This window comes from Delphinapterus leucas, chromosome 5 (assembly GCF_059928025.1).
Source record: "Delphinapterus leucas isolate spDelLeu-1000000601 "Yukka" chromosome 5, BTC_Dleu_Yukka2, whole genome shotgun sequence".
NCBI classification, from domain to species: domain Eukaryota; kingdom Metazoa; phylum Chordata; class Mammalia; order Artiodactyla; family Monodontidae; genus Delphinapterus; species Delphinapterus leucas.
The window spans coordinates 8,055,956-8,344,313 of NC_143133.1; the positions used below are offsets into that span (position 1 = coordinate 8,055,956).

The window sequence follows — 288,358 nt, forward strand, 5'->3', positions numbered from 1 at the left end:
CTTATTTTCTCTTTTCATTGAAAGTTCTATGGATATTCAGTAAAATCTTATCTTAATTAAAATTTCCACAAGTTTGCTAATACCTCAAGAATATTGCCATAGTTAATTATATATGTTTAACAAAATCAGCCTAAGAAAATGAAGATTTCATAAACTTGCTGATGTTCTTTATTCATAAAATATTAAAATATGTAAATAAGAACACATATCTAACATAGAGTTAATAGGTAGTGATTTTCATCTTTGAATAGAATACTGTTTCCACCTTAAAATAAAAAGAATATGAAAAATTACAAGAAAGCTCATACATGACATGGAACTTCAATTCCTTTACAATGAAATATGACATTGTTGAATATACCAAAGAATCTGTCAATTAGCTTTCTTTGAAATATGGATTGCATACGGGAATGAAAGCATTACTAACACTGAATAAAATTTCTATTCAAAATTCCGTGAGGCAGAGAGATGTAATTCCACTCAGTCAATGAATTATGATACAGAAGAAGGCAAGGAAATGATGGGAAAACTGAGATCAATCATCAAGAAGATGCAATTGAACAGAATCTGTTAATAAATGAAGTTAACTGCTTTGCCTTCCCATGTGTGCTCCCAATCATGTCTTTAAAGAATTGCATTTTATCTTTGCTCCATGGGACTTCAGAAGGCAGTTTTGTGTTTCTCTACATTCTACCCTGATATGGTAAAATTAACAGTATCACAAAAAGTTTACTTGAATTTTCATCAGATGAATGCGAGGCAGGCAAGGCATGTTCTCTTAACCCTATTTTACTGCTAATGAAACCAAGAAACAAGAAGTTTAAATACCTTGGTGAAAGTCACAGGACTAGGGAGTGTACTGGTAAGACTAGAGCCCCAGGGTTTATTGATGATCTTTAAAAAACTACCTTAATTATAAGTTTTATAAAAGTGGCTAGCATTTACAGGGTGCTTACTTTATGACAATCTTCACAGTGCACTAAGTCACCTACATTTGCTAATTTATATTTCACAAAAATCCTATGTGCAAATGAGAAAATTTAAGGACAAGACTCACAGCTACTGTTAGCCAGTATTAAATCTGACGTAGTGGTACCATCTAATGGGCAGTTGGGAGGAAAACATTCTGAACAACAAGTTCAAAATGCTCCTAAAAGAGCATAAGTTCTAAGATGATAAAACAGTAGAAAGATGCAAATAATCTTCATGTAAAAGTAGACCATAATATAAGGAAATGCAATAAAGTACAAATTCTGAAAAAAAATTTTTTTCATTCATGCTGTGTGTTGTAAAAGTGTTTGGTTTTTAGTTTTTCTTTCCTTTCCATCCTTTCCACCCTTTCCTGATCTTCTCTTCACTACCTGTTAGTCTTTCTAGCACCACAATAACTCAGGACATAAATTGTTTTCCCAAATTAATTGCTTATTCCAGATAGATATTTCATAAATGGGTAAGATGAGATTTTGAAAATAATAATTAGGCATTATTTATCTCACAATTTAATTGTATTTATTAAGTAGCTATTTATTCAAGGCATTATGCTAGACACTATCAGTAAACAGAAGTGAGTCTTCCTCTGACAGAGTCTATTAAGTATAAGTGAAAAATTTAGCTTTTATCTCTAAATTTATTTAACTTGACTATTTACTTACTTCACTCTTATTTCCCATTTCTCTTTTTGCCCTCCATAAACTTTTAGTGACTTCTTTTTATGATGTTCTACCAAGGATAATGTTGAATCAAGGCATGCATTATCCTACGACTTGGTTTTGTGAGAGGGATTAGAAAATGTTTAGTGTTTCATTCAGATTTTTACTTTTTGAAAATATTTATCAAAAAGTAGAAGTTCCATCTGGGGATAAAATCCTGGGAATAGGTAGGAGATTTTTTTTTTTTTATAGTGACAATGTACATTAAATCTAAATTGGTATTCTTGGAGAACAACACAGAAAAATCAAACAAAGGCAGAAGTAACTAAAATGAATCATTTATTGTTCAAAGATAATATAATTCTTCATAAGTAAAGATGTTGGGTTTTTATTTCTAATTGTATTTCAATCATGAGGAAAATTTTCTAAAATATGTTTGTTAAAAATATATAGACTATCCCTTGATATGAACTAAAATATTCTTTTTATAAAATAATGTTTTTATACTGGATGTAACAATTTAAATGAATAAAGTAAAACATGATTATTGCAACTTAGCTGTAAGAAATTCAAGATGACCTATAACATGTAAAAAGCAAATAGATTGATTTTGATATATTAACATATATATTACAATATATTTTAAAGTATAATAGTTTTTAGAATATTGTAATTTGTGTGTGAATAAGGAAATTAAAATTTTATAAACATTATTACACATTAAAAAAATAAAAAGTAATTCCTACAACACCTTTGAAATAGCACACTTGGGCTTCCCTGGTGGCACAGTGGTTGAGAGTCCGCCTGCCGATGCAGGGGACACGGGTTCGTGTCCCGGTCCGGGAAGATCCCACATGCCACGGAGCGGCTGGGCCCGTGAGCCATGGCCGCTGGGCCTGCGCGTCCGGAGCCTGTGCTCCGCAACAGGAGAGGCCACAACAGTGAGAGGCCCGAACAAAAAAAAAAAAAAAAAAAAAAGTATTAAAAAAAAAATAGCACTCTCTTCTAGCATCTTATCTCCACTCCCACGCCTCACTAAAGCAGGTTTTTCAAATTATATATTTACCATCCACAGTATGTGAGACCATTTTAGTTGGTCACTATATGGATTTGAAGTGAATAGAAAAGAAATTTCAAGAATGGGACACAGATTTAGTTTTTGTTTTTAATTTGTTTCCTTTGATATTTTTATGTGTATGTCTGTATTCTAGGCTGTGGTGTAAAATCTTTTTCTTACTGTTAATACAAGTTAAAAAATGCCTGAAAATCACTAATCTTGAATCTGAAAAGTCTGCCTGCCTTTTTCTTCTTCTCTAAAACATTTGTGATCAATTTTCAGTGAAAATCCCTCATTCTTTCACCCACTCTAATCTTCTCTGCAAAATTCCTGAATCAGTCACTATACGATTAGGTACAAACTGCAATGCTATTATTATTTTTCAAACAGTGAGCCCAGGCTTCCATTGTGGAAAGAGAGATACAAAAATATGCGTTGATCCCTCCTACTACTGAGTTCCAGAGAATAAAAGTCTCACTTTCTACTCTGGATCTCACTTCCTTCACCATTTTTTTTTTTTGAGAAAAATGGGAGGGGTTATGCACCACTCTCCATAAACAACATTTTCCATGTATCCACTTGAAGATGTTCCCTGTGGTGATTTTATTAAGAAATTTCCACAATTAAGCACACAAGGAGCTTTTGCTTAAAGCATCCTCCCGCACTTCACACGCACCCATTGTTTCTAGACAAGTAAGAGTTATGCTATAAAATACTCCACCTATCCCACCCCATACCCCCCAAGCAGAAATTGCGAGGGAAAAGTGGAACAGGTAAGGGATTTGGCAGGAGCGTAAAATCCCATGGTAAAGAAGGCAAAAAGAAATACAAGGTGAGATCGTACCAAGAAATTGAAGTGGAAAAATGCAGTCCTGACCATGATGAAAGATCAATGGCATTCTTCTGAGAAAACGCAGGATTTATACCATATATGAGCTTAGTTGAATGCAAATCTTTCTCGCATTGAAAATCATGCCCTCGCATTGTGCTGTAGACAGATATCAATAAGTGCAATGATTAATTTTCAGTGGTAACTGTATGTTTATTTGAAAGGATGGATTTTAATGTTAGGTTTTATACCAGAGTAACAAAATGGAAAAATAGTAACAAATGGAAATGTGATATTCACCTATTATTACCTCTTCTATACATTGTCTATTTGGGATTCTCTTATTTAATCTAACAAGTCCCATTAGTTAAACAAACAAACAAAAATAACTTGTGCAGCTAGAAGTTATATATCAATTTCAAATCACATTTATTTTTTTCTGCTGAGTTTAAAAAACAAAGGCAAACAGAAGCAGAGTGAAAAGGCTATGACAAAAAAAAAGAGAAAATCTCTCTGGTATTTTGTCAGCTTGGCATTCAGTAATCCTTAGGGGAAACTTGACTTCTGAATTCAACTTAATAGAAAAGCCCCTATGAACCCTGTCATGGGAATAACTATTACAGAATATGACACGAGTGTAGACAAGTGGGATCATTGCAGCAGAAAATCCTATAGCAATAAACCAAAATTTTTCTTGACAGAAGTAATCTAAGTTTGCTGATTATCAATTAGGCAGCTAGAGAAAGCTGATGGGACAGTAAACTTGAAGTATAATTCTCCCTAGGGTGGAGGAGAGGGAAAAATATTTCCAATCCTGGTGAACAATTTGAATCATATATAAGAGAAATTATTATTAGACTATTCAAATCATTATTTCAGCTTGCTAGAATAATCATCTATGTGATAAAATACACAATGAGTTGGAAAAACCATCGATATATTTAAAAGCATGATGTTATATCTGGATAATGTATAGTAAAACAATAAAACAATTCTTTACAATAATTTTAAGCAATGTTAATGGCAAAAATAACCCACATAGAACTAATAGACTGGTTCAAAAATTATTTTAAATATGAGGAAATTAAAATATTGAAAATATTGGTCTGTGATACAAATAGGCAATGTTCAAACTATCAATTCCCCTTGTACCTAAAACAGTGGAAAACAACATCATGCTAAGATCTATATTGACAAAGTAAATTGCTTACATGTAAGAAAGAAAATCTACTCAATTTTTCACACTATAAGCAATTTGAAAGCACGTTTCTACAATTAAGTCTTACAGTTGATAAGAATTAAAAGGTCTGAGATTTTACTCTACATATAAGCTAATGAGTTTGTCAGTCCCAGAATCATGGATGCTAGCAGAAAACATGAGACATCTGTGTCAAAGGTAAAAGGGTTTTATTATTCACAGGAAGAGCAGTAGCTATAGAATCAATCATTTCTTAAATGACACCAAGTTTCTGTGCCCCAATATTCATGGAATGAAACCAAAACTGCCAGGTGACACATGCACATACAGTAGACTGCAGTACAGGGAAGGACTCGAAGCAAGTATATTGGTCCTTTGCTTGGACCACTTCAAGAAGTGGTCCACAAACAGAAGTCAGTCCACTTCCGTTTGCAACGTGTGCAGAACTCTGGAGACTCATTTTATTCACTAGTGTTTGTGTTGAATAATTAATAAAAATAGAAATTTTGCCTTTTATATGTCCAGTTCTAAAAGCTTACTATTTCTTTACTTTGCCTTGTGTTACGCTAGTTGGTTCTCAACTTTTTTTCATTATCACTCTTCCCACAAGATGACTCAAGGCATTTTTTATTAATATAATCTCATCAAATTTTAATGCCAAGAGTATACTGTGCATCTGTTTACATATCATATGTATATTTGTGCTTCCTACATAAAGAGGATAAGATTTTTTACACCTGGAGACCAAAATTTTTCTTCTTTGTAGGTGATATTAACTCTCAAGAATGCATGGGTGCGGCGAGGCGGTCCCTTCGAGTTCCAGTGTGGAAGTTCGCTCCCTGAAGAGAGTGAGGGCGGTTAGGTGCTCCCGGCCACTTTCCCATCCCCGGTTAAATTAAAAATACCTTTTGGAAATAAATTACTAGATGCTGTTTGTTTGGTACCTAACAAGAGCTTAACATATGGAATAATTCTTACACATGGAGCATCAGGAGATATGAATCTTCCTCATTTGATGTCACTGGCATCCCATCTTGCATCTCATGGTTTCTTTAGCCTGAGATTTACCTGTAAAGGCCTTAATATTGTACATAGAATTAAGGCATATAAGTCAGTTTTGAATTACCTAAAGACCTCAGGAGAATACAAACTTGCAGGTGTTTTCCTTGGAGGTCGTTCAATGGGCTCAAGAGCAGCTGCTTCTGTAATGTGTCATATTGAGCCAGATGATGCTGATGATTTTGTTCGAGGTCTCATTTGTATTTCCTATCCACTGCACCATCCAAAGCAGCAGCATAAACTTAGAGATGAAGATCTCTTTCGTATAAAAGATCCTGTACTGTTTGTGTCAGGCTCAGCAGATGAAATGTGTGAAAAGAACTTGTTGGAGAAAGTGGCACAGAATATGCAAGCTCCTAATAAAATCCACTGGATTGAGAAAGCAAGTCATTCCATGGCAGTGAAAGGACGGTCAACAAATGATGTTTTCCAAGAAATAAATACACAGATTTTGTTTTGGATCCAGGAAATCACTGAAATGGACAAGAAATAATTGTCTGTAGTTACAAGCTATGTTATTTTGAATACAAATACAGTTAATTTGTTAAAGAACAACATACCTCTCAGCATTATGAGATACATTTCAGACTAATTTAATGTCCTTTAATGTTCTCCCGTTTTTAAAACACATTTTAATTGTGAAATTAATGCCCTTTACAAAGTGTCTTTTGAAAGCACTGTTATAGTTGTATAAAGATGATGTACAAATATTGAAGGTGGTCTAAATATAATTTATTTTCTTTAATATAGTTAAATTTTGAAAAATTAAACATTGAATTTTGTTACAACAAAAACAACAAAAAAAAGAATGCATGTGTTGCAATAATAAAAATTACTGATTATATTGTGTTCCACTAATAAAAATTAATGATCAACATATCAGGAAATTACTATTCAATCCTATGTAAATTCTAATCCTTAACAATTTTTATAACATATTCATGAGGAATTTCTATAAAGGTAATAAAGAAATATATTATATCACTGACTTCTGACAATAACTGTTCCAGTTGCAGATTATTATTATTATCATTATTTAACAGATGAAGAAAATGAGGAACAATTTCCACATTTTCTATTTCCTCACCCTTAGTAAGATGGCAGGTAAGAGGTAGTAGGATCTAACCCAGAAAGGCTGGTCCATATCCCATAATCCCTCAATTATGTAATTGATCACCCAAACATAATCTTTTAATTAGAATTTGTCATAACTTTGCTAAATCTCAATCTGATACAGCCTCCAACAAACATAAAAGTTACTCTATTCATATACCATTTATTTTAGGGCAGATGAAAAAGTAAATAAAAACCTATAAAGGTTAAGATTAGAAGATATAGCAAAAAGCCAAAAGAGAAGCAAGGGTTTTTTTAATTGGCTTTAATATCAAAGTAATTTTAAATTATTTAAAATGCTATGTCATATCTGAGTTCCTTCTCTCCCTCAGAAGGGAACCTTTTTGATAAAATTTTCTCCACCCTCTTTCTGCCATTGATACATCCTTCTCAAAAGAGTTTACCTCTCTTTGCAAACAGAGGCATTATTTCTTGAATAGTATTCACCCTGTGTGCTTTAAACCTCAAAATGTTATCAAGAATAAAATTCTGAATAAACATCACTATACACTTTGAAAAAGATCATTTAAAATCTTTGATAGTTTTTAAACTAAATTCAACCTTTCATAATTTTTATAAACTTTCCAAAGTTTTTCAATATATTTGTTTAGAAAGATTAACAAATCGAAAAATGAACATTTAGAACTTAGCAATATTTTTTCTACCCATAAATATCTTACCACTAAAATGAATAGAAATGTGTATTATTGAGACATTATTAAATAGAAGAAAAAAGCTATTCCTCTGCCTTACCTGAGATGTCCATAGAAGTTTTTCACACACTTCTAATAATAGTTGTTTACTCTTTTCCTCTAGCTTGATTTTCATGAATTTTTTTAAAAGAAATGAGAGAATAGGCATAAAAGAAACAGTTTAAACAAAGAATCAGCATAGGAAAAGATGAAAAAGCCATGGAGAAAAATATGACAGGAACTACTGTTATAAAGTGTCCAAGCTGTCAGAGCTGACAGTGTTGAGAATCCCCACAGAGTCCTGTATCCTCAGGAATGTCTAATAAAGGTGACACTGTTGGGCCTATCAAGACTGTTGGGCTTTTTCTCTTGTCTATATGCCTAGTTAATGCACCTTTTTAAACTGTGTATTAACTTTATTTTACTAAATTATGACAGATATTATACATGTGAAATAAGGTATACAGTGCCTATGTACAGGGAGAGAACACGAATAAAATAAACACTAAGTTGCTCATCACTCAGCTGAAGAAATAGAATACGAACAATATCTTTGAAGTCCTTTATGTTTGTCAGGCCTTCCTAAAGTAATACATCAGGAAGCCTACTATAGAAGAAGTGTTGTAGCATTTGTCAATCTAACTCTATCTAATTCTATTATTTACTTAAAAATATCAAGATCACAGGTTTGGAATTGAAGTAAGCTAGTATAAATACATCTTTAAAAGATATGACAAACCCTTTAATAGATGGAAGGTAATAATTCAATAAACCACAAGATGGAGACTGTAAGACAGCATGGGGTTACTGTGTCGCTGGACCATACTTTGTTTATGAAATATAAATCTTGGTTAAGCAAAAATGATACAAAAGTTATATTCTACAGGTATAGCTCTCCTGACACCATATTTAGTAAAAGAAGGCATTGCAGGTAACAAGTCACTTCCTTCAAAGTGGAGAGTATGGACAGCAGTCCAGTGTCAAGTGTTTAGGCTGCACCCAAGCATCTTTGGATTACCAAAACTCTATAAACTGGATGTTCTGTGGAGATAAATAAATGATTCAACTCCAGAGATTGTTTTAGAAGTTACTGCTAGAAGAAAAAATAGTAGAGAAACAAAAGTTGTATAGTTTACCCTACTCTGTAAGCGGAGAATGATCCTACTCTATGAAAAGCAGATACTATGCCCAATCCATGAAGTATTATGTAAAAGAGATAGTGTTCTAGAGTATAGATATAGATATACGCACAAACCAAAGAGGAGGAGATGATGTGAAGACGGGGGCAGAGGTTGGAGTGATGCAGCCACAAGGCAAGGATTGCCAGCAGAAGTCGGCAGAGGTAAGAACAGTTTCTCCCCTAGACCCTCCAGATTGAGCACGGTCCTGCCAACACCTTGATTTTGGCCCATTGATACTGATTTTGGACTTCCTCATTCAGGAATGTGAGATAATGTGTTTCTGTTGCTGTTAAGCCACCAAGTCTGTGGTAATTTGTTACAGACAAGAAACTAAAGCACTTTTTTTTTTTTTTTTTTTTTTGCGGTACGCGGGCCTCTCACTGTTGTGGCCTCTCCCGTTGCGGAGCACAGGCTCCGGACGCGCAGGCTCAGCGGCCACGGCTCACTGGCCCAGCCGCTCCACGGCATGTGAGATCTTCCCGGACCGGGGGACGAACCCGTGTCCCCTGCATCGGCAGGCGGACTCTCAACCACTGCGCCACCAGAGAAGCCCAACTAAAGCACATTTTGACATTGATTACAGATGTATAACAATGGCAGAAATATGTGCTGTTTCCATCTGATAACATTCAGGATGCAGAAAACTATCAATTAAGAAAACTTTTTAGAAGCAATTTTTTCCCTAATAAAGTTTGTATTATTTTTGTCGTATAGAAACCAAGAGTCGAAATCTAGTTAATACATTTGATGGTAACCAAGCACTTTATTGACAATGATAGGCAAACCTTATCACATATCAGAAAGATTACACAGAGGGCATGGGTCTATGGGTAAAATTTCAGATTTTGAAGCCCAATTCTCATGTCCATTCCGACAAGGGAGAGATTTTGAGGATTTGTTGCTATGGAAGTATTTCATGGACGGGTATCAAAAAGTTAAGCATTCTTATCATTGTCAATAATACTTCAAGTAGATAAGAGTTAATAAAGCCCAGTTAAAACTGATGACAGAGAAGGAATAATTTAGGTGGGAGAAATGAACATTATCAGGATAAAAGATTTGTTTTTCTTGTGATTTTCCCAGATTGAATAATGTGAGAATCCAGAACAGACTTGCTAGTATACGGACTTGAGAGGTAAGCCGGGAAACAACATATACTGGAAAATAGGTAAATTTAGAGTAATTAAACTGAGACACCGAATGAAGCTGATTGGAAAGGGAAAAGGCAAGGAGACTTGGGAGAGGTTCTGCATGACTGTATAAGACACATGGCACCAGTTGGAAGGACACCTACCAAGAACCGTAAGTTACTGCCTGCTCCTTCCTTCAGATCTGAAGTATTTTCTTGGTCAACTATGAGTAAGAAGGTGTTTTGACTTTTGATAGCCTAAGCCTATTACCCCTTCCTGACAATCTGTGCATAAAGGAACGTTTACATGTATTTGAGTATTTGAGTTTAACGCATTCTTGTGTAGAGTCTGATTTAACTCTTTAATTTTCACAGCAACCATGGTCATATATTACATCTTGCTCTCAATTTGTTTTTTGATGGTGACATTTTTACACATCTTAGAGTGACAAACTTGTTTCAAAGAGAGTGATATATATTCATTCATTGAGTTAGTGATTTACTCCATAAATATTTAATGAGTGACTTTTATTCAACAAGCAGGTGTGGATAAATGCAACAGAGGAAGAGAAAGTAGGTAAGAGTAATGGTGAGATGGTGGGGTGAGGCCAGGCGGATTGCTCTTTTACAAGGGGTGCAAAGGAAATTTCTCCCCAGGAGGTGATATTTGAGTCCACCCCCGATGACAATGAGTTAGTCAGCCCTGCTTCTCTGGGAGGAGAGCATTCCAGCCAAGAAGTTATAGTTCAAGGGACTCCTTGTGAGGGAGTTCTGGGTTTGGTGGACCTGCAGGGAGGTCATGGGCTAGATTGGAATGAGCAAGTGGGAAGAGGTAGCAGATTAAGTCAGAGGTGCAGGAGGTGGTGGCTGCGAACACTGTAGGGCTTTGGTTTTGATGCTGAATGGGATTATTTCACTAGTGGAGTATTTGAGCAAAGAATGACATCATGTAACCACTGAAAGTGAAATTGTTCTCTCTGTCACGTCAGATCCTGGACTGGAAATCATTTCTTTAGAACAACCATTTTTGGTTTTTCCCTCTTACTTCTTTTCAGTTGTTATTTGTGCTTATTTTTACTTCATGGAATATTTAGTCCATGTTTCACAGGTTGATACTTACCACTTGAACTAACATGATCACTTCTAATCACTTGCCATCAAAGTATGCTATTTTGGTACTGTCATTTCAACACACAAATTGTGAGGATTTTAATACCATTTTACCATTTTAATACCAATTCTCCTCTATACTTGAGGTGAAACTCTCTCACTATATATATATATATATATATATATATATATATACTTGTTTTTAGTTAATACCTAAACATTAAAGCTATTTAAATTTTCTTTGATTTCATAAAGCAATCATACTTTGTGTATTAAATATTTGATTACTGTGTAATCAAGTAAAAATGAAAGGGAAAAAAGGATATATTTTCTTATCCATAAATACTCGTATGGCACTCAGTAGTGTTTTGCTGTCCTGGCATGGTATCCTGTGTTGATATAAGCTCTGTGCTAACTAAAGAATTAGGCACATAGGAGTCTGACTGATAAATGATCATGTTTTTGTTCAAAGAGAGAAATCATAAAGACCAATGAGGCTGTTGGTGTACTTTGCATAGAAAATTAACCTTGTTTGAAGTTCTGCTTCATTTTCATAGATTATAAGATGTATTTGAGACAAATAAAGTTTTCTATCAAAACAAATCCCCAGAATAAAATCCAGTGTTCACTTGTCAGGAAGACATCCATTCCTATGAGAAAAATTGCTGAATTTTCAATATTGATTGTACTTGATTGTACTATTTTCAGATCACACATTGACAAGCATTTTACCCTGAAGGTGGTATGGTCAAGCCTGTTTAAAATTCATAGATATTTTTCTCCTTACCAAGATGAATAGCTCAGCATTGAACACTTTATGTAGGTTAAAGCACCCCTCCCCAAATTTTAAATATTCCTGGCACCCTTCTTACCATGTAATCTGAACAACTTTGACAACATTTTCCTATTTACTAGAATCTCATTACTACTGACCAAAGTACACCATTTAATTTAAGATTTGCAGACTGTGTTGGTCTCTTGCACGTGAACCTTCACTTTCCCTGTAAACTTGTGGCATGAGATTCATTGATTTGAAGTTAACCTTTTATACTTCTCTATAAATATATACAGTATTACAAAATATTGATCTAGAATATCAATCTTTAAAAATTCAAATTGGATTGTTATAAAGTTTAAGCCTTTCCTCATATAGGTAATGTTATCTTCCAAACTTACTAGTGTTTTAAAACTTAACATGGAAAATGCTCTTGTAAGAAGTATTGTTTAGCCAGTTTTGCAGACCCTAAGCAAAGGCAGACACTTTTTCACTTATAATGAAAGAGGGGGTCAATCAGTTTAAGTAGAACAGAACTTGAGTCTTTTTTGAAGATTACTAAAGTGTATGATGAAAACCGTTAGTTCATACTCTGGAAATAGAACTTTAAGGACCACATAGATTTAAATATTTATTAATAAGCATACACATATACATCTACTAAAAGGATATATAACAGAATACTACTATGGATTTCTTTAATATATAATGTAAAAGGTATGCATCCCTGGTCAGTACAGTTTAGAGAGGGGCTCGGAACCCCAATATGTACCTGTTTAACCTAAATGAATGAAGCGTCCAGACTGGAACTGTGACAATTTCAGGGATCATGTTTCATGTACGGTGAGCTACTTATTGTGTCATGCAGAAAAAAGTCCAGATTTTCCAGATTTTTTGATTCTATTACAGGTATCAACCTTCCTATTTTACAATTAAGTAAACTGATTGTCTTAGTTTTCTATTGCTGTATAATAAATCACCACACAACCTAGTGTGTTAAACAACACGCATTCATTGGTTCTCAGTTCTGGAGGTCAGAAACGAAATTGTTCATCAGATGGTTCTCTGCCTATGATCTCATGAGGCTGAAATCAAGGTGCTGATCAGACTGGCTCTTATCTGGAGGTTCTGAAGAAGACTCTGCTTCAAAATGTGGTTAGGTTTTTGATAGAATTCCTTTCCTTGTGGTTATAGTATGCAGTTTCTGTTTCCTTGCTGGCCATCAGCTCCAGATTGTACTCAGCACCTAGAGGCTATCTTGCGCTCCTCATGACAAGACCCCCTCCATCTCTAAGTGAGCAATGGCAGGTCAAATCCTTCACACACTTGGAATCTCCCTGACTTCTCCTTCTGGTGCCAGCCAGAGAACATTAGAACGTTTAACGTTCCTTTTAGAGAGTTCATGTGATTAGATTGTACTCACCCAGATAATCTCCCTACTGATTAACTAAAAGTTAGTTGATTAGTAACCTTAATTGCATCTGAAAAAACTCCTCACATCAGAAAAATCTATTTTGCCATTTAAGGTAACATATAATCATGGTTGTGATGTCCATCATGTTTCAGTCTTGGGGATTAAGTGGAAAATTTTGGGAGAAAGGATGCTATTTCAGAATTCTGCCTAGCATAATTCCCTAAGACACTTTGTGGGCTAAAGAAAACAAATTTTTGTAGAATATGAGGTGTGATTGAGACGTCCAAGAGCAGAATTGATGCTCCTGTCCAACCTTACTTATTTACTCCTTCCAGGGATGCCCTGGTATCTGCTACTGTTCTTCTGGGATCTTACATTGTTCTTGATCAACATCATTCTCTCTTTTCAATGTTACCTGCTTGTTTTAACTTTCCATTTCTAAGTTTACAACCTTTAAATCTTCAAATGTCGCTGCTGGGACTTTTGGAAATTCTTGGAACAGCTGTGTCCTGTTTCTTTGGTTTCCCAGTGCTCTTTCTACAAAAAAACAAAACACACACATACACAATTATTTTACTTGTGTTTTCTGCCTTGTTCGTCTTTTTTCTTCTGGAGCAACTAGGGGTTTTACTTGCATTTTGACATAGAGGGTCGCTTCTGACTTAAGACTTAAGTGAAAATACACTCCTTTCCCCACAACTTCTCACAGCCTTCACCATCTGTAGGTGTTCCCAGGAAAAGAAAAGCAAGAGCCCATCCATTGGGAAAACCCTCAACTTGCTATAGGCAAGTCTCTCTGTCTCTCCCGACATTCCCCGCTTCTAGTGAATGACTCTTGTGTGCCAGGTACTGTTCTTGTACTTGAATATATAGGAAGCCTAAGACTCTGAAGCTGAAGCACATCTAATGGATTTGAGGAAGAGTTTGGAGGCCCCTTGTGGCTACAAAAGAGTGTGAAGAGGGGACAAAGAGAGTAATAGAGCCTGAAGTGGTCAGGGACTTGTATACTATGGTAAAGAATTTAACTTTAACTCTGAATGAAACAGGAAGTCGTTGGAAGGTTTTGATCAAAAGGTAACATGATCCGATGTTGTTTTTAAAAGGACCTCTTTGAGTGTCCTGTTGAAGACACAATGTAGGCAAAAGCCAGAAGCAAGATCAGATGGGCACCACAGCAATTATCCAGGCAATGTGCTGGTCTATACTGCTGTCATAGTTTTGGTATAAAATCAGGAGAAAATCACTGCAATCTGGGTTTAAACTTTTCACACAAAAGAGATAACTGGAAAATATATGTGAATCTTGTGTTTTTTTTTACAGTACCATTTTTTACTGGTGCTAGTAAAAAAAATTTTTTAGTAAAAAATTTTTTACTAAATTTTATATTTCTAGGTTGAATTACAAGAAATGACAATGTAAAATTCCAAAGCACTTTGTTGTATCTAAACAGAACGCCGCATAGGAAGTTTTTTCTTGCTAAAGGGGTTTGCCCAATAGCAGTATTCCTGAAGCTAAAAATAATTTTCTTGACTGAGCATTGATTTGACTTTCAACATTTCTTAACCATTCTGACTATTGAATATGAGTGAATACTATCTACATACAGAGTGCCAGTAACTTAGTGCAGATCAACAATTCTTGGGTAGATTATTATTGAAGAAGTGTCTAATGGGTCTTCCTGTCATCCATTCGTTCTTCTGAACAGTAGAGAGAATGATTTTTCTAAACCCTAAACTACAACTCTACTTAAAATCTTTAAGAACATACCTGGTCCTCTCCATATAAAATTTGAACCCTTTAAAATGTTATACATAATCATTCATGATCTTATCACCTTGTTTCATAAATAATTTTACAATCTCCTATGCCTTTCCTGGTAGCACCAATTATAATAAAATAAATCATTTATATAAGTTATTATTTCCACTGAAGTATACATTTATTACTGAAGTATATTCAAAATATTATAAAATAATTCCGAGTAGGCCAAAATCATCGATCTATATTTATATATGTATGTAATTAAATAGGTATTTATAATTACTTATAGATAATTCTAATTCGGCAGATGTATAATTCTTATTCATTTACATTTCCTATAATTAATTATATAGCTCTTTATATTGTAAAAGCACGCATTTGTTTCAAACTGAATACTAAATGTGTTAGAGAAAATACTCGATTAAAATCAAGTGTACATTTACGTACGCTATGTTGAAAATACAAATATTGAATGTTGATCCTAATATTGTTCACCATATTGAATTTGACCCCTTTTAGATCAAATTTCGGAGGGCAGTTTACTAAGGTAAAAAATTACCATCATTATGGTTTGGTTTCCTCTACAAAGCAATTCCATGCTGGAATTTGGAAGACAACTTTGAAATCTGGTGTGCTTTCTAATGCACTGAAAACCATTGTGGGATTTATTTCTTCAGAGATGTTGCACTTGTCTACAAGGAGCAAGCATAGCTGAGCTTACTCTGTTACAGAGTCTTGAAATAAATCATTGCATTCCCTTTCAGAAATGTGTGTAATTTCTCAAGGGATCTTGTGAAAAGCTCAAAGTACCAAACAGCATTATATGCCTAGATGATAATGTCTATAGATTCGTCCAAAAAAAAAATATGATACAGATATTATGGGAAGGGGAAATAGGGCATCTGAAGTCCCTTTGGGGTGATGAGAGTGCTGAGTTGAGTAGCTCTGCAGGTCACATCTAATGTCCTGCCATATGATTCTTTGTCTCCATCTGAGGTTGGCCTGATTATCTTGGAATTAACAGAGCATCATAAAGGTAGAGATCCAGGATTAAAACTTAGAAGCATACTCCTTAGTGTCTTATTTGACTTGGTGTATGTGGTGAACAAAATTATTTTCCCCAAACCTATATTTAATATGCTAATTTAGATAAATCTATGAATAAAACATTTAATCATTGGATCTCATATTTTGAGTTGTAACTTTGTTTTGTAACTTTGTTTTGTAACCAAATGATACATTCTTTTTCTCTAACTGAAAACATCTTTTCAAATATAGCTACTGGAAATAGGTCTTTTCCTTTTAATCCTTATCAGTTGTATTAACTTTGGTTGGTTACAAATATTTTACTTTATATGTTACCATAGGCTGTCCTCTGTTTATCTATCTACATAGAGAGATGCATAGATAGATAGACAGACAGACAATTGATAGATTAGATAAAGGGTAACTACAAAACATTATATGTTCACATTGAATTCTTGCCATGCTCCAGAATGGTTCACCACCATATTCATTTTCCAGGTAGTAAGAAGAAGGAAAAAGTGGTAGTGAAAAGCACTCTTATTCTTTTTAAGTAAAGATCTGCCAAAGTATGTTAGTTTCCATTGTTCAGGAGATGGTGCTACAGCAAGTGATTCTAGGAAATATAGTCTTTACCTTTTATAAATATATGACCAGCTAAACCTCTGGGTTTTATTGCTAAAGAAGAGAGAGAGAATGGATGCATATTTAGGAATAACTGGCAATCTCTTCACAGACTACATCCACAGATTGATGAGGATAGTATGCCAAATAATAATAATTATGGCAAAATACTAAATATGGAACTGAAGAAATTAAAATAAAATGGACATTGATCTATATCATTAAACTATTTAACAATATTTGATAATAAATAGCCTCTGTTATTTCTCTTCTCTCCTTTTCGAATGTCTATTGGAAAGATATTGAGATTCCTGGATATGTCGTTAGTGTCACTTAATATTTCATTCATATATTTCCTCTTTTTTTCCCTTTTGTCCTGTGTTTTGGGGAAAACTTTAACTTCACTCTTCCAGTGAACAACTTTAATTTTCACCCTGTGTCTGTTCTGTTATTCAATCCATTTATTTGTGCAGTTTAAAAATTGGTATTATATGCTTAAACTACCACATTTTATAGCACCATGTTTTGTTTATTTTAGTGAGTGTAATATTTCTCATTCCTTCCATAAATATTAATCATATTTAGTGTAGAACTTTAACTTGATTCTCTATATTAACTATCCTAGCTATCATAAAAAATTGACTAATTCTCAATGATTAATTTTCTTGACTTCAGTGTTCTCAAACTGTTGATTTTCCTCAAATAATTGTTCACCATCTTTTTTAAAGGGTCCAGTTTGACCAGATTTGGAAATTAAGAGTCTGATTTCTAAGTCCAAGTCAGAATCTCTGTCAGCATGACGATATCTCAATGCTGAAATCTGATTACAGGCACTTTGCCTCCAGGGCATGTAAAAGTACTAGAGTGACAATGAAAGACACATTGAGTCTGGGAACAGGACCAAACTCTGACACTGGGCCCTGCTCAACATCTCTATGGTCACAGCCAACTCTGCATCTGTGGGAGCTCCCCCGACAGGAGCTCAACCTGGGGCTTTCCTCTAGTCTGGTGTTTCATGCTGAATTCTGCTACTCCACAATGGGGGAAATGCTCAGTGGTTTTGTCATCCTGTGATTAATTTCCTAACGGTGGACCCTCAATTCTCTGAGCATTGAGTTCCTACTTTGGGGCAGTTCCTGTAGTATTGACATTTTGGGGCAGGTACTTCTTTGTTGTGAAGGGCTGTTCTGAAAATTTTAGGATGCTTCACAGACTCCCTGAGCTCCACTGTCTACATAACACTAACACTCATCACCCCCACTTCCATGCATAGTTGTTTTAACTGAAAATGTCTCCAGGCTTTGTCAAAGGTCCTTCAGGAAGCAAAACAGCCCCTGTTGAAAACCACTGCTTTAGGGATTATACAGGGGTGGGTGTTGGGGAGAAGATTACTCATGAAAAACATGCTTTGTGGCAAGTTGTGTTGTCACTCTGGAGTGTTTGGTGCTTCTCTTCTAATTTTGTGTTGTCATTTTGTTTCCAGGAAATTCTGACACATCTTGCTATTGAAACCACTGTCCCAGAGTTTTCCAATTATATACTTTTAATTAACTTTACATCATTTTATTTTGTTGACCACGTATTCCTTGCAGAATTATCTTTTCCCTTCAATTCTAAAGCACATTTAGAATTTTTCTTCCTCATTTTTCTTCTATGTCATTTCTTCTTTGCTTCTGCAGTGTTTCCTCTTTTTCAAAACTCCAGAGCCTCCCCTGCATCACCAGTTTGCTCTCTATACTTCTGCTCTGCTGTCATAGCACCCTGTGTCTATACATTTAGATTGCAGGTTCTAGATGTACCATGTATGGCCTTCAGCAAGTCTTAAAACTATCTAAGGCTCATTTTTCCATCAATAAGGTGTGGGTTAGTAATAGACACCTCATCATGGTAATTTTTTTAAATGGTGCATACAATTCACTCAACACAGATTCTGATACATATTAAGTACTCCATAAATATTGAATTGTGATTGCATAGTACGTATCATTTTCCATTGAAATTGAAGATTTTCTTGTGTCCCCACTAGATTCTCAGCTCACTAAGGGCCATGATTTCAGTTTTTTAGATATGATATTTCAAATTGCTAACGTGTTGTCTGGTCCATAAGAGACATTGAATCATAGATATGTATGTATAATGAACAGATGTGTAAAATACGCCAAAATAAACGAATAAATGTTCCTTTTCTTGGATTATCATATTTCTCACATTTGGAAAACGAAGACTAATATTTTAATTATCTAACAGAGAGATATTTAAACATTTATCAAAAAATGATACCTTTTGAAATCTTCAAAACATGACTTTCAGAAGGCTGTTAAATGCAAAGCAATAATATAACAATGATAGTAATAATGTAAAAATGCATTTTTATTCTTTGCAACAATCATTAGTTGCAAGAGACTTCCCTAGACTATGGTACATTCAAATATGAGTCCGCCATATCCTCTATTCTAAGTAGTTCATGATTTAGAAAGAAAATCATTTATTGAAAATAATGACCTATAACACAGGGTGAATGAAATGGAAGAGAATATCCTTGGAATACAAAGAAAAGAGAGATTAATTTAACCATAGAGAATTGGAGATCTCAGGTAAACTTGATAGCATCAATTTAGCTCAAGTTTGACAAGCGGTAAAATATTTTCTAGGAATAAAAAGTACATCTGTTATAGAAAATAACTTGAGTAAAGTACTGAATTATGGAAATGTAGTTCATATCCATAAAAAGTAGTTCAGCGTGAATGAGTGTAGAATTTGTGAAATGAGACAGTGGAAAGAGAAGGTCAAAGTATTAGATTATAATCAGTCCCTATGGGACAGTGAAGAAAAGAATGGAGGTGAGGAAGCAAAGACTGATCCAGCAGGAACTGATGGAGACCCCAGGCAGACCGTGTTCTGGAATGAGGGATCAGTGGGGCAAGTTGAGAAAAACTCAGTAGTTTACATATTTGCATGCAGGCACTGGAAGACTACTGGTAGTCTTCCAGCTGTAAATTAATATTAAGGAAGCAAAGAAAAAATCAAGTCATTATTAGGAGTAATTCTATAAAAATATCTTTCAGAGAATATTTTGACAGGTTTTCTAGTAGAGATAGGGAATAAAACATGGACAAAGATAGAAAGGATTATGGTTAGATGAAAAGGAACTTTGCAAAATATCAGAAACTTTTAATCATTACAACTTGTTACAGTAGAATCTTATGAAAAAGTGATATGCTTTAAAAGTCTATCAAAAATGTTTTCCTAATGTTTCATAATGTATGTATGTTTATCAGCAATTCATAGCAATCTGTATTGGCAAAGTATAAATATGAAGATATCACAATCATCTTTAAAAGCTTGGAATAACTTTCACTGTTTGTTGTTATATTTGGCACTACATCATGAAGTTTATATTAACATTCGTGGTGCCAAAGCTTTTTTGCAGGCAGATGAGATAGGATTATGTATTTAATGATATCTTGAAAGTATATTGATGATTGCATAGCAACATTTATATGGGGAGACAAGCATTTTTAACCTGCTGTCAGATTAAACCAGTTGAAGAAAAAATGTGCTTGAGTATTCCACTATTACTTTGTTATGTCTTTGAAATCGAGTTTCTGAACAGCAGAATTCAGTGACTTATAGCCTGCTCTATTTTAGATGTTTGTAAAGAAATATATGATTCAATTAAGTTTCCCAAAGCTTATTTTTGTAGGCAAAATACATTATCAATTGCTGGATGTCTGTCAACACAAGTATGAAGTCATAGTTATGGTTCACTCTCACTTGCACACACCAGCTCTTTTTTCTTTTTTTAAGGATTTTATTTTATAGAGCAGTTATAGGTTCACAAGAAAATTGAGCTGAAGGTACCAAGATTTCCATGTACCCTGTACCTCCACACATGCATGGCCTCTCCCGTTATCCACATCCCCCCACCAGAGTGGTTCATTTGGTACAAGTAATGAACCTGCACTGATACATCATGATCACACAGAGTCCATAGTTTACATATAGGGCTCACGCTTGATCAAACATTCCATAGGTTTGGCAATGTACAACGACATGTATATACCATTATAGTATCTTACAGAGTAATTTCACTGCCCTAAAAAGGCCCTGTGCTCTGCCTCTTCATCTCTCCCTCCCCTGTACTAACTCCCTTTAAAGGGTGTAAAAAATAACACGATAATCTTTCACACAGCCATGGTACAAAAATAAGAAAGGTAAAATGGACTAGGAACAAAGATGGTGGAGTAGAAGGTTGTGCTCTCACTCCCTCTTGTGAGAACACCAGAATCACAACTAGCTGCCAGACAATCATCGACAGGAAGACACTGGAACTCACCAAAAAAGATACCCCACATCCAAAGACAAAGGAGAACCCACAATGAGATGGTAGGAGGGGTGCAATCACAGTAAAATCAAATCCCATAACTGCTGTGTCTCACAGACTGGAGAACACTTATACCAGAGATGTCCACCTACTGGAGTGAAGGTTCTGAGCCCCATGTCAGGCTTCCCAACCTGGGGGTCCAGGAATGGGAGGAGGAATTCCTAGAGAATCAGATTTTGAAGCTTAGTGGGATTTGATAGCAGGACTTCGACAGGACTCGGGGAAACAGAGGCTCCACTCTTGGAGGGCACACACAAAGTAGTGTGTGTATTGGGACCCAGGGGAAGGAGCAGTGACCCTAGAGGAGAATGAACCAGACCTACCTGCTAGTGTTGGAGGGTCTCCTGCAGAGCTGGGGGGTGGCTGTGGCTCACCATGTGGACAAAGACCCTGGCAGCAGAAGTTCTGGGAAGTACTCCTTGGTGTGAGCCCTCCCAGAGTCTGTCATTAGCCCCATCAAAGAGCCCAGGCAGGCTCCAGTGTTGGGTTGCCTCAGGCCAAACAAGCAACAGGGAGGGAACCCAGCCCCACCCATCAGCAGTCAAGCGGATTAAGGTTTTACTGAGCTCTGCCCACCAGAGCAACAGTCAGCTCTACCCACCACCAGTCCCTCCCATCAGGAAACTTGCACAAGCCTCTTAGGTAGCCTCATCCACCAGAGGGCAGACAGCAGAAGCAAGAAGAACTACAATCCTGCAGCCTGTGGAACAAAAACCACATTCACAGAAAGATAGACAAGATGAAAATGTGGAGGGCTATGTACCAGATGAAGGAACAAGATAAAACCCCAGAAAAACAACTAAATGAAGTGGAGATAGGCAACCTTCCAGAAAAAGAATTCAGAATAATGATAGTGCAGATGATCCAGGACCTCAGAAAAAGAATGGAGGCAAAGATCAAGAAGATGCAAGAAATGTTTAACAAAGACCTAGAAGAATTAAAGAACAAACAAGCAGAGATGAACAATACAAAAACTGAAATGAACACTACACTAGAAGGAATCAATACCAGAATAACTGGGGCAGAAGAAGAGATGGTGGAAGACAGAATGGTGGAATTCACTGCTGTGGAACAGAATAAAGAAAAAAGAATGAAAAGAAATGAAGACAGCCTAAGCGACCTCTGGGACAACATCAAACGCAACAACATTCACATTATAGGGGTCCCAGAAGGAGGAGAGAGAGAGAAAGGACCAGAGAAAACATTTGAAGAGATTATAGTTGAAAACTTCCCTAACGTGGGAAAGGAAATAGCCACCCAAGTCCAGGAAGTGCAGCGAGTCCCATACAGGATAAACCCAAGGAGAAACACACTGAGACACATAGTAATCAAACTGGCAAAAATTAAAGACAAATGTCTTTGTCTTTAAAGACAAGGGAATGTCTTTAAAAAATTAAAGACAAAGAAAAATGTCTTTAAAGACAAGGGAAAAATGACAACATACAAGGGAACTCCCATAAGGTTAACAGCTGATTTCTCAGCAGAAATTCTACAAGCCAGAAGGGAGTGGCATGATATACTTAAAGTGATGAAAGGGTAGAAACTACAACCAAGATTAATTCTATCTGGCAAGGATCTCATTCAGATTCGATGGAGAAATCAAAAGCTTTACAGACAAGCAAAAGCTAAGAGAATTCAGCACCACCAAACCAGCTCTACAACAAATGCTAAAGGAACTTCTTTAAGTGGGAAACACAAAAGAAGAAAAAGACCTACAAAAACAAACCCAAAACAATTACGAAAATGGTCATAGGAACATACATATCAATAATTACCTTAAACGTAAATGGATTAAATGCTCCAACCAAAAGACACAGCCTTGTTGAATGGATACAAAAACAAGACCCATATATATGCTGTCTACAAGAGACCCAATTCAGACCTGGGGACACATACAGACAAAGTGAGGGGATGGAAAAAGATATTCCATGCAAAAGGAAATCAAAAGAAAGCTGGAGTAGCAATACTCGTATCAGATAAAATAGACTTTAAAATAAAGAATATTACAAGAGACAAGGAAGGACACTACATAATGATCAAGGGATCAATCTAAGAAGAAGATACAACAATTATAAATATATATGCACCCAATATAGGGGCACCTCAATACATAAGGCAAATGCTAACAGCTATAAAAGAGGAAATCGACAGTAACACAATAATAGTGGGGGACTTTAACACCTCACTTACACCAATGGACAGATCATCCAAACAGAAAATTAATAAGGAAACAGAAGCTTTAAATGACACAATAGATCAGATAGATTTAATTGATATTTATAGGACATTCCATCCAAAAACAGCAGATTACACTTTCTTCTCAAGTGCGCACAGAACATTCTCCAGGATAGATCACATTGTGGGTCACAAATAAAGCCTCAGTAAATTTAAGAAAATTGAAATCATATCAAGCATCTTTTCTGAGCACAACATTATGAGATTAGAAATGAATTACAGGGAAAAAAACTTAAAAAACACAAACACATGGAGGTTAAACAATACATTATGAAATAACCAAGAGATCACTGAAGAAATCAAGGAGGAAATCAGAAAATATCTAGAGACAAATGACAATGAAAACACAATGATCCAAAACCTATGGGATGCAGCAAAAGCAGTTCTAAGAGGGAAGTTTATAGCTATACAAGCCTACCTCAAGAAACAAGAAAAATCTCAAGTAAACAATCTAACCTTACACCTAAAGAAACTAGAGAAAGAAGAACAAAGAAAACCCAAAGTTAGCAGAAGGAAAGAAATGATAAAGATCAGAGCAGAAATAAATGAAATAGAAACAAAGAAAACAATAGCAAAGATCAATAAAACTAAAAGCTGGTTCTTTGAGAAGATAAACAAAATTGATAAACCATTATCAGGACTCATTAAGAAAAAGAGGGAGAGGACTCAAATCAATAAAATTAGAAATGAAAAAGGAGAAGTTACAACAGACACTGCAGAAATACAAAGCATCCTAAGAGACTACTACAAGCAACTCTATGCCAATAAAATGGACAACCTGGAATAAATGGACAAATTCTTTGAAAGGTATAACCTTCCAAGACTGAACCAGGAAGAAACAGAAAATATGAAGAGACCAATCACAAGTAATGAAATGGAAGCTGTGATTAAAAATCTTCCAACAAGGGACGGCTTGAAGATGGCGGAAGAGTAAGACGCGGAGATCGCCTTCCTCCCCACGGATACACCAGAAATACATCTACACGTGGAACAACTCCTACAGAACACCTACTGAAGTCTGGCAGAAGATCTCAGACCTCCCAAAAGGCAAGAAACTCCCCACGTACCTGGGTAGGGCAAAAGAACAAAAGAAAAAACAGGGACAAAAGAATAAGGACGGCACCTGCACCAGTGGGAGGGAGCTGTGAAGGAGGAAAAGTTTCCACACACTAGGAAGCCCCTTCGCGGGCGGAGACTGCAGGAGGCGGAGGGGGGAGCTTCGGCACCGCGGAAGAGTGCACAGCGACGGGTGCGGAGGGCAAAGCGGGGAGATTCCCGCACAGAGGATCGGTGCCAACCGGCATTCACCAGCCCGAGAGGCTTGTCTGCTCACCCGCCGGGGCGGGCGGGGCTGCGAGCTGGGGCTCGGGTTTCGGTTTCGGACGGAGCGCAGGGAGAGGACTGGGGTTGGTGGTTTGAACATAGCCTGAAGGGATTAGTGCACCACGGCTAGCCGGGAGGGAGTCCGGGGAAAAGTCTGCACCTGCCGAAGAGGCAAGAGAGTTTTTCTTCCCTGTTTGTTTCCTGGTGCGCGAGGAGAGGGGTTTAAGAGCGCTGCTTAAAGAAACTCCAGAGACGGGCGCGAGCCGCGGCTAAAAGCACAGACCCCAAAGACGGGCGGGAGACGCTAAGGCTGCTGCTGCCGCCACCAAGGGGCCTGTGTGCGAGCACAGGTCACTCTCCACACCCCTCTTCCGCGGAGCCTGTGCAGCCCGCCACTGCCAGGTTCCCGGGATCCAGGGACAACTTCCCCGGGAGAACGCACAGCGGGCCTCAGGCTGGAGCAACGTCACGCCAGCCTCTGCCGCCGCAGGCCCGCCCCGCACGCAGTGCCCCTCCCTCCCCCCCCCACCCCCAGCCTGAGTGAGCCGGAGCCCCCGAATCAGCGGCTCCTTTAACCCCGTCCTGTCTGAGCAAAAAACAGACGCCCTCCAGCGACCTACACGCAGAGGCAGGGCCAAATCCAAAGCTGAGCTCCTGCGAGCTGTGAGAACAAAGAAGAGAAAGGGAAATCTCTCCCAGCAGCCTCAGAAGCAGCGGATTAAAGCTCCACAATCAACTTGATATACCCTGCATCTGTGGAATACCTGAATCGACAAGGAATGATCCCAAATTGAAGAGGTGGACTTTAGGAGCGAGATCTATGATTTTTTTCCTTTTTCCTCTTTCTGTGAATGTGTACGTGTATGCTTCTGTGTTAGATCTTGTCTGTATAATCTTGTTTCCACCATTTGTCCTAGGGCTCTATCCGTCCATGGTTTTTTTTAAAAACTTTTTTTCTTAATAATTAATTTTAATTGTAATAACTTTATTATACTTTACCTTCGTTCTTTCTTTCTTTCCTTCCTTCCTTCCCTCCTTTAGACAACGAATCACCCCAAATTGAGGAGGTGGTCTCTGAGAGCAAGATTTACGATTTTTCCCCCTTTACCACTTTTTGTGAGGGTGTATGTGTATGCTTCTGTGTAAGATTTTCTCTGTATAGCTTTGCTTCCAACATTTGTCCTAAGGTTCTATCCGTCCCTTTTTTTTTTTCTAAATATTTTTTAATTCAATAACTATATTATACTTTATTTTATTTTTACTGTATCTTCTTTCTTTCTGTCTTTTTTCCTTCTTTCCCTCCTTCCTTCCTTCCTTCCTTCCTCCCTCCCTCCCTCCTTTCTTTCCTTCTTTGCTTCTTTCTTCCTTCCTTCCTTTCCTCCTTTCCTTCTTTCTTTCCTCATACTTCTACTAATTCTCTCTACTTTTTCTCCCTTTTATTCTGAGCCGTGTGGATGAAAGGCTCTTGGTGCTCCAGCCAGGAGTCAGTGCTGTGCCTCCGAGGTAGGAGAACCAACTTCAGGACACTGGTCAACAAGAGACCTCCCAGCTCCACATAATATCAAATGGCGAAAATCTCCCAGAGACCTCCATCTTAACACCAGCACCCAGCTTCACTCAACGACCAGCAAGCCAAGTGCTGGACAACCTATGCCAAACAACTAGCAAAACAGGAACACAACCCCACCCATTAGCAGAGAGGCGGCCTAAAATCATAATAAGGCCACAGACACCCCAAAACACACCACCAGATGTGAACCTGCCCACTAGAGAGACAAGATCCAGCCTCATCCACCACAACACAGGCACTAGTCCCCTCCACCAGGAAGCCTACACAACCCACTGAAACAACCTTAGCCACTGGAGACAGACATTAAAAACAATGGGAGCTACGAACCTGCAGCCTGCAAAAAGGAGACCCCAAACACAGTAAGATAAGCAAAATGAGAAGACAGAAAAACACACAGCAGATGAAGGAGCAAGATAAAAATGCACCAGACCTAACAAATGAAGAGGAAATAGGCAGTCTACCTGAAAAAGAATTCAGAATAATGATAGTAAGGATGATCCGAAATCTTGGAAATAGAATGGACAAAATGCAAGAAACAGTTAAGAAGGACCTAGAAGAAATAAAGATGAAACAAGCAATGATGAACAACGCAATAAATGAAATTAAAAATACTCTAGAAGGGATCAATAGCAGAATAACTGAGGCAGAAGAACGGATAAGTGACCTGGAAGATAAAGTAGTGGAAATAACTACTGCAGAGCAGAATAAAGAAAAAAGAATGAAAAGAACTGAGGACAGTCTCAGAGACCTCTGGGACAACATTAAATGCACCAACATTCGAATTATAGGGGTTCCAGAAGAAGAAGAGAAAAAGAAAGGGACTGAGAAAATATTTGAAGAGATTATAGTTGAAAACTTCCCTAATATGGGAAAGGAAATAGTTAATCAAGTCCAGGAAGCACAGAGAGTCCCATACAGGATAAATACAAGGAGAAATACGCCAAGACACATATTAGTCAAACTGTCAAAAATTAAATACAAAGAAAGCATATTAAAAGCAGCAAGGGAAAAGCAACAAATAACACACAAGGGAATCCCCATAAGGTTAACAGCTGATCTCTCAGCAGAAACCCTACAAGCCAGAAGGGAGTGGCAGGACATACTGAAAGTGATGAAGGAGAAAAACCTGCAACCAAGACTACTCTACCCAGCAAGGATCTCATTCAGATTTGATGGAGAAATTAAAACCTTTACAGACAAGCAAAAGCTGAGAGAGTTCAGCACCACCAAACCAGCTTTACAACAAATGCTAAAGGAACTTCTCTAGACAAGAAACACAAGAGAAAGAAAAGACCTATAATAACGAACCGAAAACAATTTAGAAAATGGGAATAGGAACATACATATCGATAATTACCTTAAATGTAAATGGAGTAAATGCTCCCACCAAAAGACACAGATTGGCTGAATGGATACAAAAACAAGACCCTTATATATGCTGTCTACAAGAAACCCACTTCAGACCTAGAGACACATACAGACTGAAAGTAAGGGGATGGAAAAAGATATTCCATGCAAATGGAAACCAAAAGAAAGCTGGAGTAGCAATTCTCATATCAGACAAAATAGACTTTAAAATAAGGACTATTAAAAGAGACAAAGAAGGACACTACATAATGATCAAGGGATCGATCCAAGAAGAAGATATAACAATTGTAAATATTTATGCACCCAACATAGGAGCACCTCAATACATAAGGCAAATACTAACAGCCATAAAAGGGGAGATCGACAGTAACACATTCATAGTAGGGGACTTTAACACCCCACTTTCACCCATGGACAGATCATCCAAAATGAAAATAAATAAGGAAACACAAGCTTTAAATGATACATTAAACAAGATGGACTTAATTGATATTTATAGGACACTCCATCCAAAAACAACAGAATACACATTTTTCTCAAGTGCTCATGGAACATTCTCCAGGATAGATCATATCTTGGGTCACAAATCAAGCCTTGGTAAATTTAAGAAAATTGAAATTGTATCAAGTATCTTTTCTGACCACAACGCCATGAGACTAGATATCAATTACAGGAAAAGATCTGTAAAAAATACAAACACATGGAGGCTAAACAATACACTACTTAATAATGAAGTGATCACTGAAGAAATCAAAGAGGAAATAAAAAAATACCTAGAAACAAATGACAGTGGAGACACAATGACCCAAAACCTATGGGATGCAGCAAAAGCCGTTCTAAGGAGGAAGTTTATAGCAATACAAGCCCACCTTAAGAAACAGGAAACATCTTGAATAAACAACCTAACCTTGCACCTCAAGCAATTAGAGAAAGAAGAACAAAAAAACCCCAAAGCTAGCAGAAGGAAAGAAATCATAAAAATCAGATCAGAAATAAATGAAAAAGAAATGAAGGAAACGATAGCAAAGATCAATAAAACTAAAAGCTGGTTCTTTGAGAAGATAAACAAAATAGACAAACCACTAGCCAGACTCATCAAGAAAAAAAGGGAGAAGACTCAAATCAATAGAATTAGAGATGAAAAAGGAGAAGTAACAACTGACACTGCAGAAATAAAAAAAATCATGAGAGATTACTACAAGCAACTCTATGCCAATAAAATGGACAATCTGGAAGAAATGGACAAATTCTTAGAAATGCACAACCTGCCAAGACTGAATCAGGAAGAAATAGAAAATATGAACAGACCAATCACAAGCACTGAAATTGAAACTGTGATTAAAAATCTTCCAACAAACAAAAGCCCAGGACCAGATGGCTTCACAGGTGAATTCTATCAAACGTTTAGAGGAGAGCTAACACCTGTCCTTCTCAAACTCTTCCAAAATATAGCAGAGGGAGGAACACTCCCAAATTCCTTCTACAAGGCCACCATCACCTTGATACCAAAACCAGACAAGGATGTCACAAAGAAAGAAAACTACAGGCCAATATCACTGATGAACATAGATGCAAAAATCCTCAACAAAATACTAGCAAACAGAATCCAACAGCACATTAAAAGGATCATACACCATGATCAAGTGGGGTTTATTCCAGGAATGCAAGGATTCTTCAATATACGCAAATCTATCAATGTGATAAACCATATTAACAAATTGAAGGAGAAAAACCATATGATCATCTCAATAGATGCAGAGAAAGCTTTCGACAAAATTCAACACCCATTTATGATAAAAACCCTGCAGAAAGTAGGCATAGAGGGAACTTTCCTCAACATAATAAAGGCCATATATGACAAGCCCACAGCAAACATTGTCCTCAATGGTGAAAAACTGAAAGCATTTCCACTAAGATCAGGAACAAGACAAGGTTGCCCACTCTCACCACTCTTATTCAACATAGTTTTGGAAGTTTTAGCCACAGCAATCAGAGAAGAAAAGGAAATAAAAGGAATCCAAATCGGAAAAGAAGAAGTAAAGCTGTCACTGTTTGCAGATGACATGATACTATACATAGAGAATCCTAAAGATGCTACCAGAAAACTACTAGAGCTAATCAATGAATTTGGTAAAGTAGCAGGATACAAAATTAATGCACAGAAATCTCTGGCATTCCTATACACTAATGATGAAAAATCTGAAAGTGAAATGAAGAAAACACTCCCATTTACCATTGCAAGAAAAAGAATAAAATATCTAGAAATAAACCTACCTAAGGAGACAAAAGACCTGTATGCAGAAAATTATAAGGCACTGATGAAAGAAATTAAAGATGATACAAATAGATGGAGAGATATACCATGTTCTTGGATTGGAAGAATCAACATTGTGAAAATGACTCTACTACCCAAAGCAATCTACAGATTCAATGCAATCCTATCAAACTACCACTGGCATTTTTCAGAGAACTAGAACAAAAAATTTCACAATTTGTATGGAAACACAAAAGACCCCGAATAGCCAAAGCAATCTTGAGAACGAAAAAAAGGAGCTGGAGGAATCAGGCTCCCTGACTTCAGACTATACTACAAAGCTACAGTAATCAAGACAGTATGGTACTGGCACAAAAACAGAAAGACAGATCAATGGAACAGGATAGAAAGCCCAGAGATAAACCCACGCACATATGGACACCTTATCTTTGATAAAGGTGGCAGGAATGTACAGTGGAGAAAGGACAGCCTCTTCAATAAATGGTGCTGGGAAAACTGGACAGGTACATGTAAAAGTATGAGATTAGATCACTCCCTAACACCATACACAAAAATAAGCTCAAAATGGATTAAAGACCTAAATGTAAGGCCAGAAACTATCAAACTCTTAGAGGAAAACATAGGCAGAACACTCTATGACATAAATCACAGAAAGATCCTTTCTGACCCACCTCCTAGAGTAATGGAAATAAAAACAAAAATAAACAAATCAGGCCTAATGAAACTTAAAAGCTTTTGCACAGCAAAGGAAACCATAAACAAGACCAAAAGACAACCCTCAGAATGGGAGAAAATATTTGCAAATGAAGCAACTGACAAAGGATTAATCTCCAAAATTTACAAGCAGCTCATGCAGCTCAATAACAAAAAAACAAACAACCCAATCCAAAAATGGGCAGAAGATCTAAATAGACATTTCTCCAAAGAAGGTATACAGAATGCCAACAAACACATGAAAGAATGCTCAACATCATTAATCATTAGAGAAATGCAAATCAAAACTACAATGAGATATCATCTCACACCAGTCAGAATGGCCATCATCAAAAAATCTAGAAACAATAAATGCTGGAGAGAGTGTGGAGAAAAGGGAACTCTTGCACTGCTGGTGGGAATGTGAATTGGTTCAGCCACTATGGAGAACAGTATGGAGGTTCCTTAAAAAACTACAAATAGAATTACCATATGACCCAGCAATCCCACTACTGGGCATATACCCTGAGAAAACCAAAATTCAAAAAGAGTCATGTACCAAAATGTTCATTGCAGCTCTATTTACAATAGCCCGGAGATGGAAACAACCTAAGTGCCCATCATCGGATGAATGGATAAAGAAGATGTGGCACATATATACAATGGAATATTACTCAGCCTTAAAAAGAAACGAAATTGAGCTATTTGTAATGAGATGGATAGACCTAGAGTCTGTCATACAGAGTGAAGTAAGTCAGAAAGAAAAAGACAAATACCGTATGCTAACACATATATATGAAATTTAAGAAAAAAAAATGTCATGAAGAACCTAGGGGTAAGACAGGAATAAAGACGCAGACCTACTGGAGAACGGACTTGAGGATATGGGGAGGGAGAAGGGTGAGCTTTGACAGGGTGAGAGAGAGTCATGGACATATACACACTAACAAACGTAGTAAGGTAGATAGCTAGTGGGAAGCAGCCGCATGGCACAGGGATATTAGCTCGGTGCTTTTTGACAGCCTGAAGGGGTGGGATAGGGAGAGTGGGAGGGAGGGAGACGCAAGAGGGAAGACATATGGGAACATGTGTATATGTATAACTGATTCACTTTGTTTTGAAGCAGAAACTAACACACCATTGTAAAGCAATTATACCCCAATAAAGATGTTAAAAAAAAAAAAAAGAGGGAATACAAATGGCTAACAATCATGTAAAAACACTAATAATCACATAAATGCAAATTAACATAGGACACTACTTTATCAAATTAGTAAAGATTTATAACAATAATTCTGATGTTGGCAGTGATATAATGTAACAGTCTGGTGAAGAGGAAATGGACACATTTCTGGAAAACAATTTTTCAGTTTAAAGGAAGTATAAATCAAAATATGAATCATAATATAATAAAAAATTAAGACAGAAGATTTAAGAATAAGGATGTTCATGGAAATTAGAAGTTAAAATATTGCACATCTGTGTTATGAAATCTTATCCAGCTAATAAAAATGATGCTTCAAAAGAAAAAAAAAAAATCTTCCAACAAACAAAAGTCCAGCACCAGATGGCTTCACAGGTGAATTCTACAAAACATTTAGAGAATGTTTGAGCTAACACCCATCCTTCTCAAACTCTTCCAAAAAATTGCAGAGGAAGGAACACTCCCAAACTCATTCTATGAGTCCACCATCACCCTGATACCAAAACCAGACAAAGATGCTACAAAAAAAGAAAATTACAGACCAATATCACTAATGAATATAGGTGCAAAAACCCTCAACAAAATACTAGCAAACAGAATCCAACAACACATTAAAAGGATCATACACCATGATCAAGCGGGATTTATCCCAGGGATGCAAGGATTCTTTAATATATACAAATCAATCAATGTCATACACCATATTAACAAATTGAAGACTAAAAACCATATGATCATCTCAATAGATGCAAAAAAATCTTTTGATAAAATTCAACACACATTTATGATAAAAACTCTCCAGAAAGTGGGCATAGAAGGGATCTACCTTAACATAATAAAGGCCATATACGACAAACCCACAGCAAACATAATTCTCAATGGTGAAAAACTGAAAGCATTTCCTCTAAGATCAGGAACAAGACAAGGATGTTCACTCTCACCACTATTATTCAACATAGTTTTGGAAGCCTAGCCACAGCAATCAGAGAAGAAAAAGAAATAAAAGGAACACAAATTGGAAAAGAAGAAATAAAACTGTCACTGTTTGCAGATGACATGATACAATACATACAGAATCCTAAAAATGCGACCAGAAAACTACTAGAGCTAATCAATGAATTTGGTAAAGTAGCAGGATACAAAATTAATGCACAGAAATCTCTGGCATTCCTATACACTAATGATGAAAAATCTGAAAGAGAAATTAAGGAAACACTCCCATTTACCATTGCAACAAAAAGAATAAAATACCTAGCAATAAATCTACCTAAGGAGACAAAAGACCTGTATACAGAAAACTATAAGAGACTGATGAAAGATACTAAAGATGGTACCAACAGATGGAGAGATATACCATGTTCTTGGATTGGAGGAATCAATATTGTTAAAATGACTATACTACCCAGAGCAATCTACAGATTCAATGCAATCCCTATCAAATTACCAATGGCATTTTTTACAGAACTAGAACAAAAAATCTTAATATTTGTATGGAGACACAAAAGACCCTGAATAGCCAAAGCAGTCTTGAGGGAAAAAAAACGGAGCGGGAGGAATCAGACTCCCTGACTTCAGACTATACTACAAAGCTACAGTAACGAAGACAATATGGTACTGGCACAAAACCAGAAACATAGATCAATGGAAAAAGATAGAAAGCCCAGAGATAAACCCACGCACCTATGGTCAACTAATCTATGAAAAAGTGTTCAAGGATATACAGTGGAGAAAAGACAGTCTCTTCAATAAGTGGTGCTGGGAAAACTGGACAGCTACATGTAAAAGAATGAAATTAGAACACTCCCTGACACCATACAGAAAAAATAAACTCAAAATGGATTCAAGACCTAAATATAAGACCGGACACTATAAAACTCTTAGAGGAAAACATAGACTGAACACTCTATGACATAAATCACAGCAAGATCCTTTTTCACCCACCTCCTAGAGACATGGAAATAAAAACAAAAATAAACAAATCAGGCCTAATGAAACTTAAAAGCTTTTGCACAGCAAAGGATACCATAAACAAGATGAAAAGTCAGCCCTCAGAATGGTTGAAAATATTTGCAAATGAAGCAACTGACAAAGGATTATCTCCAAAATTTACAAGGAGCTCATGCAGCTCAATATCAAAAAAACAAACAACACAATCCAAAAATGGGCAGAAGACCTAAATAGACATTTCTCCAAAGAAGATATACAGATTGCCAACAAACACATGAAAGGATGCTCAACATCACTAATTATTAGAGAAATGCAAATCAAAACTACAATGAGGTATCACCCCACACGAGTCAGAATGGCCATCATCAAAAACTCTACAAACAATAAATGCTGGAGAGGGTGTGGAGAAAAGGGAACCCTCTTTCACTGTTGGTGGGAACGTAAATTGGTACAGCTACTATGGAGAACAGTATGGAAGTTTCTTAAAAAACTAAAAATAGAACTACCATACAACCCAGCAATCCCACTACTGGGCATATACTCTGAGAAAACCATAGTTCAAAGAGTCGTGTACCTCAATGTTCATTGCAGCTCTACTTACAATAGTCAGGGCATGGAAGCAACCTAAGTGTCCATCAACAGAAGAATGGATAAAGAAGATGTGGCACATATATACAAAGGAATATTACTCAGCCAGAAAAAGAAATGAAATTGAGCTATTTGTCATGAGGTGGATGGAACTAGAGTCTGTCATACAGAGTAAAGTAATCAGAAAGAGAAAAAAAATAACGTATTCTAACACATATACATGGAATCTAAAAAAAGAAAAAAGGTTCTGAAGAATCTAGCAGCAAGACAGGAATAAAGATGCAGACGTAGAGGGTGGACTTGAGGACACGGGAAGGGGCAAGAGTAAGCTGGGACAAAGTGAGAGTGTGGCATGTATATATATACACTACCAAACGTAAAATAGTTAGTGGGAAGCAGCTGCATAGCACAGGGAGTTGAGCTCAGTGCTTTGTGACCACCTAGAGGGGTGGGAAAAGGAAGATAGGAGGGAAACTCCAGAGGGAGGAGATATGGGGATATATGTATATGTACAGCTGATTCACTTTGTTATAAAGCAGAAACTAACATACCATTGCAAAGCAATTATACTCCAATAAAGATATTAAAAAATAAATAAATACGTTTTCAAAAAACAACCTATTTTTTCTGTAGTCTATCTCCTCACCCTACTTAGTTTTTCTATATAGCATTTAATGTTATCCATCACTGTATATTTATTGATTTTATGTCTCCTCACTGGAACTAAGCCCTTTAAGCTAAGGAGTTCTTTTTGTTTACTCTGATGGGACCACTGGATATGATGTAGTAACCACCACATATTGGGAAGTCAATAAAACTTTAGCCAATAAATGAAAGAATTAATAATTGGCACAAAAATATAGTTTTTTTATCTGTCACTTACAATTGAATTTATTAGAGGGCTCTCGTAAGGGGGAGTACAATGTTATTCAATATCTGCAACAGTTTACCTAATGGTAGAATAGTCAGGTTCTTAGAACTGTTTAGTTTAGGGTTTATAAGTTTTATTCAAGGTGTAATTTCAAAGCATAACTCAGGAAAAGCCATCCTTTTGTGGTAAGGCATGGGGGAAGTTTATGCAAAACAATGTGATCTAATTTGTATCTTTATGCAATTCCAGCTTGGTTCTTGCATAATAAATAAATTAGAAGAATGGCTGATGATGCCCTTTATATACTGTCCATAAATTTCTCTCAAAGGGGTTTTTGATCAAAATTTGGCAATAAAAATTTGAGGTTACATTTTATGTGAGGACTTGGGAACTTAAAATATAGTATTAAACCCACTCCAAGAAGAAAATGGATTACAAATCATATAAATATATATGATTTAAAATATTTTCCATAGCTTTGAAGTTTCAAATTCAAACTTAAAAATGATTGCTATCTTTTTAATTGTCTACTATGGTTGAGTGCATTCCCCATAGATCTTAGCTAACTTTTCAACAGCAAAGACATCTTTGTAGGAAAAACTAATATCAAAAATGACGTAGATGGGTGGAGGCACTGTATACCTTACTTTATTCCATGTTGGCACTGCTTCTGAATTTTAAATCTAATCTTAAAAGCTCCTCAAAATTCTAAGTATGGAGTCTCTATATAGCCTAGTAGATATATGCTTTTTAATTCAAAATTTGATTATTAGAAAAATAAATATAAAATTAAAAGTCACAGATTTTATGAAAAATGGTATTTCTCTTTCCACCTTGCCTTTATACATTTATTCCTGATTCTTTTTTTTTTTTTTTTTTTTGCGGTACGCGGGCCTCTCACTGCTGTGGCCTCTCCCGTTGCAGAGCACAGGCTCCGGACGCACAGGCTCAGCGGCCATGGCCCACGGGCCCAGCCGCTCCACGCCATGTGGGATCTTCCCAGACCGGGGCATGAACCTGTGTCGCCTGCATCGGCAGGCGGACTCCCAACCACTGCGCCACCAGGGAAGCCCCTGATTCTTTTTTAATATAATAAAGCCCTGAAGGTCAGTATAATATTTATTATGCTAGTTTTCTTATTGTGGGGAGTAAAGAAGAAAGCTGTCATTTTTTTCCCAAATGGCCCCATTTCCGGTTTAGTCAAAGAAGATAAAGCTTTGGAATTTATTCTGACAGTTAAAATGATTATACTTTTAAATCTAGATTAGATAGGAAGTCCAAAGTTTTTCTTAAAGTAGGTTATTTCTTTTACAAGGCAATTAATGCTACAAATAACCTATCAGTATTTAATGGTGGATCCCAATAATCTAAAGAAACAGAGAAATGATGGTGATGTGTGCTGAAGATACCATGGATGATTGCTTTAAATTTTTAGTCAGTACAGTCACAATATTAACTTGATATTTTGTTAGTGTGTTCCTTTTAAATAGTACTATTTTTATAGTTAGCAAAAATATTGAAAATGTATTGTCCACATTTTGTTTTGTCCACATTTTGTTATTTTTTAAACAGCAGTTTGTTTGTTATGATATTCAATGTAGCATCAGTTTCATGAGATGCATCACAAATAAGGACGAACTCTATAAAAGTGGTAATATGTACACTATATTCCTCATTTTGGAGAGTCACCTATACAGTAGCATGTTAAATGTTATTGAAAGTTATGTAGCTATTCCAAATACCAAAAGCAGACAAACCACTTTACATTTCATGAAAGTTGTTATCTCCATTGCAATGCAAACTGGGAAATGGGAATAAAGAGAGGCTTCCTCTCACATACATTTTAAAAAAATATGTACAGTTGGCCCTTGAACAACACAAGGTTTAGGGGCACGTTGATTCTCCACTCACTGGAAAATCTGCATATAATTTTACACTGGCCCTCTGTATCCAGGATTCCACATCCACAAATTCAACCAACCTGGAACTAGGTAGTACTACAGTATGCATTTATTTTTTTTACAAAACACATGTAAGTGGACCTGTGCAATTCAAACCTATGTTGTTCAAAAATCAACTGCATATACACACTCTTGTTATACTTGCTGAAGCCCTACTCTCTTAAAAATAAAAACTAAATAATATTGTTTTCTAACAGAGATGTGTATTTGAAATATATAGCCAACAGTAAGAACAGCTACCTCTTAGAGAAAATTCAATGTGCATTAGGTATGGGGCAAAGTTCTTAAAATGTACATCACAGTTCAATCTCCTTGCAACTCTATCAGATGAAGGAACTGAGGGAAGGGACACTCAGCTACTCATTGACAAAGACTGGGTTGATCGACATCAAATTATTATTTCTAAACAGTACAATATGTAATCTCTAAGATCTCAGATAAATCCATTAATTCATCATATGTTTATTGAGTGCTTACTATATAACAGGTACTGTTCTAAGTGCTGATGATAGAGCAGATGCTACTTTAAAATCTAATAATAAAACTGTGAACAAAATAAAAAACTCTAGTTTTTGTGGCGCTTAGTGGGGAGAAAAATACAATATGATGAATAAATACATTGTAGAGTATTTTAGATGATAGAAGCTCTGGAAATGAATAAAGCTGGATAAGGGAGATCAGGAATGAGAAGGGAAGGGTAGGGGTGGCAGGGATGTAATCTGGACCTTAGAAACTTATTATTCTAATTTACAGAATGAAAAGTTAGCAGTCAATGAATCATTCAGGTTACTCTTTCTTATATTATCCCTTATTCTGATAGTAATCTAATTTATGAAGCAAAGAAAGAGTAGAAAAAGGCATAATCTTATTTATTTTCACTGGTAAAATATATAATATAAATTCACCATTTTAACCCTTTTTAAATGTACAGTTCAGTGGCATTAAGTACCTTCACATTATTGTGTAACCATCATCACTATACATTTCCAGAACACTTTTTATCAGAACATTATTATCATCACAGAAATTCGGTGTCAATTAAACAACAATGCCCCATTTCCCCTCTCTTCAGTCTTTGGTAACTACTATTTTACTTTCTGTGTCTGTGAATTTGGCCTATTCTAAGTATCTCATGTAAGTGGAATCCTACGACATTTGTCCTTTTCTATCTAGCTTATTTTGCTTAGCGTCATATCATCAAGGTATCATCTATGTTGTAGCATGTATCAGAATTTCATTCCTTTTTAAGACTAAAGATTTTTCATAGAGCTTTTCTCTTTTATTGTCTTCTAAGAGTTTTATAGTTTAGCTCTGAAGTTTAGGAATTTGATCTATTTTTAATTAATTTTTGTATATAGTATAAAATAAGGGTCCAAATTTATTTTTTGTAATAATATACCCAGTTTTCCTAGCAACATTTGACTGTGTTTTCCCTTTTTTTTTTTGCGGTACGTGGGCCTCTCACTGTTGTGGCCTCTCCCGTTGCGGAGCACAGGCTCCGGACGCGCAGGCCCAGCAGCCATGGCTCACGGGCCCAGCTGCTCCGCGGCATGTGGGATCTTCCCGGACCGGGGCACGAACCCGTGTCCCCTGCATCGGCAGGCGGACTCTCAACCACTGTGCCACAAGGGAAGCCCTGTTTTCCCTTTTTAATTATCTTGGCGCCTTTGTCAAAAATTGTGTAATTATGTATGTGAGGATTTATTACTTACTGGGTTCTCTATTCCATCCATTCCATTCATCTTCGAAGTTGTCTTTATGCCAGTACTATCCTGTTTTGATTACTGTAGTTTTGTGAAAAGTTTTGAAACCAGGAAGTATGATTGCTTTCACCAACTTTTTTCTTCCTTTTCAAGAATATTTTGACTATTCAACATCCCTTGAGATTCCATATAAATTTTAGGATGAGCTTCTATGTATCTGCAAAGAATATCATTGGGATTTCAATAGGGATTGAATCTGTAAATCTCTTTGGGTAATACTGACATCTTAACCATATTAAGTCTTCCAGTTCATGGACATGGGAATGTCTTTCCATTTATTCATTATTTACATTTAATTACTTTCATCAATGTTTTGTAGTTTTCATCATACAAGTTGTTCACTTCCTTGATTAAATTTATTCCTGAGTAGTTTGCTCCTTTTGATGTTCTTGTAAGAGGAATTGTTTTCTTAATTCTCTTTTTGTAGTTTTCATTGTTTGTATAGAGATGCAACTGAATTTCGTGTGCTGATTTTGTATCCTGAAACTTCCTGAATACATTTCTTAGGTCTAACTGTTGTGTCTATGTGTGTTTGTGTGTGTAATCCTTAGGGTTTTTTATGTGTAAAATCATATCATTTGAGAAAAGATAATTTTACTTCTTAATTTCCAATTTGGATGCCTTCTATTTATTTTTCTTGCCTAATTGCTCTTTTTGAAATTGCTGATTTTAATTGTCATGAAATGCTTGGAGAAATCATGACTCAACTGCTTTCCTTGTTTTGAAGGAGGCTCAGCCTGACAGCCTATCCTGCAAGTTTTGGACTTTGTCCCCATAAATGCATAAGCCAATTGCTTAAAATAAATCTCTTTATATAAACACATCGTATTGGTTCTGTTTCCCTGGAGAGCTGTGACTAATACAAGCTCCAAATTTAGACTGGAGGCAAAGTAGACAACATGACAGCATAATCAGGGCAAATAGTAAATGCAGAGACAATTCTGGGAGGCATGGTGATGCTAATACAGAGAGCAAGAGGTGATAGTAGTAAACTCAGACTAAGGTGGGAAGGGACAGCAGGCTGTGTAATGTAGGCTATTACAGCAGGCTGGAGACTAATGGGTGTACTTGTGACAGTACTGTTCAATTAAAGAGTGCAGAGAAAAATCAATTTAATACATAAAGCAGGATTATCAAATAGAATAGTGGCTTGCAGATTTGATACAGCTAGAAACTGAGTGAGTCTATTATATGCACAGCAGGTAAATTCTCCTATGTAAGTAAAAAGGATATTAACAGGATAAACAAAATGATGAGAAGCAAAGAGTACATTCAGAAGATCCAGTACCTATATGAGATAAATTCCAGAAAGAAAGCATAGTGTAGATGGAAGAACGTAATTGTGAAAGTAAAATTAAGAAAAACAAATTAATGATCTGAAAACCCCCATGAACCTACAAAATGAGAGTCTACCAATTACAAGGCAATTAATGGAAAATATTAAACCCTCTCCAGTACACCCTCCTCACAACTTACACACACACAAGTAGTGTAAGAATTTGCTGAACATTTTATTTTTAATTTTAAGGATAAAGGAAAAATCCATAAGGCTAAAATATACACATGGTGACTTTATTTCATGTTGAAGAAGTCACATTTGTATATAAAGTTGAAAATAATATATGATTCAATATTCAAATGTTCCTAAAATAGTGGTTTTAAAATTTTGTCTTTTTCATTATCTAGTTATATCTACATCTCTATTTATCTATCTAACTTTGTAGTTTGTTATTCAGTTTCACTTTATTTTTCTTTTCTATTAAATTCCTGAAAATGATATTTAGTAAATATATATATGTGCATATATTCCATACCCAAGAATAATCAATGTAGGCAATATTCATGAATATTGTTTCCTGAGCAAATAGAAAGGATTTATTTTCTTTTTATATTTCTCACTATTACTTATTATTATGATCATTATTTGCTTATTATTTCACATTTTTTTTATTTTAAGCATTTATTCTTTGTACAAAAACAATTAAGTCGTTATTCTTTGGAGGAAAATGCCTTATTGGAGAAAACCAAAGTTTTACTCAAAAAAAAAACAACTTTATTAGTCCATAAAGAAGAGACTAAGAATGAAACTTGAGAAGCTACTTTTTATTCTTTTATTTTTTTAAAAATATTTATTTATTTTGGCTGCACCAGGTCTTATTTGTGGCACGTGGGATCTTCATTGCAGCAGGCATGCCTGCAGGATCTAGTTCCCTGACCGGATGGATAGAACCTGGGCCCCCTGCATTGGGAGTATGGAGTCTTACCCACTGGACCACCAGGGAAGTCCCTGAGAAGCTACTTTTTAAGTAACAAAGTAATCATAACAAAAATATAAATGATAATATTATACATAAATATCATAATAAATTATTTAAAGTATAGTAAAACAGCAAAAATAAAACAAATCTTACAGCTGTTTCTGAAAAGGCTAAAATTTCTCTAAGGCATCACAAAACTAAAATATAAAAATAACTGTAGGAATTTAAAAAAATCAACGTGATAATTTCTCCTCAAAAAAGTAAAAACGTCAGTGATTTTAATGATTCAAGGGTAAAGTATTCAACATTTTTAATGTATAAATTAATCTGGTAGTCAAATTTTAACAGTGCCAAATAATAAGAGAAGGAAGGAAAGCATTCTTTTCATTTAAGGTAGCATAAATACCTCCAAAACTTGTCATATATTGCAGAGACAGGTAGAGAAATAGACAAAAAGAGAGCTACAGAGAAATGTCCTCAAAAATTCCCCAAAATATGAAAATGATAGTTCCCATATGATCTTTTTAAATAATTCAATAACAAATCAACAGACAAAATAGCATGATTATCTCAAGAACTACTGTCAGGGTCTGTCATACCTGTCCTTCTGTAAACCCACCTACTTACTGGTATTAGTAATGATTTCTTGTAGATGTTAATCGAAATTTAATTTTGTGGAATTTTCAGGTAAAAACGAATAGTCAAACAAAATGAATATGACAAACAAAAAAACCTTTTGTTTGTCATAAGTGAATAAAATGATTTTTCTACGTTGTTAACATTGTAAAGTTGGGATCAGTAAAAATATAAAAGTCAAAACTAAGTCAGGTCTAAAGTAATCAGGTGAACCATATCAGCTAATGATGATCTGATCCAGGGCACAGCAGAGATGTGTTTCTTTTCACTCCTGCATAGTATTCCATTTCCAACTGAGGCCTCATCAGAATGACCTTTACTGTCCATAGGTCTACCAGCAATCTATTCATGACCATTTAGGTACTCTCCAAGAAGCCTGAGACTTTCTCTAAGGCTCTCCTCCTCTCCTTCTCAGCCCTCATGAGAATCACCTTTTACAGTTTATTCATGGCACTGGAGCCTTTTCCTAGCATGTGCCTCAAAACTCTCTCAGTCTCTGCCCATTACCCAGTTCCAAAGTGGCTTCCACATTTTTAGGTCTTTGTTACAGCACCTCCACTTTTCAGTACCAATTTTCTGTCTTAGTCTGTTTGGGCTGCTAAAATAAAACACCACAGACTGGGTAGGTTATAAAGAGAAATTTATTTCTCCAGTTCTGGAGGCTGGGAAGTCCAAAACCAAGGCTCCCAGCGTGGTCACATTCTGGTGAGGGCAGGGCCTTCTTCATTGTTCATAACTGGCACCTTCTTGCTTTGTCCTCATATGGTGAAAAGAGGTTAGCACGCTCTCTGGGTCTCATTTATAAGGGCACTAATCCCATTCATGAAGGCTCTACCCTCATGACTTTAGCACCTCCCAAATGCCTTACCTCTGAATACCATCACATTGGACATTAGGATTTCAACATGTGCATTTGGGGGTGCAGGACACAAACACTCAGACCATAGCACACTGTGAATGTATCACAAATCATCTATCCCTTGTATTGGTGATGGAGACATTGTTGTTTTCAAACTGGGACATCTGTGAATTATACAGTTATAAACATTACAGTTCATTTCTCTTATTTTGTATAAGAAATTGCTGGTTCCTCAAGTCTACATATGTAAAAATTGGTAGATAATGTCAGAAAGTTCCCCAAAGTACTTATATCAATTTATACTTTTATTACCTTTGTATGAGAGTTATCTTCGCTTGCTTACTTTGGGTATTTCCAACTTTGGGGGGAGATATTCTGGTTTATATGAAGTTGTATCTCATAATTAATTTGCAATTCCCTGATGAACAACGAGGTTGAGCACCGTTATAACATCTTTTTTGACCATTTGAATATCCTCTTTTAGAAACCATTTGCTCCCGTCTTTTGTTCAGTTTTTTTCTGTTGATTTTTCCTTTACTGATTTACAGGTGTTGTTCAGAGAGGATGGGTTGCATTTTGTGCACAAATTCTTTACAGTTATTTATATTTAAAATATCTTCTCCAAAATGTAGTTTGTATTTTTACACTCTAATGGTCTTTAAAAAGGAAAAGCAATAGCTTTACTGAGATATAATTTATATAACATCCAATTCATATTTTTAAAGTGCACAATGTAATTTTTTTGTAGTATATTCACAGAGTCCTGAACCATTACAGCAATCAAATTTTAGCACACTTCCATCTCAAGACAAGAGATGACTATTTTGGCTATTATGGCTATTGGCTATTTTGCTATTATCTTTGGCTATTATGAATAATTCTGTTATGAACATGTATGCACACATATTTTTGTGGGCATATATTTTTATTTCTCTTGGGTTAAACTTTTAACTTTAACTTTTTGAAGAACTGCCAATCTTTTTCAAAAGTAAGTGCACAAAGGCTGTCAGGATGGCCGAGTGGTCTAAGGCGCCAGATTCAAGCTAAAAAATAACTAAATGCACGATTTTGCATCCCCATTAACAATATATGAGGTTCTAATTTCTTTGTATCCTTACCAGCACTGACATTTTGACTGCTGCATTTCTAGTAGGTGAGAAGCGGTATCTAATTGTGATTTCAACTTGCATTGTGCTAATGACTAAATATGATGAACAAATTTATATATTCATATTATATACCTTTTTGGAGAAATGTCTATTCATATCATTTCCCATAATTAAGGTATTTATCTCTTTATTATTGAGTTGTAAGAGTTCTTTATAGATGCTGGATAATAGTTCCTTATCAGATAATATGATTTGCAAATATTTTCTTCCATTCTGTGAGTTGTCTTTCACCTTTTGATGGTATCATTTGCAACATAGAAGTCTTTACTTCTGGAAAAGTCTATTATATATATATATATAGTTTTATTGCTTTTGCTTTTGGTGTTACTGCAGCTGTGTAGTAGGTTTGAAATCAGAAGTGTGAGGCTCCAATTTTGTTTTTCCTTTTTTTCTCTTTTTCAAGATTGTTTTTACTATTCTGGGTTCCTTGTATTTCTGTATTAGTTTTAGGGTCAGTTAGATAATTTCTGCAAACTTGGCAGATATTTTGAAAGGGATATCATTGAATCTGTAGATAATTTGGGATGTATTGCCATCTACTAACATTGTCTTCTGAACCATAAACATAGAATATCTTTCTACTTATTTAAGTTTCCTTTAATTTCTTCAACAATGCTTTCTAGTTTTCAGTGTAAAGTTTTAGACTTCTTTTGTTAAAGTTGTTCCAAATATTATGTTTTTGATGCTATTAGAAATAGAATTGTTTTCTTAATTTATTTTTAGGTTTCGCATATATTGAGTATATAAATAAATTTTTTCATATATTCACTATGTATCTTACAAGATCCTATCCTTCCTTGAAACCCACAATTCTACATATCCAAATCTGGACATCATATCCAGAGCTTATACCTAATTTATTGCATGTATTATTAGTAGAATTTCTTTCTGTATGTTTTCAATAAGTTAGCTGCTTCTAATTTATCTCACATAATAGGACAGATGCATCTGCATATGCAAATTAATGTTGAAAATAGAAGTGTGAATGAAGAAATAGAAGAAGGGAACCATAAATTAGTTGACAACTTGAGAACAGGTCTTATATATCACAATACATGTAATACATACTAGCTTCCCTCTTTCATTCTTAGCATCAACTACTTTCTCTAATCAAATGGTTCTCTAGGGTAGATGACATAAAAATAATAAATTGATTTTTAATTTATCAAAATCATTACAAATAAATCAAGGAGACTGAAAAAATACATAACCCATATTTTAGTCACTCCTCTCCCTTTCAGAGGTCATGTTCTGCTGATTTATTTTTGGAAAAAAATCAGGGCTACTATATTCTTCTCCTGATTTTCCCAGTGGAAATGGCTCTCTCCAGACTCTGTCTTCTCCACTGAGGGCTGCTCATTACATCAGTGATGATACCGTCTTGAGTTCTGGAACAAAATCCCCTTGATATGATGTCATAACTCCTTTCACTATAGAGCAGCAGATAACTGAATATGTGGGTGCCCAGAGTTGCTTGTTGCAGTATTGCTCAGATTCTTTAGTCCCACAAAATTAGTGCACAAGAATGTTTCAGTGTATAATATTTTACTAAAGTTTTAAACGATGATGTACATTATACTTTAGGGAAAAATTGTAGTAGTTGTATTTTTAAAATACACTATGTCAAATTATCCACTCAATCCAAGGAAAAAGTACCTAAGAAGTTAAATCTTTTATAGGAATCAACGTTTCCTAATTGAGCTCTCTTAACCTAAGTCATATATTCTCTCTGGGTGATTATCTTCTTTTAAACTCTACCACTAGTAATCATGACATTTAACCCTTAGATAAAAATTGAACTCATCTCAGGATTATCCCCCTATCTTTGAGTCTCAGTTACTCAGTATAGATTAAAGTCTAAAGAAGTTCAAGTTAAACAATGCTTGATAGCTTTTGGTGCTCTGACAATAAGGGAGAATCATCTTATTTTTTCCCTTCAATGTCTGCCCTCTTTGGTACAGAGCAGAGAGGAAAAGGTCCTGAGCAGGTCTATGCACAATCCCTCCCTAGCCAGGAGTTTTTGGGAAATGAATGACCTTGATCGGCCACCCCTTGACACACAGTAATAGTATTTACAAAGTGGAAGGCCATGTGTATAAAATGTTTTTATAAGGTTAAACAAGTACCTATTTAGATCTTTTATGGAAAACAAACCTGAAACTTATAGATTTATGGAGTATGTAGAATAAGGGTGGTCACATAGGCTGTGTAATTAATGGAGAATAAAATGAGGATATTGCAAGACCAAAGTATCTCCCCTCTATATCAGTGGATCTGCATACATAATTTTAAAAATTGTCTGTTTTTTCCCAAAGTAAAAAAAAAAATGCAGAGAAAAAAGGCAGCTTTTGAAGGGAGCTTCAGCATATTATTTTGGGGTTTCTCCAGGAAAAATATGTTATATCTGTTCATAGTACATGCCTGCAACTTTAGAATTACTGGTAAACCTTTATGTAGGGTAAGATCTATAATTTTCCTGAGTTAACTTTAACAATTCAACTCTGTCAACACACAGAGATGCATTTCCCACTGCTCATGTTTCCTTGAGTTAGTGTTAAGTCAGCTGTAAACTCATATATACCCTCTCTTAGGATAAACATAGTTTCAATGATACTCTAAGTCCAGTAAGGCAAAGAGAAAGAATAGAGTCTTTTTTAGAGATACATAAGTTAATGCACATACACAATTATCCACTTGCCTGGGAAATCCTAGCACTTGGTGACGATAGATATTAGCAGTAGTAGTGGTGGTAGAAGCAGTAAATACGTTTTTTTATATTAATAAAGACAGATTCCAAATTTCAAATCTTGGCCTTGAGACAGACCTGGGGACCATCATTAGTCTACTATAACCTGTGGTGCCTCAGATGTTAGCTGCTGGTGAACTGAATTAACACCTCTTCCTTCGCACTTACATCATAGTCATGGAACAATTTTAACATAATAGGTATTCTAGTTTAATGCTATTTAGTTAGTGTATACCCTAGCATTTGATTAAACAGGAAAAGTCAATCTGAACCCATACACTAATCAGTGCATTTTAATAGTTGAAAACACAGAATTACTATCCAGAGAAAAAGAGAATCACCTCCTATATATATTCATGATAAGACAATTTTCAGGATTGGGGGTTGTATCAGGCACTGCATAGCATGATAAACAACAGTTAACATCCATAAAAATTCTGAACGTACGATCAAGCACTAATATCTTGCCCACATTTTTTTTTGCCGATTGGATTGCTTTCCTCTGTGCAGTGTAAAATTCTATAAACATTTCAATTGACTGGGCGACATTTGCAGGAATAACAAAATTAATTCAAATAGCCTGAGATTTCAGGGGGGGAATAAACCAGCTATCCATTTGTGTCTAGGCTCCTGAACTCCTTTTAATAGATAACAATAGAGTTTTTTTATAGTTAGTAATATGACAAGACAAACATCTTTCACACAAGCCATTCTTTTGTTAGGTATGTCATTATACCTACTGCATGTATAGTTTTAAAAGATACATTTGTAGAAGTAGACATATTTCTAAGATACTACAAAAAATACTTAGAATTATGTTGGTAGATATAAAAACCTAACCTCAGTTGTGATGCATTACCATCAGATCCTTGTAAAAATTTATACACCATCCAAGAGGTAAGTAAATAGAATTTCAGATATCTTCACAACTGATTATGTTTTATTACACAGTAGAAATTTCAGATTTTTTCCTCTTAATGGAAAATCCAGATATTTACTCACTATGAATTTTGGATATTTTTTCACTTTGCATTGCAATAATTTATATTGATTGCTTTTTTTCCCAGTGAGTCATCATTAATCCAGCCACTGATTTGCAGAATACTTCTAAAACAGTAAATTTTCCATATAAATGAAACAAAATATTTTAAAATGTATAATGGACATTTCTTATGAAAATATCTGCTAAACTAAATCACATTTTCACATGTAATAACCCCCAAAGTTAAAGATAGATACAAATTAGAAATTTCAACTATTTTCATTCCATTTCAACAATTCTATAATGCATAAAATAAAAATATTAAGTACCTTAACTTCCCATAAGAATATACCTTGCAAGACATCCATTCTGGAATCAGAGCTCAAAAATTACATTCCCAGTGACAGGTTAAAATACCAGTATGTTTGTTAGACAGTTTGTATTTTAGCACTTTTCAACTTTCCTGTTTCTGTATTAGCTTTCTTCTGATAAGCTTCTTTAATTATAATATCTGTAGATAACTTGTTTAAGCTCAATTATCCCATTATTGAAATTTAACTGATTGTACACAACTCACATAATTTAACAACACTAGGACTATTAGTCATTGTAAGAAATTTTGTTTTAGGCAGGGTATCATTCATGTAAGTAATCTAGCCCAGAACTTGGCATAAAGATGATGATCAAAAAAAGTTCAATTTCTTTTTTCAACTTATGATCAAACAAGTTATACATGCTGGTAGTCTATATAGTAGGCCCTGACAATATTTTCTCAATCTCTGCCCACATAACATTGATTAATAAGATGATCAGGGAAAAAGTTACTCTGTCATAATTGGTATTAACATGAAAATTATTGTGATTTTTGGTAAATAAGATGTGAATCAATTTAAAGAATTTTTAATAAAATTTTATAAAAATATATTAGTGAATTTGGAAAGTAGGCCTTTTAGAAATATAAAAAATAAAACTAACCTGTCTAGGTCTACTTATCCATTTACGTATATACCTACCTAGCTAACTAAGTAAAATCTGTTTAGAATGAGTGTTAGTAATAGCTAACAGTGCTTGTTACATGCCAAGTACTCCTCAAATAGTGCTTTACATTCTATACTTACTTTAGCCCAATGAGTTAATTACTATTAGGATCCTTATTTTCTATACAAGGAAATTGAAGCAGGGAGAGGGTAAAAGCCTTCTAAAGAATCACATATGTAAAGAAAAAAAATCACACATGTAAATGGAAATTGAGGTAGTTAATATTAAGGTCCTAATTTGGAGTAAGGAAATAAAAGCAAAGTGAGGGTAAATAAATTTCCCCAAATCACATATGTAATAGCCAGGGCTACTACTCTTCGAGTCTAGAGTTGTAACAATCACACAGTGCTGCTTCTGGATGAAATTTGCCTTATGTATTCCTTATTTCAGTAATAGAATTATTCTGTGCAACACCACCTTTTACTGATGACTTATTACTCATGATAACACCTACTAAATTTTGTTCCCCAGAGTTCATCTGTCCCAAGTCTCATTTTCTTAAATTTCTTTTGATCCATCATAATGGATTGGAGAAAGAGCAGATCAAGTAAACTGAACTTTGGTAGAAAATTAATCTTCCACTTATAATGCAAAGCTCTCCATCAAATCCTGTAGTGCCTAATGTAGGTTATTTCAAGCAGTATGGCAGGCTTGAGTCAGGTGATCTAAAGCCTCTTTAAAACATACCATGTAAGTCTCTAAAGAATATATAACAATAAAAAATCTTGTTAACAGGTTATGAAAGTTATATATTCACACATTCTGGGGAGGACACAGAGTGATTGGCTATGTTTATTTGTTGACATCTGAAAAAAAATAAATTGTGCTTAATTCTATTCTAGGAAAACAAAACTCTGGAAACTTCAGTAGGAACAATGGAGACTGTTTCCTCTAAACAGACAAAGTAAATTTCACTATAGAAATGTGCTTGTCTGGGAATATTGCATACAATGTATGGTCATTTCTGTAATAAATGAAACGAATAGAAAATGCATAGACCCTGGCACATAATAAACATTGAATATATATTAGCTACAGTGACAATGATGATGTACACATAAAATTTGAATCTGTTTTGCAAGTGTCTAAATCGTTCTAAGTAATACACTAAATCCGTAGAGAAATTTTGGAAAGGATCATGATGTTTGTGCTGGGCTATGGCTGTTTTCTTCTGTGTTGAAAGTCATATTTTGTCTTGCCATACAACCTTTGCGACAGGTGGGTCCTGATAGCTGTTTCATATAGAATAAATATAATGACCCCTCTTTACTCTCATATATTTTCTATCTGCAGTAAGTTGCACAAATGCATTTATATGAAGGGCTTTTAACCAGAAACAGTATCGTAAAGTCCTTCCTCCTCTATGTATATAGAATGTTTAATTGCATTAAGCTTAACTTTCAACCATGAAATCTTTATTATCTTAGAATCCATGTCAAAATTGTAAGAGAAACTTGGAAGGATTCTGATGTTTCTTGAGTGCTGTGCCAGGCGACTTTTATATGTTGACATGTTCTATCATAACAACAGTTTTACATTATGATTACTCCTATTTTTGATGTTTAAAAAATGGACTTCAAGATTAACTAACCATTGATTTCTAATATTTATAATTGCTTATTGAAAATTAGCTTTCACTCTCAGGCTTTAAAAACAATGAGGAAGACCATAAGGTCTGTTTGTATATTTTCCCAGGAACTTTCATAGTGTTTTCCACGTGTAGGAAGTCTAAAAGTATTTATATATTGAAAGAATGGATGAAAACCACATAGTTGAATGAAAATATAAACCCAAGTTTATGCTCATTCTGATCATTACTGGAAGTCAAAACTTTATGTGCAAGAGATGAAATCAAACTGTTAAACATACAATGGGAGTGGACATTTTCCACTATTCTGATCAGTGAAATGATAAGCTAATACTGCTCATCCCATCAATTCCCCACTCCCTTACAAAATTCCAGCTGCCTGCTTAAAACTTAATACCACTATCTCCAAAGTCTACATGCCATCATTCTCTTTTTCTTGGTGTTGTAAATTAGATTTCCAGGAAACAAATTCTGGGATTCTGAGATTTTTATTCTGAAGGTTAATTGGAATGTTCTCTAAATAAAAAAGTCTGTGAAGGTTGAAGGAAGCAACCATAGGGGGGAGTTGAACTGTGATACAGTTGCATCTAAAAGGAGTTTTGGACAAGTTGGGATGGTCCTGCAGAGTGATCTCAACTGGGGAAAGGGTTTCGTGGGATTTTATAGTCTACAAACTATTAGTCTGGGTTGGGTTGCTCGTCTGGGTTAGTCTGCTCTAGGTTGCCTCCAAAGAGGGGAGCATGACTTTGGAGAGGTGGCTTGCTCTCTTAGGCTGAGGATAACCCTGGAGAGGGACTTAACAGAGAATGAAGTCCACGTGTGTAACACAAGATACCCATGGATTTTTAGTGACCTATTAAATGACAAAAGTTGTTGACCACATCAGCAAGTTCAGTAGAAATCATGTAAACTCTTAGGGCACAAAGAGATGTCACTATGTCTGGGCAGTTCTTATAAGAAGTGCTGGATGCTATCAAAGAAAAATGCCTCATCATCTCACTGTGGGAAATAGAGTTTATGCAGCTGCCTGGGAGCAGGTTATGTATATGGTAATCTTTCAAGATGGTGCTTGAAAATCTCCAGGAAACACTTCTCAACTTAACTTGTAGAAATTGTTAAAGGAAACATCCTCACTGGAGTGGAAGCTGAGTGGTCTGTTGGTGATGACTCCAGACTTAGCTCCAGAACATTGCCATTTGTGTTTTATCTTTTCTACAAGGTCCCTGATTTTTATCTCTGGAAATAAGAATTCAAAATTTCTTTACTTGTTGTCAGAACTGTGTCTGACCACAATCATAATGAAAGAAAGAAAAACTGATTTGGGTGGAAAGCTAGCAGTTCCCCTGGCAAATTCACTAGTGGCTTTCCTAATTTCATCACCTGCCCTTTTCTCTCCTTTAAGCCAGGCTCAAAGTAAATATTTTCTAGTCTCTGAGGGAAGCCACACTCTCTTCAAATGATAATTATCACAAATACTTTTCTATGGATCCCATCCTTGGTATTCCCAACATGAGGAGAGTACTGGGGAACCGAAATCAGACACCTGTCTTTCATGCTTTGTACCCTGTGACCTCTCTTATTCTGAATCAGCAACCCAGCTTTTTGAATGAGGGATAGTAGTAAGAAGAACAAGGCTGAAGAGACAAAGGACAAACGAGTTAGTATTACAAAAGCATCGTCCTGCTATAAAACTCCATGAGTTCCCAAGGTTAGAGATGCACTCCAGTCAATCAGTGATTTTAACCAATAGTGTGAAAAGAGAAGGAAATGGCCAGAGAGAGATTCCCACTAGTAATCCTCAAACTACTTGTTTGCAACCCAAGAACATTGAGTGTATCGCATTCTGACTCCTGCTTCTTTCTCTTTTATTATCTTTGGCTTGACTATACTTACATAGATGGAATCCTCTTTAATATAACATCAAATTCATAAAAAGAATTAACTTTGCATAGGTCTGTATCCTATGACTAGAAAAATATTAATTTAGACATCCTTATCACTCTGTATGAGCTGGTTCCAGTGATTGAAAGTATTCAAGTTAACTTTTTTTGAAATGACAAGATATTTATTCTTTCTCCATTTATACATCAAATACTAATAAAATACATTTTCTAGAAACAGTGCTTCTTCCCACCCTGACTTCTCTCTCTCTCTCTTCTTTTGTTGGAGTATAATTGCTTTACAATGTTGTGTTAGTTTCTGCTGCACAGTGAAGTGAATCAGCCATACGCATACACATACCCCCTCCCTCTTGGACCTCCCTCTCCCCCATCCCACCCAACTAGGCCATCACAGAGCACCGAGCTGAGCTCCCTGTGCTATACAGCAGGTTCCCACTAGCACTAGCTATCTATTTTACCCATGGTAGTGTATTTATGTCAAACTGAATCTCCCAGTTCATCCCACCCTCCCCCTCCCCCCCCACCAGTGTCCACACGTCCGTCCTCTACATCTGCCTTTCTATTCCTGCCCTGCAAATAGGTTCATCTGTACCATTTTTCTAGATTCCACATATATGCAATATGTGGAATCGAGTTAACTTTAGATAATAGAAGAGATCTTGGGGATTTTTCAGCTAAGCGTCTTCATTTTAAACATTGGACAAGTTGTTAAATAGTTTGCACAATATCACTTAGCTTATTTATTTCAGGTCAGGACTGGAACCTTGGTCTTCTGCCTCATTCTCATATTCATTCTAGTATACCTCATTGCCTTTCCATTCTCTTCCTCTCTTCTTTTTCAACATAATTATCCTTGTCACCACTTTCTAACCATCTGACATTTTAATTAACTTTTCTAACATCAGAATCTAGAAGCTCATGAGCATGCCATTCTTTTTCTCTGTAATTCAGTCTGCTTTAAAGTGGTATTTCCCAAAGTATGTTCAGCTCAACTCTAGCCTTGTAGAACTATTCTATATTACATACATTTCTGGGAAATTAGTTTGAGAAATGTGCATTATGACTTCTCTGAGATGTATAATAGGCAATAGTGAAATAAATGCTGTATGAAATAAATCTTTGGAATAGAAATGGTTTAACTTTGCTTAAGTTAAAGAAACAGCTTTTTTTTCAAGTTTCTATATATAATCTCTTTCCCCTGTCTGCCTACACCACTCAACTGCTCTGTGTCCTATTTGGGAGACTTGCCTAGGAGTCATGTCCCATGACTACTAGGAAGTTTCTCAGATTGAAGGAATGATCAGTTAGGAAATAGTGTTTCATATATTGAGACTTCCAGGTAAAGTCTGTTGTCAGAATTGCAGATGTCTGTTCAAGACATTGATCATTAATTCAATAAAAATGTTTATGTCCTCTAACATCTACTAAATTAGAATATCTGGGTTTAGGCTCAGTAATATTTTTTTAAGCTCCACAGATAATAGTGATTAGGATGTCCAGAGGAATGAAACTTGGCAATAAATAATTTTCTCTATTTTAATTAGAAATACATTTTAACCAACAATTCATGTTTCTATATATCTAATTCACAATAATTTTAATATGAATTATAATAATTCTTTTCAACATAAAATTCTAAATGGATAATCACATATTAAAAAATCAGATATCTTTGTTTATAGTAGGTAGAAAAAAGATTTTATCCATGTATCTCAAATAGATAAAAATAGTACTATATTTTCATGTTTATTCAACATTGAATTCTTTTTTCTTTTACGCCATTTTAGCATATTATTTCTATAATGCAAGCATGGTTTCCCTGATCCATATTTGCTATATCTGAAGACTAAACTGCTTAGCAAGATCTTTTCACGATGTGATGAGTCAATCCGTCCCTAACTTGCTCTTTTGTCCGTCCCATCCTTCATCAGTTTCAGCACTTCAGTAATAGGGGGTTTCTTTAAGTTTTTCTAATGCAATGTTGTCCTTCTTTTTTAACCTAATTGACTACAGTTTTCACTTTTAATTGAATAAGTAATAACAATGAATTAAATCTACATATTTTTACATGATACACAAAAAATATATATCAACACACATACTTAGAGATAAACCAACACAGCAAAAAATGAAACAAATTGTACGTAAACACAACTTTTTAAAATTTAACATATTTAAATATGTATTGATTGATAACAATGTTGAAAAGTTCATGTGATGTTTGAATAAATCAGGCTTTGGTGTTCAGTTTTTATGTCTTAAAACTGGGAATATTTTAATGTGATTTTATATTTTCCTCCAGGCATCATCTGTTGGTTTATCTGCTAATGCTGAAAAGTGAATTTGAAATAAAAAATGTTGCCACAGCGTATGCTTAAGATTTCAGCGATATATTTCTTTATTTTCCCCTAGAGCATCTATCATATAAATAATATCTGAGATAAAACCAGAAAAAAGATTAAATGAAACAATAAACATTGAGATTTTGTTGTTTGTATTTGGAAACTTTATTTTTATATACATCAAATAGAATTAATACTTTTCAGCTTTCAAATCCAATTAAGGCTGAGAAACCATGAAGCTAGTGATTACTTTCTTCCATGTGTTTGTAGATAAAAGTTGTTTTATGAAGCATATTTGCATATTTACTATATCTTTTAAGGAATATGTTAAGGTTAACTTATTCTAAAACTTGTCTAGTGTCTGATACCTTGGATACTTTTTAAAGAGCAAAGAGGCTAATGAAAAAGATTTCATTCATTTCAGTGTTACTTCAGAGTGTATACAAGATCTAAGATTATGAAAACGGTGTTTACTAAGAATCTGTAGCTGGAGATGCTTTAAAATTCAAGGATGATCAGAGCAAAGCTTCAGGCGCAAACATTAAACTACCTGAGCAGCTTTTGTCCACCATTACTCTCAATTAAAGGAAAAAAACCTGTCACTGCTGACTCACAACCTTATTATCCAATCTTCTCTTCATTTATAATCACCTCAGGAGTGAAATCAAATGTCAGTTACAAAGTTAGGCAAAATTCAAAAGATATTTCTCATGCAAACAACATAGAAACTCTTACCAAGACCATTTTAATTATGATCCAAATGTTTCTATTTCACTTCAAATTTAAAGTGGGTCTCAACTTCACCTCACTTTCTTGATCAAAGTATTTCTTCTCAGCTCTCCATCGAAACACTTCTTTATAACCTTTGGGAGGCAGCTCATTTTTATCTTCCCAAGGTCTTTGTCTGTTTCAGCCCTATTGGACTCACTGTCCTCTTAATTCCTATAACACAGTAGCTAATATTGCATATGAAATACATTCAGCTTTTAAAACTGTCCTTTTGTTTCATGTCTTTAGTCTTCTATCTCCAACTATTGAGGAGGAATTTTAATGACAGCAATTGTATCTCTGATCCTTCTCCAATCCTAAAGCTACCTAATAGAACTAAATAAGTGGCCTATACCTAGCATGATGATAGGGAAAGTAATATGAAAAACATTTTTATTAGGAGCATCTGAAAAATAATTATTGGTTGCAATAAACCGATTGCCTTTTATATACTCTAAAATCCTAAGTGATATTTTTCATTCTTTTTCTTCTTTTATAAATGACAATTTTTCTATTTACCTTTATCTTGCCTATGACATCCCTGCAACTTAGACTGATTTATATCCATTTGTTTGATGAACAGCATTGAAAGCTAAAGAGTTTACTGAAATCTTGATGTATATACTTCAAACTGGGTAAATATATAAGTAGAACATATTTCTATTATCCATGTTATGAAGCAAATATAAGTAAATGATACAAAAATAGCCACTGGAATTAGTTATTTTTAACCACTCCATTTGCCTTTTGCTCTTTCTCTCCCAATGACTTCATTTATTAAGATATTATGTCAATCAGGCTGGATTTGTTAAGAAGTAGATAATTAACTTTCCTTGTGTTAGTATTGTTATCACTCTGAACCAATGTAAATTTAAACCAGCGCAAATGAAGTGGTTTTTGTTTCCCAGGAGTTTTATGAATAATAGTTTTAACCAGACATAATGAACCAGATGCTTCTGAGAAAGAGTGTTATTATTTTGGAAATAAGTGCTTGGGGAGGCATCTCTTAGGTCACTAGAGTACCATTTAGTGCAGTATAATAATAACACTAAATGAGTGTGCTCTCCTAAAGGGTGGATGTACTTTCTTAAACATTTCACTTTCCATGGTATCCGTGATATATATGAAGGCTGAGTAGTTGTTTCCTACTGTGATTTGAAGGTTTTGAATAAATGTATAACCCTATGTTTTATATTGGTCACAGCCTATTAATAGGATGCTATTGATTAGGAGGGCCTGGGGTGCTCACCATGTCCTTTACTACTTGTGACAAGTCCCTGAGACCCCACAGGCATTTCCCTCCCTGGAGCCAATTTTGGACCAGCCCTTGTGGCTCTTATTATGACTGCGAGATGTACCTTAGCAACAACCTTTTATGCCACTTGGAAAAAATAAGATTTATTATTCACAAGTTCTGGAGGGTACACAACACTCCTGGGGCCACACAGTGAGATCACAGGTAGAGAGAGAAAGACAGTGCGGACCTGACTTTATTGAGGTAGAGGATGGGGTGCCTAGGTTTTGTGGGTTTATTATTTATTGGTGAATTAAAAACATAAGAGCAGGAATGAAACCATGGGGAGGGAAAAGCAGGGTCACTACAGAGGTCACTTATCTAGGTCACCCAGGGCTTTCCATAAAGGGAATTTCATGGGTGGGGTGGCCAGGATCTGTATCTAGTTGTGTAGCTGGTAATGTCTTTATTCAAGATGAATGACTTTGAAATGGATGCCTTGGCGATCAAAAGCTTAATGTCAGGCACTTACACTGTACCCTATCTGATTTTGGGTACCTAAAATTCTTTTAGCAAAAGAAAACTTCCTTCAATCTATATAAATATATGTTTTCTAATCTAAATATCTTTGTAACAGATAATACATTGAAAATGCGTAACAAGGCGTACATGGTATATCAGATGGGTTTAAGAGCACATTTTCATAGTAGAGGGAGTGGAGAACAGAGAGATGAAAAGAGCATGAGAGGCTGGAATACCTGAAGGACAGAACAAAGGAGACGCACGAAAAGAAGAACATAATTTTAAAGGAGGTGAATTCATTAAAGATGTATCACATCAATTTTAAAATGTTATCTTTGGTAGAGGAAATAAGGTAATTATGGTTTAGAGAAATAATAAATATGATTTTAAATCTTTCAGTGAATTGATAAAGCTAATAATCATTTTTTATTACTATAGTTGTCTTTTTTAATGTTGACTACATGCCAGTACTATGCTTTGTGTTTTGAATAAATTATGTAATTAAATCATAATGTCATTCCTGGCTCTAGGTCTTATTACTATTTTTACTATATAGATAAATATATTGGCCCTTAGAGTTCTTAGAAAATGTATGTTAGATTACCATTTAGTAAGTGGCAGAGCAGCAATGCGAAATAGGTATGATTGATTTCAAAGTTTATACTCTTTACTCTACAAATAAGCACTTTTTAAGAGAAGTTTTTATAGGACATTTAGAAAGAAAATTTAGAAAACCTTATAAAGTGGGACGATGAAAAATATTTACATGAGCTATATTGAGTAACAAAGTGAAGACATGAGTGTCACTCAATATTTTTCTGAGGAATGTAAAGTATCATTAGCATACTGATACTTCAGTAAGTCCCAAATCACATATTGGCTTTTAGACTTCTAGAAGCCAAATATGCATAGTGCTGCACTGGGCCCCTGGGGATGAAGCTCTTCTTAGATCCTGATGTTCTACATATTTGAAGAGACAGGGACTGCTTCCTAGAGAGGAAGTCCATGTCATTACCAGAGGGCAGGCTTTCTATAAGACATCAGGAAAAGTGTTAAGTTTCTTGACTGGAAAAAATACAAATGTTGTTAAGAAAACAAATATGTTATTTATAGTTTTATTACTACATTATTGACAGGTAAAAACTGGAGTCCTGAAATCCTTTCCCAACTAAGATAAAAATGGCAGCATAGAAAGCTAAAATCCATTGCAAGCTTTCTAAGACCAGTCTTGAAATTCTCTAACCTCCCATTCCAGATCTTAGCTCTCTTCCAGGAAATGGAGCTGTGATTGTATTGAAATGACTCAGTATCAATAAAGCAAGCTGAATAGAGGAGGAGAACTTGGATTTGTCTTTTGTCCCTTCCTCTGTGAAGGACTAGTCATTTATTTGATCACCATACATAGGTTGAGTTTCCTTGGAGACAGACTTTGAAGCTAAGGAATGTTTCTTGGAGAGGGATTTGGGGAAAAAAACACTTGTGAGGGAGCAAAGAAAGGAGGACTGTACTGATGGAGAAGTTGAAAGTCAGCTGGGATGCCCCTTCAGAGATGTCTCAAACAGAAATATGATAGGCGGGCCTTTGACTTGAATGGACCAATCATTGGATGAAGGCCACATAGGAGAGGAAGAGGGGAAGGTCACCTTGAACAAGGCAGCTTCCTCTTAGAGAGGATAGTCTTACGGAGAGTCTCCACTGTGAGCTATCAACAGGCAACACTCCAGCACCCAAGGAAATGATTTCTGAGACGGGATCTTTGTGGTCCACTTAAATACCCACAGCAATGAAGAACTAGCAGGTGAGTGTGTGTGTGTGTGTGTGTGTGTGTGTGTGTGTGTGTGTGTGTGGTGTTTGGGAGGGGATTTTACAAATATCTAATAATATTTATTGGAGTCCTGTCCATTATACAAAAAAAGTATATTTGTTGTCATATTCAATTTGATTTATGCTGAAAAGATGACACATAAAAGTAATTTACAGTGTTATGTGGCCACCCAGGAAACAGTGAAGAATCAAACCTCTAAGTTTGCACCAAAATAGCTCAGTATTGCCAAATAATGGGGTTTGTGGGTTATTTGTAATCATAGGTCCCTTGACTGTATCTGCAGTTTTAATTTCCCTGAGGTGAATTCTTCCAAATCCTGCTAACGTTCATGTTGTGCAAAGTGTGCTTGCTGCCCTGAGGCAAAGGGTGAAAGAGGTGAACTGAATATTAAAATGTCGACAGTAGTCAGTTTTGCTGCTTATCAGTCCCTCCTGGAGAAAAAGGTAGAAAACAACAGTTGCTGAGGCTCAGCAGTTAAACTAAGGAATCAGCCATATTCTGAAGTGGAGTAAATTAAATTCTGGGATTTCGGTAGATAAGCTAATTAATGACTGTCTTAAAATATCTACATTCTTTCCTGCCCCAAGGCTTTTCACATCTTCAACTTACGTTTTCAGTAATGTTTATGAAATAAGTTTTATTTGAAATGCAAAACATTGTATCTGTCATTCACTCCAGACCAAAGGGACTCTTTTAATTCCTTGTCCATCTTGTACACCTCTGTTTATAGAAGATAGAAATGTTACCTACACTGATGATTTTTTTCAGGAATGAATAGGTTTATCTTCTCATATTACAATTACAGATCCTTCATAGTCTTTAGACATATGCATAATATCAATGAAATCACAATGCCCAATGTGGTTAATTTACATTCCCATTTCTGATTGTTGGAATATTCCATCCATACTTGTATAGCAAATGTATGAACCATACTTTTCTAAAGTCACATTCATTACTGAAGGGCATCTGTAATATCCATGTCAGCAGTGGGAAGCAGAATATCTTGGACAGAAGAGTCATAATAATCATGGAAGAAATAACACTGGTTTAAAAATTTCAAGAGAAAATAGAATGGATCATACAATAAGTTTTCTGTACAAAATGCAAACTTTTCCCATCGAGTAAATTAAGGGAGATACTTAGCTCTACTTATATGTTAATAGGGAATAACTAAATATTTTATAATTGCAAAATACCTCAAATTTTTGGATAGACACATAACAAAAAGCATTTTTGCCCTCTGTGTATATTCCCATCACTTTGTAACAATGTACAGAGGTGTCATTGAATCTTACTCCTAGGGGTTCATTGGAACCCACAATAGCATGCACTGCTACCATTCTGCATTTAATTCTCTTGAAGGAAGTGTTTGTGACAGCTTAGGGGCTTCTTAGCTGCTAAATCAATTCCAAAAGGTTGGCATTGCAGTGACATGGAAACAATAATAACTCCAGAGAAACATGGTCATAGATAATGGCATCCTGAAATTGTAAACCATGCAAATGGATCAGCAGGAATACATAGATACACAGGGGAGGCCAAAAAAAGACAACAAATAAAAAATAAAGCAATCCACAGAATTATAATTCCATAGTATACTTCCCGATATAGTCAATTGAACATAGTTGTTGGATGACTTTAATAAAGAATAACTAATTTTAAAAAATCAATTTCCTTCAGGGTGGGTTAAAAAATACTTTAAAAATTATCATTTTTCCTTCCACAGCCATGGATCTACTGGCATATTTTTTCCTTAAGGATAAACATCAAATATTTGAGCATTCCCATATTTTTAGGTATTGGCTGCAATATCAATTTCATGTATTATATATTTAGATAAAAAGTACTTTATATGGTGCCAAAAGCCCCAAGAAAAATAAAGAAAATCTGTGTTCTATACATTTTTAAATATTCATTTAGCTGGTGTCATACAAATAGCCACCTAGTTTTTTAAATATTTTCAATAGACACATTTTTTTAATTCAGATACTGTCTTAATATATTAATATTACTTTAATACCTTGAAGAAGCCATAGGTTAAAAGGAAAGAAAATATACACATATATACTTTATAGATTTGGCTTCCCAAGCTATTATTTTTTCTCAGAGAAAAAAACATTTTACAATATTTTAAGCTTCACTTAGAGTACAAATATAACATACACATAAAATTCTGAAAGAGCAAGAGAGGATTTGGAAAAATTTACATATATTCAACTAATTATGCCATTTCAAAAGTTTATCACACTGATCTTCCTACTTGTAGAGAAAAGTTACATTTGTCATATGTGGTGATGGTCTATGACAAAGGCTTCAATCATGCAGAAAGCTGTTTTCAAGTTTCCATTAAAAAAAAGAAAAAAAGCAGGCACCATTTACATGATAAATTACTGCTAGACAAGAATCTCAGCTGACTACCCAAGTGCTTGATTCTGTTATCACTGATTTGTCCTTCAGTCTTCAACAGAATGAAAATGAAGGACATAACTAATCGTGCCAGGAAACAGAGCTAATTTCCTTATACTGCCAAAAAAAAAAAAAAAAAAAGGCAGTGTAAGCCATTAAACTTGAGAGCGAATAATATCATGGGCAATAACAAAGTATTATTAATGTCTTTATTGTCCTACAAAGTGTCTTGATTGTTATTCTTAAGTAAATTTTCTTTTGGAAAGTTCTACAGACTTTCCTAAGAACAATGAAAAACAGGTTTCAGTTCATAAAGAAGTTTAAAATTTTCTGAAGAAACTTTAAAATTTTTTCGTTTTAATTTGGAAATCAAAAGCCTTTCTGTATAAGATAAATAGAATTTACTGGCATAAATTTTAACCCTTTATTTGATGATATATTTTAAAACTTTTAACTGAGAATCACTTTCTCTCCACTTGTTTAACCTTTAATCATCAGTGAAATGAAAATTGAATCCACAATGTGAGTCCATTTTATACATGCCAGATTGGAAAAGATTAAAAATTAAGTAAAAACAATGTATTGTGAGTAATATGGAACATTGGAGTTTCTCATCCACTGTTAGTGGGAAAAACCATTTGAAAATACATTTTCGCATTGTAGAACCAAGCTAAAATGGATTCACTTATGTCAGGGGCAAAATGGAGACGGTCAGTGCAGGCACATAAAGGAAACTTAACCTAACTTTACAGGAATTTAGAGCTCTTCTCAGAAATCAGCAGAAGACACCAGTTACTTCCCAAACTCCAAGTCTGTTCGCAACATCTCTGGACTTCCTCATTCCCCTGACTTAGCTACCCTGATCCAGATAAGTAAGAAGACCACTAGGCAACCAACCAGCTGAAAAAGACAAATGACTTCTGTGTTTACTCCATAAAAAATCCCTTAGTCGGTGAGCACCTCAGAACTCATTGCTCTTGTAGCCTTGAGTTTCCTGGTGTGCAGATCAAAAGCCTTGCCATAAACTCATCTTTCTGCTTTGTTTTATTCAGTGTGTGGAGTGGTTCTTGACAGCATTAACCAGTGCAGTTAAGTGTGACTTAATCATAATTATCCCCTTGTAGGCTTAAAAAAATGCACACACACACACACACACACACACAGGAAAAAAAGCACAACTTGAGAATTGTGAGTCAAGTTTTATTTGGGGCAAAATGAGGACTGTAGCCCGGGAGACAGCATTTCAGATAGTTCTGAGAAACTGCTCCAAAGAGGTAGGGGGGAAGGTCAGTATATATGTGATTTTGGTGAAGGGGAAATACATACAGTCGAGCACATATTTTTTTGCAGAAGGTTTCTGCTAGTCACGAGGAGCATTCATCACCATGAAGGATTTTAATACTTTTCTAGATATAAGGAGATAGAAGAATTGGGCTCATAAAATCGGCTCCTGAAAATATCTAACTGCCTGAAGACCTGTTCTGCCAGTTTTCCCAGAACACAGATTGCCTCCTTCCTGCTCTCCACCCTGAACTCCTTTCAGGGGGTGTTGAAAATCAGCAGCTGCAGAGCACCTGACTTATTCCTTGTAGAGGTAGTTGGCAAGTGCCAGTGGCGAGTGCCAATTTGTTGTTGACACCCTTAGGAAGAGAACCTAAAGAATCTCTTGAGCATATGCAGAGGGACTTGCAAATATAAAATTTTTTTAAATTTATTTTTTAAATTGGGCTGTGGCTACAGTTTTTTGTTTGATTTTCCTTTAAACTGGTCAGATAATTTTCACATACAAAATGTATATATTAATATAATACATGTAACAACAACAGACATTTATCTTCCTTTCCTTTTCCCTTTCATGTTAGGCTAGAGAGCTAGTTTACTGATACTCCTCCAGTGAAAACAAAGGTAACTGGCCACCTGGAATCCTCAGCTGTAATCGTGTCCTTGATTAGGAGGGGTGTAAAGCAAGACAGTATGCACCTATATTTTAAAGTTTTAAAGGACAACCATCTTTATTTGTAAAATATTTTGTGCTATAGATGAATATATTTGAGCTATTTATTACTTATGCAAGTGTATGTATTTACAATGGATTATATTGCAACGTTAGCATTATTTGAAATTTTATTAACTCACTAAGAGAAGTTTCCAAAAGAAGATTGCCTACTGGCCATTCCTATAGCACAATTTATTCCAATCTATTATGACCATCACAACCTTCCTTCATGATTATTTGTCTAGAGGTTAAAGTGAAATGGCATGGCCCCTGAATGCACATTGTTAGAAACAATTTTTTTCTAGAATCTTTCCAGCTGAGTTAATGTGTCTGAAGAGATCTCCTCTACGAGGAGACAGACTCAAAGATCTCTGACTGATTTACATTCCTATCTCTACCTTCCTTCAGATTTATCTACTGCAAATTGCACATACAATCTACCCAGTAAAGTCTATCTCAAATGCAAAACTAACTGAGTGACATCTTTCCTCTATGAAGGTAAGTAACTCCAACTTTGATTATATAATCTCCATTTATCATCTGTGCCGTTTGTCCTCTGACACACACATTCACGCTGAGGTGACAGCCAGTGTTGTTAAGGAGTCTGGACATTATCAAATCTCCTTATTCTTGAGGACCATCAGTGGGGGGCAGGGAGGAATTCCCTGGAATATTGCTCCCCTCTTTCTTTTTATTTTTTTAACATCTTTATTAGAGTATAATTGCTTTACAATGGTGTGTTAGTTTCTGCTTTATAACAAAGTGAATCAGTTATACATACACATATGTCCCCATATCTCTTCCCTCTTGCATCTCCCTCCCTCCCACCCTCCCTATCCCACCCCTCCAGGTGGTCACAAAGCCCCGAGCTGATCTCCCTGTGCTATGCGGCTGCTTCCCACTAGCTATCTATTTTACGTTTGGTAGTGTATATATGTCCATGCCACTCTCTCACTTTGTCCCAGCTTACGCTTCCCCCTCCCCGTATCCTCAGGTCCATTCTCTAGTAGGTCTGCATCTTTATTCCAGTCTTGCCCCTAGGTTCTTCGGACCATTTTCTTTTTTGTTAGATTCCATATATATGCGTCAGCATGCGGTATTTGTTTTTCTCCTTCTGACTTACTTCACTCTGTATGACAGTCTCTAGGTCCATCCATCTCACTACAAATAACTCAGTCTCGTTCCTTTTTATACCTGAGTAATATTCCATTGTATATATGTGCCACATCTTCTTTATCCATTCATCTGTTGATGGACACTTAGGTTGCTTCCACGTCCTGGCTACTGTAAATAGAGCTGCAATGAACATTTTGGTACATGACTCTTTTTGAATTATGGTTTTCTCAGGGTATATGCCCAGTAGTGGGGTTGCTAGGTTGTATGGTAGTTCTATTTTTAGTTTTTTAAGGAACCTCCATAGTGGCTGTATCAATTTACATTCCCACCAACAGTGCAAGAGTGTTCCCTTTTCTCCACACCCTCTCCAGCATTTATTGTTTGTAGATTTTTTGTTGATGGCCATTCTGACCGGTGTGAGATATCTCATTGTAGCTTTGATTTGCATTTCTCTAATGATTAATGATGTTGAGTATCCTTTCATGTGTTTGTTGGCAGTCTGTATATCTTCTCTGGAGAAATGTCTATTTAGGTCTTCTGCCCATTTTTGGATTGGGTTGTTTGTTTTTTTGTTATTGAGCTACATGAGTTGCTTGTATGTTTTGGAGATTAATCCTTTGTCAGTTGCTTCATTTGCTAATGCTCCCCTCTTTCTAAGATATCTGCTACACATGAGAGAAATCTTCTTCCTCATGTCTTCACTGGGTATTATATATCTGATCAACAGCAATACATTTCTTAGTAACTTTTTCAATCATTTGTTTGGTTTTTTTTCAATATTTATTGGCTTTGTGTGACTGTGACTTCCTGTGTGCATTTTTTCCCTATATTCTTTCCTTCCTTCCTTCCTTCCTTCCTTTCTTACTTTCCTATAACTCTACCTATTTTTCTATTGGATTAGACTCATTGGTTTCATACTATTTTGGGGTCAGATCTTTCTTTCTATATTTGTTATTGTATCACTTTGGGTTCTCCAGAGAAACAGAAATGTGTGTGTGTGTATATATATACATATATATATAATTACTTTAAAACTTTAAAAATTATATATATGTGTGTGTATATATATATATATATATATATATATAATTACTATATATTATAAGAAATTGGCTCATGGCATTATGGAGGTTGAGAAGTACATGATCTGCAGTTGGCAAGCTGGAGACCCAGGAGAATCAATGGTATATTTCAGAGTCTGAATCTGAAGGCAGAAGGCAGATGTGCCAGCTAGAAGACAATCCAGCAGAGAGAAATAATTTTTTCTTACTCAGATTTTTATTTTATTCAGGCCTTCAACAGATTGGATGAGGCCCACCTACACTGAGGAGAACAATCTGCTTTACATATTCAAATTACTTATCTAGGTGATAATTTATTCAAATGTTAACTCAAATTGCTTATTCAAATGTTAATTTCCTCTAGAAATACCCTCACAGACACATACAGAAATAAACTTTAACCAAATATCTGGGGACCCAGTGACCCAGGCAATTTGACACATAAAATTACCATCAGAGCTATAACATCTGACTCAAAAATACTTTCCTTGCCTCTTGCCTCTTTTTTAGTTTTCAACTTTATGTTGCTTTTTGCCCAAAAGTAATTTATTTTTTTAATCTATAAAATATTTCAGCTATTGCATTATGACTTCACTAATTGCTTCCTTTGCTTAAGAATATCATAAATGGTAACTGGTTTGGGGTTAGCTCTGCATATTCTATCAGTGCGGTTACATATCAATAAACTAGAGAGTTATAATTTGGAATTCATCTAACTGCATGCATATTTTTTTTCTTAGTCCCCAATCCCTTTACATCATTTCTTCCCATTGTCCTGTTAAGGTAAACATGGATATTGTTTAACCCTTTGGGCAATATTTAAAGCTAACCTGGGATTTAGCTAAGTAAATTGGGTATTCCAAAAAATTGGAGAAATTTACTCTTAGAAGTTAAAATATAAGCTTTTATTATATTTGCTACTAAAGAATAGGGTTGAATGAGTGCTTCTTAACTGGTGATTTGTGAAGACCCTGGGCCATATAATGATTTGAAAATATGCCACAGGCATATGCATGCCATATACATACTCTTATGGCACTCACCAAGCTACAGTACACACAGGTTACTATAATTTCTTTCCAGCAAATGAAGTCCTGATAAATTCTAGTAACATTCTGTTCTCCAAATAGCCTCCATTATTATTATATGCATAAAGTATAAACAAATCAGGTTTATTTTGCAGTCTGTCCTTTTTAATAGACCCTGACTAAAAGCTACAGCCAAACTAGATACATAAACATGTCAATATTTTAATATATATTTGGAGTCTGCAAAACAGTGGTTTGTTGTGAAAATATGTGGCAAAAGTCCTTAGCGCTGTGACCACAGACATTCCAAGTAAATCAGATATTCTCCTTAGTTTTCTTGGCTAAAACAATAGAGCTTTTTTCTCCATTGCTCAGCCCAAGTCCTTACCCTATTGTGCTCAGGAAAAGAGTTCACATAGAAATAAGAAGTTGGGTCTTTGCATTGTTTGGCTTCAGCGTATATGCTACTGTATTACTGAAAAGGAACTAGGAATGTAGTTATGAATTAATTTTTCTGAAGGACAGCTATTTATTATTTCTCCCTCTCTGATTTTTCCCTAAAGTCTCACCCCATTACCTAGGAAATTAAGAGACAATTCAGCTCTAGAACTTGCATATTAAGGAAACTGCATACCCCTCTCACTTTTACTTCTCACTAAATAACTTTACAAAACTTATGATTACTCTAAGCAAAAGTACCCAGATATATGCATGATTCTATTCATTGTTTTTCTGTCTTTGATCTTTGGGCTATTACAAATAATGTGGCAATGAACATTCATATACAAATCTTTGCATGTACAAATGTTTTTATTTATCTTGAATATATACCTAGAAGTACAATTGCTTGCTATTACGGTAAATCTATGTTTAATATTTTAAGAAATTGTCAAACTGTTTTCCAAATATTCTACACCATTTTGTATACCCGTCAACAATATATGAATATTTTAGTTTCTCCATATACTCGCCTACTTTTACTGTCTTACTTTAAAAAATTATTTTTATTTTTTAATACAGATTTAGGTTCACAGCAGAACTGAGAATGTACAGCGATTTCTCACATACCCGTTCCCCTACACATGCACAGCCTCTCGCATTATCAACATTCTGCAGCAGAGTGAAACATTTCATACGATTGGTGAACTTACACTGACAGATCATTATCACCCAAACTCCACAGTTTACATTAGGGTTCACTCTTGGTGTTGTACATTCTGTAGGTTCTGACAATGTAAAATGACATATATCCATCATTACAGTATCATACAGACTATTTTCACTTCTCTACAAATTCTCTGTGCTCTACCTATTCATCTCTTCCCACTCTCTAACCCCCAACCCCTGGCAACCACTGATCCTTTTTAGGGTCTCCATTGTTGAAATCCTACAGTTTGTAGCCTTTTCAGACAGGCTTCTTTTACTTAGTAATATGTATTTAAGGTTCCTCTATGTCTTTTCATGACTTGATAGCTCATTTCTTATCATTGAATAATACTCCATTGCCTGGTTACACTGCAGTTTATCTATTCACCTACCAAGGGGCATCTTGATTGCTTCCAAGTTTTGGCAATTATGAATAAAGCTTTTATAAATATACTTGTGCAGTTTTTTATCTGGACATAAGTTTTCAATTCCTTTAGGTAAATACAAAGGAGAAGAACTGCTGATTGTGTGGTAATTTTAAATTTAATTTTAATTTGCATTTTCCTAATGACTTGTCTGATTTTTTAACTACAAACATTCTATTAGGTATGAAGTGGTATCTCATTAGGTTTGAATTTGCTTTTTCCTAAAGATTATTTATTTCTGAACTTTTTTTCATGAGCTTTTTGGCCATTTGCATGTTAACTTTAGAGAAATGATTTTCCATATTTTTGTGCCAGTATTTATTTGGGCTATTTATAGTTTTGAGCTGTAAGATTTCCTTATAAATTCTGGATATATGATTGCAAGTATTTTCTGCCAGTCTGTAGCTTACCTTTTCACTTTCTTTACAGTGTTTATTGAAAAACAAAAACTTCATTTGGATGAAGTCCATTTTATCAATTTTTAATTTTAATTTTTGCCGTGTTTATGTGATACCTAAGAAATATTTGCCTAAACCTAATTCAGGAAGACTTAATCCTAATCTTGGAAACATAGACTTCCTTAGAGTTTTATAGTTTTATCACTTATATTTAGGTATATGATTTATTCTGAGTTAAACTTTTTGTACGGTGTGAGGTAAGAATCTAAATTTATCCTTTTGAATTGTATATCCAGTTGTCTTCAGATGATTTGTTTAAAAGACTATTCCTCTCCTCATTGAGTATTTTTGGCATCTTTGTTGAAAAGTGATTGATCATACATGAAATAATTTATTTCAAAATTCTCAATTCTGTTTCACATACCCATATGTCTTTCCTTATATCATAACCACCTTGTCTTCATTACTGTCGTTTTGTACTATATTCTGAAACCAGGAAGTGCATTTGCTTTCATTTTTTAAGGTTGTTTTGCTTATTGAGTCCTTTGAATTTCCGAAGTATTTTGTAATAAGCTTGCCAATTTCTGCAGAATATGTCAGTGGCAATTTGGGTAAAGATCACACTGAATTGATTAATTTGAGAATTATTGCCATTTTAAAAATATCATGTCTTCCTAACCTTGTTCATAGAAGTTTTCCAGTTTATTTTTATCAGTTCTTGCTTTATTTTCTTTAAGCATTGTTCTATAGTTTTTAGCATAGAATAATTGCACAACTTTACTAAATTTTATTCCTAAATATTTTATTTATAATGCTAGTGTAAATGGGATTTTCTTGGTTCTGTTAAAAATTTATATTTAATCTTTTAACTTGAGACTGATGGAACTCATAGTTGTGTATGCATGTGTGTAAGTATGTATTTCTTACTATTTTCTGTGGACAAGGTCATGTTGTCTGTGAATAAAGTCAGTTTACTCTTTCCTTTTCAATCCATCCAGATTTTATTTCCCCCTCTCTTTTTTTCTTGTTCTTGCCTGAATACTGGCTAAAACCTCCAGTAAGATGTTGACTAGAAGTGCCAAGTGGGCAGAATCTTGTTGAAGATCTTAAGAGAAAAGCATTTAGTCTTTCAGCAGGATTGTCCCAGGTGTACCTAGCTTGGTGGTCGGCCTGTGACTGGTCAGAGGCTGTGCTTAAAATTTGAGCCATAAGACTTTGACCCTTTGGATTAGATCTGTTTGTAGCTTTGGGAATACATTCAGTTTAGAGGATGTTAAAAGTCTGCTCTACGTTTAGCCAGGGCCAATTGCTCACAATTTTCTCTGGTGTTTCCTGAACAGGCACAGCCTTGCACATGTGCACGGACTTCCAGACAAGCAAGTTGGAGTCTGACATTAGGAAAACCCTCTATGACTGAATCTATTCCCAGCTCTCCCTGTTCAATTTCTGGACAATCTGCCATTTCTCTTGCCTCCCCTTTCATCACAGTAATATTAGCTCTCCCAAATTATTCACCACTGTGATTTGTACAACTTACCCTTGAAATGGATTTTTCCATGCTGTGCTCTACATAACGTCAAATACTTCAGCTGGATCCATGAATACAGTTTCCTCAACGTAGTGCTGGTGGTGAGGATAATGTGAAATTCCTATCTTCACAGCCACAGAATACGATCTCTGTGCACTGGAGCAACAACTGGGTGCAGGAGGGAGTAGAAAAGGGCCTCCTATTTTTCATGTCGTTTCATTCTTGCCTCGAGTGGATTTGCTGCAGCATAGAGTTATAGCGCAATGATGGAAACTGGGAGCACCCCCCCAGCACATAACATCCCCAGGTAGTTACTGGAGGTAGAAAGAAGCAGCCCCTGGATTACATGTCACAGACTCCAGCTGCTTTTTCCTGAGAATCAGTACATTTTCTTGAAAAACAATTTCAACTTCTATTCTCTTTAGTCAATTTCCAGAGATTTTAAATGGCTGTTTTCGATTATTTTGTCCACTTTTATTGTTGCTTTATTTTAGAGAGAATTTCTCAACCTCCTTACACAAACATTTCAGAAGATCACCCATATATTACTTTTTAATAATAAAAGTGATATCTTAGGAAAATATCTGTATAAGCATCCATGCAGAACAAACAGACTATCTACAAAACACTTATTTGAAACTCAACCGATAGAAGCAATGGAATAAATGCAAAATTATTTTTACTTTAAAAGTTTTTAATCAAAGTCTTATACTCTTTAGTTCATTATTAAAGTTTAAAGAGAACACACAGATATTTTACAACATACAAGGACTGAGAACATCTCATATAAAATAATTTTTAAAGACATGCTCTAACAAGAGTTGAATTACAATATTAAATGCAAGACTATCCATTTGAGTATGGTTAGATACATAAGACACAAAAGTAACATAGATTACTGCTTGTCTTAAGAGATTTACGTATAAGCATCACAAATCCTATTCCAGGTCTGTGAAGTACTCAATAGTTTTCTCTAAAATTTCTTACCCATTTTGCTTTCATATATGTTGCCCCTAAATGCTTGATGTTATCCACACCTTCTCTTATTATCTCTCCACAATGAATTCAAATACAGGACATATCCAATTTCTTTGATTTACCTACCAAATATTGCTAGCATAAGTTTATCAAGTAGGGTATAATTTTATTGGAAATTTGGGGGGTAACTTTTACATAGGTTACATTAATCACAGTAGAGAAGTTAAAAGATAATAAAAGAAAGTATTATAGATTTCTACCTTCTAAAAAAACTTCAGCTTTCTTCAACACTTGTAACTGCACAACATAAGAAATATATCTAAAAGTAAAATGTAAACTCAGAAATGTATAACCAAAACAGAAATGACCAATGGAAACACTATTTTAGAAGTTTAAAGCAACAAGCACTAAGCAATATAAGGTATTTATATGAATAAAGTTATAGTTTAAAAAAGAGGCCTGTTATAAAGGTTTTGTGTCCACAATGGAATATCTAAATATGAAAATCAAAACTATTTAGAAATGAAAATAGAAACGGAACCATAACCTACATGGGAGACTTCCATAATTTGTTTTGATATACATAGTAGGCAGAAAAGAGGTGCCTAGTGGATGACTTTATAATAATTTCTCTACTTAAGACAACAAAATGTCTTAAGGATTTTAATTTTATTCTCACCCCCCTAAACCAATGTAAGCCGTAATAAAACACAAAGATAAATATTTAGCCTGTCTCAGATGTATGAATTTTCAGTTATTTTATTTTGTCTATTCATTGTAGATTTAGGATTTACAAAGAGATATATAAATTAATTTGTTTCATGAGATGGTGAAAAGCATTCATTTTTATTTTCTTAATTTTAGAAGGTTTTGTTTATTTTTCTCTTAATCTACACCACACAGCGACAGTAAAGGAGCTACTAAGATCATGCTCTATGCCAGTGATGTGGTCTCTTGTGTACAGACTTCTCCAAGGCTAGGAGCGCCCAGCTGTTTACCCATTTGGCTCATATGTAAGAGCAAGTAAGAAACCATGCTTCTACATTGCCAAAGTAATTCCCACTGCCAGGAGTACACAGCCAGTGATGCTGAGGAAACCATAAGGTAATGTTTGAAGGATAATTCAGAATATGTTCTTTCTACATTCTGGTGTGTATGCTATTATTTCCTAGAAGAAGGAAAAAACACAAGAGTGAAGGACATGCAAGAATTCAGTTTTTCACAGGGGTCTTAATTTTTGAAACTCTAAAAGGCATTGTATTTGGCAGGTTCCGCAGAGAGACCACTAGGAACCTAGCAAGGAAAATAAATATAAACCCTATTACTTGGATATTTAAAAATATGTTTATAAAATATAGTAAATTTAGAAAGAAAAACTCATTTTAAAATATACATAAACTGATAAGACTAATTCAAGGAACATGTAACAAAAACGTCACCCTTATGGAAAAATGAGGTGTCAGGAACATGATGAAATCAACACACTTTCAAAACAATTTGGGTATTATAATGTAAAACTTAAGGTAGCCTAGGCCTCATATATATTAGAAGTCATATACATAATAAATTTATTCAGTGGGAAATAATGTGTTTATTTGAATGGAGAAGCATGTTTATTAATACTTTACAGAAGTAAGTACAATTTTCACACCTTAAATTTCAGTATTAAGGAAGCAATCATTTCAAAAGTTGTGAAGAAATTCCAAGGTAGGGGGAAGGGACTCCTGGGTCTGAATAGCACCACAGAAGCTGTACTGGAGTGGATCAGAGCAAAGCTTCCACATTCTATTTTTAACCTGGTGAAGTGGCAGTTCCAGGGTCCTTCTGTGACCCCTGAAAGTAACTCAGTTGAGAAGGGATTAAGAACACTGGACTCAGGGACAGAGGCCAGACCAGGTGTTAGTGACTTTTTTAGTTAGTTACCTGTTCTCCCCCTTGCTCACTCCATGTCAGCCACACTCAACTCCCTGCTGTTTCTCAAGCATGCCAGGCATACTCTAACCTATAGCTTCACATTGGCTGGACCCGTGCCTGGAATATTCTTCTCTCCATATATCTGTTGGTTCAGTTTTACTCTGTCTCCGAGTCTTTGCTCACATCCCATCTTCATGTTGATTCCCTGTAGAATACTGCAACATGCTCACGACTGGTGCCAGGGGGCCCAGTTTGCTTTACCCTATGGCCCTTTTCATTTTATATTTATATGCTTTCCTCGTATATAACTGTGTCCTCTCAATACACAATTTACTTATTTCCAGTGTTACCTGCCTGTTTTGACCCCATAGGGTATATGCATCCTGAGGTCATGTGACTTAATTTTGTTGACTGAGGTTTACTGCGTAGAATAATGCCTGCACATCATAGGTACTTGGCAAATATTTGCTGAATGAATGACTGGTGAGCACATCTTAGGGACTGATTTCTAAACAGCACAGTAAACCACCAGTAGTACAATTGTGTAAATCGGTGTACAAATATAACTATAAATGGGCTCTTTATTTAATGCTTAGTTACCATTTATCCAATAATTAGTGGAAATGATATTCAGGAATAATTTTAATTGCATCTTGATTCAAATCAAAATTCTCCCCCTTTTTTTAGTTTTCCAATATTGTGTTACTCTTTGGCATTTCTATACCCCTAAATCTGGTTTTTCCTTTATTCTTACCTCAAATATTTATTCTAAGGAATTTATATCTCTCATATCAGTAGTTAAAAGATCTTGAAATGTAGGTATCCTCAATAGAGTTTTATTCGCTGGTTATTTATGTAAAATTTTTATTCTGCTCTAATGTGTATAAGTACTAGAATAGAGAAGATTAGCCAAAATTAAGAAAGAAAGAAAAAATACTGCTATATGCTCACCTCCCCCAAAGCATTCTAGATTCATGGTATAAGGGTTTTATTGATTTCTGTGGCTTTACGTGGGACAAAAATAATTTGTGTTGATCAATGGCTGAGAAAATTTCCTTCTACTTCTATCTTGGATATTTTCAGTCTCCCTTCTGATGTCCTGTGTAATGTTTGCCAAATTATCCACACCTACCTTCTCCAAAACCCCTTCTCTTAGTGTGGTGTCTGAGATTAAACACTGAGGTAATGCTATCTCCTTGTGAATTCTGATATATGATATGAAGACATAGTTTAGTTAACATTGTTCCTTACTAGGACAGTTAACAAGATTGAATACAAACTTTTGATTTCAATTTGATTGCTTTGCCTCTGTGACTTAGGGTAAGTCAATTATTCATCATTTTTTTCTGTTTTGCTTTCCTCATTTTTAACTGAAAAGAATTAATGCAAATCATCTTTAAAACCTTTTCAATTTATCCAAACTTCTCTAATTCCAGCATTCCTTTAAGATATGGACTACACTCTGGTGACCTTTTCTTCCATAAGGCCTCGTTCAATAGTTATTGGTCGCCAGACCCCTATAGCTGGTCACCCTTATTCACAGAATGCTGCTTTTTTAACTCATGTACACAGACGCAGAGAGCAATTTCCTCTGATAGCATTACATACAGAATGCACACAGACAAACCAAAAAACCTGGTAATTTAATTAAAATTTGAAATAAGTTGCCATAATAATATCGTCAAATATTTCCACATCTATAATTTTCCAAATCTCTAACTTTCACCTGAACTAAACCAATATGAAGATCTGAAATAGCCAAATACCAAGAATCAAAGATTTTAAATCACAAGTTTAAGGAAACATATATGCATATGTTTGCACGTGTGTGATATGTATGTATGTGTGTGCACATAATTATAGCTAGTTTCTAATTTAAAAAAAGCTTTGAGTAATAAGTTTTATCTGTATATCATAAATTGGTACTTATGCTATGTATTTACCTAAGAAGTAAGGGAATCAAACTAGCTAACTGGAAACTCGTCACTTAATAATGTTACTTAGCTAATTACCTAGACATGTCAGCTTCTGGCACCTTCATCCCTGCAAACCAGGTATCAGTAATAAACTATAGATTGCAAGACTTTTTGATAAAATTAAATCAGGAGTCTTGTATTTCAATCTTTAGATATTAAAACAGTGTACTCCACTGTTGATTAAAGACAAACATTTAAAATGACTGTGGGTGGTATAGAAAGGTTATGTCCATCTGCATAATAATTGTGGAACATCATAATGGAAAGACTTTCTGTAACTTATCATTCTAGCCAAGACATTTTACAATGTGTTTTATATTGTAGTCCATTGTGGTAAAATATGGTCTTTTAAATGACTTATATGTTGTTTGTTTGTTTTATTAACTTTCTTTGATTTCAAAAAATGTCTAAGATGGGGCTTCCCTGGTGGTGCAGTGGTTGAGAGTCCGCCTGCCGACGCGGGGGACGCGGGTTCGTGCCCCGGTCCGGGAAGATCCCACATGTTGCGGAGCGGCTGGGCCCGTGAGCCATGGTCGCTGAGCCTGCGTGTCCAGAGCCTGTGCTCCGCAACGGGAGAGGCCAAAACAGTGAGAGGCCTGCGTACCGCAAAAAAAAAAAAAAAAAAAAAAACCCAAAATGGAAGGGATCATTTATCTCTCCATCTTTAAATTATAATTCATACAAAAATTTTAGATTAAATATAGCTTAAACATTATTAAGATGTCAATCCATCCTTTTTACTTGTTCAAATTAATTTTTGTGACCTTTGCCACTGTATGGAGAAATATATATATATGTATGTGTGTGTGTGTGTGTGTGTGTGTGTGTGTATATATATATATATATATATTCTCTGGCAGAGCTCAAATGACCATCCTGACAAATGACCCCCTAATATTTCTTATTGAACTGGATGTTTTGTTTAAGAACATTAGTCATAACATTTTTCTCTTGCAGTGTGCCATCTGGTGTTAGAGGAGGTGATCAAGAGGATGTGACCTCTGGCTGACTCTCCAGCTGGACCCAGACAATTGGAGGCTCCCTCCTCTGTCCTTGGAACGTACACTCTGTCTACTGTTCCCACACTGGGAGCTGTTCCAAGGACACAGCCTTGGGGTAGTAAGGTGTTGTTGAGACCATCTGAAGTGAATACTTGATTGAAACCGACTGACTGAGGTCTCTCTATAAACACTTAAGACGCTGGCAGGCAAGTGCAGAGATCTACTCATCTTGTGGCCTCTCAAGATAAGCCTAGTAAGTAAGTTCCCTTGCTTATTAAAACTGCCACGCACCAATGTGGCATGGTCTGCTTCTCTATTCCGTCTCTCCTTGCCTGTGTATGTGACCAATTTGTGGTTTACTTGAAGGCTACGTGGATCTTTTTTAAATCCCCATTCTTGCAAGAAGCAAAAAGAAAACATCACTACTGATGCTTCAAAAATTAATAATATATTTGGAAACAAAATGATATATGAGTTACTCTTCAAAATAATTAACATTTGCTAACTTTATTTTATTTCTTGTGGACTTTATATTAGATCACATAATATGGGATCCTGAAGTTAGGAACATCATTAAGTCATTTATCTTAATCATACCTTTGGAGCCAAAAAATGTAAAATAAATGTTTAATGTTTATATATTTCAAAGTTTTGTTAGCATTCAAATACATTTAAGGGAAAAAAAGAAAAAGAGAGAGCTAATCACAACAGAAACAGCAAATTCAAAGCAACAAAATAAGGATGGAGTTATAGAGAATCAAAATGAAAAGAAATGTAATGGGGACCGAAGTGAATGAGTTACAGAAATTGACACAATAGATAAAAAATGTACTCAAATCATGATATTATAAATATTTGCACTTGGGACAAATTACGGTGTATTTTGCATATTTGTAAAATTACTATCATTTATTGGTAATTGTCTTGCTGCAAAATCAGGTTAAATTAAATCTAACATTGGGTTCCTTCTATAGTTCCAAGATTTCCTTGCAAGCTAGGAAAAACTGTAGATACCTACGGTTAAAAATTATTAGTTAAATGGGCTTTCAATTTCAACTCGAAGATATAAAGAGTCTGGAAGTTGACATTAGCAAATGCTGGGCAAACTCAAAATCAATGATTTTTCTTGGATTCATCCAAGAATTGAGCTTGCCTGGCCAACCGCCATCCCAATATTTGGAGAGATGAAGCACACCTAGAGAGACAGAGCAACGAAGATCTGCTTACCTGAAGCCAGCACTCCTGTCTCTGATAATTGCCTGTGCTGAAGTTGGCTGATGTATCCAGCCCAGAATATTAAATGCTACCATACGTCCATTGTCAAGTCCGAGCATTCTTCAACTCATCCTGTCACAAAAGAAGCAGGAGAGACAAATATCAATACAACCACAGGCTATATTTCTTAAATAGTGTCCTGATCAGCAAATTTTTAGCGATGGTGAAGATGTTTATATCATAGGTTGATGCCCTGCAGCCTGAATTTATTTGTCTTTGGGTAGAAAAGGGGGGAAGGATATACAAAAATATGGCTCTGACAGTCAGGAACTGGCCTGTTGTTGCCAGGAGTTAACCTGCCATTCACAGCTAGGTAATTATAGCTAGGCTTTGTGTTCTACTGAATATAAAAATTCTCATAATACAAACAATAGATAAGACTACTCTTTGATCTTTATGATTTGAGACAAAGACAAGCCCGCTCCATAGTCAGGGAGTGAACTCATATAAAATAACTGAACTCATATAAAAATAAACCACAGTAATGACCAGCATTCACCTATCCTGACTAATACAAATGGCCACTGCTTCTTCACCAGTTAAAGGTCCATCTGTCCATAGTTCCCCGTACATTATTACCCACACTTCATTCCTATCATTTTCTTAATAAAACTTAAGATACCCAGTCAAAGAATTACCACCATTTCCAGACAACACCCATTCCAGAGCAAAGCACCACTTTCTTTAAACTTCCCTTAAATCTAATAATATCTTTTATCAAGTAACCCTACAGTTCTCCACGGTGTTTGTTTCCTTTCATTGCAATGAGTCAACAGTCAACTTTTTAAAACTCTATGTGTGTTCATGGTAATCTTTAGCTAAAGGGCACTGATACCTGGAAGAAGAAAGATTTTACTCTGATATGAATAATCAGCTATTATTTCACTGAGAGGAAGTTATCTTCCAATTTGAATGTAATTGTAATTTCCACATCAATTGCCTTCTCTCCTTAAAGTTGTCTTAAACCTTTTATTTTCTTTAAAATGTTATGTCCCCCTGAAGTCCTTATGTGTGGTCAGGCCATGCATGCCCAGACTAAGAGACCCCAGAGAGCCTGGCTGCCAGGCTGAGGTGGGAGCGGAGCACGTACATGCACAGTTCACTTGCAGTGCACCTGCCCTCAGGTGTCCAGGACCTTTAGGCCTTTGTGCACAGGAGCCACCAAGCCCATAAAGCTGTTTTCTGAGAACGTTGATTCTCCATACTGCACCCTAGATGGAGAGCTTTGTAGGTCCTTTGAGTCAGATCCCTTATGGCCCTGTGCTGAGAAGATGCACAGGGCCTCCTTGGGAGTCAGTTTTCCCAAGAGTGTCTAATCAGTGGCCTCCTTGGCATTGCCCTGATTGGCAGGGTTAAGGAGTTCCCTTGAGATTTTGGGACAGGGGAACAAAATTCTGTCTGGCAGAGGGCTGGACCTTAACAGCACTGTGTGCCCTTCCCCTAGAAATCCCATCTCTGGCCCATTATATCCCTACAGGGGCAGGAACCAGGGCAAGACCCTATAGAGCCTGGAGGCTGAATCATGCCTCTATACATTTTTAAATGGGTTTTAATTTTCTCTCTCAATTTTTATCATTATCTTCCTCATTTTAGTCTCTTTATTCTTACCCTTATACTCTGAGCAAACTTTCAAAGTTTGCCTCTCTTTGTTCTTTGGTTTTTCTTCAAATAACAAATATACATGGAGTACCTCTAATATTAATTTTAGTTAAGCTTTATAAATTTAGATACATTTCAATGCTTCCTTTTCACCCTCTGCTCCATTTAATTTGTTTTTTTTTGTCCTTGTATCTCTTTCTGTTGCTCCCTAATTTCCCCCCCTTTCTCTACAACCTGCAATTGTTAATTTCTGTTCATGATTTATGTTTATTTTATTCTTTTGAGAATCTCAACCATTGCCTTTTTTGTTTTGTTTTGTTTCTTACAGAAAGTCAGTTTAAAAATATTTGTTTGTTCTTGTTATTCTTCAGAATGGAATCTCTACTTCCACTGGTTCACTAGTCCTTTTCAACTGTTATTTCATACGTTATTTTTCTTTAGTAATACTTGCCCTGATACAAATATGTCAACAAGGTGATAGGGATAGAGTAGGATAATCAAATAGTTAGCTCAGAAATCCCATTAGGGGATTGTAGATAGACAGGGAACTTTAGGGGGCTTTGTGAGACCACAGTAAATTAATGATCACTCAAGAAAGCAGGTTTGCTTAACCATAAAACCAAGCAGGCTTGCTTAGCAACAAAACCATGCAACAGAAGCATGAGACGTGCCTCAAAACAATAAAACAATGGTGGCATGAGACCCACATTCTGCCCAGTGAGCTCAGTAAGTTAATGATCCCTAGGACACGCTCTCTGTACAAATAAAAAACAATAATTTGTGGAATGGTGACATTTCAAAGTGAAAGACCCTCATTGTACTGAGACCCGAAATAATTTTTCCATAGTGCTGTGACAGTCTTGGCTTGACCATGGGGATAAGAAAACTCCCTTGCCCAACCTGGAGGAGAAGCTGGTGATGGAAGTGTGATGTCTACTCAAGAATGAGGAAGAAGGTAGTCTTTTCCCGCTCCCCACTTTTCTTTTGGTTATAAAAATGTATTCCACTAAGTACCTGGGGCAGCGCAATGCTTGCTCGCGCACTTGGAAACCTCACAGGTGTCCTATGCTAATAAATCACTTCTTATCTATCACTTTGCCTCTTGCTGAATTCTTTCTGCACTGAAACATAAAGGACCGGAGCTCCTTGGAGCCCCCTGAAATGCCACCTAGTGGTTTCAAAGTTATGAAGGGTTTTTTCTGAGTGTGTTCATTGACCAGTGTATGCTAGTTGAATTTTCTTTTCATGGTGTAGCGCAGGTTCTAGTATAATTAGGGAGGTATGGGACATCTATCTGGTTTGGCTCCTGTCTTGCCTCAGCTCCCTGTTTCTGTGAAGATTCAGAATAGATAGATTATTTGAAATGCTCCATACTCTTGGCATGCATCCTATCAGAGATTTTTGTCACTATACTAATACTTTTCCTAATTGAGCTCTATATGTTAGCATTGTACCTTCAAAAATGCATGCTTCATCACCATCACTCCCCATTTCCTGCCTTAGTATGTTCTGGGCAGTTTTAACTCTGTATCGTGTGTGTGTGTGTGTGTGTGTGTGTGTGTGTGTGTGTGTGTGCCTGTATACATGTGCCACTGGGAGAAGAATGGTAGGTTGTCTCTCAATCAACTGGCTTAAAGCCCATTTGCCAAAATACAATTCACTGAAAGTCAATTCACTGAGTGGTATTATTCAATAAATATCCAATTTGTTTAGTAACATATTTGCTAAATAAACAAAGTTTTCTTCATATTATTTACCTGAAGGCTTATAGCAGTTCATGGGGAAAAAATGTGCTTATTTTCAAAGTATATATGTATCAACATGTTTTTTCTGGCTATATATTTGATGCTTCAATTTTGCCAAAATTGGATAAATTTAGAGCACTTGCATGTTTTTAAAAGCCATTATAGAATGAACATTTCAAAGTCAAAGTAAAAAGAGTTGAGTGGAAGGGTAGTTATTTTAGATGGAATTATGAATAGGTATTACAGCACACTGTGGAGATAAATGTGGTGTGTGGCTTCATAGTGGGGGAATGTTGTCTTTTTCTGTGTGTCCAAGCACTCCCTCTCCCTTAATGTCCATTAAATTTTCCCTGTAGTAGAGAACACCACTTGATGGGTTTGTTTTTGCTTATTGTTCAGCTTGTCTACACTGAAATATAAACTCCCTAAAACAGGGGCTTTGTTTTGTTCCCTACTGAATTCCTAGTGCCTAGAAATAGTGTACGCTCAATGATAAAACTAATAACTGTGGTAGATAGTAGTAATTCCAGTATGTATTCACTTTTCCCTCAGCACACCCTCTGTAGGAGAATTATACTTCCTTACTTCTTGGTACTAGGTTTAGTACATGATTTGCTTTGGCCAAAAGAATGTGAATAGATGGTTGGCTGGCCCATTCTAAAAGAGGTTTTAACTGATTCATAGGCCAATGAACAAGAAATAAATATTTGTTGCTGTAAGTCAATGAGTTTTGGGGTAGTTTATTACATGGCAGTATCACAACAAAGGCTGAAAAATACCATAATTCATACATATGTTTCCTATAAGACAGATACTATTCATAGTACATTACATATTTAACATATATATGTATATATACATATATGCACACATTTTCAACCTAATAGTAAGGTAGATACTATTATAAGCTAAGTTTTACAAATGAAAAATCTGAGGTGCAGAGTTTAAGTAACATACTCAAGTCCATATAAACTACCAATTGCAGAGTTAAGATATGAATTAAGCCTTTTGGCTCCAGAATTAGGGTTGTCAGATTTAGTAAGTAAGAATTACAGGATACTGGCTAATTTGAATTTCATATAAATGATGAATAACTTTTTTTTTAGTATAAGTTTGTTCCAAGTACTGTAAAAGTGCCTTGTATTTTATCTGTAATCTTATCCAGAGTCATTTCTCTTAACCACAGTGTGGTGTTGTTCTTTTATAAATATTTATACAGTCTGTGTTAGTCCATCCATGCTGCTGTAACAGAATACCACAAACTGGATAGCTTATAAAAAACAGAAATGCATTTTCTACTGTTCTGTAGGTTGGGAAGTCTAAGATCAAGGTGTTGGTGGAGTCAGCGTTTGATGAGGTCCCATTTCCTGGTTCATAAACAGTCATCTTCTCATTGTGTTCTCACTTAGTGGAAGGGGAAAGGGAGCTCTGTGCGGCCTCTTTTATAAGGACACTAATCTCATTCAGGAGGGCTCCACTCACATGAATTAATGACCTCCTGAAGGCCCCCACCTCCAAATATCCTCACACTGGGAATTAAGTTTCAACATATGAATTTTGTTGGGGGGACATAAACATTCAGTCTACAGCATGTTTCAAAAAAAAAATTAGCGAAGTCTTATAATGGATGTCCAAGTAGTGCTTTCTAATATAAAAAGGGGTAATATTAATTATTCAAGTGGTTTTCTTTGCATTTACAAATTCAAGTCATTTAGCAATTCAAAAGCAGATGTAAAAGAAAATAAAATAGCATATCTGCTTATTTTATAGCCAAAAAATGCTCAAGAAAAAAAATGGGATCGTGATAAATTGATATTGTTCTTGACTTTTATTCTGATGTTGGATAACTCTGTGTGTAACTACATTAGGTCCAAGTACAACTTTATGTACTACATTTACAGAAATAAATCTCATTAAGTAATTCATAACTATGTACTCTATAATCACCTACTATAAACCAAATAATGAACAGATGTAGTTCACTTATTCATTTTTTCATCCAAAAAATACTTTCTAAAAACTGTTTCCTATGGGCAAAACAGTACTTTATCGGCTGAAAATATATCTTTCTGTTCTCAGAGAGTTCTAAAATAATAGTCATATTACCTACCCTCAAATATTTGACTTGAAGAAATATATGCATGCACATGTATTTATATTAAAATGTATCAGATGGTAAAAGAGGTATTCCAGAGAAATTTGGAAAGTGGGGCAGAACTAATTGCCTTGGTGAATTAGAAAAGAGTTTACTGATAAGCTGATACATGAATTTTATCTTTAAGGAATAGCGCATGTTGAGAAGTTAAACAGCATTATGGAACTTATGGAACATTGGAACATTATGGAAACTTATGGAACACAAGTTCATGTAACTTACAGTGAGGCCAAACAAACTGAAACATTGGAGTCTGGAGCAGAGAAAGGTTTATTGCAGGGCTAAGTAAGGAGAATGGGTGACTGATGCTCAAAAAAACCGAACTCCCCAATGGTTTTCAGGGAGTTTTTATAGGCAAAGTTTGGGGTGAAGGCTGCAGGGCGTGTGACTTTCCTCCAACTGGTTGGTGGTGAGGTAACAGGGCGGTGTTCCAGGAATCTTGTGCTCAGCCTGAAGTTACCATCCTCCATCTGGGTGGGTGGGGCCTTAGTTCCTGAAAAAGAACTCAAAGATACTGTTCTGTATATCCCTTGAACAGGAACCAGAATTCTGCTTTAATTGCTGCACTATTGTTTCTTGATTGCTCCTCCTTTTTTTCATCCCCTTACTTCCCTGATTAGTAACTGTTTGAATCTGTCCTTTGGTACTCAGGGAAGGTCTGGGAGGCTGAAGCCTTTATCCTGCACATAAGAAATGGTGGACCTGGAAAGGCTTTTGTGCCCAGGAGGGCCCCCTAGAATCCTGCGTGGTTTCATCATGTCTGAGAGATGTTAAGAAGCTGGATGGGCTGCAGTAAAGGAAGTGTCATTTGAATTGGGTCTTGAGAAATTACGGATAATAAGAAAAAGAAGCAGCTCAAGTGTGGGAAAAGAAGTTGGCCCCAGGCGGCTGGCAGGTGCTCTGAGTTTCCACAGGCCGTGCCATTAGGTGGTATCAGCTGAGAGGCGGGAAAGCGAGGGCAGGGCTGGGAGGCCCGGGGAGGTGGGGCATGGCCCATCGGGCTTCATCTGCGGCTGCGCCTCGCCTCCCCTCCCCCTCAGCGCTGGGGCCTCTGAAGTGCCCGCCAGCGGCTGCAGCAGATCTGGGCCGCCGATGAGGCTTCGTGATCCACTTCTTGGGTGCGAAAGGGCTGCTGGACTGGGGCCAAGGCGGGCAGCAGCCCTTGGAGACCGTGGCGCAGAGGTGCTTCTGCCAGGTAAGTGGTTACTTGGATGATTATACCTGTGATGTTGAAACCGTTGATAGATTTAAGAGCTACAGGCTTTTCCTAAGACTTTCGAAACTTCTGGAAGGTCACTACTTTAGCTATTACAAGGTAAACCTGAAAAAGCCATGTCCTTTCTGGAATGATAAGGGACTGTGCTGTCGGGCCTTGTCAACTGGATGAAGTTCCTGTTGGGGATAAATCTGCGAGCTACAGGTATTCTGAGGAAGCCAGTAACCCCATTGCAGAATGTGAGCAGACCTAGCGCCTTGCAGCTGAGGATGAATCAGGGCGCGAGGAAATGCAGAAGGCTGCTCTTCAGTGGTCCAAGCATGATGACTCCTCAGGCAGCTTCTATGAAACTGATGGTATAACTTTTTTTTTTTTTTTTTTCTTTTTGTGGTACGCGGGCCTCTCACTGCCGCGGCCTCCCCCGCCGCGGAGCACAGGCTCCGGACGCGCAGGCCCAGCGGCCACAGCCCACAGGCCCAGCCGCTCCGCGGCACGTGGGATCCTCCCGGACCGGGGCACGAACCCGCGTCTCCTGCATCGGCAGGCGGACCCCCAACCACTGCGCCACCAGGGAAGCCCTGGTATAACATTTTTTATGCTGTGCATATGGTTTAAAAGCGTGCCTAAGGAACAAAAGTTCTTTTAAAATAATTTTTAAAAAGCCCTTCAGTTTTTAACAGTTTGGCAGTTCCTCAAAAAGCTAAGCACAGAAATACCATATGACTTAACAGGTCAACTCCTAAGCATATACCCAAAAAGACCGAAGACAGGGAAATGGATACTTGTACACCCATGTTCACGGCAATAGCCAAAAGGTGGAAACAACCCAAGTATCCATAGAGGTATTTTGCATAAAGAGCTAAAAGGTAGAGATTGCAAAAACCTGCTTTTGTTATATTGGCCTTGGATTGTTAAATATTTTCCTAATGATGCTCTGTGTTATTTTTGAAAAAGAAAACGAACATCTAAAATTAAGCCGGAGTACTGGTACTCTTAACATCTAGGAGCCCTAGAACCCATTAGAATCATTTGATTTATGGATTTATTAATTTACATTTATGGATTCTCCTATTCTTCCTTTTTTTAGTATCTCCTTTTTTGTAAGTTTAATTGTTAGCCTTTTAATTGGCTAAACAAAATCAAACCAAATTGAGTTTTTGTATCCTTTGATTCTTTTGGAACAGATTAATGATCTTTTAAAATATCAATGGAAAGAATGATAAAGATCATTTTAGTTACAAGCAAAATATGAATTCTGCAAACCTACCACCCCCAACAAAAAAAGAGGAAGAAAAAGGGAAAGTACTTATTGTTAACTTGTGGCTTTATTTTGGGAAAAAAGAAAAAAGATACATATGCTTTCCTTAATAAAAGCCATGACCATATTTTGGCAGATACATATCTATAATCCTTATTCTTAATTCCCAAATTTGAAAATGAACATTTTTCTCTTTAAGTTTAGTACAGATTCATTCAGTGTGAATATTTATGTGTTTTACTGAAGAAATATTTATGTGTTTGATTAAAGGTTGCTACCCCACTCCCTGATGGGATAATAATCAACATATGTTGCGTGTACTGTTATTACCTTTCTAAAGTCTGAGAAGTTCTGGATTCCAAAACACGTTTGGCCCTTGGGGTGTTGATTAAGGAGCTGTGGACTTATATCCAGCTTTAGGCCAGTAAAGAAAGGGGGATAAAATGCTCTCCCAACCATCCTAACTTTGCCATCTTCTCTGCAAGGATTCTTTGGCCTAAACATTGCTGTGTGAGATAGAATTAAGAATAAAAAATGAGAAGCAACACCTTGTTTGTAAAGAGAGAGATAGATAGATAGATAGATACATTTAAATAATTTTTTCTAGAGTTGATGGGAGGCACCACAGTTCCATAAGCAAGTATGTGTCATTCTTATATTTGTGTTTTGGAGGGAAAATGTCAAATATATCATGGTACTTCATGCTTTCCCTCTGGAAAGATGTGAATCCCAGAATTAAGGAATACAAAAAAAAAGTCTTCCTAATTATATCAGTTTAGTAGCTCTGAATAGAGTTTAATGATGAAAAAGATATTTCTCCAACTGATAAAAAGACTTATATGCTGCAAAGACTGGAATATTCTGTGTCTATATCACTAACAGGAGTAAAGGCCTTCCATGTAGAGGTAAAGCATAATCACTGCTGTGGCTGGAGCTGAATGAATTCCTGGGGTGACATCTGGTCTGGAGTGTGTAGTCTTAGATGACCTCTGCTGTCGGGATTTCTTGGGCACTTTTTTTTTTATAAGATTTTTGTTTTTGATGTGGACCATTTTTAAAGTCTTTATTGAATTTGTTACAATATTGTTTCTGTTTTCTGTTTTGGTTTTTTGGCTGCGAGGCATGTGGGATCTTAGCTCCCTGACCAGGGATCAAACCCGCACCCCCTGCATTGGAAGATGAAGTCTTAACCACTGGACTGCCAGGGAAGTCCCTCTTGGGCACTCTTTTTTTTTTTTTTTCTGGCTGCGTTGGGTCTTCATTGCTGCGTGCGGGTTTTTCTCTAGTTGCGGCGATCAGGAGCTGCTCTTCGTTGCAGTGACCGGGCTTCTCATTGCGATGGCTTCTCTTGTTGCAGAGCATGGGCTGTAGGTGAGCGGGCTTCAGTAGTTGTGGTACGCGGACCCTAGAGCACAGGCTCAGTAGTTGTGGCGCATGGGCTTAGTTGCTCCGTGGCATGTGGAATCTTCCCTGACCAGGGCTCGAACCCGTGTCCCCTGCATTGGCAGGTGGATTCTTAACCCCTGCACCACCAGGGAAGCCCCCCACCCTTGGGCACTCTTAAACCTGGACATTGATTTGTTGGTGGGGTTTATAAGGTAGGGATGAAAAATCATCACCTTAAGTAAATGTGAAAAATTCTGTTGTTTTGAATAGTTAGTTGCTTGGATTCAGTCAAAGAAGTGGAATAAATAAGATTCTTACCTCCTATACACACTTTATGCAAACTATACACATTTTATGCAAACTTTAAAGGACCAATGAAAAAATATGTGTTCATTTAGCGAGTACTGTTACACAGAGTAAGTAATGAATTAATAAGTAGATTAGATAAGTCTTCCTTAAATATATTTTAATAAAAATTTATTAGTTTTAAAATACAATAACAGCCTTTGGGTTGAGAATGTAGTATTAAAGACATTTCTTAGGCACTCCATTCTCTGAAACCAATTGAAGACAAGAATATCATGGAAAAGTAAAGGATAAAGTTAGTGTCAGTGAAACTAGAAAACATCTCAGATTCCAAATTTCAAACTAAGAAGAATACTTTAAATACAGTACTTTGTATCTATAATGTATCAATACTTTGATTCAGGTAGTATTTTTCTAGCATTTGGGATATATTAGTGGGGGAAAGAGAAAAGCAGGTAAAAATTCCTATACTTGCAAAACTTGCATTTTAGTAGAAGTTAGACAATGAACAATAAACATAAATAAATAAATTATATAAAAAGATGATTAGTGATGTGAAACAGAGAGAAAATACAGCAGGGTAACATTGGACGGGGGATTTTTAATGGTGTCGAAGAGAAATTGCACCTGACAGAGTTAAATGGTCAAGGAAGACTTTATTCAAAACTGTTGCTGTGCATTACATTCCCAGTAGTGAAGGGAGGTTGAACTGAACTGTGCTGAAACAAAAAGTGGGAGAGGTTTTTTTTTGTTTAATTGAAACATATGCGATTTACAATGTTGTGTTAATTTCTGCTGTACAGCAAAGTGATTCAGTTGTATTGTACATATATATACATTCTTTTTCATATTCTTTTCCATTATGGTTTATCACAGGATATTAAATATAGTTCCCTGTGCTACACAGTAGGACCTTATTGTTTATCCATTCTGCACATAAGAGATTGCATCAAAAAGTGCCAGCATTTTTAAGAGCTGGGCTGAGATAGTGGAAATTTGCTGGAGGATATTAAGGGGGAGATGTAGGTCAAAGTGATTAAGCCATCTGTGTTTGCTAATTGGCACTGATTGAAGTTAGGCTCCTACTCTCCCTCTGAGACTGGAAGATAGAGGCACTGTTTTCTTGATCATCACATTTCAAAGAGATGGCTCCCAGGTCCTTGAGAAAGATATTCCTGGGTTGTAAAACTAGCAAGAGGCTGGGTGAAAATTTACATCTCAAAGGAGCAGAGAAAGAATATACAAATGCAAGTTATCTAAAGTAAATGCTCAGAGAAAACGGAGGTCAGGGCCTCTTTAAACTTGTCTAAAGTTTAGTCAAGCTGAGAACTTCCAGGCTCTCTTGGTCCATGGTGGGGAGGTGGGATGCAGGTTGTAATCATTATTAACAGGAAAAACACTGAGAAGAGCACAGATATATGCCCTTGGAAGAGAGGTCTCAGCAGCTGTGGTAGGGAAATTTAAAAATTATCTGTATTAAAGATGCCTGTGGAGCCTGCTTGTTCTCCCTGTCCTGCCCTTACACTACAATGAGCAAACCAGAGGCCCAGAGAGACTTGGCTTCAGACAATGTGAAGGATAAAGAAACAGCAAGAGCCACATGCATAGAGGCACAAAAAGAAAATTAAAGTTATAAAAGGATATAGCAAACAATGTTGATTAAAGCATACACAGACAAAAGGAGGTCTTAAAAATGCAGAAAATTTTTCTGACAAAAATTCTTGGTATTCTCAAAGAAATATTGTGGTTTGTTAGCTCATAGACAAGGTGCAGTCAAAAAAGAAATGAAAGAAAAACCAATTGTTAATCTCATTCCATAAGTAAGGAAGCTGAGAGTTTAGGTTAGGTAACCAATATCACACAAAAAGTATGGATTTTTATCTTATAAACTTGAAACTCCAGGTCCAGTGCTCTAAACCACTGTTCTGTATAGGCTCATCTATTCTTTCTGATGAAATATCTTGATAAAATTCATCCAATAAAAAATTGAATTAAAACAGAGAGCTCAAGATTGGAGAAACTGTGGTATTTGCAATGACCAATAGTATTAAATTTGGTTACATCTAGAGAACTAAGGTTAATAACTGAGAATTATGTGTGTAGAAAAAAGTTACCATAGCAGGCTTAAGGCTACTAATTTTAGAAAAGCCTGCTTGTCAGTTTGGCCCTTGGCTGGCATATGGAAACTTGGATTTCAGGAGTATTCCAGCTATTCCCCAAACAGATAGGAATGTACCTGAACTATGCCTAACCTGTTTGTAAGCAATATGGTTTTATAGTGAACACCTGCTTTCCTTCTGGGAGTCTTGATTTTTGGTTCTTCCTAGGCAGAGAGTGCCTATGTGATCAGACCCCAAGAAAAACCCTGGACCTTTCACACATGTGCTGTGTTGTCACTACTTCTTGCTGGCAGAATTAAGCACTTCCTTTGTGACTCAACTGGGAGAAGCTGGCACTAATTTCCTCTGCACTTTGTCCCATCTGCCTTTGCTGATTTGGCTTTGTATCGTTTCACTGTAATGAATCTTAGCTGTAAGTGTGACTATATGCTGTGTCCTCTGAATACTTCTAGTGAATCATCAAACCTATGGCTGATTTTCAGGACCTCAGGCACACTATAGTTTACCTAGTAACTTACTAATGCTATAAATCTTGAAAATGTAAAAGTACAATATTAAAAATAGTGAACACATATAATATTTGTGAGACTACACCACATTCTTTTTGGGAATCAAGGTGACCCCTCTCCTTGTCATATTGATACATACGAGTTTATCAATCACAACATCCTCTAACGTTATTCTTGCCAAATAAATGGGAAAGTAACCTAGGTCAGGCCAGTTATAAAACTGTATGAATGACTATAAAACTGTATGAATGACAAGTATAAGAATTCAGCAATTTTCCAAAATTTATTTTAATCATTTGGAGGTATGAGACCGTCTTGCATGTATCACAATGAAAAACTGTCTGAAGAAGCAGACAAATAATCCACAGTTTTATAAAAACAGATAATTATCAGCTGATGTAGAAAGAGCAAGAGGAGTAAAGAGAAAGATTGAGTTTGAACTTTTAGTTAAAAGAATAAATGACAAAATGCAAGTTTAGGGAAAGAGAGGTGAAAGGAATGTAGAAAAGATGATTGCCTCATTTTTTTTCTTTTTTTTACTATAGGGCATCAATAGATACTTTCTGAAACTTATAAATAAAACATGAGATTTAAGATATAAATTTAAAGGCAAAAAAAATAAGCACTAGATTATTTGAAAACCAAACTTGTAGGTTTCCAAAGAGAAACACACAGGCACACATAGTGCACAAATGTACAAATACATAAGGTAAAAGGAGAGATCACACTGCAAAAAATAATCCAAAGAAATATTTTAGAAAGTTATGTGGTATGTGGAACACATTGGCTTATCTCTACTTCCTCTCTACAATTCAGTGAAATATGAAAAAGACATTTAGCATGTAGAATAGAATTGGTTATCCCCGCTTGCCTGATTAATCAACTAATAATATGGCAAGAATAAAAATACATAAAACCCACAAGTATGAAGAAAATGGAAGAGAAAATGATAGGAGATAAGCAACATCAACAATCGTTGGAAATGGAAGAACAAATGGTAATTTTGCAGAATGAAGACAGTGACTTCATCTACTACAGAAAGACAAGCCAACAAGTCTTAAATTGGACTCAAAAAATGCCAAGAAGGGGCTTCCCTGGTGGCGCAGTGGTCGAGAGTCTGCCTGCCGATGCAGGGGACGCGGGTTCGTGCCCCGGTCCGGGAGGATCCCACATGCCGCGGAGGGGCTGGGCCCGTGAGCCATGGCCGCTGAGCCTGCGCGTCCGGAGCCTGTGCTCCGCAGCGGGAGAGGCCACAACAGTGAGAGGCCCGCGCAAAAAAAAAAAAAAAAAAAGCCAAGAAGCCTCAGAAATTGAAGGTACAAGTAGCTTTAAAAGTGAAAGATTTATGGATTTAAAAGCAGAGTTGAACTATTATACAAGAAACACTTATACACTTAGATGCTCTCTTTTATTGTTTTGTGTCAAGACTAAAACACTTAGATGCTCTCCTTTATTGTTTTGTGTCAAGACTAAAACCCCTTTGCAATTGTGGTTTAAGGTAAGGGATTTCTTTTCTGGAGATACTAATCCATAAAAAGTAAAACAAAACAATATTTTAGATGTAAGAATACCAAGAAAATGGGGAAACTAGATCTAAGTAACATTTTAATCACCTGTAGGATGTATTCCTATACTCTTTAGTAAGTGAAAATCTACATACTCTTTATTCCCTTTCTTTCCACTGGGGCCCCAGAAATGAGCAGCCAGTTCAAACTGGCCAATTAGGAGGACACACTGCCATAGTGAGCTCCAGTGAAACAGTCACTAGTTTATTTGAAAAACTAGATTGTAACCCTCCAGCCGTTTCATCTTTCTCATGCTTCAAAACAGTTTTTAAGGCCCTCAACTGAAAATATAAAAAAGAAAAGAATGAAAAATAAGAGGAGTTTACCGTGAATTTATAGAGATCAAAACATAAACAAAAGCTCCTAAAGCAGAGTTAAACTTCAACAAAAAACTATAATTCATATCACAATTATGGGAAGATACTGTAACCATGAATAGAAACAGTACTATATAAAAAAGGAAAGGAAATGTTTCATGAAATAAATATGTCTTGAAAGCTAATTGTGGTGTTAATACTTTGGAAAAAATCACAATAATAATTGAAAGCTACTTGCAAATAGGGTAAAATGAAGATATTTTCAGCCATAGAAAATGCTTCATACTTCTGTTCATTAAAAACTGCTGAAGGATGTGTTTTATTGAAAGAAATAAGAGAAAACTTACATGATTCAGAGAAAAAAGAATTTAGAGTAGAATAGGGTCAAGAGTATTTCTTAGGGGAAAACGTGTGTGTGTGTGTGTGTGTGTGTGTGTGTGTGTACAAATCTGAACATCTGCAGAATTGTGGCTACATAAACACTAAAGAATAATTTAACCGAACATTATGAGTAAAGTCTTTTGAGAGGTTTAGAGGAGTACAAGTGTTTTCTTCAAGTGAGGATGAGAGTTTAAGAAACTAACATCCTCATTTAACATACTAGAAAAATTTGTATCTAGAACAGAAAAAAATAATGTGTATTACTCTACAAATGTATTTTTAAAAACACATTTAAAAGGTAAAAGAAAAGATACATTGTTCAAAATAAATTTTTGTTCTTCTAATTTTTAAGTACATTGCAGCAAATGCTGTCTAAAATTCCTGAATATTCAATCCAAAGCTTTAATTTTATTTAATGACCCCCCTTATTCCCAAACACTTCCTATACTTTTAACATCTCTTCAAAATTAAAAAAATATTATATGGGATAATCATCCCTAACATTTTGATCAGATACATTAAACTATAATAAAATAAGTTTCCAAAGACAACCCTCAATTTACCTAGGCCAAAAAAAAAAAAAAAATGGGGGGGTATATTCTTATTTTCAAAATAAACATCACTGCTGTCATTTTATTCAGAACTATTTAAATTGTTAAAAATCATTGGTTCCAGTACCATGCCATACAAGCTTATAAATTTATAAACAGTTTACACTCATACATAGAGTTTCACTGTCGGTATTTGTAAACTGTAAGACAGAATAAGTAAGTCACAGAACATGTTCATTCACTGAAGATGGCTTGCAAAGTAATAAATGCATAAAGTGTTTACAAATAACTTTTAACTGTAATGAAGCCAGCCAACTGACGTTTCACAGTGCAAAATCTATGCAGAAATTATGTGCCCTCAGTGACTTCATATGTGCTCCCTGAAGAGAGTGCATGCAATGAGCCAACGGATATGTGTCCACATTTACTTGGATTAGCATACATTTTAATTCTCTCCTAAACTATACTATTGCTATTTTACTTAGCGAAAGGGCTCATTGAGCAGAACAGTTGAATCTGAGGAAGAAGATATACTCTCCAGAATGACAGGATTTTACTATTTTATATTCAACAAAATCTTGAGCCTTCTTGAAAAAGGAGGATATAATATCATTTAACGTAAAGTTTGATTTTTCAAAATGAATTTACCCATGAATAAATATGTATTCATTAGGCAATCATACGGCTCTAATCTCTTACTGTACTCTATTTACAACTCACCTTACATTATTTTCATTGTTCTTGTTTTTGAAGGATATTTAAACGTTTAGCCTACTGTGTCCCACTTTGATATAATTCAGGGAAGTATCAAACAGGTAGCTGAGTTAACCTTTTAGGGAATGGTCTTCCCAGAACTCATAAAAATACATCACCTAGGCTGGCTATACCTATTTACTAAGCCATTTCCTTATGAAGCTTTAGGGAAATCATCACTGGACAATAAAAAGTAGCATTTTTGACTGATGCATAGAGAAATTCCATAAATCTTATACAGATTTCCCCTGTTTTCAGGAAGCAGAGCTTTCCTATGAGACCTTTTGTAAACTGAAATGGCATAAAGCAAAGAAGCAACTACCTTAGGCCACATGTTCGTAATAGATGCACAAAACAAACTGACATAAAGCACAGATGCCCACAGATACACGTCTAGGCTATGGTGGCTTGATGCTGAGATGCTGAGTGTAGTTCCCGGGGAAGGAGCTTGGTGGCGCCACTCTCACTGTTCAGGGTGCATGTTGCCTCTATAATGGCTCCTGCAAAACAAATGCTGGACGCTATTTTCCCTTTTCACCAAAGCAAAAATCCTCTTCAGATTTCTCTCAGTTAGCAAAATCAGGTACTAATGTAGGTCTTTCGTAAAAGTGGTGTAAAGCAAACTTGAAAAGGGGGGTAGACCTGTATTAAAATTAACTTAGACTGTGGTCATATATTTAGTCTTTGAGTCTAGATACAAAGTAATCCAGTTCTCATATATAGGCCTATGATTTTTTTTTCCTTCAGATTGCTTTAGTAAATGGTACTACAGTGATCTACAGTTGCCTAATTATGTGTTCTTTTAATATTTGGCTTAATATTTAGTATATAGTAGGCATTCCATAATTTCTTGCTTAATCAAATAAAATTAAGTTACTAGCAGGAAATTAAGTTGCTGGGGAAGTTTTTAAAAAATTATTAAGTGTCCTTCTACCATTCCCAAGTTAATTATTAGTACAAAAGTGTGTTCAGTATCAAGACGGGGCTCAACTACACTCAAACTCTTATTAATCCTCCATGGCTTGTATAAATGTTTAACTTTAAAATGGAAAAAGGTAGAAAGATATTACTTTAACATATGATTGAATAGTGGAAACCCAAAATTACAACATGGCTCTTTAAGATTTAAACAAAGCAATTTCTTGTACAGTGACTGTAGTATCTTCAACTTAAAAAAAAATCCTGCAAATTCCTAACAAAATGTTATTTTTATTTACCATTTACACTGAAGGATATAATCACAGGGAAGGATTAACTCACAACTGAGTCAGACATTTCTATTTAATATGTGCAAAAAAAAATTGTACTTCTCACTTTAGAAATTTTTTCCAAATAAATTCTACATTTTCAGTCTTACAAGTGATTTGCTGCATTCTAATCTAATAAGGTTTTGCCTTCTACATTGCCACTTCATTTTTTTTTTTTTTTTTTGCAGTACGCGGGCCTCTCACTGTTGTGGCCTCTCCCGCTGTGGAGCACAGGCTCCAGACGCGCAGGCCCAGCAGCCATGGCTCACGGGCCCAGATGCTCCGTAGCATGCGGGATCTTCCCGGACTGGGGCACGAACCCGTGTCCCTTGCATCGGCAGGCGGACTCTCAACCACTGTGCCACCAGGGAAGCCCCACTTCATTTTTGATGGGCACTTAGGTTGCTTCTGTATCCTGGCTATTGTAAATAATGCTGTAATTAACATAGGGGTGTCTCTATCTTTTCAAATTAGTGTTTCTATTTTTTTCAGATAAATACCCAGGAGTAGAATTGTTGGATTGTATGGTAGTTCTATTTTTAATTTTTTGTGGAATCTCCATACTGCTTTCCCTAGTGGCTGCAACAATTTACATTCCCACCAATAGTGCACAAGGGGTCTCTTTTTTTCCACATACTCATTAACGTATGATATTTCTTGTCTTTTTGATAATAGCCATTCTGACAGGTGTGAAGTGATATCTCATTGTGGTTTTGATTTGCATTTCCCTGAGGATTAGTGGTGTTGAGGATCTTTTCACGTGCCTGTTGGTCATCTGCATGTTTTCTTTCACAAGTGTCTACACAGGTTCCTCTGCACATGTTTTAATCAGGTTCTTTGCTTTTTGACCTTGGGTTGTATGAGTTCTTCATATATATAGGATATTAACCCCTTATTGGATGTATCATTTGGAATTATCTTCTCCCATTCAGTAGGCATATTACTTTTGTTGATAGTTTCCTTCAATGTGCAAAAGCTTTTTAGTTTTATGTAATCCATTTGTTTTTGCTTTTGTTTCCCTTGCCTGAGAAGACATATCCAGAAAATAAAAAAATATACTACTAAAACTGATGTCAAAGATCATACCACCTATGTTTTCTTTTAGGATTTTTAGGGTTTCAGGTCTTACACTTAAGTCTTTATCCGTCGTGAGTTTGTTTTTGTATATGGTGTAAGAAAGTAGTCCACTTTAATTCTTGAGCCTGCAGATGCCCAGTTTTCCCAGCACCATTTATTGAAAAATGGTGCTGTATATTGTATACAATTGTATATTCTTGCATCTGTTTTCTTAGATGAATTGCCCATATAAATGTGCATTCCTTTCTGGGCTCTCTATTTCCATTTATCTATGTGTCTGTTTTCATGCCAGTACCATACTGTTTTGATTACTGTAGCTTTGTAGTATACTTTGAAATCAAGGCGCTTAGTATCTTTTGTTCTTTTTTCTTAAAATTGTTTTGAAAATTTGGGGTGTTTTGTGTTCCCCTACAAATTTTAGAATTATTTGTTCTAATTATGTAAAAAATGCCATTGGTATTTTGATAGGGGTTGCATTAAATCTCTAGATGGTCCTGGGTAGTATGGTCTTTAACAACGTTAATTCTTCCAATCCATGAACACAGTGTATCTTTCCATCTTCAGCTTGTGTCATCTTCAATTTCTTTCATCAGTGTCTTATAGTTTTCCAAATACAGGAATTTTACTTCCTCAGTTAGATTTATTCCTAGGTATTTTACTCTTTTTGATGTGATGGTAAATGAATTTGTTTTCTTAATTTCTCTTTCTGGTAGTTAATTGTTAGTGTATAGAAACACAGCAGATTACTGTATACTAATTCTGTATCCTGCAACTTTACCAAATTCATTGGTGAGTTCTAGTAGTTTTTTGGTGGTATTGTTAGGATTTTCTATGTATAGTGTCATGTTATCTGCAAACAGTGACAGTTTTCCTTCTTCCTTTCTAATTTAGATTCCCGTTACTTCTTTTTCTTGTATGATTGCAGTGGCTAAGACTTTCAATACTGTGTTGAATAAAAGTGACATGAGTGGGCATTCTTGTCTTATTCCTAATTTTAGAGAAAAATGCTTTCGGCTTTTCACCTTTGAGCATGGTGTTAGCTATGGACTTGTCATATATGACCTTTATTACGATGAGCTATGTTCCTTCTATACCCGCTTTATTGAGAATTTTTTATCATAAATGAATGTTGAATTTTGTCAAAAAGCTGTAGAATTACTTTGATAAAGACTTTGAAATTTGTGAAATCTTTAATTCATATTGATTTCCCATCAGGAAATATAAATTCAAGTCCCACCAAAAGTTTATAAAATGTATATTTCCTTGAATCTTTGCCAAAACAGCTATTATATATAGTCTCAATTTGTTGGAAAAATATCAATTTCAATTAATGTTTACTACATTTTAAAATTTCTTTTGTATTTTATCAGATGAGTTTATTTTGATTTTGTTTCTTTTTCTCCCTGTGCTGTTTCATATTTAAACACTTTTAAAAGTTGAAGGCCTACAAAATGCTTTAGCTCAACAAGATAATATTTATTAAGTACAAAAGCAACACTCTAATAACAAATGTCTTTTGAAGCCCCTAGGAATACCTATATATACCCAAATCCAAAATCAAGGGACTCATCCTAGACTTTGTGAATCAAACATCTACAAGTACAGCACACATACATTTTCATTTTATAAAATCTCTCAGAGAATCGGATGCATGCTTTCAAAAACCATTTTAATTTTGGATACATTTATGGACTGTCTGACATGCGTCAGTAAGTAAATAACTAATGGTAATAGATAAGTAGGACTCTTGTAGTAATTTAAATAGATTCAATATATTAAACCACAAGCAAATATATGATATGGTTTCCATTTGAATGCATTTGTTAAAAGAGGCTTTTGACGGAAATGGAACTCAGAAAATTACACAATGAGAAATTATGTGATTAAAGGAATATTAATTGTGCAATCAAATAAGCACACATAAGATGTGTCCATATTAAAATGCATAAGGGGATAATTTAGAATGATCTTGGTACAATTATACTGTTTTTCTAGGCAAAATTATGTGCTATGGTTGAGAGTCACAGATTTCTTTTGATATCAAAGAGAAAATATTAGAAAATTAAAAGCAGCAGCATTTAGGAAAAGACATAGAAAAGTACAAAAAGACATACGAAGAATTTTTTTAAACATGAGCGATATCAACATTTCCCTCTGTATTTTTAGAGCCCCTTAGAGAATTACTATGGACAGTTTGTAGTAACCATGATTATGTGCCCTAGCTAATTCCCATAATAACCAGTAAAATCAAGCAAAGTGTTTATGATCAGGTTAACTTTTTATTATAGAGCCAGTTACTACACAAAACTATTAGAAGATCTTGCTGATCATTTTTTATAAACAGAGGTTTTCATAAGACTGTATTTTGACCCTTTGTTGTATGAAAGCAGTTTATTGGTTTTGCTATATTTATACTATAATAATAGTTCAAATGGAATATTGAAATCATTTAAGACCATTTTTATGATAACAGAGAGTGCATAAAAGAGATCAAGAATTAGTTAAAATGCTTATATGATCATTTTAAATCTAATAAACATTTTTACTGAAGTATTAGATTATATTTTGAGTCTATTTTATCTTCTTTGCTTTAAAAGATAATCTGCTACTTTAAGAAGGTTCTGATGCCTTTTAGTCTTATTCAGCATTTTGGCATCATATTCAAGGTCAAAATTTTTTAAATTATTATTGGTTTACTCTACTATCCCCAAGTTACAAAGTCTCCAATGATTACCTCATATGAATGATTTTTATTTGAAGTATAAAAAATACAGTTGTTTTTGCAATTCTCATACTTGTTAGTCAATCACTTTGTGTAGAAAACAGAAAAATAATGACATACATATTATTTACTTTGGGCCCTGTGAGTAGAAATCAGGAAAATCAATAGAAAGTTGCATTATTATTTAAACATTAAAATATCCATGGCAAACAATTTCATCTAAAATAATCTTTTATCAGTGAAATAAAAATTTTAATGATTTTTTAAACTTGTCCTTATCTAATGATCCATCATATACTAGCATGACTGCAGTATCCACTATGATAAACATACTTATGCTTAGATGGATTTTAAGCACATGCTTGAGTTGACCAAAGAAGGAACTTACCACTCTTGTCCAACTACAAACCTCCTCTTTTAACATAATTTTAACAAAATCTTTTGCAATGACTCTGTTAAGAAGGATGGGAATGTCCTAAATTATTATACTCATTTTTTTTCTGCACCGTATCTCTATTTGTGACCTCTGAATTAGCCCATATATGGCTGTTATTTTGTTCTATGTCAATAGTAGTTTCTACACTTGTCCCATGTATCTCTTTCCACTGTTGTCTTTGTTCTCCTAATTTGAAGGGCTTTCTTAAATCTGTTTTCCATCTGCACCATAAGATCTTTTAAGCTAAATTTCTCTTACTCTCTCAACTCTCTTGCTCTCTCTTTCTGTCCAACTTCTCTCTCCCTGCTCCCTCTCTCTCAAACAATCGGTACAGGATATGACACAGATTGTTTGCTTGCCCAACAGATATTTATTGATTGCTTACCACTGTTCTAGATGCTAGAAATACATCTGTAGAAAAATAGACAATAACCCATATCTCCATGGAGTTTATATTCTTAAAGGGAAATAAGCAAAAGCATTAAGGAAACTATGTTGCATGGTCTACAGAGATAAATTCTAAGAAGGGAAGGGGGAAGGGAATATTGGAGAGGGGAATTTTGGTTTAAACAGTGCTTAGGGAAGCCCTCTTTCACAGGGTGCTATGTATAACATAAACACAAGGGTTGCAGCATCACACAACTCCAGAGCGTCATTCACACCGTAATCTATGTGAATGATGCCTCTTGAGTTGTGCTGGCCACAGGCTATGCAGCCATCGTCAGTAGTGCTCTGGTAAAGACCTGAAAGAGTTAGGGGAGAGAGGCATGCAAATACTTAGAGAAAAGAAGTCTAGGCAGAGGACATAAATGTCTTATTTAAGACAGAAGCGTGCATAGACGTTTGTGTATCATCAAAGAACTCAGTGTGTCTTAGTGAGTATCTGCATACGATTTAAATGTCATCCACAATCAACTGTGTTGATTATGTACTGATCCAAACTGATATTTCTAACGTCCTAAAACTCTAAAAAGGAAATTATTTTCAGTTTATTTTTCTAGTATTGTATAACTCAAACTTTGTCACAGTTGAACACTTACCATCGTGAAGACTTTCATTTTTGGAACAAAATACAGCCAGATAAAATAAATACTGATGATGAATAAATGTCATGTATTGACTGGCATATATATTATTATCCCTTTTCGTGTTTGACAAAGAATTTCTGCAGATTAATAATATTCACCTTGTGGTCTGTGCAAGGAAGTTGTGTAACGGTGAATTAGTTTAGACATGCTGAAATAAGAACACACCATTTGCAAATATTAGTGGCTTTGCATTTCTTTCTAGATACTTACATTGTGAAGAACCTTATTAAAAATATTTCTACATTCTGTGCAAGGATGCCCATACTCAGAAAACATCCAAAAGCATCTGCGTAGTGATTGAAAAATAAATAGAGCAGTGTTTCTTTTCAATTGATGCCATGCTTCTTCCCATCTGGGACTCTTAGCTCAATCAGAACAAAAGGGTTGTTTTGGAGAGAGTAAAAGAAGTCATTTGAGCTTTTTCAGATACACTGTCTGCTTTAACCCTTTTCAAGGTACAAGTTTTAGATCCCTCCTCCCCCCCACCCAAAAATGTTCTAGGGAAATTGTAATTCTATGTTCCAGTCCCAGAATTTTCTGTTTTTCCAAAAGAGTGCTTTAAATGTTAACAACACAAACTAAGCCACCAGTTTTAAAGCAAAAATAACAGCCAGCCCTCTCTAGCCTACACTTTGGGATATTAAATTCTAAGTGTATTGTGAGCAGCTCATTTCAACAACCAATTACTGCTTCAGAGACCAAATGAAGACTAAGAAAGTATCATCCACCTCACATTTCTGAAGTGTATGTGCTCTGTGTGAGGCAAGCCTCATGAAGCGTTGAACCAAACAACCACACCAGGTTCCTATCCTCTTGGTTATTCAGCATTAATTTCTTAATGCCTGGTTGGGCCTGCTGATGAGTGGCCTCTATCTCTCAGGTATTCTGCAACATTGATTTCCAGCCTTGGAGTGAATTATTTGTTCGTTTTCTCTTTGCATGATTTAGCACAGTTGGACTGCTATGAAGAGAGGGGGAGGGAAAGGAACCTCTTGAATAGATGTGCCCTACTTGAGGCTTCTGTTTAGTAATACTGATGTGAATGTACATGTTTTTTAAAAGACTGCTAAGATTTCTTCTGGCTACAAAGTTGTAATATTTTGCATTTAGCTACCAAATGCTTATTATTCAACATTTTTGTACCCAACACATGCAGTTTACAATTAAGATCACTGTAATAAAATATTTTCAATGCACATGAGTCCCTCCAACCAAATGCCGTTTTTTTAATCTACTTGCAGAAATGTTTTATTAATGTATTTTTCCAAAATGTTTCTGAAGCCAGTTCAAAGGCTCTTTTGCATGCTTGCTATTTTATAATTTAGTACAATTGCTTTGAGCAAAATTGTCATCTTTTCAATTTCTTTTGTATTTTTCTTATTAATATAACACTGAATGAATGCTCTAAATTTTTGGTTACTAAATCTGGACAGCATTTAGCATCAATAAGTGTTTTAATATCTGAAAAATTGTTGTCCTATATAAAATTATTTAGAAATGAGAACAGTACACACAAAACAGTGTCTAGTTCTGAGTCATACCCCTTGTATTATGAATGTTCATGTTTTCATCTTTGTCATCTTTATCAACATTACAAAATTTTTCCATTAAAAATAAAAAGTTATCCATTATACATTTTAAAAATGATCACCTGTGATCAATATTGCACTTCATTAGAAATGACTTTCTATACTAACATATACAAACATATGAAATATATCAAAAAAATCTTCTTAGAGATTTATAAAAAAAGTTACTTCTGAAAGAGACTCTTTACTGAAAGATATAATGAATTTTTATATCAAAACTCAATTAGTAATTTTCCCATTGTCTCTCCAAATATAATTCTACTTTCAAATATGTCAAATAAGTCCTTAAACGGACACATATACTTCTGAGCACCAGAAATATCAATAGTATAATAATAATTAGCCTATATTTTATATTCAGAGAATACAGAGTCCACAGATTCATATAAAATAATTAGAACTTCTAGTTAAAAATGTTAAGTTATCCTAATGGTTTCAGACGTGTGTCCCCATATCTGAATATTCCTCAAAAAAATGTACTAATGTTGCTTTATAAAGTCAGTGTCAAAACATTTTTAAAGAGTGAAGTTTCAAAATGTTCCTGATATACCAATTCTACAAATTCACATGTTGTCATGAAGAGATAGAAATTGAATATAATTGGATATTATGCTGAGCATATTAGGTGCATCACATAGTCAACTGACCAACTAATTCTTGTGAATTTCATAAAGTATAGTAGTAACCAAAAGATGGAAGAAAGACTTTTTCTTCTGGTGAAGATTTTAAACTTAATTCTATATCTTAATGCAAAAATATTATTGTGAACTATCAAAAAGACCAACAAATAGATTATCAGGTTAAGATGTCAAAAACCTCTGCATATTTGACTATTTTGGCTAATTTTCCTTATTTTTTTATCCTTTAAACACATGTTATACAAAAATGTTTGCATAGATATGAATTTTAAATGGCCTATTGACGTATCTAGGCAGTTTTACTTGTTCCCCCCCTCCAAATATTGGTCAATATGCTTGTAAATTCATATCACGACCCAATTTTTTCTCATAATGATTAGAACATTGACAATAGCAACAAGCAACAATATCATCAACAAGAAGCCACTAAAATTAGAAGCACTTTTGTGCTTTTCTCTCTGTGAAGGACATGAAGGTGCATGGGTGTGGAGATGAAAGAGAGAGAGCCTCATAAATCCATCATAGCACAGCATCATAATTATAGATTTATTAAAATGAATTTAGTCTTTAATGGTCAGTCAATATGCCAAAGAGTAATTCTAATTATCTTGTAAATTGTTTGCATCTATGACTAATTCTACTGTAACACATCTTTGTCAATCAACTTACACTGTTTCTGAATACCGCTTATTTACATCTTTGTCACTCTTCAATGTAATTTTACACTATACATGCGCATTTTTCTTCTTTGTAATTATTTTTCACCTACCTTACATATATAGCTATTGTTTTTCTACTGAAAAGTCACACAGGATTTGAATCAGATTTTTATAACCTCTGAAATAAAGTTGTGTTGTGCATACTTTACTCTTGTTTTTAGCTTTGGAAACATAAGTAGAGACCACTTATGCATATAACTAAAAACCAAAAATATAATTAAAACATCTATTAAATTGGGAAATACTTGAACATTATTAAGTCAGCATGGAAGGCAACTGAACAGCTCAAAGCTCTGAAATTTATCATCCTGTACTAGACTTGGCAAGGCTTTTATGGAAGAGAGAGAAAGGCATTATTTTAGATTATCTCTCTAAGGTCCCTTGCAAACCTGAAATTCAAGAAAAAGAAAAGCAAATTTCAGTATTAATAAATAAACAAAATCTTCCTGTGGGTACTTCTGCTTTCAAAAAAAGGAATAAGAGGATAGCTTTGTACCAGGCAAAAAACAAAATCTATAAAGAGTTCTCTTATGCTTATAAAGAATGATGGGGAAAGAAGCCACTCTTCGCACTTGCTATTTGCCAAGAGAAAGACATTTATTTCAAAGTTTCTGCCTTTTTTTTTTTGGCCATACTGCGTGGCATGCGGGATCTTAGTTCCCGGACCAGGGATTGAACCTGTGACCCCTGTAGTGGAAGCACAAAGTCTTAACCACTGGACCACCAGGGAAGTCCCTCTGCCATTTTTTTTTGTATTACTAATAGATAAACTCCTATGATCATGAGTAGAGAAATAAACTACAGTTAAGCTTCTTAATAGTGTTTGGGATATATAAAGGAAGGTCCAGAACTATATGAGACAAAGGGGAAAGAGAGACCAGAATAAACTAGTAAAGCTGGGAGGAACTTTCAACTTCTGGACACAACCAAAGTGAAACAGGTTGAAAGAACAACAAAGAGAAATTCCAAGTCAGACATACCCTGTAGTTGTCTACCTAGAGGGCCACGAGACTTTTAAGAACAAAGATATATCTTACTCAGTTTTACACTTTTAAAATCAGCTATTTATGATAATATAACCCCTGCATTCAGCCCTGAATCTTTAGCAAAGCTTTCTACAGAGAATAAGCCTTAGAAGTTATTTTGGAAGGACTGATTTCCATGGGCACAAAGAAGTGACAGAAGAGTTAGCACGTCTGGAAGTAAGCTACAGTAAGTATGGAATATAATTAAAGTAGAAGTTACTCTGAGAAAAAGATGTACTCTGAATATCCTTTAAAATATTGAAAGAAATATGGGCTTTTAATTTAAAAAATAATGCAAGCTGAGACTTCTCTGGTTGCGCAGTGATTAAGAATCCTCCTGCCAATGCAGGGGACACAGGTTTGATCCCTGGTCCGGGAATATCCCACATTCCGCGGGGCAACTAAGCCCGTGCAGCACAACTACTGAGCCTGCGCTCTAGGACCCACAAGCCCGTGCTCTGCAACAAGAGAAGCCACCGCAGTGAGAAGCCTGTGCACTGCAACAAAGAGTGGCCCCCACTCGACACAACTAGAGAAAGCCCAAGCGCAGCAACGAAGACCAATGCAAACAAAAATAAATAAATAAATGAATAAATAAATAATAAAATAAAGCATGCAGTCTCGTGACAATGGAAACAACCAACGAGAGAGGTGATACTGTCTTATAATTTAAAATCTGCCCTGAGCACAAATAAACATTTTTGGTTTCTATCCTGAATAATTTGTGTAGAGATTCACCAAGAAGCTACTCAGAAACTTTCAAACTTGGGGGTATTGGTGTTTCCCAATTATATATTCTTTCAGTTACTACATTCTGGAATAAGGTTGTAGAATGGGTACAAAAGAAATTTCAATCCTAGAGAATATTTACAGTTAAGACAATTGTAACTAATAGTGATTTCAAATGTAAAGAGTTGTCTGTGAGATCTAATTCTATGACCTCTTCTCTGGCCACTGTCTCCATCACTATCCTGCTTTTGCCAAACTGACTCGTTTCTTTTCTTAAATCACAAGAATATGCACACTGCCATGTCATTGATCAAAGCAAATCACAAGGTCAAGCCAGATAACAATGTTGTGGGAAAGAATACTTCTATGGTTGTGCAAAGGCGTCCTTGGTGAACAACTATTTCGTCTACCTTCCAATACAATATGGATTTGGGGATTTCCTTTTAGCAATGTATAGCTTATACATTTTATTGGTATATTTGATTTTGTGTCTCCCTGAAGGTTGAAATTTCAGGAGGAGCTCTCATATCATTAACTTATTTACTCCCAAGATCCATCCAGGAAGATTAGAGATATTTATTTATCTACTTTTAGGAAGAAAAATTTTTACTTACTTGTTGTATCATAATTTGTATTGTTGCCTATGATGATAATAGAAAATATTTCTGACTAATTACACATTTTAATGTGAGCATACTTAATATCTCTCTCTCTAAATGGTTAATATGACTTTGTTTCCCTTTTTCCTAAAAGAAATATCCTGTAAATTTTTTTCTAAGAAAATTTTCACTCATAGGCTAATACCTATATTCATTTTACTCATAAGTTCAGATGATGACAGAGCTTTCAGAAATATCCTATTCAAACAAAATATATCAATTTTATTTATACTACTAATATAAGTTATTATTACAAGAATAAATATAATAGAGGTTGCCACAGTCAGTAAATCACAGACCTGGTTTTACTTCTCCCCAAACTAAATTTTGACTTTATGTAAGGCAACATAAAATTCTCAGTAGTTGGTTGTCTTTGTTTATCTAATGGTAGTAAAAATATCTGTTTTATATTTTTGTTGTGCGGAAAGAAAAGGATATAAAGCTCTTAGCACAGTGCCTGACACAGGTGAATGTTGCTGATGGCTTACATGGTCACGGTTATTATAATTTCCAAAGTTAGCATTTATTAATCCCTTAATTTTTGTCAGGTACAGTGCTAAGCAACTTATTAAGTTAGTTTCACTTATGTACCACCCCTCCCCTCAGTAAAACGAACACAAATCCTTAGGCAGGTACTAATATTAGTCCCATGTTATAAATAAAGAAACAAGTACAACAGAGTTAATTGGCCAAGTTTACAGCTAGTATAAGTGGGTTCCCTGATGGCCCTCATTAAAATTTCTCCAGGGCACGGTATGTGAATATTTAGCTCAGAAATAGCCACTACTCTACTTTGTGTCCCTGCATATATCAATAATTAGCCAAGGAGTGCTTATTCATTCAGCCTACAAGTGCAAGTGTTCTCAACCCAGACCTCTAGGCAGCCCCTACCAATTAATCAGAGTTTGTATTTAAATTGAAATATGTTTATCATCTAGCTCTAAAAGGATATAATTCTGTTAATTAGCATTTTTATGTAACTAGTAACTAGCCCACTAGCTTCAGTCAATCCCATTTGTACTCTGCATCTGGACTAGTTCCAGGTGGGATTTTATAATCAAACTGGGTGTGGAGTAGTAAAAGAAAGAATCAATTTGGACATGCATAAGGACAGTAGGATCAGTGCTCTCATATTTTGAAACAATGCTCTCTAGCCTTTGATTTTAGATGGTGCTGATGTATCCCAGGATTACTTTTGATTAGGAAGGTTTCGGTGGAAAAAAAAAAAGTTGAAATAGTTTTTAAAAAACAAGTGGATTGTTTACAGAATTATTCTGTGCTAGTTAAAAGGACTAGATGAAATAAAATAAGTCAATAATGTCTATCCCCAGGGGAAAAAAAAATTTCAGACAATTCTGGGTGGCAAGCATGACCTGCCAAAGGTCGCAGAGGAAATGAATCTGTGTTATCTACGAAGGCAACTGTGACAACTGCAACCTTGTATGTAGTTATTCCCTTTTTTGTCCCGCTTTATTCCTACTTCTTGGTATCACTTACCATGTAAGCCACCTACATCAGCATTAGGTGATGTTTTAGGAGAACACAAACTAAATCAAAGGATTGTATATTTACTTGGGTAACCAGTGACTCTTTTTTTTAATTTATTTTTTGCTTGAGAACAAAATGAAAACTTCTATACCTTATTATCACTGATGCTGTTTTCTAGGTTCTGTCTCAAATTTGTATACCAATAAGTACATGTAAATTGTTTTTTTCTATTAAATATCTTCATTTCAATACAGGATGTGCTAAAAATAGAAAATATTGGGCTACATTTATATATAACCTCTTCATTTCTCCAGCCCTTTGCCAACCCTCCATATGCTTACTTGTTCTATTGAAGTATAAATGACTACATGACCTTTACCTGAATCATCTTCTGTGCTCCGAAAGCACAGAAGAATTTCATACAACAGTGGATGTTTGTGTGTTCTAAAGATGCTTTCTTTAATAGCCAATATTATAATTTTTCAGAGAAAATGTATATCTCCAATGTTTGGCTTCCATACTTTCTAGATGGGAATTGTCATCTGTTGGTCCATTTCTATGTGCAGAACAGATAGTACATTATTCTACATCAGTAGTTGGCAAACGATGGTCTATGGACCAAATCTGGCCCACCAATGTTTTTGGAAAAAATTTCATTAGTACACAGTCAGTCCCATTTGATTATATGTCTATGGCTGCTTTCATACTACAAAGGCAGAGTGGGGTAGTTGTGACAGAGAGTGTGATATGAAAGCTAAACATATTTACTATCAAGTTTTTTAAAGAAAATGTTTGCTCTGTTCTACGCTATAACTCTGAAATCTCTTTTGTTCATTTTGCTTCTGCCTGTCAATTTTTATGTTATATCACAGGGAGCTGTGGATTTATATCTTATTCTCCAATTGCAAAACGTAAGATTACTTAGCTTTAATAATAACTTCCAGGGTGGAAACCTTTGAAACGTGTATGAAACAGAGGACATTCCAGACAGGAATAAACTGTGGCTTTTAACTACCCTTGCAAGTTTTACTATCCTTGTTACAGCAGTTCTGTGAATGCTCTGATGAGATCTCTCAAGAGAGAACTTGTTTCTAGGAGTATATTTAGCTGACAAACTATACCTGCTAGATATTCGGGATCTGACAGCATATAAACGAAGCCCATGCTCTCTTCAGTCAATGACTGAAATCACATGGGTACTCTGAGACTCCTCTTGGGATTGTAAGTTTCCCAGAATTTCACTGCAGTTCTGTCCAGCCCTCCTTTACCTCCCTCTTCCCTTTTACAAGAGCCAGATTTGTATAGTTTTCTGAAAGTTCTCTTGGCCCAAAACTGCTTCCTTTCCCCTTTATCTATAAATCCTTTACTCCCAACAAATATCTTGCATGTATAATTCTGTCGGCATCTATATTTGGAGAACCCAATCTTACATACCTGCTCTGTTCTTATTTCCTTTTGTTCTATGTTAGCATTCCACTCAAAACAAACAAATGAAAACAAAAGGAAAGTTGTAAATAATAACAAAATAAAGCATATCTGGAGAGTGGCAGTTTTTGAAAATTATTTATCAGATTATAAACTTGGAAAATCTGTTGGGAGATCATTTCCATTCGTCTCCTGCGTCTCTACACATCTTACAAGCAGAGACTTTACTCTGCTATATTTTTCTGAACTACATTTTCAAGGCTGAAAATAGGGATAGTTTCTTCCTGTAGGGCAGATAGCAGGTTTGATTGCTGTCCAGGATAATAAAGACAATCCGTCCCTTCAGAGTAAACATGAGGCAGGTTTCTAGTAGATTCTTTAAAAGATTGGGGTTTCCTAACCTTATATTTCTCAGTTGTGATACAAACCACCTGTGTGGGCAGCATGCACACACATGGCTCCACATTGCCCCATAAGACACAGGGGACAAAGGGAACTAATGCAAACATGCAGCTTATGCTATATGCTGTGCCATGAACAGCAAAATCTTTTGTCCCTAACCTGGAACCTCTTTTTCTGCATCTGTTAAACTGTGACAGACTAACTTGTTAGCACACAGCTGGCAAAATCTCAAACCCTTCCCAGTTCTTGAAAAAGTCTAATCAAGAAATTTAAAGTATAAAAAAAATCTTTGCAAAATGATTGAACGTGGAATAAATAACCATTAAGTCTCCTTTCCCCAAATCCAAGTGGTGCTTTCTTAACTCTGTGATAAGATAAATACTCTTTTATTGCAAATTAGACTTTAAAATTCGATAGACTTGTGAAAGCCATTTTGGGTCACTACTTGAGAATTCAGGAAGGAAAGAAAAAAAATTTCCAGCAAACCTATAAAGACATCACTTAGAATTTCAAAATATTTTTATCAATCAGTGTGCCCATTGATTTAGGAAAATAGATCACTTAAGTATTTTTATCCCTTCAAAATCCACACCATTACTTTAGATGGAAGCAGATTTCTGGTCTAAATTATGGCTCTATCAGGCGTTGGAGAAATGAATGACAGGACTAAGCACCTCATGTAGGAGTCTCCTCGATTACCCTTCAGCAGTCTAGCTCTCTGTCTGTTCAGCTCATGTTCAGCTATGATGATTATTTTATGCTAATAAAGTAATATTATGTGGTTTTTACTGAGACAGGAATAAGCAAAATGAGCCTGGAGAGGACTCTGCAGCTGTGTGGGTTGACTGTATATGATCCTTGGGGGATGTGATTATCAGGCGACTGAACCATCATTAGGATAATTAGTGTACTTGGCAACTGCATTAGTGAAATTATTGTCATTGCTCACAGCTTGTCAGTGCAGTGTTTTTTGATTTGGTAAGATTCATTTTTACAAAGGCAACTGACCATGTGAATGAAATCAGGAGAAGTAAATACTTACGTTATTTCTATTCAGTCAGTTACAGAACTAATAAATGAAAAGGGAATATAGTTAAGCCTAAAGGGGGTATTTTCTAAAATTAAATGGTTAACTTGCAACTGTCTTGGATGTAAACTTAAATAATCAACACAAAATCTCTTATTGTTTATGAACAGATAATCTGTTTGTCAGCGCTCATTGTGAGTCACTTCTTAAAAGATAAATGCTGAGGCCATTGAGGCTATTCTTTTTTTTTTAATGGAAGTATGGTTGATTTACAATGTTGTGTTAGTTTCAGGTGTACAGCAAAGTGACTCAGTTATATATGTGTGTGTGTATATTTATAAATATTTTTTCTTTTTCAGATCCTTTTCCATATAGGTTGTTACAAAATATTGAGTATAGTTCCCTGTGCTCTACAGTAGGTCCTTGTTGGTTATCTGTTTTATGTATAGCAGTGTGTATATGTTAATCCCAAACTCCAAACATATGGAATGCTTTGTGAATTTGCATATCATCCTTGCGCAAGTGCCATGCTGATCTTCTCTGTATCGTTCCAATTTTTAGTATATGTTCTGTTGAAGCAAGCGTGAAGTCATTCTTATACAACTGTCTTAGTAATTACTTGTCTGTTACTCTTTGGGCCTGCCATGACTATTCACAAGTGGCTTCCATTTCTATTTTGGAAGAAATCATACCTTGAAAAAGTACAAAAGAACTACTCACATATAGTTAGTGCTCAGTGATGCTGTTTCTCTTTGTTTATTAAATATGCTGAATTTCTGATTAAGGATGACTGATCTCTAATAATTCTGATGACCCAACCACAGCAGAGCACTGACTGTTAGGGTTTGGGACAGTCATCTATTCTACCCTAGAGAATGATATTTTTGTTCCACATGATGTTTATGATTGTTTTCATTAGACCGAACCTTTAATCACAAGGCTGTCCTGCTTGACATTTTGCTTCTTTCATGGGATTGATAGGGTGAGTACGCACTATATGGAAACTCAGTCTTTTCAACTTCTCTTTTCACCAAGTTTATCTAGCTTTTCTCAATAAGAAAGTGAAGGACCACATGTCTGTCCTTACTGAAAGACTATGAAATATTGCTGGAAGTCATCTTATTTTTTGTCATGTACATTTGGGCCTTACATTGTTTTCTGGACCCTCTTTCCTCCATTTGTTTTTTCATCTCTCCTGTCCCCATGAGAGTAGTCAGTCTTAGCAAAAGTCATAGAGCTGACTTGTGTTCAAGAATACAGGGAATAGGAGGAAGCTCCTTGACATTGATCTTGGCAGTGATTTTTTGGATATGACACCAAAAGCAAAAACAACAAAAGCAAACTTCAACAAATGGGAGCACACCAAACTTAGAAGCTTCTATACAGCAAAAGAAACAACAACAAAAAATCATGCAGAATGAGAGAAAGCTTTTGCAAATCGTATTTCAGCTAAGGGGTTAATAACCAAAATATGTAAAGCACTTATACAACTCAATAACAACAAAAAATCCAATTAAAAAATGAGCAGAGGAACTAAATAGACATATGTCCAAAGAAGATATCCAAATGGCCAATGGGTACGTGAAAAGATGAAAATATCACTAATCCTCAGGGAAATACACATCAAAACAACAATGAGATATAACCTCATACCTGTTAGAATAGCTGTCATTAAGAAGACAAGAGATAACAAGTCTTGGTGAGGATGTGACTAAAAGGGAACCCTTGTACACTCTTGGTGGGAATGTAAATTGGTGCAGCCACTATGGAAAATGACATGGAGGTTCCTCAAGAATTAAAAATAGAACTTCCATATGGTCCAGCAGTTTTACTTCTGGGTATATACTCAAAGAAAATGAAAACAGGATATCTAAGAGATATATTCATTCCCATGTTTATTGCAGCAATTTTTACAATATCCAAGATATGGAAACAACCTAAATGCCCATCAACAGATGAACAGATAAAAGATGGTGGTGTATATGCCAACCCTCCCCACAATGGATAAGTGGAGTATAACTTTATAGATAGCCCTCCATTTCCATGGTTCCATATCCTGGGGTTCAACCAAACTTGGATCATGTAGTATGAATATATTTAGTGGAAATAGAATCCTCTTATAAGTGGACCCAGGAAGTTCAAACCCATGTTGTTCAAGTGTCCACTCTATATACATTGGAATATTATTTAGCCATGAGAAAGAAAGACATCCTGCCTTTCCCAATAACATGGATGGACCTTGAGCACATTATGCTAAGTGAGATAATTCAGACAGAGAAAAAAATACTGTACAATATCATTTATATGTGGAATCTAAAAATGCCAAACTCATAAAAACAGAGAGCCAAATGGTGGTTACAGGGGACGGTGGTGGGTGGATAGAACATTTGCTGTTTAAGTGTACAAACTTGGCATTGAGTGGTAAATAAGTCCTAGAGATCTAGTGAACAGTATCATAAATATAAAGAACAATATTGTATTATAATCACTAGATGTGCTAAGACACTAGAACTTAATGTTTTAAACCACTAAAAAGAAATGATAATTATGTAATTCAGTAAAGGTTCTAATTATCACTACAGTGGTAATCACATCACAATGTATTAATGTATCAATTTAACATGTTATACACATTATATTGGCACAATGTTATATGTCAAATATATTTAAAAAATGAATTAGGGGAATCTGATAATGGGACACAGGAATATCAGAACCCATTCCTCAAACCTACTGACTTTTTTATGGAAGATAAAAAAATCATTTATTGGATTTTCTCCTTTAAAAGAAGACCCAGTATATGTACTTTGAAAAATATTTAAAATTTTTTACCCAACAAATAAAGATCACAACCAGCCAAAGTATAAAAATTAAGTATTTAGAGAAAAAAATTCAGACATATATGAAAGCTTGTAATGAGAAATAATATTTTTCAGTTATGAGGAAAAATAAAAACAGAACTAGCACACTGAAAAACTGGATTGGCCAAAAATTTCCTTCGGTTTTTAAAGTAAAAATAAAAGACACATTTTTCATTTTCACCAAGAATTTTATTGAACAATGCATTCACTGTTTTGTTCCACTACCTTCTGCCATTTTTAAGGCAACTTCATAATTCCATCTTCCCAAAACTTTTTATCTTTTTGAGCAAAGAACTGTTCCAGGTGCCTTTTACAGTCTTCCAGGGAATCGAAATTTTTTCCATTATGAGAATTTCGTAAAGACCGAAATAAATGGAGATCCGAAAGTGCAATGTCTGGTGAATACGGCAGATGGTGAATCAGAACTTCCCAGCCAAGCTGTAACAGTTTTTGCCTGGTCATCAAAGAAACATGTGGTCTTACATTATCCTAATGGAAGACTATGTGCTTTCTGTTGACTATTTCCGGGAGCTTTTCATCAAATGCTGCTTTCAGTTGGTCTAATTGGGAACAGTAGTTGTTGGAATTAATTGTTTGGTTTTCTGGAAGGAGCCCATAATAGAGGACCTCCCTTCCAGTCCCACCGTATACACAACATCACTTTCTTTGGATGAAGACCGGCCTTTGGTGTGGTTGGTGGTGATCTCTATCTCCACTATCTCTTCAGTTCCACATTACTGTACGGTGTCCACTTTTGATGGCCCATCACGATTTGTTTTAAAAACGAACGTTTTCGTTATGTTTCAGTAGAGAATCGCGTGTGGAAATACGGTCAAGAAGATTTTTTTCACTTAACTAATGTGGAACCCAAACATCAAAGTGATTCACATAACCAAGCTGATTCAAATGATGTTCAATGCTTGATTTGGATATTTTGAGTATGTCTGCAGTCTCCCGCATGGTATAATGTTGATTGTTCTCAATTAATGTCTCCATTTGATTACTATCAACTGGCCTACCTGGCTGTGGAGCATCATCCAGCGAAAAATCTCCAGCACGAAACTTCTCAAACCACTTTTGAAACATTTGATCAGTCACAGCACCTTCTCCATGCACTACACCAATCTTTTTTTTGTGTTTCAGTTGCTTTTTTTACCTTTCTTGAAATAATAGAGCATAATTTGCTGAAAATGTTGCTTTTTTCTTCCATCTTCAATATTAAAATGATTACACAAAAATTCACCAATTTTGATAAGCTTTTTTTTAATGCACACTGATATGACAGTTGTCACAATGCAGTCTAACAGAATTGTTTTGAATGAAGTTAAAGACAACTAAGCGCTACTAGAGCCATCTTATGGGAAAAAAACCAAATGAACTTTTTGGCCAACCCAATATTTACAATATAACCAACAGATGATAAACATTATAACTCATAATAGGGATGGATTTGAAAGTGAGCATATAACATAATTCTGTGTCCACAAACAGGGAAAGGGATACATGCCTTTTTTTTCCTTTTATCAACCTTGTCTCTTTTTTTTTAACCTTTTGAAAATTTTTATTTAAAAAGGAAAACACAAAAACACAGACTTCTTTCACTTCAGTATGTGGTATGATGCATTTTCCAGTTTGTTCAATGCTTTAAAGCTCAAGGATGCCTCTGCTTTCAACTGTACATGGGCCTAAAGCATTCTAGCTTTTAGCAAGCAGGCAGGAGACTCAACAAAAATCAAAATAAAACAAGGCAGACTAAATGCAGGGCAAATCTGTAAACATATTATACATTTGAAAATTACAATATCTGTAAAAGTTTCTTCAGACATTATTGAAGTGTAGCACATTTTTACCTTCTCTTTTTAACTTCATCTCCTCAATTCTATCAATTCTTTATAAAATCTCTGTGCCAACAGATTTCATAATACTCAATTTATTGAATACAATAAGAGCTTACTAGAATCAAGAGACATTAAAGAACATTTAGTAAACAACTAGATGAATATAATTAGCTCTGATTTCATTTTATATAAATTAATTGATGTTAGCTTGGAAAATCCAACTGTAGCTAAAGCACAAGCATTTTCCCTGCATGAATCATTTTGGTAGGAGTATCAATATTAAATGGTAAATGATTTGAAAATTATACTGACCAAATCACTGCAGGCTACTAAATATTCTACTCAGAATATCTATGTTTCATTCTAAACCATTTATACTTGTTACCATTAAAAGTCTGCTATTCAAGAAAAGTGTTTTTTCATTAGAGGGAATTAATCCTCTTGATAAATTCCTCCTATACTTCAGGTACTTGGGCACTGTAATTTTTGTTTTACCTAATCTTTTGTTTATTGTAACTGTTATGTGTAATGGATGAGGTTAGTCTTTTTTCTTTGCCTTTACTTTAAGTCCAAGTGGATCTAGACACAAGTACCACAAGTGAATGTGCAACATACATTTCCCTATGTTACTTTATATACTGAATTAGAATGTAGGTACAAGAAATTTCACGAATTCATAGTTAACTGTAAAATAAAATTTAGAGAGAGTTAAAATCACAAGTATCTATACAATCTATGTGCTTATCTCTTTTTTTTGGCCACACTGCGCAGCTTACAGGATCTTAGTTCCCTGATCATGGATTGAACCCATGGCCCCTGCAGTAGAAGCGCTGAGTCCTAACCACTAGACTGCCAGGAAATTCCCTCTGTGAGGTTATCTTAATTCAGATATCATTGATAATTCTGCTGGTATTTCTGGCATGTAGAAATGCTTTATTTATTTTTTTTTCATTTTGTTCTTCTAAGAATGCTTTAATATCTGAATAGGTTCAAAATGCCTTGACACTTCTGTTAATTCCCTGAATGATTTAGCTCTTCATTCTATAGCTTTCCCTATAGCCAAAACTCTTTGTCATCAGTGAATTATTCACATCCATAAAGACGATAGTATGCATCTGTGTCTGAGACTTGGACTCCTAATTACAGAAACCAAAGCCCTTATTTCTTTAAATTTATGCATGTGGTTTCTAAGGTGCCATTTTCTTAACTATTTGAGCCACATTCAGATTCAGGATTGATCATAATCTTAGCCTTACTCTACAGATAGAGAAAATCTTAGAGCTAACATTGCATAACACTTATCTTGCTTACCTACTCAGAGCCAGCTATTTTACATATTATTTATTTATTGCTCATGTAGTACAGTGTTATTATATCCACTTATTCAGCTGAGGAAACAGTCTCAGAGATGTAACTTATCTAATTTATGGTCCTGCCGCTAAAGATGGTAGAAATAGGATTTAATCTTATTTCTGTCCGACACCATAGTCCATGTTATATATATTTTGCTATTAAACACATGCATGCTAATACTGTAAAATAGATTATGGTGTCCATGAGTATGTGCTTGTCAGACTGCAATTACAGGGAGTGTCACTGATCAAGGACCCCAGTCACTGGACTCTGAAACCCGCTGAGACATCTGCACCAAAGCCAGGCTTTCCAGTCTAAGAAGGAGCGTGCCAGAGATACCAAGGCGAATTCATTTCTAGGATTCACAGGTCTTTTCTGAAGGCTCATCTTGGCTTGAACACTCCCCAGTGCCTTGTTGGACCTTTCTTAGACTGCACAGTAGCCTAAGACTCATTCACCTCATCTTTTCTTCCTCTCCTTTCCTCAGGGTGTGACTTGCTTTGCAGTCTTACTGGTGGCTCTCGACAAGACATTTTCCCTAGTAAAATCCTGGAACACTTAAAAAAAAAAAAAAAAAAAAGCAAACCATTTCCATGAAATTTTTAAGGTTCCAGTGATCTGGAGTGTGCTAACACATTCCCTCCGAAATAAAAGACAAGGGCTAAATCTTGCATCATCCTCTATCACAGAGAAAGATGCACAGTGCCTGGTAGGTCTTTTTTGGATTCTAGAACACCACAAGTGCTTTGCCAAAACTTCTTAAAACTGTGTGACAGTCTAGGAAGTTTCTTCCCAACTGTCTGTCCTTCTCTCCTTAACCTGGAATCACGCTTATGTCACTGTCTGAGGCTCTCCCAGTCTTACCTGGCTTCTTCCCTAGTTTGTCTCGCATGGACATTTCTCCTAATATAAAAACTGTGCATTTTAATCCTGTGTTGGCATCTGCTTCTTAGAAGACCCTGACTTACATATATTCAATATGTTAATTAAAAACTATGTTAAAGGGCTTCCTTGGTGGGGCAGTGGTTAAGAATCCTCTTGACAATGCAGGGGACACAGGTTCGAGACCTGGTCTGGGAAAATCCCACATGCCGCAGAGCAACTAGGCCCGTGTGCCACAACTACTGAGCCTGCGCTCTAGAGCCCGTGCTCCGCAACAAGAGAAGCCACCGCAATGAGAAGCTTGCGCACTGCAACGAAGAGTAGCTCACGCACGCGTGTAGCAACGAAGACCCAATGCAGCCAAAAATAAGTAAAAAAAAAAAAAAAAAGGTATTAGTACATTAAAAAAAAAACTATGTTAAATTGTATGACTTACTGATGACATGATTAGACTAGGCAGTATAGGATTAATTCTACTAATAAAAGCAATTTCCTATTTCATATGTTGATTAAAATTTGTTATAAATGAGTTAAGCAAGGTTCGTTATAAATGAGTTAAGCAGGGTTGCTAAAATCGTGAAAATGACAGATTAATGGGAACTGTGTTTGTTACAAATGTAACAACCAACTAAAAACATTGTTATTCAGTAATCTACATAAAAATTATGAGAACTACAATTAAAATGTGTAAAATATCTAAGCAGACAATTAAAGGAAATAATTTTTTTTTAATGGGGGACCAATTCAACTCACTAGAAATAATTAGAGAAATAATGAAAAGGTCAAGAGACAATTTGCTGGCAAACAGTTCATTTATTAACTTTCATTCCTGGCTAGCATGCAGTGAGAGGGACGTTCTCATAATATTTATCAGATGGTGCTTTCTCATTAATAATTTTCAAGCATTTATCAAGAACTGTAAAAGATTTATACCCTTTATCCCAACTATTTTTTCCTTGAAAATCCTTAGAAAATAATTAAAAAGGTTTATCTGAGTTTATAGATATAGGTATATAATAATAATTATAATATAATAATGTGTAATTAAAATATTAAAAACAAAATAGATGCCTCGGGAAAAATGTCTTTGTATTGTTTACAATGTTTGTATTGTTTACAAATATTGTATTTGTAATTGTTTACACTTACAAATTGTCAAGTGTAAATTTCATACTGGGCTACAGGGTACATGAAGGTCTTACCTATGCTTATTCACAACAGAACCACAGAATCTGCATTTTTATAAGCAATTAATAATTATGGAATAAATTTACAAATTGTTAATGACCAGTTAATGCACATGAGATGATATAAATGGAAATCGATAATAAAAAGTAGTATAAACTATGACTACTCTATGTTTAAACATATAAATTAAAATGTGACATGCAGTAACCAAAAGTCATTATTCCAAAGTTAACAACCTTTAGTTTCTAATATACAGATTATTTGCGATAATTTCCTTTGCACTAGTCAGAATTTCTTTTCTTTTTCAGCAAAATTGTGTGAAGTTGGAAAATAAAGTATTGGAAAGGAATAAATTAAGGAGAAGTGTTGAGAAACAGATTTTGGCAGAAAATCAGGAACAAAGAAACAGTCTGCTTAGAACACCAACTATATGATGCCATTTTATATATTTTAGAGAAGGAAACACTGTAGGGACAGAGATCAGTGGATGTTAGAGGTTAGGTTTGGAGGGAGTGTTCATGACAGATGCAACACAAACGAGTGTTTGGGGTGATGGATCTCTTCTGTATCCTGATCATAGTGGTCATTAGACAAACCTATACATGAACTAAAACTCATAGACTTCTACACCAAAATCAATAAATTTTAATGCATGTATATTTAAAAATAATAAAAATATTAGACATAACACAAAAGGAAGGAATGAATGGAGGTAAAGAGAGGAGAGAAGGAAAGAGAGGAAGAGGGGAGGGGAAGTTGGAACAAATATTGTTTCATGCTAACTTGACAAAACTGTGGAAATCCTTCTTTAGTTATTCCTAAGAAAACTTCTGAGAAAATGGGCACCAGTTTGCTTCATTTACAATATCCAATGATTAAAATAATTCAGTCGCCTAAATAAGATAGCAACGAAATCTCTGTTTTTACTTTGTATATTTGATGAGACCTAAAGAATGTTAGCAATTAAGCCCAATATAAAAATTACCAAATAAGTCTTGCATTTTATAAAAATTGTTTGAAATTAAGACTGATGTACATTATAAACACAATAACAAATTTTAAAAATTATAACCTTTTAAAAAATTGCATGTGCTTTTATATTAAAAATCCATGCCATTATAATACTCCACATTCTTTTATTAATTCTCATAAAATATCATCACAATTTTTATTGAAGAGCTAATTCTTTAAATTCCATATTTAAATGTCCCACCATTACATTGAGTGCTGATATAAAATAGGTATCGAGATTTTACGTTCAGGAGACAGAAAACTTGGTGTGAAAATGGCATTTGTCCTTACAGTATAGTACATTGCCCTAAAATACAAATTCTTAAGGCTGAGTTTCCTTTGTTATAAAATATGAGTTACATATTTTAGCCTCTACAGTGAAACATGCTCAATAACCTTATAACCTATACTTAAGTAGGCGCTTTATGTATGTAACAATTGAGTGTATCTTACTAAGTGTTTATTTGCATAAATGAATTGAGGGTAATTATTTCAAAAATTACAATGCAACATGAACAACTTGTGCATGAGCTTCATAAATTTTATTTTAATTACAAAATATTTTTATTATTGCATTGAAGATGTAAGCATTGGTGTTTTTTTTCTGTACCACTAGAGGCCATTATACCCTTTCTTAAACAAATAAGTACATACACAAATCAAAAGCTTAATTTGAGAGGCATTTATAAATAGTCTAGAAGATTTCATATGTTGTATAATAGGATGGATACCATGCAGATTCAGGGTGGATCGTTCTTCTCTACTCCACTGCTCTGCATACTTGATTTGCTCGGTAGCTATAACTGAAGGTGACTTGATTTTCTAGTAGAAAGACTGACTCTTGTTACAGCAAATTCGAAGAAATTAAAAAAAAAAAAAAGTAAAAATAGCATGAGAGTATTTCAGAATTAACCAAAGATTTTGTCATATAAATTAATTTTGGTTGCATTCTTTGTAATGTAACTTTGTGATGTAACTTTGAAGGATAAAATTCCAATTGAGTGAATGAAAAACATTAGAATTCTTGAAGTATAGTACCTTATAATGTGAAGTGATGATAACCAACAATGTTATGGCATTTATTTCTCTTAGGAAAAACTGTGTGAGACATTTTTAAAGAAATACATAATAATACCATGCATATGTGAAGGAAAAAAGTATGAAAATACTGAAATAATTCCAAAAGTTAGCATGTGGCTTTATCATAAAATTTCCATCTTATTTTTAATTTTAGTGAACTTAGATTGTATGGTTTGCATAATAGCCTCTCAAGCTGTTTTTCTGAGGTTAGAACACAAAATCAAAAAGTTTATTGCTATTGTGCCTTTATCGTTAGGTGATCTTAAGAGTTAATCTAAGAGAAATTTTTATAAATTATTGTCATGACACATTATTTATTTGTATGAAGTTAACTCTTCCCAAAAACTAGTAATGGGAAAACAACATTATTAAAAGTGATATCCATATTAACAGAGTATATATGGAGTATGTTTTGAAGATCAGGTGTAAGAATTAAACCATAAAATAACTCTTGTAATAATTGCAACTATCTTTTTTTTTAACATCTTTATTGGAGTATAATTGCTTTACAATGGTGTGTTAATTTCTGCTTTATAACAAAGTGAATCAGTTATACATATGTTCCCATATCTCTTCCCTCTTGTGTCTCCCTCCACCCTCCCTATCCCACCCCTCTAGGTGGTCACAAAGCACCGAGCTATGCGGCTGCTTCCCACTAGCTATTTTACGTTTGGTAGTGTATATGTGTCCATGCCACTCTCTCACTTTGTCACAGCTTACCCTTCCCCCTCCCCATATCCTGAGGTGGATGGACCTAGAGTCTGTCATACAGGGTGAAGTAAGTCAGAAAGAGAAAGACAAATACCTTATGCTAACACATATATATGGAATCTAAGGAAAAAAATGTCATGAAGAACCTAGGGGTAAGACAGGAATAAAGACACAGACCTACTAGAGAATGGACTTGAGCAACTATCTTTTGAACATGATCTATGTTATTACCAAAGTATAAAACTCATTTGAAATCATGCTATTATTTTTAGCAGTTTAAGAGCAGTGTTAAGCCTTAATGACCCTGATTAAGTGATACAGAAAAATTAATTATCTCCACCATAATTTTATATTTAGTTTTATGTAGAACCACTGATGTAAAATATCATTGCAACCGTCTTAGATAATTACAGGAGAGGTAGGAGATTTTTCAGAGGCAAAAAGACTTGCTCTTGAATTTCAGAAAATAGAACCAAAACAAAAGCTGAATCACATGTTCTCAGGTTGCATGACATATTCAAAAAGCCATATCTGTGTTAATAGAGAAAAGTCTATTTTAGGTTATTTTACAGTGCAAAGTAACAAGACTAATGCATGTTATATTATTAGCTGGTAGATAAAACTTCTAAAAATGTAATCATGCTTGTTTATAATTGTAGAATTTTTCATTAAAATGGAACAAATAGGGCTTCCCTGGTGGCGCAGTGGTTGAGAGTCTGCCTGCCGATGCAGGGTACACGGGTTCGTGCCCCGGTCTGGGAAGATCCCACATGCTGCGGAGCGGCTGAGCCTGCGCGTCCGGAGCCTGTGCTCCGCAACAGTGAGAGGCCCGCGTACCGCAAAAAAAAAAAAAAAAAAAAAGGAACAAATATCTTATGACTTCACTGAGCTTGACATGTCTAAATCTTAGACACTAGCAAAAGTAGTCAATTTAAAATGAAGCTAAAAATTATGAAATTACATCAGATAACTTTTGTTTCAATTTTTTAAAAATATCCAAGATAAAGAATATAGCCAAATTAGGTTGTAGTCTTTTGTTACTATCAAGAGATAGGAATTTATTATTTTACTGTTTTCCTTATCCATTCATTTGTTGATGAACACTTAGGTTGTTTCCGTATTATCTGGAATGAACATGGGAGTATAGATGTCTCTTGATATCCTGTTTTCATTTCCTTTGGATATATACCCAGAAGTGGAATTGCTAGATCATATGTTAGGTCTATTTTTAAATTTTTTGAGGAATCTCCATACTATTTTCCAAAGTGGCTACACTAATTTACATTCCCAAGAAAAGTAAATGTGGGTTTCTTTTTCTGCACATCCTCCCCAACACTTGTTACCTTTCTTCCTTTTAATGATAGTCATTTTAATAGGTATAAGGGGATATTTCAATGTAGTTTTGATTTTCATTTCTCTGATGATTAGCGGTATTGAGCATTTTTCAGGTACCTATTGCCCATTTATATGTTTTCATCAGAAAATGTCTATTCAGTTCCTCTGCCTATTTTTCAATCAGCTTGTCTGCTCTTTTGCCATTAAGTTATGAGGATTTTATGTATTTTGGAAATTAACCCCTTATTATAACTATGATTTGTAAATATTTTCTTTTATTCCATAGGTTGCCTTTTCATTTTTTGATGGTTTTCATTTTTTGATTGTTTCCTTCTGTTGCGCAGAAGTTTTTCAGTTGGATGTAGTCCCACTTATTTTTGCATTTCTTGACTTTGCTTTTGGTTTCAAATTCAAAATATTGTTGTCAAGACCAATGTCAAAGTGCTTACCCCCTATTTTTTTCTAGGAGTTTTATGGATTCAGGTCTTATGTTCAAGGCTTTAATGTATTTTGAGTTGATTTTTGTATATGGTGTAAGATGGGAGTCCAGTTCCATTATTTTTTTATGTGGCTGTCCAGTTTTTCTAACATCATTTATTGAAGAACCTATCCTTTCCTCATTATATATTCTTGGCTCCATTGTTGGAAATTAATTGACCATATATGCATGGGTTTATTTCTGGACTCTCTATTCTGTTATATGGATCTTTGCGTCTTTTTTTATGCCAATACTAAACTGTTTTGATTACTAGAGCTTTGTAATATAGTTTGAAATCAGGACGTGTGGTACTGCAGCTTTGTTATTCTATCTCAAGATTGCTTTGGCTATTTGGAGTCTTTTGTGGTTCCATATAAACTTTAGGATTTTTTTTTATATTACTGTGAAAATGTCATTGGAATTTTGGTAAGGATTGCATTGAATTTGTAGGTTGTTTGGGGGAGTATGGACATTTTAACAATAATAATTCCTCCAATTAATGAACATGGGATATGTAGTTGACCCTTGACTAATACGAGGGTTAAAGTCACCAACCCCTGAGCAATTAAAAACTCACGTATAAATTACAGTTGGCCCTGCGTATCTGCAGTTCTACATCTGCAAATTCAGCCAACTGTGGATTGGGTAGTACTGTAGTATGTATTTATTGAAAAAGAATCCACAAATAAGTGGATCCCTGCAGTTCAAACTCATGTTGTTCAAAGGTCAGTTGTATTTCCATTTGTGCATTCTTCAATTTCTTTTATTAATGTCTTATAGTTTTCAGTGCAAAGAACTTTCATCTTCTGGTTAAATTTATCCCTAGGTACTTTATTCTTTTTGATGCAATTATAAATTAGTTTCTTTTTCTGATACTTTATTGTTAGTGTATAGAACCTCAACTGATTTTTGTATATTAACTTTGTATCCTGCAAATTTACTAAATTTGTTTCAGTTCTAGCACTTTTTTGGTGGAGTCTTTAGAATTTTCTATATATAATATACCATCAGCAAATAATGACAGTTTTATTTTTTCTTCCCAATTTGGTGATTCCAGTTTTTTGTTTGTTTGTTTGTTTGTCTTTTTCTTGTCTAATTGTTGTAGCTAGCAAGCACTATGTTGAATAAAAGAGGCGAGAGTAAACATCCTTTTCTGGTTCCTGATCTTAGAGGAAAAGCTTTCAGTTTTTCACTGTTGAGTATGATGTTAGCTGTGGGCTGGTCATATGTTGTGTTCTGTCAATTGCCAGTTTGTTGAGAGTTTTTATCATGAAACAGTGATGAAATTTGTCAATTGCTTTTTCTGCATCTATTGAGATAATCATGTTTTTTATCCTGCATTTTGTTAATGTGGTATATCACGTTGGTTAATTTGCAGATGCTGAACCATCCTTGCGTTCCTGGAATAAATCCCACTTGGTTATACTGTCTGATTCTTTTAATGTATTGTTGAATCTGGTTTGCTAATATTTTGTTGAGGATTTTTGTATCTATATTTATCAGATATAATGGCCTGTAATTTTCTTTTCTTGGGGTGTCCTTGCCTACTTTTGGTATCAGGGTAATGCTAGCCTCATAAAATGAGCTTGGGAGTCTTTCTTTCTCTTCTGTTTTGAGAGGAGTTTGAGAAGGTTTGGTGTTAATTGTTCTTCAAATATTTGGTAGAGCTAACAAGCAAAGCCATATGATCCTGAACTTTCCATTTTGGGGAGGTTTTTGATTACTGATTCAATCTCCTTACTGGTAATTGGTGTTCAGATCTTCTAATTCTTATTGATTACGTCTTGGTAAATCATCTGTTTCTAGGAATTTATTCATTTCTTATAGGTTGTCTAATTTGTTGGTGTATAATTGTTCATAATAGTCAATGTTCTTTTGTATTTCTATGATATCAGTTGTAATGTCTCCCTTTTCATTTCTAATATTATTTACTTGTGTTCCCTCCCTTTTTTTCTTAGTAAGCCTAGCTAAAGTTTTGTCTATTTTGTTTATCTTATCAAAAAAATAGGTCTTAGTTTCATTGATCTTTTCTATTGGTTTTCTATTCTCTATTTATTTCTGCTCTGATTTTGTTATTTTCATTTTTCTACTAAATTTGTGCTTGTTCCTTGTGGTGTAAAGTTGGGTTGTTTATTTGAACTTTTTCTTTTTTCTTAGTGTAGGCACTTATTACTAGAAACTTTCCTCCTAGAACTGCTTTTGCTTCATCTCATAAGTTCTGGTATGTTGTATTTCCACTTTCTTTTGTCTCAAGATATTTTTAAATTCTATTTTGATTTCTTCTTTGAACCATTTGTTGTTTAGTCACATGTTGCTTAATCTTCATATATTCATGAGTTTTCCAGTTTTCTTCTTGTAATTGATTTCTAGTTTGATACCATTGTGCTCAGAAAAGATGCTTGATATTTCAATATACTTAACTTTTTAAAGACTTGCTTTGTGGCCTAACGTATGATCTGTCCTGGAGAATGTTCAGTGTGTGCTTCAGAAGATTCTATATTCTGCTGCTGTTGGATAGAATGCTCTGTAAATGTGTGTTAAGTCCATCTGATTTAATGTGTAGTTTGTCGAAAGTTTTCTTATTGACTTTCTGTCTGGATGATCTATCCATTATTGAAAGTGGGGTATTGAAGTCCCCTACTAATATTATATTGCTGTCTATTTCTCCCTTCAAGTCTGTTAATATTTGCTTCACATATTTATGTGCTCCTATGTTGGATGTACAGATTTTTGCAAATGTTATATCTTCTTGCTGGATTGACCACTTTATCATTATATAATTATTATTCCTTCTTTTGATTAACCTTTTATATCTGTGATAGCTCTGAATAACAAAATCAACTCCATGATAGCTCTGAATAGTAAAATCACATTAAATATCTTCTAGAATTTATATAGGTCAAATAAACATCACTCTTTTGCTACTCTAATACCATCATCTTTACTATAAAACACTATATTTTATGTAAGCATAATGAATTAATATGCTCAAATCAATATATGAGATATTTCAGTTTTAAGTTATTTAAATTTAAATTATGCTTTAAATATTCTTAGTACTGAGCCAGTCAGTTAGCACTATAACATACTAACTAAATATATGCATTAAATATACCAAGAAACAAATTTAACAGGCAATAGATTTGGAAATCTATTGAAAATTATATAAAAATAAAATTAAATAAAGCTATAGTTTTAGCACACAAAAGAGACACTTGCATATAATAAAAAGCATAATTTATACACTAAAACCTAGCTCTTGACACAAGATATAAGCAGGTGGACGATCTCCTAAAACATTTAAATTTTTTTTCTTTATTTGTATGCACATAAGTTTCTGGTTTGTGTCCTCCTGAATTTCTTCTAAAATTATCAAAATTGTATTTTAAAATTATATTATCTCTTATACACAGTCTCATTTAAATCTCTATGCTCTGAAGTGAGAATTTAAAGTTAAAATACCTCATTTTTTAGTTTCTCTATACATAAATGATAATCATTATTATTAAATAAGTATTTATAACTGAGCATACTCTGTTAGTATATTTACAATATAATAAGATATACACCTTAGGAAGATTTTTTTTACAGCTCTTTCACATGACTGATGAATAGATTTTCACAAATCTAAACATTAGTGTAGGTAGAGTTTCAGCACACTTTTAAGCAAATTTTAATCACCACAATTACTTAATTTAGTGATTCTGAAGTGAATTTGAGAGATCCAGATGGAAGCGGGTGGGAGAGGCAGATAAAAGTATGAAGAAAAGCTCACATGTAAATTTGTCTATCTGCTTTTTAATTGAGGTATATATATTTTTCATTCTTCCCCATATTTTTCAATGCTCTCATTTTTGGTACTGTTGTTAAACAAAGTGATAACACAATACAGCAAAGTTGCACGTGATAATATGATGTATTGATGCTTACGTAATTGCTATTTGCCTAGGAATTTAACTTTAGTTGCAAAAATATTTCTCTTGTGTTATATTTTCAAATGTTATAACATAAAATGGACTTGTTGGTTAATAAAGTCTAAGATATATCTTATGTTTATCCTAAAATATTAACCTAGTACCAAGTAGTGTGATATAAAGTAAATGTTGTCTTCCTTATTTACCCCCTTTGATTTAGCATGTAGTTTCCTTATGGATTCATGTATTCATATTGTTTTTAAATGCCATCCATAAGGGTACTTTCCTAACTCTATATTTTCATTATGATAACTCTAAAAAGAGATTATAACTCAACTCTAAAAAGAGATATAACTCTTGAGGATCTATATATGATCAATAAATACTGTGTATCTTTTAAGCTTAAGAGAATTTAATTCTTAGAAAATGGTTTATTCCATTCGACATATCAGTATTATCTCCTCTATTTTTATTTATACACTGCTCTTTAGTTTTCTTGCTAAATAATCTAAATCAGCTTAATGGGCATTCTACTTGGAAAACTACTAGCTTAGACTTTAAACATCCAAGTCCAACCAGACCAAACAAAATAACAGCAGCAAGAAAAACAATAAACAGTAAAGCAAGTACTGAAGGACAAAGAGAAGAAAATATGCCTGTGTTAAGTAGTTCAATAAAAAAAAGTTATCAACAAAAGTGAAAGCAACTTAAATTTTTGTTTAAATATAATTAAAAAATTTTAAAACCAGAAAAGAGAGGAAGGGGAAAGCTGATGCATGAAAGCTCGCTATAAGAATTACTAATTGCATTTATGTTTATCAGTGATATTGGCCTTTAATTTTCTTATTTTGTGATATCTTTGTCTGGTTTTAGTATCGGGGTGATGATGGCCTCATAGAATGAGTTTCTCAAAGATACTACAGAAAAAGAAAATTACAGGCCAATATCACTGATGAGCATATATGCAAAAATTCTCAACAAAATACTAGCAATCTGAATCCAACAATATATTAAAGGGATCATACACCATGATCAAGTGGGATTTATCTCAGGGATGCAAGGATTTTTCAGTATCTTCAAATCAATCATTGTGATACACCACATCAACAAATTGAAGAATAAAAACCATATGATCATCTCAATAGATGCCGAAAAAGCTTTTGACAAAATTCAACACCTATTTATGATAAAAACTCTCCAGAAAGTGGACCTAGAGGGAACATACCTCAACATAATAAAGGCCTTATATGGCAAACCTACAGCTAACATCATACTCAGTGGTGAAAAGCTGAAAGCATTCCCTCTAAGATCAGGAGCAAAACAAGGATGTCCACTCTTGCCACTTTTATTCAACATAGTTTTGGAAGTCCTAGCTACAGCAATTAGAGAAGAAAAAGAAATAAAAGGAATTCAAATTGGAAAAGAAGAAGTTAAACTGTCACCTTTTGCAGATGACATGATAGTATACATAGAAAATCCTAAAGATGCTACTAGAAAACTACTGGAGCCCATCAGTGAATTTGGTAACATTGCAGATTACAAAATTAATACACAGAATTCTGTTGCATTTCTATACACTAACAACAAAAGATCAGAAAGAGAAATTCGAGAAACAATCCCATTTACCATTGCATCAAAAAGAATAAAATACCTCGGAATAAACCTACCTAAGGAGACAGAAGACTTGTACCCTGAAAACTGTAAGATGCTTATGAAAGAAATCGAAGGCAACACAAACAGACGGAAATATATACCATGATCTTGGATTAGAAGAATCAATATTGTCAAAATGACTATACTACCCAAAGCAATCTACAGATTCAATGCAATCCCTATGAAATTACCAATGGCATTTTTCATAGAAACAGAACAAAAAATCTTAAAATTTGTGTGGAGAACAAAGGACCCTGAATAGCTTAAACAATCGTGAGAAAGAAAAATGGAGCTGGAGGAATCAGGCTCCCTGACTCCAGACTATACTACAATGGTATAGTCATCAAAACAGTGTGGTACTGGAACAAAAATAGAAATATAGATCAGTGGAACAGGATAGAAAGCCCAGAAATAAACCCACACATTTATGGTCAATTAATCTATGACAAAGGAGGCAAAACTGTACAATGGAGGAAAGACAGCCTCTTCAATAAATGGTGCTGGGAAAACTGGACAACTACATGTAAAAGAATGAAATTAAAACATTCTTTAACACCATAAACAAAAATAAACCCCAAATGGATTAAAGACCTAAATGTGAGACCAGATACTATAAAACTCTTAGAGGGAAACATGGGCAGAACACTCTCTGACATAAATTGCACAAGATCTTTTTCAATCCATCTCCCAGAGTATAGAAATTAAAAAAAAATAAATAAATGAGACCTAATTAAACTCAAAAGCTTTTGCATAGCAAAGGAAATCATATACAAAATGAAAAGACAGCCCACCAAACAGGAGAAAATATTTGCAACTGACGTGACCTACAAGGGATGAATCTCCAAAATTTACAAACAGCTCATGCAGCTTAATATCATCAAAACAACCCAATCAAAAATGGGCAGAAGACCTAAATAGACATTTCTCCACAGAAGTCATACAGATGACCAACAGGCATATGAAAAGATGTGCAACATCACTAATTATTAGAGAAATGCAAATCAACACTACAATGAGATATCACCCCACACCAGTCAGAATGGCTGTCATCAGAAAATGCACAAATAATAAATGCTGGTGAGGGTGTGGAGAGAAGGGAACCCTCCTACGTTATTGGTGGAATGTAAATTGGTACAACCACTGTGGAGAACAGTATGGAGTTTCCTTAAAAAACTAAAAATAGAGTTACCATGTTATCTGTTAGTCCCACTCCTGGGCATATATCTGGAGAAAAACATGGTCTGAAAGGATACATGCACCCAAATGTTCATTGCAGCACTGTTTATAATAGCCAAGACATGAAAGCAACCTAAATATCCATCGACAGAGGAATGGATAAAGAAGATGTGGTACATATATACAATGGAATATTACTCAGCCATCATAAAGAATGAAACAATGCCATTTGTAGCAACATGGATGGACCTAGAGATTGTCATACTGAGTAAAGTAAGTCAGACAGAGAAAGAGAAATATCATATGATATTGCTTGTATGCAAAATCTAAAAAAAATTATAAAAATGAGCTTATTTACAAAAGAGAAACAGACTCACAGACTTAGAGAACGAACTTATGGTTACCAGGGGAGAAGGGTGGGGGGTGGATAGTTAGGGAGTTTGGGATTGATATGTACACACTGCTATATTTAAAATGGATAACCAACAAGGACCTACTGTAAGGTACAGGGAACCCTGCTCAATATTATGTAACAACCTAAATGGGAAAGGAATTTGAAAAAGAATAGAAACATATGTATATGTATAACTTAATTACTTTGCTGTACACTTGAAACTAACACAGCATTGTTAATCACCTATACTCCAATATGAAATAAAAAGTTAAAAAAAATTACTAATTAACCACATTTAGAAATTAACTCATTTGATCAAGTCAGCAAACATTTATTGCATGCTACATTTAAGTCAATGATATTTCAATGAGATTGATTCATTATTTTGTCTTCAGTTATTATATGCAGTATGAATGGTATCCATTTCTCCCTTCACTCACCCCTTTATTTTAGTGAAAACTAGGTATAAACAAACATTTTGCTCTGCTAAGCTTATGCGTTTAGATAAGTAGTTTTGACTGTTGATATAGATGATCAAGCTCTGTATGAAACTCATATTTATTCTATGAATCAGGTTGCCAATTTGCTGTTAATAATTTCTGGAAGTCTCTGTCCTTCCCATTCTCATTATGTTAGTTCTCTTTAGAGAACTGGAGAAAGTGTTTATTTTTGACCTAACTTGCTATAGGACTTCATTGATTTTTTTCTCCTCAATATTAAGAAATAAATCTGATTTTCATCAGTTGGCCCAACTAAAATATGGTACAGAAGTCAATGGTAGATTCAATAGAAGTAATTTAAAATGTTCAATAGCAATTGCATTGATTTCCATCATCTTCTTTAGCCATGCATGTGACTTTGTTTAGACATTTCTGCATATTGCTCTGAGTTGGTCATCCTCAAGCATAAAGAATAAACAATATATTTTATGATATTTTGGTGTTTTCTAATCTAGTCAGGTATGATTCCAGATGGAAAAAGAAATGACCTAGTCACCATCTGCTGCCAGAGCCTTGTCATTCATTATCTCGGGGGGTGGAGTGGTCTATGCTCTTTTATGGATTTGTCTACATGACAACAACTAACACTTTGGAAATTAATTAACATGAACATATGGAAGTGGGTGTTAGTTTCATAACATACAAACTGGTTCAGTTTTATAAAATGTTTCATCCAAATATTTCTTCCAGTGTAGATAAAATAGGCTCTTAGAATCATTTGGAAACTTGAAGGAAAATGTGCCTTAGTGATTCAGACTCACTAATTTCGATAGAAGACAATGTGCCTTCATGGAAATCTTTTCTATTTTTGAAATTAAATAGGAAATTCTAAGACAAAATAAGAGTTTACCTTGAATTACCTGGATTTTTTTTCTTTCATTTTTTATTAAAGTATATTTGATTTACAATGTCATGTTAGTTTCAGGTATACAGCAAAGTGATTCAGTTACATACATATATATTTTTTCAGATTCTTTTCCCTTATAGATTATTACAAAATATTAAGTATAGTTTCATGTGCTATACAGTAAGTCCTTGTTGGTTACCTATTTTATATGTAGTAGTGTGTATATGTTAATCCCAAACTCCTAATTTATCACCCCATTTCTCCTTTGGTAACCATAAGTTTGTTTTCTATATCTGTGGGTCTACTTCTGTTTTGTATATAAGTTCATTTGTATCATTTTTTTTAGATTCCACATATAAGCAATATCGTGATATTTGCCTTTCTCTGTCTGGCTTACTTCCCTTAGTATGATAATCTCTAGGTCCATCCATGTTGCTACCAATGGCATTATTTCATTCTTTTTTATGGCTAATATTCCATTGTATAAATATATACCCAGATTTACTTTTATAGACCAACTCTCAATGTTTATACTGATAAATTCTTTTCAAGGGAAATAATCTAAATTTTGCTTTTGTCTATTTTAAATAGTCAAAACTGTTAAATTGAATTAAATAAAATATTTTAAACTTGTGAATTAACTGTGACATATTTTTACAATTACATATTTCCAAATAACTGATTTGATTAATTTTTCATTTGGGCTGGGTATTTATTGGTGAAATTAATAAATGTGCAAATGATAGCATTAAAGTTCTAAAACCATCATAGAATATCATTTAATTGGACACCAGTTCTGCCTGTAGTACAGTTAGATCCAATTTACCCACCAACCTTCCTTTGAAGTGGGAACCAATCAATATGATACCTCTGCATGAATCTAAGCTACATTTCCCCATAATGATCCATGGTCTGTCCAAGGCAAGTTTCATAACAAGGATTGCACTAACATGATATTATTTTCAATAGATTTCAGAGATTTGTACATAAAAATATAAAATTTTTAAATGGGATGTATATTGATAGAGAAATTTTTTTTAAAAATTCATTACTATCTTCATATATTTTTGTGTAATATATTCTTTTAATGTGTTTTCATGTGAAAATAGAAAAACGTGTTTTTTAAAGTGGCTATTTTGTCTCAGAAGTAACATTTTAAGTTCACCATTAGGAAAAATGTTTTTCATATTAAATTCTAAAATCCTTATTTTTGTCATGCCATTAAGGATAAACATAAATAAACAAGCTTTAAAAAAACTTTTTTGACACTCAATTATTTTGTAGCTACCAGAATCTGTGTAATACATAAGAATAGTAGTATAAGTCATACTGGTAGTTTGCTAGAAATATCAAAAATGGGATTAATTTTAAAGTAGTTAAGCTGAGTTGTTTTGCAGGGTATGCTATGTTTTATGAATAACATTCTGTAATTGTGCATACATAATATATTTATCTCTCATTTCATATAAAATTAATGTAACTGTTGCTGCCTGACCAGCATAATTATAGCAAATTGCTGCCCCAAAAGAAATTTTCAAAAGCAGATTCACTTTTGGCATAATGAGTGACACAATGAACCTTTAACAAAGGTTTGGTCCCATAATCATTTTCTGTGAGAAAGAAGATATATGTATGTAACAAAATGGAAATGCAGGCTCCACTATTAAGGGCAAATATCACTGAGTACATTTATCAAGGAAGAATAATAAAAAAGATGGGGAAGCACTTATTGCAGGTAGAACTCCCTTACTATTCTAAAGCTGTAATCTGATGGACTGCAGGGCACCAAACCCTGGAGCTTCCGTTTGTCCTAGACTGAGCATATCTGCAGAGACTGGAGGAATTTGTAATTTCAGTCTGCAGTCAGTCAGCATATACATTACTCTACATTTCAGATACATGCGTATCTTCTGTCTCACTCTATTCTCCCCCTGATTTTGTTTTAATTAATTGTTAAATGCTGGTTGTGTTCCTTGCCGTAGATCAATACATACATACATAGGCATATATAAAACATATTATTAAGCAAATATTTCTACTGTGTATTTTAAAAGTCTTTTTGTTTGAAATAAATTTTATTGTTTAGCACAGTTTTAGATTTACAGAAAAATGGAAAAGATAGTGCAGAGGGTTTCCATCTACCTCACACTCAGTTTTCCCTATATTAACATCTCATGTTAGTACAACATATTTGTTACAATTACTGAACCAATACTGATACATCATTATTAACTAAAGCCCAAGCTTTTCTCAGATTTCCTTTACTTTTGCCTAATATCCTCTTTCTGTTTCAAGGTTTCATCCAGGATACTTCATTACATGTAGTCATCATGCCTCCTTATGCCAAGTATTCTTGGCTGTGACTTTCTCAGACTTCCCTTGCTTTTGATAATGTTGACAGTATCAAGGAATACTGGTCAGGTATTTTGTAGGGTAGCCCTGTATTAGAATTGGTCTGATATTTTTCTCATATTTAGACTGGGGTTATGGGTCTTCAGGAGAAAGAACACAAAGATAAAATCTCATTTTTGTAACCTCATATCAAGGGTAAATTCTATCAACATGATTTTCACTACTTATGTTGACTTGATCACTTGGCTGAGGTAGTGTTTGACAGATTTCTCCACTGTGAAGTTACTGTGGAGTCAATTTACTCCACATTTTCCACTGCAAAGTTAAATGTCCCATTTCCATAGTGTACTTTTTGGAAGAAAATTACTATGTGTAGCCTACATTTATGGAATTAGAAGTTATGCCATACCTCTCTGAAGGTAGGGTATCAAAATAAATTATTTACAATCCTTCTGCATGGGAGATTTTGTTTCTTCTTCTGTGATGTACTTATTTATTCAATCATTTATATCTATGTGGACTCATGGATATTCATTTTATCTTTGGGTTATAAATGAATACTAATTTATCTATTTGGTTGTTTAAATTTTTCTGGCTGTAGACATTAGCAGTTCTACTCAGTTGTCTGCTTTATGACCCTTTGACATAACGCCATCGATGTAGAATAATCATGAGTCACGGTGATACAGAAATTATTGAATAAGTAAACAAGTGAGGGAGAAGAGACAAACTTCCTGGTCAGAAGAATTCAAAATAATTCATATAGATATCTACCTTCAAGGAAATGCAGCATAAATCCCCAGTTCTTAAGCATAGACTGTGAATAGTGATTTCCTTCGAAAGATTCACTCTGAAAAAGGGAATAAAGCTAATAAGTTTACCGTGGAAAACCTGAAAAACACTACTTCATCCAGATAACTAAGGTCAACATTAACAATAACAAGTAATGCTGAATAGTATGTACCCTTGAGATTATACGATAAAGACAGTACTTTATTTCTGAAGTCCTCCTCATCAAAATTTATAACCTAGGTCTGAACATGAGATAAAGCTTCAGATAAATTCCGATAGAGGGTCATCCTGCAAAATACCTGACCAATATTCTTCAAAACTGTCAGTATCATCAAAAATAAGAAAAGTCTGAGAAACTATTGCAGCCAAGAGTTGCTAGCCTATAGAAACATGATGACTAAATGTAATATGTCATCTCAGATGGGGTCCTAGAACATGTCCTTTAGGTATACGATTTACCTAATATACCTAAAGGACATTAGTTTTTACCGTGTTCTTCAGTTAATAATGTATCTACATTATTTAATCAGTTGTAACAAACTATCTTTCTCATGAAAGATGTTAATAATAGGAAAAATTAGTGTGCAAAACATGAAAATTCTATAATAGATTTTTTCTATAAATCTAAAGTTTTTCCAAAAATAAAGTTTATTTAAAAATAATACAGTGTTCTTTAGTCATAACAGAGTTAACATAGAAGTTTGAAATAAACAGATATCTGAAAATTTCTTAAATATTTGGAAATTTAACATACTTCTAAATATGATTAAAAGAGGAAATCACTGGGGAAATTAGAATATATTTTGAATTACAAAAAAATTGAACACTCAGTGCATTAAGATTTGTAGGGAGCAGCTAGAGACCTGCATAGGAGGGTATTTATAGCACTCAAAATTCATATTAGAAGAGAACAATGGTGTCAAATCAATAATCTAAGCCTCCAACATAGAAAATTTTTTTTAGAAAGAGCAAAATAAACACAAGCAGACGAAAGAACTAGTAAGTATAAGGATAGATTTCAGTGAAATTCAAGACAGAAAAACAACAGAAAAAAACAATGAAACTGAAGTTGCTTTTTGTTTGTTTGTTTTTTGTTTTACTTTTGGTGCTGAAACCTGGGATTGAAAGAAAGCTGAAGTTTTGAAAGGATCAATAATACTGATAAGCCTACTCAAACTGAATAAGAAAAAATAGAAGCCACAAATTACCAAAATCAATAATGAAAGAAGAATATATATAAAAAAGTATACATATTTTATGTATATTTAAATATATATATATAAATAAAATATATATTTAAATATATAAAATATATATGCATTCTGGTATATAGTTTTGAGGCTCTGACCAGAAGCAGGTCAGTTCCCCTTAAGCAGCTGATTAAGTCAAGAGATGTACAGGGGTTTTCCCCCACACTGACCGATTCTCTGATACCAGCTGGGTCTCCTACAATTTATTTTAGTTCTGACACTATCTATTTGCATCAGATCCCACAAGTTAAGGAAGGGCTCAGTCCCACAACACTGCCCCCACTTCAGATGCCAGTCACGAGTCTCAGGTTGTCATTTATACTTTGACTGACTAGGTAAATCCAGGTTCCCATGACTCCTTCCTTGAGTTCAGTCATTTGCTAGAATGGCTCATAGAACTCAGAGGAAATTTATTTACACTTATCAGTTTGTTATATAATAAACGATGTGATAAAGGATACAAGTGAGAAGCCAAATGAAGAGATACATACCACAATATCATTAGCTGTTGGGAAGATAAAAATTTTTTAAAAACACCACAACTACTTCAAACCTATGAAAGGGGCTAATACACACAACACCAAAGAATGATCCATAAAATAAATAATTGATAAGCTGTATTTAATTGAAATTGATAACTTTTGCTATTCAATAGACATTAACAAGGGAATTAGAAGATAAGCCACAGGCTGGGGAGAAAATATTTGCAAAAGATACATTTAATAAAGGACTATCATTCAAAATAAACAAAGAACACTTAACCCCAAAGTAAGAAAAGAGACAACCCAATAAAAAATGGACCAAAGACTTTAACAAATACCTCACCAAAGAAGATATACAGAGGCAAATAATCATATGTAAAGATGTTCCACATTACATGTCACTAAAATGCAAATTAAAACAATTATAAGATGCCACTAAACACTCATTAGAATGGCCAAAATCCAGAAGACTGACAACACCAAATACTGGCAAGAATACGGAGCAACAGGAACTTTCATACATTGCTATTAGGAATACAAAATGGTACATCCACTTTGGAAGAAAGTTTGGTGGTTTCTTACAAAACTAATCATACCCTTACTACAAGATCCAGCAACCACACTCTTGGAATTTACACAAAGAAGTTGGAAACATGTCCACACAAAAAACACACAGATATTTTCTTTTAAATTTTATTTTATTTATTTTTTATACAGCAGGTTCTTATTAGTTCTCTATTTTATACATATTAATGTATATATGTCAATCCCAATCTCCCAATTCATCCCACCACTACCACCCCCCCACCCCACTTTCCCCCCTTGGTGTCCATATGTTTGTTCTCTACATCTGTGTCTCTATTTCTGCCTTGAAAACCGGTTCATCTGTACCATTTTTCTAGATTCCACATATATGCATTAATATATGATGTTTGTTTTTCTCTTTCTGACTTACTTCACTCTGTATGACAGTCTCTAGGTCCATCCATATCTCTACAAATAACACAATTTCATTCCCTTATATGGCTGAGTAATATTCCTTTGTACATATATACCACATCTTCTTTATCCATTCGTCTGTTGATGAGCATTTAGGTTGCTTCCATGACCTGACTATTATAAATAGTGCTTCAATGAACATTGGGGTGCATGTGTCTTTTTGAATTATGGTTTTCTCAGGGTATATGGCCCATAGTGGGATTGCTGGGTCTCATGGTAATTCTATTTTTAGTTTTTTTAAGGAACCTCCATACTGTTCTCCATAGTGGCTGTATCAATTTATATTCCCACCAACAGTGCAAGAGGGTTCCCTTTTCTCCACACCCTCTCCAGCATTTGTTATTTGTAGATTTTCTAATGATGCCCATTCTAACGGGTGTGAGGGGAGACCTCATTGTAGTTTTGATTTGCATTTCTCTAATGATTAGTGATGTTGAGCATCCTTTCATGTGTTTGTTGGCAATCTGTATGTCTTCTTTGGAGAAATGTCTATTTAGGTCTTCTGCCCATTTTTGGTTTGCGTTGTTTGTTTTTTTGATATTGAGCTGCATGCGCTGCTTGCATATTTTGGAGATTAATCCTTTGTCAGTTGCTTCATTTGCAAATATTTTCTCCCATTCCGAGGGTTGTCTTTTCGTCTTGTTTATAGTTTCCTTTGCTGTACAAAAGCTTTTAAGTTTCATTAGGTCCGATTTGTTCATTTTTTATTTCCGTTACTCTAGGAGTTGGGTCAAAAAAGATCTTGCTGTGATTTATGTTAGAGTGTTCTTCCTGTGTCTTCCTCTAAGAGTTTTATAGTGTCCAGTCTTACATTTAGGTCTTCAATCCATTTTGAGTTTATTTTTGTGTATGGTGTTAGGGAGTGTTCTCATTTCATTCTTTTACATGTAGCTATCCACACACAGATATTGATAGCAGTTATATTCATAATTGACAAAACTTGGAAGTAACCAAGATGTCATTCAGTCAGTGCATGGATAAACTGTGCTACAGCCAGACAATGGGATATTATTCAGTACAAAGAAAAAATGAGCTATCTAGAGATGAAAAGACATGGAGGAACTGTAAATGCATATTTCTAAGTGAAAGAAGCCAATCTGAAAAAACTGCATACTGTATGGTTCCAACTATATGACATTATAGGACAGGCAAAATTATGGAGATAGTAAAAAGATCGGTTGTTCCAGAGGTTTTGAGGGGTGTTTAGGATGAATAGGCAGAGCAGTCAACTTTTAGGGCAGTGAAAATACTCCATCTGACATTACAGTGATGGATATATGTCATTATGCATTTGTTCAAATGCATAAAACATCAAGAGTGAACCCCAAGGTAAGCTATGGACTTTGGATGATTATAATCTGTCAGTGTTGGTTCATTCCCATAAAAAATGTACCATTCTGGTGAATAATGTTGATAATGGGGGAGGTTATGCATGTGTGGGGTGGCAGGAAGTATGTGGAAAATCTCTGTACCTTTCACTCAATTTTATTGTCAACCTAAAACTTTTCTTAAAAAAGTAAAGTCTATATAAAACAACAACAACCCCAACAAAATGACTGCAAAGTACATTATGCTGAGAAAAATAACTTTGTTAGAAAGTGCTAAAACTTGCAGTTTTAGAGACCTTTAGCTCACAGACATAGTAATTAGAAATGCTGGTGTTAATTACGTTACTGTTGTTCCAGATATTCAATGTCTGACCCAGATCCTTTGATAAGCACTAGCAGTAATAATAGGTGAATGACCTTTTCAATTTTGGAGCCACTAGTAAGATATAAAATGTGAAAAATTAATAAAATATATTTTAATGAGTACCTGATTGATCATGATTATTTATTTAAATTCAGATTTATTTAAATTTATGTTTGATAGTATAATAGAGTATAATAAAGAACTTATTTTTGCTAGATTTTTAAATTAATAGCAAACAGAAATTACAGGAAGGAAAGATTATTATTATTTTATCTTTGTTAACTTCATCTTGTAATACAATAGCTCTTTACACTTTGACTATATAGACATAATATACATTTATATATTATATATAATATAAATCTATATTATACATTTTTTATTTCCAAAGCCAACCTTACTCCTTTTGTCAACAAAGCCATGCTAAGAAACACTTTCTAATTTGTGAATAGTTGTATTTTTCCCAATAATATTGTGATACCAATGATCAATTGAATTGCTTACCTGAAAGTCATTTTAATAATTTTATTTCCTCAAAAAATTGGTATTACAATATAACATTAGAGAGTATATGACTACCATAATAAGTTGGATTTTAAAAGGCTACTATTGATACTGATAAAATAAAAAAGGTAATCTACCTTACCATAGCTACCATAGCTCTCCAGAAATTATTCTAGCATCTTTAAAGAAAGATGGCTAACACTAAGGTCACGAATACATTTTTGAGATTAGACTATTATAATTTTATTTTTTTTTCTTTTTACTGATCTTTTATTGTTAAATCCTCCCTTTTAAATTCATGATGACAAAAGTAGAAAGTAATTTGAAAGAATCTCAATGTCATTTTTAGCTAAAATGATAATTTACTTGAGTTTTAAAAAGTTGTTTAAAATGCTCAAAATATCATTAGGCATATCATTTAAAGAACTCGAACTTTTAAAGTGCTAAGCTTATGAGATTTGCAAAATTAACTTTGTAACTACTGTGTGTCATAAAACACAGTGCTGGGCTTTCCTGGTGGCGCAGTGGTTGAGAGTCCGCCTGCTGATGCAGGGGACGTGGGTTCGTGCCCCGGTCCGGGAAGATCCCACATGCCGCGGAGCGGCTGGGCCCGTGAGCCATGGCCGCTGAGCCTGCGCGTCCGGAGCCTGTGCTCCGCAACAGGAGAGGCCACAACAGTGAGAGGTCCGCGTACCACAAAAACAAAACAAAAAAAAACAACAACACAGTGCTGACAGGCATTTTCCAACTGAATGAAGCTCGCCTTAAAGCATTGAAAGCTATGCACAGCAGAATATCAGTAAATAATTTTGTCATCACCAAACCTTGTTTGTATGAAGGCATCAGAAAATAAATATTCAAAAATTTTGTATAAAATTTATAAAATTTATTTATTACCTGATTTGGATATTCCACTGAAATATCTACAATTAAATCAATTTTATAATGTGTGCTTTCAATAACAAAATAAATTTCATTTCCTTTTTGAAATTTATTTTTATTTGAATTATGACACTAAAACTGTCTCTAAACATCCTTTTGTCTGTTTTGATTAGTGTATTATTTATTTATTAAGCAAATGATACAAATAAACAATTACAGTTAAATGAAAATTTGCTTCACTACTGTTTGTTTAATCCTGTAATAAACTTGAAGCAAACAAAATATTATAACTTGAAAAGTAAATATTTTATGATTTTTAATACATTTTATTGTTTACTGAAAAACAAATACCCACTTTTTCTATATCATTGTGCAGTACTACTTATCTTGAAAATGTCATAATAGAAAAGCTATTCTCCTATTTATAATCTTGATTTCTAATCTTATAACCTCACATATTAAAATTGTAAATCTAATAGCATGACATGAAAATTATATAAATTTTAAAAATTAGTCATGAAATGCAGTTCAAACTGGGTTATTGAAGTGAAATAAAGTGATTCAACATTATTCTGAAGACTCAACTTATTTTACCTTGCTTTATTTTATTTTATTTTATTTTTTTCGGTACGCGGGCCTCTCACTGTTATGGCCTCTCCCATTGCGGAGCACAGGCTCCGGACGTGCAGGCTCAGCGGCCATGGCTCACGGGCCCAGCCGCTCCACGGCATGTGGGATCTTTCCGGACCGGGGCATGAACCCGTGTCCCCTGCATTGGCAGGCGGACTCTCAACCACTGCACCACCAGGGAAGCCCCACCTTGCTTTATTTTTGATGTTTCAAAATAAACTGTAAAGAAAGTGCTCTATATCACATATTTTTCACTATCCATTTCCTCCCTAATCAAGTCGGACTTTATATTTTAGTAATGGTTGCTAACATAGATAATATTTTTAAAATAACCTTCAATTAAAGTTTATGATATGAGCTCTGTAGATGTGTTATGTGATCCTGAAAAATATAGGCCTCGGAAGGACTGAAATAAGATACTGATGGGTAGTTATCATGAGAACACCATAAATAATGGTATTCTATACTGACTCACATCAGAAAAATCCAAATACACCACATCTTTCACTAAAAGCTCAGGCCATTTCTGGAATAGAGCAATGTGCTTAATATAAAAAGACTTAAAATATCCTGATTAAAACTTTAATTCCTCAGGCTTTTTCCATTACTCCTTGGCATTTACACACCTAAACTTTTGTAATTGGTATAATAATGATTAGAGGTATGTAGTTCAAAACTGAGATAGCGTAGGGTTAGTCTGGGGACGTAGTGTGATTTTTCTCTGGCTAAAATGTACGTCTTATTTCTTATGTAAAAACGACTGCTAAAAGATCATGTTGTTCTCAAGTCCAGAACCTGCACATTCAAAGAAAAAAGCATATGGAGAAAAGCTATATTTTCAAAGGGGGAAAAAGACAGGTGGACATTGTTTATTTTATGCTTTTGACATAAACATACATGTGTTCTCTCGGTGTGTGGCTCTCCCTACATTTTATAAAATGAAGTTCATTTTGACATATGCTTTTCCACTAGGCAATAATTACCTCTAGGGATGTTTTCTTTAGAAAATACTGCTACAGAATGAATTGAATGAACTGTAGAATTAACTAATTTTAAAACATTATTCTCTTCTAATTCGTCTATTTTCTCAAATCCTTCGATTTTTTGAATAAGCCCTAACAGATGCAAAGTTGCAAAGAAATGTTCTTCAAATAGATTTATGCAAAATTCAGTGACTGAAACAGTAATTCATCTACTTAGAGAAACTTTTTTATTACTTGAGATTTAAAATGTGTTCTTCTGGGTGGTTCCCTTCAGAGCTGCTGCTAGGACCAGGACTCAGGAAGACTTCTACAAAGTCGGAAAACGTGGGTTAAGGAACAGAACTTATTGAGATGGGAGAAAAATCACAAGTGCAGAATCAGCAAGACAAAGCAACATGTAATGCCTCAGGCTCCACATCATTCAATAGCATATTGTACCAAGGCCAGAGTCTCAGCTGCAGTCAGCCATGGGGGAACCCCATGTCACTCTGTGGGTCTCCTTTTAGAGTGTGAAAAAATGGCCTACATGGCTGATTGGTGCCATTTAGTGTGGATTTCTTTTTTTTTTTTTAACCTCTTTATTGGAGTATAATTGCTTTACAATGGTGTGTCAGTTTCTGCTGTACAACAAAGTGAATCAGCTATACATATACATATATCCCCATATCTCCTCCCTCTTGAGTCTTCCTCCCACCTTCCCTATCCTACCCCCTCTAGGTTGTCACAAAGCACCGAGCTGATCTCCTGGTGCTATGCAGCTGCTTTAGTGTGGATTTCTTGCTATTTATAGGAGTTGCCTGGGAACTTGGCTACAATGCATCTGAAGAACTAGGTCCTGTGGTGCTTGTGTAGTGTCACAGCCCCACCCATGTTAGCATCCTTGTGTAGTGGTGGGGATGCACAACTGGGAAGATGTTGTGCAGACCACCCAGGTCATTCTTAGGCAGTTCCACTCCTGGCATAATCAGTGTTTCTCCACAGTTGACTAATTAATGCAATGACTATGTTGCAAATTGGGGCTTCTAGGGCCATTTACTATGACTCTAAATTTTAGTTGAGAAATTATGATTCATGAGTGACATCACTGCAGTTTTATACATGTTACAACCCCTGTTTCAGAAGTCTGCGTTTCATCTGACACTCAGGGCGCCACTGGTGCTTGAAACCTTTCTTAGACAGCATATCCTCCTTCTTTTACATTTAGATTAGTCTCTTGCTCTGCTTCTTTTCTTCCCTGGACAGTAGGTCTGTTGGCACTTAATAGAAGCAGAAAAAAAATTTAGGAAGAAGATCCCAAAGTTGAATTATATTTCCTCTGATAGAAAAACTCAATTTAAGAGAAGTCAGAGAAAAATCCAGTCTGGTCCAATCATTTTAAGTTAAAAAGAAATGAAGAGCTAATGGGTCAACTTCATCAGAAAAGTAAGAGATAGGCTTGAAATCTGTCTTTTTGACTACAGGACCAATATTTTTCCCTGGTTCTCAAAAAGTTCTAGGATCACAGTATAGGGAACACACTAGTAGTTTCCAGTAGGGAGAGGGAAGAAGGAAGGGGCAATATAGGGCTAGGGGATTAAGAGGTACCAACTATTTTGTATAAAATAAGCTATGAGGATACATCGTACAGCACAGGGAATATAGCCAATATTTTATAATAACTATAAATGGATTATAACCTTCAAAAATTGTGAATCAGTAAATTGTATACCTATAACATATAATATTGTACAGCAGTTATACTTCAATAAAAGAAAAAAGTTTGATAGAGTATGCTAATAAAAAATATTTTTATATTTAATTTTTTAAAATGTTCTAGGATCCTGTAGACTATGTAGATCTCAGGTTAGTAAACGTTTGGAAGATATTTATATATGAATTTTCAGCTAAATACATTCCCACAGAGGTGAGCATATTTAAAAAAAAATGCTTAAAAAATGCTTTGCAAAGGTCGTGTGTAGCATTCTGAAGTTAATATTTCAGAAGACAGCAACAAAATCCTAGGCAACATGATCAAAACAATGGAAAACTGGAAAATTCATGGGCTTCAAAGGAAACCCATTTTCCTCTGTTGAGAAATCAGAACTCTAGAGCCTTCTCTGGTGTGGGAGGCTTGAATGTTTTCACCATACTAGTAAAGTAAATAATGAAAAATCCATTCTTACCTGTAAGATTGCAGATGTATAAGCCTTAGCATTAAGGGTAAAATACTAAAATTCCAAAAAGGAGAAGCAGTTAATCAACGACACATGTTTTCTCACACTGTCTTTAAAATCTCATGATGCATTGTTTATTCATATTTGAGAAATGACCTATCAAATATTTTTTTAATTCTAATAAAATAAAAACTAAGGTATATAATTATATTAGTAGTAAAATATACACTTCACATTTTCACTCCTTGGAAAGATTTTTTGGTTTCACAGTTCAACATATTCATAATTTTTTTATTCCTACTAAGATCCATTGAAACCCATAATTGTCTCATTTGAGCTCAGCATGGTTACCATTTAAAAGCTTTTTTTTTAAAGGTGTCCATACTGCTCTAGTGCACAATAAGCTGTATGCAATCTTGTGATAACATGATGAGATCCTCACTTGAGCCTAGAATGATTGCATCTCAGCTCGGTATGAATGCTGTAATGATGCTTTGTATTTCATGCTTTGAAAAGAAGAAACAATAAATTAAAATAGCAATTGAAACCCAATATATCATTTCAGATTTCAAACCAGAGGTGCTCTATGTGCCTTAGATACACTGTGCAATTGAAACCCAATATATCATTTCAGATTTCAAACCAGAGGTGCTCTATGTGCCTTAGATACACTGTGCTAATTGAAAGCTTATTTCATGTGAAAAAATGATGTAATTAGAACATGTCTTTCATTAAGACATTATAGTTATTAGGTTTAATCTCAAGTAATTTATTAGTTATTCAGTTAAGTATATTTGAAATGTTAACTGTAGTTCCAGAGTATTTTAATTAGCTTTTTCATGGAATTTCAAAGTAAGTATATTATTAAAACAAATACATGTAGTTAATGAACTGTGATAGTAAAAAACAAGTATTTTGTGTTCCCATATATCATTATAGCTACATGTTGGTGTCATTTTATTAATCTATATTTTTAAATAATATTTCACTAAAATATGATTTTCAATTCAAATAAATTTCTTAAAATCTATTTCACTTTAATCAGTGATTTTAAAAAGCCCTTTTTTCTGTATAATTACTATTCAGAGGATAGAAAAAATGGGCAATGGGAAAGAGCGTATTTCATTACTACTACTTTTTGACACCTTTTAGTTTTGTAGTTGGCTTGTGTTTTTTGAGTACATACTTTTTCAGAATAGCAATATCTAAAAGCACCTAAATAGCATTATTTTAAGACTATGTAAAGATGTCATACAAAGGAAAAATCAGAGTTAATTATTTAATATATTTCTTTTATATCATTAAAATGAAAAGTAAATGGAGTATCTATTTAGGTAACTTTCTTTATCTGGACCTTATTCATGGTATGACTCAGTGCATAACTAAGAAAATAAAGATCACCTGAGGAGGCTTATTTAACCCAAAGGACTGTTTTTGGAGAGCATGTATTTGTCTCATACAAGCACAGAATATAAAAAGATACTTTCAAGATATAAATTTACACATGTAAAAAAGTTTTAGCTTATCAAAACAAGAGCATTTAATCTTCTGTTTTAAGATATTCAATATATTCAGTAATTTGGCATAACTTTGTACTGCATAATACATCTTTTTCTCCTTTAATTGCCTGATATTTACATTTTTATAACTCATAATTCACTCCTCCTCCATTGTACCCCTTGTCTGATTCATCATTAGGTACATATAACTGAACTCTTCTTATTTATGTGACATGTAAAGTGCTAAAATCAGTTATGAGGGGAATCTCATTACATAAGTAATTAATAGTTGTGGTTCTAAACTATAAATAATCAAGTGATATTTTATGAAATATATACAAATAGTATAGGGATATGTTTTGAAAGTAATTTATAATCTAAAATTTCTGAAGGCTAAGGATATTTAAATGAAAGGAATACTCTCGTACATTTTAATGGAACAAAAATTTAGATAAATAGTAGTAACCCATTCTTACTTTTCCTTTTTTCTTTTTAAAAGGTTGCTGTTAATTTAAATGCAACATTGAAGTACTTTTGAAAATTATTGAATGAGACTGTACATTTTCACTCAGTGTGAAAATAAAAGATGCTTCATTTAAATTTCCTTTGCAATTTCAGAAATGTTTATAATGGTCTTCATTCTAAATTAGAGATCACATTGATTAAGTAATTGTTTGACATTAATACTAGAAGTATACAAATTTTAGTCTTTCAGATACATAAGTTGGACCACAACTTAAGAGATAAAAGGAAAATTGAGTTTAGTTAACATTCTTTCAAAATACATTGGTAGCAAAAAAAAGAGACATTTTACTATGTAGTGAATGACTGTATTTTATCAGGGTGTTTTACAATCTTGTTTTCATTAAAATCTGTTGACAGTAAAACAAACATGTCATTATTTCTGAAAGCAACACTAACCCCAAAAAATCCATCAGTATGCTCCAAGCACAAAGAACCTATTTGCAGGTATCACTTGAAGTTTTTCTTAAAAGAAAGTGAAATTAAAAAGAAAACCAAAATTTCAGATGATATTGAAACAGAAACATTTCTTGTTTCAATACCTTGTAAGTAGAATTATTGTCATTTTCATGAGAGCAGCTCTTATGATATATGAGTAATATTTAAAATGAAATATATTACTAAATTATTTAAGACATAAAAAGTTAAGGCTTTATTTCATAAATTTGGAAACATTTTATATGTGTAAAATATGTATATACAATAATTTAGATGTCATATTTTCCAGTGACATCGCAAATAAGATCATTTTTAACTACATGCCTCATTATGCAGTTTAATTTCAATTTTAGTCCACGGTTGGTGTGAGTTTCTTACTGTGTTGCATACAGGATTAAACTGTATACCACACACCAGATGTAAAATAGCATTTTTCCTCAATAAATCATAGTTTATATGCACATTTTATTTCCTGATTAATGGAGTACCAAAATTACTATGCATAATTTCTGCATAATATCTACAATTGTATTATTGAAATGTAACTTAATTCCATTTTATGACTAAAATAAAATATAATCCAGTTATACCAGTGGGAATAAATAAAACTACAGATATTACTTTAGGTGAATTTAGAAGGGATAGATTTATATAAAGTCATATTAAAATATAGTATATCTATATTTGTATTGAGAAATGTTTTTCGTTTGTATTTAGAAGTATATATCAATAAACCAATTTTTCCATCAAAAATGAGATGCCCCCTCCAGTTAGATTTTAATGGTTGGTTCAAAACTGTGTTGTGCTTTTTTATATCCCACAATTCCTGAAATAACAAGATGTAGTTATCCAATATCTACACTTGGAATGGGTGATCATTTTCTTTTTAAAAATACACAAAATGAAGAATATTAACTTTAAATTAGAATAAATAATTGTAAGCAATTATTTCCAGACTTAGATTACTATTTTTATGTCTTAAAAATAGCAACAGAGCACATTTTTAAACAAAAAAATCACATCTATTTTTTTATAAATATACAACACATAAATGATGTTATAACTGTAACATGTATCATGACATAATACAGATTTTAGAAAACACCTTTGTTATTCTTTCTTACATTAAGTGGAGTTGCATTTTGAAAAATTAGATAAATCCCAATTTAAAAATTATTTAGACATATGAGAAAACTGTTAAAAGGATTTTGCTTCCTGATAAGTAAAACAGAATAAAATTAAACTGAAGTGAGCTGGCAAATTAAAATTGGTTTCTTTCTGGTTTTAACATTCTATTTTTCTGAGAATAATGAAACTAAATAACAACCCAAATTATTTTACTGTTGGTATTGATTACTTTCAAAAATATATCAAGTACCACTCTGAATCCCCTATTACGTGATCTCTGTTTAGTGTTCTACATTGTTGACCATTTTCTCCATCTTGAAATTCTTAATTCCTTTGATTTCTATGATGACATTATTTCCTACTTCACCTTCCTCCTTAACTCCTCCTTTTCAGTGTTTTATGTCCCTTCTTTTACTCAAACCTTAAATGGTATCTTTTAATATTATAGACTTCCATTTTTTGTTTTTACTCCTTTTACTTGTTTTTACTCCTTCCATGTGAGTTCCCTTAAAGATTCAGTTTCCACCAACCCTGTATCATGCAACTCATAAATAAGTACAGGCAGAATCCTGCCTAATATTGAACACAATTATTTAAGGGGTTATGGGACATATATATATAATATTCTCCAACTAACTCAATATGGTTCTTCTCAAACATTTTCCTCATTTTATCTTAACCATTTTGGTTAATAAAAACACCATTGGATTGGTTATCCAAGTAAGAAACCCACTATAAAAATTAATTATAAAATTGCTTCTTCAATACCTACACTCAGTCACTTATTAATCCTGTTGACTTGTTTCTATTTTCTTAACATCTTTCATGTCTGCCCTCTTCATTTCTAAGTCTGCTGCTTGTTTCAGATCATGACTTACTTCTGCCTTTAATAATATAAAACCAAAATTCAAAAAAAACTGACTACAGGATAAAAACAATACCTATTATACTAGCTAAAATTTATTGAGTATCTTATGGCCTGGGCACTGTTCTAATTGCTTTACATGGATAGTCTTGATTCATCCACAAAACTACCTATGAGGCTTTTATTATCTCCCTTTCACAGATGAGGAAACTGGAAGGCTGAGTGATTATTTAATCTGCCCATTGCCACTTGGTTAACAAGAGGCATAGCAGAGATGGGAAACCAGAGACTGGGATTTCAGTATTGAACTTTTGAACCCTCCTCTATGTGATCTCTTATTTTAAAAAGCTAGTTCTTTAATGTGAAGATCTTCCATAATTAAATGGCTACTTCTCTCTCATATACCATCTGACAGTATTCTCTTTATTAAGTCCTCATTTCAGGCATTCCATGCCCATATATTTCCCTGAATGTGAATAACATTCTTTTCTCTCTCCGTACATCTTTTTATACATCTTTATTGGAGTATAATTGCTTCACAATGTTATGCTAGTTTCTGTTGTACAACAAAGTGAATCAGCCATATGCATACGTATGTCCCCATATCCCCTCCATCTTGAGCCTCCCTCCCACCCTCCCTATCCCACCCCTCTAGGTCATCGCAAAGCACCGAGCTGATCTCCCTGTGCTATGCTGCTGCTTCCCACTAGCTAACTATTTTACATTCAGTAATGAATGTATGTTGATGCTACTCTCACTTTGCCCCAGCTTCCCCTTCCCCCCCCCCCGTGTCCTCAAGTCCATTCTCTATGTCTGCGTCTTTATTCCTGCCCTGCCAGTGGGTTCATCAGTACAATTCTTTCTTTAGATTCCATATATATGTGGTAGCATATGGTATTTCTTTTTCTCATTCTGACTTACTTTACTCTGTATAACAGACTCTAGGTCCATCCACCTCACTACAAATAACTCAGTTTCGTTTCTTTTTGTGACTGATTTGGTGTTGCCTCTGAAACACTGTGCACTCTCTTCCCTCTTAAATACCTCTTGAACTATTCTCCACTCAGTATCTTTGACCAACTAGAGCATAGTTTATCAAGCTTTTCTTTTGCTATACTGTATCATTGTTCTTATAGCAGTGCATTTATATCATTTACATATCTTCCTGATTCATCTACTACAGCATGGCACAGGGACATGCATATTATTTATCTTTGTACTCTTGCATACTATAGACATTCAATAATATTTATTAAATGAGGTCCAGATTTCTCAATTATAATTTTTTCTCCAGCAACAGAACTAGCACAATTTTATTTTTTTGATTAATTTTTATTGGAGTATAGTTGACTTACAATGTTGTGTTAGTTTCTGCTATACAGCAAAGTGAATCAGTTATACATATATCCACTCTTTTTTTAGTTTCCTTTCCCATATAGGTCATTACAGAGTATAAAGTTCCCTGTGCTATACAGTAAGTTCCTATTAGTTATTTATGTTATATATGGCAGTGTGTATATGTCAATACCAATCTCTCAGTTTATCCCTCCCCCCTCCCTCCTTGGTAAGCATAAGTTTGTTTTCTACATCTGTGACTCTGTTTCTGTTTTGTAAATAAGTTCATTTGTACAATTATTTTTTTAGATTCCACATATAAATGATATCGTATGGTATTTTTCCTTCTCTGTCAGACTTACTTCACTCAGTATGACAATCTCTGGGTCCATCCATGTTGCTACAAATGGCATCATTTCATTCTTTTTTATGGCTGAGTAATAGTCCATTGTATATATGTACCACATCTTCTTTATCCATTCCTCTGTCAATGGATATTTAGGTTGCTTCCATGTCCTGGCGGTTGTAAATAGTGCTGCGATGAACATTGGGGTGCGTGTATCTTTTCAAATTATGGTTTTCTCCGGATATATGCCCAGAAGTGGGATTGCTGGATCATATGATAGCTCTATTTTTAGTTTTTTAAGGAACCTCCAAACTGTTCTCCACAGTGGCTCTACCAATTTACATTCCCACCAACAGTGTAGGAGGGTTCCCTTTTCTCCACACCCTCTCCAGCATTTATTGTTTGTAGATATTTTGATGATGGCCATTCTAACCAGTGTGAGGTGATACCTCATTGCAGTTTCGATTTGCATTTCTCTAATGATTAGTGATGTTGAGCATCTTTTCATGTGCTTTTTGGCCATCTATATGTCTTCTTTGGAGAAATGTCTATTTAGATCTTTTGCCTGGTTTTGATTAGGTTGTTTGTTTTTTCGATACTGAGCTGCATGAGCTGTTTTTATATTTTGGAGATTAATCCCTTGTTAGTCGCTTCATTTACAACTATTTTCTTCCATTCTGTGGGTTGTCTTTTCATTTTGTTTATGGTCTCCTTTGCTGAGACCTAGCATTATTTTAGAATGAGGCTCCCTAGACTTACTGTACTTTTGATATTTCAGTCACATAATAATCTCAATTAATGAGAGCAGAGCTCTCTAGGTGAAAAATTCAGAACTAGCAAGCTGAGTGGACCTACCCATAATACAATGAATATGTGAAATCCCTCTTCTGACACATTTCTTACTATGCATATTCATACTCTACCTTACTTATTGTTACCTTCACTTTAATTCTGATATGACCTATTTTTAATCTGTAAGATGACTTATTCTTGTTAGTGATGATCACATTGGCCTGTTCCTCCCCCAGTAAATTTCCAGGGCTTCATGACCTCAGCCAGCAAACAAAGGTCAAAAATAGTTTCTTCTGAAATATACATCCTCATTTATAACACTACTTGAAGCAGTTGGCAGTTTTATATACTAAATGGTTCAAGTTTTATGAAATCCTGAAGTAAGAGACAGAGTCCCAACAGAGAATAAATGAGTACATTATGAATAAATAAAAGAATATAGAAATGCAAAATTTTATGCATTAAATAGAAACCCATTTTTTCCAATTAAGTTATAACAGAATTATTGTGGCACATTAATGCTTTTTTCTCTATCATGTCAGGTATTTATATAATTCATATTGATGAGCTAGAAATTATTTTATATCAGACTATGAATACATAGTAAAATTTTTTTAAATGAACAAAGATATCATTTGGATATTGTGTTAAACTACTTTCACTGTTTAGCTAGAGTTGCAGGTTTGAGAGTTTAAGGAAATTCATTTCATTGTTCCATTAATTTTATAGTTTGGATGTAGTATTGTAATACTTATCTATAAAATCAAATGAGTTTTTACTTTGTTATTGTTTTGGTTATTAATTACTGAATAGCATACTATCCACAAAGTTTTTGAATTAAAATAATAATCACTTTACTATATGTCATAATTTTATGGGTCAGGAAATTGAGCCGAGCTCAGATGGACAATTCTGCTCCACACAGCAAAAGCTGGATTCACTCGTGGTATTCAGCTGGTGCCTGGTGTGGTCTGGAGGGTCAAAGAAAAATTAACCCTCATGTCTGATGTCTTGATGGGACCAATTGGACGGTTAGGCTCAGTAGGAACCCTCTTCTTCTCAGTGATTTTGGGACCTCTATGTGCATTCTCTCCAGGGTACTTAGGCTCCAAAAAGCCTCTCAGGGATACAAGAAGTGAGCTTTCCAAAAGGCCCAGGGAGAAACTGAAAGATTCTGATGACCTAAGTTCTGAAGTCCCGGAATATCTTATCTACCACATTCAGCTGGCCAAGCAAATCTCTACTCAAGCCCTGATTCAAAGAAAGGAATAGATGCTGCTTCTTGATGGGGAAATGAGGTACCTGGTTAAGAAGAGAAAGGACTGATGGCAGTCTTCTTGGAAACATTACCTTAGTCAGCTACTCACAACAAAACACCTTTAAGAACCGCAACATAATTAGTCTAAGATTCCACTAAGATTGTCCTAAAACCTTATTTTAATTTTTTTTTGTATTTAAAACCATGCACATATTTTGTCAGTTTTGTTATATACATATTTGGCAGTTCTATTAATAGAAAAATACCCACAAAACACATTATTGTGATTTTCTTCTAAAGAATATGCTTAAAATTTAGCCCACATGAAATAAATGACATTATTTATATGTTCAATTTCTACTTGCAGCCGAACTTCATTCTTTGTTATCTGTACTTCTATTCTCCATCTCTTTCAGTACAGATGGCTCAAGTTTCAGGGACAAAAATTTTAATTTTTTTTTCATAAACAAATGTGAGCAAATTTGGAATTAAGTCTGGAACAGTGAAAAGTTATATTTTTCATCTTTTCATCTACTAAGTCCAAATATATTCTTGGCCACTGATAATATGTTGAGGATGGGTAGAACATAACTGGAGTGGCTTCCTAAGACTCCTCTCTCTGTATGCCTTTCAAACTATATCATTTCCCATAATGTTAAGTTCCATTTGCTGTGTTCTTCAATGTTTTCCCCCATGGGTTCTAGAATTTCTTTGGACTGATATTATTTCAGGCAAACAACACTTTACATTTAACATAATTTTGATTTCTGTCAGGTGAAACAAAATGTTTTGGCTAATTCCAGTGTATTTCTTCATCAATAAATTGCATGTGAGGAAAAATGGTACCATAAACAATTAACTGAAGAGTGCTTTGATCTCAAACCCTAGTGTAAATCAGAGATCCACCATTCAGTAACGTCGCGAATTTAACTTTAAGTACTAGGATCCTTATTTGTGTGGTAAAAATGCTCACATCCACAGGATTACTTTAATAAAAATATTTACTGTAATAAATTTTCATTGTATCATTGCACTCCTTGAATAAATCCGACTTGATCAATATGCTGTTTCTTTTTTAAATTTAAATAAGAATGAATTCAATATTGAACATTTTTGTTTTGAACTTTTTATCCATGCCTCTGAGTGTGATTGTTCTTATCAGGTTTGGTAACAAGTTTACACAGCCTTGCAAAAAGATGGGAACTAACTATTCCCTCCTTTTGTATTCCCTTCAAATGCTTGAATGATATTGAAATTATCCATATATTCTTATATATGTAAGAGATGAATGGAATCCCTCTTTAGTCCCAAGTTTTATTTGTGGATTTTACTTATTGATCCATTTCTAATGATTATTTTAGAATTTAGATTATTTTTAGGCTTTATTAATCTTTTATTTTCCATCTCAGACTTTTTTAAGAAAATTGTCCATTTCCTATATATAATTTTTCAAAAGTACTGAATTAAAATATTTCAGTGGATTGTAGTTTTATTGTAAAGTTGTTCAAATATACAGGAAAAAAAATTAACAAATAATCATCATTTAAAGAAGAATAATAAAATAAGCAGCATGATTCCCATCACCCGGTTTAAGAAAAGGAGCATTACCAAAATTTTTGGAGCTGCCTTTCTTCCCTTTTTAATTCACATGTTCTCCCTAAAAAAGTAACATTTAATATAAATATAGAGAGCTATATTGCCTTATGTTGTTTTACAATATTAGTACATATATATGTAACCATATAAAATAGCAGTTGTTTAGCTTTCCCTGTTTTGGGATATTTTATAATTGGAATTATACAGTTTGTGTGAAGTCAATTATATTGCACAAAATTAGCTCTGAGTGTGTGATGGAAAGAATGCCGCTCCAAAGATGTTCACAGCCTAATCTCTGGAACTGGTGAATATGTTATGTTCTGTGGCAAAAGGGATTTTGCAGATAGAGCTAAGTTTATGGACCTTAAAATAAGGAGATTACCAGGATGATTTTGGTGGGCCCAGATGAATTATATGGGCTCTTAAAATGCTGAGAACTTTCTCTGGCCAGATCAGAGAGATGGGGGCAGAAGAACTGAGAGATGCTGAGCCTGAAGAGGAGTGAATGCACCGCTGCTGTTTCGAAGCTGTAAGGAGTTATATGGAAAGCATGAGAAGGAAGAGAATTCTGTCAACAACCAGTCAGCTTGGAAGAGGATCTCAAGCCCGAGATAAGAACTGCAGCCCCAGCCTTATCTTGATTTTAAACCAGTTGGACCCTGAGTACCCAGTTGCGCCTACTAGGCTTCTGATCGAGAGAAATCATGAAATAATAAATGGGTGTTGTTTAAGGCACAGAGTTGTGATGATTTTTATGGAACAATAGAAAATTAATGCAGATTGATTCATGCTGATTTGTATCTCTGTGTGTATTTCATCTCACTGATGAATAATATTCAATTTTGACGATCCTATAGTGTATGATCCATTCTGCCATTAGTATGCATTTCTTCCATTTACTTGCTATGAGGAATAATGCATCTAAAAGTATTTGTATGTTTATCCATATATGTGTCTATATATAGATATATATGTGTGTGTGTGTATATATATATATGTGCATGTGTTTGTTTTCTCTAGAATATGGAGAGAAAGGGAACTATTGACTGTAGATTTTTCCTCTATTAAACTTTATATTTCCTAATAGTTTATAAAAGTGATGTAAAATTTTACACTCCCATATTTATACCAATAAGCTTGCATATTCCTTCACATCTTCTGTAACAACTGTCGGTGTCTTAACTTCAACTTTTTGTGTGTGACTCTGACATCTATGTAGTGGTATCTTGCTATAATTTTAATTTTCTTGATAACTAATCAAGCTGAGTATTCCTGAGAAATACCTCTATACACAGTTTAAACCCCCCACCACACACAACATTTTTGGTCTTATTCTTACTGATTTATATGTGCTCCTAAATATTCTATATTATAATCCTTATTTTTCAGGTATTATTGTCTTCTCCCTGTTCATTGTTTTGTGTTTTAGTCTCTTTATGAAGTATTTAATAAACAGAGAAAATAATATTTATTTTAACTTGGTAAAATGTATTTATATCTTCCCTTGTGGTTTGCACATATGTTTTGCAGCAGAAAGATAATCTCTAAAGTCATAAAGATATTCCTAAATAAATGTTATTAAAAGATTTAAAATTTATTTCACAATTAACAATTCATATATCTGGATATCGATGATTTTGTGAAGCAGGGACCAATTCCCATTGCTTTGAATATGGGTAAATACTGGTCTCAATACTACATATGCAATCTTCAGTTCTTTTCCCACTAATGTCAACTGTCATGTATCAGTTTTCCATAGCTATGTGCTCCGCTCATATCCATTATTCTACTTGTCTACCTCTTCATCAACAGTGCACTTCTTAATTACAATAGTTTTCTACTTAGTATTGATAGCTGGTACAGCAAGTATTTATACCTGGTTCTTCTTCAAGAGTATTTTGACTATTCTTATAGACTTGTTTATTCACATAAATTTTAAAATCTGTTATCAATCTCAAGGAAAATTTCTATTGGCATTTTATAGATTTCACTATGTATGATATACAATCATACTTTCCTAACTACTATATCATTTTTGTGCAATATTATTATTTTAACTTTTAAAAATTGCAGGTAGACATTATTTTTATTTTATTCAGTAATTTTTAAAATGTACCAGGTGTTTAAAGATTTATTTTGTCAACATTTCCTCATGCATCTCAGAACTTCCTTCTCAGATATCCTAGAGGTTAATTTAGGGAGATTTTGTTGTTGAAACATTCTCTGCATTTTGACCTATTTTTGAATGATAATTTACCAGAATTAAATTCTATTTCATGCAGCATTTTGAAGATACTTTACTGTCTTGTGTGTTTCAATGCTGCTGCTCAGTTGACTGCTGTGAGTGAAACTGATACTTTTTTGAAAATCATCTGTCCTTTATATCAGGGTGCTTTTAAAATGCTCTTTCTCTTTTGTGTTTAGCGATTTCCATAAGTTGAGTGAAGGTATGGCTTTCTCAGCAGTATACTGGTAAGCTAACTCTCCAGATAAAAACAGCGGACTGGCAATGTTTGTTGATTTCCATTGTGTGAATATTTCCATCGTGGCCAATGCAAGTTACCAATCTTTCAAAGATCAGCTGGTAAATTCCTGAATATTTAACAAATGACTCTTGTGGGACAATAAGAAATAGCTCCAGCACACCACTGCCTTTCTTCCGTTTATCCTGTAATGAGGCCATTTACTTAGCAAATCCAAGGCTTCCTGAATTTCACCAATTTTGGAAAATCCTCAATATCTCTTTGTGTTTTTATATCTGTCTCATCCTGAAACTTCAGTTAAATGTATATTAGACCTTCTTGTTCTGTCCTCCACATTTCCCACACTCCTCCCTTTTATCAATTTTCTATGTTGCACTTTGAATAATATATTTGGATCTATCCTTCTTAAATAAATTTTTAAAATTCATCTTTTCATTGTGTTTTCATTCTATCAATGTCCCTGGCTTGTTGTAATATTCACTATTACAACACCCCAACTAATGATAGCTAAACATTGTATCTCCAATAAACCTTTAAAATCCAAGGCTCCAAGTTACTGGTATCAGTAGAAACTTGCAGGGTAATCTTTGGCTTTGGCTTAAGTGTTTTCTTTGAACTCTTTTTAGCCCTCTCTTAATTTCTCTCCTTGGTTTATTATTCTTGCTTTATTATGATCTCAGTCAAAAACTTGAAAGCATATTTGTTATATCATATTCAGCATTTCTAAGTGTTTATAATAGGAGAGTTTTATGAATATTTAACCTGACTTGTTGCCAGGAGTAGAATACTAATGTATTTTTATATGCAAATAAGTAACAGGTAAATTAGAAAATTACACAAACAGTAACAGTCAGCAAATATTGTCTATGACATTGTGCATTATATGTAAAAAGTTAGAAATGCTTTACTGCTGCAGACCTTTCCTTTATCCATTATGTACTTATTATGGTATAGTTACAGTTTTGGTATGTCACTTGAATTCAGGCTACAATTATTTATTTAGAATAAAACATGCAAATCATTTTTTATATCAAGGTTCTTTGTGTTTTGGATGTTATCCTAAAAAGTCAATGTTTAATGTAGGCATTATGTAAGGATATCAGGAAGCTTGATGTGGGACAACGTATAAGTGGGTTTGTTTCTCTTTACTCCAGGGGCAGGTTTAACTTTGCTTTGTAAAACTGTTTGCATTCATGTATATGACCACATTGGTGAAATGTGCAGGTACATTTTTAACACAATATATTATTCTGAAATTTTCTGTACTTGAAGAGTTAGAACTTGTCATTTGCAGTTATTGAAACGTTTGTTCTTTATTTTTTTCCTACTCTAACTGTATGTTGAGCCCCAAAACTACACTCAATAAAAAGTTATAATAGTATTTTTTATTTACATAAATTATATATTGTACAATTTAGCATCATTTATAGGCCACAAACGAGAGAAGAAGAGGGTTTGACATAAAAGTCTAATACTTTATTTCTTAATAACTTGCTACGTATTTTGACATCATTATTCAGAAACGTAAACTAGTGAGAGTAAAGCGATATTGTGGTCTCTGTTTCTTAATTGTCTTTTATTCCTGCATGTAATACACAGATGTCAGATCATAAATTATTGTGAAAACAAACTGACTTTATAGTGAGCTATTTACAATTGTTTCTTGAAGATAACCTAATGCTATTTGAAAAGGAAGAAAAAAAGACAAATTAAGTTCTAGTTCCTCAAATTATTTGCCTGGACTCTATGACATTATCAAAATCAATACTCTCATTGAAAACTCAGTACCTTGTTATATTCTGAATTACCAGCTTTTATTTAGTGGTTCTAATAGTGAACATATTTAAATGTTTTAAATCAAAATTACAAGTGTATGCATAAAACCTTTCTCTAGAAAGAACACAGAAGTACCCTATTACCAAATTAGAATTACACACCAAATCATTATTTAAAAAAAAAATAATCCCCAAAATCCGTAGTGAGAAAATTCCAATAGATTATAAAAGTTGTATTTTTACTTCCTGGAGTAGAGATGTGGCCCTCATAATATAAATTTACCAAAGACTCAATACATCTTTTCTTGTTGCCATTTGAGCTCCTGATAAAGTTCTTCTGTACAGTTCTTTTTGAAAAGGAAATTATTCTTTTCTAATCCTTTGCATTTTCTTCCTAAATATCTTTTTAAAATTCAATGGTGAAATCTGTATATTGTGGATATTTACATTGCCTTTTTTAAAGATACCCTCTTCATATTTTTGAATCTCTTTTACAGTCACAATATTATTTACCATAATTATGAGTATATGAACCTCTATGAGTATATGAACCTCAACTCATATATGCGTATATGAGTATATGAACCTCTCTGGATCCAGAATGTAACTACATCTTACTTGACCTCACACCTTAATATATGGGGTTTCTATCCTAATTTTTGATGCTTTTCTTTTTTTTTCTTGCTTTTCTTTTCTTTTTTTTTTTTTGCAGTACGCGGGCCTCTCACTGCTGTGGCCTCTCCCGTTGCGGAGCACAGGCTCCGGACGCGCAGGCTCAGCGGCCATGGCTCACGGGCCCAGCCACTCCGCGGCATGTGGGATCTTCCCGGACCGGGGCACGAACCCGCATCCCCTGCATCGGCAGGCGGACTCTCAACCACTGCACCACCAGGGAAGCCCGATGCTTTTCTTATTTAGATGAAATTCACATTTATAATTTAGTGTACAATGTACAATTTTGTGGCATTTAGTGCTTCTGCAATGTTGTACAACCACCACCTCTCTAGTTTCAAAACTTTTCACTGCCTCACAAAAACACCCTATATGTGAAGCAATTATTCTTCATCCCCCTTCCCATACTCTGGCAATCACTAATCTACATTGTGTGTCTATGGATTTGCCTATTCTGGATATTTCATACAAAAGTAACCATACAATATATGGACCTTTCAAGTCTGGCTTCTTTCACTTTGCATAGTGTTTGTGAGGTTCATCCAAGTTGTACAATGTATCAGTATTTCATTCATTTTTATGGCTGAATAATATTCCATTGTGTGTATAGCCATCGTTTATTTATCCCTTTCTCCATTGGTGGATATTTTTGTTGCTTCCACCATGTGGCTATTGTGAATAGTATTGCTACGAACATTTGTGAATAAGTATCTGAGTATCTTTTCATTTCTATTGGGTATATACCCAGGAATGGAATTACTGGATTATGTGGTAATTCTGGTTGTAACTTTTCCAGAAACCACCAGATTGTTTTCCACACTAGTAGCACCATTTTACTTTCTCACCATTAATGCATGAAGCTTTCTATTTATCCACATTCTTGCCAATTATTATTATTATTATTAACGTTTTCCTAGTTGGAGTGAAGTGGTATCTCACTGTGGTTTTGATTTAGAGTTCCTTAACGGTCATCTTTTCATGTGCTTGTTGGCCATTTGCATGTCTTCTTTGGAGAAATATCAGGCCTTTGCTCATTTTCAAAATTAGATTGTCTTTCTTGTTGGTAAGTTGTAAATATTCTTTATATATCCTGAATACTAAACTCATTAGATTTGTAATTGCAAATATATTTTTGTCCATTCTGTAGATTGTATTTTCACTTTCTTGATAATGTCTACTTTAGGCTGAATGTTTGTGTCCCCCCCAAATTCATATGTTAAAATTTGATCCCCAGTGTGTTGCTATTTGGAGATAGGGCCTTGGGAAGGGATTAGGTCATGAAAGTAGAGGCTAATGAATAAGATTAGTGCCTTTATAAAAGATATTCCTGAGAGTTTCCTTTGCTCATTCTACCATATGTGGACACAGTGAGAAGATGAACATCTGAACAAGGAAGCAGACTCTCATCAGACACTTTATCTGTTGTGCTTTTATCTTAGATTCCCCAGCCTCTAGAACTGTAAAAAGTTTCTGATGTTTATAAGTCATCCAGTCTATGGTATTCTGTTATAGCAGCCTAAATGGATGAAGACAATGTCATTTGAGGCATGCATCTTTAGCTTTATGAAGTCCAAACTATCCATGTTTTGTTGTTGCTTGCGCTTTTGTTGTCTAATCTAAGAATCCATTGTCAAATCTGAGGTCATGAAGATTTACCCCTGTGTTTTCTATTAATACTTTTATAATTTTAGCTCATATTAAAGATGTTATTCTATTTTGGGTGGATTTTTGTATATGGAGTGAGGTAAGGTGTCCAACTTGATTTTTTTAGCATGTCCCTATCCTATTGGCTCAGCACAATTTGTGCAGAGAGTATTCTTTTCCCCCATTGAATGACCTTGGCACTCTTTTCAAAAATCAATTGGCCAAAGATATTTAGGTTTGTTCTAAATTCTTAATTCTATTCCATTGCTCTATATGTTTGTTCTTATGCCAGTACAACACTATTTTGATGATTGTAGCAAGTTTTGACATCAAGGTGTGGGTCTTCCTACTTAGTTTTTTTTTTTTCCAGTACTGTTTTAACAATTTAGAACCCCTTGCAATTCCATATGAATGTGAGAATCAGCTTTTCCATTTCCTAGAAAAAGTCACTGGAACTTTCACAGTAATTGCACTGAATGTGTAGATTGCTTTGGGGGCATACTGCAACTTTAACAATATTAAGTCTATGAACATGTCATGCCTTTCCATTTAAGCATTCTTTAATTTATTTTATCAATGTATATTTTTTAGTATACAGGTGTTTTAGGTCATTGGTTAAATTTATTCCTAAGATTTCTACTATTTGTGATACTTTAATAATTAAAATTATTTTCTTAATTTTCTTTACATTAGTTCGTTGCTTGTGTATAGAAATAGAAACACAACTGATTGTTGTGAGTTGATTTTCTACTCTGCAACTTTGCCAAATTTATTTATTTGTTCTAGTAGATTTCTTGTGCATTCTATGGAGTTTTCTTTATAAAATCATGTCATTTGTAAATAGAAATAATTTTACTTATTCTTTTCCAGTTTGGATGCCTATTATTTCTTTCTCTTGCCTAATTGCTCTGGCCAGAACTTCCGATACAATATTGAAAAGCAGTGATGAAAGCAGATATTTTTGTCTTGTTCTTGATCTTAGGGGGATAGCTGTCAGTCTTTCACCATTGAGTATGATGTTTGGTGTGGGTTTTTCAAATATGCCATTAATCATGTTAAGGAAGATCCCTCTATCCCTAGTTTTCTGAGTGTTTTTATCAAGAAGGGTGTTGAATTTTGTCAGATGCTTTTTCTGCATCTATTGAGAAAATCATGTATTGTTTCTTCCTTAATTCTATTAATGTGGTTTATCACTTAGATCGCTTTTCTTTTATTGGACCACTTGTGATAAACCTCACTTTATTAAGATGTATAACTCTTTTAATATATTATTAAATTTGGCATGCTAGTCTTTTACATCTATATTCAATAGAGATTTTAGCCTGTAGTTTTCTTCTTTTCTTACCTTTCTTATCTTTCACTGGTTTTGGTATCAAGGTAATGCTGTTCTCATACCATGTGTTAGGAAGTGTTCCTTCATCTTCTATTTTTTTGAAAGAATTCAAGCAAGATTAATTTAATTCTTCTTAGGCGTTTGACAGAATTCATCAGGGAAGCCAACTGGTCCTGGGCTTTTATTTATGGGGAGGTTTTTGATTACTGATTTAATTTCGCTGAGATTTTCTATTTATTTTTTTAATTCAGCTTTGATAATTTTTGTGTTTCTAGGAATTTACCCATTTCTTCTAGATTATCTAAATTGTTGTTGCACAATTTCTTGTAATATTTTCTTATTATCCCTTTTATTTGTATAAGGTTACTATTTTTGCTCCAATTTTATTTTTGATTTTTTAATTTGCTTCTGCCTTTTTAAAAATTAGTTTAGCTAAATACCTGACAGAAACCAACCCTGAGGAAGCCCAATTACTAATAAAAAATTAACTGTATTAAACATACTCAAAGAGCTGTGGTAATAATGGACAAAGAGCTGAAGGAAATCAGGAAAATTATATGGATTATTAATAAAGAGAAATTACAAAAACGAAACCAAATAGACATTATGGGGTTGAAAACTACAAGAGCAGACATGAAAAAGATCACCAGAAGGAGTCAGCAGTGGATTTAAGCAGGAACAAGAAAAGTATCAGCAAGATTAAGTGTAGGGCAGTTGAAATTACACACTGTAGGAGCAGAAAGAAAACAAAATGAGGAAAAACAGAACCCAAAGGAACTGTACGATATTGTCAAGCACACCAAAATACACTGTTATTTAGAATTTATTAATTTTCTACTCTAACTCTACATTCATACATAAGGAATGATTGCTGGATGAGAGTTCCTGAGTCTGTTCTCTGCACTTTCACTCTATGTATGTTTACTTTCCCTTCAATCAAAGAAATACACACAGTCAACACGGGCATTATGGAAAATAGAAAAAAAATTAATTCTGTAACCTTCTGATAAGAGGGAATAGTACGTAATTTTTCTATTTCATAAATAAACCAAAATATTCATAATCAGATAAACTGCATAATTTTTCAATATTTAATAATTTATTAAAACTATTCAATGAATATAAGTTTCTGAGATAAGAAGCTAATATAATTAACATTACATGACAAGGCCTATATATGTGATTAATTTATTATTAATAAATTTAATTGTTAGTAACACACATTTGACATTTATCATATAAGCTACCATGATAGCTACCATTTATCATATAAACTACCATGCTATTTATATCAATTAACTCACTTATCTAATGTCAATTAGCAGTTTAAGGATTAATTAGTTCAAAATCAGACTACTGCTTAAATGTTAATATGTCAAAATTCCTTGTAATTACAAGGCAAATATGCAGTTTAGTGAAATGAACATTTATTATTTATATTATGTGTGCAATAACCAATAGCAAAATAATTTTTTAATATACATGAATCAGTTTTTAAAATAAAATATACAGAATAATCAAATTTTATGTCAGTTTTAAAGAATCAATATCTTATTGATAAATAACATTTCAGAACTTCTTTTTAATTATCCACTATATTATATGTCTTTATTACTGTAATTATTCTAAGAATATTTAGAACAACAGTAAAAACAAAAAACGGAGCCAGAAGGTAAGTTTACGTAGGAGTCAGTTAATAAGAAACAATATAACTCGGGATTTATTTGTAATCCTTTTACTGTGTTTATTTGTGGCCTAGAAAACAGCTGCTCTGTATTGCAATTGGCATTGCATTGAAACTATTTTAATGCAGCAAGTGGTAAGAACCCCAATTCAGACTGGCTTAGATGAAAAGGCATATGTGTCATCTTATGTAAAATATAATGACGCCTGTGATCACACATTACCACAGCATCAGGAGATTAGGAGTCTCTGTCTCTCCCTCTCTTCTTGGTCTGGCTTTCCTCTAGGTTGATATCACTCTTAGGCAGGCTCTCAGTCTGACAGCTGTTCTCTAAACCAGGCCTAAATTTTCCTGAGTTAAAAATTGTGCATTTCCTTCTCTGCCAATTAATTAAAATTCTCCAAGTTGAGTTTCATTAATGTGGTTTAAGTCATATGCCCATCTCAGAACAAATAAGTGAATAAAACATACTTATGATAAGATAAATCATATGCTCTCACCCCCAGTGATCCCTGAAAAACCTGGTACTAAAAATCACAAAAATGAAGAAAAACTTAAAAAGGAAAGAGGAGGAGAAAAACAAACATACAAAAAATCTGCTGATCATAAAACTGGATTATTGATTTCCTTCTGCATTACATCTTTTGTCTCATGTACTAATTAGTTTATAACTCACATTATAAATACCAGTACCAATCAAGAAGTATGTTCAGGAATATTTTAAATATCTTTACCAGAAAAAGGAAAATATGCTGGGCAAGCAGAAACCACAGATATCCAATATTAGAACAGATCTCACATAGGCATTTCTAAAGCCATAATCTAGGGAAAAGAACACTCAGTTCTAAACTGGAACAATAGAGAAATACCCTGTAGACTAATAAGACAGAATTGTAGGCTGAAAACGCTGTACTGCCTGCCAGTTTGTGATTGTGTCATAAAAGTTCTAGGAGAAAAGCATATATATACACACACACACACACACACACACATTTTAGTTTTTCTTATAGTAGAGAAATAGATTTATAGACATGTACCTATTACAATGAAATAAACCAAAGAATACCTATTAATAGGGGAAAAGTTTAGTAAAATGTTGATATAGATAGCAGGTAGGATATTGCTAAAAGTAAAATGGAGTGTACTGGATGCCTTCTACCAAGATAGATAACCCTCACAATAATTTGTTGAATTTAAAGCAAGGTACAGAAAATGTAAAATTAAGTAACATTTGCATGAAAAAAGCTTAAGAGTACTATATAATTTGTATAGTGATGGGACTGGTTAGAAGATATCTTGCCTCCGGGAGGGAAATAAAGAGGAGACTAGGACAACGGGAAGTGATCAGTTTGTACCATGTGTACTATTCCAGTTTTTCAGAAGGGCAGCTATTTTTGATATTTAATATTAACTTGAAGGTCGTAAATGGAACAGAAGATTGTGTAGACAGGGAAGAGAAGATGCAGTATAGAACCTGAGGGAAACTCTGAGTATATGAAAGTGAAAGCAGGAAGAGGACACAGAACAGGTAAGAGAAGTAGCTGGGTGGTAGAGGCGCAAGAAGAAGCAGATACTAGGGATGCAAGGAGTAAGATTCAAGAAGATGGTCAACAGTGACATGTTCTAGAGAATGAAGTGCGTGAGAACTGAAGATCCAGGAGACCAAGGCAAAAAGTTGGAGTAACAATGGCAAGTCAGATTACTGGCATTTAAAATAGAAAGGTGGAAAATGAGATAGTCGAGTCAGCAACAACACTCTGATTGTTTCAATAGTAGGAATGTTTTAATTTTCTTTACAACACTTCATGTACGCCAGTCATTGGCCCTTGCCTTATGTATGTTTAATCCTCACACAAAATTGGGAGGTTGGTACTATTATTATCACTGTTTTTAGACATGTTTTAGACAAAGGTACAGCAAGATTAAGTAACTTCCCTAAGGTCTCAGAGCTAGTTAGTGCTAGTGCCACATGCAAACTACAGAACCATTGTTTTATCACTGTGTTATACTGAATGATGCAAATGCCAATTGAGATAAGGGAGAATGATTCCTTAATTGGAGTTGGAGAGATGTAAATTCCAAATTACAGATCGAAATTAATTTTGTCTTAATTTTGTTTGTTTCTTTGAAAGGAAGTTTGTTTTTGGTCATGGTAGACTAAAGACATGATTCAAAGGAGAAAAGGATAGAAGATCCAGAACATATGAGTAAAACCTGGGATGTAGAATAGGAGATGGACCCAAGGATGTGAGTGGGGCAATTAGTTTTGCAGAAGAGGAAGAATAAGTCTTGAGTTAAGAAAGGAGAGTAGGAGATTCATGCAGTCATGAGCTCTAAGAAGAGAAACTGAAGGTTTTCGCTGCTATCTTCTTCACAAAATGGAGAGCGAATTTTTCTGCAGTGTGTGAGGTGGAAAAGGGTGAAGAGAACGGTACATATTTAAAATTTGAAAAATATCTGTGGGAGCCAATTGGAGATTACTGTCATCTGTTAAGAATAAAAGCTCTGGATTGAATAGCAATGAATGTATAATGGAATCCATCAGCCTGGTTTTGTTATTTTTGCTAATATCCATCCAGAGTACTACAGTGTTAATCTTATAAGACTATTCAGTGAGAAACAAAAACTACACTAAATGCATTAAACAAGAAGGATGTCATTTTAAGTAATTTGTAGGTTTTTATGCAAATGATATTACTTTCATCTTATATGGTGTCTCTTCATTTTCTCCATTATTCAGTCTGTACATTCTGCCAGATTATTCTTTAAACTAAACACATGTTAGTTTCTTAATGTTCAGTAACATATTTTAACAAGATGGAATTAAAAATTAACCTTGCAGAATAAAGCAGTTGAAGTTTTAGCTTTAAAATAACGTGTTTAGATATAGTGAGGAAATAGATTTACATTTTAATATATATTTTGTGGAAATATTAAGAAAATATATTTTAAAATTGATTTTTTTCTTATTTTTTTACTTTTTCTAATAAATTTCTTTTTGAAATAATTTAATTATATTGAAACTTAATATTTTTCAATGCTACTATATTTTTTAAAAGTCTTCAGGAAAGCTTCACTAATATATGCAACCCTAAAGCAAATTTATGTCTAAGAAATTGAAGATATTGAGCGTTCTAGTTCAAAGTATATACTTATTAATAATTAATGATTGAGGTTTACTATAACTTTAAAAATGTGCATCAGAAAACAAAACGTAGACTATCAGATTATAAACTATCTGTAGGATAGCCTTAACTTTATCACACAAGTTCCTTATTGTGCATCACATACAGGTTATATTAAAAATAGCCAACGCTGTCATATATTGATGTATGAATCATTGTATAATTTTTCAACAAAGTATCTATCAAATTGTGGAAAAGAAAACTTAAAGTATATAAAGATTTAATCACTGTATCTGAAGAAATAATGTTAATTATATAAACACTTGTACAGTTCAGCCACTGAACAAAATATTTGATCCTGAACTTTCTGTTTGTATAATATGCTTGCTAGTGAAGTTCTGTCTGTCTCTATGGCAGAGAATATGTACAAATATTTAGCATCAAATGTTAAATATATATATGTGTACACACACACACACACAAGGGCATGTGGTTTCCTAACTGCCTTCATGCCTTACTAGATTACTCTTAATAAGTGGGTAAGCCAAGTTAGACTATTTTCTAGACTTGCCTTTCTAGCTATTTCCAGCTGACACTGTGTGCACTTGACATTTCATTTTCTTTTTAGTTGTTTATTCTCCCAGCAATCACTGCCATGTTAAAACAAGATGCTAAGTGCTGTTAATCCAATACTGAGTAAAAATAGTCTCCTACTGAAAAGTAAAGTCTATGATAAAATAACTTTATGCAGCAATTAGAAAATGGCAGGCTTTGTGTAAGTGCTTAGCTTACACTAATTCAGTCTCATCATAACAAGCCTCTGAGTTGTATGCTACTCTCACTGTTATTTTACAGTTGAGATAAAGTAAGTTCAGTAACTTGGTACCCTTACAGAGCCAGGAAATAGTAAAGAGGGAAACTGGGTTGAGACAGCACAAATTCTCAATGGTCCCACACAAAACACACTTTTCACCAATTTTTAGAAGTGTTTTTTCTTCCTGGAGTGATCTCTTTACTTTTATTCTCAGCACAGTCGTTTTCATCCTTTATATTGTAGGCTCAATAAATATATTAACAAAATGAGTGAAATATGTTTGTTTCTCTCAATGTTATATCTGTGCATAATGGTGAAATGAATTATCTAGTTCTAAGCGGTGACTCAGGATCCCTTGTAAGACTGCATTTCCTTTTAGTCCAAAAGGCTCCTCATGCTTTGTGCCAAAGTATCAATACATAGTTCTCCAATGCGTGGGTCACTGAACTTCTTCAAACATTTTCCTATCAGTATAATAAATTTTGAGCACACCCACCTAACGTGTATGCTTACTATAAATTATATACATGTTAAAACTGTAGTTCAAATGCAAAGACTGAGATAAAGTTGAAATTCTTAAAAAATATATTTAAATGACTTGTGGATTGTGAAGTTTGATGTTATCATAAACTAATTCTCAAGGCAAAATGCACTTGGAATGAGGTTCATTAACAATAGTTCTAACTTTTTTATATCAAAAAGTTTTCTTAATTCCTTAATTTTCAGAACCCAGTAGATCACCAGTGGTTTTATCTTATAGAGAAGACTGACTGTGAACTCATAGTTAAGTTTAGAAATGTCAGCTCTACCATTGTCTTGTTTTCTTAGACTTAGACATTGTCTTCAACCCAGAGTTTATTTACAAGAACCTTTAAAATCACCTTTGCATTTTATGGAGTTTGTTTTCATTTAATTTAAAATAGGTAGTATAATATATATTAATACTGGAGATGCCATTGTCAACATCCGCATTGAAGAACTCTCATTCTTCTCTCAAATTACATTGAGTACCTTGACTGAAACATGATTGTCTGAAATACAGGTCACGTGAGGACATCAGTGCAAATCTATGTATTAAATGTTGAAAAGCTTAGTTTATTTTTAATATGGAAATTACCAGAAATACAAATTGTTTTCTCCTGCATCCTCATGGCTCAGATTGCATATCCTCTAGTGTGCAGGCCACTTTGAAGTCCACAACTTCAAGAAAGCACACTTAAGGGTCTGTAGTGATCAAATACTAGGCCCATTTCTACATGTTCTGAGCAACATCCTCATTTTGGCAATGAAAAAAATAAGGGCAGTTAATTAACCCAATCTGTACTAAGAATAAAACTGTTTGCTTACTGTGTTCATGCTCTGTGCCTTTGGGGACTGTAGTTTATGTTGTGACAAAATGTTGTGTCAGGACTATGTGTCCGGAGCCCTTGGGTCTGGCTTTATTAACCTATCTGTTATACTACTTCCTTTTTGAGTTCCTGATCCTGGCACACTGGTAGATCTGTGTGGGAACCCAAATACTAGGTGAAGGGTGTGTTGGTGGAATAGCTGTCTAACATTGTAACTCCTGAAATATACTCTTTTTTAGACAGCCATTTTGGGTATTTTTTTTTTGTACCTATGATTAAAAGGGATTAATAATTTTTAAAACTCTCTTTATGTGTTGTCACAAAACAAAATCTAAAATATTTACAAGTTGGCTTCAAACCTTGGAAGATTTACAGGGTGTTTACCATGGCATAACTCATTCCATTCAGGGCAATGCAATTTAGTGTTGGGGAGGTGTATAAAAAATTTGATGATATCATAATTTCATTACCAAGAAGGAATCCTTTACAAAACTGAAGCTAAAATTATTTCTATTAAATAATCAAAGTATAATTAAGTGTAAATTTTCAAGATATTTGCAACAAATTAATTTTGACTTACTTAGGGTATGAAAGTGTGTGTGTGTGTGTGTGTGTACTTTGTAGATATATAGTCATAAAATATATAATACCTGTGTAAATAAATGAAATTAAATAATGTAATTCAAATCATACATACACACATATATACATACACACATATGCATAAATATGAATACAGAGAGATATATATGAAACATGAAAAATATATGAATATAGAGAAAGAGAAAGAGGTTATATTTTCATTTTTTAGGTTAATGTGGATTTTCACTTACCGTTCTGCTCAATTACTCATGATCATGATTGTGCCTTATTAGTACATCTAATAAACTTATCTTCTACGGAGGCTGGATCCTATTTGTCTGAATTTGGTCAGCCAGATAGTTTATACTGGCCTTCCAAAACTGCATCCAAAGATGAGTAGTAGAAAATATGTAAGATTAAAGGCAGGATACAGATGACAGAGAGCTGGATTTTTTTTTTTTTTCTTGGACGGACCAGAAAAGAAACGCAATGTGCTTTTATATAGGGACATAGCTTTCAGGGTAGGTTAGCCTGTTAAAATAATAGAGTCAGGGAAGAAAGTCTTTTCTGAAGTACAGCATGGCTATAAGCAAAGCCTCCTTCAGGGACTTCTCTTTCTGTTGCCTGCCTCTTCCTCTATTGCTTTTCTGTATGTTAGCTGTATCTCTTCTGAGCTTCCTTAATCAAAGCATATCATTAGTCTCTATCTCTAAATATTAAACATCCTTGGTGAGAACAGATTCTATTGCATCAAGCTCGTCAAGCTTAAGTTTATGAATAACTTCCTTTCTTTCAATAAATACTCATTGAAAGTCTTTATATATCAGGGATACAGTGAAAATACGTTATTATATTATTGTATTTTATTTTCTTCAAGAGGGGAAATCGTGCTGAATCTATTGTTAAAAATGAAATGAGCCACATGCGATTTCCATGTTGGAAAACATTGCATTCACAATTATGATTTGACCTTTGTAATATTCTTCAATGGAAAATTTTACTTATATAAATCAAACTCACAACTTTGAGAATTTTGGTGCAATAAACAGAGTTTGCATGTCATTCCTCTGCAGGGTTATTGGAAAAAAAGCTAAAAGATGTGTGTGTGGGGATGGGCAGGGGGTGGGGAACAAAATCACGAAGCTGAACAGGAGGCTATGATTGTGCCATAAAATATGGAAAAAACATAAAAGAAGCTGAAAAAGAGGAAATGGAGAACTTACCCATGCACTACTGAAGCAGCTGAGGTAGAGGAAGCCTCCTCCATTGGCCTTAAAGGGTGGACAGTTTGTACATAAGAGCTGTATTTCTTCAACCAGGGTCCCAGGGAAGAGCTTACTCATAGAGTGGATCTCAATTCATCACAGCATCAGACAAGATTCAAATATTTGGTTTAAGGGAGAAATAAATAAGCATGAGGCTTAAACAGAAGTAAGACAACTTTGCTAGAATCTCAGTGTAACTAAAAGGAAGAGAAACCTTAAGACAATTTTTAGTGAACAATAAATTATAAATCTGATTGCAGATTCAAGATGCCAATTTGCTGATTCTTTGGTTCCATTGTAATAGATTAAAAATCACTTATAAAGTACTAATGTAACTTTTTGGAAATTATATCATTCCTTCAACAATATCTTTTTAAAAACCTGTTTAAAAATTAAAAAAGAAAACCTTCATACTACTTGACTTCATATGTCTAATTCACCGGGGCCTTTAGACACATATCTAGAAAAGGAATAGAATATCTACTATGATTACTCTATATCTAGTCATTCTTAATTTTAAGAGCTAAGTGAAAATTTTTTTATAAAGAGTTTATCACCAATACATTTCATGGGATCAGTAGATCTTATATCCAATGCATGTTTCACTTGTAAGTTTGAAGTGTTTCTCTGTACCCTGAACCTTTTGTGGATTTAGATTTTATTTATTCAACAAAGACTTGTTTTGGTGAACTGTGGGCCATGTACTGGGAATTTCTATGTGGAACATGCTAGATGTATTGCTTGCTATAAAGGAGCTTAGAAACTACTTGGGGAATTGCTTCCAATTCTGAAGTAAAAAGGCAATTACAATACAGGACATTACCAGGGCTCATAGTGCCCGAGAATCCCATTTGGTGGTTAATAATGACATCTGGGAGGAAGTAGTGTCTAAAATAAGATCAATCTAAGATGAGTAGGGTTAGCTGATAGGTTAGGAGGAGATGAGGAGAATATTTCTAACAAAAGAGTCAGAGCAATATTGTTTATATGTGAAATCTAAAAAATACGACAGACTAGTGAGTATAACAAAAAAGAAGCATACTCACAGATACAGAGAACAAACTAATGATTACCAGTCGGGAGAGGAAAGGAAGGAGGGGCAACATAGGGGTAGGGGATAAGAGGTACAGATTATCATGTAGAAAACAAGCTACAAGGATACATTGTACTATACAGGGAATATGGCTAATATTTTATAATAACTATAAATAGAGAGTAACTTTTAAAAATTGTGAATCACTATTGTACACCTGTAACATATAATATTGTACATCAACCATAACTCAATAAAAATATTATATCAAAGGCAAAAATAATAAGGGAACTCAAGATTTTGCCTGAATAAAGCAGAAAGAATGGGTGGTCCATGCCAGAGATAAGTGAGAACCAGACTAAGAGTGTAAGGAAAAAAGAGGGAGGGATCATGAATAATGCATGAGTTTCTTGTTTAAGCAACTGGGTGCAAATAATGGGGGCCATTTATTGAGATAGAGAGTTTAGAAGAAAGACTATTTAAAGAACATGTCAACTTAAGATTTTGTATATATTATGATGAGGGATTTTGTGATCATACATGTTGAGATCTCTTGTGTGTGCTTAGGCATTTCATCCTAGAATGTTGAAGTAGAAGAAAAAATGTAGCACTCTAAGTATTGGATGTAGATATATTTCTGCATTGGTGCAATAGAGAATAAAGACAATAGGAATCAGGATATAATTCATACAACAGCAATATTTATATTTGATTTTTCTGTACAGTTTGTTTAAAAAGTAATTGTGAAAACAAGAGAGTATATTGTTGACATTCAAGTATGAATTCAAAGTTATTCCTTACTTTATGCTACTACTGATAGGTTCATTGTCCCACAATTTAGTATGATAACTGTACCTAGTTACTAAAAATACAGTATGTAATTAGCAAACATATATTGAATTCTAAATAAATTTTGCTTGACAATGTATATTTTCCATTAAGAATATTTTAATATTAAACAAAAGTGATTTTAGTTTAGCAAGATGTTAGTAGATCTGGTAAAAGTAAATAATAGGAATATCTAAATTTAGCCTTCAAACTCTTCTTGCAAAATGGCAGGGTAATTTCTTTAGCCTGAATTATTCATGTAATTGCTTCATTTCTTCAATGTACCTGTGTAGAAAAAGCTTTAGTTTCTCTGTGTGCCAAAGATCTGAGGATTAAGTCAAAGCCTCTTTCCAATTCCAGAAGTCTCTAGATACAAATATAGTTTCATTGCATCTATTAGTTTAGTGAAACAGTTTGATTGTTATAACTGTATCAAATATGTTATTGTGAAAAAAGTGTACCCCACTGGTATAAAGTTAGGGAATAATATTAAACCTTCAAACCTGCAAAGCTTTGTGTCCAGCATATTAAAAGTATGTTTCATCTGTACTCTGGGGTATTTTTTGGGAATGAAAAACATTATGTCACAACTAAAATTAGATATGTCCAACTGTAAAGGTTCAAAACCTAATAAAGACCAAATAATATAGTGAAGGATCAAAATAGTAAAGGAAGACAGAATAAGTATCAAGTGCTAGTTCAGTTTTTTTAAAAATAGCATGGTTAATAATGTAGAGGTTAAGGCTTATGCATCTAAAATAATATACTTGTTCATGCTTTCTTCTAGAAAGAAGAATATAGAATATATATTTTTAAATTTAGGATCATTAAACTTATGTTGCTCCAAAACTATCCATGTCTTTATAACAACTTGAGAATATTAGCAAATATCTTATAACATGATTTAGCATACATTTTAACTTTCTATATAATTATATAGGAGTAAATAGAGCAGTACCATTTCCTTATATGTAAATTTTTAAATTTCATATAATTGGGGAATATTTGAGTAAAAATAATATCCATTAGTTTGTGTCCATACGTTATACTATACTGTGAAGGCTAGAATTCAAAATTTTAAATATTATTTTTAAGGAAATTATACTTCTGAGTATCATACATTTTTCTTAGATAACATTTTCTTGAGCATTCCATTAGTGAAATAAATACATGGCACTTCTAAAATGTATTTTAACTCTACATCATAGTGGCGCATTAGGAAAAAAGATGTATGTAATTGATCGAACTATCAAGTTTGATTAATTGAATACAATTTAAAGAGTCCCTAATTTAAAATACAAATTGTCTAACTAGACTCTTGCAACAAATGTCTTTCCTAAATTCCTGAGGTAAGTTGTAAACTGAGCAAGTATATTTCCAATGTCTCCTGTGTATTTTATTGATCAAATAATAAAAGAAAGAGTACAAAAATTTGGTTTTAGTATAGGTTTCCTCAAAGTTATAAAAATTTATCACTGGATTTAGTAATAAACTTCAAAGTGCTGGAGCTATAGAGAGATATCATACACAAACTCTAAAAGAGTCTGAAACTCAAACTTTTATCTTACTGTTTATTCATGGTTGTCACAGAAATAAGTACAGTGGTTCTGGTGGTGTCTGTATAAGAGTCATGGAGAAATATCCGAAATAAGTTATTTATATTTTCAAAAATATTCACTCTGCAACCTACTTATGTATAAAACTGTGCTAAGTAACATTGTATATATAATAGTTAAAAATAAGACAGATGCAGCCAGAGGACTCTAATATGTGTGTGTGTGTGTGTGTGTGTTTGTGTGTGTGTGTGTGTGTGTATAATATATGCAAAGTCATTTGTCATGAGGAAATGTACAAGAACGCAATTTTGTAAATTTCAGAGTTATTTAAAGTAAAATGATATTTCTGAAACCTGGCTCATGAGACATTATTCACACTGGTATAAGAAAATAGGTATTATTTATGTATGAGTAGTCAACTCAAATTATTATATTTTCATTAATCTGCATTCATTACATCATGGATAATAGAAGTCAGGTTTATTTATTGAGTTTACAATTTTTTCCCTTTTTTCAAATTTCACAGTTAGCACCGTTGGAGAGAAAACTGAGAATTGAGAAGTACAGGGATTTCATATGAGGTATGTTACATGATGAAAATTTCATAAATTAATTGCTTTTTAGTCATTTTACTCTTATAACCCCTTTCACACATAAAATGGAAATTTAATCTCATTTCTGTCTTTCACAAAAAGCACCCAGGTCTTTATGGTCTAGATTTACTCTACTAGATACTTTATTTTAATATACTGATACTTTGTTTTACATGCAAATATAAGCATAGTATCACATAATATCAATAAAAACATTTAATAACTACAATTCTAGACTGTGTATTAAATGTTTTATATGGAAAATTTCATTTAATTTCCACAATAGCCCAATATCATATTATCTTACCTGTTCAAAATGGAGAAAACTCAGACTTAGAAATTTTATTAGATTTAATTACAAAGTTATACTGCTTCATCATCATCTTCATCATTTTATTCATCTTCATCATTGTGAAGAATGGAATTAAATCATACACTTATTTCCATGATGTAATGAAATGTAATTTTATACACAAAGTGCATGCTTACTTCTCTAATAAATTGCAATAGCTAAGTCTAATATTTTGGAAATAGATGAGTTCTTTTGACATCTTTCTTGTTACTACAATAAATACTGATAAAGTGCTATGAGAGGTAAAATTTCATTGTTAAAATAAGAAACCATCTTGAAAAATAGAGCATTTGGGCTGAATCTGAAAGATCATAATGAAAGAGAATTGGAATGTATGGAAATTTATGTCTAAATGACTGAGAAGATCCAGCTGAGGGACAAAGCTTGGGTCCAGAGTTTTCATTAATATTCTTTGCAATTCAAGAGCGTGATGTTGGAGTTGGAGAGGGAGTATCGGGGTACATAAACTGGGGGGGCAACAGTAGTAGGTAATATAATAAATATATTTAAATATATATAATAAATAAAATAGGTAATGGGAAAGTCACACTAGGAGTTTCCTAACAGTCTGTACCAATGTTCCATCCACTGGGCTGCATTTTAGGGGATTCTTTACGAAGAGCTCATTTCAACACAGAGTAATAATGTTTCTACAATAGGAATTTAGCAATGAGGTTAAATCTTAAGGCAACAATGAATGGAATACCAAAGACACACAGAAGCTAAGTCCATCTCCTCTTAAAGAGCTTCCTTTGAGGCTTCATATGACTTAGGCGCACATCTCCTTCACCAGAAGTAACCAGTATCAGCTGCAAGGGAGTTAAAATGAATCCTTCAGTTGGGCGAATTGCTGCCTCAAAGGGTATTAGATTTCTGTTACAAGAAAGAAGGACCAAAAGACACCAGCAGTGTCTACTGCAGTGGGATGAGAAGGGTCTTTATGATTCAGAAGATGAATGAGAAGAGAAATAGAATTTATAAAATGAGAAAAACCCTGAAGTGTGACAGATATACCATCCTGAATTAAAGCTAATAAAGCTTAAATTTCAGGTTCCTCACTTATATAGAGACTTCCAAGGCCTTAGGGAGCTTAGCAGTGTATTCTCATGATTGTATACTTTTATAAAATTCACAGTATTATGATATTTAAGTGGGAACTGGTTAAAGTATTCAATCTTTCTATCATAATTTTCCTCTTATATTTCTTTTTTGTGAGGATGCCATTTTTAGTATTCAGCTAAAGAAAATTTGAATAAAAAACATGCCATAGTAAAAATATTTCGGAACATCTCAATAAAACAATAGGAAATTATAGACTCCTAAGTTGTTCATTATAAATCACTTAAAATAGCTTGTTTAGTCCCCTTTTAAATTATTTATTATAAAATTAAGAGAAAATAAATATATAAAATAGAATAAAAAATAAAGCAATGGCATCAATATATATTATTTGGAAATCAAGAAAATCGATATATAAATTAAGTTAGTTCAAAAGTAGCAATTTATTAAGTAGAAGAGATAGTTTTTTTTAAAATATGTTAACAAGAAAGCTGGGCAGCTAGGAGATTTTTCTTAGGGCTGCCTGGAAACAGCAGCAGATTCCATTTATGCCCACCAGGGGGCAGGTACAGGTGAAACAAAACCTTGGACTTTGCAGACTCCAAGTTAAAGACTGCTAAACAGGGCCCAGGTGTCTGGTTGGTAGCAGCAAAAGGGAAAAAAAAGTAGCTAAAGCCAGAATAAGCTTTAGAAAACTCACAGAGTATCCTGGAAATGGAAGAATTTCCAGGTACTCATAGTGGCATTAAATTAGCAGAAATTGACATGAATGGGACTGCACTGTGGAGGCTAGAGCACAGATTCTGAAGCTAGACTGCTTAGATTCAAAGCTGGCTCCACTGCTTATAAGCTGTGGGACCTTTAGCAAATTGCTTTAAATTTCTTTTTGTCTCAGTATTCTCATTTTAAAAGGAAATCACTGAGAGTACCAGCTTTATGGGGATGTTAAAGAGGATTCAGTGATTAATATTTGAAATTAAAGAAAAAAAAACAGCTAGTACTGTTACATATCAAATGGCAAACATTCTATAAGTATTAGCTATTATTAGATCCACAGTTAACTTTGTGGCCTAAAGATGGGGAATACAGTAAAACAGACAGCTCAGAAGATAATTCATGGACAGACAACTTTTGGTACAAGATACCTAGCTTCCACCCCTACTCCTGGAAATAAAGACACATCCCGAAATGAAAGAGAAGGGAAGAACCTGTACCAAACTAGGTAAAGTTTCTGCTATTTGTGTGGAATGAAGGCTTAAAAAATTCAATTCAGTATACCAATAAAATCTACTTTCACCTCCCCTTGAGTTTGCGGACCAAGTTACTATCCACCAAAAGATTTGTGAGAATTATAGTATACATATGAATTGCACATCAGGGAAACCTTAGTTTCAGACACCAGAGAATGTTTCACAAAGGAAATTATTATAAGCTGAGTCTTAGAGGATGAGACTAAAAATTCTCAATGCAAGAAGAGATTTTTTTTTTCATCAAAAGGAAACCTATAAGTTCTTGCCTAACAGCAAAAGCATTATAAGTTCTAACAGCCGAATCCAGAGTGTTTTAAGCCTCCAGGTATTCAAGGAAATGTCCTATCATTTCTACATCCGATATTTATTTTAAATGCACCAACTTATTTCCATTTTCACTGGTACCAAACTGGTTTCTGACCTAGATTTCTAGAACAACTGTAACTGGTCCTCATAGTTGCAGAACTGCTCTTATCCAACCCAGTCCCAAATCACAGCCAGGCAAGGACTTTGGGGAATACATATCTGATGCTTTTCTTTTTTAAAAAATTCAACAGATCCCCACTGTATTTAGGATAAGTTTCAGAAGTGTTGATATGACATAAAAAGTTCTCAAAATGCTGATTTCTTGTGTGACTCTCTAGTTCCATCCCCTTGTCTGGCTCTGTTCCAGCCTCAGTAGAATGTCTCCCCATTAAGCCTATTTTCAAGGAAGCCAAGGATTGTCTCATCCACTGTATCTCAGGGACTGTGGCTTCTGCATATTGCCTAATCTAATGACATGATGGAGAATTTTTTCTTGAATTTATGTGAGTAAGATGTTCATACCCACATGTAATTTCCTGTACTCCTCTTCATTTAAACATTAGGAACAGGGGCTCTGTGATATTTTAAAGACACTGTTAGATATTTTATCTTAAGGAAACTAAAGAGAATTCCATAATTTGTTAAATGCAAATAAAAATATAATAGTTATAATAAACCCAACTACCCATCCTTGCGATGAGGGGCAGAATGAAGAGAAAAAGGACTGAATTACCCATGTTTGAGCTGTGTGGTATTTTTTGCACTTAATCTACATTAAATAGGAGTGACAACAGTGCCCTTTATTTTTCCATTGTTTTTCAACAAGTGTTTGTAAATATTTAATTATTTGCATAAAAGTTAATTTCAACTATCAGTAAGATATTATTAATATTTAATGATCAATTTGAAAAAGAATCATGGTAACTTTCACTGTAGATGACTGAATAATGTAAAACATTCATTTATTTATTTAACTAACATTAAATAAGCAGTATTTGCCATAAACTAAACTATATTAAACAGATATAAAACAGATAAAATAGGGGTTCATTTTCCATGAGCTTATTATTTGGTATGTTGTGATCATTTTCTAAAATATCAAAAACAGATGTAGTCTACTTTGTATTCTTTTAATGAGCAGTTATTTCCTAAAGATAACTTTTTGATCTCTTAATTTTGAGTAATGCAAATGTCAAAAATTATCCAGACTATTTGAAAAATAAGTATAAAATTTTAAGGTAAGACTACCTTTAATGAAAGAAAATGATTTTAAAAAGTGATAACTGAGAGCCATGAATACAGAGAAAAATGAAACTATGCACTAAAATTTTTGTTTGTTTGATATTTTTCCCTGCCTGTGATTTCAAACTCTAGCCAGTCTTTCTAATTTCATTCCTTTGGGATTTGGTACAAGCAGAAAGTTTCAATTGTCTGAAGTAAAAACTTCTTCAAATATTGCGTAGCAGTCAAAGCCCAAACAGAGGGATGATTTCTTCTACACTTCTCAGGTAGTTGGACACACATGGAATATTTCAGATCCTAGACTATTGAGAGTTCTTTCACCAAAGAATTACATATTCCAAATTTGGTAATAACAATAATGAAAATTCATAGAACAATCTTAGCCTGTGATGTCACATGTTAAACATGTTAACATGTCACATGTCACATGTTAAAGTCACATGTTCATTATATCCTTCATCCTTACAATAGATCACAAATATTGTTATTATTTCCCACTTCATAGTGAGGAAACCACGAAAAGAAAATCTAGGAAACTTACCAAAGGGCTTAGTACAATCAGTATTGTAAGGGCCCCCAAAATGTCCAGTAGCTTTGAACAAGGGAGAGATTCAGGGAACTGACTGAACCATCTAACCACAGAGGCTGCTCTCGTATGCAGGGTTGAGCATCCAGGATACAGGTGAGTTCCTGGACACAATGGACCTGTGGATTGGGAGTATGGCCAATTTAGATTACTAAGTGATGACAGCAGGGCCCTTCCCTAAAGCTTAGAACTTCCTGCGATTCTGAGATCAGGATGTAGGTGGAGAATAATTTAGATATAACTGCAGACTTTGGAAGGCTGGACAAATAGAGGATAGTCAGCAGAAGAAAGTAGGAAGCATAGCATTGTTTGACTCTGCTAGCAAATGCCATTTCTCTGAGGTTCCTAAAAGATCATTTAGAACTGGAATGGACATTTAACATGCAGGTGCTTTCCTCCAATTCTTAAAAAACAAAAACAAACACAAAAAAACCTCGAATCCATCAATAGCCTAAATTTGGACATACCTCTGAAGGTTGGACAACCATGCTGAGACAGATTGTCAGACTGACATATTGCCTATGCTGAAACAGTAATCTACCAAAATTGAGTTTGTTTCCTGGGAATAGGATCACTGCAGTAGAACAAAAGATGTCCCTCCTTCCCTCCCTGCCTCCCTCCCTCCCTCCCCCCCCCACATTCGCCCTCTTTTTTGTTTTTCCTCTTCACTCCCTCCCTCTCCCCTACCCTCTTTTCTCTCAATTCCTTCCTTCCTTCCTCCCTTCCTTCCCTTCCCTTCCTCCCTTTCTTTTCTATCTTTTGTTTATTCAGCAAATATTTACCAAACTCCTTCCATGCATTAAGCAACAACTTAAGTGCCTGAGATAATCCAGCAAAAAAAAAAAAAAAAAATTTCTGGACTTGTGGAGTTCACATTCTAAATTAACACAGAAAATTAAAAAAAAAATATATATATATATATGTCAGTAGTGTTCAAAACTAATAAAGGCTAAAAAAAACTGTAGAGCAAGTTGCAGTTCTTAAAAAAGAGATACAGATACACTTCCCTGTGAAAATCATATTTGAACAAGGATTAGAAGGAGATGAGGAAGTTAAGTTATCAATGGTGTTTTCAGTTTCACGTGTCTACCTCACTTATCTCTCTTTCCTTTCTGATATTTTCTGATATTTTCATTCTGACCAGAAATTATTCAGAGGTAAATTTCAATTGAAATTACTACAAAGTAAATTTTTTAAAGGACTAACAAATTTTATTTTGCCACCTAACCTTCTTATTATAAAATTACCAAGCATATTCATAGCTACAAGCTTAAGATATTGCTGGAATTCATTATGCATTTTGAGAGTACCTTTCAAGTAGTGCCAAGTACTCTGCATTATAAAGCCATATGTTCTTCAAATTCTTTTTTTCAAATAAGATCAAAATACCTAAAGTTTTCAATCTAAGTTTTACTTCGAAGACATTAGAGTGATAAAATCGATTTTCTTTTATCTAACCTTTAAAAATAACTAATATACACACACACACACACACACACACACACCTTTTGTTAATTATGTTTTCTCTGTTTACTCAAAAGTAGTGTGGGGAGTGAGGTATATTTAACCATTGAATTTAATAATTACAAAAATCTATGCAAATGTTCTTCTTTCAAACTTTGCTCTTTAAAATATCAATACAAAAATCTATCACCATTCCCCCCCCACCATGGTGTTTGGACTGTGATTCTTTTACATGAGAACTTCCTATATTACCTCATATTGAGTTTGAACTTCTATCACCAGATAAGAATCAAAGGATAGCAGAGGAAGAGGAAACACATGGCTGTAAATACATACATAACTATATATTTTACATACATAAATAAGAACTTTCACTCCATTTAGGCTAATAAGAATATAAAATATTAAAATCTGGATTTTAAATCTATATCTCTAGTGGGAATTGATCAAGGATAATATATTAAAAAAAGCAAGATTTTTTTTAAGAAAAGAGGATCAAATATGGGTAATTAGGGAAATAAATGATTGCAATGTAACAACAGATATGGCATATATAACAAACTCATGATATTTAAAATATTTACCCCTGAGATTCAAATTCAATTTAAAACATTTTGATGTAGATGATATGGTTTACAAAAGATGGAGCAGAAACATGAAAATGTCACCTTAGAATTTTCATGAAGGCTCTGGTTTAGAATATGCTTTGTTTAGTATCTGATATTGTTTATCACAACTAAAATATTAATAAAATAAAAATTAATATTTCACTAAAATATTAATAAAAGAAGGAAAAAGATTTCAATACATAGAAATATTTAATGTTTTAGACTATGTAAAGATAGTCCTCACAGTCTAAATAAATGGACGAAAGAATTCAATGGGTGGTTTGCTACTTGTTTGATGACTTTTTTCCAGAGGTAATACAATGAGAGGTTAATGCTCTCATTGGCTACATGGCTGCCAAAAATGTAGACTGTTATATTTCCAATCTGTGGACACTGCTTCAGTTTAGGCTGCATTATTGTATATCACCCTCTCTCCATACCCAACCAGTATTACTATTTTTATATCCATTCAGAATTCAGAGAAAACAATGATTTAAAATGTCATGGAGAAATCAACTTTGGACATGAAATATCTAGGAATAAAATTTTAAGACAAAGAGCCCTGTGCCCACAGAGGGATGCATCTTAGAGTTATGGATTCACAAGTGTTTGATGAGTTCAAAGGGTCAGCCATTAAAACATTTGGTGTAGGAAAAAATGGAACATGAGTTCTAAAGGAATTTACTGAATGAATATTTGCCAGGTATTAGAAATTAGTCTAGAAATTATTCACTACAAGTTTCCTTTCAGCTATCTATGAGAAAAGCACATTTAAACAGTGCTGAAATATAAAGTGACCATAACAAATACCTGAAATATTTTAAAGCACAGTAATAAATATATATAGAATCCAGGCCAAGTAATATAACATTACTCCCTGTAAGACCCCAATATATTGTTTTTTCACCTTAGTTTCTTGGGATATCTTATCCTCTGCACTTTCATAATACATTTATCTTGCTCCCAAAAGTTGAGATTTTGTTTGAAATTATATTGATTTACAGATCAAATTGAGAAAAATAAAACTAATATAATAACGATATTATTCTTCCTAGAGATACCTTTCTATTTATTTCTATTTATCGAAGTCTTTTTTAGTGACTTTCAATGAGAGGAAAATATGTATTCATTATATTCATTATAAAGGTCTTGCATTTCGTTTTCTTATTTTTCTTATCATATGGATTTTATGGTTATTTTAAAAAAATAAGGATTCTGCTTGTTGCTGTATAGTGTGTGCATATATATCATTAAATTCATATATACTGAAATACCACTTTTGATTTATCATTGCCAAATTATCAATATTATCAAATGTAAGAATTGCAAACAATACATTTGCAACCCCAACTGAGAATAATTTAGTATTATCTAACAAGATAACAAATGCACATACCCCTTTCCTGTCTATAAATATGGAGCTGAGTCAATTTATTATAATACATAATGGAATATAATACAATCATAAAAGAAATGTAAAAATATCTTTGTATATTAATAAAAAAGGATCACCAAGATACATTATTGAGTGAAATAATGGAGAGCAAGTTTAATGATATGCTACTAATTTGTGAAAATATTTATATAGCTTTCCCTTTGTGTATGAAATGTACCTTTGTTACCTCCAGAGAGAGGGACTCAAGAGACTTTCAAACAAGGGTGAGAGGGCATCTTTTCACTATATTTTTCTGTACTTCCTAATTTTTGAACATGTGAATATTTTCCCTATTCAAAATATATTTTTTCATTAAACTTCTATTGAAATTATTTTGAAAAATGCAAAGATGAGATGACAAGCTGAAATAAGGAAGAATATAATTATATAAAACACCTGGGTCAAGAAAAGAAAAATAGGGCTTCCCTGGTGACGCAGTGGTTGAGAGTCCGCCTGCCGATGCAGGGGACATGGGTTCGTGCCCCGGTCCAGGAAGATCCCACATGCCACGGAGTGGCTGGGCCCATGAGACGTGGCCACTGAGCCTGCACGTCCGGAGCCTGTGCTCCGCAATGGGAGAGGCCACAACAGTGAGAGGCCCGCGTACCGCAAAAAAAAAAAAAAGAAAGAAAGAAAAGAAAAATAGTTATGGAAGAATTGACACCTTACTAGAGCAGCACAGAACAAATTAATAGTGTAAAATATTACAGGAGGGACATAAAAAACACATTTTTGCACTGTTTTAAAAAAAGGCAAAGAGATGGAAAAGATAAAAAAATAAAAACTGTTGAAGGTAGAAACTAGAAATATAACTATAATTTGTGGACATTCACAGTTGTAACCAATTATTATATAAAATGTTCCCTATTGTCCTGAAATTGACAATGAGGATTCAAAGCTGAAGATAAAAATTCATTGTTTATCCCATATCTATGAGAAAGCTACCAAGGATCCACTAAGAATCAGGTATTAGAGGGCTTTGTCAGGGTCTACCACAGTGTCTTCCATTGACTTCCCAAGGCATCACCACTGTCTTCTATATACACGGGACACTGCAATGGGGGTTGTTGGGGAGATTGTTTGGAATTGTGTCATTGACCTAGTTGGGAAGGTTGTGGTTTCTATACAAGGAGCTTACTTTTCAAACACAACTTCATGACAGGTGAGGCTGGCTACTCTCCAAGAGAACCATTTGAAGAGATTAAAGTTGACTTGAGGAGTGAAAGCCTGGCATTTCATTTCACAGTTGGAAGTCTACATACCCAACAGCATTGATTAGCTGCTCTATACCTATCTGTAAGGTAAAGATAATTGAAGAGGGGTAACATGATATAGAGAAAGATTTGCATTGGAATGTCCTGCTTTCTCACTTATTGTCACAGCAAAGATGTACAGTTTCCCTTCAGATATAGAGATACTGCAGAAGGTAAATTAATTTGGTTGTCTTGCTGGTTACCCAATTCAAGAAATGGCTGCTTGGTGAAAGGGGAGAATAAGTGGTGGAATTGGACCTAGATTTTCTTTTTCAGGGAATTGTGCTGTTATAGGATCCTCTGGTGTCACACGAGAGAAGTAGAATTTGAATGCCTGATGCTCAGAGGACATTGACTGACAGCCAGTGTTAGTAGAAAGGCAAGAATAACAATCAAGGATGTAACAAAAACCAATAGTTAAGTGAAGTAGAGTTTGCTTTTATAATTAAGACCTTGAGAAAGGAGGGAATATAGGTATTCCTGAGGCAGCCCATGCACACTGCCATCCCACACTCAAAAGGACTAGACAGCAAGGAGGACTGAAAAGTGGAGAGAAAACTCCTCCATAACTCCAAGTCCCCAAGATTATAAGTGTAGCTGGGGCTTGGGAGGAGGAGAGAGAGGGATTGATTTTGAACAGGTTATAAATTTGGTGTTTGAACTAGATGGATATTTTGTCACTAAACATAATCAAAAAATATGCCATCTTGGGCTTCCCTGGTGGTGCAGTGGTTGAGAGTCCGCCTGCCGATGCAGGGGACACAGGTTTGTTCCCCGGTCCGGGAGGATCCCACATGCCACGGAGCGGCTGGGCCCGTGAGCCATGGCCGCTGAGCCTGCGCGTCTGGAGCCTGTGCTCCTCAACAGGAGAGGCCACAACAGTGAGAGGACCGCGTACCGCAAAAAAAAAAAAAAATATATATATATATATATATATGCCATCTGCCTAAAATAGCTCTAGGGGTCAGGAATTAGCATTCTGGAGAACATTCTTGAAAGCAGTCATTGGAGAAAATATAAAACTGTTTCAAGTGTGTATCCCTACAAGTTTAGACTGCTAAATAAATTAGTTACCCAAGGAAGCATTAGGAACAATTGGAGCAGAAATGGTAATATAATCATGCCTGAAGAGAGTAATTCAGACTTGAAAATAATCAAATCACAAGTTTGCATTCTTGCAAGTCTCTGGGATTTCTTTAAAAACCAGTGTACGGTAGTAGAGATGTGCTTTTGTGTTGTCGAAGCCCACAGATATGGACATGAAGCCACATCAGGGAAACTTCAGGGAGGAGGCAAGAAGAGTTAAGAGAATGTGGATTAAACACAGAAAACACTTGGTAGAGACCATCTATGGGTAAATGAACACCTCTTTCATATCAGACAATCATGCAGTGAGAATTCCCTGAACCTGCTCTGAATGCTTTGTTGAAAGGAACATAGACCTGGAAGAGCTGCAGCCATTTTGCACCATGAGGAAAGACAGTCTGAGAATGAGGCTAAAACTTTGAAAAAGTAGAAGAGAATAAAAGAAAAAAAACAGAGACCCTGCAAAACAAACAAACAAAACAAAACAAACAAATAGCAAACAAACACACAAGAACCATTTGTAAAGCCAGTGATGTACTGGTCATGGTTGTGGGGGAAAGCCTTGAATTGTAGCTTTTACCATTATCCTCAGTGTAAATATCAAGTTACCAACTTGATGTCCCTGAATATGGATTTGGAAAGAGATGAAAACAAATGGCTCTCACTAGCTGATAAGAGCTGGTTCCAGCACATCACTGCCTGAAGCTCAAGTTGTTTGCAGACTTTTTCAACTGCATGAGAGACTATATTCCCATTGTCATTAAAAAATGGAGCCCATAAGACACATCACTCAAAACTGAGAAAGTTTTAAAAGTGGCAGTGTTACTATTATTAAAGTGTTGCCTAAACTTGGACTTTCCAGGCAAAATGAGATGTTTGACCACCTTAAGGCAGCCAATTTGAGTCATGTGTTGTGATGATAATTACATAAAATATCTTCACTGATATTTAGAATTAAGTAATCCCAGCACAACTGTATTTCACCTGGTATGTCCATAAATACAGTGCAGGAAAGATAAGAGTTGAGGACTCAGATGTGAAGCTCTTAATTCATAGCTATGTAAGGAGGTCTCATAAATTACTATTCTCTTTCAATGAAATATTTTCTAAAGCAAAAATTATAACCTGGTAGCCCTGTAGGTCACTTGTCAAATAGAGACATGTCCTCTATAGTTAACAAGGTTAGCCAAGTTAAATATATTTATTCCTGTATCTCTGTTTAATATTTGTATTATGGGAAGATCAGAAGGTCTAATACTACTGCTTGTTATGTTTGCTAATTTTCTCTTATTGTAGATTTGCTTTCTTGCATGTTTTGTAATTTGGGATTATGAGCTAATCTTATCTATGGAAAACCTGTCCCTCCAGAGCCAGTTTGCTTCTGCTACTGTTGAATTCCAGGCCTACCACAGGACTGGGGCCCCATTTTTATGTTGTTTTGGCTGAAGAGTTCCTTATCCATGTGTGTCATATGAATGTGAATCCCAATTTTTAGGTTTATAGTTAAAAATTCTGAAGGGTAATTTCAAGATTAGAACTGTAAATGCAGTATAAATTTTTACACTTCTTTTCTAGGTTTTTGCCTCTAGAGAGTAACTTTAATTTCTTGAAACTCAGATATTGATTTAAAACTATCTTGATATTTGGTAATTTGGGGTCTTCAGGATGTTTGTTTTTCAAAACACCAAAACCAGAAATGGAAGCATATTTAAATGGATATCAATTAGGTCTTCATCTTAAGTAAGTTCTGAGATGGGAGGGAAAACTAAATCTAAAAAGATCTCATGTCCATTATTGAACCGATTTATATAATCAGGTAACTATCATGAAATGAATAATTAAACCCAGGGGTTATCATGTTGAATCTTAATTAATCTAGATCTTCTCTTACAACTAAGAGAATACTACAAATGGCATAGAGAGGTAGAATGGGTATGGGAGTGTATAACACAATGTCTATTACATGTAGTCTGAAAATTGTGTTTTATTTTACAATATGAAAATAAAAGAGAGAATCTTACCTTTAACCAGAAAACGAATATGAACTTGTTTAACACAAAAGGAAAACAATCAAAAAGTTCTTCATGACATAGCCAAAATCAGGAGATAAAGGGATGTCACCTACTTTGTGTTCAAATAATTATACAAAGCAATATAGCAAATAATATACTCTGACATATTGTGATTTATTTGTGAATGCACAGAAATTTATTATCATATATACAAACACTCAGAAGGAAAGGCATCTATACAGTCATTTTTTAAAAAATATTTTATTGGAGTATAATTGCTTTACAATGTTGTGTTAGTTTCTGCTGTACAATGAAGTGAATCAGCTATATATATACATATATCCACTCCCTCTTTATATAATTCTTGAACAAATATTTCAACTGAAGACTCTACAACAATGATTGATTAATCAAATGATATAGTAAGGTGTAGAATAAATAATCATCTTATCAGAGGATGCATGCACAGCACTTCAGACATTTATATAAAGAAATATAAATTGCAAAGATAATTATAAAGGAGCCTAAAAAATACAGTTCACTAAAATACTTAACAATTATGAACTAGATTTTAAATCTAAGAATATCAATACAGTGACAACTCAGCCTGAAAAAGGATTTGGAATAGGAGCAAATAAAATTGCACCAATTCACTTATGCTACAGAAGACCCATGACCTGGCAATGATCAACTGATATGGACACTGGCATTATTGTTGAAGGCAATAATTAGTGTGATAATCCCTGCAAGAACCACTGGCAGTGTGATAAAAAGTCTTAGAGTATGATGCACTTTAACTAAAATTACATTTCAGATATTATATTCTTTTTTTAATACATCTTTATTGGAATATAATTGCTTTACAGTGTTGTGTTAGTTTCTGCTGTATAACAAAGTGAATCAACCATATGCATACATATGTCCCCATATCCCCTCCCTCTTGAGCCTCCCTCCGACCCTCCTATCTCACCCCTCTAGGTCGTCGCAAAGCACTGAGCTAATGTCCCTGTGCTATGCTTCTGCTTCCCACTCGCCATCTATTTTACATTTGGTAGTGTATATAAGTCAATGCTACTCTCACTTTGCACCAGCTTCCCCTTCCCCCCTCCCAGTGTCCTCAAGTGCATTCTCTATATCTGCATCTTTATTCCAGCCCTGCCCCTAGGCTCATCAGTACCATTTTTTTTAGATTCCATATATATGCATTAGCATACGGTATTTGTTTTTCTCTTTCTGACTTACTTCACTCTGTATGACAGACTCTAGGTCCATCCACCTCACTACAAATAACTCAATACCATTCCTGTATATGGCTACATAATATACCATTGTATGTATGTGACACATCTTTATCCATTCATCTGTAGGTGGACATTTAGGTTGCTTCCATGTCCTGGCTATTGGAAATAGTGCTGCAATGAACATTGTTGTACACGTTTCCTGTTGACTTATGGTTTTCTCAGGGTATATGCTCAGTAGTGGGATTGCTGGGTCTTATGGTAGTTCTATTTTTAGTTTTTTAAGGAACCTCCATACTGTTCTCCATAGTGGTGGTATCAATTTACATTCCCACCAACAGTGCAGGAGGGTTCCCTTTTCACCACACCCTTTCCAGCATTTATTATTTCTAGATTTTTTGATAATGGCCATTCTGACCAGTCTGAGGTGATACTTCATTGTAGTTTTGATTTGCATTTCTCTAATAATTAGTGATGTTGAGCATTTTTTCATGTGCCTCTTGGCTATCTGTAGGTCTTCTTTGGTGAAATATCTATTTAGGTGTTCCACCCATTTTTTAATTGGGTTGTTTTTTTTTGATATTGAGCTCCACGAGCTGTTTGTATATTTTGGAGATTAATCCTTTGTCCATTGTTTCATTTGCAAATATTTTCTCCCATTCTGAGGACTGTCTTTTCGTCTTGTTTATGGTTTCCTTTGTTGTGCAAAAGCTTTTAAGTTTAATTAGGTCTCATTTGTTTTTTTTTTTTTTCATTACTCTAGGAGGTGGGTCAAAAACGATCTTGCTGTGGCTTATGTCAAAGTGTATTTTTCCTACATTTTCCTCTAAGAGTTTTATAGGGTCCAGTCTTACATTTAGGTCTTTAATCCATTTGGAGTTTATTTTTGTATATGGTGTTAAGTAGTATTCTAATTTCATTCTTTTTCATGTAGTTGTCCAGTTTTCCCAGCACCACTTATTGAAGAGGGTGTCTTTTCTCCATTGTATGTCCTTGCCTCCTTTGTCGTAAATTTGGTGACCATATGTGTGTGGGTTTATCTCTGGGCTTTCTATCCTGTACCATTGATCTATATTTCTGTTTTTGTACCAGTACCATACTGTCTTGATTACTGTAGCTTTGTAGTATATTTTGACACTGGGGAGCCTGACTCCTGCAGCTCTGTTTTTCTTTCTCAAGATTGCTTTGGCTATTCATGGTGTTTTGTTTTTCCATACAAATTGTGAAATTTTTTGTTCTAATTCTGTGAAGAATGCCCTTGGTAGTTTGATAGGGATTGCATTGACTCTGTAGATTGCTTTTGGTAGTATAGTCATTTTCACAATATTGATTCTTCCAATCCAAGAGCATGGTATATTTCTCCATCTGTTTATATCATCTTTGATTTCTTTCATCAGTGTTTTATAGTTTTCTGAGTACAAGTCTTTCACCTCCTTTGGCAGGTTTATTCCTAGGTATTTTATTCTTTTTGTTGCAATAGTAAATGGGAGTATTTTTACTATGCTAGAATGAACATCACCCCCACCCTGACAATAAGAGAAAAAAATCTGTAAAATCATAACTTTTCTTTAATCCATCAATGCACTGAGGTCACAGGACAATCAGCCTAAAATCTAAGAAAAGACAAGGGCTTCCAATGAGAGAGCGAAAATAAGACAATGAACAAGAGGAAGATAGGGCTTCCATATAAGTAACATGAAATTCAACTAAATTTTTTGACAAATTGCTAAGGGCTGAGTGTATGCTAACATGAGTCTATACATCCTGGTAGCCTCAGATACAAGGGGAGTCTGTATCTACTTGTGGGTTCTTTTCCATAGTCATTTAAAATGTACTCATAAGAAAGATTGAGGGCAAGATACAGGGAAGAGCTTTCATTTGTGAATTATATACAGATGTACATAGTGCAATCGTGCAGGAGGGATGCAGCAGCCGTTATAGGAAAAGCACAAAGCCCTGTTCGATACTTTTCCTCTCTGGAACTAAGGACTTAAGGAGCTGTTGAAGGGCAGCAAACTGACACACATAAAGCAAGGAGAATACTCACCATGGAAAAGAAAAGGAAAGCAACCTCTAACACTCAGGGAGGAGCAGGAAACATGCATGTAGGAGACATCCAATCGCTGGGGAAGGGACAAGATTGTTGAAAAGCTCCTCACCCCTGAGGCCCAACGGCTGTTTAAGACTGAGACAATACAGGGCCACAAAGGACACTGCCTCCCACCACCCATCGCCAAGCTAGCAAGCATTGAGTAAAGAGCAAGAAAATAACACTGGGGTACGGGGTAGAGTGTGGAGAGAGACTCCCTCTAAAGAAAAGTTATATAGGCAGGTGTAAGACTGTTGGAGGAGCAGATATTGAAAAAAACCCATTGGAAAACCAGTCTTCAGCCTGAGCACAAGGAAACACTGGAGAAATTTTAATCAGAAGCATTGAAGGTAACAACACCCACAATAAAACAGAAACCAGTTGGACTCTCACATACCAATGGCTTAGCAGAAGGAGAATAACAGTTTCCAGGAAAAACACTATTTACCTTTGTCTCAAGTGCCCTACATCTGATATCTGCCTCTCAACTAAAAATTAAGAAACAAAAATGCACATACACACTCAAAAGACAAAAGCACTCTCCAAGGAGATAAAACAATCCACAGAACCAAAGCCACATGTGACCCAAATGTTGGAAATATCTGAGAGAAAATTTAAAACTATGTTTTAAAGGCTCTGCATGAACTGATGGTGAATTTCATGCAGAGATGGAACATTTAAGGGAGAATCGAATTAAAATGTTAAAAAAAATGCATTAAAAGAGAAGAGTAACTTTGAGGTATTCACCAGTAGATCTCAAAGAGCCAAGGAAAGAATTACTGAATTTAAAGATAGGTCAATTTAAATTACCCAAACTGAAAACCGAAGAGAAATAAGAGTTAAACAAATGAAAAAACAAAAGGATTAGAGGACTGATGGGCTGCAGGACAAATCCTAATGACCTAACAAATGTGTACTTGGATTCCCAGAAAGACAGAGAAATCCAAGAAAAAGAGCCAGAGACTGGGCAGAAAAAAAAAAATTATTGAAGAGATAATGGCTGAGAATTTTCCAAATAACAAAACAAAAAAGAAAAATGCCAGCCACACAAATTCGAAAAGGTCAGAGAACACCAAGCTGGATAAATACCAACAGAACCCATACAAACACACATGTCCACACTTCTTATATACAATGTACTTAAAAGCTAAATTGATAATACATATATACTGAAGGAGGGTAGAGAGAAAAACAACATCACAGAGAAAAAAGATAAGAATTATAATGATAAAAATTACAACCAAAGTAAGAGAGAAATTTATAAATCTCTTGTTACCTAAAAGTTACCTTAGTTAAATGAATCTTATAGTTTTTCTTTAAAAATATAAATTGCTCAGATGAGATTTATTATCTTTTTTTCTTTCTGAAATTAAATTACCTTCAATGATTTCAGTAGCTAGTGGAAATTGAGCCTATACCAGAGAAGACATAATATACCCCCTAGGAAAAAATAATAAATCTACATAATCTGTTACTGACATATTTTCTTATAACCTTAGTAAAACCAATTTTTAGTATGTATTCTGTGACATGTACATGAGGCAATTATTCATATTATCGCACAAACTCCTATAAAATAGCAGATTAGGTTGATAGCATAATTTCTATTATACAAATCAGAGAGATATAACAGGGACACAGCCTCAGACTGTAAGTGGTAGAGAAAGGATTGGATTCCTGGCTTTACCTCTAACATAATAATTGTGTTCCCCTTCTGCTTGTCTAACTTTCTATGAAAAAAATATTAATGTTATCTTTTTTTGTTTAAATGTGTACCTTAGGGTAAAGGCATTATTGTAGGCAATCTCAAGGAACATTTTTCCTTTTTTTTTAATTACTTTTTTAATTGAAGTATAGTTCATTTACAATATTATGTAAGTTTCAGGTATATAGCATAACGATTCCGTATTTTTACAGATTATACTCCATTATAAGTTATTACAAGACAATGGCTATAATTCCCTGTGCTATACAATGTATCCTCGCTTATCTATTTTATATGTAGTGGTTTGTATCTGTTAATCCCATACCCCTAATTTGTCCCTCCTCCCTCTCCTCTCCCTTTTGGTAATACTAACAAATCTATGTAGCATTTTGGACAGTACTTCCCACTAAGACTCTTCTAAATCTGTGCAATTAACAACTACAAAAGCAAGTTACAAAAATAATTTTCAAAAGCACAGACCATCCTAAATCTGTCAACTTTGGATCACTTCACATTTGGATGTTTCCGAAGTGGCTGCCCAAGTCTAAAAGGGGCACTAGTCCTTTCTGGATTTAGGATGGCCTATGTGTGTGGGTGTATCAGATAAGATCTGCTCTAGGGCACAGGAGGGTTCTTCAGAAGTGTAAAGGGCGCCTTGGAAGTGGCATTGCTTACTTTCAGTTTGTTCAGATTACTTGGTTAAAATTTTGTGCTTCACATAGAGCCTATCCGCAATAACCATCCTAGAATCACCACCCCAGAGAAGTAATTAAAAAAGGAGTCTCAGGGCTTCCCTGGTGGCGCAGTGGTTGAAAGTCCGCCTGCTGAAGCAGGGGACACGGGTTCGTGCCCCGGTCCGGGAAGATCCCACATGCCGCGGAGCAGCTGGGCCCGTGAGCCATGGCCACTGAGCCTGTGCGTCCGGAGCCTGTGCTCCACAACGGGAGAGGCCACAACAGTGAGAGGCCCACGTACCGAAAAAAAAAAAAAGTAAAATGTAAAAGTGAAAAGATAAGCTACAAACTGGGAGATGCTATTTTCCACATGCATAATTAACAAATCGTGTATATCAAGACTATTAGAAAGACTCCCTGAACTAGCTTCAGAGGGGGTGGGAAAGTTAAATGTAAGTGCCTGGAAGAAAAACAGAACTGATGTAACACACTGAAATTCTTCACCACAGGTTGGATTCATGGTATGTTTATGGGATAAAAGGCTCAAATTTGTATTATTGTATATGAGAAGTAAAAACAAAGAAAGAGTGGAGGTTGATGCCTATTGATGGAATTCACAGATAATGTCAATTAAAGAAAGAGAAGATGGTTTGAGAGGGAAGATAAGAAGTTCAGTTTCAGACACATTGATTTTTCTATAGACTATAGGGCAATCAAGGGAAGATGCTGGATCATATTAGGATAAGACTGAAGTTATTATTGATATGTGGGCTGGTATATAGATATAAGTAAATTTATGGTAGTTGTGAAGATTGCCTAGGGTAACTACAGTGAATGTTTATGGTAAGAGCAGAAAGACAGACAAATAAACATGGGAAAGAATGCCGAGGAACAAAAACATTTCTTAGCAAAAAAAAAAAAAAAAAAAAATTAGTAGAACTCATGAGAACATATGGAGGGAAAGCAGGAGAGAGTTTCAGTGTTACAAAAGCTGAAGGGAGAATATATCATAAGCAAATAATCAGCTGTATCACCAGTGTAAAATGGGTGTTTCCTCTAGTTTAGCCATGGGTGGGGAGTCTGGACCCTTGATAAAATCACTTGCAATTTCAGTTGGTTAAGGATATGCTCATTCTTGGAGGTAAAGGCAGCATAATCATTTCACCTTTTTAAGTCTTTAAAAGAGTAAATGTGCATAATAAGTCTTTTATCAGAGAAATGTGAAAAATTATGATTCTCTTACTTTCAGCTTTCAACTTTTCCTGAATTTGTTTCATACAAACTATTGATTCTGATTCTGTAAAGGTATTTTAATATAGGTAAGCATGATGATGGTGGTTTCAAAAGCATATAACTTTATTTTAATAATACATTATATACATAAATAATTAATGCAGTGTAAATATCTTAGCTGAATCATTTTCTCAGCTTGCTTAGAACTCTTTATGTAGTTAGGTAAAAAACAGCAAGAATAGTCAATCTATTATTCAATAGATTTATTCAATAGATTTATTCAATAGCCTTTTGAGATTCTAATTTAAATTCATAGGAATAAATAACAGCTATTTATAGTTTCAAATAGGAGAAGTAATAACTTCACAGGTTTAGCCGAATATTTGTTTGGATTATCCTGCAAACCTATTTTATTACTTGAGAATGAGTATAGAATAATGATAGTGGAATTTATTTATTCATTTAACAAATATTTACTAAGCACCCACTTGTGTTCTAGTCACTATTTAAATTACAGGGATAAAACTGTGAACAGAAAAAAAGAATCCTTCATGGAGTTTATAATCCAATGTTTGATATAGATAAGAAAGAAGCACACACACACATATTCACACTCACATCCACACACATACGTGTGCACATAGACTTACATATACATATGCAGTGATACATGCCATAAAGAAAAATAAGACAAAGAAATAATGAATGATGTGACCTTGTCGTGTGACAGAGATTGTCTTTGTGAAGATATGGCATTTGAGTAGAATATTGAGGGAGTGAATCAGCAAAGATCTTGGAGGAGAATGTTTGAAGGAGTGGGAATAGAACTTCAAAAGTTCCAGGTAGGAATGGCCAATAAAGAATAAAAATTGAATTATTTAGGATAGAGATGAGATAATTGCACTAAAAATAAACTTGAATAATTGAGAGAGGATAAGTATTGACTAGTACACAATTGGGGGGATTAGTTTTAGGAAAAAACAGAAAATTCACCTATAGAATAAGAGGGAATGCAAAATATATGGATAAATTATGTTATTTTATATATTCTAAAATAATGTATTTTAGATTATGTTTAAGTAAAAGTTTTTAAAGGTATATGAACAAATTAATCATGTAGGAAATTGGTGATAGCAGGTTCAAGAGAGAAGAAAATGTACGGAACAGTCACCTCAAAGAATGGGAGGGTAAATTAACAAGGAAACCTAGGCAGTATAGACAGCTCATCTTCATACTGCGGTTTTTAATTTCAATTAGTATTTGTTTTGTTCCACCTACATTTAACCACACTAGGCCAAAATTAGAATAGGAAGAAAATTGAATCTAAGCAGTGTTCAAATTTACTAAGAGCGTTGGGTTAAAGAGAGAATGAAAAAGGAGTCAAGAATGCTCCAAGTGGACAATTATAGAGGTGGACAATGGTGTCTTGGGTGAGTAGAGAGAAGTGAGTTATAGGCAGACAAGGGAAAAAGAAAGATGGTAGCATCAATGGATTTAAGGTCCATTAGTAGCAACCATTAGAGTTTAGAGTATAAAATACCCAGTTTTGCTGAAGAAGCATGGAAGAAAAGGCACTTGGAATTTAAGAGTTTAAGGAACTGGGAGGCCAGTATGTTGAATATTGTTGTGCATGGACAGGATGGTGAACTCACTTTTCTTGTTGGATAGGATGCTGTAAAATGTTGATAGGTAGTTGCTATAGTCTGAATGTTTGTGTCTCCCCAAAGTTCATACATTGAAATTCTAAGTCCCAAAGGTGTTGATATTAGTATCCCAAAGGTGGGGCCTTTGGGAGATGATTGTGTTCTGAGGGTAGAGCCCTCATGAATGGGATTAGTGATTTAGTCCCATTAGAAAAAAGATCCCATAGAGCTCCTTAGCCCCTTCCTCCACAAGAGGTTACAATGAGAAGCCTGCAACCCAGAAGACAGTTCTGACTCCACTATGTTGACACGAAGATCTTGAACTTCCTACCTCTACAACTGCGAGAAATGTCTGTTGTTTGTAAGTCACCCAGTCTGTGGTATTTTATTGTAGCAGCTTGAATTGCAGTTGGGACTAAGACAGCAGAGGTGGAAAGAAAGACAAAGGACAAGAGCAGAAACCTGCAACTAATGGTAAATGCCCTGGGGATTGGTAGATAGCACATAAGTGTGTGTGAATCACATACACAGTTTGATGGCATGTCTTTCAGTGGAACTGGACTTTTTTTTTTTTTTTTCTTTTTGATGGAGGAGGGAAGATAACATGGAACCAGCTATTATGAGCAATGAGGATGTCTACCTGCATCCCAGGTCTTGTGTTAATTTATCTATAGGGAAATTAGAAGAGTTAATTCCAAAGGGGGCTTTAGGGGAAGCCAGATACTCAGGAGAGTCAACCTCACCAAGAATGAGCAGGTAAAGCAAACAGTATGAGAAGTAAAATGTGATTTTTTTAATGACACGGTGCAAATTACAAAATGCGCGCATGAAATATTTGGGGGTGACAACTCGAACTGGATACTGACAGATGCAGATTTGTGGGATAATACTATTATAGATAATCAGCCCTCACCTGAAAGATTTGGATTTCCAATTTTGAAGGTAGAAAATAGAGTGGGGATTAAGAGGGAATTACAATCTGTAGCCTCTGTGGAGTTTGTTGGGAAAAATTCTGAGCATGTCTACTTTTTAGGCATGTGAAGCCTGAGCAGTGATAAGGCAGGTGAAGCCGGGCTCTGTTGCAGAGCTATCCAGAGGCTTCCTTTGGCCTTACTAGAGGAACAATGCTCATAAAATCCCGCCAAAATTATCCTTCTAGGGTTGAGGAAAATTTCCCAAATTTTAAATCCAGTTGCTTCCACCTTCTACCCTTAAGCTCATCCTCCTTTTGCTCCTTTTCTGGGACAGTCTTGAATATTCTCCCCTCAATTGCACCTTTACCCTGGCTTCCTAACGTGATTAGGAAGAAAGAAAACTAATTCTATTAACCAATCAATGTTTATTTCCTTCCAAATCACCCTGTTGCCTGTCATCTGTGTGTGTCCTTTGTATCTCCTTTGTCCATGGAGGAGCTAGTTTCTGTTTTTTAATAAATATTTATTGAACGTTTGAATGCTTCTTTCCCTAATCATTTAATATTTGTACAGTAAGCCAGAATATCTGAGTTGTGAACATGAATAATAAAATGGGCTTCATGGTAGCCAAGGGAATTAAAATATGTGATGTGGAAAGTCATTGTCAAGACAGAAAGACTGTCATATGTCAAAAAATATAGATGTTTTTTCTCATGTAAGAAATAGTAATGTCAGGTTGGAAGTGGCAGCTTTATGCTCCTTTGGGTATAACACAAGTCTCTAAAGACTTTGGAATTGTCTTTGGAGACATCTTCAAGGTTCATTTTCTGCCCCAAGGTGTAAGATTTATGCAGTATTTTGGTAATAAAAGACATTTTATAATTGGATGTGTTTTAATGAAACTTCACTTGCATTTTAGAAAATAATAAAGAACAGGCCCCACAAATGCTAATTATGCTGAGTTGAGTTCTTCCCAGGGGCTCAGAAGACTTCAATCTGTTTTAATAAGTAGTTTGTTCTTTACTCAAGCATCATATAAATTAGATTGAAGTAGATATAGTACATATTTCTCATTCATAGCATTTGAGACTTGCAGCCATTCTTTTGAACTCACATACTTATTTAATATTACAGAAACCGTTTAAATGTTAAAATGTCACCCAAATATTTTAATCGACAAAAAGTATTTTTCATACACACACACACATACAGCTTAGAATGGTAATCTGAAGTGTCCTTCTCCACACAAAATCTACAAGTATGCATTTTCTTTCTGAAAATTAATTGGCAATTTACAAAATGTTAGCTGACGGATTGAAGGCCATAGAAAAGTGGGGATCAAGAATCTTAGTTGTTACTGTATTGAGTTTATATTTAGCCAGTAGGCTTTGGCACCACTATGCCAATTGATACAATCCTGAAATATTTTAGTAGAGGAGAGAAATAGTCACTGGCTGAGTTCTCAAATCCCCCCTTTCAAAGAGGCCCCAGCCACCCCGAATCCTACCAAAGGATGCCCCAACCTTCAAACAGCCCTGCCCAATTTGATCACTACATTCACGTGCTCTAGGGTTACGCTAGCTTTGATTCTGATTGGTCAGTGCTCATAAAATCTTTTGAATATCATCATTGATTATATGGGAGATGTATCAAAGAAAAGCAAAGTGATATTTAATTGGATCCCATTATCACCATTGTTTTCATAGAGATTCTAGTAGCATTAAAGTTCCTCCATTAGGTCCAGAAGAGACTCCAGTAACTTCATGGTACTGATTTCCCTGCTTTGTACTGTATATCATATCTAATACTCATTTCTAATGAGCACAACACCAAGAGGCGGTCAGGAAATTCTATGATTAAGGTAATGGAATGAAGAGAGCCCTTTTCTTTTTCTTCTCAGAGTTCATGAGAATAAGCAGCTAAGTGCAAGATCAAATCAGAATGTAAAAAGAAATCTAAAGAGAATGTCTGATGGTGCAGTTATCAAACAAATGGAAGAGAACCTAGTATTTCCAAATGGGTATCCTCAAACATTTGTTGAGAATAGCAGGTTTTGGGTGCATAGGATGGGAGGAGAAGCTTCCCTTGACCTCATTTTGTATCATAGTGAAAAGGGAGATGGGACAGAAATATGCATTCAGATCACTTTGTAGGTATTATAAACATTTTATTATTCCGTTGCTTGATCATTCCACTATTAACTAAAAGAAATTCAAACAGATATCACTATAGGATATTGTCTTTTAGAACCAGAAAAGTTTATTCTAAAATTTGTAAGAAGTTTATAAGAAAAATATTCAAAAAGAGGCAGGAAATTTATGAAAAAGAAAGGGTAACTAATGTATTAAGGATGATTTTCCCTATCAGTTATTTAAACATGAAAATTAATCATAAGGATATCTGATATCTTGTGTGCCAGGTTAAGTGCCACGCTCTTAATATTTTATAGTCCTGGTTCTCAGGATATCTGATATCTTGTGTGCCAGGTTAAGTGCCACGCTCTTAATATTTTATAGTCCTGGTTCTCAAGGATTATCTCTGTTTGAATGGAGGTCAAGATATGATCTGCTTTAGGATGATGTAGTAGCTCCACGTGCAAACAGTGACACCCCTAGGAAAAATAAAAGAGGGATGCTGCTTCTCTGAGTAGAGGTTGGATGGTTTGAGTGTGTAGTTACTTTTACCAGAAAAGAAACTGAGGTATCAGCTCACAATTTTTGTTTCTTATTGTTCAGTAAATTTATTATTTTGCATCTAAATAAGAGGAATTATATTTCAAATATCCATGCACCCATGCACTTAAGAATTCAGAAATCTGTGTTCTCTTCCCAATTCAGAATCCTTACTGTCCACCTTTTTTCTCCGTCAGAGGAAAAATGAAATCTTTAACTGAGGTTTAGCATTTAAACACATTTTTTTACACTTTTTCACACATATATATATGTTAAAAATGTATTCCTAAGGAGTACATTAGTCTTTTATATGTTTTAAAACTTTAGGTAACTGGTACAATGCTCTGTGAATTCTTCTGGAAATAGTGTTTTCACCCCCTCCCCAAAACTGACTTGAGTTACATACATGTTGATATGTGTGACTCTGTTTCATTTATTTTGCTGTTGCATTCCATTGTATCCATTCCTCTGCTCTTGCGGAGCAATTTCCCTAGTGTTCACTCTTAGGAGTAAAAATTCAGTGGTAATAAAATAAATGGTGGGTTCAAATTCTTGTCCAAAGAGATCTTGTCCAAGGGTTTTCAGAGATGGCTGTTTGCATTAGCAGTTTATGAGCTTTCCCATTACTGTATAAGCAGTGCCACATACACTATTTTCAGATTTTTTTAGAAGCCACCCATATCTTGGGTATGAAATTTTATTTGGGTAGTTTTAGTTTCTATTGTCCCGATGTGATATTGTGGTTCAATTCATGTATTTACTGATTATTTAGGTTTCTTTTTCTATATATAGCTTTGCCATATCTTTTATCTGTTTTTCTATCATATTTAACTTGTTGATTTATAGAAGTTCTTTATATATTATTAGATGAGATAAATACATGTATGTATAATCATTGTTATTAGCATCAATCGTTTGCAATGTATTCTTCCTAAATGTAATGATCTTTACTCTTTTATGGTGTCTTTTGATACCCAAGGTTATATAATTTAATATGGCCAAAGTTTAGATATTTTTCTATATTATTAATAATTTCTATAAAGATGTTCCCTTGTAATTTATTTGTATTTTTGTAATTTATTGTGCTTTTCTATAGTAAGGCATATATTCAATAGAAACCGATTTTTCTGTATGGTGTGAGGTAGGAATTTTTTTTTTTCCACATGGATAATTAAACATTTCTAAATTGTTGATTAGTTAGCCCTTACCCATTGCTGTGCAATGCTCCTTCACTTGTATATTAAGCCCCTGTTTAGGCCTGGGTTTGTGGGCTCGTTCTTCTGTTCTGCTTCTCTGTTTGTTTATTAGTGAAGCAGCACCACATGCCTGTAGCTCTTAAGAATAATTGGGATCCTCTTCTGGACTTTACAGGTTTGCTTTGGCAGAGACAGTTCTTAACCTGTTAGCTTAGTTTGGGTTTCTGGGTATGTTTGCTGGTAATGTCCTTGGGAGGGTTGGGCCTGCTATTATGGTATATTTTGGAGTGAGGCAACTGTTCAGTCTCTGAGGATGGGAATGGGGAGGGTGTGCCACTGGCTGAGAACATTTGGATAGGACTGCTGGCTTGATTACCTCCCCAAGTGAGGCTGTAGACTGGATTCTACAGCTGCCTGAGATCTCTGGTCAGGCTTACTAGATGGTTGGGACTGAATACTATGATCAGTGTAGATGGAGCTATGAATTAGTTTCCTTGCCCTGACTAGGCAGCAGCATGAGCCCCAGGGCCTGTACAGCTCATTGTTTGGGGACCCACATTAGTCCAGCGTGTGCACTGAATTTCCTGGTCAGGTGAGGCTAGCAGTTTTTCTCTGCTCATGGGGGAAGATACAGGTTGTGCTGTCTGTTCAAGTGCCACAGTAGTAGGGATGTTGATTGGGAAATGCACCTTCTTGTGTGCTCTGGTTATGTTCCCTGGTCAGATAGTCTGAAGGCTGTATTCAGCAACAAACAAATCTGTGAATTAGATTCCCTACCCAGGCACAGCAAGAGAATCAGCTCTAAAGCCAGTAAAGCTTTTTGTTATCTTAACTCAAGCTGACCTGCACCCCCAAGTTTCCTGTCTGAACAGACCCATTGGCTTCGCACTGCAAACTTTCAGATATGCTGACCTCTCTTTTCGAGTGTCTCTGGGCCACACGGTTTCCAGCAGTTGTTCTCCTTCTTTCCTCATCAGATGGGTCTGAAGACACTCTCCACAGTGGGTGGGGCTGTGTCTCAGCTCTCTTGCCTGGGCAGGAGGGGGACTGGCCACTCCAGGCTACTGTCAATTTCCTAACAGGCTCTCAAGTTAAGAGGGGCAGGAGTTACCCTCAGTCTTGGCTATGAATGAATCCCCTTGCCTGTATGTAGCAAGGGAATGCTCCACTCCCTTGTACTGGCTTTGCTCTGGGGATGATCAGCTCCGCTCAGCACCTCTTGGCTCAGGCACCACGGGACTGCACAGCTTTCAGGAGTTGTCGTCAGTCCTTCTAGTAAGATGGGGCTGGAAAACGCTCTCCACAGAGGGTGAGGTTGTGATTCATCTTCTTGCCTGAACACGGCCAAACTGGGCCTTAGGACTAGTAAAACCCTTCATTTGAAGATTCTAATAAGGCAGATCTATACCCCACCAAGTTCCCTGGTTAAAGTACACCCCCAGCTTGGTTCTGCAGATGAGCAAATCCTCTGGTTGGGATTATTAACTGAGCACCACAGATGTGAACTCAATCTTGTTGATTTCTACAAACCCCTCCCCCCTTCTCCATCAGAATCAGATTCCCTGGGATTGAATCCCACAAATTCCCCTGCAATCCCAGTGGTGCAAGATCAGAGTAGGTGCTCTTTCAAAGTGACCCACAATGCTGGAGAGGGACTATTTGTCCCCTCTTGGTTCTCTTTTCCCACTGGAGAAACCAGAGGCTCCGGGGAGACCACTCTACATGGTGCTACATTGGCATGGGGGAGGGGCAATGTGGTCAATTTATAGCTACTTGTCTTACCTTCTAATATGTTCTGTCTCAGCTTCTATCGTGCAGAGAGTGCCTCAATCTCACCCCTATGTTTTAGGATTTTCTCAGTGGTGTCTTGGTCTTGATAATTTTAGTTGTTCTTCTTATGAGAGGAAGCAAAGTCAGGAACAACCTATGTCACCATCTTGGTGAGGTGACTCCTCCTGAAATGCCTTTTTATTAAGTCGAAAAGTATCCTTCTTGTTTCTAGTTTGCTGGGGGTTTCATTATTTATTTTAACCATACTGCATTTTGAATGTTATCAAAAATATTTTTCTGCGTGTCTTGCTTGAGCAGTCATTTTTATTTATGTCCTGTTAATTTTACAAATTACAATAAAGTGTATGTATGTGCATGCATGTGCTTGTGTGTGTGTATATAAAACAACTTGCTCTCTGTTGTAACTACATCCATAAGTAAGATTGGCTGGTAATTTACTTTTCTTTAATACCTTTATCTGATTTTTCATAAGAAGGCGTATTACCCTCGTAAGTATTATTGGGAAATGGGATCTTTCAGGTCTTTCCTCTAGTTATATTCCATGGCGTAGTGTGAAACCGTATACCAATGAATTTGATAGATAAGCTCTGATTATAAGTTCTTAGTGAAGACTTTTTCCCAGCGTAGAACCAATTCTGAAACCTCAACTTGGCTTATTTTCTCCATTTTCTGACCAATAGTTTTTTTTTTAAAGTCTACCCTTTCCTGAGAGTGTTTCTTCAAGGGACCTTGCAACGTGCATGGGTCTCAGTTCCACTCCCCCTACCCCGCTCTGTGTGTTGACACAAAGGATCCTGTCCCTTAGCTGCTTAAAAATGTAAGGCTCTGGGTCTCATTCTCAGTGAATGCTACCAGGAGAGCTGCAGGTTTCTTTCTTGCTCACCCACTCCAATTTTTATGCCTTTCTCCTTTGCAGTCTTGAGAATTTTACTTATAAACATTCAAATAAAATGATGTTTGTTATATTTATGAAACAACTTCGGGTGTTTTGTTTGGGGGATTTTCTCAGACATTTAATTTTTGCTATTATTAAAAAGAGAGCTGACATGTAATTTTAAAGATTCATAAATTTAGTTGTAAAAATCATTTTGAAAATGTTTTAAAGATTAAACTAGGAAAGAGTAATTTACGGGTATTTGAGAAACTTCCAGCATCTTTGTTTTAAATCTTTTAACAATATAGCATAATTTTTATATTATCTCATTTTGAGTGACCTTATTATTAGGGAATGTTTATATTTTTTCACACGTATTAAGCCTTGAAAAAGAAAAGCTTTATAATTTCAGAAGGAATAGTATTTAAATGATATTTGATTATAACCACAGCATTAAGAAATGATTCTGTAAAACACAAAATCAAAAGAAGAGAAAAATTAGAAGGTATTATTAAAATCAAAGACTCAGAGGTAATTTTAGAGATGCATATCCACAATTCTCTTTGGATATTTCTCTAGTAGAAGAAAACAAGAAATTAGTGAGTTTTTCTGGCTAGATCACTCATTACTCACTCATTTACAACTTTTTTGGTTTGCTCCTTCTACATGCCTAACTCAATTCTTGAGATAGAGCAATGCGTAAGAATGACAGAATGTTTCCTCATAAATCTTGCCTATGTTATAGTGAACAAGCAGAAAATCAACTAATAAAAATATAAATAAAACTCATGGAGTGATAAGTGCTAGGAACAAAAAGCAGAGTAAGCAGCCAGTGAGCCAGAGGGATGAGAGCAATTTTTAAAATGATTGTCAACAAAACCTCTTTGGGAGGTCTTATTTTAGCAGAGACATGATGATATGAAGGAGAAAGCCATTATAAAATCTGGGGACGAAGTGTTCTGAAGATTCAAGAATGAGAGCAGAATTAGCCTGATGTATTCAAAAAGTATTGACATTGGCAGTGTGGTTGGCATGTGAGATCCCAGGAGAACATGGTAATAGCAAGCAGGGAGAGGAAGACGGGGTCAGATCGTATGCAGGCTTTTAGGTGATCTGTCCGCAGAATTCACAGCTATACAAGGACAGTTTTGAACAACAGGCATAAACCATGACTGTCCTAGGTTCTCCAGGTCAAATTGCTGCACTGACTACAAACAAGATATGGAGTTTATATTTTACCCTAAGTGTAACAGAAAAACTTACAAATGTTTTCTGTGGAGGGGTGTTGTGAGCTGACTTCGTATCTGAAAGACCACTCTGGTCCTGTTTCATCCATTTATTTCATACTCTGGAACTGAATATGTAGAAAAAGTCCTGAGGTAGCAGGAGAGGAAACATTGAGACCAATTCAGAGGCCCAGGTGACCATTATTCAAGAGGGAGAAGATGACTATTCAGGTTAAGAGGGTCACTGCTGATTACTTGCAGATTTGGAGGTGTTAAGAATCTTTGGAAGGAGCAAGTAGTAAATTTAGTAATGAAATAAATATTTGTGTGTGTGTGTATGTGTGTCTAATATATATACATATTTCAATTATAGGTAATATTTACCAAACTAAGATACGTTAGTAAGTTATATACTCAAAGTTAATAAAGGTTATCTTTTTAAGATACAATAATTTTTCTGCAGGTTAAAAGCACTCATATTAATACTATGACCTTTATATTGTATAATATCATTTTTATGTTTTTCCAATAACTCATAAGAAGATTAAGAATATTTCATACACTGGAAATAGCGTGACCCCTGGAGTTAGGATAACCAAGTGTCTGTCACTTGCAGCCATGTATTTTTACACGTTCCCTAACCTTTCTAAGCCTCAGTTTATTGTCTTTGTATGTGTGGTTAAGAGGATTTAAAGAGCTAACAAATTGAAAGATAAAAATATAGATACTGTTTCATATTAAACTCCTCAGAAAATGGTAACTGTTTATCATCATCTTCATCATTATCCTCCTCATCATCACTGTTACTGCTCATTGAGATCTGGACCATGACGTTTCTGTCAGCACCAGGTTTTGAAAATGGGTATTTTATTCATCCAACTAAATGAATAGGATTCTTATAAAAGTATCTACCAACCCAGCTTCTTGAAGACTCCTAAAGATAGCATTTAGTAAATTTAAGTTTTAAATCAGAGCTATTTATGTAGAAGGAGATCATTCCAAACAAAACTTCTCCATAGGATTTTTTTAAAGGAAAAAAATGTATGACCAAAATTATCTTGCCTATTTTGCTTTTTAAATTACTAAGTGCTAAGTAGAGAGAGAGAGAGAACAAGTGAGAGATGTTGATTAGTAATTTTATTTTTCCTGATATTATTGTTAAAGTTGGAGAATAGGTTGTTTAAAAAAGTGTTTCCATAATCCTTATTGCACTGAATCTTCATTAAATTCAGTAAAACAATATATTAAGTATTATTTATTATGTAGTAATATTTCAGTTATTTTTTGAAACAGATTATGTAATCATAGAGATTAGTTGAGTTGTTCAGGATGATACAATAAATCAATGGTAGAAATTGTACTGCAATGTATATCATATAATCTTACTTAAACTCTCAGTGTTATTAAGTCACAAATAAGAGCCATCCATGTAATGAGGTTTGGTTTCTTTATAAAATTTTGTATAATTTGTTAAAAATGCTTTATCAACTCCCTTTATATAGGTATTTTTATTTTACTGTAGTTCTACTGTAGACTACTGTAGTTCTACTTCTATTATATATCTAAAAATACCTTTTCTTCCTTCTCACTTTTGCTCCAATATTTGTAATACTTCAAACCGTATCAAGAATTAGGCCCAATAAGAAGGTTCTAATGCTGGATGACTGTAAACCTAGTGATGTAGCTTTCCTATGAATTTATTTTTAACCTTAAAAAAATTTGGATGTCTTGATTTTTCAGTTTTATATGTAAATTACAAAGTGATGTGTTAACACACACACACACACACATATATATATAGATATAGATACAGATATATAGATACATGTCAAATTACATAAGGTATATAGATTGCTAGCTAATAATATAGACCTAATTGTAATTTATATTAATATTCATAAAAAGCGAGTTATATTTTGACCACTAAATATCTAGCTTTAACTTATTCAAAAATATTCAACAGATCACTGCTTCTGAGGACCATTCATATTTATGGGACAAATGTATATACATACATACACTCTTTGCTTTCTTACTCCCGTATTTGTCAACAAGTATCTACTGAAGAATTGATTTACATTTTTGAAAATCCTTAATAATCTGAATGTATATGTTCAAATATCCTTTACTTCATCTCTATATTTTAGCATTTTAAGTTCATTGTGTTTATATTTGTGAAATAAATAACAGTATATAATCTCACCATGGAAACTTAAATTGATATGTCTTTCATAGTTTTTATACCTTTCAAATATTAAAATAGAGAAAAATAAAATTTAAATAACCATTTTATAGAAATAAATATTAATGTGATTATTCTTTATCAGAACAAAATTTACTCTAAAAATAAAACACATATTTACCCTAGAAAATATGGAATTGGAATTCCATATTGGAATTAAAATATGCTTAACTTTGAACATATTTTAATAAAATATTGAAATGACTCATATTTAAAGTATGAATAATATTCTATTTTTAAATTCTCTGGCATTACTCAAAAAAGCATTTTAATTCAAAGTTAAGATATTGCTTTGTCAAGATTGAATTGACCAGACCTTATCTATGTGGAGAGAATATGTTGATAGAGCATGACGTAAAAAGCACATAGTGCAGACTCTCGCATGGTTCTGAATAATCTCCTTCTTTTTGGTAAATGTAGCTGTCTTCTATCATATATATATTAAGTTGATTTTTCAAATTGAGGGTGAAAAATGGTTTATAATAATGGTATCTCTTATGGCCTTGATACCATCTTAAAGTAATTTTTAACACATCACTTCATCTGTCATAATAATAATATCGTTTTTCCTCTAATACTGACTAAAATTTAACTTTAACCTTCACATCTCAATTTGTATTATTTTTAAAAAGGAAAAGGGAGAGGAATAAACAGTATATGTGAAAAGGTACCTTTCAGAATTCTGTTCTGAAAAATAATATTAATTGAATATTTTTGGCAAATCTTCCTCTGAGTAAAAATAAAATATTCTTTTAAAGTGCAAACTTTCATAAACAAGATGCTAACTTGCTCAAATACAAAATGTAACACAACTCATTCAAATTTATATAATTAATTCAATGGCAAATTATATGACCTACTTTCATGTATGCAATTAGCAGTTCAACAAAATCTCTCACTCTGAATTACTGGAAATATGTTGGTGCCCATGAGAAGCAGCAGGGTACTGTCTATTTTAAGTTTGCCTTAATAGCAGGTTATGATCAGCTTTAGGATATTTTCACTCATTTAGTAAGTTATCATTTTTTGAGAGCAGTAAAGCTGTATCTAATGTATTACATAAATCATCACCTCATTTCTAATTTGTAGTAAATAATAGTCAAGAGATAAATATGATTCTTTTTTTCCTCTCCAATTCCTTAGTTGAACTTAACTGATGAAGAAGCATAGAATAAATGATCTTTTTTCTATAAATGAAAAATGATCACTTCATTTTTCATTTATTTTTTGATAGAAGGGTTAATTGGTTTTCTACTCTAGTAGTGAAGGGTTAAGGGAGAAGATTTATACCAGTATCCAGTACTTTGTCTCATATATTAAGCTTACGTTTACATCTCAATTGCATACTTACAAAGAGAAATAGGTGAGGTTCTAAATTTTGATCTTAAGTGTTTAATAACTTGAAAATGTTCAAAACATCTGAATTGGTGACAATATTTAAAAAAAGAAATTGAAATTAGATTTGAATGAGGTAAAACATATTTCCCAACTCTCCCTGTTACCACAATTCTATTTTAGTAGCTTTTTATCAATAATATTGATGTAGCTTTCAGGAGTTTTGTAAACCATATCCACATCTTGTTTTTGTAATAAAACAGATTGGCAACAATGTTACTTTTAATGGCATGTTTGCAATTCTTAAAGATTTTTTTATGCCTGATATTTTCCTACTAATACCTGAAACAAGTATGTTTACACAAAATGCAGTTGATTTATATTAAAGAATGTTATAATTATTTAAATGTAAGTTATTTGTTATTAGTCATAAATTCACCCAAATAGTTTACTTACATTTTACATTAATTACTAAGTATTTCATACTTATTCTTCATAAATGAGATAATGAATATATGTTTCTTCTGTGGCATTAAGTGCTATCTGAATGTCAGCTAAAATTATTTATTTCAGGAAATATATTGCTACCTCATAAAACTAAATGATGGTTTATATATTTATTAAGGCTAATTAAGTAGACATGTTAATTTACTCAATGGTGAATCATTTCTCCTTCAGCGGTTTATAATCATTTTAATTCTTCACAACTGGAGGGTAATTTTTCCATTTTTCAAAGGCTATTGTGATCATCAGTGTAAACTTATTAAATAGTTTGATTTAGCTCCACCCAGAAACATGAATGCTATTCTCAGCCACTCAACGTTTTAAGAGATAAAGCAAATTCAAACACAGAAGATGCATTTAACCTTTCTTACTCTCTCAAATTTTATATTTTTTCCTAATTTAATAGTTTGTGGATGTCAAGCATCTAACGTCCCCACCCACTACCCAAGACTCAAATTTTCTTTATGTATGTTATCTTGGAGGGACAGTGTGTCTACTATCCAAAGCATAAGGGACCAGATCCATTCCCACAGTCCCACTGCCACTACCTGAGGACCAGGTACATTATTGTGGTTAGCCATCTGATGTTTCTCAGAACTAGTCTATCCCACATAGCCCCACATGTGTCAGGACTTACTGAAGAAAAGCTGTGTGGATGTTAAAGGCTGCGAGGAAATGATTCTGTGCCTGGCCTTAGATAAAGTTCCTGCTGCCCAGACTGTGGAGCATTCTTAATTCCTACATTTTCGCCGGGCCTATACCCTGAAACGATTATCTATCTGGGACTCTGTGATAAATGCCAAGTGAATTCCACTTTTGCCTAAGGTAACATGAATTAATTAATGTTGTGTTTTACTAGTTTATCAGTAAGTATCTTTTTGACTTGTATTTTTTCTATATTTTATACTTAATGTTGAGGTATACTTTTTCTCTCATGCTGTTTTATCTCTTTGGAGCTTTGCATTTTTAGGGAAAAAAATACAGTCCTGATTCTGCAATGGGTTTCAGAAATATAAATCTGTAGTTTGAGAAGCTATAGAATTTGTTTGAGATTTAATTACTTTGATAACCACTATTCTGGCTTCTATCATTTATATTAGCTTTGTGTCTTGAACTTCATAAAGCAGAGCCAGACAGTGTGTACTCTTTGTTTATAGCTTATTTTCCTCATCATTATGCATATAACCTTCATTCATATCATTTAGTGTAGCAGCAGTTGTTTCTACTTATCAATGTGTCATATTTGATTGTACAACTACATTGTTCCATTATTGATTCTACTTTTAAAGAGTAATTCAGTTGTTTTGGAAATATTTTGAATATGGTTGCTTTGAACAGTCCTGTAATTTTTTTTGGTAATTATTTGTGCTTATTTCCATAGATAGATGATAGATAGATAGGTAGGTAGATAGAGATATAATAAATATATATATTGCATAATATATATTTGAAATTTCTTAGTGAAGAAGAGAAGAAAAAGCTTACCTTCAGTGGACATTAATAAAAAAAGTTTGCCAAAGAGGTTTTTATCAGTTCTCATACTCACCAAAAATATATAATTTTATACATGTTTGGCATTCTTACCAATATTTGGTATTATTAGTCCTTTTAATTTTCTAGTTGATATCTCATTGTGATGTTTATTTGCATACTGGCCATTTGCTATTTCTTAATTGAAGTACCCATTAGAATTTTTGGTCCGTTTTTAGATTGAGTTTCTTATCTTATAATTATTGATTAACATTTCAATTTTTATTTATTTGAATTTTGTAAAAAAATTTGAAGTATACATGACTTAGAGTATTACATTAGTTTTGGCTGTACAACATTGTGATTTGGTATTTTTGTAACTTATACACCATACAAAGTTATATAAAATATTGACTATATTCCCTTGCTGTACTCTACACCCCTGTAACTTATTAATTTTATAATTGGTAGTTCATACCTCTTAATTCCCTTCACCTATTTCATTCCTCCTATCACCCTTTTACCCTCCAGTAACCTCTAGTTTGTTTTCTGTATATGTGAGTCTTTTTCTGTTTTGTTATATTTGTTTGTTTGTTTTGATTCTGAGATTCCACATCTAAGTGAAAACACACACGGTATTTGTCTGTGTCTGGCTTATTTCACTAAGCATAATACCCTCCAGGTCCATCCATGCTGTTGCAAATGCCAAGATGTTTGGTGCTTTTTTGTGTTCTATGTAATAAATCTTTGCCTAATCCACCAAGCTCATGAAAATGGTTTCTTATATTTTCTCCTAGAAGTTTTCTAGGAAAAAAAAAGTGACTAACCATGTCTTTGTTAAAAGACATTCAACAAAATTCAACATCCATTTCAGATTAAAACACAAAAAAACTCTCATCAACATGAAAATCAAAAAATACTTCTTAAAGTGCCTGACAAAGAACAGTTAGGAAAAAAACCTATAGCTAACATCCAACTGAAAGGTAAGAAATGAATTATTTCCCCCTAAGGTCAGAAACAAGATGAAGATGTCCACTTTCACTACTTCTATTAAACATTGTACTGAGAGGTTCTAGTCATTGCAATCAGGCAATAAAATAAATAAATAAAGTCAACCAGATTGGAAACAAATGAGTAAAACTGTTTTTATCTGTAGACAACATGATCAGCTATGCAAACAATCTTCCCTTCATGATATGCTGCCCTATAAATTTCTGACTTGCTTAGCCAGCCCCACAATTGCATAAGTCAGTTTCTTATAATAAATCTACATACAGTTGATCCTTGAACAACAGGATTGAACTGTGTGGGTCCACTTATACGCAGATTTTTTTCAATAAATACTACAGTACTACAGCGTCTGCAAATGGGTTGAATCCACAGATGCAGAGCCCCAGATAACATAAAATTTTACTGGCTCGATTCTCTGGTCGAACCCTGTCTGATACAGTCATAAAGCTTCTTCTGAAATCTGCATTATCATTTTATTTTATTTGAATATGTTCTAATGAATTAGGATTCCTATGATAGTCAAAACAATATTTCCAAAGACTACCTCATGTGTTATATTCCCTCATACATCTACTAATTCATTAATGAATTTCCTCATTTAACCTATATTTTCTAGGATTTAGATATGCTACCAAGAACTCAGACTTCAGCTAGAATTGGGGAAAAAGTTTGAGTATTTTAATACCTGTATCGCTATTTTTCTAACAATAGTCAGATTCTGTAGTCATATGATTGCTGTTACGTGTCAAATTTTATCAGAGAATCTGGCAGAAGATGAAACATACAGACTTTTTGATCTGATTGAGGGCAGAGAAGAATGTGTCAAGTAATTTAAAAATCAGAGTACATGTAGTTAGAAATCTCAACAATGATGGCTGGATTATTACTTATTTTAAGATCAGTTCCTTTTTAAAGGTAATTCTTGGTCTTTGCCAAAATGACAGAATAGCTAATATATTGTTCTGAAAAAATCCTTAGTTGCTATCAAGGACCTTTCTTAGACTTTTTAAAAATGATATATGAGGGACATAACATGATTCTTCAGATTGAACTAAATCTCTGAGGTCCCCATTGTATGCAAAGTTCTGCAATAAATATTGTGAAGATATCAAAATATATTTGTAATATAAGGTATGATATAAAGTGGTTATTTTCTCTGAAAGTGTTTTTCTATCTAATGCAATTGTTATTACTGAGATATACACATCAGTTATCCATTCATGAATATCTACTCTCATTAATATGTTAACTACCGAAATCTCTATTACTTTCTATATCAAATATTGAATTAAGGCCTATACACAATAAATTTAACAAAGTCTCTACAAAACTTAAATCATCATCCACTAATTCATACAAAATTATGCATTGCACATAAAACCTTTATAATCAGAAATATAATAAATGAAATCCAAGTCAGTATATTTGGCAAAGTCTACTTTATAAACTGAATAAAAAAGTCATTATGTATATCATGTTAATATAAACTTAAATCACATTGAAAAATACATAAAATTCTGAAATGAATCAAATGATCACAATAAAAAGCTAGTGACTTTCAGAGCTAACAGTATCACTGAAATGGATAAGATGCAGTACAAAGCAAACTTTCAAAATATTTTCAAAATTATATTTGATACAGCACCCAGGTAATTATGAAATGCCACAATTAATCCAAAAAAGTTTTCACACCACATCAGTAATAAAAACAAGAACAACAAAAACAACCCTAAGATTAGGATGGATAGGACTTGTTATTTTGAATATTTTATCAAGAAACAAACAATACATGGAAAGAAGCAGAACTAAGAAGTATTTAAGCATCTGTCCTAATCACAGTTTACCTAATTTTCTGTTACTTCATGGACTATATGTCCTGATAAAACCTATGTTGGAATTATGACAACAAAGAAGCAGAGGAAAGTTACCTTTGTGATATGAGAGACCTAAAAGCATTACCTGCCTCCTCACCAGATAAATTTTTGAGCATTTTTTTAAATAAAAAAAAAAAAATGCAGAAACTGACTTTTAAAATTATATAAGTTAACTTGGAGGGGGAAAGGATAGTGAACTAATCTTCTTCCATTTAACAGGGGACCACAGATTAGCTTATTAAATTAGGAAGTTGCTGGTTTTGAAAGTTAAGGGAAGGCGTGATGGTTAATATCTTCAGGAAGATGAACAAACAGGGTGAGTTAGATCAAGAGGCAGAACAAGTTTCAAAAGATTGTACAGCCTGAAGTATGCTGATGGGGAAATAAAATGGAAGCAAACTGATAAGAGAGACTTAGTATATGTTTTACATACTTTGCCAGTTTGTTGATGCCATGTCTAAATTCCACAGTGGGCTCGGACCTTACTCTGACATCTAAAGAGCAAATGTCAGGGGAAAGGCAAGAGTGAATTTTGCATGCATATATGAGAGTCCAACTGCTGACAGTTTCTCAAATATAATAAATAAATGATAAATATTTCATTTTATATATTACTTTTAAATACTAATCTTTCTTCCCGGAGCAATATTAATTTAATTTATGAAAAAAAAAATTTAAGCCATCTACTTCTTCTGGTAAAGGTTAAACAGTTTCTTGTCAAATAAAAGCATGCTATTTCTTAAACAAAAGGGCAGGTTTGTTAATATAACTTGGATTTACTTGCACATATGTCTTAAGTCTTACTGGATGATTGGATGAGTTGACCTTTATGTCTATCAAACCCTGAGGTTTTATGATTTATGATTAAATAACTTTCATTTATTCTTATATAATAGGAAATGTGATACATCACCAAAAATTTTAATTAAGTAGTCCTTTTCTAATCATAGACATTTCCATGCAAAGGACACAGTCATAAATAAGAACAACCAACTCTAAGAGGCTTTATTTTGATCATCTTAGTGAGTGGCATGGTTGGGACTTCAGGCACCAGGGTCAGAAGTTTGCAAACTAATTGGAAGAATAGGTGAAAGACTCAAGACGAGCATGTTGAGATGGATCAAGAATTCATCACTCTTTTCCATTTATTAGTTCTATAACCTACAGCAAACCTTTTTATAGCAAAGGGTTTTATGAAGATTAAAGAAAATATTCTATGTGTAACCACTTCCCCAATTATAAGTTTTGTACAAATTTAAACATTTTTACTCTTAAATATTATCATGAATTTATATTTACATTAAAGTTCTAGAACTATGTATATATAGATTTTCTATATCAACTTCAGTACATTTGTAGCTCCTGTCCTTGTAATACAGCGGGGAAGAAAAGGCCTTTTCTAGAAAAAAGATGTGGTAGAGGGCAAGAGAGGAACATCCCTCAAGGCTTCTAATATTCTTGACCATATGCAGGTATATAAGCTGATGCATCTTCTAGCTTTGTACCTGTGCCTTGTGTCAGCCATAAGTTTGCAACTCAAAGTAATCATTAACTTGTATAAATAAGGTCTAGGGAAAGAAACTCTGGAGAATGCATATACATACTTAGTGATTAGTTGATAGAAGTTAATGGAGAAAATGGAGTCAGGGTTCATTTGAATCACAATAGTTAAAGTCTGTTTTTTCAACCTTTCTTCAAGTCTTCAGTTTTCACCTCCTTATCATTTTAGTGCTTTTTCTATCTCGGTATCTTTTTCTTGGTGTATACCAATTAAAAGTACAGGAATATTTCTTACAAAAAATGACTTATTAGCTAGAATCAAATTTTATACTTAATATTCAGTGGCTTTCCTTTTGAGCCCCATTATTTTTGTGAAGTTTGGTCCCTTTCAAATTGTACTGCATTAATAGAACCTTCAAGATAACCAAAAAGAGGTTCTAAAAGCTAGGACTTAAAGCAAACAGAAAAACTTTTTACAGTTGGTGCAAGGAATTATCAAAATATAATTTATACAACCCAGTGCTGTTTAGTACAGCCCAGACTGAATACTTAAAATAGTATATTGATTTTTTTTGGATAAAGTCCATAACAGTTCAAGCTGAATACTGAATAGGTCACTTAGCATATGATAGCTACTTGGTAATCAGCAGCAATTTAAATGTAGCAAATTTTAAAAACATATTTGCACATGTTTAATTAGTATCAATTAAAAAATATTTTTCTAGAATATATGTAAATTATAAAAAATAATTATTGATTACATAGACTATTTTAATCACAAAGCCTCTGTAGACTCCTGAGATATTAACATCCCATAAAATGTCTTTTGGGAGGGTTGCCCTGGGTTGGGGAGATAAGTCATTCTTATAAAAGTCTCATATTCTGAATCCCTGATGTTAACTTATAAATAGACAGAAGCCACAATCATGAAATTATTATATGAAGTGTTGTCTCTAACTGTATTGTCTTGCACTTAGGAACCTTGAAAGACAACTGTCATTTCTATCTATTCACTTGATCTGAGAGATATTCTAGTATATTATCAATGATTTGAATTTTCAGTTGTAACCTAGATCAGTGTAATCTGAAAGTTTGATCATTTCATGTGTTCTGCACCTGCCAAATTACCTTTGCCACAATTTCATCTCCGCAACAAGTCATACATCTCTTCCTTGTTTTACAATTTCTCTCTGTAGTGTTTATCTCTTCTAACACTACAAATTTGTTTGATTTCCCCTCTAAACTGTGAATTTCATGAGAGATTTTTGTCTGTTCTGTTCACTATTGTGTCACAGGCCCTAGCAGAGTGTCAGATATTAATGGTTTCTAGAAAACATCTGTGGAATGAATGAATGAATCCATGAGAAGAATACTAGTTTCCAGGAAATCATTATATTTACCTTTTTTACATCCAGAGATATATTTACTCATCCCTACCCTTTGTATGATAAATGTTTCTTCTTGGTACATGACAAACATGAATAAATACTAAAGCAGTTCAGCGATTTTATCCTCCACCTTGAAATTATACAGATTTGAAGGACAAAGAGTAAAATTTACTTCTATTCCTGGAAAATTTAGACTCACTCCAAATTTCTTCACATATAATAAGTTGTTCAAGTAAAATTCATTACATTTAGTTATTTTCTAAGTAGTAGCATGAAATGCTTAAAGCTAGAGTTGGCTTAATTTCAACAAATTAGTTTTACTTTAATAACCCAGAAAATTAAGCAAACTTATTTTTCTCAGGGCTTAACATTGTAACTGAATTTATATGTTCAGAGGAATTAACTTTATTTAATAAGAATTGGTTATTTAGATGTTTTGGGAGATAAAGATTTGTATTTTTACAGGTATCTCATTTCAAAATCATTACAAAATACTGTGATTTTGGTGATCAACCGTTTATCAACAATAAGATTTTGTTTTGTTTTGTTTTTTTGGTACGCGGGCCTCTTACGTTGTGGCCTCTCCCGTTGCGGAGCACAGGCTCCGGATGCGCAGGCTCAGCGGCCATGGCTCACGGGCCCAGCCGCTCCGCGGCATGTGGGATCTTCCCGGACCGGGGCACGAACCCGTGTCCCCTGCATCGGCAGGCGGACTCTCAACCACTGCGCCACCAGGGAAGCCCCAACAATAAGATTTTGAATTAAGTTTTATTTGCATACTAGCCCTAGTGAAAAGCTTAAATTCCCATGTACATTTTTATTTAAAATACATAAATTATGTTGCTTTTATTATGTGTTTACGTAAGAGAGTTAATCTGTTCAAGCTCAATCTTTTTGTATAATACTTGCTTATAGTGACACATAAAATAATGATAACCTTGCATGGTTCTAATGAACAAATTAGGCAGGGTAAAAACTAATTCTAGCAAGACTTTTAGCTCGTTTCCTTCACATATTTTTTTCCATTTTTCAAATATTTATTGAACTCCATTATGTGTCAAACGCTAGTCTAGACACTAGGAATTTAGCAAGTAGAATTTGTAATCTCATGAGAAAATAAAAATAATAAACAAATACATGCATAATATTTGGCCATTATGGGTGCAATGAAATAAACAGTGAAATGTTACTGACGGCACTTCAATATTTAAGCAGATTTAATGGATGAGGAAAAGAAGACCATTGAAATGTTACTTAGACATCTTGGAAGAGAATTACAAGTAGACACAATAGCAAATTCAAAATCTTTCATAGGGAATAAGGACAAAGGCAGAAGGAATTCAGCTCTTCTCAAGGACAGAAAGAACAGAGAAGGAAGAGCATGGCTGGAGAGGGTAATTCAAGCGCAAGGATGGCAGAAGGGGAGGTGGGGGAGGGGCAAGGATGAGCTCTTGTAAAGCACGATGGGTGCTGTTTAAACAAGATATCCACAGGCAGCAAGTAACTTCTTGTCCCTGATCTCACTCTGGTCACTTCCATAATCAGTACACCTCACTGATATTTTGTGTATATTACTATATATTGACTTTTGTTTGTAGTTGACTTCATACAAGTATATACTATATATATATATACTAAATAATATATATATATATAACACATATAGATAAGTATGCATGTATATCATTTCATCAAAATAATTTCAAGTGGTTTACAAAATAACAGGTTTTCCACATCTCAGGATAAGAATGCCTTTCACCTCACATTCTAATATTCTAAGTTAGATATTGCATTGCCTGAGTGTCTAAGGGGCTGTATACCAGTGCACTGTAAATGACAATCCACACAAACTTGTCTATGTTAGAAAACCAAGATTCAGAGGTGGATAGGAGTCAGTTACAGAAAGTGCTGAATTAGTGAACACCTCTCTCTTACCCTGCACCTGCCCCATCATTCTCTTGGAATTGGCTTTGAAAGTAGAAAGGATACATTTGTCCTTCAGAATTGTTTTATCTAGAGGGGAAAAGAAAGGCTAGTGCCTATTTCTTCTCAAATAGAAATATTTGAAGATGAAAGTCTTACTGGAATGTCCAATATCCAACACACACAGGCCAAATGGCAACCACAGGCACTCAGAGAGGCACAGGAGGCATGCTTCCTTTCCTGAGACTCTTTGAAGGACCCTGGTAGTCAATAATGGACGGTATATGCAACAGGGAAGTGGTCAGTTGAGTGTTGGTGTGATGCAGGTGAGAGGCCAAAGGACACATGGCTGCCCCTTTGAAGCCCTCAGTAGTAAAGAACCAGCTGCATGAGAGTACTGTTGAACACCAAGTATGTCACATACGCTGTGCACACACCTCAGTATCGACATCACCTGACTAGCTCTAAATAAGACTGAGACCACAGGCTGGCACCATCCTAATTGTCTTAATGAGCCCTAAATTGTGTGATCAGACTCCTCTGTTTTGTGCTACTCCCAGGCAGAGTCATACCCTTTGAAAATAAGCAGGACAGGTGACCAGTTTAAGAGGGAGCTAAATACACCTGAAGAAAAACCTTGATATTGAAATAATTGGGCAATTGAAACCCTTGAGAGCAGTTGGAATTTTAATACAAAGTTCGGCTTTGCAATCACTGGTCTTCACTGAGAAAGTATATTTTTCTCCAGAAGCAGTCCCCAAGACTAAATTCAATGCAAGTAGTTTATTTGAGAGGTGAAAAGAGAGGAATGGGGAAATGAGATGGCTACATTATCCAGCCAGCTGCCAGTGGGGACCACTGGAGTCCAGTCTCACTGGAGACACTCCTGGAGACAAGGAGGAAACACATGTCAGAATTATCTCATCTGACGGGTGAAAGAGCTGGGGTCCTTATACACCAACCCTGTCGGTTCTGTCTGAGAGTGTAGTGGGGAGGTGTTAATTCTACAGCATGTATAGTCGGCTGTGCCAGTGTTAAAGTTGGATCTAGAGGCAAGAGAGCCCAGACACAAAGTGATGCTGCTGGCATTTGGAAATCTGGCTAGTGCTCAAGTGCTGAAGTGCTGAGGCTGTGGGTGGGATGCTGTCAGCGTGTTGCACCAGGACTGGTGTAGGAAAAGAGGACTGCATCAGAAAAATGCAGGTTGGTCCAATGCCAAGATATACATATGTCACTATGATAATAAAATAATTTCAAGTGTGCATATATTTAATGGCAACTGCCTAATCATGCTTACTGTGCATATTGTTGTGACTAACTAATTAGATTCTAGTGTTAAGTGGGGAATGCGGAAATTATGATTGATTTTGAATCAAATATGTGCCAGGCATGCTACTGGACGAATCACTTCCTTTATTTTCACTGTAACCCTTAAGACCTATTCTACCTGTTGAAAAGGAGAAAAATTGAGGCCCAGAAAAGCTTTCAAGTTCATGTATCTAGTACCTGATAAATATGGGATTCCCCATAGTGTGCAGTGCTATACTTGGCACCCAGTTGATAAATAAATGCACAACAAAATGATCAACATGAAAGAGTTAAAAATGGAAAAAAGACATTTTAAAATATGGACATTGCAATGAAAATACGTTCAATGAAGACATAATCATCTTGAAAAGTTCTCATTTATGTGCAATAACATTAAGTTCCTCAGGCCATAGTGATTTAAGATGTTACATTTTAACCATATTTGTATCCATATATAATGCTGGCTAGAATATCCTGTTCTCAAGCAAGCCCTCTCATTTGGGAGATTTTTTTGTTTTAATATCTGCATGCTGCTCAGTGGAAGCTCTCTCTCTCTAATGCAAAAACTTTACATCCCCCTGAACACCGGCCGCATGGGATGTCTTCATCTCCAGCTCTATTGAGCGGCAAAATTCCACTCCAGGATATCATTTTGTCATGTAGCAAACATGGAAATAAGATAAAGGAAATCCAGTTGTCTAGATGAAAGGAGTATACCTGCTCTTTTTATCCCATACCTCTCCTGACTTGGCTGTCTCTTTTCTTTCTCCCATTCTTATATTTTTTTCCTTGATTGGTTAAGAGGAACATCATGTCTTCAATATTAACCGTGCCTTTTTTGTGTTGATTATCTTCATAATTCTTCCTCTATATACCTTTAACACTTTATAGTGTCAGAGCATGAAGTAGGAATTATTATCATCTATTTGCTAATATCTAATCTCAGAAATCTGAAGCATGTGATACAATAAAATTTCAAATAATAATAAAAATATTACTATACTTAATATTTTTCAAGTATATACTGTGTACTATGTGTTTATACACAAATTAGCTGATATCATCCTTTAATAACTTCATGATTTGGCGTTACCCTTATGAAAGATCAAAGGTGTATCATAATCCTATTTCCTTTACATGGCCTTATGATCCTGTACAGTAGAGAGAGAGATTGAAATGATTTGGTTTGAACAGTAAAGCTCAGCTTTAGCATACAAATATTATACACCATTAAAAAAACAATGATTTCCATAACTCTCTAATCACAAAATACATACATTGATTAAAAAAAAGAAATGGGGATAAGAGAAATGTCATTGGCTAGCCATCTGTCATGTTTCAAGTGATTAACACAGGCACAACTACCTACTATCTCAATCGTTATAATAATCCTATAATAGAGGTAAAATAATGCCCGTATTACAGAGAAGAATCCGAACTTGTGAAGGTTAAATTAACAAAGGAATAGGAGTTATGTAAAGATTTCTTTGTAACCCTGGAAAAAGAAGGAAATTTATAAATATCTTCAAAGATCTTATTTAGTTCTCAATGATACATATTAACACTAGATGCCAACCTGTTTTTTTCCAAATGTGAGTAATAAAAAGTTGAGGATGACAATTAAAGGATCGCAAGTAAAACATACAACTACTGAATCAATGAAGATGGGAACCAAGAAAACAAGAAAATCCATTCTATCTTAACAGAGTGAAAGAACAAAGAAGGAAGAAAGAAAGGGAGGAATAAATGGATGAAGAGGGAGGGGTAGAGATCAAGAAACTGTGGCAAATAGAAAATGTGAAATACTTTGGTAGGAATACAGAAATGTCTTAGCTCATTAGTAACCAAAATTCTTAAGATTAAAACAAACGAAGTGCTGTATACTGTTTCAAAGTGCCACACCTCAAAGTAAAAATGATGAAATGATATGTGGTAATACAGTGATAAATTGTTCAGAACACAGCAAAAGTTTAATAAATCTAACATTACAGTGGTTTATTTTTTAAGCTGCCTCAAAAATACTTTGTAGATTGAAAGTGAATAAGAACATAAAATATGTGAAGAATTTAAAATCTATGTGTTCATAATTAACAAGTCCAACCCCATATATTATGTATTATTCAGCAAACGGAAAACACAGTTTTTTCAAGCATTTAAAAATTGATTAACTTTAATTAATGCCAAATAGTTTCAACATGAAGTCCAAATTATATTCTAATAATACTATAAATTAGAATTTAAAGGAAAAATATTGTAAAATATATATGTAATGCTGAGCAACTTTGAGGCTGTTTCTAAGTACTAAGTAAGATTCCTTAAATAATTTATTACACTTGTGTCTAAAAATTAGGTATAAGTATGCTCAGTACAGCTGTGAAGACAACCCAAATGTTTGTCATATGGGAGAGTTGGAATAAATTATATCCCATTTAGGCTACAGATATAAAATCTAATCTATAGAATACTATTTTACAATTTAAAACAGTTGGCTAGACATAAATGAACAGATTTAGAGAGATCTCCAAAGCAAATATTAAAAAATGTCACAGGTAAATATGTATAGTGCCTTTTATGTAAACCTCTTATAAATGGGCATTGATTTTTTTTGTTGTTGTTATCTGTAATAAACACATTGAAACAGGATTAAAAGAATGCACAGTTACAAGAGTTCACAGTAGTTATCCCTGGGGAAGAGAGAAGGCAAGTGGAAGGGAAGCCATTAGAAAGGGGACTGTCACATTTATCTTGCTGTATTTCCACATTATTTGAATCTCTTAAAACAAAAATAATTTGTGTGTTATTCACTAATTAAAAATGTAAAGCACACACACACACACCACATAGATATATAAGTGCCAACTACTTGGTAGGGACTGACAACACTAGTGTTACTGAATGGTACTCATCGACTCATATTTGGGTATCACATAATTCATTGTAACAAAAACCAATTTCTTTGGGAAAGTATATTATTTTTACACCCTGATCACTTTTACTGCTTCTTTTTTCCATTTTTGTTTAAAATTCAAAAAAAAAAAAAGCAAATCTAAATATGTTGCTCATTACTGCTGTGAAAGATGATAGAAATCTACAGCATCGTGTAAGCAAGATAGGCTATAATTTGAGCTTTCAGGAGGATTAGTAAGATCAGAACTGTGGTGCCCAAGACAGGAGTAAAGTGTGGACTCGGTAGTGAGAGAATTTGGAAGAGACATGCTCTTTAGCTCGGGGCAGGAGAGGAGAAACTTACTGGGATATAGAATTGGTCCTCAAACTAGAACATTTCAGCTTGAAGGTCAATGGATGTAGCAAAATTTATGTTCCTATAACACAATGGGATTCTATTGATAGATAGTAGTTACCTTTTGAGTATTATCTCTATGTGTTGGAGAACTTTGTAAAAAATATTTATGGACCTTGAGGCACAGTGAGATAAGAATTAAAGCACTGGCAAAATGGATGCCCAGACCCCTTCTCATCCAGGGAATTAGCTGCAGTGCAGTTCTTGGCCCAATCCCTGCTTTATGAATCATTTCACATAGGACATCATTTTTACTGCTTCTGAGTCCTCCACTGGGTATTCTTGTACCACAGAGACACAGGTATTAACTATGGCCTCACAGAGGAAACAAGTTTATGCCTTTTAACTTACTCTTGTTTTCTAATGCCAGACTAGAGGAATTCACCTAAACCGATGGTTAAGATTGTGAGCAAATAATCTCACTTGACCATCTGCAAGAGTTTGACTGATGAAAACATCTTAGAACAAGTCTATTTGTCTCTTTTGTGTTTACAGTAAGTTATACATTCAAATTTCTTCACTTTTTAAAATTTAGTTCCACATTTTCACTCTTATACATGTATACTTGCAAACGATATATCAATTACTTGCAGAATTTTAACACATTGTAAAAGAGATCACATATGGTCCCTTTCAATCAAATAGTCTTAACCTAATTTCATGGCAAATATTTATCCAAATAAAACATAGTAACATTAAATATAATCAAGATTTAGAATATGTCAATGAATATTGAATTTTTAAAGCCCGAAGTGTTTTCTGTCCAGTAGGCTTAGTTCTTATTGAGGACAGTCATAAATAACTTTAAAATATTCCAGTGTGATAAGAAGGAGCTGTAGATTAGCTCATTGTGGAATTATAGTTCCCTTGCTTAATGATTGTAGAAAATTGCCTGGCAATCGAACAAAGAGAAAGAGGGTGATATGGTGAATGCCGGCTAATTAAACCAATAATTGCTTCTTCTTGTTCTACCAAGATAATGTGCCCCTGGTAATTTTAAGTGAAGTCTTGAAGCGGTTTCTTGAATGAAGTGCTGTGCTGGTTAAAGCTCTAGTATATACAATTCTCCTTGTGCTTAGATGGTGGCCTACTTCTAGGAGTTCCTTGCATGGCTTGATTTAAAAAAAAAAAATCAATGGCATGGAAGACGTCTCACATTAGAAATGTTTATGCAGATAATATCTTTGTATTGATGCTTTTATTCCTTATAACCTATTCATGTCATGCAATATATATATAAATTTGGGAATTAATTGCTCTAATGGTAGAGATGCCACACTCATGTAATTTCCTGGGAAGAATTCTAAACATTAAAATGTGTTGATCGCCAAAATCCCATTATATTAACCACAACACATTTTATATACTTCACCTTATTAACAAATAGCAATAAGATATTAAGACTTTCATTTCATAAATATCTTTAACCTGTTTATCCTGTAAGATCATTAATACTGTTTTTGAACCTACATCATTCAACAATTCTGGTTTAGAAATAGTACACTAGTGTCCTCAGGAAAATAAATTCAGTTTTTTTTAATAAAAGTTTATTATTTAATATATATATGTTTATGACAATGCTTCTAGTGAACTTTTTCACTTCTCTACATTGATTTCCTACAATAACCACATTTTCCCCATTTATTACGATAAAACCAACATTGCTTTTTAAAATTTTTAATACAGAGGAGAGTAAAATAATGGCGGAGTGTAATTTATTGAATACTATACACTGTGATCCTCAGCTTTTCCAAATTTTACTATGGATTGTAACCCTTACTGTTACCTGTTTGGTTACTGTGTCATGACTTTGCTTTCTTGATAGTTCATTTTCTGCCACATTCCAAGAGTGAATTCTAATATACTTCTATATAGAAGTCAAATTTATATGTAAAGCCTGCATAAATGGTTTTTCATGTTTGCATGTGTGTTTCTTTATATTTTTACCAGATTAATGTACAAAAAGCTTATAATACTGAATAAATGACAGAAATCTAAAACATTTCCATACAGTATGTTATTTGTTACTCTTATTTTTATGTAGACATTGCATAAAAGCTTTGGAGTTTTTATTTTATTACAAACTCTCTCCCTCTCTATGACAGAAAGCCTTTTATCATTATGCTGCAGTTATGCTTAAATGAGACCAATATTGCTAAGCATGTTTTTGGAAACATTCTATCATCACTTACTTAAAATAATTTTTTTTGGTGAAACATTTTATAAGGCAGGGTGAGTGCTTCCTAAGAAGCAAATAGGTTTTCTATAAACTTATTAATTCTTTAGGAATCATAGGATATTACAGCTGGAAAACAGTTTAAAATCATTTAAGCTCAAATCTTATATTTTAGAGATGAGTAAGATTGTAACTTTGTAAAGCTTTTTGTTTAACTGTAACATAAATATTACCTTAACTTTCCTGGTTTACTTCCATAGCGTGTTATTACATTATAGTCCTCTATAGATATGCAAATTTCCCCATTTTAGGATAGCATTTCACAGGTTTAATCTAAGGACAGTTTACATCTACATGCTGTACATTCAGCACAGAACTGAAGATACAGGTTTATTATAACCCATTTTCCTAGCAGAGCCTACAATTCAGTCAGAAAAGTAAATCTGGCACAGTGATTCCCCGCAAGGAAAATTCTTGCAACCTATTTTTAATAGAGTTATTATCCTGAAAATTCATGCTAAACATTTTCACAAATAAGTTATCATAAAAGTCAGCTTTTTAGGGCTTCCCTGGTGGTGCAGTGGTTGAGAGTCCGCCTGCCGATGCAGGGGACACGGGTTCGTGCCCCGGTCCGGGAAGATCCCACATGCCGCGGAGCGGCTGGGCCCGTGAGCCATGGCCACTGAGCCTGCGCGTCCGGAGCCTGTGCTCCGCAGCGGGAGAGGCCACAACAGTGAGAGGCCCGCAAAAAAAAAAAAAAAAAAAGTCAGCTTTTTAAAATGTGCAATGTTGGGACTTCCCTGGTGGCGCAGTGGTTAAGAATCCGCCTGCCATGGGTTTGATCCCTGGTCTGGGAAGCTCCCACACGCCACGGAGCAACTAAGCCCGTTCACCACATCTACAGAGCCTGTGCTCTACAGCTCATGAGCCACAACTACTGAGCCCGCATGCCACAGCTACTGAAGCCTGCACACCTACAGCCCATGCTCCGCAACAAGAGAAGCCACCACAATGAGAAACCTATGCACCGCAACCAAGAGTAGCCCCCACTCGCAGCAACCAGAGAAAGCCCGCACGCAGCAATGAAGACCCAATGCAGCCATAAATAAATAAATAAATAAATTTATTACAAAATTAATGAATACATAAATAAATAAAGGGAGTTGATTCCTAGTCTCCTGCAAGTTCCTGGTGAACCAGGCCCCTGAAGACCTCCCTGACTCCCTAACCAAGAAGCTCCTAGGGTAGACCCCAGGATGATTCTGGTCTGAAAAAATAGTGGCATTGTCAATTTTGTTAGAGCAAAAGAAATAAAACTATTTAAAAATAATAAAAAAATAAAATATGCAATGCAACTGCAGTCTTTGAAAGTGACATATACACATTTATAAGTTGTGAAATAGAATTTCAGAGAGAAATACACTCAATATGCTTGAGCTTGCAGAAATTCATACAGTGAGACACAATTTGGCCATAAAGAACTTATGCTTGTTCTCTGTCTTCATAAAAATTTTTGATATAAAAACATCTGTTTAAAACTTGTAAAAATAGTCTGCCCATGCATGTAATCCTAAGCATCATGAATTACTTGAATACTGAAAGTCTGAAGTGTTGTGCTGACATAGATGATTCCTGCTGATGGATGAATGTATCGAAAGACAAAGCATGACTGTTGAGAGTGGGAGTAATTGTATATCATTAGTGTTTTATACACAAATCATCCTCATTTCACTTCTAATTTATACAATAATCATTTTGACTTATATCAAAGTGTTTAAGATTACCAAAACCACCATAAGTATTGCTCCATTTACAACACAAAAGCTCAATATAATGAAATATTAAGTTAATGTCTGGAAAAATAAAAAGAACCTGAGAAAATAAATTTTACCCAACACATTATTAGGTTAAATATTTTTCACATCAACAAACCAACACATAGTATATTAATGGTATAATAACAACTGACTCAAAAATCATAACTTACTGTTTTAAAAAGGAAAATTTCAATATTATATGTAAGAAGTAGCAACAGTTTTCAGTATGATATAAAAGTCAAAGTGCTAAGCAAAAATCTTTAAAATATGAAATGAATATATATTTAATAAATCACCTATTTCGATGCCAAATATTTGACTGTCAACCATAAAACAGAATAAGAACATAGACATTAGTAATCAAGGCTTCTGAGAAGCTCAAACACCAAGTCATAAACTTTCATTGTAGAAGCTCATCCAGTTCAGAGGAAAAACCACATTTCTTGAGTCATATACTGTCATCCTTTACTGTGAAGCAGAATTGCTCAGTGGTGTCCTTCGTGGGCCCTGGGTTGAATCCTGGCTCTTCCAACTTCCAGTTGTGAAATCTTGGCTATCACTCAGTTTCTCCATTCTTCATTTGTTAAATGGAAATTTAATACTATCATCCTCATAGGACTGTTGAGTGAATTAAGAGAGTTAATATAAAAATGGTCATTAAGCTTACTGTTAGTTTATGCCTAAAGATATAAAAATTGTTTTCTTTTCCAGTGGCATAACATTAGATAGAGTACCCTCTCTTGGACTGAGCCTCCTTTCCACCATCTCAGTATTAAACCTACATTCTTCACTTACTGGGGAAATTGTGTATATTTGTAAATCTTTCAAACACGGAAAAGCTAAAATCTTGACAACACATGTGATCTCCTATGTAAGATGTGGAATATAAATATTGATTATTTTTAATTTGCAGCAATAAAAAATATTTGAATTCAGTTAAAAACTAAAATAGCTGTTATAGCAAACATAAATTACCCTTGTAAAAATAAAGAGCATTAATTAACTTAAGGAATAGCAATCCTGAATTCTGTCTTTAAAAAGGATATACATCTGTGAGAAAAAAAAATTTTTTAAGTAATGAAATATTTGAAAATAAGCAATCAACAGAACAGTAGTAAATACAAAACAAAAATCAGCATGAAAAATGGGTGTCAGAGCAAGTAAAACAAGGCTACAAACACTGAGTGACCTAAATATAGTACTCTATAAAATATATCACTCTACATAGCACAATGATAAAAAGTTATGCTGAAAATAAAGTAGCACAGATTTAATTTTTCTGTTTTTTGTTGTTGTTGTTGTACGCGGGCCTCTCACTGTTGTGGCCTCTCCCGTTGCGGAGCACAGGCTCCAGACGCGCAGGCTCAGCGGCCATGGCTCACGGGCCTAGCTGCTCCGCGGCATGTGGGATCTTCCCGGACGGGGGCACGAACCCGTGTCCCCTGCATCGGCAGGCGGACTCTCAACCACTGCGCCACCAGGGAAGCCCTAACTTTTCTTTTTTTTTTCAATATTGCTAAGCACAGGAAGATGTTTGTACTCCTCATACTTAAATAATAAAAACTTAATCTTAACATTTATAAATTATATTGTATTCTATTGTTAAAAATATAAGTATCTGTATTATGGAACATGATGTGATTGACTTCCTTTCTCAGAATACTATAAAACAAGTAAGCAGTGTAAATTTTCTGTGAAGGCAGCATAAGTGAGAGATGCTCTCCTATAAGGCAATACAAAAGTCTCAGAACTTCTTAGGCTCCCAAAATTATTTGGGGGCCAAAATTAACAAAATAAGGGAATTTCCTGGTGGTCCAGTGGTTAGGAGTCAGCATTTCCACTGCCAGGGGCCGGAGTTCAATCCCTGGTCCGGGAAGTAAGATCCCACAAGTGGCATGGCATGGCCAAAAAAGAAAACAAAAACAAAAAACCATAATAATAAAAGCAACAGCCTTTGATCTCACCCTAAAGATTTTGTGATCATTTACAAACTTTTCATAAAAATGTTTCTTAAACAAATGCAACTTATGATTCCCCACTTCTTTTTCCATCCTTCATCCTTCTCTTAGCATCAATCATAAGACCCATCAATTATATCTTCCAAATATTTTCTCCTTTCTCTCTATTCCCACTGCTATCATCTCAGTTCAGGCCAAATCATCTTCAAACACATCAGAGAGTGCTGAGATAAACACATGACATTAGTACATCTACCTCTATTCTAGATTTTTAAATCTACAGCCACCTACTATGTAGATACAAAATAAATATCTATGAGTGTACCTATATTAAAAAAAAAACAACTTTCCATTCTTCCTCTCCAAATGTGCTTTACCCAGTTCCCCATCTCAATAAGTTACAACTCCATCCTTTAATTCCCTGAGACCAAAATCTTTGAGGTCTCATTGATTAGACATTTCTTGTCTTACCCCACGTACAGTCCAGCAGCAATTCATATTAGCTGTCTTTAAAATATATCTGGAATTCAAACATTTCACCTCTGTTTCCCAACTCTGAGCTATCTTCCTCTCTCCTCTGGATTAATGTATTAGTTCCTTACTGAGGTCTTTGCCTCTGAATGTTTCTATTTTCAAAACATTCGACAAGACTGGTGTTTTAAAAATAAATGACTAAGTCATGTTGCAACTCTTTCCAAATCCCTGCAATGGACTATTTTTTTTTTAATAATAAAAGTCCAAATCCACTCGCTCTAAACAGAGAGTTACATCTGTGTTCATGGACATGTCAAGAAGGTTTCATCCTCCAGTCAGAGGCCTATGTTCCAGCTTTTGCTTCTGCCTACAACGATTTTCTCACAGATCATATGAATAACTCCATCTCCTTCAGTTCTTTGCTCAACTATCAAATTCTCAATGAACATCCTAAGACTCTATTTATAGCACCATGACATGACTGACCAGTGCTAGCTGATTCCACTTACCATTTGTGGAGGTTCCCATTGGTTCTCTCATTTGTTTATTCTTTCTAGCCAATTTCAATGCAATTTCTTCTACTTTTATCTAGTTACATAAATTTATAAATTTTATTACCATAAATAGCAGACAATGACATCTTGGTTAGAGGTATGAGCTTTGGAATTAACTGCCCGTGTTCAAAACGTTGGCTTTCAGATGGCATCAGTGCAATGTTAGGAAAGTTAATATACCTGTATGTGCCTCAGTTTCCTCATCTCCAAAATATGAATGATAATAGTACCTATTTCAGGGTCTGATATCAAGATTAAATGAATTTATACATGTATAGTTCTTAGAACTGTACCTGGTCTATAGTAAGGACTCAACTCCTATTAACTTTTATTATTAAAACAAATAAAAGGTGATAATAACATTTCTTTACTTTAGTGGGGTTGATGGGTGATAAAATTGCCAAATATTAAGGAGTTCTCAATTTTAAAATTCGAACCATGCAGTTTTATTTTACAAAAAATGAGTGTTCTAAATTTTTTGACATTTCCTATTTTGGAAACTATATCAATATTTTGCTACCTAGCAGACATAGTATGAAAGACAAGGGGATTATTCTTCCAAAATTCATCTGTTCTTACTAACAAAGTTTGTTACATATATTATTGTCTTGCCTTCTCAATTTTATTTACTTTGTGTTAGTTATGTACAATTCAGTAATGTCTTACAATAGCTTGATTCTAAAATTGAATATAAATAACCAATATTTAAATATAATCGTGTGATTATTATTTACAGTAATTGCAATATGTTATCACATGTAATTAAAATACTTTGCTTAGGTGGCTCTACTAAAAACTGAGTTTTTATTAATACTGCTTTACTTCATCTGGATAATAATCATTTAAAATGGTTTGTCTCCTGCATTATCCTCCTCTTTTACTTTTTTACTTTGTTGAAATAATTTAAATATTTACTTTCAACTGGATATAGATAGATAGATATAGATATCTAAATTCTTTAAAGGTCAATATGCTTTTAATTGGCTCTCACACTTAGATAATTTTTAGGCTTGGTATGTAATTGTTTCCCTTCATATTTGAAGCCGCTGTTCCATTACATTTCAGAATGTTGTATTGCAGATGAGAAGTCTAAAATCAGCCTGATATTTTTCCAATGAAGTTAAGCTGAAATTTTTGTCTTGCTTTTATTTTTCTTCTCATTCTGAAGGCTTTAAAAATATTTAGAAATGTCACTTGATTTGTACTGAATGTGGATCTGATTTCAATCACACTTATTGGATCTCAGGTGGAATTTAACTCTCTCAGGGATTCTGAATTCTGTAATGAAAAGCCTAGTACAATAATACTCCTTTGGCCTCCTTTCAATAGTTTCTATTGACTACAGGCTTGGAATTTCTTAGCCCTCTTATATTAGTGGAATGAAGCATATTTTAAAACAAAAAGTAAACCTGCACTCAGAGAAATTATTATGACGCTTGTCACATACAGTATTATTGCCTGAAGAGCCTAAGAATGCAGATCATTATAAACTGTTTTACACAAAAATTGTGTCTTAGTATAATCTACCTGGTCAAACATAATTAAGGTGTAATCTGTAATATGTTAACATACTTAATTTATCTCTAAGTATGAACTTATATAAACTTATAAAGACGTCATACATTCTATCCCTTATCCTAAGACACATAAGATAGAAAAAATAATTACAAAATGATGATAAGTAGAGGAGTGGTTTTCTAAGTGATGCAAAGTTTCCTGTGAAAAAAACAAGAATGAACATTAGATCCATTAAAATCTAATCAATAATTTGCTCTCAGTAATGTGTTGCTGAAATCTATTTATTCCTGACCACTTATTCGTGCTTTCCCCCCAACAATAAAGCAGTAAGAGTTGGGGAGTGTATACTACCTGTAAGTCCTACACTGGTGACATATTATTGTTCCCTACAACCACTTTGCAATTTAGTAATATAGATTGTACTCTAGATTCACCAAGGTCAGATAGTTTTGGGTTTGACTCTCCACGACTTAAAGCTTAACACCTTGATCTACTTAATCTCACTAACACCACGTTTGACATTTTTGAATGGGGAGTGAGGAAAATGATACCTTATCGCCAAATGGCAATGCTAAAGTGAAATGCCCTTCATAAAAAGCTTGGCATTTAGTGGTTGTTCCATAAATGTTTGTTCTCTCCATCCCCTTTTACCTACTTTCTCTCTGCATCTACTGTGCCAATCCAAGGGAAAATTTGCCTATCATCTTCATAACATTTTTTTTTCTTTTTTCAGTATATTAATTTACTTCTTTACGTTTATTTTTCTTTAGTAATTTTTGGTTTACTTTCATGAAATGAAAGAGGCATATGCATGATGTTAGGTTATTAAATAAACTTTGAGATTTATGTGCCTGGTGGCTGAAATTGTGGGTGAGTATAATTGCTGAAAACTTCCTGAGGATGATGAGCTCTGAAATGTAGTAGGTATGTAAAGATATTGCTTGGCAATGGGAGAAGCTATTAGGATGTGTATAATGAAACGTTTGTATGTCCTCAATGTCTCACTTTTTAATTATTCAAGGAAGCTATGAAATAAAAATGCTAAATTGGCAAACTGCAGCATTAGTGATCTAATACAGGGTAGGATGCTAAGGATCTAAATTAGAGCATTCTTTTTTGTCTGTATACAAACACTAATCGTCTGAAAGAAAGAAGTTGAGCTTCTCTTAGGTTAAGCTCTTAGACCTGAAAACTATTATAAATTGTTCCTCAGGCTCTTCAACACGTTACTTTCATTTTCTTCTTTGCCCAATGGACATTTTATTTTGTTTCTTGTAAATGTATAATGTGTGTGTATTATGTATGAGGAAGGTCTATAAAATTATTTTAAAAGATGGCAGAAGTATGATAGGGGCAAACATTTATAAATACCTACTGTGAGCTGGTGATCTTACACATAGTCTGTCTGAGAAATAGGTATTGTAATTGTCCTCATATTAATATGAGGGAATGGACGCTTCTGAGAGTTTAAGAGACTTCCTCAGAGTCACACATTTGATGAAAAAAAAAAAAGAAAGTAGTAATCATCTGAAGACTTTTCTAAAATGTTATACTGTTAGTTCACTTGGAAGACCGCTCACATTATTTTTGTTTGCCTCTGACATACACTAAGTGTTACTTTTAGAAACTTCGCCAAAGTACCAGGATAATTCCCTTCTCTTTGCTAAGACCTATTTAATAATTTGGTATGATATAAAGCATGATGTGGACATCCATAACAAAGAGGAACAGAGACCCGTCCAAAGAGTTTTTAGTATACCTTAGATTTTATTTGACAAGGCTCTTTTTTATTTTCTACTGAAAGTAATATTAAATAATAGTCACATATCACCTAAATTGGTTTATTTTTTTAATCTCAAAATAGAAAATCTCTGTCATACAACCTGGAGTGGGGAAGGAAGAAAAATACAGTTTGCTTATGCTAAATGAGTATTTCTATATTATATAAATGTGATTAGTAATTCCTTCTAAAGTGAGGAAATGCTCTGATACTCTCCTTTATAATCTAGATGATTGAAGTTATGACATTTCAGTGAAACTTTTCTCCTTTGGGACACAAATGGTCAGCTTTATCTTTTACCTGACTGAGCCATTACAAATAACCAAGTAGGTGTATCTACCACCCCACCACTCCACCCAGAGTATAAGACATACAATTTTTGAGGCACATTATATGTTTCTACTTACTATTTTCCCTTGTGGTGATTATAATACTGTAAGGATCTTGCAGTGGCAAGATCTAGAAATACTGTGACAGCCTATCCCACACGTGTTTTCCCTGGAGAAGATTAAAAACCCTAAAACTGGCAATGTGGAAGAACTGGGATTCAAGGAGGATTGTCTGCATATAAAAAAATATTTGCTGTCTAACAGTGCCATCCCTAGCAACATTAAATGACTAAGTGTCATCGTGTGGTTTCCAGGGAATGAGCAAAGCAGAAAACATTTACACTTTAATCTTTTACTTTTCACTGAGTCTCCTACTTGGTGATATTGAGCCAACATCCCCGCCAATCATAAAATGTCCTTCATCCTTCTTTACCTGCCCATAAATATGTCCTCCTCCTTATCATGATCAAATATATTGATAAAATAGTTTATGTGTGCCCATCTCTTCTCTTTCCATTTTTTTCATCATTCCAAGCAATTTTGCTTCCACCATTAGCTTTCAACAGAAAATTTTCTGCAAAACTCATCAGTGATCTCTTACTGCAAAATTAAACTTTATACACATCCTTCTCTACTTACCTGCAGTATTTCATCTCTATCTAATACTCTCTCACTCTTAAAACTGTTCCCTGCTTTGTTCTCTCTTTTCCATTCTTTGCCAACTGTTCTTCTCCTCTTTCTCTGATGAAATTTTCTCAGCCTACTGAAAATATTCCTCATCCTCTACTTGCTTCTTAAATATTGATGACGTTCTGTGTTCATAATCTTTACTCCAACTCTAAACTTTCGTAAGGTCATTTATTATATACACAGACTAGGATACAAATGTTCATATTTTACATTTTCATAAGAATAATTTTGTAAATAGGTATTTTCATTAAAATAATTTTGTAAATAGGTCTGTGACCCATGCCCATGCACAAACCAGAGGCAAGCTTCTCCTTGGAAGGATTGCCTCTTAAATTGCTTACATTTCACAGTGTTTAGGATACTGCATGCACACAATCACTTCTAAAAATATAGGTAGTCTGGTGAATATAGGGAAAGCTACTTTTCTATATTTTTGTCTTTATCAACCTACACATAAAGTATCTGTGGATTTCTTTTTTATTAATTTTTATTGAAGTATAATCACTTTATAATGTTGTATTAGTTTCTGCTGTACAGCAAAGTGAATCAGTTATACATATACATATATCCACTCTTTTTTAGATTCCCTTCCCATCTAGGTCACCACAGAGCACTGAGTAGACTTCCCTGTGCTTTATGGTAGGTTCTCATTAGTTATCTGTTTTATACATAGTAGTGTATATATGTCAATCCCAGTCTCACAATTCATCCCACCTTCCCTTCCCACCTTGGTAACCAAAAATCGTTTTCTACATCTGTGTCTCTATTTCTGCTTTGCAAATAAGTTCATCTGTACCATTTTTCTAGATTCCACATATAAGTGATATTATACAATATTTGTCTTTCTCTTTCTGACTTACTTCACTCTGTATGACAGTCTCTAGGTCCATCCATGTCACTGCAGATGGCACTATTTCATTCCTTTTTATGACTGAGTAATATTCCATTGTATATGTACCACACCTTCTTTGTCCATTCCTCTGTTGTTGGGCATTTAGGTTGCTTCCATGTCCTGGCTATTGTAAATAGTGCTTCAATGAACATTGGGGTGCAGGTATATTTTGAATTATGGATTTCTCCAGATATATGCCTAGAAGTGTGATTGCTGGATCATAAAAATTGCTGTATTTTTAGTTTTTATGGAACCTCCATATTGTTCTCCATAGCAGCTGTACAATTTACATTCCCACCAACAGTGTAGGAGGGTTCCCTTTTCTCTGCACCCTCTCCAGCATTTATTATTTGTAGATTTTTTGATGATGGCCATTCTGACTGGTGTGAGGTGATACTTCATTGTAGTTTGGATTTACATTTCTCTAATAATTAGTGATGTTGAGCATCTTTTCATGTGTTTTTTGGCCATCTGTATGTCTTCTTCAGAGAAATGTCTATTTAGATCATCTGCCCATTTTTTGATTGGGTTCTTTGTTTTTTTGATTAAAATATCTGTGGATTTCTTTATTATTCTTTACCTTGACTAATTCTGTAAGGTAAGCATGACTAATTGCCAGGGAGAATAAGGTTCAAGGTGCAAATAAAGGGTTGATTATAATAAAGAATCATAGGATTTCAGTGGAATAAAAAAAGAAACAATGACACAAAAAGTGTGATGGATAGTAAAAAAAACTTGGTAGGATTGATAATTTTCAGTGTCACCTGCAGTGCTGAATAATTTGCAGGAATAGGAGTATTGGATGGAGTAAGGTGGGAATTAAGGATGTTGGTCTGAGAATGAGATATTTTGAAGCTGAGATTAAGGTGGAAGGGAAGTTATTGGTAATGACAATATGTAGGATGTAACCATGGGAGAAAGTGGCTAAGAGCAGAAGACAAGGTTACCTGCAAAAAAAAAAAAGAGAGAAAGTAACAGAAGTTAAAATTCAAGAATAATCCAAGGCTTTTGAAAATAAGAAATATTATGACTGGAGTAGTGAACTAAAATACTTAAGATCATTTCTCCATGTATTCAAACATCAAATGATTATGCCATACACCTGAAATGAATATAATGTTTTATGTCAATTATACCTCAGTAAAAAAATAAAAATAAAATACTTAAGAAATATCCCAAGCACTTGTGATTAACAATAACAAGGAAGGGTAGTGGAATATATATATATATATATATATATATATATATATATATATAATATATATATAATTTGATGATATGAAATTCAAAGATTGGGATTCTTATGGAAGGAGGGAGAATCATATAGAAGTTGCCATGTGGTTCAAAGAAGATAGATACCACACAGCCAGGTCCAGTCACACTAGGATTGAGAGAAAGAAAAGAGCTACCACTTGGGACGGCTTGACAGGACTACACCAGAAACGTACAAACTTCTGGAGCCCTCCTATTCATTCTTATGTATGGTGGGGTAGAACCCTACGGAGAAGAGTTTTTCCATTACACTAGACTTAAATATATTTCCAAGAAAGTATGGGAACTTGGGAGCTACAGTCTGACCCAGGGCTATCCAACTTCCTTTCTGCACCTACACCCATGTAGCAGAATATGACTGAAGAAACAGAACAATTTTGCAAATAAGTCTCACTTTAATTTTAAGGTCACTAATCTCACATAGTTCCCTAATACTCCTGGGTAATCATTACTCTAGTACATTTTTCCCATCTCCTAGGTAACTATTTAGTACCTTTTCTCGACCTCCAAAATCTTCCCATCAGCCTCATTCCAACTGATGAGCTTTGAATTTCATTCAGATTATAGTAAGCAATCAGAAAAGTATTTACACAAGCTCCTGGCAACTTATCCATATGTCAAAGGGCACCTATGCCCACATACTCCATTCTTCTCTGGTGGCATTGAATGACTCTCTACTTTTAGCCAAATCTAAATTCTGCATTGTACTTTAGAGTCCTGCCCTAGTCTGGGTTTAAACAGGAGCAGACTCTGAGACAATGATTTGAATGAAAGAGGCTTTTAGACGAGGAGAGTGTATGGTATATGATTTAAAACTGAAGAAGTGATGAAGGACAGAGAAGGCATTCAATAAATTATACACTATCAAGCCAGATACCACAGTGAATGACAGCCGTTAGTCATCTGGGGAGTTCCTAGGAAATAGTATAAAATGCATACTTTTGAACTATCCCCCTGAGAGATAAAGGAAATGAGTATTTTATACATAAATATTTAAGGTCCTTGGTTAAGGGTTGTTCTTAGGAGATGTTAATTCCCTGGACCTTCCAGTCCATCTTATAGATGGTCTTCCAGGGCTCTACAGAATAAAAGTCTTCAGGCATAGAAATGAATATCGGGATAGAGGGAAGTTGTTTACCTGAGGCACAGGAGTGGGTTGTTCTGAGGCGTATGGGTTGGGTCCTGACAAAGTTGGCCACAAGCCCACTCTCTTCCTTCTACCTTGTATTCAAGGGAGTCACACCAACAATCCTCCCTTCATTCTCTTAGCCATTTCTATTTCTTTGCATTAGATCTTCCTTATGAGCCTATAAACAGAGTTTTAGTTCCTCATTATTAAAGAAAAAGAGCCTCTCTTGACTTCCTTTGCCATCCAGTTTCACCCATTTCTCTTCTTCTTTTCAAAGGAAAAAAAAGCTTGAAAGACTTGTCTATCCTTGAGGTTTCATGTATCCTCTACCAATTCTTTTCCTAACAAAAATCTGCACTGATCTCCACAGAGCTAAACACGGTGTGCAATTCTCAGTTCTTATCTTACTTCACCCATTGTTATTTATTGCAGTTGTTCACTTCCTCCTGCTTGAAGTACCTTCTTTATTTGAAACTCAAGATGCCTCACTTTCTTGGCTTAACTCATCACGTACTCTTTTGCAGTGTCTTTTAAAAGTTTCTCCTCCATTTACAATATTTAAAGATTGGACTTCTTCACTTCTTAGACTCTGAACCTCTTCTATGTTCTATCCACACTTACTTGCTTGGTCATCTTAAGGATTAAGTGTTGTCCATACAGGAATGTCCCCAAAATTGTGTTTCCCTGGTTTAGAAAACTTCATTTTGATGTTTCATATGTATTTCAATCTTAATATGCTAAACCCTTATCTGCTGACCTTAACACTACCCATACACATTTGCATACTCTTACCCCAGCCTAATAAATGGCCACTCCATCTTACAGCTGCTCAGGCCAGAAACTTAGAGTCATCCTAACTCTTTCCTTCACACCCCGTATCTTACCTGGTCTGCAATTCCTATCATCTCCACTAACAAAACATATCCAGGAACACTTGACTTGTCATCATCAACACTGCTTTCACCTATTTCCAAGTTGCCGTCTCCTCTCCTCTGGTTTAAAAGTAGCCTCCTAACCTGTTTTCCTTCCATTTCTGTCCCCCTAATACTTATGCTGTGCACATGAATCAAAGTGTTATTTTTAGAAACATGTATAATCTCTACTCAAATCTTCCAGTGGCTTTCCATCCCATTCAGAGAAAGTAAGAACCCTCGACAGACTGTTTCTGAAGCTCTAGAAGGTCTCAGTCCTGTATTGTCTCTGAGCTACAACCATATTTCCTCTTCCCCACACTCCTCCAGCCAGTTCTTTGTCTTCCTAGAGCACTGCATACATGCTTCTGTCTCAGTCTCTGTACTTGTTTCTTCTGCCTGGAATGTTCTGTGAGATATCTGCATGGCTTACTCTTTCGCCTCTTTTAGTTCTTTGCTCAAATTTCAACTTTTCACCGAGATCTTCCTTGACTATTCTATTAAAAGTTCCACCTCATCCCACTCCCTCATCAGGGATCTCTGTACCTCTTACTCTGCTTTAATTCTCTACATAGCCCTTACCATCTGACATACTCTGTACTTCACGTTTATTTATTATTGTCTCTCAATGTCTCCACTACAGAAGGAAGGATTTACAAGAGCAGAATTTTTGTCTGTTCAGCTAGCAGTGCATGACACACAGGCATCCCATAACCGTTGACTGAGTGAATAAAAAAATTAATGAGTAAACACTAGTAGACACTCTTATTGACGACTAGGTCTCTACAGTAAATGTCTCTAAATATCATAGTACTCTTTTAAGCAATCTTGGTGCAATGCTTCAAATTTGGGAACACAATTAGTAAAAGATGAAAAAATGTTATTTACATGTTCAATATCACTGCAGATTTTATGTGCCTACTTGGATAAATTTGCTTTGATTCTTCTCAGCTTAATTTTGGCTTTGTTTAGGGCAAAACATTGGAGAAAGCATTGACAGATATTTGTCCATATGATTCAAAACAAACTGTTCTTTTAGGTGTGTAATTTCAGGTCCTCTTAGAAATAGATACCACCTTGGGATTAAATATGCAGAAAGAGTTTTAAGGGAAATATTTGTGAAAGAGAATGGAAAGGGAGCCTGGAAGGCTGGGAGAGCCATGAAGCCACAATTCAGGCTGGTCACCAAGTAAGGGAGAAAAGAGAGGAAGAGAGGAACAGAGGAAAGACAGAAGGAAGGAAGGAAGGGAAGAGGAAAGAAGGGAAGACTGGATGAAAGCATCTTAGACTGCCATCAGCTCTAAGGCAATTTTAGCAAGGCCATTTGAAAGCCCATGAGACAGTGTCATCCGTCAGAGGAGTCCTGCTTCTCCAGGCACAGGCTTGCCACAGTATTCCTGCTGGCTGAGGCATCAGAGGGAACAGACTATGGGAAGTTTGGTCTCAGCCTTCAGGGCCAATGTAGATTCCAGAGAGCAGCAGATGGGGCCCTTGGTCAATTAACTTACCTGCCTTCAGAGATGTAAGAAGCACATTCTCATAGCCGCCACATTTGGTAAAATCTTTTAGATTAACTTATATTATTCAATCTTGTAGAAACCCTCATCTACATTCACTACCCATGAACAAGAAGATTCGTATGCAGCAAATAGCCTTAAATAGTCATTTAAATAGATCCATGCCTTGTGAATGTTTAAGTGCCTCTCTGCTTGCATTATATTTTTGTTTTTTAGGCTGTAACTGTATGCATGTCTAGTAGTAGAAGGACTAGGGACTATTTTGTGGGACTCTTTGGAGTTCCCTGAATATTCCTGTCTGGAAGAAACAATGTAAACTGTTTCAAGATTGTGTCAACATGATGTAAAATTATGGAGGTAGATATATCTTTACTTTGGGGAATCTCCTTTACTTAAAAAAAGTTTGCATTCATATAGAATTATATTATACACGGGAATTTTTAAATGATTTTGATTCCAGAGCTTTGTCTATTCTGCTTTAAGAGATTATAGGTATTGTAAAATATTATTCTAAGTGATCATAGTTTAATGGGGTTCTGTTTTCAAAAATAAAAAAGGTATGATCTTAATTTTCTGATTCACGGGCATGCTTTCCATCTGCTTTCATTATGTTGATTTAAATATTATATAAAGTTTGATGTATAATTTGTTGACTTAAAATTTATAAATTCTGCCCTTTAAAAATACAAATTTACTGAAAGAGAGAAATGACTACCTCAAGTGGGGAGAAGAAAACTTGGTAGCTTGCTAATAACTTTTTTTTTTTTTTTGTACTAAAGCACTGACCTGAATTTACATCTTTTATCTAGTAGCTAAAATGTGCTCTGCTGGTAGGAACAGCTATTATGTACCTACCATAGCAATGCTATTCACCCATGCAGAAGCTTCAAGTCCTTGAATCAGTCTGCCCCACAGTAGCTATATTTAACCAGCTTCTCAAGAATAGGCTATACCATTTCCTATAAGAATATCTGATTGCTGCCTAAGGATAAACCAACACAATAAGAGGCAGATTTTTTTGTAACACAGTACCTCACTTATGAGAGAAAAAGAGAATTGCAAAGAAAAATAATCTATATTTTAAAATTTAACTCATCCAAAATTCCATTTAGGTATTTATATTACTAATCTGTCATTTACTTTTGTATTATGAAGACTTATTATAGCCTATATAAATTAGTGATTTTAGCTACAAAATGATTGTCTCATGTGTGTAGTATACAAGCTTGCAAAAATATTTTGAAGTAAAGTTATGGGCTTCTTTTTCCAGCTCTACAGAATGTGAATGAATTGGTCATCTTTTAAGCCTATTATAGATGCTAATTTGCATCTATTAAAACAAATTCCTAAGCCTTGATGTTCATTTATATTGAGATTTCACATATTTTTCTCATCTTCTTTTTCTCTATGGTGATACAGACACAAAGTCTCTGAGGAAATTTCTCTTAACGCTATTTGGTCACTCATCCGTGACGGTCGTTTTTATTCTGCTACAAGACTAGTTTCAATGGAGAAGAAGGACAGTGTTTTCCAAAGTGTGAGCTGTAGACATATAATTCCCTACACCATAAACTCCAGGGGGGGTCTTGTTAAAAATACTGTACAGGTTTCTCGAAGTCACTTCGCATGTACTAAGAAAGGAATCATGGTGCAATCCAGGAATCATCATTTTAAGCCAGCAACCCAAGTGAATTTTTTGCCCAAGACAGGTTGAAATGCATCAATGTAAGGTCTGAATTCAAAGCTTAGATAGTCGATAAAAAAACCTTTTCAAAATATTCATTTATTTGCTTAGTTGTTGGTCTGGCACCAATAATGCTAAAATGTCATTAGAATATTTGGGTTATATTATTATACATTTGTGAATCTTAATTGGAACAGCTGTAGTTTAAATGGCCTCTTTCTTGCACATTTTACCTCTGAGAACATGCAGTGATATCATTTTTAAATATGGAACATTTGTATTACAGAAATTCATTGCAAACTTGACATTTGGGAGGAGTAGTTTAACTGGTAAATTAATCAGTATTTTTGCAAAGTTTGGAGAAAAAAAGAAGTATTCTACTGAATGATAAGGAATATAGCAGACAACATTTGGCTCAGCTGCCACCTACACATTTTTTTTTCCATGTCATCTGTAATAGAGTCATACATATAATAATTTAATCATTTTTGCCTCATCTAAAATATCATTAAAATTAAATTTTAATAATTTCCAGATTTGAATAACCAAAGACAAATATTTTAACATACCATTTTAAATTAACTAATGGAAGTAATCTCTCTTTCATTTTCTTTGTGGTTAGGTTTATTTTTTCTGGATGGTGAAACTACCCCTATAACTGCTGTTTGTGTAAATGAATACTTAGGGATTTCAGCAAATCAGAACTCACTACAAAGAAATATCAAATACAGCATTTGGGTCAGTTGCTTGCATTTTGGGGTGGTACTTTGTGTAGGGGCTCACACTCTGCATGTGTATGTTTTCAAGATTTCTACTGCTTCTACAGGACCCACCTTCACCTTCACTAATATGCATACAAAAATAACCTAACAGTTATGTGCAAACATGTGAATAACTAAAAAGTATTTCCAAACACACTTAGCCAGTTTTCCTTTATATTCTTAGAGTAATAGTTAGCAAATAGTGAGCAGGAAGTTACGTGTAAGTACACATTTGAATTCATACACATTTGATTCATTGTTTTACTGCTCACAACCAAAAGAGTGTAAGATTTTTTATATATATAAATTTATTTTATTTATTTTATTTTTGGCTGTGTTAGGTCTTTTGTTGCTGTGCGCAGGCTTTTCTCTAGCTGTGGCAAGCAGGGGCTACTCTTCGTTGTGATGTGTGGGCTTCTCATTGCGGTGACTTCTCTTGTTGCAGAGCATGAGTTCTAGGTGCGCGGGCTTCAGTAGTTGCAGCACGCAGGCTCAGTAGTTGTGGCTCATGGGCTCTAGAGCGCAGGCTCAGTAGTTGTGGTGCACGGGCTTAGTTGCTCTGTGGCATGTGGTATCTTCCAGCGCCAGGGCTCGAACCTGTGTCCCTGAATCGGCAGGTGGATTCTTAACCACTACGACACTAGGGAAGCCCCAAGAGTGTAAGGTTTTAAACTCTTTCATGATTTTGGATTCTGGAAGTACTTTGCAAAGACTAAGAAGTTGAGTGAAATTCCTTATAATCATGAATAGCAAAATCATCATAAATATCATAAATCATATCTGACTGATATAATTTATAAAAAGTATGTGGATAAACTAAAATTCATTGAGAATATACAATGTGCCAGGCACTGAGTTGTTCATGCATGTATATATCATCCCATTAAATTTCATTAAAGAAACACAATCGTACATATTGTACTATAACGTTTTACCAAGAAAGATAACTTCTAAAAGATCATTTGTTCACTAAAGCACTGATCCATGCATTACTTGGTCTCCGTTAAACTGACTTAAGTATATTTACATAATGATAATATAGCAAGGATGAAAGTAAAATTATTTATATACATATTATCTATAAATATATCACCACAGATGCAAATACATATAACATTTAGTTAAGGTCTTTATTAAAACTCCATTGGGTTACAAGAAACTGGAATAATTTTTAGGTGAAACACATCATGGAATCAAAATAAAAATAATTCAAATGTGCCCCCCAAAAGAAGCAAATTTTGACTTTTTAAACTGTTAATAAATGTCCCCAATAATAAATCTTGTCACCTTAATGCAGTAGCACACAAATTACCAAGTTTATGATAATCTAATCCATTTTTCTGCTTTGAATAGTCCTTTTGCAACATATAAACTTATCTGTACAGTTTCAATAAAGAACATATGTAAATATTACAAATATTCAAAGGCAACTATAGTCAGCTGACATTAATTACCCTGATTAAATTTTTAATGTCTAGGGTTCTACATAATAAACACAGAAAATAAATTAGCCTTAATGTTTGTGGAATTAGTTATTTTAATAATTTTAATAAATCATATTAGAGACACATAAGAACTTAAATAAAATAATGATGCCAATCTAAATACAGCTGGAAGTTTGGATAGGAAAATCAGGATAAGTGACGACTTTAATAGGATTAAATTTTAAAGTAACTGAAAATTCATTCATTCATTCAAAAATATTTATTGAGTGCCTATTATTTTGTAAATGCTGAGGATAGAGGAGTCAACAAAATAGATCAGATCTCTATTCTCATTATTCCTTGGAACATACATTTTACTTAGGGGCAGTTTTGTAGATAAGATATTTTAAAATTAACCAGTAAATATGGAACATGTTAGGTGATAGGAAGTGTTTTAATGAAAAATAAAACAGGTAGGGCTTCCCTGGTGGCGCAGTGGTTGAGAGTCCGCCTGCTGATGCAAGGGACACGGGTCCGAGCCCCGTTCCGGGAAGATCCCACCTGCCGCGGAGCGGCTGGGCCCGTGGGCCATGGCTGCTGAGCCTGCGCGTCTGGAGCCTGTGCTCCACAACGCAAGAGGCCACAACAGTGAAAGGCCCGCGTACCGCAAATAAATAAATAAAACAGGTAATACAGTGGTAATCTGGAGGTGGTTCATGCCAGCTCTCTAGAATTGATTATTAATTATGTTTTCGGGAATTTTGCAAGCTGTTTCAAGTTTCAACCACTTGTAGCTTGAAGCAAGTTATAATGAGAATATTTTACACTGTAGAAATTGGAAATTGGAAAGTCTACAACAGGGGGCTCTCTTTCCTCTACCCTATCCCAGAGGCTGGTAAACATTTACCATTGGAATCAGATGTATTGGGTCCGGGTGGATATTAATTAAAAAGAGGGAGCCATGCAGGCATTCTTAAACAAAAATCCAAATTAAAAAGTTCTCCTCTTTCTCAATCTGTCATATAATCACTTTAGTTTCCATACTGCTCTGTGTGTGTGTGTGTGTACACATACAACTGGTGAACTGAAGAAGAATAGTATAGTTGTTAAAACCAAGTCCTGAAGAAAGTTTTTCTAAGTTTTTAATTCAAATTTCTTTCCCCTTTACTATTTTGTCTCTGAATTTCTGTAGTCTTATCTATGAAATGGGGATATTAACATAATCTACTGCAAAAGCTGGTTTGTAATGATTCAGTGAGATGAGGTAGGTAACTAATTGTTTAGTAAAAGTTAAATATTACCATCGTTATTAATGCTATTACCGTTCTAATTATCACTCTTACTAATAGCAAGAAAACAATTGTATATTTGAAAGTTGCTAACAGTATATTTCAAAACTTCTCATCACAAGAAAAGAAATTGTAAGTACATACATGAGGTAATAGGTGTTAACTAAACTTACTGTGGTAAACATTTCTCTCTGTCTCTCTCTTTATTTATATATATATATATATATATATACACACACACACATACACACACATTAAATCATTATTTGTATACCTTAAATTAATATAATGTTATATGACAATTATATTTCAATAAAACTGGAAAAGATAGCAAAAAAACACATGTTCAAGGATACAGATTGATTTTTCTATTGTTGCCAGTAGCTACAAAATTTACTTAACCAATTTTTCCAGAATAAATAGAATAATAATATAAATATTTAATTTGATAATTGATACATTAATTTGATAATTAATAATTTGATAATTAATATTTAATTAGTAATTATTTGGTGCCACTGTATGGTCAGGCAATTCAAATGGCTGTTCTCTTGCTCTCTGTACATCCCCTGCTCAACCAGGGCCTGCTTCACCTACACCCTAGTCACATGACTGACCTTCGTGCATACGTGCCCCACCCTAACTGGTGATTGTTCTCATCAAAGGGGCAGGGGAGGGCGTGCCCCTCTGCCGGTTTCCCTGGTGACTAATGAGCCAACTTGACTAATTCCGCCTATAAATGGCATCTCCCCTTCCTCCCAGGAAGGAAGACTGCTGTCCTCGTCCTCCGCACACGGTGGGGAGTCGCCCCAGGACCTTGATTCAGACATGTAAGCTCCCCCATCCACTAAACCACTGATGTCTCTGTCGCGGACTCTGGGCTCTTACTTCGGTCTTAAGCCCGAACAGCCACCATGCAAAGCGATTTACTTCCATTAACTCATTTAGTTCTTACAACCACCCAACAAGATAAGCACAATTGTTATCTTCATTTTAAAGATGAAGAAACTGAGCTTAGGAATGTCAAATCCGTATCCAGAGAGAGAATCCCAAAGCAGTCCTGAGGGATTTCAAATCCTGTGCTCTCACAGTCTGCATGGAACACTGGCTGAGAAATTCAGTTGCAACAGTACTTAGTAATATTTCCTAAAATAATTAGAAATATTAACTGTTGGAGTTAATTAGAGTAGAGAATTAACCAAAATTAACTTTTTTTAGTATTTTTCACTTGCTATTAAAATGTTATAGACTTGTGGGTGAAAAATATTTAGTAAACTTAGCGAGAATTTTGTATAGTGTATTAATGAGCACTTACCAAAGGATAAGGAATTTATTATATTATATAAATGTTTTAAATGTATTCCAGATCTGGCCTAAATTCAGAAATGTTTTCTTTCAAGTCAAAAGGAATTTTAAGGACAATATTAGATTGATTGGGCTGATTCCCAAAGCTTTGCTTTCCTTCATGTTCTTCTTTCAGGAGAAGTGGCAGTATTGTGAATCAATACCTCAAAGACTGCAGCCTTAACTTAAACTGAAGAGCTATTTTTAAACTGTTTGTGCTTAATGTTTCTAAATTGTAAAATACACACAAACAGAAACATACCACATAAATCACTATTTAAATATCTTAAATTCAAATGTTTACTTCACAGATCACCCTATTCTGTAGGTGGTCTTCTAAGACCAGCAGATGTATTTTGACATATTTTAAGAAAATGCTCAAAAATTCAGAAAGCATTAAAGTAAGATTTACTAATTTTTATACTTGTTCTGCCTTGTTTTATTTAAATGTATACACGTAGAAACCCTTGCACAAAATCACATACAACTTTACTATTTACCAGAGCTTTGAAAGATGATATTTTTCACGTTGAATTATTCATAAAATCCTAAGGCTGATTTATACGTGAAAGAAAAGAAAAATGTAACTCTCGTTCATAAATCTTTATTTATGAACAGAAATCTAAAAGATTTATAATCGCTACATTATGGTGAGTTTCTATCATGATGTATTAACTTGCAATCAGACTCAAGTAGAGAAGTCCTATAGTGGTAAATAAATCACAGGATATTTGGTTTGGAGAAAACCTGTAGGGAGTGGTCATATTCATAACACACGTGGTAGGAATGAGGGATCCCAATACCCCCTAGGGTTTTTAATTAGGCTGAATGAGCATTCATTTTATTGTGACACAGCCCCACCTCAACACTGTCCTTAAAAAGATATCTCATTGTAAGCCAGTGGTATAGATGTACAAATTTAACACTTAAAACCACAAATCTGGTATTGACTTATATCACTCATGTGTATGAATTCCTCCATGATATTTGGGTCCAAGAAAAAAGATGCAATTGTTTATCTTTCTAAATTAAATTAAATCCTTTAGCTTATATGACCTGAATTGTTAGAAATTTTAACCTTACGTATGTGGGGTTGCTTCTCTTTTCCATTGCAATTAAACAGGAATACTGTGTTTTATACCATCAAGCTAATTTGAAGAAGAACATCTTGTTTGTAATTTAGTGCGATTCTTTGAATAGATTTAATGCCTCGGTAGTTCCATCACTTACTTGCTATGTGATCTTGAGCAAATTGTTTTACCTCTCTGTGCCTCAATTCCATAATTTTTCTAATGAAAACAATAATAGTAATTACTTTATAGGAATATTGTAAATATTAATGATTTAATACATGTAAAGCATTTAGAAAAACTTTTTGCACAAAGTATGCACTGAACAAACATTTGCTTTTACTCATCAAAGCTAGGCCAACTTACTGGAAGCATCCATGTGTGTCCTTTGGATGCAGGCTCATAGGTTTATGATGCTTAGACATCATCTGTCAAGTTTCCACACAGTTTCCCTTCATGGTTTCTTCCACAGTTTGGGTGGAGAATATTTGTTGGGTCTAATTATCCACTTCTCAAAAATCTTCACCCTGCCCTCAAGACTTTGCATTTTTGTAAACCTTACATAGTTTCTCAATTATTTGCTCAGTTCTATAATATGTGCAATATTATGTATTAAGAATTTTAAGAAAGATGGGACTTCCCTGGTGGTGCAGTGGTTAAGAATCCGCCTGCCAATGCAGGGGACACGGGTTTGATCCCTAGTCCGGGAAGATCCCACATGCCACAGAGCAACTAGGCCTGTGAGACACTACTACAGAGCCTGTGCTCTAGAGCCCTTGAGCCACATCTACTGAGCCTGCATGCCACAACCACTGAGCCCATGTGCCTAGAGCCCGAGCTCCAAAACAAGAGAAGCCACCACAATGAGAAGCCCGCGCGCTGCTACGAAGAGTAGCCCCTGCTCCCCGCAACTAGAGAAAGCCCACGTGCAGCAACAAAGGCCCAACACAGCCAAAAATAAATAAAAAATTAATTAATTAAAAAGAAAGAATTTAAGGAAAGAAAGCTTCTTAAACTGTCAGTGAGAATGTATTATATATAAAATTTTCAAAAATATAATACAGTCGGATCTTCTTAAGGAGATGATAGTTCATAATTATAAAAAAGTACTGAAGAGGTGTTGCTAGTAAATCCTTATTAATGTATCATTTATATATATAAGTATATGAGTATAGTTTTTACACTAACTATATTAAATGTACACAGGTGCTTTTTCCAATAGAGTTATTGTATGTAAAACTATGTCTCAATATTCTAGAGACATTGTTTAACATACAATAACACAAATATAGTCTTTTCTCATTTCCCTAGTCTTTGAGAACCATCATTTTTACAGTTCTTTATAATGTAAAGATAATAAAATACCCATGAGTATTTTATCATGGGTAAACAGTTTCATTTTCTTGAAAGATGAAACTCACTAATCCATAAAGAGTGTTCAGGAATATGTTCTTACCATTGTTCTTGTCTTGAGTTTCTTCTCTGCTCATGAACCACTCAGGTGTATGCTGACTCTGGCCTTCTGCTTCCTAGAAGCCCTCTACCCTTAATCTCCAATCACCTTCAATTGTTGGTCTATCCATCTTGCCATGTTCCCCCGGAGAAAATTCCGTAACTGCAATGGGAATTATTCAGAGTTCTTTATTGAAGGGCCAGGTAGCTTTCAGCATAGCTGCACAGTGATGGGACAGCAGTTACTGAAGTGGGTTTCACACAGGGTGAGACCCTTTCTGATTATGGACACCCCTTATGTCTTTATTATCTCTCCCCCTTTCCTCAACCAAGTTCCATCCTCCTCTTGAATCCCATTAGTCCCTCGCCACTCTTTGTCTCTTAAAACTTAAGCTTCCTAGGTGTTGGCCAGAAGCTGCAGGAAGCCCTCTTCTAAACATCTGCTCAGTCACTGGGGCATGATGGAGATAGTAATTATCATTCCACAGTTAAGGCAAAAATGAGTACTCAAAAATCACTCCTGAAACATGCAGAAATATCTTCAGGAGAGAGATTGCCTTCACTGTACAGAGTGTGAGAATGTTAAAGGTGGCATAGACACATTTATAGATTATTTATTTTTGTATTTGATGAATCCACACCTCTTTCCCAGGCAAAAGAATCAAGATCTCAAATTGTTTTCTTTTCCTTTTCCTAGTCTTCCAATTTGTGTCTTCCTGCCCATTTCTTCCTTTTTTTCTAAACTTACTGTAGTTATCACTGGCTTACTTTGATATCTTGTAAATTATCTTTGAAGTCAATACATAGTTGTCTGTCAACATGTGATAGATTTTTTTTCTGTCTGAGGTCAAAGATAATCTACTGGTTTTGATAAATGATTTCCTAACATTTAAAAAATTGTAATGCAATCCATAGGAAGGAAAACATTTTATGTTGTCTCTATACTTACACAACACACCCTCCCCACACACAAATGTATGTATGTATGTATAGTGTTTATGTTTGTGTACATACATATATAAACTGAAACAAAAAGTAATGAACCTGTATTTACTCTTATATTCAAACACTACCTTCTTTGTTTTTTAGTCAAACAGACTCCAGTTTAGTTTAAACTAGTCTTTTGTCTACTGGGAAAAAAATGTACAACTTAAAAGTGGAGAATTATGTTTTATATGGGGCATTGCTGAGGACTAGAGCCTGGAAACAGCCTCTCGGATAGCTCTGAGGAACTATTCCAAAGAGGTAAGGGAGGAACCAGGATATATAGGAGTTTTTGCAAAAAAAAGAAAAAAACCCACTTGTAGTTGAACATCTAAAGATTATTGCTGGAACTTCCCTGGTGGTCCAGTGGTTAAGATTCTGTGCTTCCACTGCAGGGGGCACGGGTTTGATCCCTCGTCAGGGAACTAAGATCCCACGTACCATGTGGTGTGACAAAAAAAAAAGGATTGTTGCTAATCACAAAAAATAGACATCTCAAAGTTAGTGATTTTAGTGCTTTTCTATGTATGGGAAGATTCAAGAATGCAAGAGTCTGGATTTATTGAATTTAGTCCTTTGATATGCACCTTAACTATCCTGGGTCAGTAACCTGTTTTTCTCCATCCTGAATTCCCCTCAAGCACACACTCTGGAGGTGGGTTTACAGTGGCTGATGGCTTTATGGCTGAAACCTTTTTGTTTACTGAAATGCCAGGCGACATTCTTTGTCCACACTTTTCTAGTCTAGTATATTCTTTTACATTCTATCCTATTTTTTATAATATTGGTCAAAATTCAATACCTTGATTCCGGAACCCACTATTTGTTACAACCTATTTTGAGAAACACTATTCTTGGTCAAATCTTGTAGAGAGAAAAAAATGATAATTTCTGTTTAAATATTAAGTATTCAACAAAAACTTGGAATCAGTAACTTTAAATTCTCTTAGGAGGATGATATGTAAAGGAGTGAATATTATAAAATAATAAATACCATAAAGAATGGGTATATACATTTTAAAATTCTTGTCACACCAATATAGTGAAAGGAAAAATATGCAGTGTTTTTATCACAAAACAAACAAAAACTATTTGGAGTACATCATTTTATGAAAATTTAACTGTGAGATTTATTAATAAGAGGTGAAGAAATTATACAATTTTGATAACATATTTCTCTTACTTTAAGGGGTCCATAAACAGTTCTGCTGGTCACCAGATTAGGGTTTGTAACAAAGTAGAGTCCCATTTCAGGCCAAGACCTAATATTCTTTTCATCTGACACAAACTCCTTCCTCAATGCATATTCAAGCCACTCTGGACATTGCACTATGATGACATGACAGCAGGAGAATGTTTCTGAATTTGTTGCAGGAAGGGGGACCCCTTCCAGGGCCCGAGAGTCGGCTCTTGTCTAACACTTGGAAGTGAATTGTCCTAGGACACACACGTGCTGACAAAGCAAGAGACTTTATTGGGAAGGGGCGCCCAGGTGGAGAGCAGGAGGGTGAGGGAACCCAGGAGGACTGCTCTGCCACGTGGCTCAGTCTTGGGTTTTATGGTGATGGGATTAGTTTCCGGGTTGTCCCTGGCAAATCACTCTGACTCAGGGTCCTTCCTGGTGGCACATGCATCGCTCAGCCAAGATGGATTCCAGCGAAGAGGATTCTGGGAGGTTTGGTAGGACATATCATCTGGTGTCTACTTTTGACCTTCCCCAAATTCTTCTGGTTGGGGGTGGCTTGTTAGTTCCATGTTCCTTACCAGGACCTCCTGTTTAAGATAATTCATGCAAATGGTTACTGTGGTGCCTGGCCAGGGTGGGCGGTGTCAGTCAGTGTTTCCCCTAACAAATTCATTGCTGCCTAGAGCATTAGGAGATGAACAACTAATTTAGAAAAACATTTTGACAATAAATATAAGATATTGACTTGTAAGAGTTATAAAGAAGTTAGACTTCAGAAAGAAACATCAGGAAACATAGGTATTTTTTTGCATTATTATTTACAGTTGCTGAGATATGGAAACAACCTATCTGTGGACAGATGAATGGATAAAGAAATCGTGGTATATACATACAGTGGAATGTCATTCTGCTTTAAAAAAAGGAGGAAATCCTGACATTTGCAAGAACATAGATAAGACTGGAGGACATTAGGCTAAGCAAAATAAGCCAGAGGTTGGGGAGTGGGGGAAATAGGGAGAAGTTGGTAAAAGTGTACCAACTTTCAGCTGCAAGATGAATAAGGTCTGAGGATCTAACGTATGATATAGTGACTCTACATAGTTGATAACACTGGATTGTATAATTGAAATTTTCTGAAAGTAGAACTTAAATGTTTGTTGTAGAACTGAAGTTTGTGTCTCCCATGCACAGTGAGGCCAAACAAACCAAAAAGGTGCAGTTTGGAGCAGAGCACTTTATTGCAGGGCCAACCAAGGAGAAAGAGTAGCTTATGCCCAAAAGGCGCAAACTCCTGCATGGTTTTTGGGGAAGAGATTTTGTAGGCAGGGTTTGCAGGTAGGTCTGCAGGATGTGGACCTTCCTCTGATTGGTTGGTGGTGAAGTAATAGGATGTTGCTCCTGGAATCTCAGTCATCAGCCTTCTGGTTCCAGCCAATCTGGGGTCTACATTCTTGTGCTCAGCCTGAACTTACCATCCTCCACCTGGGTGGGGGCCTTTGTTCCTATAGAATTCAGAGATATGTGTCAGATTTCTATGTACATCCCTTGAGGAGGCCCTGGCCCCATCACTGCACTCTTATTTCTTGACAGCCTTTCCTTTGTTTTTGCATCCCCTCACCCCTCTAAATCAGTAACTGAATCTGCCTTTTGGAACTCAGGGAAGGTCTAGGAGGCTAAAGCCTTTTTTCTACAAACAAGAAATGAGGGACCCAGAAAGGCTTTTGTGCCTGGGAGGGCCCCACAGGGGTATAACATATGCTCAATTTAATCTTAGTGTTTTTGGAAGAAAGATCTGTAAATATTGTCATCTATTTAACTTAAGCATGATTATGTAAAATCAACTACAAATGACAGAGGAGTTATTGTCTTGATAAATGAAAATTCTTAGGCAGTGAGGCTGAGAGAATTTTTCTGTTCTAGTGTAGCCAAGATTCTTCTTTATCTTGTGTTACTCAAGTATTGTTGATTCTCTTCTATGTTGTCCACATTTTCTTTCTCACACCAAATGATTTAAACAGAAAACGTTATTACCTTGAAACAGGACATTCACACTTATGAGTGAAAAATTCTTTCTGTGCATATCTAATTCCTCAAAGAACACTTTAACCAGGACATCTTCATCAGTATTATTTTTAGAAAGGTTTTATTTTCCTCCAACATGCTCTTCAGAATACATTTCTCCCTCTCCCCCCAGTTATTTTGGTATATTGCTGCAGTAAAGTGGTTTTCCTTGTCGCTGCATATATACTCTGCGTGTCCATAGCCCTGATCTCTAATAGGGTTATTCATTCCCTCTGAACTTATTTTATATTTCCTCCAAACACAGTAAGTGTAATTTCCAGATTGAAATCTCAGCCAAAATCAGATTTCCTTCTTCCTCTCCCTGATGCCAAAAACTCGTCCTCTGTGCACCAGTGCTGAAGCAAATCTCGGACACAGAGTTTTGGGTAAAGTAGAAAAGAATAGTTTTATTGCTTTGCCAGACAAAGGGGGACACAGTGGGTTTGTGCCCTCAAAACTGTGTGTCCCAACCCTAGGGGATTTGGTGAGGAGTTTTAGAGCAGTAGTTCAAAGGCCAGGTTGCTGATAAGGATTAGGGTGTGTGCAGAGCCTGCATTCCTTTAATCTGGCCTCAGGTGATCTCCTGATGAGCTTCTGTGGTTCTGGAGGTTATCAAGCTGTGACCTCTGTGGAATGCAGAATGCTTCATCAAGTAGTTAACATCTTCCGTTTGTTAGAGGTTTTTGTTCTGCAGAAGAGCTCAAAGATATTGTTAGGTGTATCCCTTGAGGTGGAAGCAGGACCCTGTCCCAAGGCTGCACTCTTGTTTCTGGACTGCTCCTCCCTTGTCTCTATATTCCCTCCCTTCTCTGGTTAGCAACTGTTTGATCCTGCCCTTTGGAACTCAGGGAAGGTCATGGAGGCTGAAGCCTATTTCCTACAAGCAAGAAACAAGGGATACAGAAAAGATTTTGTGCCCAGGAGCCTCACAGGGTGCTGCTCGGTTTCATCCCTATATTCAAGAATGTACAGAAGGGCTTCCCTGGTGGCGCAGTGGTTGAGAGTCCACCTGCGATGCAGGGGACGCGGGTTCGTGCCTTGGTCCGGGAAAATCCCACATGCCGTGGAGCGGCTAGGCCTGTGAGCCATGGCCGTTGAGCCTGCGCGTCCGGAGCCTGTGCTCCGCAATGGGAGAGGCCACAACAGTGAGAGGCCCGCGTACCGCAAAAAAAAAAAACAAAAAAAAAAGTACAGAAATATGACTGCCATGATATTTTCTGAGTTCTCTCTTCTCAGTACTCCCTCTCAATCTCTTTTCAGTTCAGAGCAATATTATGTGCAATATCATGTGTGTTATACTTTAAAAATCCACTTTATTTTATTCATTTAAATAATGCTACTCAGCCGCAATTGTTCTACAAAGAGTATATCTTAACCTCAAAATCTATCCATATTAAATGCTATAAAATGAATGTCTTGAAGAGTCTGAATAAATCAATTCACTACAAGAATCTCTAAAAAGTGTAAATAAAATTCATATTAATATTTATGTGCATCAAGTACTTGGTAAAATTTAATAAAAGTCATGATAAAAATAAGTGTCATAAAGGAAGATGTTCTCATACTCACCAGATATTTATTTACAGATTTATAGAGCAGTGAAATCCAAAGGGCAGTCAATATAAATATATTTTATTACATTGTCTGTTTGTAGCAGACTTGTTGCTAGATGATACATTTATATTTACTGATAGTACTAAAAGTGAAATGGATAAACAGTATGTGAAGGGATTTTTAATAAGTTTTATTGGTTTATATGACATTTGGAATTTTAAAATTGCATTATTTTATGGGCACTGAGTGCAAATTTTCCCAACAGCATTATAAATATATAGCAAAGACTTTAAAATAAGGCACAGAAATTAATAAAGATTTATGGCTTATTGAAATATAATATTGAAAAACAGTAATTAAAGAAGATAATGGTGTTCTTACAACCACTGACAGATCTTATTCCTTATTTTTGTGCTTGAATTTTGACTTACATTAGATTCTTATACAATTATTTTATAGCTTTATTTAAAAACTTCAGATTTTAGGTGGCTATGAAAACATATGGAATAAAGATGATTAGTGCTTCCTGATAATCCCATTATAATTCTCTATGTAAGAATTTTTCATGGAGAATTTCAAGGCAAATTTCTAAGAAAGAGAATGTAGGCAAATTCCTTTTCTGAAATTTGGGGTGAGAATATGGAATGGCAGTCAAGAATTTTAAGTTTACTCAACTTTTGAGTTTGTGAGAAAAGTTTTATAGCATTTTTTTGGAATAAGATACTGAAGAAAAAGTATAGTGGGTTAAAGAGTAGGAGAAACCAGAGGAAAAGAAAATAGATTTTAGTTCCTTTTGCTCCCACAACCCAGAAAACATAAATAACTCATTTACATGTGAGAGACAGTAAGATTTACCCACTAGTACTGGAATTGCATCTAAGACGCAAGTCAGAGGACAAGGGGTCTTAATGTTCACACCTTAGAAAGAAGAGTCAAGGAGCTTCCAAAAAAGTAGAACCAAATTGCACCCTCCCAGCCTTCCCCCCACATCTTTATCCACCAGTCTGCCAACTGCCCAACCTGTCCTCCTCATGGCAGGCCCCCCAAAATAGCAAAAAACATTTTTGTGTTTAGTAACTTCTAGAAAACAAAGTATATTTATTATAGCAGAATGATTAAAAATAATAATAATGATGAAACTGCCTTATCATTGAACTGCCCGATTTATTATCTTGTATCAGGGGGAAAAAATCCCCTATTAGAAACATTTTGAGGGAATAGTGGGGTACAAAGTTAGTTCATGATCATGCCTCACAAGTAATCTTCATCTATAACCTAGTAACCTGTGTCCTCTACCAGGAACCCACAACATCCAGAGAGAAAACTAGCATCACAGAGGGAAACGGACAACATTGTAGATGAGACAAGGACACAGGCGCTCAGCAATATATGACTGGTCATGTATGTAAGAGGATCTTTGTATTGCCTTTTATCCCGTTCTGCTCCACACCAGGGGATCTGGGTAGAGCTTGGGTCTCAGAGCTAGGCAAGGCCCCCTTCATGCCAGAGATGGCTGTGCTGTAGAAGCTGGAGTTAAGAAAACTCTGAAATAGATTTGAGATTAGAATTTTAAACTAGTCTGGATTAATTTTGAATAAACCACATAACCAAAAAATAATGAAATTTAAGTATTAAGTGGACCACTTCTTGGTGCAAATGAAAGGTTGACATTAGCACAAGAAAGGGATGGTTTCTGGAGAGTGGCATTTTTGTGATACTTCACTAAGTTGAAACTACCCAATAAACTGATTATATATATTTTGAACTTCAGAATTCAAAGTGATTGAATGGATGGCTCTATGATTAAAATTTTCCTTGAATATCATGTATCTCTGTACTCAAAACAAAAATGAACATTAAAAATTAGTGTCTAATATCTGGAGGTAAATTCCCCTGATGTTTTGTAGTCACACATTTCTTTTAACTTAAATGGTGATGTTGCCTTTGACTTTTAAATCAAATACTGCACTTCCTTAAATGGAAAAAAATTATGGAAGATTTATGACACTTCATATATTGTAAGATAGTTCACTTCAACTTTGTAATTTTTTACAGGTAAAATTAATTAAAAAGTAAATACTTTATTGTACTTTGCCAAATTTATGTTTGAAGCAGCACTTTATGCAGGTTATTTCTAGTTGTGAATTATTCTCTCTGATACAACTTGCTTCAACTTATCTGCAGTCAATTTTATTGAATTGCTGAACCATCTAGATATGTTATGTTTGATTGCAGCTAGACAATGTCTTCGTTGAAAAATATTTTTTTGTAAGCATTACTTACTGTTTTCCCAAGAACAAGCAGTGCCATTTATATGATATATATGAAATGATATAAAAGTTACAAGCCTTAAGTTATCTTAGACATTTTACCACCCTCAAGACATCTTATTTTTGATTCACTGTTTTCATTAAGTTCCCTTTTCGACAATAGTGTTTAACTTTAATGTCATTTATTTTTACTTCCATCTGCTCTGAAGGGATTCAATTCTAGTTGGTACCTAGTTATTTTCTTTGAGTTCTATCTTGATGAAAGTAAACATAAATATATTTTACCACCCAGAAAATTTTACAAAAATATACTGGAAAAAAAAAAAGCTGTGTGGCATAGAGAAGTGTTAATGTACAATTTCATTCTATATGAAATTATTAGAAGAAGATATTCAATGCACATAAAAATTATCTCTGTTTATGCATAAGTAAGAGTAGTGAACCAAACTGATAGAAAGTTTCAAGACCCCTATTAGGGACTTCCCTGGTGGCACAGTGGTTAAGAATTTGCCTGCCAATGCAGCGGACATGGGTTCAATCCCTAGTCTGGGAAGATCTCACATGCCATGAAGCAACTAAGCCTGCGTGCAGCAATGAAGACCCAATACAGCCAAAAATAAATAAAGAAATAAATTTTAAAAAAGACCCCTACTAAATGATAAATTGAAATTATTTTTGCTTAGAACATTTTGTTTCTCTGTATAAGAGAATATTTCATATATATATATAATATATATATATCAAGTATATTTCCTATCTATTAGAAGAAAGGAGCCATATTGAAATGGATCTTTAGATGAAAATATGTTTCAGTTTATAATAACAATATAGTTGGGGAAAAATGCTGTATTTTAAGTAACAGAAAACTCACATCCTATATTCATGTTCATATTTTGTAAAAGTTAAATATAACTTAAAATATGTAATTGATGAGATGAGATGATTGATTACTATGATAAAATAAACTCTATTCAAAAATCAGGATGACACTCTCAGGCCCTCAACAGCCACTTCTTGTGTTCATTTCTTAAAAACCACTTGTGAGTAATTTGGAGGTATAGGAAACAAAAGAAAGACTCACCAATTTCATCAGACACCGTCAAACTGTCATTGTTACAGTTGGGAAGACAGATTCTCTGAGTTGCTGACCCAACAGAGATATTATACATTCTTGCTAGCAGAACTGAAATTTTTGGTGGGGACAGAACTGAAATCTTTCAGTGTACTCAAAAGCAGGAAATGGCTCATGATTTCTAGTCACTTTAAATTGTCTTTGGCCCCTTTGCTGGACCCTGGCAATTAGACTTAAGATAAATTGTATTGGAGGATCTGGGAAGGAATTTGCTTTCTCATAAAAGAAATGGGCTCCCAGAGAAGCAAGAGACAATTGGAGCTCACCCTGGAGACATAGACAGTTCTGGTAGCCATTACCGGAAATTGCTCCTACCAGGAAGATACTGGTCCTGGCAAGCACCATTTTGGAATCCTCCCTCTAGCTTATCAGCACCAGAACTGGCCCAGACCACCAGCCTGTCAGCACCAGTAATCGGGCACCTCAGGCCATGCAGCTAGCTGGGCTGGGATGCAGCCCCACCCACTAGTAGGCCTGCTGCCTTAGGACCCCCTGAGCCCCCAGCTGCTCTAGGACCTGGCCCTACCTACCAGAGGGCCCAGGAACCAGCCTTTCCTATTAGTGTCCCAGCACTAGCCCTGGGACACCCTAAATTCCTGCAGCCAGAAACCCCAGGTCCCAGCTCTACCCATCACTAGCCCCAGGACCCTCAGGGCCCAGGCCCCACCCACCAGTGGGCTCATGCCAGCTCTGGAATCACCTATTACAGAGGCCAGAGACCCAGGCATCTACCTCCCCCGCACCAGTGGGTAGGCCACAGCCCCACCCACCAGAGGCCACACCAGCTTTGTGACCCCCTGATCCCTCCAGCCAGTGACCCCAGGACCAGGCTCTGCCCATGTGCCAGTTAACTCTAATCTCCAGATCCCCTGAGCACTGGCCATGCCCAAAAGAGAGCTGACACCAGCCCCAGGATGACCACACCCAGAAGCCTGCTGTGCCAAGAACCAGCTCCACCTACCAAGAGGCCAACACCAAACTGCAGGGTCCTGCAGCCAGAGACCTCCAAACATGGCTCTGCCCACCAGCAGGCCAATACTGGCTCCAAGACACCTTGGACCCTTCAGCCAGCCACCCCAGGGTCTACCCTCACTCATAAGCAGGCTGAAACCAACTTAGGGACAACTCAGGCCCTACAGCCAGCCATGTCAAGAACTGGACCCTCCCACCAGCAGGCCAACACTAGATTTGGGACCCCTGTCCCCACAGCTGGCAACCCCTGGACTTGGCTCCAGGCAGTGGGCTAGCACTAGACCCAGTATGTCCCAGAGCTCTGCAGCCAGTAGCCACCCCACAAGGCAGGGCCTGGCAACCATTCAGACCAGAAGCCAGTCATGCCTACCAGAACAGTCATAGTAGTCAGACAAGTAAGAGAAATAAAAGAATCCAAAAGTAGAAGGGAAGAATGAAAACTGTCCCTATTTACAGATGACATGATACTATATATAGAAAAGCCTAAAAATGCCACCATAAAACTACTAAAGCTCATCAGTGAATTAAGTAAAATTGCAGGATACAAAATCAATATACAGAAATCTGCTATATTTTTTTACACTAACAATGAATGATCAGAAAGGGAAATTAAGACCACAAGCCCATTCACAGTTGCATCAAAAAGAATAAAATACCTAGGAATAAATCTAAAGAAGGAGGTAAAATCCTATACTCAGAAAATTATAAGACACTGATGAATAAATTTGAAGAGGAGACAAGCAGATGGAAAGATATACTGTGTTCTTGGATTGGAAGAATTAATGTTGTTAAATGACCCTACTACCCAAGGCAATCTACAGATCATGCAATCCCTATCAAATTACCAAAGACATTTTTCACAGAACTGAAACAAGTAATCCTAAAATTTGTATGAAAATACAAAGGACCCTGATTAGAAAAACTAATCTCAAGAAAGAAGACAGAGCTGGAGGTATCACAGTCTATGATTTCAAACTCTACTACAAAGCCACGGTAATCAAAACAGTATAGTACTGGCACAAAAACAGACACATAGATCAATGGAACTGAATAGAGAGCCCAGAAATGTACCCAAACTTATATAGGCAATTAATCTATGACAAAGGAGGCAAGAATATACGATGAAGAAAAGACGGTCTCTTCTGTAAATGGTGTTGGGAAAACTGGACAGCCACATATGAAAGAATCATACTGGACTAGTTTCTCACATCATGCACAAAAATAAATTCAAAATGGATTAAAGACTTAAATGGAAGACCTGAAGCCATAAAACTTCTAGAAGAAAACATAGGCAGTATGCCCTTTGACATTGGTTTTAGCAATATTTTTTTGACTAAGTCTTCTCAGGCGAGGGAAACAAAGCAAAAATAAACAAATGGGACTACACCAACTAAAAAGCTTTTGCAGGGCAAAGGAAACTATCAACAATGAAAAGGCCACCTACTGAATGGGAGAAGGTATTTGCAAATGATACATCTGATAAGGGGTTAATATCCAAAATATACAAAAACTCACAGTTCAATGTCCCCCAAACCCCCACACAACTCAATTAAAAAATAGGTAGAGGATCTGAATAGACATTTTTCCAAAGAAGACATACAGATGGCCAGCAGGCACGTGAAAAGATGCTCAACATCACTAATCATCAGGAATATGCAAATCAAAATCACAAAATCACACCTGTCAGAATGGCTGTTATCAAAAAGACAACAAATAATAAGTGTTTGTGAGGATGTGGAGAAAAGAGAACCCTCCTATACTGTTGGTGGGAATGTAACTTGGTGCAGTCACTCTGGAAAACAGTATGGAGATTCCTCAAAAGTTTAAAAATAGAACTGCCATATGGCCCAGATATTCCACTGCTGGGTATTTATTCAAAGAAAATGAAAACAATAATTTGAAGAAATATATACACTACTATGTTCATTGCAGCATTATTTACAATTAATTACAATGGCCAATATATCAAAGCAACCTAAGTACCTATGAATAGATGAAAGAAGATGTGGGATATATATATATAAAATTCAGCCATAAAATATGAATGAAATCTTGTCATTTGAGACATGATTGGACTTAGAGGGTATTATGCTGAGCGAAATAAGTCTGACAGAGAAAGACAAATACAGTATGATTTCACTTATATGTGGAATCTAAAAACAAAACAAATGGACAAACATAACAAAACAGAAACAGAGTCATAGATTTAGAGAACAAACAGGTGGTTTCCAGAGGGGAAGGGAGTGGAGGGGAGAGAGAAGTAGGTGAGGGAGATTAAGAGGTGCAAACTTCCAGCTGCAAAATAAATGAGTCACAGGTATGAAATGTACAGTGTAGGGAATATAGTTAATAATTATGTAATATCTTCCTATGGTCACAGATGGTAACTAGACTTACCATGGTGATCATCTGGAAATGTACAGAAATGCTGAGACACTATGGTTTAAAACAGGAGCTAACATAGTGTTGTAGGTCAACTACACATCAAGAACAAAGAGGTAACAAACCCACAGAATAAGTGATAAGGTTTGTGGTTGCCAGAGATGGTGGGTGAGGACAGAGGGAATTGGATGAAGGCAGTCAAAAGTTAAAAACTTTCCAGTTATAAGATAAAGAAGCATTAGGGATGTAATGTACAACATGATAAATATAATTAACAAGGCTGTATGTTATATATGAAAGTTTAAGAGAGTAAATACTAAGAATTCTCCTCACAAGGAAATCATTTTTTTTTCTATTTCTTTAATTTTGTATCTATATGAGATGATGGATATCCACTAAACCTATTATGGTAATCATTTCATGATGTTTGTAAATAAAATCATTATGCTGTACACCTTACACTTACAGTGCTATATGTCATTTACCTCTCAATAAAACTAGAAAAAACCAAAATTTTTTTTAAAAAGAGTGATTAAAATAAAAAAGTAGAGAAATTGATAGTCTCTTCCATAACGAGACATTTTGCCTTAAGTTACAAAGGCCATAGAATGAACATGAAAGAGTGTGAAAAGCAAAAGGCAATATGTTATAGGTGCCAAATATTCAGAATGAGTCAGTCTTTGGTGGTTGCTTCATTAAAATTTCAATTGAAAAGATAGAATAAATTTGATTATGATTGCCATGAAATTTGGGGGCAATTACAATGGGATAAGTAGTAAGAAAAAGCAATACTTGTGTCCCCCGAAATAATATGTTGGAGTACTGTCTTAGTCCTTTCAGGCTGCTATAACATAATATCATAAACTGGGTGGGATATAGGAATAAAGAAAGGAAAACATTATTTCTTAATGTTCTGGAAGCTGTAAGTCCAAGATCAAGGTGCCACCAGATTCGGCACCTTGTGAGAGCTCACTTCATAATTCATAATAGCCTTCTTTTGTGTTCTTACATGGCAGAAGGAGCAAGGGATCTCTGCCGGGTCCCTTGTAAGAGGATTAATCCAGTTCATGAGAGCACCACCCTCATGACCTCAACACTTCCCAAAGTTTCCACCTCCAAATACTATCAGAATGAGGTTAAATTTCAACATGTGAATTTTAGGAGGATAGATTCAGTTATAGCAAGTACTAAACCCTAGTACCTCAGAATGTGACTTTATTTTGAGATAGAGACTTTACAGATGTAATCAAGTTAAAATGAGGTTATTAGGATGAGCCTTAATACAATATGACTGGTATATTTATAAAAAGGGGAAAATTTGGACATAAACACAGACGAGCACACACGGAGAACTCATGTGAGGACTGGAGTTATGCTGCCACAAGCCAAGGAACCACCAAAAGCTAGAGCAGAGGCCTGGAATATATCCTCTCTAGTGCCTTCATAAGGAGCATAGTCCTACTGTTGCCTTGATTTTAGAACTCTGGCCTCCAGAACCGTGAGACAATATATTTCTAATTATTTTAAAGCACTGGTTTTTGGTACTTTGTTATTGCAGCCCTAGGAAACGAGTGCAATATTTAAGTATTAAAAGTACAATAATTTTTATTTAATCAAATAACAGATAAAGTGAATTTTTTTTTTTTTTTTTTTTGCGGTACACAGGCCTCTCACTGTTGTGGCCTCTCCCATTGCGGAGCACAGGCTCCGGACGCGCATGCTCAGCGGCCATGGCTCACGGGCCCAGCCGCTCCGCGGCATATGGGATCTTCCCGGACCGGGGCACGAGCCCGTGTCCCCTGCATTGGCAGGCGGACTCTCAACCACTGTGCCACCAGAGAAGCCCAAAGTGAAAAAATTTTTAAATAAATCTTACTAGAAAACATTATTTAGTTGAGCATATTACTCCATATGTACTGAGGGTAATAAATATAACAAACTTTCTAAAATAAGGCTCACATTAATTCTCAGTCTTCTGAAAGTCTATAACAGAAAATCAGCCTTTGTTCATTAGATTCCCAATAGACTTAGGTAGCAATGTAGTATCTTTAAATTTCAGTCCATTCACAGTATACCCTTTAGATCAGTTTACTTTGATATTTTTATAATGCAATCACCTAATCTATTCTTAATCCATGCTTTCTTATTCATTCAGCATAACAATATCACATGATTTATCTTTTGAATAAGGTAATACTTTTCTCAAATTGTATATGAGTCACAGATTGCTTTCTTCAGCAGAGGGAAATGTGAGCTCATTTCCTGCCAAAGTAACTGCATAAAAAAGAAGCATATTAAGATGGAAGATTTATTTTTTAAAGAAAATGGCATTAAAGGCATTTTTGTTATGAAGGTTGAAAAGGCAAAGATCTAATGTTCATCCATTTAAGGATGACAGGCTAACAGCTAAACAAATAATGAAGACGTCGTATTCTGTTCAACGTTGGCTGGAATAAATTCTGGGGGAGTTTACCAGCAAATCATGTGATTCTACATAAATCAAAAATTTTTAGACAGATTATTTTGTTCAGTTTCCTTGACAGTGAAAAATTCTACTACATTGTGTTACCATATTAAGCATATTAAATTAATAGACATGCTTTGCAAATTAATTATTAAATTATAACAAATGAAAGAACAGATATATTCCAAAATTGGGATAATCAAAGCTACAATGATATTCATAATAATTTAAGGATTTTATTAATTGGCTATATGCTATTTCAAACTGTACTGAAGAAAAAAAAAATGGCTGAACCCTCAAAGACTTTTACTTCCCTTGTAAGTTTTTTATGTCCAGTATAGTTGTTTCTCTGTCAGATTCCACAGAATACAACATAGCATAAACAAGACTTTGTGGTTAAATAAAGTTAGAAATGCTATGCACAATATGCTACACTGAAAATTCACAAAACATATGGGCATATCAAAAGCAAGGAAACATTCTACAGTGAAAACTTTTCTAACCTCATTTAACCCTAAGGTTTCCAAACTTGTTCTATTAAGAAATACTAATTTCATGAAACACCTATCAATATCACTAAGAACTGTTTCCCCAGATATGAGAATGTGATATATGAAACTTCAAGAAACTGAAGTCCTTTTTACTGAGTAATAACAGATCATCCCCATAAAATGGATTTACAGAAAAAACTTAAAATTACATGTGCCATAGATAGATATTGCCATAGTATATTCTAGGCCAGGGATCAGCAATCTTTTTAGTAAAGGGCCAAATAGCAAATATTTTAGACTGTAGTGGGAGCTATTCAATTGTCAGAACTACTCAACTTTGCCATAGACAATATGTAAATGAATGACTGTGCCATGTTCCAGTTAAACTATTTGTGGACAGAGAAATTTGAATTTCACATCATTTTCATGTCCCCTAAATTTTATTCTGAATTTCTTTCAACCCTTAAAAAATTTCTTAGCTCACAGTACGACAAGTACAAAAAGTAGCAACAGGCCAGATTTCACCTGTGGGCTGTAGTTTACCAGCCATTATCCTAGAATATTAATCCAATGGATTTTATTTCCCATTTATTTGTGCCTTTTAGAAAGAAATGGAACATTCTTGCATTCAGGCTTAGATTATTTGGGCCAAAAGTTCATGTTCCTTTAGGAAGAACAAAGAAGAAAAATAGAAGGAAGAGAATGTGATATGATGTATACATCTAAATTTAAATCTATATTTTGCAATGCCATGCTATTGAAATTATAGTGTGGTTTAATGAATTACATTTATGTCTGCCTATTCCTTGCTAGGTATATATTCAGGCAAGGTCTATTCTTTTATTTTCTTAACATATATGCAGTCTCATGACTTCATGAAAAATAAAATAATACACTGTACCATGGAAAACAAAAGAAAGGGAAATGTAATTTGTGACTTTACTATAATCACATTTAAAATTATGTAGAAGAGCTATTTATTACATGTTAGAAAAATCAGTGTGGAAAAAGGTGCATTAATTAAATGATGAGTCCTGTGTAGTTTTCTGGGACTTGATACTTTAACTCAACCTTATGTTTTTAAAATAATCCAAGTTGAAAACTCTTATTAATAGTGTGTTCATTTTCAGTCCTCTGTAGTATTCCAGTATTTGAATATATTATTTATTTATTCCTTCTCCATTACTGGTACTTGTTTGGTTCTCATTTGGTGCCATTATATACAATATTTCTATGAACATTTTGTACATGGATTCCGGTATATCTGTGCAAACATTCCTCAAAACATGTATATCTAGTATGAGACTACAGGATATGTATACAGTCTTTGACTGTATTGAAAATAATTTAAAATGAAAGTTTCCCATAGTCGTATGAAGTTATCCTCACAAGATTAGCAAATGCATCTCTATTTTCCCTCACCTTGCTAACAATCGGTATTTTCATAACTCATAGTTTTAAAAATCAGAGAGTCCATCTCTCACTATATATTTTTTCCTTGCATTTAATATATATATAGGTATTTCCTAAGTTTCAGGAACAGCTCTATGTAGAGATCTTACAAGCTTCTTTCATCTCAACAACATTGTAATGAGATGTGCACTGTCCTTAACCATTTTTATAGATGTAGCAAAGGAAAATAAAATTTCAATGAGGAGAGAGGGCTCAGCAATATCAGAGACTGTCTCTAGACCCAGAAAGATGAAGTCTGAAAAGAGTCCCTTGGCTTTGGCAACAAAACTTTGATGATCTTTGTTAGAGCGTTTTGATGAGATCTGAAACCAAATTGCAGCAGGCTGAAGAGGGGATGGAAAGGGAGAAAGAGAGCATGTAGGTGACACTTTGAAGTTAGGCCATGGGGAAGAGGAAGAGAGTGAGAAGATGGGCTTGGAAAAAAAGGGTGGATCTCCTTGCCTCTTTTTTTTTTCTTCGGTACGCAGGCCTCTCACTGTTGTGGCCTCTCCCTTTGGGGAGCACAGCCTCCGGACGCACAGGCTCAGCGGCCATGGCTCACGAGCCCAGCTGCTCCGCGGCATGTGGGATCTTCCCGGACCGGCGCACGAACCCGTGTCCCCTGCATCGGCAGGCGGACTCTCAACCACTGCGCCACCAGGGAAGCCCATCTCTGCCTCTTAATCGAGTTATGATTCACATACAATGTTTTACATTTGTAAGTACCTATATACCAATACCCAGATCAATAAACAGAATATTGTGAGCAGCCAAGAAAGCTTCTACTGCCCCCTTGCAGTCCATACCACTTTCAAGGGTAACAATTATCCTAAACATTATCACCATAGTTATTTTTTGCCCTGTATTTTTTGAAACTTCATATACATGGAATCATAAAAATGCATACATTTGGTCTTACTTCACTCCATATTATGTTTAAGTGACTTGTCTATGTAACAAGTGTAAAAATTGTGTACTTTTTCAATAAATAGGCTAGATATATTTTTAGAACAGCTTTAATATACAGAAAAATAGAATAGATAATACAGAGTGTTCTCATATTACTCCCCTGCCTTCCCCCCCCACACACACACAGTTTTCCCTTTCCTTAACACCTTACGTTAGTATGGTATACTTGTTACAATTAATGAGCCAATGTTGATACGTTATTATTAACTAAAATCCATAGCTTATTCAGAATCCCTTATTTTTAGTCCTTTTTCCGTTCCAGGATCCCAACCAGGATACTACATTACATTTAGTTGTCATGTCTTCTTAGGCTCTTCTTGGTTGCAAAAGATTCTAAAACTTTCCTTGTTTTGGATAATCTTGATAGTTTTGAGGAATATTGATCAGGGACATTGTAAGATGCCCTTCTATTGGAATTTTTTATGATTAGACTGGGGTTATGTTTTCTTGAGAGGAAGGCCGCAGAAGGAAGGTGTCAGTTTCATCACATCACCTTAAGGGTACATACTATCAATATGACATCTGTTGAAGTTAACTTTGGTCACCTGGCTGGCTTAGTGTTTGTTAGGTCTCTTCCCTGTAAAGTTACTCTTCCCCCCCACGCTTTTGATAATATACTCTTTGAAAGGCAGTCACCGCGTACAGCTAAGGAATGGGAAATTATGCTTCCCCTTCTTTAGAGTGGATTACCTACATCATTGATTTGGGATTCTTCTGAGTGGGACATTTTTCTCTTCTATTCCATTTATTAACTCATTTAATCATTTATTTATATCAGGATGGACTCATGGATATAATTTTATACTTTGAGTTATAATCCAATAGTACTTTATCCATTTTGTTCAAATTGTTCTAGCTTTGGCCATTGGAAGTTCTTTTAGTTGGCTCCTTGTGCCCTTTAACATACTTCCATCGTTGTGATTTTTTTGTTTGTTCATTTGTTTGTTTGAAGACTTTCTTACTCACCTGTGCTTAAAGATGCTCCAGTATCATCTTGTTTATTACTTGTCCTAGTCCTATAATCAGCCATTTCTTCCAAGAGTGTTCCTTTCATTGGTTAATGGTATTAGAAGCTAACTTTAAGGCAGTAGGCGTGATCATTGCTATTGGTTGTCAATTCTTTGAGGCTCTCTTAGCTGACAGAGCAAGGGGATATATATGTGCACACTAACCCGTGTATATATACATATTTATAAATATGTCAATATATAACCATCTGTATCTATATTCAGTAAAATATGAGTTCTTACAGATGTCTTCAACTCTAATCTGTTACCCTGTGAATAACTCTAGCTTTCTCCCCTTGCTTTTCCCACTCGACGGTGAGAAACCTGATTCTTACTATCTGCCTTTCATTTATTTAATTGTTCCGTTTCAGCATACAAGTACATCAGTGTCTGAATTGTTAACCCACAAGGCCATGGGAAACAACTTTATCCAGTAAAGTGTGGTACTTAGGTGAAGTCCCTTTTGTCTTTAATCTTACTGACTCCATTTATTTCCAGAGTTAACTAGGTCAGCACATTTCCCCCTGACCCCTTCAGTGAGGTTGTTTCATATATTTATAGTACAGTTAGATTCTCTCATCATAGTCTACATTCTTTCCTGGGATCCTATAGCCTTCTAAATGATGTTTTTTAATTTCATATATTAAGGGTCACTCCTTATGTTATAAAGTTCTATTGGTTTTTAGAAATTAATAATGTCATGTGTCCATAATTATAGTATCATACAGAATATTAACACCACCTTAAAATTCCATATGTTCCAACTTTTCATCTCTCCCTCCCTCCCTTCCCCTGAATCCCTTGAAACCACTGCTTCTATAGTTCTGATTTTTTTCTTTACTGATTCTATAGTTTTGCCTTTTTCAGAATGTTATATAATTGGAGTCATAGCTTACGTGTCCTTTTCATACTAGTTACTTTTAATAGAAGTACACATTTAAGGTTTGTGTATATTTTTACCTGGCTTTATAGCTCATTTCTTTTATTGCTGTATGTTTTTTTGTTGTTTGGATGTACCACAATTTTTTTAAACATTTATCTATTGGAGGACATCTTGGTTGCTTCCAGTTCTGAGCAGTTATGGAAAAAGTTGCTGCAAGCATTCATTTTAGGTTTGTGTGTGTGTGTGTGTGTGTGGATGTAAGTTTTCAACTCAATTGGGTAAATACCCAGGACTGTGATTGTTGGATCATATGATGATACTATATTTAGCTTTGTAACTGTCAAACTGTCTTCCAAACTGCACAACTTTGCATTCCTACCAGCAATGAAAGTTCCTGTTGCTCTGCATCCTTACTAGCCTTTGGATTGTCAGGTTTTTGGATTTTAGCCATTCTAACAGTTATGTAGTGGTATCTCTGAGTTAATTTGCAATTCCCTAATAACAAAAGATGAACATATTTTCATATTCTTATTTGACATATATATATATTCTTTGATGAGTTTTTGCTCATTTTAAAATTCGGTTGTATGTTTTCTTATTGCTAAGTTTTAAGAGTTCTAAGTATATTTTGGATGCAAGTCCTTTATTAGATATGTATCTTGCAAATATTTTTTTGTCTTATGATCCTGTGATAAAGGCTGCCTCTCTCTCTAAATTTACTTAAGTAACAGGAAGGACTCAATAAATTTTTCCTAAGCAAAATGGTCTATTCCAGATGATTGGAACATCTACCACTAAGCATAAAATAAGGGGCAACCGTTTAATATATTTGTATAGGAACTAATAGAAGTGGAAGAAGAAAATGTTTAAAATAAGTATTGATACAAATCTTTATATTGAATGCACCATTCAAGTTTTTATTAAGGGACAGGAAGAACAGCCATTGTGGGAGAAATATTACAGGCTCAGTTTTTTAGGGGATGATAATAGATCTATGTGAATATGTTTAAGTTAAATATAGAAATGAAGCTCAGAATGTGATAATAATAGAAATGTACATTAGGTAATCATCCCCTCAACGTGAAATTTTTAAACTCTCTTTTTAAATTTTTTAAATCTTAGTCTACATCTTGTCTTAAATTTCTTTCTAAGGTCTACTTAAAAAAAGAATCAACAATTAAAGCTTCTCAAATAGCTTCATATAATTTTAATCTTAAAGTCTATTTATCATAGACTACAAGTTTAAAAAATCATAAAAATTGAGATCACCTTTTCTCAAAATCATTTTGATAATTTTCTTATTATGAATCATAATAGCATTCTATTTTTAAATATTTCTTTTTCACAAAGTAATATTCTTTTTATAAAGACTAATATGTATACTAGCATATTCATTTGAGCCAAAAGGGAATTATATCAGTTTGTGCTTAGCTTAGATAATTATTTCATTTACTTTATAATTATTATTTTTGAGTATGGAATATTCATCATCCAAGAAAAAGTTAAAGCCCATGAAATTCAATTATCATTTGAGCTTCAGATATGCTGCAGCTAGTGGATTGAAACTGTTTTCTATTTAGTGTGTGTGTGTGTGTGTGTTTAACTTTGAATTTCATAGACAGAAAATACTAGCTTAGTACATGTTGTTAATTCTCTTTGTCTTATTTCCCTAATGATAACAAATTAATATCCTCAAGGAAGGCATATAGAAAAGTGCAAACATTTCAAAATACAAATAATAAATACAATAAATGTGAGACATAAAATAAAACTATAGCAGTGATTTTGATAATAGAGGTTATCTCTATGTATGGTACCAAATGAAGTACCAAGAAGGTAGTCTCTGATTTGAGGAAGAAAATTTTAATGCAGGAAATACAGAAAAAATTCTATTCAATCCCTTTTCCACTTCATATAGGGGTTCTCAAATGCCTTCAGATACGTTTTGTTTGGCTAGGGAAGTATTTCACTTTGTTATCACTATAAACATTATCAGGTTGGGACTGTACTCCCCAAGATCTCCAATGGCTTGAGCATTCCGTTTATCTCTGTGGCTTCTTCAGACATAAACCTTGCCTTTTTGACACCTAGAAGCAATTGGGACAAATGTTACCCAATCCCACGTGGGAATTTTTCACCTTCTATTACCACACCATTTATACCTCCTTTACATTCTATTTGAGATTTTTTTTTTTTTTTAAAGAAAGAAGTCTTGGGGCAGAAAAGAAAATTACCTTTTCAAAAATTAAGATTTTGGTGGTATTCGTCAATCTTCCACCTTCGAAATGTTTTTTCTTACTTTTTACTATTTCTATATCTCTTCTTTCCTCTCAATTTCTTATATTGAAATGAACCACACAGATGTTTTCTTACCAACTTCTTACCCATTCTCTCCTCTTTATTCTGTTTATTTTTTACTTGTTTTAATGAAATTGCTAAGCCTTTAAATAAGTTGAAAATTTGCTCTCATTTTCTTCCCATTCCGTGGATTTTACCGGTCTATATGGTGCTTTCATAACACCAGCACAAATCTTTGAAATGTGAAAACATTAACAACTCCTGTTTTTCATATAACTTGGATTATAATGAATAACTTCACTTAAAATCAATAAAGAAAAAAGGTAAGAAAGCAATTTATAATTTATCAGTTGACCATCTCACTGAGTTGGTTGGTATAATATAAGCTTCTTACCTGTGCTTACTGCCAAATGATCTCTTACCATCCATAAAACATTATATGTACAATGAATATAACACAGCAGTTTTCCTCTCACTCATTATTAATATCAGTCTATTAAATTAGAAAGACCATATCTTTCTTCCCCTTTCACATCCATATCTTCCCCTTTCACATCCACAACTTCTCTTCAGAGCTAACCCCCACCTTGCTCTGCAGAGGGCAGGTAAGATTACACACATGACACCGCTCCATGCCCCCATCAGAGTTGTTTACAAGAGAGATGCCAGATTCAACCTGAGTAACTCCCTCTCACATAATATGAAGTCCATAGATGAAAAAAATGGGTTTGAATGCCATAGGTTCTACACAGAAAAATATCATGCAGACTTAGGGTCTAAAGCTACCATTTTAGAGCATACTTGGTAAAACCTAAATAGGCAGGTACATTTGCCAATAAAGAAGTTATGCATAGAGAAATAAAGGAAACAAACTTGCAGGGAGAGTGAGAACAAGAAAGCAAATTTGATTTCTCATCTTCCCCTTTACCAGTCTAAAGTTTTTTATGAGACTTACTTGTAATTCCTTCCCTTATTTGTGGAGGATATTTCTTAATTACTATGAATTCTCCAGTAAGAGGGATATCTAACAAAACAAAATTGTCTGAAATGGATAATCACAATGTTCAACTGGTTTCAAATTGAATATGATAGATAAAATAGAAAATAAATAATAATATTTGGGGAAAAAAATAATATAGATGTTGCTTATTAGAATGCGTTCCCTAACTCTAGTCCTGAAATATATCTTCCTCCTGAAAAAGTGGGCACTTTGCTTAAATCAGTTATGAGATATTCCATAATCTATGTCACTCCTAGAGACTGTAGAAGGACTAAAGTAGACATGATAGAGGGTGACCAGTTGGTAAAACTCCCTTGGCCTTCAATCATCTCCCCTTTTTCTTTCTTCTTGGCTGTGTATCTCCTAATGCTCAGGGAATTTTGAGCAGGTAACAAGACACAACACTTGCCGAAACTGTTCTCAGGAAAACACTGTTCTGATGCTTACTGAGATCCTAAGCAAATAGCATGAAAACAGGAATAATCCGAAACCATGGTTTAGCTTAGTGTCAAAGACAGGTGCCTAAACTAAAACTGCAAGGACACATACTCAGCCCTTTCTCATCCTATAAAGACCTTGCTAAATTCACTAATTGTTCACAGTTATTTTTGTGTTTTTTACTTTGCATATGCCTTATGATTTCTAAGTAATACATGTGTCATCAAAAAATATATGTTTTATTCCTTTCCCAAAATGACTCTACACATAGACATTTTAATGATGAAGGAAAAGGAGTCAATTAAATGGTTTAACAGCAAAAGGGATGTCTCTTAGTATAAATATAAAATATTATGACATTTTAAGAAAAGTCCATGCAACTTTGGTAGACAGCACATAAAATAATTCTTACAATTTGTATACTCCTAATTATGTTTTAACAGCTAGTGATATGCTGCTAATATCTACAAGGAGAATTTCCTAGATCTGTGTGGTCCTGTTTATTACTTTAAAGAAACAAACAAAAAATCAGGAAACAATAATTTCACTCAAAGCTTATAAACTAAAGAAAACACTTGCAGAAGTTAAGGAAATAGGCAGTTGCAAATCTGCCTATTCAGACCTGTTAGATCTATTTCCCATATTGGGTCAGAGGTCAAAACACTCTCTTATCTATGATTCCACCATAGATAAGGTTCAAATGGTTGACTTGTTAGATAATTCTGATAGTTTCTAAGTAGACCTAAAGTTATTCCTTTTTATGGTACTACATTTTGTCCTACAAAATTCAATTACACTGAAGAGCAACAATGAATGATAATACTCTGAAGGCGAAGAGTAATGGGTTCCCTCCCTCCTCGGCCCCAGGGTATATTGCCCTGTTGTCAAAATATGAATTGTCTTTTCCCATCCGACCCTTTTTTTACGGGGTCTCTCTTTGAGAAAGAATGATTCCCTTCCCTACTGATGTCAGACCTGGGCATGTGACATGCTTTAGACAATAAAATGTGAAGAGGAGTGAAGTGTGCACTTCTGGCTTAAAAGTCAGATGTAGTTCACCCTTATTCTTGTCCTCACAGTGCCATTTCTCATATGTAAGCTGCTCCCTTAGCTCTAGGCCCAGCCTGAAGATGATGTGAGGCAGAGCTGACACTGAACTAGAAAGGCCGTTCAATGTAGAAAAGAAATATTTTTTTTATGGGTGCACTAGTAAGACTTTGTTAACTATAGCATAACCTAGACTAAGTAGTCTGAGAGATGCCCACTCCAATTAATTAGCTTTGTCATAGCAATGATTGGTTTATGAATCCACATCTGATTCTATTCAGAAACTCTGCTGGAAGCCTCCTGGGGAAGATTCCTTTGTTCCAGTTAGAAGACACTGAAGATAAAGGAAACGGCCCTCTGTCCTTCTGGTGTTTCTGATGTAGTACCTGAAACTGCTAAAACTGTCCCACATAATCACGGAGGAAGGCGAAACCCAGAGGATCCTAGCAACAAGAAACAGGGCCCTAATTGGCTGGCCCTGAGGTCTATCTTATCTCTAGACATATTTAAAGTAAAATAATCAATCCTTTTATTTTTCAAGCCAATTTGATTCAAGTTTGACATTTCTTTTTTAGAGTACGATAAGAGAATTACATGCATTCTAACTAGAGTAATGGAAATTTATATATAAATGCAAGAGAATAGATCTTTAAAATGTCACTTTTAGGTCTGTTGTTACATGTTATAATGTAAAAATAACAAGAAAAACCTATTTTTACAAAATACCACTTTACCTCAGTTCCTATGCTTGAGGGTCTCTTGTTTCCATTGTAGCTGGGTGCATAAAATCTAATAACTACGAGAAAGCAGCTTTCAGAGAAGCTTAGCAGCATTGCCAGATGATTTATTTCTGAAAATAGTGTGCAAAGTCACTACATCTTTGTTTCTTTCTTTTTGTTCTTTTTTGAGGTAAAACACTTTAAAGATGTTCCTGTTTCATAATCAGAGCATTAAGGATTTTGTTGGTGGAACTTTTTGTGAGGATTTTCAATTTTGCAGCAGCCAATAAGTGATTGGCAATGAGTCTTGCAGAGCCCTGCAACTCTGAGAACATACAGCGTTGCACTTGGCAGAGGTAGATGCTATACTTCAAAAAAATTTCCTGAGTTAAAAATGCAAATTAGCGTAATAGTTTTCTGACTTCAAATTAATTTAACAAGTTGTTGAATATTCAAAAAACAGATAAAATGAAGAACATAGTTTTTTTTTAAGCACAGAATTCATCTAAATTATGGCTTTCTATATACCATCTAATTTGTTTTATATTTGTATAACACATGGTTGTTGGTGAAGTTGGTGTTTGTATATTATATACACACTCATGCACATTCCCTGGGGGAGAGTGCAATATGAGTAATTTGGGCATCCTTAAGGCCCTGGAGATATAAGATGTAGTTCTTTGTGAAAGAATGCTTGTTCCAGTGTATTTGGAAATGGGTTGCAAGGAATATGATGCTGGGAAAAGGCACCTTAGAGGCAATTAGCACCAGTCATCAGCAGGCTGGTGAGCCACTGGAGGAAAGGAATGTGCTGTTCATTGGGAATAAACCACAAATTATGTCTGTTTTAGTCTATAACCATGAAGCATCAATGTCAGCTTCAAGGGTGTGTGAGGTGTGCTGTCACACAAGGCTCCACATTTAGAGGCTCTATGCTTGACTTAATGCCCCACGGTTGCCATCTTGAAATTCTGGGGCCCCACATTCTCACTTGCACTGAGCCTTTATAATTTTGTAGCTAGGGGACCCCACATTCTCACTTGCACTGAGCCTTTATAATTTTGTAGCTAGTCCTACCTGACTTTGACATGCTTCAGTTTTAAAATGCAATGCTCAAGCAACATAGTTGAAGGTAATACTTTAAGGTCTAAAGGATAAAAAGAGATTAGTGCATTCAGTACTGTCCTAATGGTATACCAATGTATATATAGGTCCTAATACTTACCTAATGGTAAGATGGAGGTTAATTAATGTTTGTATTATAATGTGTGATGTGAACTTTTGTAAGAAAGCATATATTCCAGGTTCTTAGATGCCATTCTGGTCAAGAGAAGTGATACACTTACAAAAGGTATCCTGATTTTTTTTCCCCTGTTACATACATTTACAGTAATAAGCTTACTTTTTTTTTTTGATGTAGATATCCTCTCAAGTAAGGATTTTTAGTTAGCATTTTATTAACTAAATATTTATTAAATGATTTTTGTATTAATTTGCTAGTGTCGCCATAACAAAATACCACAGACTGAATGCTTTAAACAACAGAAATTATTTTCTCGCAGATTTGGAGGCTGGAAGTCCAAGGTCAAGGTGTGGACAGGTTTGATTTCCCCTGAGACCGCCCTCCTTGGCTTACAGATGGCTGCCTTCTATCTATGTCCTCACATGATCTTTCCTCTGTGTGTTAGAGCCCCTGGTCTCTCTCTGGGTGTCCAGATTTCCTCTTATTATAAGGACACCAGTCAGATTGGATTACAGCCTACTCCAATAGCCTCATTTTAATTTAACACCTCCTTAAAGGCCCAGTTTCCCAAAACAGTCACTTTCTAAGGTACAAGGGCTTCAACATATGAATTTGGGAGTGGGGAACACAGTCAGTTCATAACAACTTCTATGCGGCAAATACTTTTGTATGCTCTAGAAATGGAAAGAGAATAATAGTGGAAATTGACCTATAAGATAATTATGATACAAAAAGTTTAAGTGACTCTGCAAAGTGGGCATACAATGGAGGAAATAATTCTTTTTCTTGAAGAATCTAAACAAGAAAGGCCCTAAAGATGGATGAATACAAATACGTCAAATAGGAAAAGCATCCATGTAGTAGAATTTACAGGAAAAAAAGCAGAGTGTGAAAGCTTTGGAGTTTTAAAGTGTGTGGCACTAGATTCTCTCATTAAAAATGTACTGCAGAAATATAAATATAAATATGAGATGAAAAGCAGGGAAGGAATAAAATATAGGTTAGAGTCAAAATTTATTCAAAATTTACCTGGAAATGGGAGACTACATGCTGTAGAAATAAGAGTAAGCCTGTGTAGTCAGAACATCCTAAATTCAAAATGAATTGATACCACTCAGTTGTGTAAAATTGCACAAATATTTGAATGTCTATGAGCCTTGGTTTCCTTTACTGAATAAAGCACAACAGTAGTACTGTGGCAGAGGTGCCACTCCTTTCAAACATCCATTCTCCTACCTCTTCCATAATAAGAACTTTATTTTTTAGGTTAAAAATTGCTGCCCAAGTAAAACACTGCTTTCTCTAGGTTCTCTTGCAGTTAGTCTGGTCCATGTTTAAGATTCAGCTTCTCTCATGTGCAGTTTTCTGGGAAAGCTCTTAGAGGAGGGCCTGTGCTTTCCACCTCTGCTTCCAACTTTAAAGTAAAAGGCAGATATGATGGCTGGTACTCCAGCAGTCTCTTGGACCATGAGGATAAAAGCCATATTTTAGGGATTATAGATTGGAGAAATGGAAGTATAGGGGACCCATGAACAACAGGGTTTGAACTGTGCAGGTCCATTTATATGCAGACTTTTCCGATAGCAAATACTACACTACTACATGATCCACAGTTGGTTGAATGTGTGAATGTGGAGCTGTAGATTCAGAGGAACCTTGGAAACAGAGGGCCCATTATGAATTATGTGTGGATTTTTGACTGTGCAGAGGCTTGGTCCCCTAAGTTCCCAGCTGTTCAAGGGTCAACTGTAGTCTGGGTCCTGTAGAGTTTTTGGAGGCAAGCCAATATAACACACTTGGTTTGTCTACAGCTACACTTCTTTTAGGTGTAGAGACATAATATTTTATTTGTATTAAGGCTCTGTTATTTTGCATTTTCTAACACTTCAGTAGTATTGAATCCTTTTGGGGGTTCACAGTGTTGTTACAAGGGTGCATTAAGAATAAAAATGGCTAGTACACAAGTTCTTTTACTGTCTTTATTGGTAAAACGGGCCATCAAATTCTGATTTTTTGTTTTTAAAGTGGGACACCAGCATGATAGCAAATCAGTTAAAGAAAAATAACTTTTGTAATGCTCAAAAATATAACCAAGTGGGAAAAGAAGAGGCAATGAGATATTTAGAATATCTCAGAGTCTAAGATATAAAAATATAGAATAACATATTTTTAGATGGATCACTCAGGAATACACAGAAGGAACCAGCAAAAACTTCAGCTCCTCAGGCAGCAGGGACAAGGACCAAGTCTGGGGAACAACAGCATTAAGACTAGAAACATCCATTTGGGATTCAAATTTTGTGACTGGGTTTAGGTAGGTTAGAAGACTTGTTATATTTAGGGAACAGCGAACATGTTTCTATTACTCAAGTAAACAATCTTTTGAAATATTAATAGGCATGATTTTCTATCTGAATAATAGTTCTTTTCTGATGATCCAATATTCTGGAAGCTGCCTAATTATCATCTTTATTACCCTCTGATTATTTAATATATCACCAAAAAATAGTACTCTATATTTGATTAGAAACTCAAGATGAAATTTTGTTTTACGTATATTTATTTAGATGCCTGGGTAATTTATTGCTAATAAATAACCCTTAGGTTGCCCTAGAAATTGAAAAAATTCCACAAATACCTCACAAAATTAGTGATAAGATCAAGAGAGACAGAGAAATTGTATTGTAAATTGGAAAGTACTAAAGCAAAGTAAAATATCTCTATTACTACCTCTCTCTCTAAAATGCAGTTTCGTCCTTGTAAACGTTGACTAGTCCAATTTGTTGGATATTCGTGATTGTCAAATTATTCAATGCCTATTAAAGTGACATGAAATAGTATACGATGTCATGCAACTGCTTAGAATGTTTTTAAAATATGTTGACTATGATTTATTCTAGTAGAAAATATATTAATTATTTTGTTTATCTTTAATGCAATATATTATACTCACTAATCTTGAAAAGGGAGAATGTCAGTTAATCTATTCAGTGGTAATGATTTACAAGATTTAGAGTAAAATACAAATACTAATACAATAGTACTACTAGCCTTTGGTTACAAGGAGAGATTTTTATCAACCAATGAAAATAAAAGGGATTGTTCTATCCTTCCTCAAAGGAAACTACTGATTAATTTTTTTTTTTTTAACTGAAAGAAGAAGGAATCTTTGAGAAATTATTTGCAGAGCAAGCAGGAAGATTACCCTCTGCCTGTATATAATAGGTAAAAGGGACATTTCACCAAAGGGTTCCACATTCAAGAACCCTTTAGAAAAATAAAATGGAAAAAATCAAGACACAGTAGCATCAATAAACTTTATAAATTTAAGATTCTGCACAACATATATTAAAATAATTTTCAGAAGTACTGAAGGACACAAAAATTAGATCAATTGGAATTCAACAAAATTAAGAAATTCTGTGCTTCAAAAAACACCATCAAGAAAGTAAAAGGACAACCTACAGACTTAGAGAAAATATTTGTAAGTCATATACCTAAGGAATTTGTTTCCAGATTGTAAAAAAGACTCTTACAACTAAACAGTAAAAACAAAAATAACTCAATTTTTTAAAATGGGTAAATGATCCAAATAGATATTTTTCTGAAGAAGATATACAAATGACCAATAAGCATGTGAAAAGACAGCATCAATAGCCTCAGGGAAATGCAAGTCAGAACCACAATGAGAAAACCCTTCACACCTGTTAGAATGACTGTATTCAAAAAGGCAGATAATAACAAGCCCTACAGAGGATATGGGGAAATAGGAACCCTGGTGGGAATTTCTTTTTTAAAAAGTGGATAAGGTTAAAATTCTCAGCATTCAGGGAAAATAAAACAAGAAGATAATCTTATTTAAATGTGAAAGCATGAATAGGAATACCAATTTTAAATAGATCTTTCTGGGACTAATTGGCAGCTAGTTTGAAATACAAAAAAAAAGTTTTAATTTAGATAATTAGTTGAAATGATATATATGAAGAATATTCAAACTAAAGATTGGCCTCCCCCCAAAAAAGTGCAGGGTCAAAAAGGGAACATGTTTAAGAACTATGCAATAGAAAATGAAGGTAGAATCAGCTCAGATTACTCTTATCTGGAGATGAAAGATTTGAAATAATTAGTAGGGCAGCTGTTAATAGAATTTTTTTGTTGTTGTAACAAGCTGTTGGTGACAGGGATCTGCACATTTGGTGAGGTTCTATAAGGTAAACTTTAGGAACAAAGTTTACCTTATAACAAAGTTTACCTTATCATGGCAGGATACTGCTCTTCCAGTTTATTAAAGGGATTTTTAAAAAATATTTATTTATTTATTTATTTGGTTGCACTGGGTCTTAGTTGTACCATGCGAACTCTTAGTTGTGGCTTGCATGTGGGATCTATTTTCCCGACCAGGGATCAAAACCAGGCCCCCTGCTTTGGGAGCACAGAGTCTTAACCACTGCACCACCGGGGAAGTCCCTAAAAGGATGTTTTTAAATCTAACTTTCCAGCCCCCATTTTCAGTAAATGCTCATTTGCAAGAAAGCATTGTCTTTCTAAAACTTCTCTTCCTTGGCCAGACTGGAGTGTTGATGGATTCATAGCCTCACAAACTATCCAGTCTCTCTGCCTGGTTCTTGATTATATGTCAATGGCTCAGAGCTAAAAATGGAATAATAAATAATGAATCATCCTGACAGGTAGAAATGCATACAGTGATTTATAATGGTATTTGTTTATGACAAATCCTTTCCAGATTTGTCCCTTACTCAGTTGTTTTGATTGACTGTTAAGTCTCATGAAGAAAAACAACACTGCTTAGAAACATTAAATTTCTTTTGCAGAATGTTGATGTCATCTAGTACTTTGTTACATGACTGAAAATATTCGGAATTTATATTACTTATAACTTGATTAAGAAGCACAGTTCAAGAAACTATCTTCAAAGAAAAGGCAACTAATACTTTTTAGTTTATTTATTTATTTACTTTTTAGTTTATTAATATATCATAGTAACTAAGAAAAATGGAGCATTTGATCATGCGGCAACTATTGTATTATAATTAAATATGAAGTGCTTTTGCCCTGAGTATTATTAGTACTAAACAAAGATGCCTTTCTTCACACTTCCCAGGTGCCAGTTGAAATAAATAATGAGATATACATTCCCTTATGTGTTAAGGGAAATCATAAAAATGTGTTTGTATTAACTAGAAATCTTTCCATTTGACAAAAATACATCTTGAACTAAATTAAGCAATAAAAAGGAGAATTGGGTGGCTCTGCAAAACTAAACCATGAAAAGATAGAGCTGAATAAGAGTCAGGTTCAATTGGTTGAGAGGCTATGAATAGTTACAGGATTTCTCCTTCATTTCTTATCTGTGTTGTTCTACGTATTTTTTAATATAACCTTTCTCTCCTGGTACAGAGAGATAGTCCAGTCCTGTTTTATGTGTGTAACAATGGCAACTGGTAGCTCTGGATTTTACTAAGGCAGCTTAGAGACACAAAGTAGAGAAGACTTCTCTCTTGAAGCACTGATATAAAATTCTGGGGATAGACCCTGATTAGCTTTGTAGGAGTCATGTTACTCAGCCTGTGTCAATTTCTGTGGCTTATAATGTTTGGCCCAGCTTAATTATATGGAATTCATCTGAAAAGTCAAGAAACCCAGAAAAAGAAAGCAGAATTGGAGGACTTAGTTTTCCTAGTTGCATCATTTACTGTAAAACTGCAGTAATGAAGACAGTATGGTCCTGGCATATGGACAGACATATGATCAATGGTACAGAACTGAGGGTCAAAAAATAAACCCTTACATTTATAGTCGGCTGACTTTCAACAAAGATGTTAAGAAAATTCAGTGGGAAAGAAATTGTCTTTTCAACAAATTGTGCTGATACATTTGGTTATCCACATGCGAAATAAATGAAGTAGAAATTGAAGCTGTACTTTACGCCATACACAAAAGCTAACTCAAAGTGTATGGCAGACTTAAATATAAAAGCTAAAACCATAACTCTTAGAAGAAATATAGAAGTAAATATTTATGATCTTAGGTTTGGCAATGGTTTCTTAAATATGAAGATATTAGTGCAAGCAATAATAGAAAAGAATGATAAAGTAGACTTCATCAAAAAGAAATATGTTTTCTGTTCAAAAGCTACCATCCAGAAAGTGAAAAGATGACAGGGAGAAAATAATTGCACTATATATATATATTATATATATATATATATATATATATATATATAAACTATCTTTTTATTATCAGTGAGAAAACACCCAAATCACAAACTGGAGGTAAAATACAGATGAAATGGAAAACATTATGTTGTCACAGTCTCCCCCTTTGGAATGCCACTTTACTATGGAAGTTATTCTACTGGGGCAAACAGAAGATTAAATACTGTATCTTTGATCAGTTTGGAGTCTCTAATTTTTGTAAAATGGAGAATACAAAATTTTCCAATAAATAAACAAAAAGAGCAGCAAAAATCCCTGGTAAAGCTCTGCATTACCAATTAAAGATGGCAAGGGGAAAAAAAAGATACTAGAAACTGGTGGCAAACCAAAGTAAAGAATGAAGCCTTTGGTGCTTTTTCTAAACTTCTGTCCTAAAGTGGTGTTTGTCAATATTTTTCAAGATAAAGATTACTATGAATTTGCCCTATCATCCCAATTCATCTCTACCTTTCGCTATTTCTCTCCACTTCCAAGAAATAAAAGGGAAGCATAGCTCTGTCTGATATCTGTTGTATGATATATATATATCATAACTGAATTATATTAAGATTAAAAAAACCTCTTACAAGTTAACAATAAAAAGTCAATTCAATTAAAAATGGGCAAAAGAGCTCAAGAAACATTTTTTTTTCTAAAGAAGATATACTATGGCCAATATACACATGAAGAAGATACTCAATTAGAAAGTGAAAATCAAAACCACAATGAGATATGACTTCACACTCACCAAGGTGACTATAATAATAAAAAAAATAATAACAGGTGTTGAAAAGATTGTGGAGAAATCAGAACCCTCATGCACTGTTGGAGGGAATATGAAATGCTACTATTCCATTGGAAAACAATCAAAATGGTAAATATTTTCTTATCATAGGAGCCAACCATTTTACATCTAAGTGTATATACAAGAGAAATGAAAGCATATGTCCACACAAAGACTTACACTTGAGTTTTCATTACAGCATTATTCAAAATAGCCAAAAAGTGGAAACAACACAACCATCCATCAAGTGATGATTAGGTAAACAAAAGGTAGTATACTTGAATAATAGTCACCAATAAAAAGAAATGAAGTATTGATATATCTTACAACATGGCTGACCCAAAAAACATTATGCCAAGTGAAAGAAGCCAGACACACACAGACACAAAAACATATAATGTATAATTCCAATTGTATAAAATTTAAAAAGAGCAATTATAGGGCTTCCCTGGTGGCCCAGTGGTTGAGAGTCCGCCTGCCGATGCAGGGGACACGGGTTCGTGACCCGGTCCGGGAAGATCCCACATGCCGCGGAGTGGCTGGGCCCGTGAGCCATGGCTGCTGAGTCTGCGCATCTGGAGCCTGTGCTCCGCAACAGGAGAGGCCACAACAGTGAGAGGCCCGCGTACCGCAAAAAAAAAAAAAAAAGAGCAAATATAAAGAGGCAGAAAGTTAGTGAGATTAGTGGTTGCTGAGGGCTTTAAACATGTTTTTTAGGGTGGTGGAAATGGTGGAAATGTAGATTATTACAATGATTGCACAACCTTATCAATATACTAAAATTCATTGCACTATACATTTAAGCAGTCAAAATTTATGGTACGTTAATTCTAACTCAATAACACTGTTTTTAAAAAAGCAAAGGAGATCTAAATGAAACAATTTTTACAGTATATATTGCCACAACAATGTGCTAATATGCCACAAGAATACCACCTCAAATGCACTGGCTTAAAGCAATAACCATTAATTTAGGTCATGAGTCTATAGGCCAACTGTGTGGGTCTTCTGGTCTCAGGTTGCCTCATTCCTTCATCTGTGGTCAGCTTGATCCAGCTAGGTGGCTGTAGATTTGGGCTGTGTGCTCAACACCAAGTGTGAGCATGGACTAACTTTTAGCTTGTCTGGGATGGCCTCAGATTTGCATTCTTGTTCCTTCTGCACATTAGTCCAAGCACATTTTAATGACAGAGAGAGGAAAGCACAAAGAGAAGTGGAAATACATGAACAGGTTTTAAGCTTCTGCTTCTGTCACAACTGCAAACATCTCATTGGCCAAAGCAAATCACGTGGCTAAATTTAAAAACAACGGTGAAAGAAAATATACCCTTCTTTCCTTAAAGGAATGGAAGAAGTTGAAAAGTAACTTAAGAAAGCTGATGATAAGACTGGAGAGGACGACTCAGGACAGGTGACGTGGTGACAAATGAAGGAAAAAAAAAAAAAAAGGCTCTCCCAAGTTAACTTTCAAGTAGATTGCAAAATAACACCACAAAGTATTTTCTTATTCATAGATCCCTCTTTCTCACACACACACATACACTTACACATGCACAGTAAAAACAGAGTAAAAAGGCAAAATTATGTGCCAGAGTAGTCATTTCCAGGGAGAGTATCTAAGATAAATTTTAGTTTTTATTGTATTCAAATCTTCTTCAATAAATATATGTTTATATGTTTTTAAAGTAAATTTTGTAATTATTTAGTAATTATATAGTAATTTAATAGTAAATATAATTAAAATGTTTTCAGATTTTACAAAAAAATATTTTTGCAATGATTTTAAGTAAAAAGACTCAAAATATAGTTACCCTTAATGACTAAAAAATCACCTAAAATATTAGACATGGAAAGAACTTCAGCACTTCTGAAGTCCAATAACTCAACTTATAGGTGAGGAAACTGCACCAAGAAACTTGAGATTTAACTTAGGTAAGACAACTAAAAATCTTTCAAAAGGGCCATCTAAATTCCCAAATCATTGATTGTTTTTGTTGTCATTATAGTAGTTTATTTTTCCTGTACTCTGACAGGCTATTAGGATTAATTTTTAATTAGGCCTATATAAGGATAGTAGGAGTTGGTTTACATGATAAGATCCATCTTCTATATTTTTCCAAATTATAATGGTCTAATAAACTCTAGATAAAGCAGATCGTTTTATATCTTGAAGTTCATACTATCATTTTTATGTATTTTCTTAGTATAATTAAAATGATGTAAGTAACACCATGTCTCTTTCATTTCCCACCTAAACTGGCAGAGAAACCCAATAAAAAAACTTAGAATATAATCTTCCATTTAAAAAAAATTTCAGCACTGGGTCATCGAAACATCTGATACTATGAAAATCACTAAAATCAATGGCTATACATTAAACAGTGAAGGTGGTCATATAAATATTTATGCTTTTAGGCATTTTTCCTTTTAGAGACTACCAAGAAATCATTAACTGATCACATTCCTTAGCTCTGGTAACGCATTGGTAATATTTGCTTTCTGCAGTTTGGATGTTTTAGACAGCATTTATGATTTTTCATTCAGCATTACAATAACATTCATTCAGTGATTCATTCATTCATAAATTCTGAAAATATTTATGAGATATCTACCATTTTTCTGGTACTATGCGAGGATCTGGGTCATTAATATAACACACCCCTTAACCCATGGTGCTTATAGCCATCACTTAAGGACTTCATTAAAAAGAAACACTGTATTTGTTTAGCCAGAGAGGCTTGACTTTCAGGGGAGGAATTTTGTTAGGTAGTATTTCAAGGAGGCCAACACTACTTACAGTAAAGGTAATAATAATTATATGTGTGTGTGTGTATAATTACAATATTAAGCCTTTAATAATAAACCTGTATTCAAAGTAATCGTATATATTTATAAATTTATACATATCCAATCAAATAATTTTAACTTTAGAGTCTTATCTCTTTTGGGGCTTGGACTTGTTTTTGTATGTTAGAATCAGATTTAGATTCTGATTCTAAATTGTATCAGAATTTTGTATTTGCAATAATTTTTTAAGATATCTTTTTGCAAAATATGTATTGAGTGTTCTCTCAGTGCAGTACCTAATGTGACATAAGTGAACATTTCAACTTTGTCACTCAAGCATCTAGTATAATATTTATTATGACATCAATGTGTTTTTTCTTTTTATTTTTTTTAATTGAAGAAATGAATGACCTGCATTCTAGGCATACCTTTGACTCTTAACATTGATGAAGTTATTTGTTATTAAAGCAATGAACTAAGGTCCCTTCAAATCTTCATGACCATGGCTACAAATCCAAAAAAAAGTGAAATCTAATCTAGGAAGTAAATTAGTTGTTTCAAGGTTCCAAGTGAAAGTTTCTTTGTTCTTTCATTTCATGATGCTTGCAGAGTTCTCTTCTCAAATAACACAACAGGAGGTCCCATTACATGGACAGATTCCTTTTTGAGCAATGGCCTAGGCATTGGATAATTGCTCATAAGATAAAGATCTACATTATGAACACTACATAAGTCTTTTGTGTAATATTTTACAGATTATGTTTTGTACTTTATTATCTTTGAGCACCCTATGGATATTTTTCAAAACACTTACCTCCCCTTATATTTTCAGGGACGTAAAGTATATAAAGGCTTCTCTGTTGGATGTCCGTTATGCAATTCTCATTTAAAAATACTTTTCCAGCCCTTGTTTTGATTTATTTCAAGTCACCTATGTATCAAATGATAAACCAGTTGGTTGCTGACCTTTAAAAATTCCCAGAGCTTTAAGAGAAAACCATAGGGAAACTGTCCAAAATACTGCTCATTTTATTATAAGACTACAGCAATTTTCTTTTGCAAACAATTTGTAAGACTGCAAGCATTTTCAAAAACATTATATAACTAGAATACATACTATTTTAAGTTATATATTTTTATATGTTCTGTACTTCTGTATTCTACTTTTCTGTGACTATTTTATGTATGTATGTATGTATGTATATATAATTGAAAAGGTAAAAAAGCAGTATTATACATTGATGAACTATATTTAAAGAATACCAAAAATAGATGACATCTTAACTTGTAAAAATATTTTTTTTAGAAAACAAAATGAAGAGATTGACTTCCAGAATGATGAAATAAGAATCTCTCTCAGAGAGGTGATCCATTCTCTCACAAAAATAATGGAAATACTGGCAAAACAACTAAAATTAAACATTTCATAAATTTGCGAATTGACTGAACAATAGTAAAAACAATAATGAATCGCTGGTACATGCTACAACATGGGTGAACCTTGAAAGTATTATGTGAAGTGATAGAAAGCCCCTCATAAAACCACATGCATAATGGTTCCATTTCCATAAAATGTCCAGAATAGGCAACTCTATTGAAACAGAAAGTAGATTATTGATTTCCCGGAGCCAGAAGTTGGGAGTGGATATGAGAATGAGCATGTCTGCTAATGTGTATAGTGTTTCATTTTGGAATGAGGAAAATGTTCTAAAATCAGATTTGGGTGGTAGTTGCACATCTCTGTGAACAGAATGTTTTTAAATTGTACTGTATACTTTAAATAAGTGTGCTATATCATATGTAAATGTTATCTCAATAAAACTGTTAAAAGAAAAGGAAAAAAGCAAGATGATATTCCTAAACTAGCAGGACTTTAAGAACTTTATCACATATCAGGAGATGATATGCATATGCATATGCATATTCCGACTTTGAGATCTCATTTCCATAATAACTATTTACATTCATTTGATATTAATCCTTTGATAGATGAACACATTGACATTTTCTTCTTTCCTCAGTAGCCCTGATGCTAACAAGGCACTAATTTTTTTGTTGTTTTAGTCTGGATCTGAACCTTCCAGTCCTTACCCATACTGTATTGCGGTGTTCTTATTTGTGTAGTTAGCTGCCCCAAATCTGTCCTCCATTGAGATTCTTTTGAAATGATGCTTATAAAAGTAGTGTTTTCAGCAGACCTTGTATATAAATACTATTTCATTTCTACTCCCAGGCAATGTAAGGAATGAAATAGAATAATGGATTTATAGAATCTTAAGGAACAATCTTTTATATTCCAGATACAGAGCTTTTTATATATTTTGTGTAAAATCATCAGGCTATATTATATAATAGGTTTAAGAAGACAGTTGCACACACACAAACAGAATTATAAATACAGTGTCCCACAAAGCACTGTTCGACAAGAAAATTTTTAAGCTAAAAAAAAAGTGTTCTAGGCTTAAAATGTGTTTGTGAAAAAAATGGATCAAACAAAATTGAAATGCTCTTTTTCTTGGGGACTCAATAATCACCTACAGTAAACATGTTGAAGTGAGTTGTGATTCTCAAGAAGGAAAATACAGTAGTTTCCAAAGTATATTTGAACACAGAAACCCCTCTCATGAACATCAACATTCTTAGATGTTATAAAGCACAGTTTTGGAAACAATGAAGAAATAACTTTTTTTAGTATGTCGTTTACACAATGAATTCAGGAGTCTCAGATTCCTTAACATCTAAGAGGGAATCTATGTATTCATCACTTCAGTTTAATACTAATACTATATTCGACATTGCTTTATTTAATTTTATTTGTATAACATAATACAAATACATTATTTTATTTATGTATAGAAAGTAAAATTGTAAAACAAGGCAAACCAACAGCAAATTTTTCCTTCTCTTTACCTTTTACCTCTTCATTCCTACTACTTGATAACAACTACTAGCAATAATTTTACCTCTTTCTTCTACCTTCATATTTCTAAAATGCATGCTACATAGCTGTCCTGCTCTTATCTTTTCCTAAATTGTGGTTGTTTATGTTGACCTGTCTCTCGCTTTCACTCTCACACACATTCAGTTCTTCTCTCCACATGTTGTGATTATTGTTACATCTCAATGTGTTGTCAAATAAATATCCATTGCTTACATTATTATGACTATGCAAATTCTTCTTGTTGCTAAGCCAGATAGTAAAATAAGATTACATGTCCTTTCTTATAGATCTTTTTGCTTATATTACAGTTAATGATTGTGTGTGTGTGTGTGTGTGTGTGTGTGTGTGTGTGTTGCTTAGTTTTCTATATACTCTTTTACTGTTTATTCAAAACTTTCAAGCTGGGCTGGAAAATTTCTCTGAATGTATTTAAACATCCAGTATTCCATAAATCCTTCTTATCCTCCTGTCTATCCTCATCATTTTCCCTAGAACTGCCAGGTTAGTAAGCAATTGGTCTGTTTTTCCAAATATTGCAAGTAATAGTTTTACAAAATATTTTGCCCAACATGTGTCAAGCAATTTCCATGTAGGAATTTAGGTACCAAGGCTCCTTCCACCTCTGGTGCCCTCATTTTTACTTACATGGCCTGCAGTCATTCCTAAATGAAAACAGAGAATGGAGAACCACTGACAGGAAGTGTTTTCTAAGCCAGAAAGTGTGGTGTATCATTTATACCGCCATTCTGTTTGATGCAGCCCAGTCATATGGTTCAGCCAGACTACGAGAGGGTAGGAAAATACATTAGATGTGGGCCAGTAAATGGTAGGAAAGCAAATGTGAGCAGAGCACTAGCTTTCTTTGCCTCCCTGAATTTCAATGGACATATATACACTACCAAACGTAAGGTAGATAGCTAGTGGGAAGCAGCCACATAGCACAGGGAGATCAGCTCGGTGCTTTGTGACCACCTAGAGGGGTGGGATAGGGAGGGTGGGAGGGAGACGCAAGAGGGAAGAGAGAGATATGGGAACATATGTATATGTATAACTGATTCACTTTGTTATAAAGCAGAAACTAACACACCATTGTAAAGCAATTATCCTCCAATAAAGATGTAAAAAAATAATAATAAATAAAAAAAAGAACAATACAAGCATTCCAGAAGATTAAGCAAGTAATTTAGAAGGTGGTTGTGAGGAAACCTTGATCTTCTTCAATGCTATAATTTAAACGAGAAAACAGTGAAGCAACATCTGTAGAGTTTCACATGTAAGAGACTGTGACACAAGAATTTCATAATAAACTAAAACTAAATTGGAAAGCAAGACACATTTTCAAGTACACAAACTCCAAACTCTTTGATTTACTCTTTTGGCAAAAATCCATTTGAAGATGCATACTAACTAATTAAAGATGAATTAATGTAAGGAATTCAGGAAATGGGAGACTAAAAGTAAGAAAATACTGACAGTGGGTGTTGTCATCGGTTAAATGTGTAATTAAATTAATGAAATTTATATAGTTATTAACTAATGAATTTGTTCTAGTTAATTAAATATAATGTTATTATGTAGTAATATCACTTTAAAAATAATAAACCCAGATAAAAATCATTGAAAAATATGAACAAGCATGTTAGGGGTTTTGAAAGGCAGAAAAAAGGCTGTGATGATATAATATTTTTCTTATCATTCACATGGGATCAACAGATTGAATTTAGACCTTTGTATATGGAAAACAGGTTTGAGCATACTATATAATGTTAAAT

General features: G+C 34.7%; 1 non-coding gene and 1 pseudogene across 1 annotated transcript; one reads left to right on the forward strand and one right to left on the reverse strand.

The window, feature by feature from the left end:
- Positions 1–5,502: 5,502 nt before the first annotated feature.
- On the forward strand, positions 5,503–6,679 carry LOC111164872 (testis-expressed protein 30 pseudogene; annotated as a pseudogene).
- Positions 6,680–109,524: 102,845 nt separating this feature from the next.
- On the reverse strand, positions 109,525–109,630 carry LOC115801972 (U6 spliceosomal RNA). Its single transcript, XR_004022349.1, has one exon. It is a non-coding gene; the product is annotated as a U6 spliceosomal RNA (small nuclear RNA).
- Between the last annotated feature and the right edge of the window lie 178,728 nt (positions 109,631–288,358).